Source organism: Podarcis gaigeae (assembly GCF_964106915.1).
Source record: "Podarcis gaigeae genome assembly, chromosome: 16".
NCBI classification, from domain to species: domain Eukaryota; kingdom Metazoa; phylum Chordata; class Lepidosauria; order Squamata; family Lacertidae; genus Podarcis; species Podarcis gaigeae.
This window is the reverse complement of record NC_139693.1, coordinates 8,721,215-8,972,368: the sequence shown is the minus strand read 5'-3', so window position 1 is coordinate 8,972,368 and position 251,154 is coordinate 8,721,215. Positions and strand designations below refer to the sequence as shown.

The 251,154-nt window shown below is 49.0% G+C and overlaps 7 protein-coding genes and 2 long non-coding RNA genes across 47 annotated transcripts in view; 3 read left to right on the top strand and 6 right to left on the bottom strand.

The window, feature by feature from the left end:
- Window positions 1-15,253: 15,253 nt before the first annotated feature.
- LOC310833528 lies at window positions 15,254-16,484 on the bottom strand. Its single transcript, XR_014558751.1, has 2 exons — window positions 15,658-16,484; window positions 15,254-15,469 (listed from the first exon to the last, which is right to left on the bottom strand). It is a non-coding gene; the product is annotated as an uncharacterized lncRNA (long non-coding RNA).
- A 3,247-nt stretch (window positions 16,485-19,731) lies between these two features.
- On the bottom strand, window positions 19,732-45,883 carry IL6R (interleukin 6 receptor). The gene is made up of 10 exons (XM_083715857.1): window positions 45,621-45,883; window positions 35,681-35,932; window positions 34,636-34,759; window positions 32,175-32,350; window positions 29,699-29,859; window positions 28,744-28,891; window positions 25,537-25,580; window positions 23,453-23,525; window positions 22,813-22,909; window positions 19,732-21,530 (listed from the first exon to the last, which is right to left on the bottom strand). The coding sequence occupies exons 1-10, from the start codon at window positions 45,805-45,807 to the stop codon at window positions 21,311-21,313; spliced, it is 1,482 nt and encodes a 493-aa protein (XP_083571983.1). The 5' UTR covers window positions 45,808-45,883; the 3' UTR covers window positions 19,732-21,310.
- Window positions 45,884-48,534: 2,651 nt separating this feature from the next.
- Window positions 48,535-109,458, bottom strand: ATP8B2 (ATPase phospholipid transporting 8B2). Of its 2 annotated transcripts, XM_083715539.1 has the most exons (28): window positions 109,337-109,458; window positions 98,708-98,775; window positions 96,052-96,110; window positions 93,685-93,798; window positions 93,416-93,514; window positions 91,602-91,663; window positions 90,189-90,261; window positions 87,727-87,797; window positions 83,524-83,603; window positions 82,398-82,556; window positions 80,304-80,392; window positions 79,404-79,600; window positions 75,718-75,926; window positions 74,150-74,193; window positions 72,459-72,624; window positions 71,019-71,207; window positions 68,242-68,357; window positions 66,482-66,646; window positions 64,182-64,293; window positions 63,679-63,784; window positions 62,258-62,402; window positions 60,307-60,490; window positions 59,297-59,520; window positions 56,839-56,922; window positions 55,265-55,495; window positions 53,997-54,135; window positions 52,905-53,035; window positions 48,535-51,220 (listed from the first exon to the last, which is right to left on the bottom strand). In XM_083715539.1, the coding sequence occupies exons 2-28, from the start codon at window positions 98,736-98,738 to the stop codon at window positions 50,918-50,920; spliced, it is 3,582 nt and encodes a 1,193-aa protein (XP_083571665.1). In that variant the 5' UTR covers window positions 98,739-98,775; window positions 109,337-109,458; the 3' UTR covers window positions 48,535-50,917. The 2 variants fall into 2 exon arrangements, with proteins under 2 accessions (XP_083571665.1, XP_083571664.1); XM_083715538.1 differs by lacking the exons at window positions 98,708-98,775; window positions 109,337-109,458 and adding an exon at window positions 96,824-96,958.
- Window positions 109,459-115,201: 5,743 nt separating this feature from the next.
- On the bottom strand, window positions 115,202-140,220 carry AQP10 (aquaporin 10). Of its 3 annotated transcripts, none has more exons than XR_014558644.1 (6): window positions 131,260-131,660; window positions 126,342-126,479; window positions 125,376-125,494; window positions 124,027-124,244; window positions 120,793-122,066; window positions 115,202-115,404 (listed from the first exon to the last, which is right to left on the bottom strand). XR_014558644.1 is itself a non-coding variant. In XM_083716010.1 (6 exons), the coding sequence occupies exons 1-6, from the start codon at window positions 140,000-140,002 to the stop codon at window positions 121,790-121,792; spliced, it is 984 nt and encodes a 327-aa protein (XP_083572136.1). In that variant the 5' UTR covers window positions 140,003-140,220; the 3' UTR covers window positions 120,492-121,789. The 3 variants fall into 3 exon arrangements, 2 of the variants coding, with proteins under 2 accessions (XP_083572136.1, XP_083572135.1); XM_083716010.1 differs by lacking the exon at window positions 115,202-115,404 and adding an exon at window positions 139,898-140,220 and having other exon boundaries at window positions 120,492-122,066; window positions 131,260-131,386; XM_083716009.1 differs by lacking the exon at window positions 115,202-115,404 and having other exon boundaries at window positions 120,492-122,066.
- Window positions 140,221-146,780: 6,560 nt separating this feature from the next.
- HAX1 (HCLS1 associated protein X-1) lies at window positions 146,781-157,621 on the bottom strand. Its single transcript, XM_083716092.1, has 8 exons — window positions 157,487-157,621; window positions 156,189-156,409; window positions 155,757-155,914; window positions 152,202-152,259; window positions 150,062-150,171; window positions 149,125-149,242; window positions 148,232-148,355; window positions 146,781-146,923 (listed from the first exon to the last, which is right to left on the bottom strand). The coding sequence occupies exons 1-7, from the start codon at window positions 157,537-157,539 to the stop codon at window positions 148,267-148,269; spliced, it is 807 nt and encodes a 268-aa protein (XP_083572218.1). The 5' UTR covers window positions 157,540-157,621; the 3' UTR covers window positions 146,781-146,923; window positions 148,232-148,266.
- A 2,938-nt stretch (window positions 157,622-160,559) lies between these two features.
- UBAP2L (ubiquitin associated protein 2 like) lies at window positions 160,560-210,606 on the bottom strand. Of its 30 annotated transcripts, none has more exons than XM_083715546.1 (29): window positions 210,440-210,606; window positions 200,856-200,979; window positions 198,883-198,960; window positions 198,519-198,629; window positions 196,819-196,987; window positions 195,693-195,788; window positions 194,512-194,557; window positions 193,985-194,097; window positions 191,514-191,573; window positions 189,058-189,110; window positions 188,870-188,955; window positions 185,993-186,164; window positions 185,606-185,849; window positions 182,287-182,564; window positions 180,849-181,021; window positions 179,380-179,569; window positions 178,613-178,667; window positions 177,693-177,870; window positions 177,195-177,267; window positions 174,693-174,888; window positions 171,725-171,813; window positions 171,374-171,421; window positions 170,641-170,722; window positions 169,145-169,362; window positions 168,940-169,045; window positions 165,846-165,913; window positions 164,020-164,217; window positions 163,646-163,681; window positions 160,560-161,298 (listed from the first exon to the last, which is right to left on the bottom strand). In XM_083715546.1, exons 2-29 carry the CDS (start codon window positions 200,937-200,939, stop codon window positions 161,203-161,205), a joined length of 3,396 nt encoding a protein of 1,131 aa, XP_083571672.1. In that variant the 5' UTR covers window positions 200,940-200,979; window positions 210,440-210,606; the 3' UTR covers window positions 160,560-161,202. The 30 variants fall into 30 exon arrangements, with proteins under 30 accessions (XP_083571672.1, XP_083571671.1, XP_083571668.1 ...); XM_083715545.1 differs by having other exon boundaries at window positions 171,374-171,427; window positions 210,440-210,594; XM_083715542.1 differs by having other exon boundaries at window positions 164,020-164,220; window positions 171,374-171,427; window positions 177,690-177,870; window positions 191,499-191,573; window positions 210,440-210,556.
- A 2,023-nt stretch (window positions 210,607-212,629) lies between these two features.
- On the top strand, window positions 212,630-220,655 carry LOC310833364 (protein C1orf43). Of its 2 annotated transcripts, none has more exons than XM_083716066.1 (7): window positions 212,630-212,815; window positions 215,042-215,143; window positions 216,861-216,978; window positions 217,074-217,127; window positions 217,217-217,383; window positions 218,737-218,795; window positions 219,581-220,655. In XM_083716066.1, the coding sequence occupies exons 1-7, from the start codon at window positions 212,699-212,701 to the stop codon at window positions 219,777-219,779; spliced, it is 816 nt and encodes a 271-aa protein (XP_083572192.1). In that variant the 5' UTR covers window positions 212,630-212,698; the 3' UTR covers window positions 219,780-220,655. The 2 variants fall into 2 exon arrangements, with proteins under 2 accessions (XP_083572192.1, XP_083572193.1); XM_083716067.1 differs by lacking the exon at window positions 212,630-212,815 and adding an exon at window positions 212,995-213,146.
- Window positions 213,141-215,032, top strand: LOC310833547. Its single transcript, XR_014558776.1, has 3 exons — window positions 213,141-213,226; window positions 213,417-213,656; window positions 214,037-215,032. It is a non-coding gene; the product is annotated as an uncharacterized lncRNA (long non-coding RNA).
- Window positions 220,656-241,452: 20,797 nt separating the features above from the next.
- The window catches only part of TPM3 (tropomyosin 3), a gene marked incomplete at its 3' end in the record, with an annotated part of 75,801 nt that continues 66,099 nt past the window's right edge, over window positions 241,453-251,154 (top strand). For 4 of the 6 annotated variants that reach the window (XM_083716026.1, XM_083716029.1, XM_083716024.1 and 1 more), the window contains exons 1-2: window positions 241,455-241,687; window positions 248,206-248,331. In XM_083716026.1, the coding sequence (XP_083572152.1) occupies window positions 241,574-241,687; window positions 248,206-248,331 (240 nt within the window). In that variant the 5' untranslated portion in view covers window positions 241,455-241,573. Of the gene's footprint in view, window positions 241,688-248,205; window positions 248,332-251,154 lie in introns of all 6 variants that reach the window. The other 2 variants (XM_083716025.1, XM_083716028.1) reach the window with 2 other exon arrangements.

Genomic DNA, 251,154 nt, shown 5'->3' with positions numbered 1-251,154 from the left:
AGTCCCTGCTCCTGCCCACCTAGCAGTTCGAAAGCATGTCAAAGTGCAAGTAGATAAATAGGTACCGCTCTGGCGGGAAGATAAATGGCGTTTCCGTGCGCTGCTCTGGTTCAACAGAAGCGGCTTAGTCATGCTGGCCACATGACCCGGAAGGTGTACGCCAGCTCCCTCGGCCATTAAAGCGAGATGAGCGCCGCAACCCCAGAGTCGGTCACGACTGGACCTAATAGTCAGGGGTCCCTTTACCTTTACCTTTAATCTTGACCGGTGCCATCCTCCGAGAAGGGGATGCTGGGCTAAGATGGGCAACTGGCCTGATCCTGCTTTTAAGTTCTTAAGGCCTGGGGTCATGTGCCCCTTCCTCAGTGTTTTATGCATCTGATGACCAAATATCAACACAGCCCATAGGGTTGTTGTGAGGGGAAAACAGGGAGGGCAAAACACTTGTATGTGGCCACCTTGAGCTCCTTGAAGAAAAGATGGGCTAGAAATCTAATAAACAAACAAACTAATTCTAGTTTTGTCCCCATCTTCCTCCTCCCTGCTGAGTTCTGAGGGCAGACCGAAGCTCATGGGGCAGGGTCTGTTTTTCTGCCCTCGCGAGTGAAACCTCTGGCTGGTTTGTTGGCCGTGCTTGTGGCTTTCAAGAGGGCAGATCGGCTACTTGCAACCCCCCACTCCACAAGGGTGACGACCATCTGGAAATCTCGTCTGGGGACCACTTTCACCTTGACCACAGTGTCTGGTTCCACTTCCTAAGATGGGCCTATGCCAGTAAATAGGTGCCACATTTGACATCTCCCAGGGGATGAGAAGGGAATCCCCTCCCAAACATCAGCTCAGATCCTTTCCTTTGCAGACCTCCCTGAGCGCCATTTTCTGGAAAGAAGGGGTACGGATTTAACAAAGTGAGGAGGCACTGCCAAGCTAAGCTTTCCAGGGACTGCCACCAGAATGTGCTTTTCCCGCTTAAACCTGGAACCAATTCAACTACACATCATTGGGGTGGCGCTGTGGTCTAAACCACTGAGCCTCTTGGGCTTGCCGATCAGAAGGTCGGCGGTTCGAATCCCCGCAATGGGGTGAGCTCCTCTTGCTCTGTCCCCGCTCCTGCCAACCTAGCAGTTTGAAAGCACACCTGTGCAAGTAGATAAATAGGTACCACTGCGGCGGGAAGGTAAACAGCATTTCTGTGTGCTCTGGTTTCCGTCACAGTGTTTCGTTGCGCCAGAAGCAGTTTAGTCATGCTGGCCACATGACCCGGAAAGCTGTCTGTGGACAAACGCTGGCTTCCTAGGCCTGAAAGCGAGATGAGCGCCACAACCCCATAGTCGCCTTTGACTGGACGTAACCGTCCAGAGGTCCTTTACCTTTAGCTTTGTGATGACCTGGGAATCTGATTCAGAGGCTGAACTGGAGGAACCCCAGCCTGCACAGGAGTCCCCGCCTCCAGGGCCGGCTGAACTGGGGCAGGGCCTTGCATCTGAAGCGCTTGCACCTGTGCCGGATCCTCAGGAGCAGGCACCAGATGATTCCACTCTGGCTCCCTAGGTGATTGAGGACACAGTGCCTACAGGTGCGCCTCTCCCAGCCCTGTCAGGGGAAGGCGAGTCTCCCCCTGGGTCCAGTAACCCTCCAGCCTCTCCTGAGCTGCAGAGGCTCAGGGCAGAGAGGCGGAGGGAACTGGTTTGTTGTTGTTGTTTAGTCATGTCCTACTCTTCGTGACCCCTGGACCAGAGCACGCCAGGCACTCCTTTCTTTCCCGTCTCCCGCAGTTTGGTCAAACTCATGCTGGTAGCTTCGGGAACACTGTCCATCCATCTCGTCCTCTGTCGTCCCCTTCACCTGGTGCCCTCCATCTTTCCCAACATCAGGGTCTTTTCCAGGGAGTCTTCTCTTCTCATGAGGTGGCCAAAGTCTTGGAGCCTCAGCTTCAGGATCTGTCCTTCCAGTGAGCACTCAGGGCTGATTTCCTTCAGAATGGATAGGCTTGATCTTCCTGCAGCCGATAGGACTCTCAAGAGTCTCCTCCAGCATCATAATTCAAAAACTGCTCCTATACACACACTCAAAGCTATGCTGTCATACCAGACGTCCCCATTTCCCAGGGACAGTCCCTGGATTTACAAATCAGTTCCCATTCAAAATCCATTGAAGTTGAAAAGTGTCCCCGGATTCATTGAAAAAAATCTGGTAACCTTATGTTAAGTAGAATCTGCATGTACGGGAGCATCAGACCTCTGAGTAACATTCCGGGGGAAGCAACAGGCACGAGAGGGCTGCGCCTCTTTGGCCCTGTAGGCTTCAGTCGCTGTGGGAAGTGGGATTCTGGGACTAGATGGCCCTTTGGGTAGGCCCACCTCAGCTTCCCTTACGTTAATACCTGTGATAGCAATGGAACCTGCATCTGCAGGAGCAGTCTACCTCTGGTCTGATCCAGCAAGGCTCCTCTGATGTTCATACACCTACCTATTTTATATTTTGCTCATCATCAATCTTTATTACAGTCCAGAGACCCAACAAATAGTTACAGAGCAATGCACAATTCAGACAGCCTACCTGCAGGTTAAACAAGCATTTTGTTCAGACTTAAAAGATAGGGATCATTGGTTCTTGCAACCACCGATAAAAACTTCACCACTGCTCAATATTCTAGCATTTGTCCAGTCTTCCAATAGGAACCTGGCATAGTGAGCCTCTGATTTTCACAGGAAAGGTACCAGCAAGGGTAATATCAGTTCAGCCCTGGCTTGCTCGTATTTCGCATAGTGCAGCAAAATACGCTTTATGGAATCGATGTCTTGAGCGCACGAGCAAAGTCTGTCCTTATTTTGCGCGCGCGCGCACACACACACACACATATGTTTATCTTGATCAAAAATACATGATTCAAAAACATATCAGAAATAGCAAAAAAGTTACGGTTAAATTTAAATTAAACATACCAAAATAAGGTGCACATTTGGGTCGCTGCATTCACACTAGTATTTGTCACTGAGAATAGCTTTAGTTAGGTAGCCGTGTTGGTCTGCCATAGTCGAAACAAAATAAAAAAATTCCTTCCAGTAGCACCTTAGAGACCAACTAAGTTTGTTATTGGTATCTGAAGAAGTATGCATGCACACGAAAGCTCATACCAATAACAAACTTAGTTGGTCTATAAGGTGCTACTGGAAGGATTTTTTTTATTATTTTGAGAATAGCTCGATAATCTTCCAAACTGGAAAACTCCACTCCTAGTGCCTTGAAACTGGGGCAACGCCGCCCCTGCATGGCTCAACTGTGTATTGCAGTTCAGAGGCTGAAATGGGAGCCCCCTCCGCCCATCCCACAATTTGGCTTTTAGAAAAGCTTCCATAGAAGCCTTCCCCCAGTTTTCCCCCAGCCAAGCTTCATTGCAGGAGGAGTGGAAAGGAGGGACAAGAAGGAGGTGTCGCCAGGTAGAGAGGAACCAGGTCTGCGTCTGACTTGCAGGATAGTCATTCTCCACCCTGAGTTAATTACAGATTTCTGAAAATCAAGGATGGGACTCAGCAAACTACTTTGTGACACATCCCATGGAATTGTTTGTGTGTGTTTTCAGGGACTGAGAAAGAGCGGGTCCTCCTTTGTCAGTTGCCCTTAAAAAAAAGATAGAATGCTCTTTACTGTGGAGGTTCTGCTCCTAACCATTTTGCCCTGGTGCAGAACAGCTTTATGAGTGTTGTAAATAAAAATTGCCCTTTTCCCTTATGGCATATCCAAAGCCCATATAGAGTCCTTACATAGGTTCCCTATTGGTAGGAGAGAATAACAGAGGCCAACCAGAGAATATTGAGAAGCAAAGCAGCTAGTAAGCTTGATCTTTATTGATCTGTTGCAACAGGGTCCTCACTCACCACACGCAGGAGAGAGGAGGGACCCAGAAAAATGGCATGCAAGGCCTTATAAAGACTTTTGAAATTGCCACCCTGTAGATCAAGAGATGAGCGCCGCAACCCCAGAGTCGGTCACGACTGGACCTAATGGTCCGGAGTCCCTTTACCTTTACCTTAGATCAAGACCACCCCCAGAAACATCACACCTACATCACAAAAAGGCGGTCTAAACAGAAATTTAAATGCTGTTTTTCTCCTGTCCTTGTTTATCTCCTGTCTGGCAGGTTATTTGATTGGATACCCTGGGTAGCCTGGCCATTCTTTTGTAGTGATAAATACTTAATTCCTGGGCCAGGTCACAGGCTCACACCCTATTCAAACACAGACATACCCTTAAGACAGGATTTGTGAAGGAAAAGACAATGGGGAGGCTTTTCCTCTTTAACTTTGCAGAGAAAACATTTGCTCAGTTTAGGAATCAAAATGGTTCCAGGTTGGCCTTCCTGTGCTGGTCTATGAATGTGCTTGGTTGGTACACTTATGAACATTACCATATATCTAAGACCATAAAATTCCTATCACATGAGCACCCCTGCCACGCCGTTTCCACAGCGATTCAGCAACACAGCATGCATTGCAGGGGGTTCAAGAACTGGAGTCGCCCAAGCACCCTTTGGGTGTTGGCAAAGCTAAGCATGCAGCTCTTTGCGTCCTGGCCCGATTTACACAGCCTGACATTCCTGTGTCAATTTGTCGGTTCAGTTTGCATGCATTGAGCTGTGGAGAAGCTCGTAGATTCAGCAGGGAGACTATCCATTTTTGGGTAAGGGGATCTTGGGGGGCTGGACTGGGCTGGCCAAGACCTCTCCCTGCTCAGGACTCGGCAGGCAGCCACAGCCTGTTCATTGAGACTGGTAGGGCAGTTGTTGTAAACAAAAATCTGCCCTTTCCCCCCTTACGGGGTATCCCAAGAGCCCATATAGAGTCCTTACGTAGGTTCCCTATTGGTAGGAGAAAATAACAGAGGCCAACCAGAGAATATTGAGAAGCAAAGCAGCTAGTAAGCCTGATCTTTATTGATCTGTTGCAACAGGGTCCTCATTCACCACACGCAGGAGGGAGGAGGAAACCTGAACAATGGCGGCAAGGCCTTATAAAGACTTTTGAAATTTTAAATTCCCTGCCCTGGAGCTCAAGACCACCACTCCATACATCATACCTACATCACAGAAGGGGTGTAACCTAAGACCACCACCCCAGATACATCATACCTACATCACAAAAAAGGTGGTCTACAGCAGAAATCTGAGTGACTTGTTTATCTCATCTTACAGGTTGCCTGTTCAATGGTCACTTGATTGGATTGCCTGGCCAGTCTTTTGTACTTAGTTCCTGGGCCAGGTCAGAGGCTCACACCCTATTCATATCTTAAACGTGCCCTTAAGACAGGATTTGTGGAGGAAAAAGACAATGGGAAGGTTTCCCACTTTGACCTTGCAGAGAAATAATTGAGGTCAATTTGTTCAGGACATTTTTTCTGTGGGGTTTTCAGACATGTGGTTTATATATTTATGTACGTCTTTGCTTGGTACATTTATGAACATTTATTACATATCTAAGACCTTAAAATTCTTATCACACAGTCAAGGCTCCCCAAGATTTATAAAAATATTGCGAGCAATTGCTGGAGGTGTGGGGAAAGCAATGGAGACAGGTACCACATGGGGTGGACGTGTAGAAAAATAAAGAGAATTTTGGGGCCTGGTATATGAAGAGCTGAAAAAAATCTTTGGAATGACATTTTTTTTAAAAAACCAGAAGCGTTTCTGCTAAGTATTGTTGGTAAAGATATCCCGAAAAACTTAAGAGAAATATTTTTATACGCCTGAACACTAGTAGCAAAAAATTGGAAAGGGGAAAATGTTCTGACTTGAATGGGGTGGCAGAATAAGCTACAATAATATGCGGAAATGGTGCAATTGACCAACAGTTTACGGGGTAATTCAAGGCAAGAATTTGGAAGAAAAAAAATGGGACAAATATAAGAGATATCTGCAAAAATATGCCGGTGGTTTATCGTCTATGACAGCACTTGATTGACCTTGGATAAAGAAACATATGAGAAATAAGATCAATGGTACAAATTGTTGTAAGAATGTATTGGAGAATATATAAAGAAGAGAGTAATAAATAAAATTATACAACAGGAATTGACAGGAAGTCCAAAGTCCTTAGGATATTTTTTGTTAATAATTTTTGATAAGAATTTTGGTTAACAATCACATAAAAGGTAGTGGTACCTCGGGTTAAGAACTTAATTTGTTCTGGAGGTCCATTCTTAACTTGAAGCACCACTTTAGCTAATGGGGCCTCCTCCTGCTGCTGTGCCGCCGCTGCACGATTTCTGTTCTTATCCTGAAGCAAAGTTCTTAACCTGAGGTAATATTTCTGCGTTAGCGGAGTCTGTAACCTGGAGCGTATGTAACCCGAGGTACCACTGTACAGCAGAAGGTCAAGGTTTATATATAGGTAAGAAAAGATAAAGTATATGTTTTTCTTTTCTTTTTGTGTGTGTATATGATTGAAACTTCAATTTACTTTATGAGATGCATCATATATTTATGTAATGTATTGTAAGACTATTAATAAAGGGGAGAAGAGACTGGTAGGGCAGAAGGCAGGGAGCTCAACAGCAGGTGGCGCCAGAGGCAAGGGCAAGTGGAGCCTAGCTGATGATGGGCTAGCTTTCTTCCCATCTTCTTGATATTGAGAAGGAAGAAGCTGGCAGATTGGGGCTTGGACTGGTTGTAAACAAGAAGGCAGGGAGGCGGGCGGATGAGGCTGGTGAGGCAGTGCTTTCATTGCCCCAATATACCAGCCTCCAGGGTTGCCAGTCAAAACAAACAGTACTGCTCTGGATGACCAGTGGCCTGACTCATTCTGAGGCAGCTTCCTGTTTACATCAAAAATGGGGAACCTCAGGCCCTGGGGCCAAGTACGTTTGAGGTCTCTCTGTCTTACTCAAGGGATTCTCCACAGGCCACCCCCCCCCCCCACTCCCCAGTTCATACTCTCAATGGCTTCTCTGATTCACTCCCTCCTCATGTTTTTTGCCTGCCTGGAACGTGCCCTTGAATTCTGACTGTGCCTCTTGCTTCTGAAATAAAACAAAATTAAGCTCTTATATATAATGATAAGAAACGTTCATAAATGTACCAAGCAAACACGTACATAAATATATAAACCTCATGTCTGAAGCAGCACAGGAAAACAGCCGTGAAGCCATTTTGGCTCCCCTCCTACCTCCATCCATCCACCCATCTCTGACCGATCATGGACTTAGGGGACTCAGTCCCTTGGGGAGTTGGGCAGCAAAAGCCAACCACTCCTATTTTTCTTTTTTTTATATAAGATATTTATTAAAAATTTTAAATACAAATGCAAAAATAATAAACAATATATATCATAACATAATTTCATAACTTCTCTGGACTTCCTCACGTCTCCCGCTCCCACTTACATCAGTATAGATTTTTACCAGCAATTTATCATCTTGTTTGCGTTCTTATGTCCCGCTCTTTTAAATATAATATAATAAATCTCCAAATGTTTTATATTTTCCTCAATCTCACTTATCATCCTAATTCCATCTAATTTAGTGGTGCTCAATTATTTATGATCTAGCGTCCTTCTTAACATTCAACCAAATTACAATATTTTTGTAAATAAATCTTAAATTTCTTCCAGTCTTCTTCAACCTTCTCCTCTCCCAGGTCTCGGATTCTGCCGGTCATCTCAGCCAGTTCCATGTAGTCTATCAGTTGCATCTGCCATTCTTCCAGTGTGGGTAGATCTTGAGTCTTCCAATGCTTAGCGATGAGTATCCTTGCTGCCGTTGTTGCATACAGGAAAAAAGTTCTGTCCTTCTTTATCACCCTCTGGCCGACAATACCCAGGAGGAAGGCCTCTGGTTTCTTAGGGAAGGTATACTTAAATACCTTTTTCAACTCATTATATATCATTTCCCAGAAAGCCTTCACTCTAGGGCACGTCCACCAGAGGTGAAAGAAAGTTCCTTCATTTCCTTTACATTTCCAGCATTTGTTATCAGACAAATGGTATATTTTGGCAACTTTAACTAGGGTCATGTACCATCTATATATCATTTTCATTACATTTTCCTTCAAAGCATTACATGCAGTGAAGTTCAACCCAGTGGTCCACAACCTATTTTCTATATCACAGCAGACTTAACTTACAATAAGACTAAAAACATTAACACTAAGCATACTATATACAGAACACCACACCAGAAGGAAAGGGAGACAGAAACTCAGGCACCTTCTAAATTAAAAAATTGTCCAGTAGCACCTTAGAGACCAACTAAGTTTGTTCTGGGTATAAGCTTTCGTGTGCATGCACACTTCACAAAAGCTTATACCCAGAACAAATTTAGTTGGTCTCTAAGATGCTACTGGAAATTGTTTTTATTTATTTTGATGGTGTCAGACCAACACGGCTACCTACCTGAATCTAGAATCAGCCTCCTTCTTGCCTCATTATTATAGCCAGCATGACCCTGAGTGAAAAGAGTTAACAGAAGCAGTTTAAACCAACGGTTCAGCTTCTCTGAAGGAATAACCCAAACATCAGGAACCTCCTGCCTGCTTCTAGACGGAACAGAAGCTTGCTGGTTAGCTAGAAACTTGCTTGTATCACACGGAGAGGCTTTGAGAAGCCTCTTGAATCGGTTAGAAGTTTCTGTGCCAGAAAATGCAAAACTGACACAAGAGCAACGTTTACGCACATGTGGCCCCCGGAAAGTTGCCCAGAAGGGAAAGTGGCCCTCAATCCCAAAAAGCTTTTCCACTTCTGCACTGAGGGATAAACTTGCTCATCCCTTTCAGCCGAAGAAAGCAAAAGGACACTGGGGAATGATGGGCAAGTTCCCTTGTTTTAAAACCAAATCCCATTTCATTTCATTTGATTAATAGTCCAAGCAATTCAAAATCACATTCTGGGCATCCTGCCATCCTTCCCTTCCTCCTTAGGCTCTCTCAAAGCAAGCTTTCAGCAGCTTCACAATTTTCTCTTGCCTTTTGTTGTTGTTGTTTAGTCGTTTAGTCATGTCCGACTCTTCGTGACCCCCTGGACCAGAGCATGCCAGGCACTCCTGTCTTCCACTGCCTCCCACAGTTTGGTCAAACTCATGCTGGTAGCTTCGAGAACACTGTCCAACCATCTCGTCCTCTGTCGTCCCCTTCTCCTTCTGCCCTCCATCTTTCCCAACATCAGGGTCTTTTCCAGAGAGTCTTCTCTTCTCATGAGGTGGCCAAAGTATTGGAGCCTCAGCTTCAGGATCTGTCCTTCCAGTGAGCACTTAGGGCTGATTTCCTTCAGAATGGATCGGTTTGATCTTCTTGCAGTCCATGGGACTCTCAAGAGTCTCCTCCAGCACCATAATTCAAAAGCATCAGTTCTTTGGCGATCAGTCTTCTTTATGGTCCAGCTCTCACTTCCATACTTCACTACTGGGAAAACCATAGCTTGAACTATATGGACTTTTGTCGGCAAGGTGATGTCTTTTTAAAAGAACTTGGATGTTTACCACTAGGGGACATCATTTGCATTTTCTGCATTATTCATTTAAAGCAGCATCATGCTACTTTAACCTGTCATGGCTTCCCCTGGAGAATCGTGGGAACTGCAGTTGAGGGTGCTGAGAATGGTTAGGAGACAAGATACAGTTCCCAGGATTATTGGAGGGAAGCCGTGGCTATTTAAAGTGGGAATATGTGAGCTTCTTTAACATGCAGTGCAGATAGGGCCTTCTCAACTCAAGACCTGAGTGAGCTTTAATGTTGCCAAGACCTCCATCTGTACTATGCATTTAAAGTGCTATGATCCCACTTTAAGTCTCCATGGCTTCTCCCAGAGAATTCTGGGAGCTGTAGTGTGTTAAGGGTGCTGGGAGTTGTTAGGAGACCTCCATTTCCCCTCCCGGAACTACAATTCCCAGAGTTCCCTGGGAAGAAGAGGGGCTGTTTGTTAAACCACTCTGAGAATTGTAGGTACTTTGCCTGTTTTATCCTGTGAAATGTGTCTCTCTGTTTTGGTGTCCACAACAGCCTCCTGGTTTCCAAATGTGCCCCATGACACCAGAAAGCTGGGGACCGCTGCACTAGACAACATTTCAGGAGAGGTGGGAGAAAGGACTTCTTCACACAGCGCAGAGTTAAACTGTGGAACTCCTTCCCACAGGAGACAGGGATGGCCACAAACCTGGATGGTTTTAAAAGAGAATTAGATCAGTTCATTGTGAGGAGGCGGCTAGGGATGGCTGCCAGCCACAATGTCTGTGCTCTGCTTCCACATTCAGAGGCAGTAATGTTTCCGAATACCAGTCGCCGGAAACCGCACTCGGGTCCTGCTTGTAGCCAGTTGGCCACTGTGAGAACGGGATGTTGGAGTACATGGGCCCAGGCTGCTGAGATTGAACCAGATGGACTGATGGGATATAAGGCTGCTTCTTGTGTTCCGTTGTGTGTACTCAGAGAACCATGAGGACTAGGATCTTATTTCAAAGTGTAAGGCTAGAGCTCAGTGGTAAGGCACTTGCTGGAAGTCCCAGGTTCAATTCCTGGCATGATTATTTCTTTAAAATATATCTATATAAAAGGGCTGCAAAGCTCCAGGACCTTTGTCCATTCAGTCTGATTTCTTTTACAGTTCTGTTATGTACTGAGTTGAATAGGATCCAAAAGGCAGCACTCTGATTGGTCCTAGAACAATAGGGTCCGGAATGCAGCAGTCTGATTGGTCCTAGAACAATGCAGCAGTATGATTGGTCCGCAGGAGCCACCCAATCCAGCTCCAGGTGAAAGTGAATCCGTAACCTGATTGGCGTACAGGAGAATCCCAGAATTAGCCAATCACGTGCAGCCTATTGTGCAAATAATGTATATAAAGCAGATATTTTGGGGGAACTTCATCCCTCACTACCATGAGCTGAATGAAGAACATGAAATCCACACTCGACTCCGAGTATATTTCAAGTTCTGAGCATGGAAATCTAAACTTGCACCAGGAATGGTCTCCAAAAACAAAACAAAACAAAACATGTTGCACCCCCAGAGCCAGAGAACTTGCCAGCTCCACTCCATCAACACAGACTTCCTCCTGCAAACACTGTGGGCAGATCAGCTTCTGTCTTTTTTTGGTTCCACTCAAGTCTCCGAAATTTGCATGTGTTTGTTTCCCCTTCGTTGGTTCACAAATGCTTGAATGTGTCGTCTTCTTCTTCTTCTTCTTCTTCTTCTTCTTCTTCTTCTTCTTCTTCTTCTCCTTCTTCTTCTTCTTCTTCTCAACATTTGGGCACGGAACCACCAGCCCAGCGCCTCCACCTCCCTTGCCCCAGTTTTGCGTGTGTCTTTAAGAAATGTCAAAAAACCAGAGATCCAGTTCTCTCTTCCCAAGGTGCTTTTGGGGAACTAGCGCTCTTGCAACACACGGCCTGGTTTAGGAGAAGTTGGCGGACGCATGGGGCCCGAGATAGGAAGGATGAGTGCACATTTTCGAAGGCTGGTTTCAGAACGGAACAGGCAACGAAACAAACCCTCTTTAAAAAAAAAACAAATCAAAAAATTGCTGCAACGGTCTGAGGGTGGGAACGACTCGGCCACGGTATGCCCCCAAAGCATACCGCTCGTGCTTCTTGCCTTGCTTTCCTGAAGAAACAGTTTCTATCCAAATGTGATTTTGGTTTTAAACTCAGTGTAAGGTAGTCTCTGGGACGCGAGTGGCGCTGTGGGTAAAAGCCTCAGCGCCTAGGACTTGTTGATCGAAAGGTCGGCGGTTCGAACCCCTGCGATGGGGTGCGCTCCCGTTGCTCGGTCCCTGCTCCTGCCAACCTAGCAGTTCGAAAGCACCTCAAAGTGCAAGTAGATAAATAGGTACCGCTCTGGTGGGAAGGTAAACGGTGTTTCTGTGCGCTACTCTGGTTCGCCAGAAGCGGCGTAGTCATGCTGGCCACATGACCCGGAAGCTGTATGCCGGCTCCCTCAGCCATTAAAGCGAGATGAGTGCCGCAACCCCAGAGTCGGTCACGACTGGACCTAATGGTCAGGGGTCCCTTTACCTTTAAGGTAGTCTCTATGGGAGTATATTGTATTTAATTATGGGGTATCAGAGTTTTTAGGGGGCTAAGCAGGCTGGGATAGTTGGGATAGCAGGCTTGTTGGTTTTTGAATGTCTGGTGTAGATTTTTTCAATTTCTTGTTCTGTATGGGACAATGACAATAAAGACTATCGTATCGTAAAAAAGGCTGTCCACAATGGCTACTGGTCATCATGGCTAGTTCTCCCTCCCGTCAGAGGCAGAATACTAGTTACAGGGAACTGCGAGTGTTGCTGTTGTGCTCAGGTCACAGAATCACAGAGTTGGAAGGGACCATGAGGATCATCTAGTCCAACCCCCGGCAAGGCAGGAAGCTTTCTGCCCAGTGTGGTATTTGAACCCGTGACCCTGACATTAAGAGTCTCATGGTCTACCTTTCGGGTTTCCCACTGAGCCACTGTGAGAACAGGATGTTGGACTAGACAGGCCATTGGCCTGAATCGGTGGGGCTCTCTTCTTATGTACAGTAAGGTAAAGGTAAAGGGACCCCTGACCAGTAGGTCCAGTTGTGGCCGACTCTGTGGTTGCGGTGCTCATCTCGCTTTATTGGCCGAGGGAGCCAGCGTACAGCTTCCAGGTCATGTGACCAGCATGACTAAGTCGCTTCTGGTGAACCAGAGCAACACACAGAAACGTCGTTTACCTTCCCGCCAGAACGGTACCTATTTATCTACTTGCACTGGCATGCTTTTGAACTGTTAGGTTGGCAGGAGCAGGGACCGAACAACGAGAGCTCACCCCATCACGGGGATTCGAACCACCGACCTTCTGATCGGCAAGCCCTAGGCTCTCTCTTTTAACCCACAGCGCCACCCTTTTACCTATGCATGTAAAGGCCCCAGGTAGGGGCTGTGAGAGACCCTCTGTCTGAAACTCTGGACAGCCTCTGCCAGTCAGTGTGTAGAAATACCAGTAGGTTTGACTCAGTATAAAGCAGCTCCCCAATTCTTTGCGGGAGGCCACAAGCTTTGAATGTCTGCTGCGGACATGACTTAACTTTCCGCCGCATGAGTTTTGAATTATGCGAGCAAACCGGGGCAGCCGCTCCAGAAACAGATCAGCCAACGAGGCCCTCTTCATATTTTGGACCAACCGTCATCAAGGCTGGTCCTGGACCGATATCAACATCGCCTCTGGTTTCCTCTCCTGCAGAGATTTTCCCCCCCCCCCCCACCTATTTCATTCTCCACTGCTCCTTTTCCATTTCGCGGGTTCCGCGGTTTGACATTTCCGCTCCCTCGCTTGCAGAAGAGTGGGCCAGCGTCGAAATCAGTAGGAAGAATTTACGCACCTGCGATGGCGCTTCGGGTTGTTCCACCTATTAATAGATGGCCGGCCGTGTAGCTTCGCAGAGAGGCAGAAAAAGTCCCTGCTTATCTCGCTCAACTCGAAAGTTGAGTCAGCCAGGTTGAGAACGAGGGCTCTGGGCCTTTCCCTGCCTCAGAGGGTGATTCTGTCACAGGAAAACCACAGCCAGGTGGTACCAGATTTCAGCGAGGGATCCCCTAGGTCTTTTTGCCAGGGAGTTGCACCTGGACCAAAACCCAGGGAGAGTATGAGATTTTAGAGGTGCAAACCTGCCCTGGGTGTTGTTTGTCAGACTGTTCTTTCTTTCTTTCTTTCTTTCTTTCTTTCTTTCTTTCTTTCTTTCTTTCTAAAAATACATCTTAAAAGTATGCACCCACACACCTTGATTGTATGAAAAAAGCCTCAAAGGAAGGGGGCACAACCAAAGTACAGCGAATTTACAGATTATGATATGCGATAATGCGAACTGAAGTTAAGTTTTGTAGCTGTGGTATAATGGATTTTATCAAGAATGGATTGTATTTGGTTTCAGCAACGGTCTGGAGGCAGAATTAAAGGGAATCGGACCTTGAAGTACAGCACATGGGAAGCCACACAAAATTTATACAGTGTTACCTTGGTTTACAACCATAATCTGTTCCGGAGGTCCGTTTGTAAACCAAAACAGGTTGTAACCCAAGGCGTTCTTTCACCAATGGGGCCTCCCCCCAAAAAAATTGTTCGTAATCCAAAAAAAATGGGTTGTAATCCAAAAAAAGGTTGCAAACCGGGACACGCACTTCCGGGTTTGACATGTTTGTAATCCAAAACATAGGCAAATCAAGGTACCACTGTAATTGGCTATGTAATTGATTTGTATTTGAATTGGTACTGCTATTTGGTGTTAATATAATATGGCACATATTGGATTTTTGTAACTGAAAATTAATAAAGATTATTTAACATAAAAAAGAGAAAATAATCTTATGTACAGTGGTACCTCGGGTTAAGTACTTAATTCGTTCCGGAGGCCCGTTCTTAACCTGAAACTGTTCTTAACCTGAGGTACCACTTTAGCTAATGGGGCCTCCTGCTGCCACCGCGCCGCTGGAGCACGATTTCTGTTCTCATCCTGAAGCAAAGTTCTTAACCTGAAGCACTATTTCTGGGTTAGCGGAGTCTGTAACCTGAAGCATATGCAACTTGAAACGTATGTAACCCGAGGTACCACTGTACCAGCTCATGGGGGTGGAGGCACTCTGGCCCCCGCAAAGCTTTTAAGCCGAGGACTGAGGCTCTTCCATATCTGGCGGTGACATCATGTGACGTCAGTCTGTTTAATCGCGGGTGCAAGCTGGTCTCATGCTAATGGATCATAATAATACAAGAAGAGGTTGCAGGATCAGGCCAACGGTTTGTCAAGTCCAGCATCCTGTTCTCACGGGGGGAAACAAACCTCAAAGCGGTTTACAAAAATAATAAAACATTTATCAATGCAAGCAGCTATTTAGAACATTAAAAAAAAATTTAGACCAACTATACACTAGAAACAGATGAAAACACAGGTCTAAACAAAAATGCAAAGGTGTTTGCTTTGTTTTTTTAATTCAATTTTTATTGGTTTTCTATTACAAAATCAGTCATAAAACATTTGCAAAACTTTTAAGCTTTAGACAAATACATATTTTTTATATGCAAAAAACTGGGTCTTCGGAGGGTACGATACAAGTAATATGTTTTAGCAATACATAATGATGCAATCTTACATTGAACTAGGTAGATAGGTTTTGATTTGCACCTTTAACTTAAAACAGGTTTGTGCGCTTTTGTGTCATGTCCAAAGCACTTACTTTTTCAAAATAAGGCAAAAATACAGAAAAAGAGGAGGAATAAAAGCGAACAATGAAAAAGGGGTTTCCTGCCTACCAATCTGCATTGTAAATTGTATAAATGCCTCTCTTCCATGTGCTGAGTGATTTTTAAAGCTCAGTTCCAAACCCTATTTATCAATGCCATACATTAAAAGCACATCTGATGCACATTTAAAGCACATGACTGCTTAAAAAAATATATTAAAGCCCCTCATGCTGCTATAGTTCCCAGCACCCTTCGGAAACTACAGTATGGGGGATTCTTGTGGGGGAAGCAACTATGGCTGTCAGTGGCGTAGCGTGGGGGGTGCAGGGGGGGCCGGCCGCACCGGCCGCAACATCTGGGGGTTAGGGAAATCCATGGGTTAGGGGGCGCAAATCCACGGGTTAAGGGGCACAAATCCATGGGTTAGGGGGCGCAAATTACTTGCCTTGCCCCTGGTGCTGATAACCCACGCTACGCCACTGATGGCTGTTGAGAGTGGTATAAGAGTGCTTCAAATGCATGCCCTCCAACATTTCTCCGATGAAAATAGGGACGCCCCATTCCATAACGATAATTTTACGGTTTACTGGGTCGCCCCAGCCACTCTGCACAGCTTCCAACATACAGTGGTACCTCGATTTTTGAACGTCTCCGTTGACGAACGTTTCAGAACTCGAACGCCGAAAACCTGGAAGTTAATGCTTCCGTTTTCAAACGCGCCTCGAAAGTCGAACGGCTTCCGCTGAGTTCAATGTTGTGTATTGAATTTGCAGACCGTCCTTTGCCCCTCGGTTTCCAAACGTTTCGGAAGTTGAACCGTCTTCTGGAATGGATTACATTTGAAAACCGAGGTACCACTGTACAGTCATACCTCTTGTTACGTTTGCTTCAGGTTAAATCTTTTCAGGTTGCGTCCCACGGTGACCCGGAAGTAATGGAATGGGTTACTTCCGGGTTTCGCCACTCGTGCATGTGCAGACGCTCAAAATGATGTCACGCGCATGCGCAGAAGCGCCGAATCACAACCCGCGCATGAGCAGACGCGGGTTGCATTCTGCTCAGGTTGCGAACGGGGCTCCGGAACGGATCCCATTTGCAACCAGTGGTACCACTGGCTATAAAGGTAAAGGGACCCCTGACCATTAGGTCCAGTCGTAACCGACTCTGAGGTTGCGGCGCTCATCTCGCTCTATAGGCCGAGGGAGCCGGCGTTTGTCCGCAGACAGCTTCTGCGTCATGTGGCCAACATGACTAAGCCGCTTCTGGTGAACCAGAGCAGTGCACAGAAACGCCGTTTACCTTCCCGCCAGAGTGGTGCCTATTTATCTACTCGCACTGTGACGTGCTTTCAAACTGCTAGGTTGGCAGGAGCAGGGAACGAGCAACGGGAGCTCACCCCGTCATGGGGATTCGAATCACTGACCTTCTGATCAGCAAGTCCTAGGCTCTGTGGTTTAACCCACAGTGCCACCCGCATCCCTTACCACGGTCTATAAAAACATAATAAAACATTAAACATTTTAAAAAACTTCCCTATACAGGATTCCCTTCAGATGGCTCGGGGGTCGGATAACTCCCTATCCTCCAACATTTCTCCAGAGGAAATAGGGACGTCCTAAGGAAAAGCAGGACATTCTGGGATCAAGTCAGAAGCTGGGATGGCTTCTCCAAATCAGGGACGTCCCTGGAAAACAGGAACACTTGGAGGGCCTGCAAATTTATGGGGCAGGTGTAATATGAGGAGACAAGGCAGTTGGCCCGGAGAGCAGAAAAGGGGGCATTCAAACGCCCCATGGGATTTCACTTCCTCTGTCCCTAAGCGGGGCACGAACCTCCTCTGGAGCTGTTTATCGGTGAGGAGGGACCGAAAAGGAGAACTGGAAGATGGAGGGAAGCAGCTGCCTGGACCGGGGGGGTTTCACCACCAGTCCTCCACCTCATGCGCTGCGAACCTGCCGCAGGCCCCCCCCCCTCTTCCCTCAAGATTGCTCAACTCTTTTCTTCCTCTCTTTCTTTCTCACGGGCCAGCACAGCCAGCTACGCCAGGAAGAGAGAGAGAGACAGAAGGAAAGCTGGGCCCCAAACAATGCACACATTTGAAAAGGCCTTATTTTACCAGGGGATGCAATTATTAGTCTGCTAGCAGTTCGAAAGCACGTCAAAGTGCAAGTAGATAAACAGGTACCACTCCAGTGGGAAGGTAAACGGCGTTTCCGTGCGCTGCTCTGGTTCGCCAGAAGCGGCTTAGTCATGCTGGCCACATGACCTGGAAGCTGTACACCGGCTCCCTCGGCCAATAAAGCGAGATGAGCGCCGCAACCCCCGAGTCAGCCACGACCAGACCTAACGGTCAGGGGTCCCTTTACATTTACCGATATAATTTTGGAATGTGGCTTCTTTATGAGACATCACCCAAGATATCGTAACCACATTTGGCACAATGGTTCCAGAAACCAAAGAGCAATCCCCCATGTTTGGATACAATTCTGGACACCAGTTTGATGACCGACTGAGCCATTCGAATGGTCCCTGGTTTTAGCCACCGACTTCAAAATGGCCCTGATTTTCACCGCCGGTTTCAAAACTGCAGAGAGTTTTTGGTTTCTTAGACTACCCGGAAACGCTCCTAGACTGCAAGCGTTATCGTCACCAAACACCCCTTTCCCTTCTGCACTGTGGCCTCGCTCTCTTCCTGTGGTGGCAGGATGAATTGGCAGAGTCCTGATTTAGAAGGGTGACTGTACCACTTCTGTGCAGAGAGCGAGGCATCAAGAAATCAACACGCAACAGCAAGGGTGCAGCTCAAATATTCCTGGAGTGTCTCAAAAAGCCACTCGTTCTGAAAATCAATAAGCTAAGCCTTTAAAAAATGTCTTTCCTTTCATTTTCCCCTGGGAGGCTGTTATGCTAGCCTATTAATTTTATTCATGGAATCCATTTAACACATTTATAAAAGTCTTCGCGGCCTGAGGGGCTACCAAAGCAGCAGACAGGAATAAAATTAACCTTCAAAATGGAGACTTTTGCAGCCCTTTAAAAGTATAAACAGTTTTATGGTGGCACAAGCTTTTTCGGATTAAAACTTAACATCACCAGATGCCTAAATTGGCAGATGATGCCAATGGCAGAGACATGCAAAAGCAATGTTGCAAGGTGGAATGGGCTCGTATTCAGTGTGTGCCGGCCATGCCCTTTTACAAATACTCCATTACGTTCCTTCACCATGTTTCTCCCCCCTCCACCTGACCCTCTCAACAGTCTGCATGCCATGCCTATTGAATATACCAAGCCCTTGTATTTGGGGATTTCACCCCCTTGGGGTCAGTCCCCCCAAATAATTTTCAGATTGCTACAAACCCTGGGGCTCCTGCAAGTTTGCTAAAGCTTTGCACTTCTGAGTGCCTATTTGCAGACCCACACTTAAGAGAAGGAGCTTGCTATTTTCATATACTGGATACAGCTCCTCATGTGCCAGAAGTAGAGAGAATTTATAGACAAGTGTGGGGTCCAAAGGCCCTGAAGCTCAGGTGGTACAATACTGCAATGTGTCTACACAAATGTACACAAGCTACGCACAGCAGTGGTTAAGACAGGAACAAATTGGCAGCCGTGCCATCGTCCTAGCTTTGCCCTGCCGATTTAACGCATGTAGTGCATTTATGTGGAAAGAAAACCTTGATTCAGACAGAGTCCAAAATGAGTAGCGTCAAACTTGCTGAGGGCAGCAGTTTCCTAGGGCTGGCACTCACTGGCCTTTGAAGTTTTTTGCTAGGCACAGGGTTATGAGAAATCTGTTTACCTTGGTGGCATCGGACCAGACACTTTGCTGAGCTGGTACCTGAATGTCATGCCGATTGCTTAAAGAGCAGTGATTTCCGGGCTGTTCGCCCAGGGAAGGTCCAGGTTTGGAAAACAAGCAAGGCACTGTTTGTGAGCAGCAGGGAGCAGGCAGAAAAAGAAAGGGAGGGATTGCTCCTTATTGCAAAACATACTTTCAGGGTGGGGTGGGAGAGTTAAGAAGCCACAATGCCATCTGCCCAGTGTACAACAAAAAGAGAAGCGAAAGAAGAAGTTATGCCAGGCATACTCAAAACAACCTCTTAAGCTCCATTAGGCCCTCTCCTGAATTGGCAGCTTTAATTTAAGTAAAAAACCCAAAGTTGCTAGTCCCTTTCGTTTGCGGAAATATATAAGGAAAATGTGTCCAGGCAGCATATACTCACGGAGGAGAAATGCAATAAATTTAAACTTGTGGGGCTACTTGGATATCTTTTCTTTTTTCCCTGGGCGGGAAGGGGGTAAGATTGCTGTTTTGCAAACCATTCCCTCTCTCCTCAGGCCAAAAAATCTGCCTGTGGGGGGAGGATGTTGGGGAAACGAACATGAATGAATCTCAACGGCTCTTTGGCAGAGGTTTCCTTGGCCAGAATCACCTCCGGCGTTTTGCCTCCCCATAACCCCTAGATTCATCACAGTCTCCAACGTGGGCGACATCTGAGACACAGGGACACCTTTCACCCAAGCAAGCAGAGAAAGCAGCTAATAGCAAAAAAATAGCCTGACGCTGTGAACTTTAGAAGAAAAAAAGTAAATATCAGTTCTGTTGTTCTGCGGCAGGAAAAAAAAAAAGACAGAGTAATGCTGGGGTTTCGTAACATCCCAGAGCAGCAAAGTTCCCCGTTGGAGGCAACGAGTTGGAGACTTGTTTACATTGCAGAAAGAGTCCTCCCTTTCCTCTTTTGATGCACAGCAAGGACTGTGGGTGACAAAGCCCCTCGCTTTCGAAAGGCCAAATCTCTGTTGCCCCCAGCCAGATTGGGGCCACGTTTCTTCCTGCGCAAGACCAGTGGAACAGCCTTGTGTGTCGCACCCACGACTCAGGGACCGCACACATGCTTTCTGTGATGGAGGAAGTTTGCTGTTGTGCTCAGGTCCTGTTTGGGGTTCCCCATTGGCACAGTTGGCTGGCGTTTGACAGAACAGGATGCTGGACTCGGCCTTGGGGGAGCTCCTGTTGTTCAGTCCGAAGCCTTTCCCAATGTAGGGCGGTGAGAAGGACAATTTTGGGACGGACAGTCTGGCTCAGCTAAAAGGCAGTTTTGCACCCGCTCTTTCCAATACAGGACTCTGACTGCACCAGCCCAGCCATAAGGTAGGGTTAGCTGACTGCCTTGGGGTGAGTTTCCAGGGGGGCAGGAAGCAGCACCAAATCCCCAGAGGACTACCTGTCTTCTGCCCCCTTCAACCAGGAAAGAGTTGCCAGACAGATCAGTTCCTTGGCGTGAAATCAGGGAAGACACGAAATGGCACCTTGTCCCGTGGCTCAGCTTTGCATGCAAAAGCCCCCTGGCCCAGTCTTTGCTTCCCTAGGCTGGGAGAGACTCCCTGTCTGAAACCCTGGAGAGCTGCTGCCAGCCAGTGTAGACAATACTGAGCCAGATGGAGCAACAGTCTGGCTCGCCAGAAGGCACTGTTCCTTTGAACCAGGTCGCAAAATGTCCTGGGCCAGACCTGGAATCTGGCCTGGATGCCCTTCCTTGGCATGTAGAAAAGGGCCAACGATTGCTCAAAGTGGTACCCAAAACCACTTCCTCCATCATCCGCCGCTTCGGGGGTGAGAGCTCCTCCGACCGCAGACAGCTACCTCCCCGACTTCATGAATCCAGGAGGAAAGACACATCCTGGAAAGAACTTTCAAAATGTAGGGACAATTTGTTGTCGGTGCCTCCAACCGTTTTCTCTGCCAGCCACAGTGGGCCGGAAGAAACCTTGCGGCTGTGCGCATCCCCATCACAGAACCCGGGCAGGGACTTGGCATATCTGCAACCACCATCTTCGGTTTCAAGGACACTTGAGCTCTTCCTGATGAGCGGCGAACAAAATCCTGAACGTGGAGCATCTTCTGAGCGGCTTGACTCCGGACGGAAGAGCAGACACCTTTCCTAGATCTCAGTAGCGTGGGCCTTGACCTCAGCGCTACTTGATGCTGGTACGACCCGAGGGACTCTCAACGATGTCCCAGGCGCCTTGGCTGTGCTCCTGATGCTCCACATCCTTCAGGGTACATACGGTGCCCACATGCGGGGACGCTGTGGCACCCAATAACCTCCCTAAATCCGACGTCTGTCGGCTACTACGGCACCAGGAAATAGTCCGCGTTTGAAACATCGTAGGGGCTGTTCTCTGGGATGCTTGGGGTGTCAACAGAGCTCTCGCTGAAGGGCGAAGCCGGAGGGGAGAGAAGAGGAGATGAACTCAGAGGAGGCTCAGGAGCCATGAGGGTCAGGGAGTGTGGTGGAGCAGTGCTGGATTTCTCTTCTCCACAAGGCGACATACCCCATTTTTTCTTGTACCTGAAACAACAACAAAAAATGGCAGGTTTCGAGATCACGTTTCTACCATCACATCCACGGGAAGCAGTGAGGACCGCCCACTTGGATGGCTTTAAATGCATTTATACACCCTTAAGAAGGGACACGGGTGGCGCTGTGGGTTAAACCACAGAGCCTAGGACTTGCCAATCAGAAGGTCGGGGTTCGAATCCCCGTGACGGGGTGAGCTCTGTCGCCAGAAGCGGCTTAGTCATGCTGGCCACATGACCCAGAAGCTGTACGCCCATTCCCTCGGCCAGTAAAGCGAGATGAGCGCCGCAACCCCAGAGTCGGCCACGACTGGATCTAATGGTCAGGGGTCCTTTACACCCTTAAGATATCAATGACTTCCCTTCTTCTCTTTCCATGGTTCATTTTTGCATAACATAAATCTTTTACATAAACTAAACCATTCAATATTCCATTGATTATGGCATCCATCAAAACTCATTTACAATGTTGAATTTATCTTAAGGCTGCCAATGTTTTCAAGTCTACACAATTCCCCCCCCCCCCCATAAATTCAATAAACGTTTTCTAATCGTCTTTAAACCTATGTTGTTCTTGTTCTCTTATTCTATATGTTAAGTCCGCAAGCGGCGCATATTCCATCAGTTTAAGTTGCCATTCTTCTTTGGTTGGGACCTCGCTCCTTTTCCATTTGGGGGCTAACAAAACACGGGCTGCAGTAGTGGCAGACATAAACAACCTTTTTTGACACCTGGGAACTTCAGTCTGAATTATTCCCAACAGAAAGGACATTGGTGGGTTTTTTTTTTGGGGGGGGAGTAGTAGTAGTAGTAATAATAATAATATTTTTTTTATTTATACCCTGTCCTCCCTGGCCAAGGCCGGGCTCACATAGGCTATGAGATTAACCCCACTCAGTGGACCAGAATGTGGTCTAAACCCCACCCTCTTTAAATCCCTATCAACGAAAAGGAAAGAACTCACTCTGAAATTCACCCACAGGTGGTACCTAACACCAAGGAAATTAGCGCAAATACGCCCAGGAACCTCACCAAAATGGTGGAAGGGTGCACCTCCACAGGCACATACCTCCACATGTGGTGGGAATGCCCCAAAATCCAACTATTCTGGACAACAGCCATACGAGAAATATGTAAAATAACTAAGCAGGTATTAGAAATCACCCCAGAACTGGCCCTACTAAACATCTTCCAAGACCAAGGTTTCGTGAATTCACCGCTCCCAGTAATCAACATCCCCCCCCAACTCCCAAAAATTAGGTGGTCTTCCTCACCGGAGAATGACTCCAACGACCAAGATGCCAACAATTCCAGTCACGCTTACAGCCATGATGAGGAACAAGTACAGAGGCGTAGAGGCAGCATTTTCCACTAGAAGGGACAAACAATCAGGGAACACAGTTAGGTCAGGCCACCCTCTTCATTTCCCACAATGCCTCCAGCTTTGCACCTCTCTGGGCAAAGGCAGGGACCCTCAAGTCCAGGGTCCAAATGCGGCTCTCCCATCTGGCCCTTGGCCAGGTTGCCTAGCAGGGAATTCGGCCCTCAGTCCAAAAGAGCCTGCTGTGGGGCATTATGGGAAATCAAAATGGAATCGAATTTGCATTTGTGCCCCATCTTTTTCTCTAAGGACTTCAAGGTGGCATCCATGACTCTCCCCCTCTTCCTTTAATCCTCACAACAACCCTGTGAGTTAGGCTAAGCTGAGATACAGTGTCTGGCCCAAGGTGACCCACAAATAGGGAGCACGGCTATCGCCTGCCATCACCACTAGGGAAGCCTACCTGCCAAAGATCCTTGCTCCCATCACCCCCAGCCTTTCGCCCGGGCGATGTCCCCGGATTTTTTGCAGCCCTTGGCATGTACAAAAAGCCACCTTTGTACAAGTGAGGCCACGAAAGGTGGTGCACTTACCTGTCGGCTTACTCATGACGACAGGGAGCTCAGAAGTGCACTTGGGCTTAACGGTGCTGGCAAAAGCATCAACCTGCAAGAGAGAGCAAAAAAGAAAAGGGATGTGAAATATACTTGGATTTCATGCTCTTTATTCAGCTCATAGTGGTGAGGAAGAATGGAAGTTCCCCCAGAAAGTCTGCTTTATATACATTATTTACACAATAGGTCCCACGTGATTGGCTAATTCCAGGATTCACCTGTAGGCCAATCAGGTTGCGGATTCACTTCCACCTGGAGCTGGATTGGGTGGCTCCTGTGGACCAATCAGACTGCTGCATTCTGGACCCTGTTGTTCTAGGACCAATCAGACTGCTGCATTCTGAATCCTATTGTTCTAGGACCAATCAGACTGCTGCCTTTTGGATCCTATTCAACTCAGTACATAACAGGCTGAGTGCAGCCAACTCTGAATAGCTGCATCTCTCCATTTAGACAATGAACCCTCAGTGGTCAAAAGAGGAAGCAGGGTTTATTAGGGGCCAGCATCTCGGAAACAGGGGCTGTACCTGCTGAGAGGGGCAGCTGGAGCCTATGAATTTTGCTAGCGGAGCTGTTTTGAATGCTTGTGGCGGGCTTGGATGGGTTTTTGACCTTTTAAAAATTCATTCTCTCAGAATATTTTAGTTGGTGTGGAGGCTACAGATTTCCTGAGTCATGTAATAAACAAAAATCTGCCCTTATTCCCTTATGGGGGGCACAAGAGCCCTTATAGAGTCCTTTGTAGGTTCTCCATCGGTCGGAGAAAAGAACAGAGGCCAACCAGAGAATATTGAGAAGCAAAGCAGCTAGTAAGCCTGATCTTTATTGATCTGTTGCAACAGGGTGCTCCCCCCACACGCAGGAAAGGAGGAGGACCCCGAACAAAGGCGTGCCCGCCCTTATATAGACATTTTAAATTGCCCGCCTTGGAGTCCAAGACCACCCCCAGAAACATCATACATACATCACAGAAGGGGTGTAGCTCAAGACCACCCCCAGAAACATCATACCTACATCACAGAAAGGGCGGTCTACAACAAAAATCTGAGTGCGCTGTTTATCTCCTGTCTGGCAGATTACCCATTAATGGTCACTTGATTGGATACCCTGGGGAGGCTGGCCAGATTTTTGTTTATTACAGTGAGAAGGGTGTCTTCATGAAGAGGATTGGGTTCTGGCTGCATTATTATTATTATTATTATTATTATTATTATTATTATTATTATTCACCACCTTCTAAAGCTCCATCTCAAGGAGATTTGCACATAAGAAAATAAGAAAGAGTTAACAACACGAAAACAACCAAGATATTTAAAACAGCGCCAAAAATCTAACAAGCGGACACTTGTGGCCAAGACCCATTCATCCAACTGGGAAAGCCTGTTTAGAGCCAGTGGGGTGGTAGTGGAAGCAGGGTCAGACTAGGACCTGGGAGAGGCCAGGGTTCAAATCCTGGCCCTTGGCTATGAAGCTCACTAGGAGACCTTGGGGCAGTAGGCCCCCTTGAGCTCCTTTGAGGAAAAGGTGGGATACAGAATACATAAAACAAATTGTAGCCGTAGGAGGGGAATAGTGTGGGGGTTTCCTAACAACTCTCTGCACCCCTAATGAACTACAGTTCCCAGAATTCTCTGGGTGGAAGCCATAACTTCTTCAAGTGGTGTGGTACTGCTACAGGGCCTAACTTTGGAAAACTGAGAAACCAAAACAAACAGATTATCCATTCTCCCCCAACCCCTGACCCTGCTGGCTGAGGTTGGTGAGAGCTCCTGGTCCACCCACATCTGGAGGGCCACGCCTGAACTTCAGTGACAGGTGGGTAGATTTGGGTTGAAATTTAGGGAAAACACATTGATGGTAAGTGACCTATAAGTCCCCTCCCTCCAATGTTAGGATTTTATGAGCCGCCCCCAACAGACAGTGGAAGCACAGGAACTCTTCTCTTGTTTTTGAAACTACATCGGAGACTGGAGCGGGATATATATGGACCGCTTGCAGGGAGGGCGTTCCAGCGCTCTGGAGCCACAACCCAAAAGGCCCTGCTTCTCGTGGGAATTACTTACCTCTGAGGGGACCAGCGTGGTTTCTGAGTCGCGGTCCTTGGTTTCTGAAATGGCAAGGAGAAAAAGAAGGGATTGAATAAAAAATATATCTGGGGGCGAGGCACAGTGTGAGAGAGAGAGAGAGAGAGATGCTTTGTTGGGCTGCTGGGACAAAAATCTATTTTGAAGCTAGACCCACAAGTCCATCTCCTCAGAGCCTAGGCATCAGTGACTCAGGCTTCTGTATGTATTCTGCTCACCCCATATATATATATATACCGTATTTTTTGCTCTATAAGACTCACTTTTCCCCTCCTAAAAAGTAAGGGGAAATGTGTGTGCATCTTATGGAGCGAATGCAGGCTGCGCAGCTATCCCAGAAGCCAGAACAGCAAGAGGGATCGCTGCTTTCGCTGCACAGCGATCCCTCTTGTTGTTCTGGCTTCTGAGATTCAGAATATTTTTTTTTCTTGTTTTCCTCCTCCAAAAACTAGGTGTGCCTTATGGTCTGGTGTATCTTATAGAGCGAAAAATACGGTATATATTTTACAAGAGTACCACTTTGCAGGTCCAAAATACATTTCCCTCAACTCCTCAGGAACTACAGCCAGCTTCCACACAACTGATATTAGGGGTCGGGTGGTTTTCGTGCCAAAAAGCAAAGCTGGGGAACCTGTGCGCCGCCCCCTAGATACCCTTGGACTCCAACTCCCTGTCCTAGATGCATGTTCCAACCAATCAGGGATTCACATGTTAAATGCACTTGCAGAGGCGTCAAGCAAGGAAGGGGAGCCCGTGACCCTCCAAACAGACTCCAACTTCCATTAGACCATTGTTTCTTCTAGCTTAGTATTTTCTACACTGACCCGCAGTGGCTCTTTGGGGCTTTGGCATGCAAAGCTGATGTTCTGCGGCTGAGTTAGAGAACTGTTAGGAGGCCTAAAGGCTACAGCTGAGCCAGCTCTGACCTAGCTAACCCCTCATTCTGCTCCTTGGCAAGTTGCAAAATGGCGGCCCTTGTCGCAGTGGCGTAGCGTGGGGGTGCAGGGGGGGCCGCCGCACCGGGCGCAACATCTGGGGGTTAGGGTTAGGGGCGCAAATCCACGGGTTAGGGGGTGCAAATCCATGGGTTAGGGGGCACAAATTACTTGCCTTGCCCGGGTGCTGACAACCCACGCTACGCCACTGCCTTGTGGCATGCCACATCACAGAAAGCAGTCAAGTACAACATTTCCTGTTTGCCCAGAGTGGACACACAGGGGGATGTTACTCCAGCCAGGAGGACTTCCTGCCACACCTGTTTGGAGCATCTTTCCCCTGCGTGTGACCAGATAGATGGGCATGACCCTGGGAGACCCTATAAAGGCCTAGTCATGCAGCCATCTTCCCTTCTCCTTTCCGCCTCATTCCGTCTTGATGTTTTTGCTGTCTGCTAGCTCTCAGCCAGCAGCACATGGGCTCAATCCCATATGGTTAGTGGCATTTTACCATTGTACTGTGGAGAGTGCATTAACTTATGGTCTGTGTGTGTGGTTTGGGAGCTGCATGGCCAGGAAAAAAAATTGCAGTCCAGGGTTGTAAAGACTGCAGAGAGAATAATTGGGTGCACTCTTCCCACCTTAGATCAAATCTATGCTGTCAGGTGCCATAAGAAAGCTGCAGAGATAGCACAGGATAGTATGCACCCCAGAAATATCTCTTTCAGCTTCTGCCTTCTGGAAGAAGGTACAGGGTTATAAAGACCAGGACTAGCCGCCTGAGAAACAGTTTCTACCCAAATGCAATTCTGGTTCTAAACCCAGTATAAGGAGTCTCTATAGTATATTGTGGGGACACGGGTCTGACTTGCCAATCAGAAGGTCGGCGGTTCGAATCCCCGCGACGGGGTGAGCTCCTGTTGCTCGGTCCCTGCTCCTGCCCACTTAGCAGTTCAAAAGCACGCCAGTGCAAGTAGATAAATAGGTAACCGCTCTGGTGGGAAGGTAAACAGCGTTTCCGTGCGCTGCTCTGGTTCGCCAGAAGTGGCTTAGTCATGCTGGCCACATGACCCGGAAGCTGTACGCTGGTTCCCTCGGCCAGTAAAGCGAGATGAGCGCCCCAACCCCAGAGTCGGTCACAACTGGACCTAATGGTCAGGGGTCCCTTTACCTTTATAGTATATTGTATTTTAAAATGGGGTTTCAGAGTTTTTAGGGGTTTTTGAATGTCTTATGTAGATTTTTCAATTTCATTGTTCTGTATGAGACAATGACAATAAAGATATCGTATCGTATCAGGATGAACCCACACTCTCTTCTGCAACTACAAGCTAAAGCCTGCCTTCAGGATCATACTGTGAACTGAATGTAAGGGGATTTACCAGGAACAAATCCAATCTGGACAAGCCAGACTGGATTGCTTAACTCAAGAGATTCAAACGAATCTACCAACTAGTTTCCTGCAAAATACAGGGAAGTATACTCTGCTACCAGCTCACTAGCGTGAGTGAGGAAAAACAAATAATAATAATAATAATAATAATAATAATAATAATAATAATAATTTATTATTTATACCCCGCCCATCTGGCTGGGCCTCCCCAGCCACTCTGGGCGGCTTCCATAAAAACCAAAAATACAGTAAAATATCACACGTTAAAAACTTCCCTGAACAGGGCTGCCTTAAGATGTCTTCTGAATGTCAGGTAGTTGTTTATCGCTTTGACATCTGCTGGAAGGGCGTTCCACAGGGTGGGCGCCACTACCGAGAAGGCCCTCTGCCTGGTTCCCTGTAGCTTTGCTTCTCGCAATGAGGGAACTGCCAGAAGGCCCTCGGCGCTGGACCTCAGCGTCCGGGCAGAATGATGGGGGTGGAGACGCTCCTTCAGGTATACTGGACCGAGGCCGTTTACTTAATCAATACAGTGGTATCTCTGGTTGCGAATAGGATCTGTTCCGAAGGCCTGTTCGCAACCTGAAAAGAACGCAACCTGCGTCTGCGCACGTGCGGGTGGCGATTTGCTGCTTCTGCGCATGCGCGCCGTTTTGCGCGTCTGCGCATGTGCGAGCGGTGAAACCCAGAAGTAACCCTTTCCCGTACTTCCGGGTCGCCGCGGGATGCAACCTGTAAACGCACAACCTGAAGCAAACGTAACATGAGGTATGTCTGTATATCCTCTCCTATTATCCACAACATTCCATATAAGGAAGGGCACGGGGGGGGGGGGGCAACGGAAAGGGCACTGCCAACCTGTCCAGGGCACTCCAAAGCTCTCCCGGCTCCATTCGCTCCAGATTCCTTGGTTGAATTCTTCCCGGGCCCGCACCTGGATGACATGGCGGACACCTGGCATCACGTCAGAGATGGTGTAGGAAGTGTATTCATCCTGAAGGTGAATCTGTAGCCGAGAGAAAGGGAAAGGGGCACAGCTCAGTGGCCTGGCATGCACAAGGTCCCAGATTTAATCTGCGGCAGCACCGCCGGGTGAGTCTGTGAAAGACATCTTTCCTGAAACCTTGGAGAGCTGCTGCCAGTCCGTGCAGGCAATGCTGAGCTAGGTGGACCCAGAATCTGATTCGGTATCAGGCAGCTTCCTGCGAAAGCCAGATCTTCAATATGGTACCATGAGGACTGGAAACTTGGTATGTAGGGGAAGGACCAGAGCTCAGTTGTACAGCAGATGCGCTGCATGCAACAGGCCCAAGCATCTCGAGGGAGAGCTGCAGATGGTTCTTCAAACCCTGGGGATTTGCCACTGCAAATCAGCACAGCCTAGTGGAGAACCTGTGGCCTTCCAGTTGCCACAACTCCCATCATCTCTAACCAGTGGCCTGGTTGGCTGGGGCTGATGGGAGTTGTAGTCTGACAGCATCTGAAAGGCCACAGGTTCCCCAGCATCGCTCCATTAAAGTGCATTAAATATGTGTTCCCTGATTGGTTGGGATATGTGTTCAGGACCGGGATGGGGAGCCTGCGACCCTCCAGGTGTCGCTGGACTACAAATCCCATCACCCTGATCATTGGCCATGCTGGCTGGGGATGATGGGAACTGTAGTCCCAACAACGGACCACAGGTTTCCCCGCCTCTGGTCTAGCGAAAGATGCCGCCCATTATTTCTGCGTCCCGAAATCGAGCTTTGCAACTTGTACAGGTTCAGGGAATGCCTGCCCTCTCCTCACCCCAAAATCAAAAGTAAGGCCAGACCTTGTTGTATGCTGTTGAGGCTTCTACCCGGTAGCGGATCTCGAACTGCAGGCGGAAGAAGGAGGAGCCCCAAGAGGGGGGTTTGCGCCAGGTCACAAACAGTTTGCGGGGGTGCAGCTCCACGTTCCTCACCTCCACGTCGATTGGTGGGTCTGGCTTCACTGTGGGGGGGGGGAGGGCGGGGGAGATCAGCCAGAAAGGTTTAAAAAAACTGATACTACCCTTGCTGGTACCTTTCCCAGGAAAATCAGAGGCTCACTATGTCAGGTTCCTATTGGAAGACCGGACAAATGCTAGAACATTAGCAAAGTTTTTATCGGTGGTTGCAAGAACAAATAATCCCTATGTTCTGAACAAAATGCTTGTTTCACCTGGAGGTAGGCTGTATGAATGGTGTATTGCTTTGTAATGATTTGTTGGGTCTCTGGACCGTAATAAAGATTGATGATGATAATCAGGTTTAAAAAAGGAGAAAGGAAAGTCCCCCTCTCTCTCCCTCTCTCTTTCTTGACTGTTCTTTGCAACATGTCATCGATGCAATATTGGAGCATTTGTGCTGGATTCATGCTGGACTGGAGTATCAAAAGACAACCAAACTCCCTTTCCCACAGACAACACATTCACAATTAGAAAAACGAGACTTGGTTCAGCCACATCTTGACTACTGCAGCATAGCTTTCTGTCTTTGATTTCTTTTCCCATTCCTTCTATTGTACATAACATAACTGGTGTATGTGCACAGACATGCATATATTTTTTTTAACTAAATAGCCAATGGTATGTTTTGATCAACATCATAGGAAGATGGGGTGGTAAAAACAAACTGGTCTGTGAAAATGCCCCATTCCTCCATGGCATGCTCCTCTAACTTTTATCTTTGTATTCCAGTAAGTTATTTTGCTCTCATTGTTGAAAAGCAAAAACCTTGCATACCTTATTTGATTGGATAATTTCAATGTTTTTCTTTTATCGTTGTACAAACAAGGACGATTTTATAACTTTTTTGTACGTAGCTGTTACATGCAGAGCAATCTGTCTTTAAGTAGGGCTAAATTACTCTAAACAAAAATTTGATCTTGGATAGTTTTCCCTTCAAGTAAAGCGTCTTGTTGTTTAAATAAACTTCTCATTTAAAATAAAAACAAAACCTTTCCTGAATCTCCCAACCTTCAGCTTCATTAAAAAGGTAAAGGGACCTCTGACCGTTAGGTCCGGTCACGGACGACTCCGGGGTTGCGGCGCTCATCTTGCTTTATTGGCCGATGGAGCTGGTGTACAGCTTCCGGGTCATGTGGCCAGCATGACTAAGCTGCTTCTGGCGAACCAGAGCAGTGCATGGAAATGCCATTTACCTTCCCACCAGAGTGGTACCTATTTATCTACTTGCACAGGTGTGCTTTCGAACTGCTAGGTGGGCAGGACCAGGGACCGAGCAATAGGAGCTCACCCTGTCACGGGGATTCAAACCGCCGACCTTCTGATCGGCAAGCTCTAGGCTCTGTGGTTTAACCCACAGTGCCACCCGCATCCCTCAGCTTCATTAGATGCTCACAAATTCAGATGTTATGAGAGAGTGAAAAAAACCTCTCTCTGTCGACCATCCCGGGAAGGAAGATGATAAGAGTTCACGGTCGCTTCCCAGCCGTGTTAGACCATTCATGGCACATGAGGGGAATGTCCAGGGGCTCGGGAAGGATTCCGGGGGCCAAATGGAGAGGTCTGAGGGGCCACAGACTGATGCTACACCAGTCCTGATTCTACACTTTATAGAATTATGAATTGTGGAGTTGGAAAGCACCAATTTTTGCCCCGTGTGGGGCTCTAAAGCACAGTCCTGAAATTAAGAGTCTCATGCATCCAGGAATATTTGGGAAAATTTGCAAGCAGCAAAAATCTGCAGGGAGGAGAGTCGGGGGCGGGCAGATTCACTCTAGCTCCAGCACAACATCATAGCAGTCAACCGTCCCTTATTTGGCGGGAAAGTCCCTTATCCCAGCGCCGTGTCCCGCTGCTGTCCCTTATTGATGATGTCTCTTAAATTTCCCGGGTTTCAATGGTAGCAGCTCCTCTCCCTCCCTTCCTGCCGGCCAGAGAGGCTCCAACTGAGTTGCTTGGCTGCATTGCTCACCCAATAAGGAGTCTAAGAAGGACTGGGGGGTGGAGCTTGCATGCCTTGTGCCAATCAAATCGGCCACGTTGCCTGGGGACTGGCCTTTGCTCAGCGCTTCCCAGCGGAGAGCTGATGGTGGTTTTCCTTGCTGCAACCCCTTTGCCGGGTTGCTGCGCTGTGGGAACCACCGCTTGAGGCTTCGTTTGGCTGCTGGTTGACTAAAATCCCTTATTTTGGCTGCTGATCCCTTATTTTCGAGGGTGCTGGTCCCTTATTTTCAAATCTGTAAGTTGACAGCTATGCACAACATGCGCCCTGACGCATGTCGTACTGGCCCCGATTCAGAGTAAAGGTGCTGCTACTCACACAGATTTTCGGTGCTGATGAAAGTGTGGCTGCTCAGGGATCCCGCCAGGTTGAAGATGCAGACGAACACCTTCAGGATGTGCACGTCGTCAGCGATTCCTTCGATGCGGCAAGAGAACTTCCGGGACTTGGCGTAATAGCGGCAGGGCTGCTCGACGCGGTTCACCCCGACGAAACTAGGGGACACGGGGGGAAAGTGTGATAGGAATTTTGAGGTCTTAGATATATGGCAATGTTCATAACTGCATGTACATAGATCAGCACAGGCAGACCGACCTGAAGCCATTTTGATTCCTAAACTGAGCAAATGTTTTCTATGCATGGTCAAAGTGGAAAAGCCTCCCCATTGTCTTTTCCTTCACAAATCCTGTCTTAAGGGTATGTCTGTGTTTGAATAGGGTGTGAGTATTTATCACTACAAAAGAATGGCTAGGCTCCCCAGGGTATCCAATGAAGTAACCTGCCAGACAGGAGATAAACAACAGCAGGAGAAAACAATATTGAAATTTCTGTTTTAGACCACCTTTTCTGTGATGTAGGTGTGATGTATCTGAGGGGTGGTCTTAGGTTGCACCCCTTCTGTGATGTATGTATGATGTTTCTGGGGGTGGTCTTGATCTACAGTATGCAATTTCAAAAGTCTTTATAAGGCCTTGCACAGCATTTTTCTGGGTCCCTCCTCTCTCCTGCGGATGAGGGGAGCACCCTGTTGCAACAGATCAGTAAAGATCAAGCTTACTAGCTGCTTTGCTTCTCAATATTCTCTGGTTGGTCTCTGTTATTTTCTCCTACCAATACCAATAGGGAACCCATGTAAGGACTCTATATGGGCTCTTGGATATCCCATAAGGAGAAAGGGCATTTTTTATTTACAACAAAAGAACACGGAATGCTCAGCCGGAGGAAGGGAAGACATTGGATTTCACAGCGATCGAGCATAGCTGGCATGGAAATGCCATGCCTCGCCAGCTACAGCGCATGACAGCAGCTGATGAGCAGACCCTGCCTTGAAATTAATGGGCGCAGCTGACGGAAGGCCGGTTGATTTCAACGGATCTTCTCTGCGGGCTATCAAGGCTGGTATGCACTGTGCATTTAAAGAACATGTGTGTGTGTGTTTTCTATTCATCTTGCACTTAACAGCAGACCCACCTAATCTGCACTTCCCAAAACTATGTGCCAATTGAAACACAGCCATGCTTTTGAAACTTGCTCTTCTCCAAATTTTGCAACGGGAACAAAAAAACCCACATATACTGTACTTCAATAAGGCATGGGTAAAAAATGCGCACACTGGTGAAATCGTCATGCATAATTGTACCATGCCTTTGTGCGCTCAAAAATAAAATGTGCCTATTAAGGAAAATTACATACTGTGTAATTTTACTATACTGTGCATATTTATCGCCTTCTAAGCTACCGTCTCAAGGAGATTCACACATCAGATATATTAAAAATAGTTAAAAGCACAAAATAACTGATGCATTTCAAACTGATACATTTCAAACAAGACAGAGACCTTGTGATTCAAGACCCATTGATCTAGCAGGGAAAGCCTAACAGAACAAAAATGTTCTGACTCTCCTTCCCTGAAGATTCACAGCGATCAATAACTTAGTCAGTAGAGCATGAGACTTTTAATTTCAGGGTTGTGGGTTCAATTGGATACCCCATAAGGAAAAAGGAGCAGTTTTTTCTATGATTCTAACTTCTAGGTGATAGATAAGGCAGTCTGTGGCGACCACACAGGGTCTCCGGATGTTTCACCGTCTATTGATCCCTGTGCCACCACTTTATTTCTCGCTGCCACCACCCAGGCCCTACCTGGTACAATACTGAGTCCAGTCAGGGTTAAAATGGAACATAAACTTCTGTTTATTTATTGCAGTTTAACAAGTGTGTGGTTTCATAAACGGTATCTGTCAATTACAATCATGGGGTGCCTATCCAGACCTATAACTTCCGCTACCTGCTCTTACTCACTACCACCTCTCAGATATTTGCTTGTCTTCCTAGCCCCTAACTGTTCCTGACTCAGCTTATTTCGCTACACTAACTCAACCTACCCACAGACTCTATCCCAATTCACTCCCACACCAACCACCCAACTCCAAACGAACTCTCCCCTTCGCTCCTCCCAGAGCTGGTTTTATAGTCCCTCTGACTCCACCCCCTGGGTTCTGATTGGGTAACCTGTTTAACTATTTCACCTCCAGCACTCTCATATGTTAACATCACACAGTCTCTCTGGTGATATCTAGTAGGGTAAATTAGCACTGGAATACGGAAGAATTCCCACCAGGATTTACTTTATCAGCGCACACTGATGCGGAAATATAGAAAAGCGAACTCAAGATCGAGGTGGGAATGAAAGGGTTGCCCATTGCTAACCCAACAACTCTGACATCCCTCATATCATATCCGCCCCCACAGTTTAAATGTTTCCCCAGCCTCCACTCACTTTTTCTGCACCCACATCCTGGCTTTGGTGTGACTGGACATCCCACGAGGCGTCTTCCACTCGCAGAAAATGTCCTTGGCTAAGCTCTTTCGGAAGCAGGTGAAGTTTGGCGCCTCTGGCGGTTCTGAAAAGGGGGAAGAGACTGTTTACGTGAGGGCAGGATACAGAGCCTTCCGCATATGCTCAGGAACTCCGGTACTGGCTAGTTAGTTCAGTTTAACAAAGTTCACCAGATTCCCTCTGTATATGCAAAGGTCTGGCTTGTTTCGTTCCACATTTCACTTGCATGCGCCACCTTCTCAAAGCTAAAACCATGCGCAGGGCTGCTTACCCTACGGGATTTATTTTTTATTTTTACAAAATTACAAAAGCATTCCTAAAGAACAAGCCAACCATCAAAAAGTGTGCAACCCAACAATTTGCACATGAATCACAGTAAGATCCAAGATAAAGATATGGAAAAAAAGTGTATCAGTAAAAGGAAAAAACAGCGGTCTCCCTCGGGAGGTTGCAGACTCTCCTTCATCAGAGATTTTTTAAGCAGAGGTTGGATGGCTACCTGTCATGGATGCTTTAGTCGCACAGGGTGGGTCTAGATGACCCTCAGGGTCCCTTCCGATTCTACAATTTTATGATTCTATAATACCCCAGCCCAAGAGTCTGTTCAGCAGCCTCAGCTTCTGTAGCTGGAGGCAGTCAGGGTCCCAATTTGTCTATATAGAAGCTTTATTCTCTATAATGATGAAACCCTCAGGTAGAGAACACTTTTATTTTTAATAATAATAATACCCTGCCCACCCAACGGTTGCCCTAGCCATTCTGGACAGCTTCCAACAAATATAAAAGCATAATTTATTTGTTTATAGATGGAGAGGCTTGGGGGACCACATTGGGCCTGAGACCCCCCTGCCTTGGCTCAGGCCCTGAGAAATCAATTCCAAGGAAGAGGGAGGGCAGTAAATGACCCAACCGGGCGACAACAAAACCCAGTCAGAGGTGCAGCTGAGCAGAAAGGGCCCTAACCCTCTCAAAGGGTCTCCCTCACCTTCTACCATCAGGCGCAGGGAGCAAAGGAGGCGGCGGCTGTCGGTGTAGCATGCATAGCGGCCGGAGTCACTGAAATATACCGACGGCAGGAAGAGGCTGGGTCCAGGGATCACCTGCCTGCCGGTGGACGCGCTCAGGTTCCTTCCATTGAACATCCAGTGCACCTGAGTGATGTTCTCTAGCTCCCCCTCCAGGCAGGGCAGGGTAACGTTCATCCCGGGCTGAACCAGAATCGTATTGGGAGACACAGCTGGGGGCGGAAATGATGAGGAAAGGAGAGAGAAAAATGGTCGTCAGGTTATTTCCCCAGAGTCGTTTATCCTCTCTTCCCTGAGCTGAACCAAATAGTTTAAAGACTATTTGCATAAATATTGTAAAATGTTTGAATGTTAAAAAGATGTTGGATATAAAGACAATATGGCATTAGTGACATAGTCAAAAGGAATATGCAAAAAAGTGTGAAAAAGAAAGGGGGAAAAGGCCAGAGTAATGTTATGTCAAATGTATATTAAGTGGTATAAGGGACTAAGTTATAAAGATTAGGTAAAAAATGACGTGGAAAGAGAAGGAAAACTGGAGACATAATAGGTTGAAACATATAATTATAAACGAGGTTTGAAAGAATTTGCTGAACTTGATTGCGAAAAGGGGAACACAAAAAAGGGAGATGTGAGGAAGTCAAGAAAGAGGGTTATAGAACTATGAAGTTAAAAATTGGATTTCTCCTTTGTTTCTTTTAAATGTTTTTGTTTTTTTCCTCTTTTTCTTTTTTGATATATCTGTTTTTGTTGTATGCCTGTCTTAATTATGTTTCTGTTTTGTAAAATCTCAATAAATATCTATTAAAAAAAACAAAACAAATAGTGTCATATCTTGGGTTACAGACACTTCAGTTGCGTTTTTCCAGGTTACGGGCCGTCGAAACCCGGAAGTACTGGAACGGGTTACTTCTGGGTTTCGGCGGCCGCGCACATGCAGAAGCGCTAAATCGCACTTTGCGCATGTGCAGAAGTGGCGAATCACAAGCCGCGCATGCGCAGACGCACTGCTGTGGGTTGCGAATGCTGGGGGCTGCAAACGTGCATCCCACACGGATCACGTTCTCAACCCGAGCGTCCACTGTATACAGAAATCATAGAATCGTAGGGCTAGAAGGGACCCTGAGGATGGTCTAGTTCATGAATATGCAGCCGTCCCACAGGGGTGGAGAGCCGGGCGCATCGAAAGAAGAATGGCAGACGAAATTAATGGACTATGCAGAATTGGGCAAAATGACAGGAAGGATTAGAAACCTGCTGGACCAGAGATTTACAGATGATTGGAAGAAATATATGAATTACTTGAAGAGCAACTGTAGTCAACAAATTATGCTAGTAGGACTACAAGAAGTAGAAAAAGAAAGAGATGTTGGTTATGAGTTTGAAAGGGAAAATAAGAAATGCATACTAAGAGATTAGACTGGAAAATTTTCAGACAGGACTGATGGAAGTCCAAAAATTGAATAAGATGTAAAAGTATGTTTAATTACTGTTGAAAACGGTATGTTAAAAAACTAATAAAAATGAATATTAAAAAAAAAAAAACCGAGTGGGGAAAGTGTTGTTGCGCTCATTTCCTGTTTACATCTGTAGGCATCAGGTTGGCCACCGTGAGAACAGGACGCGGGCCTCGGATGGGCTGCTGGCCTGATCCTGCAAGCTCTTCTTCCTATTTCTAAGCTGGAGAAAGGGGCACAGCTAGGAGGCAGCTGCCATCATGAAGCAGAAGCTGTCCCAGGAGGATATGCTGCAACATTTTGTTGCAAACCCCACTTTCCCACACAGTTACATAAACAGGCCAGGCAGATTCATTCATTCTGGCTGGTTGGCAACCTGTTTGTGTGTCGGGGGGGGGGAAGGGGGCACAGTCACCTCTGCACTGCTTTGCCCACCCAGTAAATATTGACAAAAGCTACCTTCGCCTTTCCAGGAGTGGTTTCCTAGCAACAGGAAAGGACACGCTGTGCGGGGAAATGCACCCCCCCACCTTGCTCTATGGGGCCCCTCCAGTAGCGAAATCCACCACTTAGCCCGAGGGGTACCCAGGTTACATCAGAGACCACCATCCACAGCATAGTCCAAGCATATTTCATGCACATAGCTTCCCCAAAGGGATTTTGGGAAATGTAGTTTACTCTGCATATACTCCGCATACGGGACACGGGTGACACTGTGGGTTAAACCACAGAGCCTAGGTCTTGCCGATCAGAAGGCCGGCGGTTCAAATCCCCGTGACGGGGTGAGCTCTCGTTGCTCAGTCCCTGCTCCTGCCAACCTAGCAGTTCGAAAGCACGTCAAAGTGCAAGTAGATAAATAGGTACCACTCCGGCGGGAAGGTAAACGGCATTTCTGTGCGCTGCTCTGGTTCGCCAGAAGCAGCTTAGTCATGCTGGCCATATGACCCGGAAGCTGTACGCCGGCTCCCTCGGCCAGTAAAGCGAGATGAGCGCCACAACCCCAGAGTCGGCCACGACTGGAATTAGTGGTCAGGGGTCCCTTTACCTTAACAACTCTCAGCACCCTTAATAAACTACAATTCCCAGGATTCTCTGGGGAGGGGGAGCCGCGACTCTTTCGAGCAGCATCACAGTTGCAAATACCCCTTGCACTTCCACTCCCAGCAAATAAGCCTGTGTGGAGGTACACGGTGTTTCCGTGCACTGCTCTGGTTCGCCAGAAGCGGCTTAGTCATGCTGGCCATATGACCCGGAAGCTGTACGCTGGCTCTCTCGGCCAATAAAGCGAGATGAGTGTCGCAACCCCAGAGTCGGTCATGACTGGACCTAATGGTCAGGGGTCCCTTTACCTTTAGTTAACTCCGTATAGTTAAAGCCCAGTAGTGATGTATGGAAGTGAGAGCTGGACCATAAAGAAGGCTGGTCGCCAAAGAATGGATGCTTTTGGATTATGGTGCTGGAGGAGACTCTTGAGAGTCCCATGGACGGTAAGAAGATCAAACCTATCCATTCTGAAGGAAATCAGCCCTGAGTGCTCACTGGAAGGACAGATCCCAAAGCTGAGACTCCAATACTTTGGCCGCCTCATGAGAAGAGAAGACTCCCTGGAAAAGACCCTGTTGTTGGGAAAGATGGAGGGCACAAGGAGAAGGGGACGACAGAGGACAAGATGGTGGAACAGTGTTCTCGAAGCTACCAGCATGAGTTTGACCAAACTGCGGGAGGCAGTGGAAGACAGGAGTGCCTGGCATGCTCTGGTCCAGGGGGTCACGAAGAGTCGGACACCACTAAACGACTAAACAACAACAAAGTTTTCTCTGCACAGAGCTACACTTCCCAGCCCATTAACAAACAACAGACTATCGCTGGAAGAATTGCAGCAGCTGCCAATCAGCTATTGAAGTAAGTTCTACAGTAGATGCCAGTCTTGGCGGATAAAGCTCAGAACAAGGATACCTGAAATATTGTCTAATGTTGTTGTTGTTGTTGCCATATGTGACTGAATCACTGAAGGCAGTTATGTGAGAGAAAGAGCGGCCTGGATTAATAATAATAATGATTTATTATTTGTACCCCACCCATCTGGCTGGGTCTACCCAGCCACTCTGGGCAGCTTCCAACAAAGATTGAAAATACATTAAAATGTCAAACATTAAAAACTTCCCTGAACAAGGCTGCCTTCAGATGTCTCCTAAATGTCAGGTAGTTGCTGACCTTTCAAGCCCTAAATGGCCACGGTCCAGTATACCTGAAGGAGCGTCTCCACCCCATCATTCTGCCCAGACACTGAGGTCCAGCACCGAGGGCCTTCTGGCGGTTCCCTCATTGTGAGAAGCCAAGTTACAGGGAACCAGGCAGAGGGCCTTCTCGGTGGTGGCACCTGCCCTGTGGAACGCCCTCCCAGCAGATGTCAAAGAGAAAAACAACTACCAGACTTTTAGAAGACATCTGAAGGCAGCCCTGTTTAGGGAAGCTTTTAATGTTTAATAGGTTATTGTATTTTAATATTATGTTGGAAGCTGCCCAGAGTGGCTTGGAAAACCCAGCCAGATGGGCGGTGTATAAATAATAAATTATTATAATATTATCATTACTTGGCTGCTGCCACTACCCGAGCTTCTGAGAATGGAGGAACTAACAACAGCCCCCTGCCATTTTAGCACCGGAGAAGGTCTGTAGGGCAGGAGGACAACCAATTAATAAGCTGTGTCGAAGAGGGCCTCTTCATCAGGGCTATCTCATCAGGAGATACTTTCCACCTACGACACAGAAGTCGGGGCTTTAGCATGGCCGCACCCACCCCTTGGAAAACCCTCCCATCACATATCAGACAGGCGCCATCTCCATCGTCTTTTCGCCAACTACAGCAGAATTTCCTCTTTCAAAGAGCTTCTCAATCGGAGATATTTATCCCAGTCTTCAATTGCAATGCAACTATTTTTGGAAATAGTTACAGGTAGGTAGCCGTGTTGGTCTGCTGTAGTTGAAACAAAATTAAAAAATTCCTTCCAGTAGCACCTTAGAGTCCAACTAAGTTGTTATCGGTATGAGCTTTCATGTGCATGCACACAAAAGCTTATTCCAATAACAAACTTAGTTGGTCTCTAAGGTGCTACTGGAAGGAATTTTTTTATTTCATTTTTGGAACTGTTATTCTATATGTCCAAGTGTTATAAAATGCCTCTATTGTATCTATCTATCTTACCAAACAATGATTCCCCAAAACGGTCCATAGATGATAGATAGATGATAGATAGATAGATAGATAGATAGATAGATAGATAGATAGATAGATAGATGATAGATAGATAGATAGATAGATAGATAGATAGATAGATAGATGATAGATAGATAGATGATAGATATAGATAGATAGATGATAGATGATAGATAGATAGATAGATAGATAGATAGATAGATAGATAGATAGATAGATTAGATAGATAGATAGATAGATAGATAGATAGATAGATAGATATAGATAGATATAGATAGATATAGATAGATGATAGATAGATAGATAGATAGATAGATAGATAGATAGATAGATGTTAGATAGATGATAGATAGATAGATAGATAGATAGATAGATAGATAGATAGATAGATGATAGATAGCTAGATAGATAGATAGATAGCTAGATAGCTAGATAGATAGATAGATAGATATAGATAGATAGATAGATAGATAGATGATAGATAGATAGATGATAGATAGATAGATAGATAGATAGATAGATATAGATAGATATAGATAGATATAGATAGATAATAGATTAGATAGATAGATAGATAGATAGATAGATAGATAGATAGATAGATGATAGATAGCTAGATAGCTAGATAGCTAGATAGCTAGATAGCTAGATAGATAGATAGATAGATAGATGATAGATAGCTAGATAGCTAGATAGATAGATAGATAGATAGATAGATAGATAGATAGATAGATAATAGATTATAGATAGATAGATAGATAGATAGATAGATAGATAGATAGATAGATAGAGATAGATGATAGATGATAGATAGATAGATAGATAGATAGATAGATAGATAGATAATCAACCAACCAATCATCTATGGACCATTTTGGAGAATCATTGTTTGGCCGTCCCAGCCTCCTTGTGGAAGTGAGTTCCACAGTTTAACAATGTGTTGCACTTCCATTTGTCCTGACCCTTCCAGCATTCAATTGCCGCTCTGTGAAGGGAATGGAAGGAGCCTCCTAACAACTCCCTGAACCAAATGACAGCTTCGGGGACGGCCGGGTGGTGGTGGTGGAGAACCATGCCTGCTTAAAGCAGTATGATACTGCTTTAAATGTATAGTGCGGACAGGCCTCTCCTCTCGGTCGGAGGCCTGTGGGTTCCTTGCCCTTTCTTGCAGTCTCTCCTCCCGTTGCTCCTGAGCCGAATTAATCTGCTTTTTGGGAACCTGGCTGCGCTGTCGGGGGGGGGGGAGTGATTAGCATCTTGGGGGAAAGGTCATGGGGGGGTGTATCTATCTCTGAGCAAGCAACACGGCCCGCACTCCCTCCGCCTTTCCTTGCTGCGTTGTCGAAACCCGGGACGCAACGAAATGTCAACAGCCCAAAGCAAACAGTCCGTTCACCTCCCTGGGCTGGCCTCTGGCCCTTCCTGGTCCACTGCCAAGAACAGTCGGTACTCAGCCACGGAAAGATCACGGTGCTCTGCTAATCCGGGAGCTTTCGTCGCATGGATTTGGGGAGGAGGGACACGGTGCCCACAACCAGGCTTAGGCCCAGACTATCTGAAAGACTGTATCCTCTCATACAGACGTGCCAGGGCTCTGAGATCTTCAGGAAAGTCCCTTCTCTCAGTTCCATCAGCCACACAGTCCCGAATGGTGGGGACGTAGGGCAGGGCCTTCTCAGTGGCTGCCCCCAAACTGTGGAACTCAGTTTTCCTCGGGAACCTAGACTGGTTCCCTCCTTGCTGTCTGCCTGCCAGCAAGCAAATGCTGTTTTATTCCACTAAAGGGACCCCTGACCATTAGGTCCAGTCGTGGCCGACTCTGGGGTTGCGGCGCTCATCTTGCTTTACTGGCCGAGGGAGCTTCTGGGTCATGTGGCCAATATGACTAAGCCACTTCTGGCGAACTAGAGCAGCGCACGGAAACGCCGTTTACCTTCCTACCTATTTATCTACTTGCACTTTGACGTGCTTTCGAACTGCTAGTTTGGCAGGAGCAGGGACCGAGCAACGGGAGCTCACCCTGTTGTGGGGATTCGAACCGCCGACCTTCTGATCGGCAAGCCCTAGGCTCTGTGGTTTAACCCACAGCCCCACTCACGTCCCTTTATTCCACTAGGGCCCGTGAATGTGCTTTTAACAGTCTTTTTAAAAGATTTGGGGTTTTTTAAAAATATATTGCTTTAATTTTATGATTACTCTTTGATGATGATCTTTTATATGTTTGTAGCTTTTTCGTTTTTTACCTGTGTTGTTTTTAATTTTCCTAAGTCACCTTGAGTCCCAGTCTGGGGGAAAGGCTGTGTATAAATAAATATCAGCTGGATAGCTCAGTTGGCTAGAGAGTGGTGCGGATAATGCCAAGGTTGCAGGTTGAATCTGTGTAAGGGACAACTGCCTTGCAGCGGGCTGGACTAGATGACCCTCAGTGTCCCTTCCAACTTTATGATTCTATGATGATCAATATCAAACAGGTGTGGGGAGGCTCTGGCCCTCCAGATGTGCCTAAACTACGACTCCCATCATCCCCTGCTATTACCAATGTTGGCCTTCTTTTAAAGCAAAGGCCTTTTTTAAAAAAGAAAAGAAAAAGGTTTTAAAGTTGTGCTGAACTGTTTGGACACCTCTTCTTATTTTAATACATTTTGTTTTATTTCGTTTTAATTCTGTTATGGCTTAATTCTTTTTAAACGAACCTCTTCTACATGTTTTTATCCCTGTTGTTTTTAATTTGTGTAAGCAGCCTTGAGTCCAGGGACCGGGAAGGATGTGAATAAATATAACAGCAGCAGAAGGTGCACGGTTTTCACAGTATGATTTGGGTCTTGATCCTGGCATACCGAATGGCATATTAGCTACAGAAAGACAACACAACTGCGGTTTTGTTATCAACTTAGGAGGAAGAGGAGCCACACAGAAAGATTTTTTTTTTTTAAAGGTTTCTAAATCGAGCCTCCTGCCTTCTTCCTGCTGTTGGTTTTCTTTCTTCAGAACTTAAAAGATCTGGTTTGCATGCAGGAGGTATTGGGTTCGAATCCAGACACCTCCAGGTAAGACTAGGGAAAGACCTCTGCTGCCAATCAATGTAGACAGAGAGAGATGGACCTATGATTTGATCATTTTTTTAAAAAATGGTTCATATCAATTTAATAATGGGAATAAATAATAATAAATAATTCTCAAGTGCAGCAGGTCTGAACACATGTCATTTCTGGAAGCAGAGAAGATCACTTTCCATTGACGACTGGAATATGGATGAGTCAGTTAAACTGACAAATGTAATTAGTGCTGGAGAAAGTTGTTCAGCTGTCTGAACGGCTTAGGACTCAGAAAATCCATTGCTGGTTCTGCAGCAAATTGTCCTGAGATCCACCAGTTTCTGCCTGTCCTTAATGTAGTTTCATTGTTCTATAGATAAGTCAGGCAAGGTGGCGTACAACACACATCTCCCCCAAGAAAAGAACCTGGAGAACTGTAGTTTTAAGGCGCTGGGAACTGTAGGATTGTCAGAGGCAATCTACGGTTCCCGGGCTTCTGCAGGGAATGCTATGTGGTTTAGATATTTGGTGCGCCCGCAACCACAGATAAGATAGCCCTTATCTTCCTCTATCCTGCTGCAACCACCATTCGGAGCCGGCGGCGCGATCATTCAAGAATCTCAAACCACTTCTCCCCTCCAGCCTATTCTCACAGACCGAAAACTCTGAGGTGTGTGGTCTTCCCAAAGGTGATCCCCGGACTCCATTCCGCTCTCAAGCGCTAACCACTAGGCGCCACATCTGTGCCGCCGCCTCCATCCAGACCCCTAAACGCCAGCCCCTTCCACAGGGTGCAACGACAAGTTATAGGAAGAAAAAGAAAATAGAGAACCAACAATTCAGTTTCTCCAAACTTTTGAGGGGTGGGTGCACACACAATTTGCCAGATTAAATGTGCCAAACTGAAATTGCGGAGGCTTCACCGTTCCATTCACTGCCTTATTATCCCAATAAATGCCCACCGACAGAAAGCCCAGTTTAAGGAGTGTGGTATAGTGGTTAGAGCAGCGATGGGGGGGGGAACCTGGGGGCACCTTCCATATATACCCAGGCTGCAACTCAACTCATATGTAAGAAATCAATATTTGAGCCTGGCAGCGTCTGAACTTTCTAACTCCCTGCCTATTGATGTTACCCGTTTGTTTTACTCTTTTCGGCACCTGCTATGAACATTTTTGTTTTAGTCTAGAAACGCAGAACGCTGATGCACGAGTTTGAGTCTGGTTTTTAGCTTATCGTTGGTTTTAACAATTTGTTGAATATTTTTGAATTTTTGGGCTGTTTTTAACTGGCTGTTCTTAAGATGAAACATCACCCAAGGGTAAAAGTGTCCTGAGGCACTTCCTTAAAAATTTCATTCTGTCAGCTTAGCCTGCGTACTTCCTTGCTGTGAGGGTCAAACGATGGGAGAAGGAACGGAGAGATCGATCATAAGAAATTTAATTAAGTTCATCCTGACAAGGCAGACAATCTCTTGCTCTTAAGAAGAAACATACCCCCCGTTAGCGTTTCCCTAACATGCCATTTTCTCTCAGCCTAACCTACCTACAGGGTTGTTGTGAGGATTAAATGAAAGGATAAATAAATCTAATAAATAAATTTAATACATTTCCTCCTTACAGGGCAGGCACCTCTTGTTCGAAACATGCCCCCAGGGTAAAAAAAAAAGGGAGATCCCCCTAATTTTTCATTCTCTAAGACTAACCTACCTCACAGGGTTGTTGTGAGGATTAACCGAAAGGAGAAATAAATCTAATAAATAAATTTAATACATTTCCTCCTTACAGGAGGAATTGTTTGAAAAGTGCCCCCAGGATAAAAAAGGGAGACCCTCCTAATTTTTCATTCTCTCAGCCTATCCTACCTCACAGGGTTGTTAATAGGATCAAACGAAGGAAAACATAGAAAAAAGCTTTAAAAATTCATCTTTACAGGGCAGGCACCTCTCGTTCGAAAGATGCCTCCACGATTTATTTTTAAAGGAGATTTCCCTTTATTTTTTTACCTTCTCTCTCAGCCTAACCTACCCTGGGAGGCTCAAAGGGGACAGATCGCAGGGCGCAATCGTTGAAAGAAGCGCATTTTTGCAGGGCAAAGGAATGGGGGTCTGACTCGTTTCCACAGCATCGCGCAAATATTTAAGCCGTGCCAATTAGCCATGCAATGGGCGAAACAATTCTCTTTTTCTCACCCGGCTTCGGGCACAGCTGCTCCTGGTCCACCAAGCCGCTTGCAGCCGCGACCAGCTGCGCCACCCAGGAGACCCCGAGCAGCCACATGGTGCCAGGCAGGTGCCAGCTGCTGCTGCTGCCGCCGCCCCCCCGGCTTCTTCCAGCCAGACCCCCCGGGCTGCCGTGCCACCTTCGCCTTGGCACCATCCTCGCTCAAGCAGCGAAGCCTTTGAGGAACTGTCCCGAGGGGAGGCTGCTGCTGCCTGCCTGGCAGGGTTGCTCTGGTTGGTTGTGCAAGCCGGGGCGGGGAGGTGGGTTGTGCAATGGGGTGGAGCTGAAAGGGGAAGCAGGGCTAGGGGGCAGAGTGACTGCTATGGGGTGGGGAAGAACCCTCCGCAAGAGAAGCCGCCCCAAACCCCTTGGCTCAGCGTTTTATTTTTAACTTCTGTTTTTAAATTTGAAAGGAGAGGCGCTAGATCTCATGGAGGAAATCTGGGAAAGACCCTGCAGCCCAGAACCATAGAATTGCAGAGTTTGAAAGAAGGGACGTCTAGTCCAGGGGTCAGCAAACTTTTTCAGCAGGGGGCCGGTCCACTGTCCCTCAGACCTTGCTGGGGGGCCGGACTATATTTTTTGGGAGGGAAATGAACGAATTCCTATGCCCCACAAATAACCCAGAGATGCATTTTAAATAAAAGGGCACATTCTACTCATGTAAAAACACGCTGATTCCCGGACCGTCCGTGGGCCGGGTTTAGAGGGCGATTGGGCTGGATCCGGCCCCGGGCCTTAGTTTGCCTACCCATGGTCTAGTCCAAACCCCTGCAAGGCAGAGAATCTTTCACTCAATATAGGGTGCTCAAACCCTGAGATTTTAAGAGCTTCTTGCTCTATTAACTGAACTCGACCCACCTAGAAGAGGGCAGTTGCATATAATAAAACTGAGCTGCCAGCTTTCCAAAGGCGCAGGTTTGCCCTATGTGAAGCCTCCTTGGGCAGTGGCAGTGTACCTCCACACAGGCTTATTTGCTGGGAGTGGAAGTGCAAGGGGTATTTGCAACTGTGATGCTGCTCGAAAGAGTCGTGGCTCCCCCTCCCCAGAGAATCCTGGGAATTGTAGTTTATTAAGGGTGCTGAGAGTTGTTAAGGTAAAGGGACCCCTGACCACTAATTCCAGTCGTGGCCAACTCTGGGGTTGTGGTGCTCATCTCACTTTACTGGCCGAGGGAGCTGGCGTACAGCTTCCTGGTCATGTGGCCAGCATGACTAAGCCGCTTCTGGCGAACCAGAGCAGCGCACAGAAATGCCGTTTACCTTCCCGCCGGAGCGGTACCTATTTATCTACTTGCACTTTGACGTGCTTTCGAACTGCTAGGTTGGCAGGAGCAGGGACTGAGCAACGAGAGCTCACCCCGTCACGGGGATTTGAACCGCCGGCCTTCTGATCGGCAAGACCTAGGCTCTGTGGTTTAACCCACAGCGCCACCCGTGTTAGGAGACCCCTATTCCCCCTCACAGAGCTACAATTCCCAGAAGCGAGGTGTGCCAACTTGAATAAAATATTGGGCAGGGCAGGTAAAATGGAGAGGGAGAACTAAGAACACTCCGCTAACCCAGAAATAGTGCTTCAGGTTAAGAACTTTGCTTCAGGATGAGAACAGAAATTGGGCTCCGGCGGTGCGGTGGCAGCAGGAGGCCCCATTAGCTAAAGTGGTGCTTCAGGTTAAGAAGAGTTTCAGGTTAAGTACGGACCTCTGGAACGAATTATGTACTTAACCTGAGATGTTGTTGTTGTTTAGTCGTTTAGTCGTGTCCGACTCTTCGTGACGCCATGGACCAGAGCACGCCAGGCACTCCTGTCTTCCACTGCCTCCCGCAGTTTGGTCAAACTCATGCTGGTAGCTTCGATAACACTGTCCCACCATCTTGTCCTCTGTCGTCCCCTTCTCCTTGTGCCGTCCATCTTTCCCAACATCAGGGTCTTTTCCAGGGAGTCTTCTCTTCTCATCAGGTGGCCAAAGTATTGGTGCCTCAGCTTCAGGATCTGTCCTTCCAGTGAGCACTCAGGGCTGATTTCCTTCAGAATGGAGAGGTTTGATCTTCTTGCAGTCCATGGGACTCTCAAGAGTCTCCTCCAGCACCATAATTCAAAAGCATCAATTCTTTGGCGATCAGCCTTCTTTATGGTCCAGCTCTCACTTCCATACATCACTACTGGGAAAACCATAGCTTTTACTATACGGACCTTTGTTGGCAAGGTGATGTCTCTGCTTTTTAAGATGCTGTCTTACCTGAGATACCACTGTATAAACTTGGCCCGATCCTGGCGGGGGCTTCCCTGGCGCTCCTTCCTCCTCCTCTTGAGTAGCCCAACATGCAGGAACAGAGCAGTAATAAATCTCCAACCTACTTTGCTGCCACGAGATGGGAGGGTGGGCGAGAGCTGGCAAAGAAGCCTACCCACAGTTGAAATCTTAAAACCGCAATGTCCAGATTCGATGGTTCTTCAGGGTTTCCGCCAGTGTGTGGGTCTGCTTGGGACATAGGTGCCAGCTCCCTGGGTGCCCAAACACCCACAAAATTCCCCACGAAGGTGCCTGGCACCCACAAAATTTGGTGCCAGGGCCATGCACATCACATTGCACCCAGAGCAGGCCTGGAGACCCTCCGGCCCCCCAAAGCTCTCCACCCGGCCCTCAGGACTCTCCTGAGGCCTCCACCATCCAGCATCTCACTCTCCTTCTGGGTTTCTGGCTGAAATGTGCCCTTGACAGCATTTAGCAAAAACTATTGACTGCCAAATGACCCCCCACCAGTTTATGCCAACAGCCAGTCGAAGGAGTGACCGTCTGAGATTTGGGGCAGATGTGCCTTTCGCCCCCTTTTCTGGACTTCCTGTCATTTAAGCAACAAACACAAAAAGACACGACAATAGCTTTTTTTGGTCTTTTTTAAGAAAATGCAATTTCTCTTTATACCCATAAAATGATACAATTCTGCCAAGTATAGAAATATGTAATAAATTATATGGAATGTCCCTCGGTCCTTGCACGGCACGGCTGCCCTGCTTATAAAGCCCCTCTCACCCTGCACCCCCCCAAAAATACCCACACACAATAAAAATAAGGTCGTCCATGGCAATCCTCTCCCCCCCCCCCGCCCCCCGGTTCCCAATGAACTTTTCTCTTTGGTATCGAAGTCGGGGTTTAGGCAAGAAGGGGGACGGGTGAGAGGCAGACCTAAAATGTTGCCGCTGCAAAAAATAGCCCCCTGCCTGTGCCTCTGAAATGGGGGGGGGGGAGAAAATTTGAGGGATATGCTAGGAAACTTCAAAAACTGGGTAGGGGGCGGCCCAAAGTCACACAGCAGAGTAAGGAAGGAACCCACCCACAGAGAAATCTTAAATTTACTGGCTTTTCCTTACGCCGACAGTGGCAAGGAAACTCGAGGCCTTCTATGCCCCAACATTTTGGCCTATGAGGCTGTTGGGACTGTTGTTGTGGTCAAACTCAAGACTATGTGTGTGTCTATATAGACACAACAGAGGTGTATGTATTTTAAAATTTGCCATTTAGGATTGAAGTGCAAGCCAGTGAGAGAATTACATGCTCGAAGCAGAATTTGAGGCTATCAAATCCTGACTTTCAGGCCCTGCTGGCGATCCTCTTCGTATCCACTCCAGAGTCAGACCGACTGAAATGTGCCCAAGCTGGTCATAAACATTCGCTTCAGTAGGTCTACTCTGAGTAAGGCTATCCTTACATACAACGCCCCAATTCCTAGCATATCTCTGGAACAGTTCCACGAGGCGTGTCCTCACACAGCGACTTGCCACAAGTGCCTGGATTTACTTATTTTAAATGAACTTTTGCAGGACAAGTAAGCTGTCGGGACATTTGCCAGAATAAACGTTGCTTTGTGGGAGGGTGGTGAGGAAACTGGGTGCAAAGGACTTAACGCCCTCTCACATCCTCCGCGGGCTGTAGTAGCAAAGCCCCGAGCTGAGCGCCAGGATGGGGGAAGCTGTGGCCTGAGCCCAGCCCAGCCGATTCCTCATCCCTGGCCAGCACCACAACAGGTGAAGTCCCTTGCCGTCCCAATTCTCAGCTCAACATTTGCCCAATCCAGTTAGCTCTGCTGTGATGGGTGGGCTTCTGCTGGTGGAAACCAGAAAATCGGCAAAGGTGGTTGGTTGGTTGGGTGTTTAAGAGGAGGGAGCTGCTTGCAAGCCGAGGTCCTACGTTATATAAAAATATTTTTTTCTTTTTCTTAAACTATTTCCTGCCTTGGGAATAACAGACCCAAGGGTGTAGACTCTCTGGGGCGCAGACAAGAGGGCAAAAAATAACAAACCAAGCGGGTTCTTCGAGGAGGGGGGAGGCGAGAGAAAATAGCTGATGTGTTTCAAAGCTCCCCCCCCCACAACCTCTTCCCCCCCCCCCAAAAGGCAATCCATGCTCCAGGCATCTTGCTGGAGGCTAGCAACCTCTTGTGCCCGAATTCTTCTCCCTCGCACTTTGGGTGGCACAGCACCTGCGGAAGCGGGCACCACGGATCTCCCAAGCCGTGCCAGTCCAACCTTGTCCTTTAAACACCGCTGCCCAGTGCCCGAGGGAGGCACCCCTAGAGAACTTCCAATGCCAATGTAGAATAGAAAAAAAATAATATTTTTTTTTCTCCTTTTTTTTGTAAACGTGGATCGTTTTCTTTCATATAGATCTGTATATATATATATATTTTAAAAAGACACGATTAGATGATAGGAGGACAAGGCATGGAGGGCGGGTCGAAAGCGGGGTGCAGGGCCCCCGCCCCCCAATCTTTCGCCCGCCGCCTCTTGACGCGAGGCTCCAGCCTCCGACACACCTTTAAGCGCCCCCAACCTTCTTGCGCCTCCAAGCCAGATACATTCATGTGCGGTTCAGGGAGATGTCACTGGGTTTTTCATTCTTGGAAGAAGAAAAAAAGACTCCCTTTTGCACAGCAGTTCAGGGTAACATCAGTCTGAGGGTTGTGTGTGTGTGTGTCTGTGTGTTTGGGGGTTACACCTGTGTACCCCCTACCCCAGCCAGTGACCTGTTTGCCACCGTAAGCCAGCAGTCAGTTATTCTTATGATTATTATTATCATCATCTTTTTTGGTTATACGGCCGCAAGCCTCCTAGGCCTCCTCGATCCATCCGGTAAGATCCGCATCTCTGCGGCTACCGGGGGGGCCCATATTTGGCCCGTGGGGCAGCCCTCCCCGCCCCTCCTGAGGCAGGGAGTTCCGTCCGTTGCGTGTGTGTGTCTGTCTGTCTGTCTCGGGACCTTCCTCCTCACACCTTCAGCGTCTTGTCGGGCCCACCCCCACTAGGGCTGCTGGCCACGCTGCTGTCACCGCCACTGCCGCTGCCCTTCTTCTTGCGCAAAGTCTCGATCCAGCTAGCGCTGGGGCGGCCGCTGAAACTGGAGAGGGCGAGGGAACTGAGGCGCATGTTCTTGCCGGACATGATGAGCTCTCCGAAGCCCTCCTGGTGGGAGAAGGCGTAGCCGGAGCGGCGAGAGCCCGCCCGGCCCACCCTCCCCATGCAGCGGTGCTGGGTTTTCTGCTTCTTCCTCACCAGCTGGGTGTAGCGCACCTGAGGGGAGGAAATGAGAAAGCGGGGAGGAGGGGAGAGTCAGAGGCAGCAAGGAAATCTGTTTCTCCCCCCCTCCTTCGTGGGGGCACCCATCAGTCTCCCCGTCCCCATATTCCTCACGACAAACCTGTGAGGCATGTCAGGTTGAGGGAAAGTGACTGGCCCCAAGATCACACCTGGGGATGAGTGGGAATTCGAACCCAGATCTCCCAGGTTCTAGTCTGAGACTTAACCACTACGCCAGGTTAAAGGCCTAGGCTGGGACGGTCTGTACTCTTTTAAGAAGTAGGAGGCAACTGCCCAGGGGTTATGAGTTTGAACCCCAAAAAGATTGGGCAAAAAGATTCCTGCATTGCAGGGGTTGGACTGCATGACCCCTGTGGTCCCCTCCAAATGTGCAGTTCAACGATTCAGTGATCTGAAGAGCGCCGGGATGATGGAGATTCAGAGTCTCCTACTCCATCGACTGAGCTATCCCACTTACTGTTTCAGACTACATCTCCCATCAGCCCCAGGCCATTGTGTCTGTAACTCTATGGGCGTGCCGGCTAGAAACTCATGGGAGTTGTAGTCCAGAAATGATCGTGCCGGCTGGGGCTGATGGGAGTTGTAGTCCAAAACTTATGGAGGGCATCTGGTTGGCCGAGGCTAGCCTTGCCCAATATGGCTGCCAGCAATATCCCAAGGATTTGGGCTGCGGACTTAAGTGAACTGGCACCTCTCAGGGCAGACAGATGAGACCAGCTAGAAGCAGAAGCTTTAATGTGGGATTATAGAATGCTTTATGCTCTGGTTGGAAGAGCCTTTGGCCATTTTCTGCATGTAGCTACCTGGGCAAGAGTGTCAGAACCCTTGATGTGCCACGATGGAGTGGCAAGGGTAGGTCACAAAAAGAGTTGGATCCAAAACCTTACAGATGCCCTGCTTTACGTCAGTGTCCCATGTCAAGACGCAGAGAGATGCTGTACCAAACAAACCCTGAATAGCCACTGTCGACATAATAGGTAACAACCGAACACAAGAATGGCACTTCTTGTTTTATTCCAATCTCTCTGCGCTCTGGTTATGCTTGACAGGCGTTGAGAAATATTGAGTTGGAAGGGACCACGAGGTTCATCCAGGCCACCCCACCCCACCCCACAATGCAGGATATTTTGCCCAATGTGGGACTTGAACCCGCAACCCTGAGATTTAAGAGTCTCATGCTCTACCTGCTGAACCATCTCATTCTTTTTTTTTTTTGCTTGAATCAAAACGTATTCATTTTTTTTAAAAAATAATACCGTATTTTTCGCTCTATAAGACACACGTTTTCCCTCCTAAAAAGTAAGGGAAAATGTTGTGTGCGTCTTATGGAGCGAATGCAGGCTGCACGGCTATCCCAGAAGCCAGAACAGCGAGAGGGATCGCTGCTTTCACTGCGCAGCGATCCCTCTTGCTGTTCTGGCTTCTGGGATTCAGAATATTTTATTTCTTGTTTTCCTCCTCCTCCAAAAACTAGGTGCATCTAATGGTCTTAGAGTGAAAAATATGGTAATTAAAAAGAGAAGGAAATTTAGAACCTGAGTTTGCCAGGGAGAGTGGGGGCTGGCAGACAGACAAGGTGTCTACCTCGGGGGGGGGGGGAGGAAGGAAGGGCCTCTCCCCCATCTTCCATTTCGGATCCCTCTGCACCCAAACTCACCGTATCCGAGAGCTCAGGCTTCAGGTCCAGCTTGAGGAACCGGAAGGCGACCACAGGCATGATGCAAACGACAGTGTTGAGGCCAATGGTCAGCCACACGGCAGGTTGGGCTAGTGTGTTCTGGGCATTGCCTGGGCAGAGGAAGGAAAACAAGGGAGAGATTCAGAGGCACCTCTGATCTGGGAAGCAGGGAAGCTCATGACAGCCTGGACACCAGGTCCCCCTGCCGCCCCCCCCCCTGTACAAAAGTGTAAAGGAACTTTCCCATAATGCACCTTGGCCACCTCGCAGAAATATCCCCTTTGTGGCTTTGGGCCCTCATATTTACGGGACTGCCTCTCCTTGTATACCCTGCAGAGGACCCTAAGGTCCATGAATAATCATAGTTTAGAGGTCCCGGGCCCTAAGGAATTTCGATTATCCTCCACCAGGGCCAGGGCCTTCTCAGTGATGGCTCCGACCTGGTGGAATGCTCTGTCCCATGAGACCAGGGCCTGCAGGATTTAACTTCCTTCCGCAGGGCCTGAGCTATTCTGCCTGGCTTTCAACTTGAACTTAGCCTGATCTTTTATTCCCCTTCCTTCCCTCCCCCTCCCCTTTTTATGAAGATTACCAGCTCTGGGATCCCACAGCTAATTCTCCCCTGGTCTCCATGCTGGCCCAAATAGGATTAACTTAGCCAGCTAGCCCAGGTGATCATCTAATGTTTATTGGATGGATTTCCCCCCTAAATTGATTTTTGAATTCTGAATTTATTGTTATTCACGTTTTATACTGTATTTTATGCTGTTTTTTGTTGCATCAGTTAAGTGTTTTAAATTTGTTGTTAGCCGCCCTGAGCCCGGTTTTCTGAATCGGAAAAGGCAGGGTATAAATAAAAAATTATTATTATTAATGCACAGCCGCTGGCCGTGCAGCCGAAATCTCCCAGAATGCACAGCCCTTGGGCCCCAGTAGAAATCTCCCAGAATGCACCACCTTTGTCAATAATAGTTCTGCAAGGAGGCAAAGAAATGAGGCATGTGTGAGAGAGGGCAGGGCGGAGAGAGAGGAAGTTGTAGACCCAAACAGAGAAGCAGTCTCCAAACTCACCCACGAAACGGAACTGGTTGGGGAAGAGCTGGAAGAGGCCGTCGCTGTGCATGGCAAAGAGGATGGCGAAGTAAACAGCCAGGCTGCCCCAGATGAAGAAATGGTTGATAGCCGTCCAGAATCCTGTATCCAGGCCAATCTGTTGGGGGGAGGGGAGAAGGTCAAGCAGAGCATCATGGGGGTGAGGGACGGCACAGGCTCTTCCTGCCGCCCCACAGCGGAGAAAGGTTCCACTGAGCATATGTGGAATGTATTCCCCTCGCCACCAGCAGTGCAGCGGCAAATTCAGAAGCGCAGGGTCCCTTCCTGATTTCCACAGGGACACCCTTCCTCGCAGCCAAGCCTCCTTTCAAGATTATACAGTAAACTCATAATACAGTGATACCTCAGGTTACATACGCTTCAAGTTACAGACACTTCAGGTTACAGACTCCGCTAACGCAGAAATAGTACCTTGGGTTAAGAACTTTGTTTCAGGATGAGAACAGAAATCGTGCTCCGGCGGCACGGCGGCAGCAGGAGGCCCCATTAGCTAAGTGGTGCTTCAGGTTAAGAACAGTTTCAGGTTAAGAACAGACCTCCAGAACGAATTAAGTACTTAACCCGAGGTACCGCTGTAACGCAATACAGTCATACCTCATGTTATGTTTGCTTCATGTTACATTTTTTCAGGTTGCGTCCCCCAGCGACCCAGAAGTACCGGAAAGGGTTACTTCCGGGTTTCGCCGCTCACGCATGCGCAGACATGCAAAATGATGTCATGCGCATGCACAGAAGCAGCGAATCGCAACCCGCGCATGCGCAGACGCGCTGCTGTGGGTTGTGTTCTTTTCATGTTGTGAACGGGCCTCCGGAATGGATCCCATTCGCAACCAGAGGTACCACTGTAATTATAATTGGGGATGCATTGCAACAATCCCCTTTCACCGATGCCTAGTCGAAATCTCCCAGAATGCATCACCCTTGGCCCCCTGGGCTCATTCAGAGCTGTTTTATTCGCAGCAGATAAGAAGGTGTAGAACGCCAGGACTAGTGGGATATATATATATATATATATATATATATATATATATATATATATATGCTGGAGGAGACTCTTGAGAGGACGAGATGGTAGGACAGTGTTCTCGAAGCTACAAACAAACTGCGGGAGGCAGTGGAAGACAGGAGTGCCTGGCGTGCTCTGGTCCAGGGGGTCACGAAGAGTCGGACACGACTTAACAGCTAAACAGCAACAACATATATGTATGTTGCTTTCGTTGTCCTACCTGCACGCTGACGACGATGACGAGGGAGGTCGCCACAGTGACGGCAAAGGACTGGTAGTCGGCCAGATGGGAGTTGTCGCTGAAGACCCCGTAGGGGATGAAGAACATGAAGACGGAGGTGTAAATCCCTTGAGCAATGCAGATGAAGAACTCCCGCTTGTTGAAGAGCAGGTTGAGCTGCCCCGGTTCATACAGCTTGGGGTACTCCAAACTGCGATGCTCAGGCACATCCTAGGAAAAGGGAGTGGGACAGGGCTAAGCCTTTAGGCCTGAGCGCAGGACCACCACAAGTGGGGCACGCAGGCCAGGGACAGGCAGGGACAAAAATTTGGAGTGGCACACTCAACACAGACTCGCCAGAGGGGATACAGAGAGAGACACAAACCAGAATAAGTTGGCCATTCAGGCAAAGGGGGCACTGCTCCGTCAATATCTAACCCAGGGGTTCCCAAAGAAGAATAAAAGTTTGGATTTGATATCCCGCTTTATCACTACCCGAAGGAGTCTCAAAGTGGCTAACATTCTCCTTTCCCTTCCTCCCCCACAACAAACACTCTTTGAGGTGAGTAGGGCTGGGCCCAAGGTCACCCAGCAGCTGCATGTGGAGGAGCAGAGACGCGAACCCGGTTCACCAGATTACGAGTCTACTGCTCTTAACCACTATACCACACTGCCCCCCGGGGATGGTATTAGGAGGCAAGGGGGCTGCATGGGGATGCTGGAGGTGTAAAGGACTTTGAAAAGCTGGTATCGCTGGATCAAGCCCATTCATTGTGTTGAATTAAACGAAATAGTTCTAACTGGATTTTTAATAAAAGTGCCATAATGCAACTTTTATCTTCCCTGGTAGGTCATGCAAACTGAAGTTCTCAGTACAGTGGTACCTCGGATTAAGAACTTAATTCGTTCCGGAGGTCCGTTCTTAACCTGAAACTGTTCTTAACCTGAAGCACCACTTTAGCTAATGGGGCCTCCTGCTGCCACCTCGCCACCAGAGCACAATTTCTGTTCTCATCCTGAAGCAAAGATCTTAACCCGAGGTAATATTTCTGGGTTAGCGGAGTCTGTAACCTGAAGCGTCTGTAACCTGAGGTACAACTGTAATGCTTTTTATAGGGGACGGAGCACAGGGGGCAGTCGCTTGAACAGTTTGGGAACCACTGACCCAAGCTAAGGATCTAGCCCACTGATTTAACCCTCTGGCCCTTGCTGGATTTGCAGCGTCCCTGACCATTGGGGCTCAACACCACTTTACCCCCCTGTAATTACATTTGAATTTGATAGTTCAGTAGGAAGAGCATGAACTTTTTAATGTCATGGTTGTGGGTTTGAGCCCCACAATGGGCAAAAGATTATGTTGGACAAGAAGATGATCCTCCTGGTCCCTCCCAACTCTACAATTCTAGGATCCCTGATTGGTTGGGACATGACGGGTGGGATAAACATGTGGAGCCCACATCTGAGACAGCCCTGGGTTCGCCGCCCCTGCCACTGGTCCATCTGGCTCACAGCAGCTTTTGCCAATCTGCTGCCCTCTAACCGCTATATCACACTGAGGAATTAACGTGACTGACCTGGTCAAAGACACCCATGGCGAGCACTGGCAGCGAGGTGTAGACAATGTTGTACAGCGTGATGAAATATTGATCGTAGACAGTCTTTGAAAAGAGAAGAGGGAGAAATTGAGAGACCAGGGAGAAGAGAACAAAAGGAGTCTTTGCTACCCCCTGCAGGCCCGCTGGTGTAAAACAGAACCCAGTCACTCAGCTGGGTTTGCTGCATTTCCAAAACATTTTACAGTAGCTTTTTGGGGGGACTGGGAGTAGGATTTTCAAACCTCCAACTTCATCAGCCCTCAACAACATCAAGTCTCTAATCAACTCGGGACCCAAACAGCTGAAAACCAGGCCCTCCTAGTTATTTCATTGCTCTTAGATCATGGGTATTCAAACTAAGGCCCGGGGGCCAGATCCGGCCCAATCGCCTTCTAAATCCGGCCCGTGGACGGTCCAGGAATCAGCGTGTTTTTACATGAGTAGAATGTGCCCTTTTATTTAAAATTCATCTCTGGGTTATTAGTGGGGCCTGCCTGGTGTTTTTACATGAGTAGAATGTGATGTGTCCTTTTATTTAAAATGCATCTCTGGGTTACTTGTGGGGCATAGGAATTCGTTCATATTTTTTTCCAAAATATAGTCCAGCCCCCCCCCCCCACAAGGTCTAAGGGACAGTGGACTGGCCCCCTGCTGAAAAAGTTTGCTGACCCCTGCCTTAGATGGTTGAGGGGTGGCAGAGGAGGGCCTTCTCTGTGGCAGCCCCTAAGCTGTGGGCCTTCCTCTCCACAGAGGACAACTTTATTACCCAGCTTTTGGAGAATTCTGAAGATGCACTGCTTTATTGCTATTATTGCTATTATTACTATTATTACTGTTGTTGTTATTGTTGTTATTATTTACCCTGATTGCAAGTTGTTTAACTTTGTGTTTCAGTTGTTGTAAAATGCCCTGCGACCTTACAGTGAAGGGCAGATAGTAAATTATAATGATTGTCATCACCAAAGAAGACTGGCTACTTAGCAGGGTGGCATGATCCTCTTCACTGAGTGATCCCTGATAGACTGGGATCACCGGTGTGGCTAATCCACGACAACTCTCCTTTCTCTCGGGGTGAAATTGCTGCCTTCAGCGATGCATTTAGCGACTTACTCAATCTACACCCCACCTTTTTCCTCCGAGGAGCTCAGGGTAGGTGAGTCTTCCCCCTCCTCATTTAATCCCCACAACAACCCTAGCTTAATTCATTTGGCTATGGCAGGGATGTCCAACAGGTCGATCGTGATCTACTGGTCGATCCCTGCGAGGTTTTGGTAGATCACGGTTGATCTCTGGCTCCCTTTCCTTAGTGTCGCTAAAACTGACTCCTGCGCCACCCCCTTGCCCCGCCCTCTATTGTTGTTTGATCTCTGGAAGGGAAGGCAGAGCTTTCTCTGTGCTGCCGTTTTCACCCAAAAAACCCCCAGAGCTTTCCTTCTCCCCCCAAATGGGGGTAAATTAATGATGATGATGATGATGATGATGATGATGATGATGATGATGTAAAGGGACCCCTGACCATTAGGTCCAGTCGTGGCCGACTCTGGGGTTGCGGCGCTCATCTCGCTTTACTGGCCGAGGAAGCCAGCGTACAGCTTCCGGGTCATGTGGCCAGCATGACTAAGCCACTTCTGGCAAACCAGAACAGTGCACGGAAACGCCGTTTACCTTCCCGCCGGAGCGGTACCTATTCATCTACTTGCACTTTTGACGTGCTTTCGAACTGCTAGGTTGGCAGGAGCAGGAACCAAGCAACGGGAGCTCACCCCGTTGCAGGGATTCGAACCACGACCTTCTGATCGGCAAGTCCTATGCTCTGTGGTTTAACCCACAGCGCCACCTGCGTCCCTAATAATAATAATAATAATTTATTATTTATACCCTGCCCATCTGGCTGGGTTTCCCCAGCCACTCTGGGAGGCTTCCAACAAAGTATTAAAATACACTGGTCTGTTAAACATTAAAAGCTTCCCTAAACAGGGCTGCCTTCAGATGTCTTCTAAAAGTCTGGTAGTTGTTCTTCTCTTTGACATCAGGTGGGAGGGCGTTCCACAGGGCGGGTGCCACTACTGAGAAGGCCCTCTGCCTGGTTCCCTGTAGCTTTGCTTCTCGCAGTGAGGGAACCGCCAGAAGGCCGTCGGCGCTGGACCTCAATGTCTGGGCAGAACGATGGGGGTGGAGACGCTCCCCAGGTCACTGCCATCTTTTAAATCTGAAAGTAGATTGCAGTCTCTTGAGGGTTGGCGACCCCTGGGCTATGACAATCAGGTAGCCAAATTAACTGGGCCGGATAGCTTTCGTGAAGCCATCCCCTGCTTTCCGTGACCCTGATAGGCTACGCTCTCTCAACGTGCGGCTCATCCAGGAAGCAGGAGCCTGGAGGAAGGTGCCATTGCGGACCCCCGCCCCACCCACCCCTCCGATTCGCCAGCCGAGTCACCTGGGCAGAGAAGCCGCAGAAGAAGCCGAACCAGAAGTGCACCATGGTGAAGGCAAAGTTCTTGTAGAAGAAATAGCAAAGGAATTTGCACATGCGCAGGTAGGACCAGCGCCCGTGGACCAGCAGGAGGCGCTGCAGGAACTTGAACTGCGAGAAGGAGTAGTCCGAGGCCAGCACTGCCTGGATGCCCTCCTGGCCGCTGATTCCAACACCGATATGAGCGGCTGGTGGGAACGCAGGAAACGGAAAGAGGGGTAAGGGGAAGTCAGGCTGATAGGGCATCTCAAGCTCAGATCCCCCACCTTCCATCTTAGGAAGGACAAAGCACACGTGGTTCTCTCTGTTTCTAAAACAGGAGAGAGGAGACTTTTCCCCATATAGGTAAAGGGAGCCCTGACCATTAGGTCCAGTCGTGACCAACTCTGGGGTTGCGGCGCTCATCTCGCTTTACTGGCCGAGGGAGCCGGCGTACAGCTTCCGGGTCATGTGGCCAGCAGGACTAAGCCGCTTCTGGCGAACCAGAGCAGCGCACGGAAAGGCTGTTTACCTTCCCGCCAGAGTGGTACCTATTTATCTACTTGCACTTTGACGTGCTTTCAAACTGCTAGGTTGGCAGGAGCAGGGACCGAGAAACGGGAGCTCACCCCGTCGCGGGGATTTGAACCACCGACCTTCTGATCGGCAAGTCCTAGGCTCTGTGGTTTAACCCTCAGCGCCACCCGCGTCCCTCTTTCTCCCATATAGAGGACCACATTTCCTTCCAAGAGGCCACATTTTAATTATAGGCAGGGCCAGAGCAGGGAAGCAGGTGCCTCAATCCATCAGGGCAGCCAACTGGGTTTGCCTCTCTCTGGAACTTTCCCACCCTGCAAAGGCCTTCGTCACAGAAGTCTGCTTATTTCCTCCTCCCTCCCAACCCGTTTTCCTTTTGTGCTGTGGCATTTAAAAAAACAACGCATCCGCAGAACTAAAAAGACGAAAGCTCACGCAAGCGCCGCCTCGGGACTCACTCTTGATCATGCTAACGTCGTTGGCCCCGTCGCCGATGGCCAGCGTGACGGCCTTCTTGTACTTTTTCACCAGCTCCACCACCTGGGCCTTCTGCAAGGGGGTGACGCGGCAGCAGATGACGGCTTTGCAGGCGCAGGCCGTCTCCAGGAACTCCAGCTCCATGTCGGCCTCCAGGGCATGTGCCTACGGGGAGATAGGAGAGTGAGGGATGCTCAGTGCGACCAGCTGAATAACTGGATTAGACCCTGGGCAGCTCCGGGGGGGGGGGGGACTACAGTTCCCATGGTTCCTTTGGGGTGGGAGCAAGTCGTATGTGTATGTGTTCAAGAGGTGACAGGATGGAAGCTTATAAAATGAAAATATTACATGGAGGATAGAGAATAGTTTTTTTCCCCTTCCCTCTCTCGTTACTCCAGTGTGGTGTAGTGGTTAAGAGCGGTAGTCTCATAATCTGGGGAACTGGGTTCGATTCCCCGCTCCTCCACATGCAGCTGCTGGGTGACCTTGGGCCAGTCACACTTCTCTGAAGTCTCTCAGCCCCACTCACCTCACAGGGTGTTTGTTGTGGGGAAGGAAGGGAAAGGAGAATGTTAGCCGCTTTGAGACTCCTTAAAGGGAGTGAAAGGCGGGATATCAAATCCAAACTCCTCTTCTTCTTCTTCTTCTTCTTCTTCTTCTTCTTCTTCTTCTTCTTCTTCTTCTTCTAACTTACAAGCAGCCGACCCAAGTGCTGGAAGGTCCAGGGCAGCTTAAAGGATTTTAGAGTTGAACTGTGGAACTCACCGCCACAGGGGCAGTGATGGACGCCAACTTGGATGACTTTAAAAGAGGATTGGGCAAATACACGGAGGAGAAGGCACAATGGCTATGTTCTACCTCCACTGCCAGAGACATTATGCCTCTGAATACCAGGTCCTGGGGATCGCAGCTGCTGCTGCTGCGGTCAAATCCATCATGCAGGCTTCCCATGGGCACCTGGGAGAGCAGGATGTTCTCCAGCAGGCCTCAATCCCACATATTTATCGTCCAGACAAAGGAGCAAATAGCCACTCCAGGAAATTATTATTATTATTATTATTATTATTATTATTATTATTTACAGCCCTTCATCCAAAGATCACAGGGTGGTTCAGAACATGAAAACACAAAACTAAGCATTAAGATATATTCAACAGTGTAAATAACTTTTGACGGATGTAATAATGGAATACTGAATGGCTTGATTTATTTAAAATATGCAGGGATTTACGTTAGGCAAAATGAACCATGGAAGGAGAAGAAGGGAAGTCACCGATATTTTATGGTTGGTTAAATGAATATTCTGAATTTTAAAGCAGAAAATTTAATAACACACACACAATGAGAACAGAAAATGCATAATAAAACAAAAACAAACCAGCAATCCACCTCCCACAAAAAGACCATACGTAGAATGTGTAACTGTAGCTGCAAGGGGCAATATTGTCTCCCAAGAACTCTCTGGGCCCTTAAACTGCAGCTCCAAGGATTCTATGTTTAAAGAGGTATTAAAGTGCTTTGGGACACTGGTGGTGCTGTGGGTTAAACCACAGAGCCTAGGACTTGCCGATCAGAAGGTTGGCGGTTTGAATCCCCACAACGGGGTGAGCTCCCGTTGCTCAGTCCCTGCTCCTGCCAACCTAGCAGTATAAAAGCATGTCAAAGTGCAAGTAGATAAATAGGTACCACTCCAGCGGGAAGGTAAACGGTGTTTCCATGCGCTGCTCTGGTTTGCCAGAAGCGGCTTAGTCATGCTGGCCACATGACCCGGAAGCTGGACGCCGGCTCCCTCGGCCTATAGAGTGAGATGAGCGCCGCAACCCCAGAGTTGGTCACGACTGGACCTAATGGTCAGGGGTCCCTTTACCTAAAGTGCTTTAAATGTATGGTGTGAAAGCGGCCTAGGTACCCCCCCCCAAGGCGCCCACTTACCAGGCTGTGCCCATTGATCACCAGGGCGTACTCCCCAGCCACAGCCTCCAGAACGGACGTCAGCTTCGAGGCAGAGAGCTTCTCCTGGTAGGTGAATCCATTGCCCACGGAGCGGGAAGAGTCCACCAATTTCTCTCGAGCCTTCCTGCCGGAGAAGGTGGGGAGGAAAGCGGGTGGAGGAAAGGATTTGAGAAGCAGCCAAGGACTCACCGCCTTCTTTCCAAACCCTCTAAGGGCAGATTCGGCAGGTCAGAGGGAACTACAGCAAACCATTCCTGTGGGTGGGTGGGTTTTGTTGTTGTTGTTCATTGGGCTTAATTTTTTGAATGTTACCTTTCTGTTTGTGTGGCTTGGAAAGGGGCAACGGGTAGCACAGAGATGAGAGAGAGAGAGAGAGAGAGAAGAAAGAAAGAAAGAAAGAAAGAAAGAAAGAAAGAAAGAAAGAAAGAAAGAAAAAAGGAGAGGAGGAGCAGCAGAGAAAAGTGTGGAAATGAGAGAATAGAATAGAATAGAATAGAATAGAATAGAATAGAATAGAATAGAATAGAATAGAATAGAATAGAATAGAATAGAATAGAATAGAATTTATTATTTATACCCCGCCCATCTGGCTGGGTTTCTCCAGCCACTCTGGGCAGCTTCCAACAAAGCATTAAAATACAGTGGTCCCTCGGGTTACAGACTCCGCTAACCCAGAAATAGTGCTTCAGGTTAAGAACTTTGCTTCAGGATGAGAACAGAAATCATGCTCCGGCGGCGCGGCAGCAGCAGGAGGCCCCATTAGCTAAAGTGGTGCTTCAGGTTAAGAACAGTTTCAGGTTAAGAACAGACCTCCGGAACGAATTAAGTACTTAACCCGAGGTACCACTGTACAGTAGTCTGTTAAACATTAAAAGCTTCCCTAAAGAGGGCTGCCTTCAGAAGTCTTCTAAGAGAGAGAGAGAGAGAGAGAGAGAGAGAGAGAGAGAAAGGGGGAGAGAGGAGGAGAGAGGGAGAGAGAGAGAAAGAGAGAAAGAGAGAAAGAGAGAGAGAGAGAGAGAGAGAGAGAAAGGGGGAGAGAGGAGGAGAGAGGGGGAGAGAGAGAGAGAGAGAGAGAGAGAGAGAGAGGGGGGGAGAGAGGAGGAGAGAGGGAGAGAGAGAGAGAGAGAGAGAAAGAGAGAGAGAGAAGGGTTGCCCCTGACCATTTTTGTTTTTTGCTCCACCCACTGCTGTCTTTAGACCTGTCCATTTCACGAATCTGGCCCCAAGAGATCACCACTATTGGAACACCACCAGTAGCAGGAAACGCACCTTGACTAGCCAACAGAGCAGCACTTTCTGCTTGCACTCAATGTTTGGTGCCAGAGAAATGGAAAAGCAGAGAAAGCTCCCTAATGGAGGGGCCACCCCCAAGTGGGCCACGCCCGCGGGCCTCCACTCACCGCAACTCCTGCCGCACCTCCAAAACCGTGTGCCCCGTGATGATGAAGACCTCAGTCATCTCGTCCGTCAGCATCTTGCAGGAGTAGCCGATGTTCACGGCCGTCTCTGAGGGAGGAGAGAGAGAGGACAGGCCCGAATCAAAACCCAAACCCTCCAAGAGTCAAAATTTTCAAAACGGGGCCCCGAGAACCTATCTTGAACGGCAGAGCCAGAGTTCCCTGGAAAGGGGGACCGATGGTTTAACCACTCTGGGACTGCAGCTCTGTGAGGGAAATAGGCAGGGGGGGGTCTCCTAACAACCGTCAGCAGCCTTCACAAAATGGCAGCTCCCAGAATCCTTTGGGGGAAGCCATGACAGTTTACAATGGTATTGCAGCCCTTTGAATGTACAGTGTGAAAGTGGATTTAGCAGGCTGTGCCGTAATAAAGAGTTGCGAGGACATTCCTGGGTCGGGCTGCAAAACGGGACACGTTCCGCCGGCATTTGGAATGGCCGCCTCACCTTGCTTGTCTCCCGTCAACACCCAGATTTTGATGTTTGCCAGCGTGAGGAGGGCAATGGTCTCCGGGACGCCCTGCTGCAGCTTATCTTCGATGGCGGTGGCCCCCAGCAGCTGGAGGGAGACAGAAACAAAAGGCAAAGTTACCTGATGCCACAAAATGGGAGACCTCTGACTCCCGGGTCCAAATTTGGCCCGCGAGGAAGCTCCTCGCAAACCGCAGCCACCTGTCGGCATCTGCGACCTCCCACGAACGGCAGGAACACACACAGCGGCGAAGGAAAGATCAGGAGCTTAAAACGAGGGGCTCCTTTGGAAGCTCCCGATAAAAAAAAGGGCACTTATTTATTTAAAGCAGTCGATGTGGTTCCTTCCAGATATATTGTTGGACTCCCGGCTCCCATCATCCCCGCCCACTAGGCAAAACTGTCAGAGGCTGATGGGAATCCGGAGGGCTATTGCTATCAGGCTACCCCCTGATATGAATTATTTGTAGGTGGGTTTTCAGGGTCAAGCCTCCCAAAGGGTTATTTCGGCATATTGTTGTTGTTTAGTCGTTTAGTTGTGTCCGACTCTTTGTGACCCCCTGGACCAGAGCATGCCAGGCACTCCTGTCTTCCACTGCCTCCCGCAGTTTGGTCAAACTCATGTTTGTAGCTTCGAGAACACTGTTTAACATCTCGTCCTCTGTCTTCCCTTCTCCTTGTGCCCTCCATCTTTCCCAACATCAGGGTCTTTTCCAGGGAGTCTTCTCTTCTCATGAGGTGGCCAAAGTATTGGAGCCTCAGCTTCAGGATCTGTCCTTCCAGTGAGCACTCAGGGCTGATTTCCTTCAGAATGGAGAGGTTTGATCTTCTTGCAGTCCATGAGACTTTCAAGAGTCTCCTCCAGCACCAGAATTCAAAAGTATCAATTCTTCGGTGATCAGCCTTTTTTATGGTCCAGCTCTCACTTCCATACATCACTACTGGGAAAACCATAGCTTTAAGTATACGGACCTTTGTTGGCAAGGTGATGTCTTAAGATGCTGTCTAGGTTTACTTCGGCATACAATGGAAAAACCAACACAAATTTTAAAAATCCCTTTTTTGTTTGTTTGTTTAAAAAAGGGTTATCTAAGGTATCTAACTGTTGGAGATGCAATAGGGATAATGCTTCTCTAAAACATTTTTTTTTATAAAATGGCTTTTAGATTTTAGCGAACAAATTCCCTCCAAAGAGGAGTGGATATGTAAAATAAAATACAGTGGTACCTTGGTTTACCACCATAATCCTTTCCAGAGGTCCGGTTGTAAATCAAAACAGGTTGTAAACCAAGGCGAGCTTTTGCCAATGGGGCCTCCCCCCAAAAATGGATTGTAAAAAAAAATAAATGGGTTGCAATCCAAAAAAAGGGGCACACACTTCCGGGTTTGATGTGGTTGTAATCCAAAATGGTTGTAATCAAACCAAGGTACCACTGTATACAATTGGCAAAAATAACAGCAGCCATAAGGTTACAGTCAAATCAAAAGTTAAAACTACAATGGAAATGCTTTGAAGAATATCTAGATAAACACTGTTCAGAAAACAATACGCTGATATGTATAGACTAAGACTGTAGCGTGTAAAAGAAGAGTGATGTTTGACTTGAGATATGAAAGAAAGTTAAGATAAGGAATGCAATGTTAAGATTGAATATAATCGAGAAGAGATATCAGGCAGTGGTGGAGGGGAGCCAAGGGTGGAACTATGTATGTAATTTTATTTATATTTTCTTTAGGTTTTTTCCTTTTGTCTTTTTTTGTATCTTTCTGAATTGTTTAAAATAAAAATTCATTATTTCCCCCCAAACAAACAGCTTTTATATTTTAACATGCCCTGGCCCAACACAATACAGTTGCAATTTATGTAATACATGAACAACTAGATTTTATATTTAAAAATTGTAAATGAATAAACATAAAAATAATGATTTAAAAATTACCGCTCAAACAATAAGAACAAGAATGAGCAGCATAAACAAATTACGCTGGTAGGACTACAAGAAGTTTTGTAAGGAGAAAAGTTTGAAGCATTGCAAAGTAGAGAAAGAATAGAGATATTAGTTATGAGTTAAATGTAACTGTGGAAGTAAGAAATGTATATTTACTGAATAGATTGGAAAATTTTCAGATGTGATGGATGGAAGTAAAAAAAAATGGTATAAGAGATGAAAGTATGTTTAATTACTGTTAAAAATGATATGTCGAAAAACTAATTTAAAAATTATATGAAAAAATAAAGAACAAGAACGAGCAACACAGAGGTGAAAAACACCAACCATCATGTCGTTCTCCACTTCCTCGTAAAGCCGGGCCAATCTCTCCTCGCGACCCTCGCCGGCGGAACTGGCTCGCTTCAGGCGCTCAGCCCAACCCGCGTAGTAGCTTTCTTCGAGGTCGCGATAGGCAAGCACCAATGTCCGTAGACCCTCGCCGGCATATTCCTGGGGGTGGAGAGGAGAAGAGGAGGAGGAGGTGGAGAAGCCGGACGCACTTTTTGCAGATCACCGTGGTTTGTCCCCAACTCAGTGCAGTCATACCTCTTGTTACGTTTAAAGGTAAAGGTACCCCTGACCATTAGGTCCAGTCATGACCAACTCTGGGGTTGCGGCGCTCATCTCGCTCTATGGGCCAAGGGAGCCGGCGTTTGTCCGCAGACAGCTTCCGGGTCTTGTGGCCAGCATGACTAAGCTGCTTCTGGCGGACCAGAGCAGCACACGGAAACGCCGTTTACCTTCCCACCAGAGCAGTACCTATTTATCTACTTGCACTTTGATGTGCTTTCGAACTGCTAGGTTGGCAGGAGCAGGGACTGAGCAACGGGAGCTCACCCTGTCGTGGGGATTCGAACCGCCAGCCTTCTGATCAGCAAGTTAAGGTTAAATCTTCAGGTTAAATCTTTTCAGGTTGCGTCCTGCGGCGGCCCGGAAGTACCAGAAAGGGTTACTTTCAGGTTTCGCCACTCGCGCAAGCGCTCAAAATGACATCACGCGCATGTGCATAAGCGGCAAATTGCGACCTGCGCACACGGAGACGCGGGTTGCAATCTGTTCATGTTACAAATCGGGCTCCGGAACGGATCCCCATTCGCAACCAGAGGTACCACTGTACGATTCTATTTAATTGTCACTTTTTTTTTTAACACGAAAGCATCCGAAAGGGGTTTAGAATGCAAGAATAGCAACACGAAACCAAACGTAAGAACAGCCTTTGAACAAGAACCTAAAAATGCTGATCCGCAGAGAATACGTCAAGAGGACGGTGTCAGCATCGCCCTTGAGCCAGTGTCACCAACTGGACTCATGCACTTCAATCCCGACTGGGCTAGGCGAGCTGGGTAGCACTGCCAGCGACCACCTTTCTCAGAGGGACAGGTCACCGTGCTGTGGACTCACAGCTTAGAGCTGAGAGCACCCGATTCACTGTCTCAATAATACAGTCGTTGCGCAGCAGAGTTTTGCAGAGTCTTGCAGAGTATAAACCACTCGGAGAGCAGCTTTGTAGAATATCTTCCTTTTATTCTATAGCTACAACTATGATATAAAACTATATACAGAGCTAAAGGATCTAAGCATAAATCAATGCTACACTGAGAGTCTGCAGCTGCTCTAAGCAGCAGCCTTATCTCTAGACACGATCTCTAACACTCTCTCTCTCTCTGATACACTGACTGACTCACTCGCTGGCTGATTCACTCACTGACTAAGTAGAAAGCAGAACATTGCTCCTCCTCTCTGTAGAATCAGCAGGCTCCTCAGGAGATTCTTGGATATGGGAGGGGTGAAATCTCCTCAAACGGCTCACACCCCACCCCGTTAAAAGCAGGAGCAAAAAAACAGAGGACACACACACATTCCCAATCCCCCTTCAAATTAAGGCCCAAATGCCAAGGCCAAAAAGAAAAGAAAAATTAAAAGAAAAGTTTGGCATCTAAAACGCCTCTATTCAAGTCGCCCAAATTGGCAACCATCACTAGCCCCACAGAACGGCAGTCTTGCTTTCCACTGACCCCCTCTCTTGCTCCCCAAAAACTACTTACATTCAGATGGTCAGTGGTGACGTTATACAGCTCCTGGTGTCCCGGGTGAAGCCTCTCCAGCAAAATGGTGTCTGCTCCTTTGCAGTACAGACGGATCTGGCCCTCGTGGTTCCGTACTTATGGGGAGCAGGGAGGGGAGACAAAGGGAGAGGAGACAAAAACCCCACAGATTTTAAGCACAAGCAGGTTGAAATTTATTTATTGCTGTTTTACCTCGTTTTTGATGCTTTTGAATTCTGGTGCTGGAGGAGACTCTTGAGAGTCCCGTGGACTGCAAGAAGATCAAACCTCTCCATTCTGAAGGAAATCAGCCCTGAGTGCTCACTGGAAGGACAGATCCTGAAGCTGAGGCTCCAATACTTTGGCCACCTCATGAGAAGAGAAGACTCCCTGGAAAAGACCCTGATGTTGGGAAAGATGGAGGGCAGAAGGAGAAGGGGACAGACGATGAGATGGTGGGACAGTGTTCTCGAAGCTACCAGCATGAGTTTGACCAAACTGCGGGAGGCAGTGGAAGACAGGAGGGCCTGGTGTGCTCTGGTCCAGGGGGTCACGAGGAGTCGGACACGACTAAACGACTAAACAACAAAGCTCGTTTTTCCTCCAATGAGCTCGAGGTGAAATATATGTAGTTTCGAGTTGGAAACAAATGTTTAAAATAACCTTTTCTCAAAAACCTGGAGCTTTCCTTTTAGGAATTCTAGGTGCCAAAATCCCTCAGGAGCAGAAAAGACTACTTATGTATGCGACTACGGCTGCACGGATGTTACTGGCCTAGAGATGGAAAGAAGATAAAGTCCCAACCAGAGAAGAAGTTAATGGACTATGATGAAATGGCTAAAACGACCGGAAGAGTCAGAAATCAGGAAGACCAAAATTTTAATAAGGAATGGGGGAAATTTTATAACTTATCTTAAAGACCATCGTAAACAAAATCGTTAGGAGGATTGGAGTAACACTTGTAGCTTAAGGCTGAATTCTGGACATAATAGAAGAGGTAAAGGATTTGGAGTATCATAAAATATCCAGGAGGAAATGATTAATAATAAGACCCACAAAGGGGAGGATGGAAGTCCAGGAGATTCCTTGGAACCTTGTTTTTATGTTGTATACAGTCATACCTCAGGTTACAGACACTTCAGCTTGCGTTTTTTCGGGTTATGGACCCGCCAAAACCTGGAAATACCGGAACGGGTAACTTCCGGGTTTTGGTGGTCGTGCATGCGCAGAACCGCTAAAACGTGCTTTGCGCGTGTGCAGAAGCACCGAATCGCAACCCGCGCATGCGCAGACACGCTGCTGCGGGTTGCAAATGTGCATCCCGCACGGATCAGGTTGGCAACCCAAGCGTCCACAGTATGTAACTGTCACATTTTATTCTGAAAAACCAAACAAATAAATTTCTGAAAAGAAAAGAAATATACAGTATGCAGTTTCTTCCTCCTCCTGTATTTTATGCTCACAACCACCCTGTAAGGTAGGGCAAGCTGCAGCGGGGGGAAAGAGCAATGAGACTGACTGGCCGAAGGTAGATACCTGAAATGAGTCACAGAATTACAGAACTGTAGAGCTCAAAGGGACCCTAAGGATCATCTAGTCCAACCCCCTGCAATGCAGGAATATGCAGTATGTCCCATACGGGGATCAAACCTGCAACCTTGGCGTTATCAGCATCACACTGTAACCTGTTGAGCTATCCAGTGAGTCTACCCCCTCTCTGTGGCTGTAGACTGTTTTTAATCCTGAATTTCAAATTGTGGTAACCCGGACTTGCTGGAGAAGGGCGGGCAATAAAGTTAACCCGTGCCTCCTGCTACGATTTATACTCACGCCAGCCTTGTGAGGTAGGATAGGCTGAAAGAAGATGGAGAGGCACTAGCCCAGAGGTCGGCAACCGAAGGCCCATGGGCCGGAAGTGGCCCATGAGGGGCGCTTAACTGGCCCATGAGCCACCCCCAAACTGAGCCACCCACTCGGCGAGTCCCCGTGCACTGCGCTAAACCGGCATGGGGACTCTCTTCCGCGGCTCCAGAAATCGCGTCTGCCCATGCCCAGACGCTGAAAATCGCTTCTGCGCAGGCACAATTTTTGGTGTCTGGGCATCCAAAGCAAAATTCTGGGCATCCGAAGCAAATTCTGGGCATCCGAAGCAAATTCTGGCGCCACGGACATGCGCAGAGGCAATTTCCAGCATCTGGGCATGCGTAGAAGCGATTTTCGGTGCCGCGGACATGCACAGACACAATTTCTGGCGCCATGGACATGCGCAGATGCAATTTCTGGCGCCATGGACATGCGCAGACACAATTTCTGGTGTCTGGGCTTGTGCAGACGCAATTTTTGGCGCCATGGACATGCGCAGATGCAATTCCTGGCGCCATGGACATGCGCAGACGCAATTTCTGGCGTCTGGGCTTGTGCAGATGCAATTTCTGGCGCCATGGACATGCACAGACGCAATTTCTGGCGCCATGGACATGCGCAGATGCAATTCCTGGCGTCTGGGCCTGTGCAGAACCAATTTCTGGCGCCATGGACATGCGCAGACACAATTTCTGGCGTCTGGGCCTGCGCAGAAGCAATTTCTGGCACCGCAGACATGTGCAGGCGCGATTTCCAGCATTGCGCTGCGCTGGCCTAGCCCATGGAGGATCTCCGCGGGAGTGATTCAGCCCATGTCCAGAAAGCCTTGCTGACCCCTGCACTAGGCCAAGGTTTTTGTAGCTGCTCCCCCGGCCTCCCATCCCCATCTCCACCGGCGCCTCCCCCGTTCTCACCAATGACTGACATGCGCTTGCGGACGTTGTTGAAGTCCAAGATGGCCAGAAGCTGGTAGGTGACGGGCCGCCCCAGCTCCTGGATCACGATGGTCTTGGGGGTGCGTCCGCGGAAAACGAAGCCAAAGTTGCGGGAGGCGGTCACCAGGGCGCCCTCGTCTGGGGACTGGGCTTTGTAAAACAACTCCCCTGTTTGGGTAAAGAGGGAGAAGAAAAAGAGAGAGGAATCTGAAACTGGCACTGCAGAATGGCTGCATTTCCTCCTGAAACACAGTAGATGCTCGGGTTGCGAATGTGATGGGTTACTTCCGGGTTTCTGCGCATGCGCCGAAGCACCGAATCTCGATCCGTGCATGCGCAGCGCTGCATGTTGCAAACGTGCCTCCGTATGTAGCCTTGGGATGTGGAGGGAAGACTCATGTGTGTGTGTGTGTGTGTGTGTGTGTAATTTTCATTAAATTTTCTGTTTTACAATTTAGAATATTCATTTAAAATGTCAACGACTTCCCTTCTTCTCTTTCCATAGTTCGTTTTGCATATCATAAATCCCTGCATCTTTTACATCAACTAAACCGTTCAGTATTCCATTATTGCACCCATCAAACCTTATTTACACTGTTGAGTTTATCTTAATGCTGCCAACATTTTCAAGGGTACACAATCCCCCCCCCACATATTCAATAAACATTTTCCAATTTTCTCTAAACGTATGTTCTTCTTGTTCTCTTACTCTATATGTTTTAGGTCCACAAGCTGTGCATATTTCATCAGTTTAAGTTGCCATTCTTCTTTAGTTGGGACCTTGCTCGTTTTCCATTTTTGGACTAAAAGAACAGTGGCAGACATAAACAACCTTTTTTGACACCTGGGAATTTTCATCTGAATTATCCCCAACAAAAAGCATTCTCGTGGTGTTGTTTTTTGGGAAAGTGTTTTTAAACGTTTTTTTCCAATTCATTATTAATTATTTCCCAATACTCTTTTACCCTTTTACAGGTCCACCACATATGAATGAACAGACCCTCGACCTCATTGCACTTATCTGATTCAGTCCTGTACAGTGGTACCTCGGGTTACATACGCTTCAGGTTACAGACTCTGCTAACCCAGAAATATTACCTCGGGTTAAGAACTTTGCTTCAGGATGAGAACAGACATCGCGCGGTGGTGGTACGGCGAAAGCAGGAGGCCCCATTAGCTAAAGTGGTGCTTCAGGTTAAGAACAGTTTCAGGTTAAGAACAGACCTCCAAAACGAATTAAATTCTTAACCTGAGGTACCACTGTACATCTTAGCAAGCCTACTTGGAGTTAAATACCATCTGTAAATCATTTTCAAGTAGAATAACATGCTGTAAACTTCAGAAGACTCTCCATCCCTATAGCAGGACCAACACCTCCTCCTCTTCCCCCCTGATTTTTTAAAAGACCCCAATCCCAACCTGGGCTCTTCTCCTCGGACATGACCGTGTGGCAGAGAGAGAGGAGGCGGAAGAACTCGTGTACATGAGGGTCCCCGAGCTTGACTGCTTCCAGCAGCGCCGCGTCCCAGAAGGTGAACTTGGGGTCCGCCAGGGGATTGAAAGAGAAGTCCACTGGTTCCGTCTTCTGGGGGAGGCCGGGAGAGAGGAGGAGAAGAAAGGGTTACAGTGGTGGCTGGGTGAGCGTGGGGACTGGTAGGGTGGGAGGCCGGGAGCTCGACAGTAGGGGGCGCCAGAGGCAATGGCAGGTGGAGCCAACGAATGCAGTTTCGTCCCCCTTCTCCTACTCCTGATCCCTGCCGAGTTCTGACATGATCAAAACTGAGAGGAAGGAGGGGAAAGATGCTGGGAGGCAGACAAGCCTCCTAGACTGGATGTAAGAAATAAAGTAGGCAGGTGAGGAGCTGGCGGAGAGGCAAGAGAAGCCGGTGGGTCACAGCCCCCATTCGCCCAAATACAGCAGCCTCCAGTGGCCAGCAATATCACCCAAGATAACAATTGCCTATTTTTTGAGGCTATTATTGGATTGTTGTGGGACGCGGGTGGTGCTGTGGGTTAAACCACAGAGCCTAGGACTTGCCCATCAGAAGGTTGGCGGTTCGAATCCCCGCAAGGGGGTGAGCTCCCGTTGCTCGGTCCCTGCTCCTGCCAACCTAGCAGCTCGAAAGCAAGTCAAAGTGCAAGTAGATAAATAGGTACCGCTCCGGCGGGAAGGTAAACGGCGTTTCCATGCGCTGCTCTGGTTCACCAGAAGCGGCTTAGTCATGCTGGCCACATGACCCGGAAGCTGTACGCCGGCTCCCTCGGCCAATAAAGCGAGATGAGCGCCGCAACCCCAGAGTTGGCCACAACTGGACCTAATGGTCAGGGGTCCCTTTACCTTTACCAGATTGTTGTAATTTAAAACTAATAAAACTAATAAAAACTTGACGTTTTTATCCCCAAAAAAGTTTTTGATTGCATTTCCACTGAAATGAGGCTGCTTTTTAATGTTTTAATGTTGTATTTTAATCTTGTTTTTTTAAGCTGTATTTCAATCAATTGTTTTTATATTTGCTGTTAGCCACCCAGAGACCAGTCTTAGCTGGGGAGGGTGGGGTATAAATATCTAAAAAATTAAAATAAATAAATAAAAATTATTATAAAACAATAATAATGTCTATTTTGACGAGGGCTAATGGAGGGCATATAAAAAGCCACCCTACATAAAGTATTTGTGGGGCGGGGGGGGGGGTTACAGCAAAGGTTTTATTTGGTCCACGTTTTTAAGTCAATGGGACCACATTCGTGCTTCCAGGACAAATATGCCGCTCGGAACACAAAAACTCCTCCTTTCAAACAATGGATTTTCATCCTCCAGACAGGACATTGGGGAGTTTAAGATTAATCTCTTTTTTTCATAGATTGTAAGCTCATCAGGGCAGGGACTTTGTCCTTTTTCGCCCTGTGGAATGCCATGCATCCTAATGGGAGTATATAAATTAATTAGGTGACCATTATCACTGTTATTATTCCCGATAACAGGTGGCAGCTCTGCGGGTGGGTGTTTCCTTCTCCCTCCCCGCCCCAGCCCCCACTCCCCTTAATAAAAGCCCTTTCCCCACTTCTTTCTGCCATCCATCTCGTCGCTGAGATTCTCCCACAGCTCCTACCTCTCCAAGCTCAGCCTTGTAACCCAGAACATCCAGGACATCACCTGCGAAACAGAGAAAAATAAAGAGCGAGGGTTACGACCCAGGAGGGCGAGAGAGAGAGGAGGTATTGACACACCATAGTAGGATACTACCATAGTAGAACACCATCGCTGTTCTGGCTTCAGCGATAGCTGCGCAGCCTGCATTCGCTCCATAAGATGCACACACATTTCCCATTACTTTTTAGGAGGGAAAAAGTGCGTCTTATACAGCGAAAAATACGGTAGTTGTTTATTGCCTTGACATCTGATAGGAGGGCGTTCCACAGGGCGGGTGCCACTACTGAGAAGGCCCTCTGCCTGGTTCCCTGTAACCTCATTTCTTGCAGGGAGGGAACTGCCAGAAGACCCTCAGCACTGGACCTCAGTGTCCGGGCTGGATGATGGGGGTGGAGACGCTCCTTCAGGACCGAGGCTGTTTAGGATGAGCCCCATCTGCCCCTCACTTCCCTCTACAGCATGTGAGGAAACTGCTTTCTTGACCGTCGGGCCCATTATTGGTCTTGTCCTTTCAATCCGCTGGAATCTGTCTTCACATGAAGTGGAAGTCCCTAACTCACTGGGGTTTGAGACCCATCAGCTATCCTCGCCTGGTGCAGCCAGTCAGTTGAACAGTACAGTGGTACTTTGGTACTCAAACAGATTGGCTGCCGAACAAATTGGCTCCCAAACGCCGCAAACCCAGAAGTAAGTGTTCTGGTTTGTGGACATTTTTTGGAAGCTGAATGTCCAACGCGGCTTCTGCTTGAGTGCAGGAAACTCCTGCAGCCAATCGAAAGCTGCACCTTTGAATAGTTTCAGGAGTCGAATGGACTCCTGGAATGGATTAAGTTCGAGAACCAAGGTACCACTGCAGTTAACAAGAAGAAGAAGAAGGATTTGCTGAACCAACAATCTGAAGTGGAATACAAAAAAGGGAGGTGTGAGGAGGTCCGGGAAACAAGCTAAAGGAAAATAAGTAATGGAAAATTTGTGTGTTTTTTAATTTTCTTTATTTTGTATTTTTGTTACTTTTTCTTTTTATCTTTATTGTATTATTATAAAAAATCTTAATAAATATTCTATATATAAAAAAAGAAGAAGAACCACCAATAACAGCAACTAATAATTTGAAAGAGAAGAAGAACCAATAACAGCAACTAATACAGTGGTACCTCGGGTTAAGTACTTAATTCGTTCCGGAGATCCGTTCTTAACCTGAAACTGTCCTTAACCTGAAGCACCACTTTAGCTAATGGGGCCTCCTGCTGCCACTGCGCCACCAGAGCACGATTTCTGTTCTCATCCTGAAGCAAAGTTCTTAACCTGAAGCACTATTTCTGGGTTAGCGGAGTCTGTAACCTGAAGCGTATGTAACCCGAGGTACCACTGTAATTTGAAGAAGAAGAACCAATAACAGCAACTAATAATTTGAAGAAGAAGAAGCAATATCAGCAACTAATTTTTTTTTTTTAAAAAAACCCTAGTCATAATGACAACAAAACTGGTTTCGAACCCGGTGCCTGCATTTTGGGCCACCTGGCTTACCGTAGCTGCGCCCGTTCACCGAGCACTTGCTGAAGACCATGATGTTCTGGGTGAGGGTGCCCGTCTTGTCTGAGAAGATGTACTCCACCTGCCCCAGCTCCTCGTTGAGGGTCGTGGTCCGGGCCTCGGCCGGCGTGCACCTCTTCACGCAATACATCTTCTTATCCCAGTTGATGAAGTAGCTGTGCCCAAGGCGAATCACCTCCACGCTGCGCAGACACGGGAGGAGGAAGAGGTTAGCGCAGGGACAGAAACCAGCCCACTGCACCAAGGTAAAATTCATTCCCCCGCTCTCTCTTTCTGCCTCTGGCCCAGACTACCACTGGAACGTGGCCCTCAAAAACATGCCCAGAAAGGCCCTCAAGTTGGAAAGGATTCCTTGCCTCTGGATTGGGCCCAGGGCCTGGAGAGATCCACCAACCCCCCCCCCCCCGCCTGCCTGGAGGCTCCTCAAAACCACAGATTTACAGACAGGCGGGTGTAAAAGTTGCTCTGAGCCCGCGAGATAGAAGTCTGAAGAATGAACGAAGAAACAAACAGAAGTCCCGAGAAATGAGAGGAAGATCTCGGAATCGGCTAGTCGCAGGCCTTAAACGCTCTCCCCTACCAGGGTTTGGGGAAGGGGTGGAAAGACAGCAGACTATACCTTATAGAAAAACAGGAAGTTGCCTCATATTGAGTCAGGTCATTTGGTCCATCTAACTTAGCACAGGCCAACTCCCCATTTAAAAAAGGTAAAGGGATCTCTGACCATTAGGTCCAGTCACGGACGACTCTGGGGTTGCGGTGCTCATCTCGCTTTATTGGCCGAGGGAGACAGCATACAGCTTCTGGGTCATGTGGCCAGCATGACTAAGCCGCTTCTGGCGAACCAGAGCAGGGCACGGAAACGCCGTTTAACTTCCCGCCAGAGTGGTACCTATTTATCTACTTGCACTTGACGTGCTTTCGAACTGCTAGGTTGGCAGGAGCAGGGAACGAGCCACGGGAGCTCACGCCGTTGCGGGGATTCGAACCGCCGACCTTCTGATCGGCAAGCCCAAGAGGCTCAGTGGTTTAACCCACAGCGCCACCCGCGTCCCTACTCCCCATTTACAAGTGACATTTTTGCATGCAACTGTGCACACTTGCAGTACCAGGAACCTGGAAATGGGGAGCACCCTGGAGAGTCCAACTGCCTTGCGAGGAAGGTAAAGGACCCCCTGATGGTAAAGTCCAGTCAAAGGTAGGATTGCGGCGCTCATCTTGCTTCAGGCCGAGGGAGCCAGCGTTTGTCCACAGACAGCTTACCAGGTCATGTGGCCAGCAGGACTAAACCGCTTCTGGTGCAACGGAACACCGTGACGGAAACCAGAGCGCACAGAAATGTCGTTTACCTTCCCGCCACAATGGTACCTATTTATCTACTTGCACAGGTGTGCTTCTGAACTGCTAGGTTGACAGGAGCTGGGACGGAGCAATGGGAGCTCACTCCATCGCAGGGATTCGAACCGCCGACCTTCTGATCGGCAAGCCCAAGAGGCTCAGTGGTTTAGACCACAGCGCCACCCACATGCCCTGGCTTGCGAGCAGACCCTCCACAGAGTCCAAAGGTTTTCTCGCGAGCTGGAGGCCTCATTGCTTAACACATGAGCAAGCCCCACTGCCCCCCAGGCTTGTGCAATCCAGAGGGACAGCGGGGGTCTTCTTGACCAGCTCAGCTGATGGGCAGGGAAGCTGCTTCCCTGTGTGTCAGCTGTGCAAGCTGGAGATGTCACTGGGATTGAACCCGGATCCTTTGGCAAGCAAAGCAGTTGCTCTATTACTGAGCTATGGCCTTCCCTTAAAAATAATTGCTTGTGGAACTGAACTAGGCTGCCTTATATTGGTGTATCATTTATCTATCCAGTTCAGCACTGTTAAAACTGACTGGCAGAGTCTCACCAGGTTTTAAGGCAGGAGATGCTCTCATCTGCACCTGGGAGATGCCAGGATTCGAACCTGGAACCTTCTGCATGCTGTAACCACTAAGCTACATCCCTTATGCAGCTCACAGGATGTTATGGAACGGGACGTCCCACTCACCCCCTACCTCACCGTAAGCTGCAAGGACCCAAGCAAAGCGGGAAGAGGATTTCGGGTGGCGGCGCATGCTCTTACCTGGGGGCTAAGGGTGTGAGAGAGAAAGAGAAATTCGTGCTGAAGAATTCAAAAGAAAAAGAGAAATTAAACCAACAACAACAAAAAAAGAACAGACACAGATAGCAGGGTTGCAGGCAGAAAGGCAGGGGGAAAATAAGATGAAATCAAAAAATAGGAATGTGGCAGTGGAGCGATCAGGAGATACTAAATGTGTATGACAGAGGCATCGTTAGGAGAAGGTGGGAGAGATAAAACTGGTCAGATCGTTCCTGATAATAGCATCAGATGCCCGCTTCCTAAAATTCTGCCTGCTCACCTCTTTTAGAATCACAGAGCTGGAAGGGGACCCGGGGGTCATCTAGTCCAACCCCCTGCAATGCAGGAATACTCAACGCACAGTCCCCCATCCAACTTGGAACCATACCGGACCCTGCTTAGCTTTGCAAAGCTGCAAGCAGTTTCATCGCTGCACCACCAGGAGGATCCTAACTCTCAATTCTGTCTCCTCCTGAAGTTATAGGTTGGTTTCGAGGGACCTCAACGGTCCGGACACTGCCTGTCTAAAGACTCTGGGACGAGATCGAGGATTCAGGGACAGCAGCTCATAAGCAAAAGCTGCAGTTGCAATCTCAGCTGTGAACTCGTTGGAGGTGAAGCACTAGGCAAGTCACTCGACCTCAACCTTCCCCATCTGTAATAGGGGTGTAATAAATGCTGGCCATGTCTTACAGGGGTCGATGCAAGGATTGTTGACCTGTATGACATAGGGGCTGTGCCTGCAAGAAGCTGCAGAAGGATCAGTTTCAATGACCCTTTCTGTCTGCAAGGAGGAGAATGGGAGATTTAGCTTTCATTTTAGACACCTTGCAGTTTGTCGTGACATCCAAAACCGGGCAGATTACCGTCAGTTGAAACCATGTGCAGCAGAAGCAAGCTACCTCCAAACCCTAGTTTATGAAGCTGGCATGTTTTCCCTAACCATGGTTAACATTAACCATGGCTAAGATTAACCATGGTTAACCACAGGCCCTTTTTAACAAGTCAAGGCAACTGTATGTCAGGCCTGTACCCCGTTAATATATTAAAGGTAAAGGTAAAGGAACCCCTAACCATTATGTCCAGTCATGGCTGACTCTGGGGTTGCGGCGCTCATCTCACTCTATAGGCCGAGGGAGCCGGCGTACAGCTTCCGGGTCATGTGGCCAGCATGACTAAGCCACTTCTGGCGAACCAGAGCAGCGCACGGAAATGCCATTTACCTTCCCTCCGGAGTGGTACCTATTTATCTACTTGCACTTTGATATGCTTTTGAACTGCTAGGTTGGCAGGAGCAGGGACTGAGCAACGGGAGCTCACCCCGTTGCGGGGATTCGAACTGCCAACCTTCTGATCCGCAAGTCCTAGGCTCTGTGGTTTAGCCCACAGTGCTACCCGCGTTAATATATTACTACCCCCTTATTGGAGAAGTAAGCTACTGAGAATATTGAAAGGCACATCCCATAATCACTAGGAATTATTAAGGGCGACAAAAACAGTGGGAGGGGGATGAGAGTGCCCCAAAATACCTGACGTAGAGGGAGATGGGGACGACCGTGTTCAGGATGATGATGTAGGACCAGAAGGAGAGGAAGCCAGAGAAAAAGGCACTGTCGACCGCCTCGTCCCAGGGCAGGTAGATCTGGAAGCAGGCGCCCACCTCGTACTCCCAGATAGAGTTGCCGATGGCCAGGATGATGCCCATGCACACGAGAAAGCCGAAGATCTGCCGGGGGAAGGAACAGGGAGTATTAAAAGCAGACAAAGAAAACACACAAAGAGAGGGCAGGATCTTCTATGCTCAGGTGGAACAGGAGGGGAGACTCCTTGCTTAAAAACCATGGAGAGATAGGAGCCCTCCTGTGGCGCAACGGGTCAATGCATCCGGCTGTTAACCAGAAGGTTGGTGGTTCGAGCCCACCCAGGGACAGCTGCAGGCAGAATTCCTGCATCGCAGGGGGTTGATCAGGGGTTGGCAACGTGCAGCCCATGGGCCGGATGCAGCCCACAAAGACCGTTTTACCAACCCACAAGCTGCCCCGAAACTGAGCCGCCCACTCAGCAAGTCCCCCACACGCTGCACTAAACCGGTGCAGCGCAATGCGGGGACTCACCAAGCGGCGCCAGAAATCACGTCTGCGCATGCACAGATACTGGAAATCACGTCTGCATATGTCCAGACGCCGGAAATCGCTTCTGCACAGGTGTGATTTCCGGTGTCTGGGCATGTGCAGAAGGAATTTCCAGCGCTGCGGACATGCGCAGACGTGATTTCTGGCGCTGCGCCAGTCCGGCCCACGGAAAATCTCCATGGGAGTGATCCAGCCCACGGCCAGTAAACCTTGCTGATCCCTGGTCTAGATGACCCTCAGAGGGTCTCATCCAACTCTAGAATTCTAGGGAGGGAGGGAGAAGGGAGCTTTACGTACCCAAAGCACCAAGGTGTTCATCAAGCGGTCAATGCTCGTTCTCTTGAATTTCGTGCGGCCGCTGTTCTGCATCAGTTTGGTGTCCGGGCCTGTAGGAGCCAGAGAAATAAACATACAGGAGGAACATGATGTGATTTACAGTGGTACCTCGGGTTAAGAACTTAATTCATTCCAGAGGTCCGTTTTTAACCCGAAACCGTTTTTAACCTGAGGCGCGCTTTAGCTAATGGGGCCTCCAGCTGCCACCGCGCCGTGCGATTTCTGTTCTCACCCTGAGGTAAAGTTCTTAATCCGAGGTACTACTTCCGGGTTAGCGGAGTCTGTAACCCAAAGTGTTTGTAACCCAAGTTGTTTGTAACCCGAGGTACCACTGTAATGTGACTCCAGAATTTAAAACATTTGCGCTGGCTGCCCATCTACTCCTGAGCCAGGCCCCAGGTCCTTGTCTTAAGTTACGAAGCCCCAAACAAATTAAGATCCAAGGTACCGCAGTTACTGCTTTGAGGACTTGCACCCGTAACAATGTAGATTTTCTGCATTGGCCTAGATCAGGCACGTCCAACTATCTTTGTTAGGGGGAGAGACCATGGTTGTTGAGCATTTTCTCCCCCTTTCCTATCCTTTTTTTGGGGGGTGGGCGGGGGAGCTAACAATCGCTTAGGATCAACCAGGAACATCCCGCGATCGACCAGTAGATTGCGATCGACTGGTTGGACTTGCCTGGCCTAGATGACCCTTGTGGCTCCTTTTCAACTCTCCAATTTTATGGTTCCATGAAATGAAATGTAAAAAATAAGTCAAGGATTGGGGGGCACTGACTTTCCCCCATTGTTGTGACCTTGTGAAAAAATTCTTCGTTTTTTCAACCAGATCCTGATGGAGCTTCAGGAGACCATGAGAGATCAAGTGAGGGAGGGCTAATAACCCCCCTCCTTTTTTCCTTGTGTGTGTGTGCTGAGCCCAGGGGGTAACCCGTGAAACGCGGTCCAGGACCGGACCAGAATCCGAAGGTTCCCCTGGGAGTCAGTCCGACAGGGCCAAGGCAGGAAACCAGGCAAGGTCAGGCACAGGATTTCAGGCAGGTTCTAGCAAACAGCCATGTTGCTCCCACAACCTGGGGCGGGGTCCGACAGCCTTTTATCTTTGTCAGGGTAACGGCCGGTCCTGATCCCCCAGCGACTCACCTCCCTGTCTCGCCCAAAGGTGAGCACTCCTCCTGCGAGCACTCAGGTCTCTCCTTCTCTCAGACCTCAGTCTCTGCAGCTCGGGAGACATCGGTGGGTTACTAGACCCAGGGGCCGCCTCAGCCTCCCCTGACCCAACCAGTAGGGCCCAGCTGGAGGCAACGAGGTCATCCCCGCCTCTGGAGCCACGGCAGGCTCAGGCCCATGACTCGGCCCAGCTGGTGTTTGTTGCAGGGGGACCTGTGCAGACTGGGACTCTTCAGGTTCAGGCCCCAGACCTGGTTCAGATGATGCAGTGGCGTAGCGTGGGGGGTGCAGGGGGTGCTAGCCACACCAGGTGCAACATTTGGGGGGGCGCGCTCGCACTCGCAGCTCTCTGCCCCTACCTGGCTCACTCACTCACTCTCTCTCAATGCAGTGCTGGCTGTGCAAATCCGATCCGAGCTGCCGGGTCGCCGCCCACTGTGGAGGGGGAGGGTGCCAGGCGTGTGTTGCGTTGCGGAGCGGAGAGAGAGCGAGGGAGGGACTATCTGGGGGAGGGACAGTGCAGCGGCTGCCCAGCGCAGCGCTGAGCACGGGAGAGAACCACACCCAACCAGCCCAGGCAGCAGCAAGAAGAAGCTGGCAGCGGCGGCAGGTTAGGGGCGCAAATTACTTGCCTTGCCCCGGGTGCTGACAACCCACGCTACGCCGCTGAGATGATGCCTGAGGCAAAGGGTCCGGTGCAGACTGAGACTCCTCTGGTTCCGAGTCTGAGCCCGAGTCCCAGGCCATCGCAGCGTGTCGGGTCTTTCCAGATTGTGCACCGAAGGGCAGGCTGGTTTTGGGGGTGGGGAGGCTCCTTGGCTGAAGAGCAGGGTATCAAGCGCTTTAAGGAAAACTGAAATAAGCTGAAAATAACCTCACGCACCTGCAAAGATGACAAGGCCAAAACACCACTCCGTATTGCGGAGGACACAGCCACGAAGCAGCATGTTCTGGTTGCTCAATGAGTGTTTGCTGTCCTTCCAGTAGAGCGTCCCGCTGAACTTGTCCAGCTTATTGTTGGGCGGCTCACAGATCACCTCCCCTGAAGTCGAAAGGCATCAATTCAGAACAAATTCCCCAGCCTTGCATTTCCTCCAAGCTAGGAAATTTTGCTGGGTGCAGTGAGCAGAGGCTGGAGGTGCCCACTGGGTGGCAGGCAGGGAGCCCAACAGCAGGTGGCGCCAGAGCCAATGAGAGACTAAGAGGAAGAGGAAGCTCAGCTATTCCTGGTACACCTAAACGGCCTTGGCCCAGTATACCTGAAGGAGCGTCTCCACCCGCATCGTTCAGCCCGGACACTGAGGCCCAGCTCCGAGGGCCTTCTGGCAGTTTCCTGACCACGAGAAGTGAGGTTACAGGGAACCAGGCAGAGGGCCTTCTCGGTGGTGGCGCCCACCCTGTGGAATGCCCTCCCATCAGATGTCAAGGAAATAAGCAACTATCTGACTTTTAGAAGACATCTGAAGGCAGCCCTGTTTAGGGAAGCTTTTAATGTTTGAAGTTTTATCGTGATTTTAATATTCTGTTGGGAGCTGCCCAGAGTGGCTGGGGAAACCCAGCTGGATGGGCAGGGAATAAATTAATTAATTAATTATTAATATTATTATTAATTATCATCATCATCATCATCATCATTGTTATTATCATCATCACCTTGCCCTCAGTCTCTTTTCCAATTCAACGAAACTTCAGATCTGGAAGATCCTCGGGGCAGAGACTTATCTGGTTGGAGTTTTATTGAGGATGCTCCCCTTGCCCTCCACCTGTTCCCTCAGCATTTTATAATGTAAGCTACCTGGGGCAGGGACCCGGCCCTTTGCAACCTGCAAAGCACTGGTGGCACCAGGCAAACCAGAGGTGGGGAGCGTTTCTCAGCCCCAAGAGACGAAGGACTGTCGGCCCAGGCAGGGGAAAACACATGCAAGGAGGGAGGGGGTGTCCCGAGGGCCAGTTAGGAAAACCTGCATGCTCTGTGTCCCATGCAAAACTATGCCTCCCCCCCCACTCACCATCAAAGTGTGCAAGCTTGCTGGTGTCACTCAGCTCTGACGTCACTGGGATGGCCTGACGGACCTTCATGTTGGTCTCCCTGGAGGCAAAAGCAGCATTAGGCAAAAGTGACACCTGGCTTGAGAGCAGTACATGTGAAAAGGATCTAGGAGTCTTGGTCGACCACAAACTTGACATGAGCCAACAGTGTGACGCGGCAGCTAAAAAAGCCAATGCAATTCTGGGCTGCATCAATAGGAGTATAGCATCTAGATCAAGGGAAGTAATAGTGCCACTGTATTCTGCTCTGGTCAGACCTCACCTGGAGTACTGTGTCCAGTTCTGGGCACCACAGTTCAAGAAGGACACTGACAAACTGGAACGTGTCCAGAGGAGGGCAACCAAAATGGTCAAAGGCCTGGAAACGATGCCTTATGAGGAACGGCTAAGGGAGCTGGGCATGTTTAGCCTGGAGAAGAGGAGGTTAAGGGGTGATATGATAGCCATGTTCAAATATATAAAAGGATGTCTCATAGAGGAGGGAGAAAGGTTGTTTTCTGCTGCTCCAGAGAAGCGGACACGGAGCAATGGTTCCAAATTACAAGAAAGAAGATTCCACCTAAACATGAGGAAGAACTTCCTGACAGTAAGAGCTGTTCGACAGTGGAATTTGCTGCCAAGGAGTGTGGTGGAGTCTCCTTCTTTGGAGGTCTTTAAGCAGAGGCTTGACAACCATATGCCAGGAGTGCTCTGATGGTGTTTCCTGCTTGGCAGGGGGTTGGACTCGATGGCCCTTGTGGTCTCTTCCAACTCTAGGATTCTATGATTAAGCATTGAGGGGGGGTCCAAGGAGCAGGCCCAGGCGCCTAGGTCCTGGATTCCTGCTCGGGTGGGGGCAGTCCTTGCACTCAAGCCTACCCCCAATGAAAAGAGGCACGGTAAGAACCAGATCAGGATGAAGGGATCCAAGATGCACAGTGTCCTGCTCCTCACAGGTTGAATCCTGACTGAGGTTGAATCCTGACAAGACAGAAGTACTGTTTTTGGGGGACAGGAGGCGGGCAGGTGTGGAGGACTCCCTGGTCCTGAATGGGGTAACTGTGCCCCTGAAGGACCAGGTGCGCAGCCTGGGAGTCATTCTGGACTCACAGCTGTCCATGGAGGCACAGGTCAATTCTGTGTCCAGGGCAGCTGTTTATCAGCTCCATCTGGTACGCAGGATGAGATCCTACCTGCCCGCAGTCTGTCTCGCCAGAGTGGTGCATGCTCTGGTTATGTCTTGCTTGGACTACTGCAATGCGCTCTACATGAGGCTACATTTGAAGGTGACCCGGAAACTACAACTAATCCAGAACGCGGCAGCTAGATTGGTGACTGGGAGTGGCCACCGGGACCACATAACACCGGTCCTGAGAGATCTGCATTGGCTCCCAGTACGTTTCCGAGCACAATTCAAAGTGTTGGTGCTGACCTTTAAAGCCCTAAACAGCCTCAGCCCAGTATACCTGAAGGAGCATCTCCACCCCCATCGTTCAGCCCAGACACTGAGGTCCAGCGCCGAGGGCCTTCTGGCGGTTCCCTCGCTGCAAGAAGCCAAGTTACAGGGAACCAGGCAGAGGGCCTTCTCAGTAATGGCGCCCTCCCTGTGGAATGCCCTCCCACCAGATGTCAAAGAGAAAAATAACTACCAAACTTTTAGAAGACATCTAAAGGCAGCCCTGTTTAGGGAAGCTTTTAATGTTTAATAGGTTATTGTATTTTAGTGTTTTGTTGGCGGGATATAAATAATAAATTTATTATTATTATTATTATTATTATTATTATTATTATTATTATTATTCACAGATGTCTCCAGAAAGTCCAAAAGGCAGGCAGAAAAGCCTACAGCCAAGTGCCAGCTGGTTTACCAACCTCCTCCACCAGCAACTGACATTGATATAGACTGTGACTGAACAGGGAGGCTCCGCTGAGCTCGCTCCCATTTGTTTGCCGATTTAAAAACCGCTTGGCAGGCAAATTTTTAAAATGTTTTGATTGAAAGGCTGAGGTTCTGTTTTGCTGTCAACGGCATTTTGTAGAACGTAGAAATTCTCTATTCTTTTCTAATATATATTTGGACCTGAGTTATAACTGTGAAGAGCCTTGTTTAAACATATGTAAAGGTAAAGGGACCCCTGACCATTAGGTCCAGTCGTGGCCGACTCTGGGGTTGCGGCACTCATCTCGCTTTATTGGCCGAGGGAGCTGGCATACAGCTTCCGGGTCATGTGGCCAGCATGACTAAGCCGCCTCTGGCGAACCAGAGCAGTGCATAGAAACACCGTTTACCTTCCCGCCGGAGCGGTACCTATTTATCTACTTGCACTTTGACATGCTTTTGAACTGCTAGGTTGGCAGGAGCAGGGACCGAGCAATGGGAGCTCACCCCGTCGCGGGGATTCGAACCACTGACCTTCTGATCGGCAAGTCTTAGCTCTGTGGTTTAACCCACAGCGCCACCCGTGTCCTACTCTGTTTAAACGTAAGCAGTACATAAATGGGATGAATGAAATGAACTAGGTAAGCGGTTCGGATCGCCTTGGAATAAAAATAGCTGACATGCCAAAAACAGCCACCCTATGGAACTCCCTGCCTTTTGACAACAGCCAGCCACCTTCACTAAAAACATTTTTATTTAAGCAAGTCTATCCAGACATGTGGAACACTGACATGTGCTTCAATTTGGTTTTCAGCTTATCGGTTTAAATTATTTTTTGGAGGTTTCAAATTGTTGCTTTTAAATGTTTTCTTGTCATTGTTCTATTCCTCTTGTAAACTGCTTTGGGGTTTTGTTTTTAGAATTAAGCAATATAATGATTTTATGGGGGGGAATAATAAAGTATCATTTTATTCATTTAGTTCGTGCATATCCCGCCTTTTCTTCCAAGGAACTCCAAGGTGGTAGGAATCATACAATTCTGGAGTTGGAAGGGACCCCTAGAGTCATCTAGTCTGACCCCCCCCCACAACACATGAATCTCAAATAGAAAACGTTTTACTATGTTTTATATGTGCTGTAAAGCTGCCTGAAGTGGCTGGGGAAACCCAGCCAGATGAGCAGAGTATAAATAAAATATACTAAGTTGTAATTTATATATTTTTTAACTGTTGCTAAATCTGTATTGTCCCTGCTATACCTAATTGCAAATTCAAATGTATCCCTATCGTGTTTTATGACTTCCTTGATATTGTATGTGGGCTGGAACTGGTCTAATAAAATTCATTCAAATAAAATATAAAATACAGTGGTGCCTCGCAAGACGAAATTAATTCGTTCTGCAAGTTTTTTCTTCTTGCGAGTTTTTCGTCTTGCGAAGCACGGTTTCCCATAGGAATGCATTGATGCGTTCCTATGGAGACCGCTTGCCAGGCTGGCGGTGCGGAGAAGGGCTTTTCTCCCCACCGCAACCTTCAAGACAGGTACGGGAACAGAGGGGAAGGCGCGCAGTGCTTCTCCTCTGTTCCCGGGGCTTGCGGTGGGAGGAGGGTTTTTCCTCCCCACGCCAACATTCAGAACAGCATTCTGAAAGTTGGCAGTGGGAAGGAAAACCCTCCTCCCACCGCAAGTCTTCAGGACAGCCATCCCAAGGCTGGCGGCAGGAGGAGGTCTCTCCGCCCCACCGCCAGCCTTCGAAGGAGGTCCGAGGACAGTGGGGAAGACGCGCTGCGCTTCCCCGCTGTCCCGGAGATTTCCCTATGGGCTTTCGTCTTGCGAAGGAAGCCCATAGGGAAATTCGTTTTGCAAAGCGCCTCCAAAACGGAAAACCCTTTTGTCCAGCAGGTTTTCCGTCTTGCGAGGCGTTCGTCTTGCGGGGCACCACTGTATAAAATAACTAAAGCATCCAGGACGGATAGCCAACCAATCTCTCCCTGGTATATATGGTTTTCCCTCCTCCCAATTTTATCCTCACGACAACCCTGTGAGGTGGGGTTAGGCTGAGACTGGCCCAAGCAACCTTCGGGGCTCAGCGGGGATTTGAACCCTGGTCTCTTCCAGGTCCCAGTCTGGCACCTTAACCACTATACCATGCTAGCAGTCCCAGCCCGACGGAGACCCCCATCCAATTGAGCAGACACCTGCTTCAATGCGTAAACCCAATAGCGCAAGGCTCACTTTCCGAGACAGCCCCCTCAACTGCCTCAACTGCTGAGGGAAAAGCATGGAAAATGGGGTCAGTACTCACCCGTCCAGCTCTGCCGTTTCGATGTAGCAAAGTCCGTGAGGTTCGCTGCTGGACAGGAGGAGCAAGTCAGCCTGGGGGGAGAAGAAGAGGGAAGCGGCTAAAGCAGCAAATATCAGCCACAGAGGCTGTGCCTGAATTCACACAAACGTGCAGACTGCACCCTTTATATTCCTAATCTTCTCAAAGAGTATAGCGCACAACACTGGTATTGGCAAGGGGGGGGGGGGGAGAGAAGAAGTCAAATGCATTTAATATGTTGTCAAATGCAATTTTCCAAAGTGACACCAGATGGCGACGGTGAGCTATGCCAAATTGAATGTATTTTTCAAAACGTTTTTTAAAAAAGAATTTCCACAGCATTTTTTAATATGTGTATAGATTCCACCTAAGAGTCTCATGTTCCACTGACTGAGCTATCCATGGTACTATATAGTATAGTACAGTACAGTATAGTACAGGGGTCAGCAAACTTTTTCAGCAGGTGGCCGGTCCACCGTCCCTTAGACCATGTGGTGGGCCGGACTATATTTTGGGGGGAAAATATGAATGAATTCCTATGCACCACAAATAACCCAGAGATGCATTTTTAATTAAAAACACACATTCTACTCATGTAAAAACACGCTGATTCCTGGACCGTCCACAGGCCAGATTTAGAAGGCAATTGGGCTGGATCCAGCCCCCAGGCCTTAGTTTGCCTACCCATGGTATAGTATAAAAATAATTTCTCTTTTTTGCAGACTATGGATAAATGTATTTTCAAAACGAGAGCAAGAGCATTGGCTATTCTACAGTTGCTGTGATCAGGGATTTTCAACTCTGACAAACAATTTTGTTATTTATACCCCGCCCATCTTCTTCAGTTGCCCCAGCCATGGGAATATCAGAAAAGAGAAAGGTTTCTTTGTGTGGATGAGGAAATGAGTGTTTGTTTGTCTCAAATTAGACCTAATATACATGAGATTACCCGGCAAAGGCAAGCTCACACCTCTCATTGAGTTTGTATACATACTTAAGGTACGTATGTAAGAGGATCATTTAGAATTATATTTTGGGAATGAGTCATGTTCTTAGGTGGCTGTGTAGTTTTATACTTTCGGGACGTCCTACGATCATATTATAAAGTTGTTGTGTTCCACATTACAAATCAACCACTGCTAGTAGTTGTTTGTTTTGCTCTTTGCTTCACAGTGTATTTCTCATTGATTAAAAAATGGTGTGGCACAAGCAAATTCTTACTATGAGTGTGTGGCCCAGAAGAAAAAGTTTGAGAACCACTGTCCTAATCTCTCAGTACAGTGGTACCTCGGGTTAAGTACTTAATTCATTCCGGAGGGCTGCTCTTAACCTGAAACTGTTCTTAACCTGAAGCACCACTTTAGCTAATGGGGCCTCCTGCTGCTGCCACGCCGCCAGAGCACAATTTCTGTTCTCATCCTGAAGCAAAGTTCTTTACCTGAAGCACTATTTCTGGGTTAGCGGAGTCTGCACCTGAAGCGTATGTAACCTGAAGCGTATTTAACCTGAGGTACCACTGTATAGGGACCACATAGGCTACGTTATAATTTAGGAACACAGAAAGCTGCCTTATACTGAGTCAGACCATTGGTCCATTTAATTCAGTATTGTCTACACTGACTGGCAGAAGCTCTCTAGGATTTCAGGCAGGGAACAGCTCCCAGCCCTGCTCAGAGATGCCACTGGGGACTGAACCTTCGGCACGCAGAGCAGGTGCTATATAGTCCTTTCCCTGAAAAGAAACTAAGGTTCCAGTCCTCATGGTTCAGTGCAAAGGTGTGATTTAAGAGGAACATAAGCAATAGGGATATAAGCAAGAGCCTTATAAGGGACGCGGGTGGCACTGTGGGTTAAACCACAGAGCCTAGGGCTTGCCGATCAGGTCGGCGGTTCGAATCCCCGTGACGGGGTGAGCTCCCATTGCTCAGTCCCTGCTCCTGCCAACCTAGCAGTTCGAAAGCACCTCAAAGTGCAAGTAGATAAATACGTACCACTCCAGCGGGAAGGTAAATGGCGTTTCCGTGCACTGCTCTGGTTCGCCAGAAGCGGCTTAGTCATGCTGGCCACATGACCCGGAAGCTGTACGCCGGCTCCCTTGGCCAGTAAAGCGAGATGAGCACCGCAACCCCAGAGTCGGTCACGACTGGACCTAATGGTCAGGGGTCCCTTTACCTTTACCTTGCCTTAGTGCAAGTCAGTCCATCCATCTCAGTATTGTCTACACTGACTGGCAGCAGCTCTAAAGGCAGGGAGAGTTACCATACCCACCTGGAGAAGCCAAGGACTGAACCTGGGACCTTCTGCATGCAAGGCAGGTGGCTCTACTCACCCTTCCCCAACATGGCTCACCAGACCTTTCCTTCATTCCCAGACTTGCAGGTACTAGTGGGTCTCACTCAGCTTAAGTGGGGCAAACAGGACTGCGGGGCTGGTCTAGGACTCACCGCCACAAACTGGTTGTTCTCCAACTTTATGATGTCACCAACGCGAACATTCATCCACTGTTCCTGACGGAGGCTGTAAGGACCAGGTGTGGGGAAGATTTGGGGAGAGGGGGTTGGCAGTGGAGAAAAAGGAGGTGTGTCAAATGAAAACAGGCAAACAAGCCCAACCCCATCACTTAAGATATATTTACTTCGATCAGGTGTGGGGAACCTCTGGCCCGCCAGGTGTGGCTGAACTACAACTCCCATCAGCCCCAGCCAACACGGCCTTTTTTTTTTTTAATGCTTTTTATTGATTTTCCAAAACAAGAATAAATAAAATATATACTCTTACATTCAACATTATTGTGTCTTCTTATTTACCACCACGCCCGGACTTCCCTCCTTCCCTCCATCGGTTTTCATACTTAACATCCACTCTTACAGATTCTTATTTACATTCTGTCCATATCACAAGATTTATATTAGCCCTGCTACAGTCTTTAAGCTTCTACAATTATTCCTTATACATTCAACGAATTTACTCCATTCCTCTTCAAACTTGGTTACTTTTTGGTTCCGAATCTTATAAGTCATGTTTGCCAATTCTATGTATTCAAACATTTTCGTCTGCCACTCCATTAAAGTTGGAATTCCCACCCCATCCAACACGGTCAATGGCCAGGGAGGATGGGAGTTGCAGTCCAGCATTCCCAACACTTGTTTTAACACGAGGATGGGGAACCACCAATCACAGGCTCCGGCTCTAACAATCACAGGCTCCAGCTCCACCAATCACAGGCTCCAGCTCTAACAATCACAGGCTTCTCCTCCACCAATCACAGGCTCCTGCTCCACCAATAACACGCTCCAGCTCCACCAATCACATGCTCCAGCTGCTCCTACTGTTGGGCTCCCTGCCTTCTATCCATCACTCTCAATGGCCACCAACCACCCTGGTGTGTGTGTGTGTGTGTGTGTGTGTGTGTGTGTGTGCGTGACCCCCCACAGCCCTCCAAATTTTGCTGGGCTCAAACTCACATCCTCCTCCTTGATCACTGGCCATGCTGGGAAGTTGTTATGCAAAGGATTTAATTTTTTTTTCTTTTTTTCTTTTTTAATGATTGTATTTTTTCTTTGTATTTTTCTGTTTTGTGTTGTATTATGTTTTTTTGTTTTGTTTTTTGTTTTCTTATGTTCTCTGTGTAATCTTTAAAAAACCTGAATAAATATTATTATATTTAAATATATATATATATAAAAAAAAATCACTGGCCATGCTGGGTGGCTGAAGCGGGTGTTTTGAGTCCAGGCGTATCCAGAGGGCCACAGGATTCCCATCACCCATTGCTGGTCTAACAGATTTCCCACCCCTCGCCCAGAAATCCACCACAACAACCACCACCGATCCGCAGTTGCCGTGGTAATACTCACATCCCATTGATCAGCACCTGAGACTGGCGATTGTTCACCTGGTTGTCACTCTTGTGGCGAAACTGCAGAGAGACAGCGAGATCACAGAATCTTAAGAGTTGGAAGGGACCCAAGGGTCATCTAGCCCAACCCCGTGATGCAGAATGAAAGGAAGGTCCCCCGACACAATCGAGGAGGGTCAGGCGATCAGGGGCCGCTAGTCACAATGGCTATGTTCTCCCTGCACTGTCGGAGGCAAAATGCCTCTGAACGTCACTTGCTGGGAATCGCAGAGTAGAGAGAGCTGCTCTCGCACTCAGGTCCTGCTTGCGGGCTTCCCAAGAGGTATTTGGTTGGCCACTGTGAGAACAGGATGCTGAACTACAAGAAAGAAGATTCCACCTAGGAAGAACTTCCTGACAGTAAGAGCTGTTCGACAGTGGAATTTGCTGCCAAGGAGTGTGGTGGAGTCTCCTCCTTTGGAGGTCTTTAAGCAGAGGCTTGACAACCATATGTCAGGAGTGCTCTGATGGTGTTTCCTGCTTGGCAGGGGGTTGGACTCGATGGCCCTTGTGGTCTCTTCCAACTCTATGATTCTATGATTCTATGAACTAGATGAGCCATGGGCCTCATCCAGCAGCCAGGATCTTCTTATGCCTTTTTATATTCTTCTGCTTTGAGTAGAGAAGGTTCTGGGTTAAATCTCCAGGTAGAATAATAGTGTTGGAAGGTGTCCCGGTGGTCATCTAAGTCCAACCCTAGTCAGAAAGTTCTCCTTGTTGTCTGAATCCATTGGTTTGGGTCCTACGCTCTGAGCAGCAGAAAACCAACTTCTGGAGATTGCTATCATATCTCCTCTCAGTCTCTTTTCCAGGCTAAACATGCCAAGCTCCTTCAACCATTCCTCCTAAGGCTTGGTTTCCAGACCCTTGATCATCTCGCTTGCCCTCCTCTGCGCACCTTCCAGCTTGTCAATATTTTTCTTAAATTGCGTTGCCCAAAACTGGGTACAGTATTCCAGGTGTCGTCTGACCAAGGCAGAACAGAGCGGAACAGTGGTACCTCTGGTTGCAAACGGGATCCGTTCTGGAGGCCCGTTCGCAACATGAAAAAAACGCAACCCACAGTGGCGCGTCTGCGCACATGCGGGTTGCAATTTGCCGTTTCTGCGCATGCGCGTGACGTCATTTTGCGTTTCTGCGCATGCGTGAGCAGCAAAACCCGGAAATAACCCTTTCCAGTACTTCCCAGTCGCCACGGGAAGTAACCTGAAAGAAAGTAACATGAAGCGGACGTAACATGAGGTATGGCTGTACAGTGGTACCTTGGGTTACATACGCTTCAGGTTACAGATTCCTCTAACTCAGAAATATTACCTCGGGTTAAGAACTTTGCTTCAGGATGAGAACAGAAATCGTGCTCCGGCGGCCCGGCGGCCCCATTAGCTAAAGTGGTGCTTCAGGTTAAGAACAGTTTCAGGTTAAGAACGGACCTCCGGAACGAATTAAGTACTTAACCCGAGGTACCGCTGTACTATGACTTGATCTGGACACTCGACTTCTGTTAATGCGGCCTAAAACTGCGTTAGCCTTCTTTGCTGCTGTATCACACAGCTGCCTCATGCTAAGCAGGTCTGGGTTTGGCCAGCGCCTGGATGGTTGACCTCCCCTTCCAAGGAACTGCCCCGTATGATCCCGCGAGTCCCACGGCAAAAAAAAGGCAGGATGTGATTTCTGGAAATTCAGCAAAGCACCGGTAAGCGGTCCAAATCGCCAGCAGCCCCAACCCAGGTCTCCCCTCTCCCCTCTGCCAGGCTCCCCCCCCCCTTTGCTTACGTAATCGTCGGTGGCATCCTTGACCGCCGTGATGGTAAGCACAAGAACCAAAGGCACTATGGTGGTGAACCACGAAAGGGAGGATATCTGTGGAATCAGCTGAGTGGAGGAAGACAGGCGAGAGGGTAAGTGAAGGCAGGGGAAGAAGAGGCGGCAGGGTGGTTCTAAGGTGTCTCCTCCACCACTATTCAAAACCAAAATGCCGCCCACGTTAACCCTCCCAAATTCCCCTCTTGCCCCAATATGAGAGTGCCGTGAACGGGCCGCACCTGGAGAATAAGGAGGAAGAGGAAGTAGGTGTTAGCCACTTCCTGGAACTGCTCAAAAAGGTTGATGGGCAGGAATGTGACCACATTGTACTTGGACGTCTTGATGCAGTTACTCTGCGGGGAGAGAGGAAAGGAAACAACATTAGATGGCAAAATGGCGGGGAGCGCGCGTCTCCGCTCTGCCCCACGGCCAGCTTTCCTACCAGTCCCCCACCCCAAAACTCCTCCAACAGATCTTCTCCGCCCTGTTTTCAACCCTTGGGGAAGAGCCGTCGAAGCTGGCAGAGCGTCTGCTTGGCATGCTGAACGACCCGGGTTCAAGTCCCAGGAAGAGAAATCCTGAAGAGACGCTGCCTGTCCGTGCAGACAATATGGAGGCAGGTGGACTCAGAGGCGATCTGACTCGGAATAAGGCGCCTTCCTACGTTCCTGTTTAAATCAGCCCCCCTTTTTTCCCCAGAACTGTGAGGACTACCAACTACATTTTTTATGTTGGTGGAAGGAGCAGCTGGAAAGGACGTCAGAACAGAGGCCTGCTTTCTGCGTGCAAAAGGCCCCGGGTTCAATCCGTTCCCAGTAAGGTTAGGAGAGACTCCCTTCCTGAAACCCTGGAGAATTGTAGAATTCATATAATTGTAGAGTTGGTCATCTGGTCCAACCCCCTGCCATGCAGAAATAAGAAATGCCGTTTGCCTTCCCGCAGGAGCGGTACCTATTTATCTACTTGCACTTCGTGCTTTTGAACTGCTAGGTTGGCAGGAGCAGGGACCGAGCAATGGGAGCTCACCCCGTCATGGGGGTTTGAACCGTTGACCTTCTGATCGGCAAGTCCTAGGCTCTGTGGTTTAACCCACAGCGCCACCCGCGAAACGCCCTGTGCTCCTTGTTAATTCCCTGACGAATAAAGCTGCACTGCTTTGCCATTTTTATTAGTTACCATTCAACACACTAGGATGTGCAAAAGGCTGTGGGGATAATGTGCGTGTGGACTAGGAACACAACTTACTGTTGGAGGGTAAAGACTCAAAATCTTTCTCTCCACCTTTGCTCCAGAAAGAGGAAAAAAATATCCCAAAGTTTCTTTGTCTGCCTTCCACACTTAACGCTCTATTTATAACCTCTGAGCTGGGCTGCTGTCCCCGGACAGGAAGTTATTCACAGACACACCCTAGCCAAGATACGAGGGGTCAAGCCCAGTCAGAAGCAGGGCAGTGGTGTGGGAAGAAGCTTCCAGAAAGCAGAAGAGCAGCTCAAGGTTTCCTGGGATTTCCCGCAAACCCCCCACATCCTCCCAAAAAAATATTGAGCAGAAGTCGCCTCCCCATATGGGATGGGCGAATCAGATTCCGTCTCAGTTTCTCATCTTTTTCCAATCTTAGTTCCAATTCTCCACATTTCCACATTCGTTTGTGGGTTTTGTTTCAGAGTTCCCTTGAAAATTCATCCGGGCTTTAGCGCAGAATACTCCTAACTCAAAACGGGGGGTTTTGTGTGCAATTTCACCAAAGTTCTGAAAAAGGATGTTCTGTAACGGAATATGCATCTTTGTAAGCTGTTTTTGCTGAAGTAAAATTTACAAGGCACACTCCATGTGCATTTTGGTACGCTCAGTTTGGGAGAACGACGTTGCAAAATTCAGGGAACTGCAGATTTCAAAGGATGGCTGTGTTTCATTCTGTGCATCATTCCAGAAAGTGCAAATAGTAGTTGTAGTAACAACAACAACAACAACAACAACAACAACAACAAACTATTTACTTCTCACTTTTATAGCCCCCATTTTTTCCAAGGAAATTTTAATCCAAAATACTCCCACTTCTCATTTAATCCTCATAACAACCCCGTGAGGCAAATTAGGCTGAGAGGCAGCGGCTGCCTCAAGGTCACGCCCAGTGTGCTTCATGGATTTGAACCCAGGTCTCTCCCAGCCCTGAGTCCTACCCTCTTAACCACTACACCGTGGGTTAGCCTTTTAAATATTTACACCCACATCCCTAGAGCCCACCATCACCTCTGATCTCCACCCCCCCAAAAAAAGGTCTGGGTTCTTCCTTTTCTGTACCTAACTCCCCACAAAACCAAGCTCACCCCTTTCACATCCCTCTTTGTGGGGTATAAACGCAGCCCCACGCCCCTTCTCTGCCCCACCAACACGGATTTCGTGTTCCTGCCACGAAAAGTGGGTTGTTCCACCACCACCCCTCCCTTCCCAGAAAACACACACACAATTTATTTTATATATATATATATGTGTGTGTCTGTGTGTGTATATATATATATATATATATATATATATATATATATATATAATATGACCTTAATTTTTTTATTACACCCCCAGCCACAAACTCCTAACCCCGTACTTACCGCATACTGGAACTTTTCGTTATACTCTCGGGCGTTTGCTTTCACCCGCCTTTCCTCCTCTGAAAACAGAGGCCAAAAATCAGCCGCCGGCACACAAACACCCCCCCAAAAAAATCACCGTACCCCACTTTCCCAGGCTTACCACCACCCCTCCAGCAGTTGCCCCTTGCTAGCCATTCCAAGCTGAACACAAAGGGTAGCGGATTTGATAACCCGTTTCCCGGCTGCATGAGATTGGCTGGCTCTCTTAATTCTTTGCATGCCCCCCACCACCACAAAAAAGCACCCCAGGAGTAGCTTTCCCCCACACACACCTGTCCCAAATACTGAAATAAAACTGCTCTGGGTTTTCGCAACCCCCCCAATCCATTGTTGGAACGGACTCTGTCCCCGTTTCCAAACTTGCGATTCTCGGCAGTCTCAGAAGCAAGGTCATTTGCGGGGATGGGGGGGACGGGTGGGGAGGAAAGGGGTATTCCTTTGGGTAAAAAGGGGGGCTCTCCTGTGTGTGTCCCCCCCACCAAAGAAAATATAGTGCAAAGGAGAGAAGCCAGAGTTGGGGGGGGGGGAGGAAAACAGGCGCGGTATGAGGTAATGTTTGTGGAGAGAATTGCAATGACAGCTTTCTCCAAGGAGGTCGTGACAGGACAAAGGCTGGACGTGGATATTTGAGGAGCCCCCACCCCTAAAAAGCAAAAAAAAACCCAAAACCCTGCTAGCCAACCCCCCCAAACTTTCACTTGTCAAACTCCCACCCCCCAAAAAAAAATACCTGTCCCCCCAGGCGTCTGTCCGCGGCTGCCCGTCGCCACGGCGACCCAGGGCCATTTCTCGGGCATCTCCTTAGGGATCGTCATGGTTACCGCCGGGCCCAGATTTGCGTGTGTTTTATGGGGAGGCCCCCTGGGCTTAGGCAGCGGCCCCCCATCGGCCTCCCCAGTCTGTGCCCCCCATTCTCCTCCTGCCTCGGCGGCTGCTGCTGCTGCCCCCCCTCCCCACTCGCTGCAGGAGAAAACTCCACGCTGACATTGAGGGAGATGGGGGCCGCCCACCGCCACACGGCGGCCAATGAGGGGCCGGGATGGCGTTGCTTAGGTAACCGCGGCATGGGGGGACGAGGGGGGGCAACCTCTCTCCTGCCTGCTTCTCTTCCCCCAGCCCCACCCCCAACCCAGAAAGACCTTACAGAGTCAGTCAAAGGCATGCAAATCACTATAATGGGACCCCCACACACACCAAAAAAAGTCATTTTCCTTAGGTTGCTGCTCGCTATTAAATCTGTTTTTACCTCAGTCCAGCTCTTCTGCCAAAGAGACAGCCACCCAACCCAACTCTCTCTCTCCTCACAAGAACTCTGTAAGGTAGTCCGGGCTGCTGGGTTGCCAACTGACCAGGAACGAAATAAGGCAATGCGACTTGTTCCTGTGCTTTGGACAGGAGCTGACCCAGATGAAAAAGTCATAGGCTGGTAGATTGGGAAGGGACCCCCAAAGGCCATCCAAACCCAGCCCCACTGCTCAGCTCAGGAATTTTCACTGACTTTACAGGTAGGAAGCTAGCTTAGCAGGGAAAGAGAGGGCCGGGCTATATCTCCTTGAGGAGCTACTTGTCTACTTGCAGAACATTTGGCTGGCTTTTAACCTGGGGAACGGGGTTGAATTCAAAAACAGGACAAGACCGCCTTCTGTCTAAAGTGGTACAGTCCCTTCTGTACCGTCTAAAGCAGTACAGACCCCCTCAAACTCCTCACGCTGCTGGCAAGGGTACGTATACTCTCGATATGAAAATCTGTCACAGAGCTTTAGAACTGGTAGGCACCTTGTACGGTCATCCAGTCTGACCCCAACCCCCCGAGGGACGCAGGAATCTTGCAACTACACATCCCTGACAAACGATTGTCTGGCCTCTGTTTAAATACTACCAGCAAGGAAGAGCCAATCCACCTTCCAGGGCACCATCGAACAGCTCTGACCATTAAAAAGGTAAAGGGACCCCTGAACATGAGGTCCAGTCGTGGCCGACTCTGGGGTTGCGGCGCTCATCTCGCTTTATTGGCCGAGGGAGCTGGCGTACAGCTTCCAGGTCATGTGGCCAGCATGACTAAGCCGCTTCTGGCGAACCAGAGCAGCGCACAGAAACGCCGTTTACCTTCCCGCCGGAGTGGTACCTATTTATCTACTTGCACTTTGATGTGCTTTCGAACTGCTAGGTTGGCAGGAGCAGGGACTGAGCAATGGGAGCTCACCCTGTCACCCTATGGGGATTCGAACCGCTGACCTTCTGATCGGCAAGTCCTAGGCTCTGTGGTTTAACAAACAGCGCCACCCGCGTCCCTTCTCTGACCATTAGGCACCTTTTAATTTTAATTTTTTAAATTTTTTTTTAATGCTTCGTGGTCTCTTAGAGGAAGCGATTGCGAATGAAATGGAATTAAGCAAAAGCTTCTCAGAAGCACAGTTCCCCCACCAGTGGCTACACTGGGGACACAGGAGCAGAGATCTGCTGGAAAGTTGGCAACCTTGCAGTGGCTGAGTGAGAAAAAGTGCCTGAGAAGTTACCGGTAAATCACCTAATTTTTGTCGCTGATTGGGGTGGCCCAGCCCCTGCCAGTCCCGCTCCCTTTCCCACCCCCACCCCAAAAAACCAGCCATCTTACCTGGAGGATGTTTCTTAGAACAAAGTTCCATGGCATTCGATGGCAGTTTATCAAGCCCATGGGAGGTGCTGTATTGGGGCGGGGAGATGGGGGGAAAGCAAAGAAATAAAAATAATTGGTTTGGGGTGGGGTGGGGCGCACACACACACACACACACACACACCCCTAAAACAAACCAAAGGTGGAGAACTTTGGGGGCGGAATGTGGCCCTCGGAATGCTTCTGTCTGGCCTCGGGTCTCCCTACAAGCTGCACCCTTCTTCCCAGGTCACGGCCCCTCTACAATCCTGTTCCATACCCTCCCCAAGGACTTTTGCAAGCAAGTGGGGGGGGGGGGGGAGAGAAGAAACCTCAGACTTTTGCATGGCTGCAATGCATTGTACCATACAAAGGTAAGAGTCACATTCATTGCTCTGCTCACATTTTTGCTTCCGATTCCATTGGCACATTTTCCCCCAAGGGGTTTCCCGGAGGGAATGTATCCCCTGGGCAGGAAAGGGTTAACCCTGGAAACAATCTAAGGAGTAACATCATCTTGGGGGGGGGGGGAGTGTTCAGAATTTCCCCACCTCACTGCCTGTTACTCCTGCAGCGCCCCCAGCAAATCTTCCTTCTCCTCTATAAAGCCAAAATTGCCTTTCATCCAAACAGCGCCCAATAACTTTAAAATACGTGATAATAAAACAACACAACTCTCTTCCCTACGTGCAGCAGAACGGAAAAGGATGCAGTTATGATAGGCGTACGGAGTCAAAGAAGCCATCGAGCCAATTTAACAGGGCCACATAAAAAATCCCTTTAAAATCTGTTGCCAGATCTCTCCAGGGGAAAGCACTCCAAAGAGCGATCTGGAAACAGGAAAAGTTTCCCGCAGGAATTTTTCCAGAAACAGAACATTGCCTAGAAAATCTCCTAATCCGCCTGCAGGAAATTTTCCGTTTAAATGAGCTCATTAGCTAACAGCTACCGATTGCAAATCCTCAGGGTTAGTGCCCATTGCGTCTGGTGGGGCAGGAGCCAGGGAGCCCGACAGCAGGGGGCGCCAGAGCCAATGAGAGGTGGAGCCAACTCATCCTAATTTTGTCCCTATCCTCCTCCACCTCCTCCCTGCTGAGTTCTACAAGTTCTGCAACCCTGAGACGTGGTCGCAGTTGGACCCGCGCCAGTGGCAAAATGCGCCTGGCACCTGGCTAATTTCTAACACTAGGGCAGGGTTCCCCACCCCCAAAGGAAGTGATTTAAAAGGCAGTCGACTGAATCACATGAACCTTCCAGCCCAGTCCGCTATTGTCCCTTCCTTTCTAGAACGGACCGCAATGCTGCTACAGAACCTGGCTCCAAGTCCAACAGACGAGATGGCTCAAAACCACACTGAGGACTAGAATGCTGGAGAGGCCTGCGGGCTCCTCTAGCGATGGTGGTGGTTTCCCTAAAAGGGCTAGTATGCTGACACATCCACCACCGACCAGCCAGACAGCTACACCGGTGCCAACAGCTGCTACGCCCGAGTCCCCGCTTCACCTCAACGGCAAAATACACCTCTTCTAAGTGTTTCCTGCTCCATTTCCTGTTTTGCTCCTGGTGGCTGATTTGTGGCGAGGAGCACAGTGAGAAACCTAAAATCCGGGGGCACTTCAGAGCAGGCAGCAGAAGATCTTCCAGTCAGTGTCAGGAGAGATGCTCTTCCTTGTCGAACATGTTGTTGTTGTTATTTAGTCGTCTCCGACTCTTCGTGACCCCCTGGACCAGAACATGCCAGGCACTCCTGTCTTCCACTGCCTCCCGCAGTTTGGTCAAACACATGTTTGTAGCTTCGAGAACACTGTCCAACCATCTCGTCCTCTGTCGTCCCCTTCTCCTTGTGCCCTCCATCTTTCCCAACATCAGGGTCTTTTCCAGGGAGTCTTCTCTTCTCAGGTGGCCAAAGTATTGGAGCCTCAGCTTCAGGATCTGTCCTTCCAGTGAGCACTCAGGGCTGATTTCCTTCAGAATGGATAGGTTTGATCTTCTTGCAGTCCATGGGACTCTCCAGAGTCTCCTCCAGCACCATAATTCAAAAGCATCCATTTTTTGGCAATCAGCCTTCTTTATGGTCCAGCTCTCACTTCCATACATCACTACTGGGTTTAACTATACAGACCTTTGTCGGCAAGGTGATGTCTCTGCTTTTTAAGATGCTGTCTAGGTTTGTCATTGCTTTTCTCCCAAGAAGCAGGCGTCTTTTAATTTCGTGGCTGTTGTCACCATCTGCAGTGATCATGGAGCCCAAGAAAGTAAAATCTCTCACTGCCTCCATTTCTTCCCCTTCTATTTGCCAGGAGGTGATGGGACCAGTGGCCATGATCTTCATTTTTTTGATGTTGAGCTTCAGACCATATTTTGCACTCTCCCCTTTCACCCTCATTAAAAGGTTCTTTAATTCCGCCTCACTTTCTGCCATCAAGGTTGTGTCATCTGCATATCTGAGGTTGTTGATATTTCTTCCGGCGATCTTAATTCCGGCTAGGGATTCATCCAGCCCAGCCTTTCGCATGATGAATTCTGCATATAAGTTAAATAAGCAGGGAGACAATATACAGCCTTGTCGTACTCCTTTCCCAATTTTGAACCAATCAGTTGTTACATATCCAGTTCTAACTGTAGCTTCTTGTCCCACATAAAGATTTCTCAGGAGACAGATGAGGTGATCGGGCACTCCCATTTCTTTAAGAACTCGCCATAGTTTGCTGTCAAGGCAGTGATCCATGAAGGGGCTTGTCGAACATGCAACCCCGCAACGCCACATATGATAGAATCATGCAAGAGTGTGGGAGGAGGAAGGGATGAAATCCCCAAAAAGGATGTTATTTTTTTCCCTGTATGCCACAACAGCTGCAAGAATATTACTAGCAAAGAATTGGAAGAAACAAGATTTACCAACTATCGAAGAATGGCAGATGAAGATGATGGACTATATGGAACTTGCCGAACTGTCTGGGAGACCCCGAGACGAAAGAGAAGAGACGGTGGAAGAAGATTGGAAGAAGTTTAAAGAATATTTGAAAAAAATATGTTAATATTTAAATCTTAAAATAGCTTTGGAAGTGAATATAGGCTGTAGGGTTAGAAGTAGAAGACAGTGTATTTTAAAATAGCATTATTTGTAAAGGATAAAATGTGAAGACTATTATAGTAAAAGTAAGCGTGACAAAATGGTTAAAAAATTTATGTAAACTGCTAAAGATGAGGTAAAATGAAAATCAGATGGGGGGACTTGGGGAAGCTCACCTAACAATGTTTAGAAAAAAGAAGGACAAGACAAGAATTTGTTTGCATTGTTTTTCTGTTTGTGTTGTTTATTGGTGTTTTAAAATGAATAAAAAAATTGGGGGGGGGGGGAAGAGTCTGGGAGGAGGAAGCCAGGGGGGAAATGACTCTCCCAACTATTCTTGCTGGGCTCAAAACCATTAAAGGAGTTAAGCTTTGTGGGTGGTGTTAAAATAGCTGGAAAGGGCATGATGTGGAAAGCAGAATTGGTGGGTGGTGTGGAAGGGTTAAGCACCCTTCCCACCTGCTATCCATCCCATCTGGACTCGGTTCTGGTTTTTAACGGTATGTGTGAGAAAAACTGCTCTGGAAAACGTAATTTGCTGGAAGGGGATTGGGTTAAGCACCTCCCTCATCCAATTTCCTCAGGCAAAAACTCCTCCAATTCTTTGAAATTGGTGCCATGAGGAAACTTGGTCATTCCAGAGAGGTCAGCCCTCTGTTTTTAATCCTTGGGAGAGCCAGGGTAAAATAGTGGTCAGTGTGCTAGCCCTGGGAGACCCGGGTTCAAATCTCCACTCGCCCACTAGGTGGGACCTTGGACCAGTCCCTACCTGTCAGTGTAACCAACCTCGCAGGATTGTTATGCGGATTAAAGGAGGAAGCGGAGAACCATGTACAAGCCCCCTGGAGTAAAGGTAGGACGTGAATGTAAGAATAAATGCTGGTTGAAGAATGTCCAGGTCTGTTTCAGCCAAGAAGGGATTTGTAGGTATGTAGGGCCTTTATATGAACCTGTTCTGTCCTCAGACATCAAGCCAGGGCCTTGTCTGAAGTGGCCCCTCTGTTAAAGAAACTGCTATTTCCTCTCTCTTCCAGACCAGAGCATGGTCTGAAGGTGCATGAGGCCACCACCTCCCTGAAGCTAAGCAGGTCCAGGCCTGGTCAGCTCCCGGATGGGAGGCCACCATGGAACCCCAGGTATGTTGCCTTGAGTTCTACTATGGGGGGGAAGTAGGACAGAAATGTGAAGAAATAACAGAGGCACAGCAGTTGTTTAAACATGGAGCTATTTGATACATTTCTGCCCCTTCAGAGAGTTTGAGGCGCTTGGTGATGTCAAGCAAGGCCTTCTCTCCCAGCCTAGCCCACTTCGTTGGGTTGTTATGAGAATAAAAGGCTGGTAGGGATGCTGGTGGTGCTGTGGGTTAAACCACAGAGCCTAGGACTTGCCGATCAGAAGATCGACGGTTCGAACCCCCACGACGGGGTGAGCTCCCGTTGCTCGGTCCCTGCTCCTGCCACCCTAGCAGTTCAAAAGCACGCCAGTGCAAGTAGATAAATAATTACCACTCTGGCGGGAAAGTAAACGGCGTTTCCGTGCGCTGCTCTGGTTCACCAGAAGCGGCTTAGTCATGCTGGCCACATGACCCGGAAGCTGTACGCCAGCTCCCTTGGCCAGTAAATCGAGATGAGCACCGCAACCCCGGAGTCGGTCACAACTGGACCTAATGGTCAGGGGTCCCTTTACCTTTACCTTAGGGTTGACCAGTGGCTCGTCCTCATCCTAACCTTCCTCACAGGGTCATTGTGAGGTTAAATGGGAGTCTAAATCATTTTTAAAGGTATCAGTCATGACGAGGGATACGTTCCTGTGTGACCAATCTCCCCAATTCCCAACTTGCAGAGCCGTCGGGAGACACAGCTCACACACGAGAGGAGTGCTTTTTAAAACCCCAGAATCCTAACAGAAAGGGAGTCCGACTGGATCAGGCCAATGGCCCAACTAGTCCAGCATCCTGTTCTCACAGTGACCAACCAGATTCCCCTATGGAAAAACCCGTAACCAGGATTCGAACTCAATTGCAACTCTCCCAATTCTCTGGTGTTCAGAGGCACATCACTGCCTCCGACAGCGAAGGGAGAAAATAGCAAATATGGCTGGTGGAAACCTTGGAACACCCAACCAAAAGCATCGATAGGTGAAAGCGGAAGTCAGAAAGGTTACTCTCTTTTCCAACTCTATGGTGCTTTTCAAGGCTGAGATTGGTACCCATTTAATAATAATAATAATAATAATAATAATAATAATAATTTGTTATTTATACCTCGCCCATCTGGCTGGGTTTCCCCAGCCACTCTGGGCGGCTTCCAACAAAACACTAAAATACAATAACCTATTAAACATTACAAGCTTCCCTAAACAGGGCTGCCTTTAGATGTCTTCTAAAAGTCTGGTAGTTATTTTTCTCTTTGACATCTGGTGGGAGGGTGTTCCACAGGGCGGGTGCCACTACTGAGAAGGCCCTCTGCCTGTAACCTCATAGTGAGGGAACCACCAGAAGGCCCTCGGCGCTGGACCTCAGTGTCCGGGCAGAACGCTGAGGGTGGAGACACTCCTTCAGGTATACTGGACCGAGGCCATTTAGGGCTTTAAAGGTCAGCACCAACACTTTGAATTGTGCTCGGAAATGTACTGGGAGCCAGTGTAGGTCTTTCAAGACCGGTGTTATATGGTCTCGGCGGCCGCTCCCAGTCACCAGTCTAGCTGCTGCGTTCTGGATTAGCTGTAGTTTCCGGGTCACCTTCAAAGGTAGCCCCACATAGAGCTCATTGCAGTAGTCCAAGCGGGAGATAACTAGAGCATGCACCACTCTGGTGAGACAGTCTGCAGGCAGATAGGGTCTCAGCCTGGGTACCAGATGGAGCTGGTAAACAGCTGCCCTGGACACAGATTTGACCTGTGCCTCAAGGTGTTCCGACATAGAGATGAGATGTATTTGCAAGGTAAGGAAGCACCAATTTGATGTGACCGCATGGGAACAAGAGAAGAGACACTTGCAAAGATGGGGAACGGGAAATGAGGTGTTGAGCTGTGCTATTTAGGTTATTACCATTGTGCAGGCCGGAAGCTGAGATGAGCCTCAGGTAACCACAGAGCGTAAAAACCAGAGAGGAAACCCCAACCAGTCCATTTCTTTGACTCAGGGCTCTGCTGCTGGGGAAAGGGCGGTACTTTTTGGGTAGGGAGTGAGCAGCCAATCCCAATTGCCACCTCCCCAGGCACTGAGCCACCCAAACTCCAGGGAATGTTTATTTTTCAAAGCCACAGACACACACACACACACAAAAAAGTTTCTGGGCAGGCAAAGGCACAGATGCCACAAACTCCCTTTGCCCCACCCAGATCCCCTCCCTCTCACCTAATCCCAGATCACAAAAGACACAAGGACAACAAAGTTGAAATTACAGATAGGTAGCCTATCTATGTATCTGAAATTACAGATAGGTAGCCTATGTGTATCTGAAGAAGTGTGCATGCACACGAAAGCTCATACCAAGAACTGACTTAGTTGGTCTTTAAGGTGCTACTGGAAGGAATTTTTTTTGTTTTGAACAAAGTTGAAAAGCACTCTGTGCGAGTCCCAGAAAACTGTCCTCCACCCCATCATTTCACACATTCCAGACGTGAAAATAAAATCCAGTTTGAGCAAAATAAAGAGTTTGGGATCTAGGGCAAAAGATGGGGGGGTGTAGGAGAGTGAGGCACACACATATTTCTCCTTTGGCAGTTGCCCCCTCCATAATGTCTGGGGCATGTCAAAAATAGAGAGGGGCCAATTCATAGAATCACAGAGTCTAAAGGGACCCCACGAGTCATCTAGCCCAACCCCCTGCAATGCAAGGAATCACAGCTCGAGAATTCCCGGCAGACAAACGCCCAACCTCTGTTTAAAAACCTCCAGCGAAGGATTGTCCTCCATCTTCCCAGGTAGGCCAGCTTCACCTTGTTTAGTAGCACAGAGCTTTGCCTAAGAAGGTCGATGTCACACAGGTAAAGCAGAGGCACAGAGGACGCTGTCTCCTACCAAATCCAACCATGTAGCCCAGTAAGGTCCACACTGCCTGGCAGCAGCTCTGCAGGGCGAGTCTCTCCCAAATGCTTGGGACCGAACCCCAGGACCTTCTGCACACAGATTCTTCTACCGTTCCACTATGTCCTTTCCTCCAAAAATAAAGCAAGATTCCAGTCCTCATGGTTCTGAATAAAGGCCCTGATTTAAACAGTAAAGCCAGAAGCTGGCTTATTCCCACTCGGAACAATGGGCCACCTAGCTCAGTAAAGTCCACACTGGCTGGCAGCAGCTCTCCAGGGTTTTTACGCTCTCCAGGGTCTTTCTGCTTGGAGATGACATTGTGGATCAAACCTAGAAGCTTCTGAAGATGCTTTGCCACTGATCAGCTCACCTTCCCAAACACTGGAGGCCAGTCCTGGGATAGCTCAGCAGGCAAGAGCACATGGCACTTAATCTCAGAGTTGTGGGCAAAATATTCCTGCATTGCAGCGGGTTGCACTAGACGGCGACTCTTTTAAGATTCCATGGAGCTAATATTGCCTGCACTGACCGGCAGCAGCTCTCCAGGGTTTCAGAGGAGGGTCTTTCAAATGCTCTACCGCTGAGCTACAACCCTTCAATCCACATATACAGGTAGCGGGAAAGAGGCTGGTGTGTTTAGATAAAGCGGCCAAGGCTCTCCTGCCCAGAGGAGGAGAGCAGTGCTGTCCCTCTCCCGGAATACCCAGTCTACTGCCTGGGTGCCAAGCTGGCTTGTTTGGGCATCTGGCTAAGGCTTTGTGGGGGGGAGAGAGAAGGAAGCGGTGTGTGGATATAGGGAGAGATTGCTGGTTCGAGATCGCTGGACGTGCCGAGAAGATGACACGAAAGCAAGGTCTGGCTCCCGCCGGCAACATCTGGAAGGGAGGGCGTTATGCCAAGGAAGAGAGGAATTGTGGGTGGGGTGGGCGGGCAGGATATTACAGGGGCAGGATCCAGAACGTGGAAATGGGGCAGCGGGGAGGTGGAGGGTAAGATATCTCAGCATCAGCAGTTGGGGAACCGGTGGGGTTGCAGAGGGGAGTGAGAATCTGGGCCCAGGAAAAGGATACAGGCTTGGAAATCCAAATTGAGCGGTTTAAGATATCTCAGCATCAGCATCTAGGGAGAGGGGCCACCCAAGCAAATGGATTTTTTGTGGGGGGGGGGGTGAGGAAGAGGGACCAGGGAAGAAACTGGGAGTGAGACGAAGCAGGATCCGGAACGTGTGGGGAGAGAACTGGAAGGAGGGGTAGTTGTTTTCTACTGTGATAAGGCAAGGAATGAAGATAGAATATCAAGGCATCAGCATTTGGGGGAAGGAGGGAGGAGGAGTTCGAGGAGGGGCTGGCGAGCAGGGAAGAGATATGGGGCAGCTAAGGAAGGAGGGTGGGGGGGTCACACTAGGACAGAGGGACACAGAAACCTGCCTTATTTAGCTCCATCCGCTAAGTAAAAAAAAATTAAGACTCCAGTCCTCATGGCTTTGAATAAACGGCTGGTTTAAATAGGAACCCAGAGAGCTGTTTTATAGCATTGGTTACAGGAACAGTCCATCTTGCTCAGTAATGTTTACACTGGCTGGCAGCAGCTCTCCAGGGTTTCAGGCAGGGATTGAAGTTGGGGTCTTCCGCATGCAAGCCGGACACACTACGGCCCTTCCCCAACATGGCGCCCTAAAGACATTAATTGAGGTTGCCAGCTCCCATCAACCGCACCCCCTACGCCCAGAAATGATGAGAGGCAGAATGCAACCACAACTTAGTGGGCACCAGGTTGGTTAGCCTTCCGTTGGGCAAAGAGAGGAATAAGGGTTCAGGGCACCCCAGCAATTGTGTGTGCAGTGAGGAGAAGGAAGGGGGTGGGAGATGGACCCAGAGTTCAGGTGGGACTGGGAGAGGTCAGATCCTGGAACGCACCAGCAAAGAACCCCTGGAAGGGTGGTTTGCCAATAAACTGGGGGAGAGAAAGGCTTCAATATTTAAGGCTACATTTAAAGCACATTGATCCACACACACACACACCCCAAGAATCCTGGGAACTGTAGTTCACTCCTCCCAGAACTGCAATTCCCAGCGCCCTCCACAAACTACAGTTCCCAGGATTCTTTGCAGGATGGAGTGAAGAATGTGCTTTAGATGTACTGTATGGTGCGTAAGAAGCCTAAGAGAGGCACCCATAAATGACTTATTTTTTTGGAGGGGGGGGACTGAAGGATCCAGAGAATGCATTAGTGAAATTACTATGCAACTGAGAGCTCTAGGCATGAGCATTCGAGCAGGGATCTAGGTAAGAGTCTAGAAGAATCTGGAGCGAATATCTAGAAGAAGGAAAGGAGGTAAGCAGGAGAGATATGGAGCTGTGAGCCTTTCAGGTACTTCCCAGTGGGGGGGGGGAGTAAGCCCCACTGATCTGAAAAAGCTTACTTTTGGACCCCTTAGTGGGTTGCAACCTGATTTAAGGCAGGTCGCCACAGAAGCACTCGCAAATATATGGTAAAAATTTAATAAATGGGCATGTTTGGGTTAAAAGGGAGCCCTGGCTGGGAAAAAATTGTTGATACCTAGCCCATGTTTTTTTTGGGGGGGGGCCACAAACCTGCCCATGGGGGTCAAGGGTGGGGGAGGTTAAAGGTCAAAAGAGAGGGGATCCAAGAGGGTGTTCAAAAGTTAAGGGAAGGGAATGGGGGAAGGGAATTCTCCAAAATTCATTCCCTTCTCCCCAGTTAAGATATTAAAAGAACTATAAAAAACAGAGAAATAATCTGGGGTGGGGAATCTCCAAACCTCACCCCCCCCACACACACACACCAGAAACTAAAATAATAATTATGCAAACATTGGAAGTATTTAGAGAGGCGATCTCCCAAAATTCACCCCCACCCCAATAACTAATAAAATACGGGTAACATGGAAGGATGGAGGGGGGGGAATCTCCCAAAATTCACCCCCAATAGCTAAAAAATATATAACAAGATGGAGGGGAGCAATCTACAATATCCACTCTCAGTAACTTAAAAACAAATAAAGACGATGGAAATATTTGGGGTGGGGAATTCCCCCCCCCCCATAACAACAAAAAAGATAGTATAGAAGTACAGTATTGCGGGGGAAGGAATCTTCCAAATTAACTAAAAAGAGACAGAGATACAACACAGAAGCATTCATGGGGGAGAAAATGCCCCAAACCTACCCACACACACAACTACATAAAAGCAAGATGACATTAAAGTATTTAGGAGGAGAGAAACCTCAAAAAATATATATATATGGAGAGGGGTTGTTGTTGTTTTTTGAGGTTTCTCTCCTAAATACTTTCATGTCATCTTGCTTTTTATGTAAAAAAATTGAAATAACTACAGTTGAGAGCACCATCTCCCCCCAACCCCGCTTCGGTCCTCTTGCCCGTCCGGCTCCCTCTCCAACCGAGCGGCGGAGGGAGGTGAGCTCCGGGGCGTCCCCAAAAACTCGGCCGGATCCCCCCGCGCCGCCGCCGCCGCGTGGCGCACCTTAACGAGCCGCCTCCGGGCGCCCCTCGCCTCCGCTGCTGCTGCTGGTGCCGCCGCCGCGCTCCATCCCCGGGCCAGGGCCGCTACGCTCTCCTGGAAGCGGCCCGCGCCCGTGCGCCCTGGCCGCGCCCGCCGGCCCGCCGTGCGCCCTGGCCCATGGCTGCGCTGCCGCCGACGCGCCCGGCCCCGGATTGCCTGGCTGGCTTGGCGGTGGCGGCGGCGGCGGCTGGGCTGCTTTCCCCCCCTCCCCGTTTCCCGGGCGGGGATGGATGGAGAGGAGGAGGGAAGGAGGAGGGCTGGGGGGTGGGGGGACGGAAGTGATGAAAGGGACCGCCGATCTCGGGGGCTGCTCCTCCGAGGAGCAGCTCCGGGTGGAAAAAGCGCCGCCGAGCGCTGTGCGCGCTTTTACGCACGGGGAGGAAGCCTCGCGTTTCCTCGGGAGTCAGCCTCTCCATCTCCTCCAGCCAAGCTTTCCTTTGCAGGAGGCGCTGGGTTGTCCCCCGCCCCCCCAAATCCAGACTGATATTGGGCCTTGGGCCGGATCCAGCTTTTCTCACGAGTAGACCCATGGCAATGAATGGGGCGCAATTGGCCTGGCACGTTCGCTTTCAGTAGCCCATTTGACTCCCTCTCCCCTGCAAGAATCCTGGGAATTGTAGTATCTTGCTCAGGGTGCTGGGCACTGTAGCTTTGCCATGGGTGAACTACAGTTCCCAGGATTTTGGGAAGGCGAGAATGTGCTCTGATTGTAATGGTTGCATATGCAGCCAGGCTAAAAATGGGCAGCCCCCATGTTTTCTAGCAACTCGCTCCATTTTTCTAACATGGAGCCCAGAGTAGCATGCAGGCGGATCTCATCTGGACACTGCCCAGACCGGCTAAAGTTCAGCAGGGCGGTGGCCTCCTGAACCTTCTGGGATGGGAACCTGGGGTCTCCAGATGTTGCCTTGGGACTCCAGCACCTTCGTGGTCAGGGGTTGGGGTATGAGGTGAGTTGAACATCTGGAAGGCCGCCAGATGAGAAGGCTGCGGTATCTGATGATGTGGGTAGTGCATGGGTAGGCAAACTAAGGCCCAGGGGCCGGATCTGGCCCAATCGCCTTCTCAATCCGGCCCGCGGACGGTCTGGGAATCAGTGTGTTTTTACATGAGTAGAATGTGTGCTTTTATTTAAAATGCATCTCTGGGTTATTTGTGGGGCATAGGAATTCGTTAATTTTTTTTTCAAAATATAGTCCGGCCCTCCACAAGATCTGAGGGACAGTAGACCGGACCCTTGCTGAAAACGTTTGCTGATCTGTTTTCTTTTTTCCCCTTTTTCTGTCATTTTTGGAAAATTAATAAAATGTTAAAAATAAATAAATAAAGAAGCAAGGAAGGGTTGGGCAAATTTGTGGAGGGGCTGTCAGTGGCCTCCAACCCTATGCTTTGACAAGCTAGGCTCTTTTTATGTTTTTATTTAACACCCCACATTTATACCAGAACGGCAAAACCGAAAACAGGTACTGTACAACTAAAAAACCCAGTAAATAAAAATCTACAGATGGAAGGTGGTATACTACTACTACTACTACTACTACTAATATTAATAATAATAATTTAAATATAGCCCTATTAAAAGCAGCGCTAAAAACGCTTAAAGCTATTTAAAAGCACACACACCTCCAGGAGACCTTGCCACAGCAGCTGGTTAGTGGCCAAAGGCTTGTCTGAACGACAAATGAAAAAGTCTGCCTGCCAAGGAAAGGAAAGCACAGGGAGCCTCCCATGGAAGGGAATTCCACAATCTGGGGGCACCCACCAACAAGGCCCCGCCTCATATCATCACCGGGCACAGCCCTAGAGGACAGGTGGGCGTCTCCCAAATTTGATTGGTGGGTGGTGCTGACCTATATGAGTTCAGGTGATTGGCAGGTGGGCGTGGCTTGGCCCAAAGGCCCAGAGATGAGGCTCAGAGACTAGGCATCTTCACACCACCCATCAATGTGTGAATATGCTTTTTTAAAATAACAAACACACCCTGCAAACAAGTGACAGCAAGTACAGTGGTACCTCAGGTTAAGTACTTAATTCATTCCGGAGGTCCGTACTTAACCTGAAACTGTTCTTAACCTGAAGCGCTATTTCTGGGTTAGCGGAGTCTGTAACCTGAAGCATATGTAACCTGAGGTACCACTGTAATTGTGTGTGTGTGTGTGTGTGTGTGTGTGTGTGTGTGTGTGTGTGTAATGAAAACTAAAGCAGGAAGTCACACAGACAGATCTGCTTTTGTGACTATGGTCCCCGGAGGCCCCATCCGCACTATCAATTTAAAGCAGTGTCATACCACTTTAAATACTCATGAATCCCCCCCCCCCCAGGAATCTTGGGAACTGTAGTTTGTTAGGGGTTCTCTTAGGAGGACCCCGCCCCCGTTCTTCTCGCATAGCTGCAATTCCCAGAGTGGCTTAACCATCAATCCTACCTCCCAGGGAACTCTGGGAATTGTAGTGCTGAGAGGGTAATACTGTGGGGGGGGGTGCATGTCCTAACAATTCCCAGCAAGCTCAGTTCACTACAATTCCCAGAATTCTTTGAGGGAAGCCACGACTGCTTAGAAGTGGTGTCACCCTGCTTTAAATGTACAGCAGGACGCGGGCAGCGCTGTGGTCTAAACCACTGAGCCTCTTAGGCTTGCTGATCGGAAGGTCGGCGGTTCGAATCCCCGCAACAGGGTGAGCTCCCATTGCTCTGTCCCAGCTCCTGCCAACCTAGCAGTTCAAAAGCACACCAGTGGGAGTAGATAAATAGGTACCACTGCGGAGGGAAGGCAAACGGCGTTTCTGTGCGCTCTCGTTTCCGTCACGATGTTCTGCTGCGCCAGAAGCGGTTTAGTCATGCTGGCCACATGACCCGGAAAGTTGTCTGTGGACAAACGCCGGCTCCCTCGGCCTGAAAGCGAGATGAGCGCTGCAACCCCGTAGTCGCCTTTGACTGGACTTAACCTTAAATGTACAGCTCAGTGGGCCATGGAGAGGTTCCGCATGGAGGAAATTTTCAACCCTGTAAATGGCCTTCTTGGAGCAAATAAACTTTGAAGGGAGGCTGCAACGTGAAATGGCGAAATTGCAATACTTCACTTGAGGAAGGAACGGAAACAAAGGGGTTTTAAATGCATACGTGCTAATCGGCTTACCAATGCCAGGATATCTCTTTTTATCAAGAGCTGTTTTGCGAAACCTTGCTGTCGATCACGCAGTTATCGCTATCTCTGATTCTCTGCATCTCATCTCCCACCGACCTCTCTGTTTACAAAACCCCACCCTGCTACCAGCCATGAGTGTGTATCCCTAACTCAGGACGGCTCCATTTCCCCCAAAAGCTGATGCCGTAATAAATTTGCTCGTTTCCATTAGTTGCCGCAAAGCTCTGTTGTTTTTCCCCTTGGTTGTCCAATGCAACTCCTACTCAGATCAGACCCATTGAAACCAATAGGCTTAGAAAAGGGTTGGAGACAGATCAGAGTAGGCGGGGGGTGGTGAGGCTGAAGAACTGGGGAGATGGGGGTGGGATTCAGTTCTCAGTACGAGGATGGAAGACTAGGATGAAATGGGGATACATAGATATATAAGATTGTGCTTTATTAGGAACACAAATACCGTATTGGCCCGAATATAAGCCACACCTGAATATAAGCTGCACCTTTAAAAGGGAGTGGGGAGAGAGAAAAAGAAAAAATACCCAAATATAAGCCGCTCCATTCCTGGCTGCATACTGGGGGGGGGGGCATGCGGGCTTTCCCCTTCCTCACTCTCTCCCTTCCTGGGGGAGAGGATGGGGGACTATGTGTGGGGTGGGCGCCTCTTTGCCGTACTGTTTGCCCCGGCTCCTGGCTGCAAACTGTAAGGTCGGAATATAAGCCGCACTTTAACTTTTCACGGTCGGAATTTGGGGGGGGAAAGTGAGGTTTATATTCAGGCCAATATGGTACAGTGGTACCTCGGGTTAAGTACTTCATTCTTTCCGGAGGTCCGTTCTTAACCTGAAACTGTTCTTAACCTGAGGTACCACTTTAGCTAATGGGGCCTCCCGCTGCCACCGCGTGATTTCTGTTCTCATCCTGAAGCAAAGTTCTTAACCTGAGGTACTATTTCTGGGTTAGCGGAGTCTCTAACCTGAAGCGGATGTAACCCAAAGCGGATGTAACCCGAGGTACCACTGCATTCCATTTTGTATTTTCTTTGACAGGCATAGGCAAACTTGGCCCTCCAGATGTTTTGGGACTACAACTCCCATAACCCCTAGCTAACAGGACTGGTGGTCAGGGATGATGGGAATTGTAGTCCCAAAACATCTAGAGGGCCGAGTTTGCCTCTGCATGTTCTTTGCACCCTCCTCAAGGGCTTTTGCCTGGCTGGAATGTGTCCTCAAACTCCGAACCTGCCTCTTGCTTCTCTGGAGAGGTGTGTGTGAGTGTGTGGAGAAACTAGCCTGTGGTACAGAGGGAAAATTTGCATTTATTGCTTCGCTCCATTTTGCCTCTGGCCCACCCCCCACCCCCCATTGCCTTGTGGCCCCTGCGGAGATCATCCAGAAGGGACCGTGGCCCCTGGGCTTCCAAACCTTCCCTGCCCCTGTCCTTGTGATAGGAATTTTGAGGTCTTAGATATATGTTAAATGTTCATAAGTGTACCAACCAAGCACGTGCATAGATCAGCACAGGAAGACCGAGCTAAGACCATTTTGATTCCCAAACTGAGCAAAGGTTTTCTCTGCAAGGTCAAAGGAAAATGGAAAAGCCTCCCCATTGTCTCACAAATCCTGTCTTAAGGGCACATTTAATATATGAATAGGGTGTGAGCCTGACCTGGCCCAGGAACTAAGTATTTATCATTACGAAAGACTAGCCAGGCTCCCCAGGCAATCCAATCAAGTGACCATTAAACAGGTAACCTGGCAGACAGGAGGTAAACAAAGCACTCAGATTTCTCTTGTAGATCACACTTTCTGTGATGTATGTATGATGTATGTGGGAGTGGTCTTGATCTACAAGGTGGCAATTTCAAAAGTCTATATAATGGCTTGCACACCATTGTTTGAGGTCCTCCTCCTTTCCTGCATGTGAGGAGAGCACCCTGTTGAAACAGATCAATAAAGATCAGGCTTACTAGCTGTTTTGCTTCTCAATATTCTCTGATTGGCCTCTGTTATTCTCTCCTACCAATAGGGAACCTATGTAAGGGTTTTATATAGGCTCTTGGATACCCCATAAGGGGGAAAAGGGCAGATTTTGGTTTACAACATCCTAGTGAGGCCCTGCTGCACATCCCCTCACCTGGGGCTGCTAAACCTGCCAAGGAGAGCAGGGACTTCTCAGTGCCAGCCCCACGGCTCTGAAACTCCAGAGAGCTCTGAATCTGATGAAAAGTGCCCCTTTTCCAAGGAAGCAGCTGGTTTCTACTACGTCCTGTTCATCAGCCGAACTCTGAAGGAGCTGCCGCCGCCTTGCCACTCTTCCCATGCCTTTGGCTGGCAGGATTTCCGCCAAGGGCCGCATACGGTTCCATCACACACATCGTAAATGTTGTTGTTTAGTAGTTTAGTTGTGTCTGACTCTTCATGACCCCCTGGACGCCAGGCACTCCGGTCTTCCACCGCCTCCCGCAGTTTGGTCAAACTCATGCTGGTAGCTTCGAGAACACTGTCCAACCATCTCGCCCTCTGTCGTCCACTTCTCCTTGTGCCCTCCATCTTTCCCAACATCAGGGTCTTTTGCAGGGAGTCTTCTCTTCTCATGAGGTGGTCACAGTATTGGAGCCTCAGCTTCAGGATCTGCCCTTCCAGTGAGCACTCAGGACGGATTTAATTAAAAATGGAGAGGTTTGATCTTCTTGCAGTCCATGGGACTCTCAAGAGTCTCCTCCAGCACCATAATTCAAAAGCATCAATTCTTCAGCGATCAGCCTTCTTGATGGTCCAGCTCTCACTTCCATACATCACTACTGGGAAAACCATGGCTTTAACTATACAGACCTTTGTTGGCAAGGTGATGTCTCTGCTTTTTAAGATGCTGTCTAGGTTTGTCATTGCTTTTCTCCCAAGGAGCAGGCGTCTTTTAATTTCGTGGGTGCTGTCACCATCTGCAGTGATCATGGAGCCCAAGAAAGTAAAATCTCTCACTGCCTCCATTTCTTCCCCTTCTATTTGCCAGGAGGTGATGGGACCAGTGGCCATGATCTTCGTAAATACCCACCAGCAAGTTCAGCCAGTGGGTCAATGCTGCTCGCGAGGCAGAGATCCGTTTGGGGTGCCTCGGAGGATCCCTTTGGCACTGGCCCAGCCCTAGACCTCAGGAACTGCCAGGGCATGCCAGGCCTTGCCCAGAGTTGCCAACCAACATTCCTGGGCCCACTGACTGGCATGTGCTCACAAGCCCATCCGAGGGCAGCCCCTAGTGGCAGAAATGCAAAACACCGCCTGCCTGGTGGGCAGTCCTTTTGGGAACGAGCCAAGACTCTCAGGGAAAAAACCAAAACCGTTTCCTTTGGAGCAACAACCTCTTTGAGCCACTGAGAGCTGAGGAGCATGACTAACTGAGACCTGTCAACTGCAGCAGGGTCTACTTGGAGTAAAACTCAGCTACCCTTTCTGGGGTTTTTAAAAAGTGTCCTTCCGTCGCCCAAAAAAAATCCTGGCTGCTTTTCATTTGTGGTTTGCAAACGCAAGGTTTGTTTCGTTTCCTTCGTCTTATTATTATTTTCATTTGGGAAGGTTGCAAATTTTAACACGCTGTCGCTCATTATGCCTTCCGGCAGGGTGAGCATATCGATTGACGAAAGGCGTTTTAAACGAAGAAATGACATGCTGTCGGCAGAATCTTGCAACGAAGCTTCTTGGGTTTCCACCCTGGAACGTTCCCTTTCTGTACACTCTGCTAAATGGGTCTTCTCCTCCCACAACCTCTTTTCGCTTACCTGGCTCCCAGGAGGGGCTGCATAAGCTGATTCTTCCAGCAGGAAGAAAGAGGGCAAAAACAGAGACACTTCAAGCCTGGCCTCACACTAGCCTGCATCTCTGCACGCTCCACCGTGCCAAGTTAACATTGCCAGCCACACACAGAACACACCTTGGGGGCTGCTACCCCTGTTCGTGTTGCTCATCGCACCCCCAGCAACCCACCACCCGCCTTTCCAGGTCTCCACTCTCTCTCCTTACACCTCGCCACCCCCCGCCAGTGTAAGGTTCCCAGATTTTTTTCAAAGAATCTGGGGACATTTTTGTTTTTTAAAAGAGACAAAAATACTATTTTAAAAAAATTATTTTTTAAAAAATAATAAGTAATATCTTATTTTCTGTGGTCTCCTCTGCTGCAAACAAAAATTGCCCTTTTCCCTTATGGGGTATCCAAGAGCCCATATAGAGTCCTTACATAGGTTCCCTATTGGTAGGAGAAAATAACAGAGGCCAACTAGAGAATATTGAAAAGCAAAGCAGCTTGTAAGCTTGATCTTTACTGATCTGTTGCAACAAGGTGCTCCCCTCACCCACAGGAGAGGAGGAGGAACCCAGAACAATGGCGTGCAAGGCCTTATAAAGACTTTTGAAATTGCCACCCTGTAGATCAAGACCACCCCCAGAAACATCATACATGCATCACAGAAGGGGTGTAACCTAAGACCACCCCCCAGATACATCACACCTACATCACAGAAAAGGCGGTCTAAAACAGAAATTTGAATGTTGTTTTTCTCCTGCCATTGTTTATCTCCTGTCTGGCAGTTTACTTCATTGGATTGCCTGGGGAGCCTGGCCAGTCTATTGTAATGATAAATACTTAATTCCTGGGCCAGGTCACAGGCTCACACCCTGTTCATATCTTAAATGTGCCCTTAAGACAGGATTTGTGAGGAAAGAGACAATGGCGAGGTTTCCCACTTTGACCTTGCAGAGAAAACCTTTGCTCAGTTTGGGAATCAAAATGGTTCCAGGTTGGTCTTCCTGTGCTGATCTATGTACGTGCTTGGTTGGTACGCTTATGAACATTACTGTATACAGTGGTGCCCCGCAAGACGAATGCCTCGCAAGACGGAAAACCCGCTAGACGAAAGGGTTTTCCGTTTTGGAGGTGCTTCGCAAAACGAATTTCCTATGGGCTTGCTTCGCAAGACGAAAATGTCTTGCAAGTTCCTGCAGGGGGGTTTTCCTCCCCCCCCGCTTTTTCTAAGCCGCTTATCTGCTTATCTGCTTATCTGCTAAGCCGCTAAAAGCCGCTAATAGCGCTAATCCGCTAAGCCGTCAATGGGCTTGCTTCGCAAGACGAAAAAACCGTTAGACGAAGAGACTCGCGGAACGGATTAATTTCGTCTTGCGAGGCACCACTGTACCTAAGACCTCAAAATTCCTATCACACCTCTGTTGCATGGCCTTCCTCTGGGCCCCAGCCTGCTCTCTTGGAGCACTAGCCGCCGTGGAGTAGGCTCAGGTCGGGCCTGGGCTCAGCCATGTGTCCTTGTTCTCCCGGTGCTCCCCTACCTTTCCTGAGTGGCGGCAGCGGTGCAGCAAAGTCGGGGCTCCCCTCTTTTTTCTCCTTCCTCTTTCTCTCTCTTCCTTCTCTCCTCCTCCTCCCTGCGTTGGCTCCGGGGTTTTCCTAGCTCTGGAGCGCCACTGGGCAGTTGGCCGGGTGGCCGGGCGCTCTTGCTCCCAGCTCGATTTGGGTCGCCGGGAGGGGGCTGTCAATGGTTCCCCCAGTTGATGCGCCGGGCATCCCCGGTTCCCTCTCGGCAGTGGTGGTGGCAGCGGCAGTCTCAGGAGCCCGGAGCCAGCCTGGTAGCGCAGTTGGCTCTGGCTGCCTTCAGGAGCTGCTCGCTGCTATGGTGCCCGCCATTTTGCCTCGCCGGAAGTCACCATATGATGTGTCTTGTGCCATTGAACCAATCATGCAACATTCATTCCCTACTAACAAATCTACAACACTAATAATATAAATCCGGGGACATTAATAATAATAATCATAGAATCATAGAGTTCAAAGAGACCACAAGGGCCGTTGAGTCCAACCCCCTGCCAAGCAGGAAACACCATCAGAGCACTCCTGACATATGGTTGTCAAACCTCTGCTTAAAGACCTCCAAAGAAGGAGACTCCACCACACTCCTTGGCAGCAAATTCCACTGTCGAACAGCTCTTACTGTCAGGAAGTTCTTCCTAATGTTTAGGTGGAATCTTCTTTCTTGTAGTTTGGATCCATTGCTCCGTGTCCGCTTCTCTGGAGCAGCAGAAAACAACCTTTCTCCCTCCTCTATGTGACATCCTTTTATATATTTGAACATGGCTATCATATCACCCCTTAACCTCCTCTTCTCCAGGCTAAACATGCCCAGCTCCCTTAGCCGTTCCTCATAAGGCATCGTTTCCAGGCCTTTGACCATTTTGGTTGCCCTCCTCTGGACACGTTCCAGTTTCTCAGTGTCCTCCTTGAACTGTGGTGCCCAGAACTGGACACAGTACTCCAGGTGAGGTCTGACCAGAGCAGAATACAGTGGCACTATTACTTCCCTTGATCTAGATGATGATGATGATGATGATGATGATGATGATGATGATAATAATAATAATAATAATAATAATAATTTATTATTTGTACCCCGCCCATCTGTCTGGGTTTCCCCAGCCACTCTGGGTGGATTCCACATTAAATGAAATCCAGGGACATTCCGGGGACGGATTTTGTCCGGGGACAGATATGTAAATCCGGGGGCTGTCCCGGGAAACGGGGACATCTGGTAACCATACTCCAGTGTCCTCCCAGCCCCTCTGTGCCCTTCCACTTCTGCTTTATCCATCCCTCTGCTGCCTCCTCTTTCTCTTCACCCTGCCCTCCCTGACTTCTTGCAAATCTGGGGTTGTGACTCTGTGCGACGACAGCCTTGCATTCCTATATGTATAGGAAGATAATTGGGTTTCATTCACACACACAAAAACACACTCACACACATACAAATGACAGCAAATGTGGCCCAGTGGATTCAGAACTAGGAGAGACCAGGGTTCGAATCCTCCCACTCAGCCATGAAGCACCCTGGGTGACCTCAGGTCAGCCACTGTCTGTGTGTCTAAGCCTCCCTCATGGGTTGGAGCTGCTATTTGCCATTCCTCAACCGGTCGCCTCGCTGGGGTGTGACTTTGGTGGGGAACCCTTGATGTCTTATGTCGTTAAGTAGAATGACAGGTTCTCAAGGCGGTGCCCAGTGCTGCAGTAATTTAGTTTTTCAACCTAGCTGTGGAGCGCATCCATTCATATCTGGAAGAAAGGTTGGTACAGTGGTGCCTTGCAAGACAAAATCCGTTCCGTGAGGCTCTTCGTATAGCGGTTTTTTCGTCTTGCGAAGCAGCCCATTGACAGCTTAGCGAATTAGCGCTATTAGCGGTTTAGCGGCTTTTAGCGGATCAGCTGATAAGCGGCTTATCAATGGATCAGCTGATAAGCGGCTTAGCGGCTTAGGAAAAGGGGGGGAAAGGGGAGGAAACATGCAGGAACTCGCAAGACATTTCGTCTTGCGAAGCAAGCCCATAGGGAAATTCGTTTTGCGAAGCGCCTCCAAAACGCCTTCGTCTAGCGGGTTTTCCGTCTTGCGAGGCGTTCGACTTGCGGGGCACCACTGTACTTTTCTGCACCCTCCCATGGCAAGGCTCTCAGTCTCTGCCACCTGACACACTCCATGATGTAGCCTGGTCTCCACCTTGCACCCAGATTAAGCCATGGAATCCCTTTTGGGATGTGGTTCTAAAAGATGCAGTTTAACAACCACAGAGCACCTCTGAGCATATACAGAGGGCGGAGCCTGAGAGAGCCAAAACCTGACGGGGGTGGAGAGAATTAAGACGCCTTTTGTGTCACAGCAGAGATGGGAAACTTGTGGCCGTCCAGGAGCTGTTGGACTCCTATCAGCCCCAGGCAGTGTGGCCCAATGGTCAGGGATGATGGGATTTGGAGCTCAGGAACAGATTCTTCTGCTGTCCTAGAACAATCCTGTCCCAACCAACCAGGGATCACATATTAAATGTACCCACAGAGGTAAAAAGCAGGGCTGGGGATCCAGTGATCAGGGAACGATGTACAGGGTGGGGCCAAGTTTCACACCTCTGTGTTAGAGGGCTTTTCCCAGCGCCCTACGTATTTTAGAAACCATTTTTCATTTTATTTCATCCTTTCATCTCGTTACAATACAGCGATCGATAAAAAGCATTTAAACAATTCATCCATCAGAACAGCAGCAAGAAAACATCGAATAAAATTAACAGAACACACACACACACACACACACACACACACACACACACACAGAACACAAGTCATCATAGCAGCATTAGGTCAAGTAAGTTGCATTGTGCCAAGGCAAACCATTGCTCCATGTAACTCACTATTGTCTAGCCTCAGGAATGGGGGGGAACCTGCGTACCTCCGGATGCTACTGGACTACAACTCCCATCATCCCTGACCATTGGCCCTATTGGCTACGGCTGATGGGAATAGGAGGAAGGCAGCAACTTCCTCTTGGTCTATGGTGATTGGCAGCCATCCCCAGCCAATGGTGGCTGGTGCTCATTGGGGCTAGTGGGGCGGAAGGCAGGGAGCCTGACAGCAGGTGGCGCCAGAGGCAATGAGTGGCTAAGTCAACTCATTCTAGTTTCATCCCCATCCTCCTTCCTGTCGTGTTCCGCAACGGTAACGCTGTGTATGAAGGCCATATTCACAAAACACATTTAAAGCGCTACGATACCGCTTAAAACAGTCATGGCTTCCCTCCAAATAACTTTGGGAGCTGTAGTTTGCTCTGGTTGCTGAGCGTTGTTCGGAGACTCCCCTCATGGAGCTACAATTCCCAGAGTTCACTGCAAAGATGGATGAATTGCTGAACCACTCTGTCAAATGTTGCTCTGGGAAGGGAATAGAACTACAGGTCCCAGAATTCTTTAGGATGAAACCACGACAGCCCCTGCCCTGTAGGATAGAGCCTTCCTCCCCCAATACAATAAAAAGAGTCGGCACTGAGCAGATACTTCAAGAGTGGTCATTCCGCAGTGGTGCCACCACAAAAAAGGCCCCGTCTCTGGTTGCTGCCATTGTATAATCCCCAAAGGTGGGAGTCATTCTGCGCACAACCTCAGGTGATGATTTTAGCAAGCGATAAAGTTCATCTATGGTAAGGTTACCAGATTTTTTTTTTCAATGAATCCGGGGATTCAGTGGATTTTGTATAGGGACTGATTTGTAAATCCGGCGACTATCCCCGGGAAACGGGGATGTCTGGTATGGGGGAAAGCGGTCCTTTGTCATTCCAAAACATCACTCTTTTGTGTGGAATTCACACGCCCAGAGACCTACATCAGTCATAAAACCAACAGCAACAACTCCATCCAATATATAAAAACGAAAGGATTAAGTCTCTCGCCTCTTCCGGCGCATGTCCCATTTTAAAAGGAACTTGAAGTTTCCGATTTGCTATGGCCCCCGTCCGGGGGGTTGCCTGCGCTCCCGCCTGTCCAATCCTCTGAGTATTTATTCACGGCATAAATCGAGATCCCCGTATCCTTTTCCGTCCCTGGGTGATGCTTCTTGGTGGTCAAGGTCTCTTCCTCGTCCTGGGACGGCAGGTGGTGAAACTCCACCCCGAGCTCATACAGAGCCGTCCCAATGGTGGCCCCCACCATCGGAGCCACGACTGGAACCCAGCACCAATAGTTTCCAGCACTGGAAAGATAAAGCAGAATTGGGACTGGTGGCAGAGATGGAGCCATGTGGAGGCAATTTGAAAAGGAGGTGAGTGTGTCACAGAATCATAGAATTGCAGAGTTGGAAGGGACTCTGCGGGTCAGTCCAACCCCCTGCAATGCAGGATTTATTTTTTTATTCTTTTGCCCAAGGTGGGTCTCGAACCCACAACCCTGAGATTCAGAGCCTAAAGCTCTACCGACTGAGCTATCCCAGCAGTGGCTTTCTATGGAAACCTCCCTACAGGGGGCATGGCTGTGGACCCTCCAAATCAACCATTGCCCTACCCTGCTCAGGGACGTAGGTGGCACTGTGGGTTAAACCACAGAGCCTAGGACTTGCCAATCAGAAGGTCGGCGGTTCGAATCCCCGCGACGGGGTGAGCTCCCGTTGCTCGGTCCCTGCTCCTGCCAACCTAGCAGTTCGAAAGCACGTCAAGTGCAAGTAGATAAATAGGTACCACTCCGGCGGGAAGGTAAACGGCGTTTCCGTGAGCTGCTCTGGTTCGCCAGAAGTGGCTTAGTCATGCTGGCCACATGACCTGGAAGCTGTACGCCGGCTCCCTCTGCCAATAAAGCGAGATGAGCGCCGCAACCCCACAGTCGGCCACGACTGGACCTAATGGTCAGGGGTCCCTTTACCTTTACCTGCCCTGCTCATCAGCACAAAGAGACCTTGTATGTTGTCAGGTGGCTGAGGATCAAGACAGGGAAGAGTCCCTACCAACTGCTTCTTATTCAATATTCACAGAGAGGGACTTGGAAAGGCAGCCTCTTGGAATAATGGTATTGCCCCGAGTGAGTCTCCACCCCCTCCCTCTCTCCCATCACGCATCACCACTACAGGTGCTGAAAGGTGCCCTCTGCCTTTGAGCTCTTCGCTCCCCTACTTTCAAGGCTCGCCAGGTTCTAGGAGAAGGTTAGTTTCAGGTGTGTGTGCAGGAGTTAGGCCCTGTGACCAATAGGATTCTGCAGGACAGGGGCCTTCCTAAGTTTGTTCTGAAGAGGCAAGGCACAGCCGCACAGGTGAGGTCAATTGGTAACTCACAGCACCTGGTGGCAAGAGCCGGGAAGGGATATAGGGTCAGCATTTCCCTTCGACTCTTTGCCACAGCAACACGCTCCCTGCTTTGCTACGTTTGGCTCCATGACTCCTCACTTCTTGATCCTCGGACCCCTGACTTGTAACTCCTTGCTTCCTGACCCTCGGACCCTCGGCTTCCTGACTCCTGGTGTCTGGACTTCCGTTCCTGCTCCCACCCCACCATCTTGCCCCCGATCCTGACGTTCCCTGGCGGGACCGATCGCCCGTGAACCAGACCATGACAGTGGGTCTAGAATGCTTTCTAAAGACACTGTGTCCGTCAGCTGTCGCCCCTCTGTTGCTTCTTCTTCTTCCTCCTCTTCCATTATTTCCCAGCTTTCCCCCCTCATCTGCCTCTGAGCTGTCACCTTAGAATCATAGAATCATAGAGTTGGAAGAGACCACAAGGGCCATCGAGTCCAACCCCCTGCCAAGCAGGAAACACCATCAGAGCACTCCTGACATATGGTTGTCAAGCCTCTGCTTAAAGACCTCCAAAGAAGGAGACTCCACCACACTCCTTGGCAGCAAATTCCACTGTCAAACAGCTCTTACTGTCAGGAAGTTCTTCCTAATGTTTAGGTGGAATCTTCTCTCTTGTAGTTTGGATCCATTGCTCCGTGTCCGCTTCTCTGGAGCAGCAGAAAACAACCTTTCTCCCTCCTCTATGTGACATCCTTTTATATATTTGAACATGGCTATCATACCTTCCTCAACCCCCTGTAGCAATTCTGAACTATCGCCTTCTTCTCTGGAAAGGTCAAGCTGGGGAGAAGGTCTCCACCATTCCCCAGTCCCTGACACACACACACACACATGCAACTGGGCGCCGCCTCCTCGCCCATCGCACACTCACCTGAACACCTGAGGCCCCCATCCGGCCAGGTAGGTGAAGAGTCGTGGGCCCAGGTCCCGGGCTGGGTTGATGGCGCACATACAGTTGGCTCCCATTGCCAGGCCGAGAGCAGTGACCAGCAAGCCCACCGCGATGGGCTCCAGTCCATGTGGGACGCGCCTGTTGCGGGAGTCGATAATGGCCAGGATGCTCAATATCAGCACCCCGGTGCCCAGGACCTGATGAGGGGAAGTGGGTGGAAGGAGGACAGGACATCAGCCAAAGCACAGGACATCGGAAACCACCAGAGACCAGCTATTCATTTATCCCGGCAACGGAGACTCAGCACCAGCCTGAGAAGGGCCTTCTCGGTAGTGGCCCCCGCCCTGTGGAACGCCCTCCCACCAAATGTCAAAGAGCCAGTGTGGTGCAGTGGTTAAGAGTGGTAGTCTTGTAATCTGGGGAACCGGGTTCGAGTCTCCGCTCCTCCACATGCAGCTGCTGGGTGACCTTGGGCCAGTCACACTTCTCTGAAGTCTCTCAGCCCCACTCACCTCACAGAGTGTTTGTTGTGGGGCAGGAAGGGAAAGGAGAATGTTAGCCGCTTTGAGACTCCTGAAGGGGAGTGAAAGGCGGGATATCAAATCCAAACTCTTCTTCTTCTTCTAAACAACTATCTGACTTTTATAATACATCTGAAGGTGGCCCTGTTTAGGGAAACTTTTAATATTTGATGCATTATTGTATTTTAATATTTTGCCGGAAGCTGCCCAGAGTGGCTGGGGAAACCAAGCCAGATGGGCGGGGTATAAATAAATAAATAAATAAATAAATAAATAAAATAATAATAATAATAATAATAATAATAATAATAATAATAACAGTGGTACCTCAGGTTAAGAACTTAATTCATTCCGGAAGTCCATTCTTAAGCTGAAATTGCTCTTAACCTGAGGTACCACTTTAGCTAATGGGGCCTCCCGCCACCGCCGTGCGATTTCTGTTCTCATCCTGAAGCAAAGTTCTTAACCCGAGGTACTATTTCTGGGTTAGTGGAGTCTGTAACCTGAAGCGTCTGTAACCTGAGGTACGACTGTCAATCTTTTTTAGAAAGGGGTAAGAAAGTGTCTGTAACCTGAAGCGTCTGTAACCCTAGGTACCACTGTATTATTATTATTACTTCACACCTGGAGGTGCCAGGATTGAACCTGTTACCTTCTGCATGCAACCTTCTGGTGCTCTAACCACTGAGCCACGGCAAATGAATGGAGTAGCGGCAGAGCAATTGGACATATGGGAGACATCGCCCCGAGCAAAACATGCCTCCATCTCCGGGCAGCACTGGGAGTTCTACGGACGGCTGGCCCTACCTGGTCGAAGAAGCCGTTGCCAAGCGACAGGTAGGGAGCTGGATAGGTGGCAAAGATGGAGGCGGTTTCACGGGGTCCGGTGACTGCAAGAGTCCCGTTGCTGTAGCTGTGGATGGCATCTGTGGAGAGAAAAGCCAGGAGCTGTGAGGCTTAGCTTTATAGGAAGGAAAGACGAAAAGGAGAGCAGCAGTCCTGCTCCGTCAGTTCAGCTGAGAAACCACCTCCATGTGATTCCTGCCCAGTTTACATTCCCAGCTGGTCATTATAAGGACTACCATGTAACTTCGGCATCTGATTCCACTGCAGTTTTGTTCATCCTCTCCCCTCCTCATCCCTTTTTCCTTTTGTGCTGTGTCTCGTTAGATTGAAAGCCTGCAGGCAGGGCTTTTTTCCCCCTACGTGTCATCGTTCTTACGCAGGGGTCGGCAAACTTTTTCAGCAGGGGGCCGGTCCACTGTCCCTCAGACCTTGTGGGGGGCCGGACTATATTGGGGGGGGGATATGAACAAATTCCTATGCCCTACAAATAACCCAGAGATGCATTTTAAATAAAAGGACACATTCTACTCATGTAAAAACATGCTGATTCCCGGACTGCCTGCAGGCCAGATTTAGAAGGCGATTGGGCCGGATCTGGCCCCCATGCTCCTATGGCAGAAGCGTTTTAAGTAAATGAATAAATATGCAGTGAGCCTCACTGCTTGCCATTTCATACCCTACGGCTGCCAAGGAATGCTTTCGGGCGTCAATAGCAAACTTCCCAGCGCGATTATGGCTTTTCTAGTATATCTGGTATATCTTTAACCCAAAGATTGGCTTTTACATCAGCAGAAGATGAGCTGGGCAGAGTCAATGAATACAGATGCGGCAAGGCAGGGGAATGTGTAATATGCCGAGCTTGTGAAGTTTGGCAAGAAACACACCTCTTATTTTCCCCATTGTGAAAACTCTGGGAGATAATGTTACCGTAATAAAGCATGTAGACGGTGCCTGCGCCCAAAAAGGCTCCCATAGTCTGAATGACAGAGAAGATGGGCAGTTTCCACCAGGGGCACTGGCCAAGCAGACACATGGTGAGCGTAAAGGCTGGATTTAAGTGCCCTCCTGTAAGACAGAGAGAGAGAGAGAATCATAGAATTGTAGAATCATAGAGTTGGTAGGGTCCATGTGGGACATCTAGTCCACCCCCCCTGCGATGCAAGAATCTTTTTAGCCCAACGTGGGGCTCAAACGCACAACCCTGAGGTCAAGAGTCTCATGCCCTACCGACCCCCATGTTTGAAATCCTGTTCCGTATGTTCTCTCGCTTCTGAAATTGCACTAGGCTTTGCACATGCCCTTTGCAGCAATGAGGACTACGAACTTAGGCTGCACATACCCACCATACTGTATATTTAAAGCAAATTATTCCCCCTAAAGGGACGTGGGTGGCGCTGTGGGTTAAACCACAGAGTCTAGGGCTTGCCGATCAGAAGGTCGGTGGTTCGAAGTCCCGTTGCTCAGTCCCTGCTCCTGCCAACCTAGCAGTTCAAAAGCACCTCAAAGTGCAAGTAGATAAATAGGTACTGCTCTGGCGGGAAGGGAAACGGCGTTTCTGTGTGCTGCTCTGGTTCGCCAGAAGCGGCTTAGTCATGCTGGCCACATGACCTGGAAGCTGTACGCCAGCTCCCTCGGCCAATAAAGTGAGATGAGCACTGCAACCCCAGAGTCGGCCACGACTGGACCTAATGGTCAGGGGTCCCTTTATCTTTTACCTTTTTATTCCCCCTAAATAATCCTGGGAACCACAGTTTGTTCAGGGCGCTGTGAATTGTAGCTCTGTGAGGGGTAAACACCTCTCCGCTTGTGAGAGTTCACTCATCATTTCAGGCCTATATTTCGTTACAGCTTGTTGTTGTTTAGTTGTTTAGTCGTGTCCGACTCTTCGTGACCCCATGGACCAGAGCACGCCAGGCACTCTTGTCTTCCACTGCCTCCCGCAGTTTGGTCAAAATCATGTTAGTAGCTTCCAATATGGCAGTAAGGACTAAAAGCTTGCATGTTTAAGAGCAGTCATTGGCAAACTCAGCCCTCCAGATGTTTTGGGACTACAACTCCCATGACCCCTAGCTAACAGGACCAGTGGTCAGGGATGATGGGAGTTGTAGTCCCAAAACATCTGGCGGGCCAAGTTTGCCTATGCCTGTTTAAGAGCAAGCAAATAAGGTAGGAAGCAAACCGTTAGGATCAGGAAGGTGGAGTCTGTATGAAAAGCAGCGCTCCGTGCCTCAGATTTCACCAGGCGTAGCTTATGTATTGAGAAGTCTGCATTTGCAAACAATATGGACTGAAAACTTGATTCAAACAAACAACCAAACAAAAAATTATCTCCAGGTCCCAGCCTGAAAACCCTGGAGAGACGATACTGGTCGGTATAGATCAGAGGTCAGCAAACTTTTTCAGAAAAAGGCCAGTCCACTGTCCCTCACACCTTGTGGGGGGCCGGACTATATTTTTGGGGGGAGAAATGAACAAATTCCAATGCCACACAAAGAACCCAGAGATGCATTTTAAATAAAAGGACACATTCTACTCATGTAAAAACACGCTGATTCCCGGACTGTCCATGGGCCGGATTTAGAAGGTGATTGCCTGGATCTGGGCCCCGGGCCTTAGTTTGCCTACCCATGGTATAGATAATGCTACACTCACCTCTTCTTCTGAGTACTGGTGCAAATCAGCCCCAGGCAGAGAGAGCTAAGCATGTCAAAAGCTAGTGCCCATTGGAGACTGATAGGGTGGAAGGCGGGGAGCCTAACAGCAGGTGGCGCCAGAGCCAATGACAGGCAGGGCCAGCTAATTCTAGATTTGCCCCATCCTCCTCCTCCCTTCTGAGTTCTACAAGGGGCAAAACTGAGACTAAGGAAGAGGAGGGAGCTGGCAGGCAGGGGCACTCCCTGAACCAATTGCAAGTCCCTACCAGGACTTGATGGAAACAGCCCTTTGAAACCCAAGTGTTTGTTCCCTGCCCCAGAGCCTCAGCAGGTACACTGCCACTGGCCATGGAGGCTCCATTGAGCTATTGGGGTTAATAATAACTGCTGGTAGCTGGTCATAAGGTGGCTGAGTCATAGCTCCGGGAGCTAAGGTTGGCAGAGATAACAGGGACCAGAGGCGATAAGGAGCTTGCAGTCAACAGAAGGCAATCTCCGGAGAATAAATCTTTGGCGAGCACCTCCACGTGGCTTCCCCAGGTCTGGAAAGTGGGGTCTTTTCAGAGGAAGGACCGGGGAAGCAGGAGCGGCGCAAACCCCAGCATACATCCCCATAAGTGACAGAGAAGAAATCTGATGCGGGTCTTAAACAACTTCATGTGCATTTTCTGAAACAATGCACAAAACTGGGACGCAGCCATCCTCTGAAGTTTGTGCTTCCCACATTTTGCAATGCAGCCAAGCCGTGTGTACAAAAACACATACACAGGGGTAAGGTAACGGTAAAGGGACCCCAGACCATTAGGTCAAGTCGTGGCCAACTCTGGGGTTGCGACACTCATCTCGCTTTACTGGCCGAGGGAGGCGGCGTACAGCTTCCGGGTCATGTGGCCAGCAGGACTAAGCCTCTTCTGGCGAACCAGAGCAGCGCATGGAAATGCCGTTTACCTTCCCGCCGGAGTGGTACCTATTTATCTACTTGCACTTTGACGTGCTTTCGAACTGCTAGGTTGGCAGAAGCAGGGACCGAGCAACGGGAGCTCACCCCGTTGCGGGGATTCGAACCGCCGACCTTCTGATTGGCAAGTCCTAGGCTCTGTGGTTTAACCCACAGCGCCACCCGCGTCCCGTATACACATGGGTAAAATGTGCATAAAACTGCATATAATAGCACGTTAGGGAAGGTGGCTCTGCAAAGATGTCTCTGTTAATATGAAAGGCTCCAAAAGATAAAAAGAAGAAGATGACTTTGACAATATACAGTGTTGCTTTAATTTCTTACGTGAATAAATCTAGCCGAACTATAAGGCCTCCATCAGCCCATGGTACTTTCAGTAGGGACTCTTTAAAGTTGATACGCTTGACTTTCCATTGTTCATTATTGCAACAGCTGCGTTGTGAATCTGCTTATTGTTTGTTACTATGGACACACCCTCCAAATGTCCCTATTTTCCAGGGATGTCCCTGATTTAGAGAAGCCATTTTGATTTGATCCTGGAATGTCCCACTTTTCCTTAGGATGTCCCTATTTTCACTGGAGAAATGTTGGAGGGTATGGAGTTATCTGACCCCCGAGTCGTCTGAAGGCAATCCTGTATAGGGAAGTTTTTTATGTTTAATGTTTTATTATGTTTTAAAACATGTCGGAAGCTGCCCAGAGTGGCTGGGGCAAACCAGTAGGATGTGTATAAATAGTAAAATTATCATTACGGAAATAGGACATCCCTATTTTCATTGGAGAAGTGTTGGAGGATGCTTGCATATTTTGAAAACCTTTGAATAAAAATATTTATCCATATTGAAAAAGATGTCTCTGTCAGGCAAAATTATATACAAAATTCATATACAAAATTCAGAGACAGGCAGAGAAGGATGGTCATGTCTTGGCTACAGTTTCAGAAAATGCCACCAAAGTAGGTTTTCCACTTGTGATCTTTTTAACCCACGCAGTTTCAAGCCTAAATTTTGTTCCAACACTAAGAACTAGCAACTTGCATATTCAAAAACAAAACAGATAGAAAGCCGCTATGATCAGGAAGCTGTAGCCTGAGTTCAACAATGTATTCTGCACCTCAGATTCTAGGTTTGATGAGGCCCTAATCTACTGAAAGCAATGGGTCCTTTATATGTCCAGCTGTCCTTTGTCAACAACAAATTGTCGCTGTTTTTTGTGCTGAAAATATGCTATATGGTATTTTATGGACCTCCTAGGTATCTAAAGCCATTGTCCACTGTTGCTGTATGTAGGTTTTATTTTATTTCTTTTTCTATCCTATATTTTGGAAATGTACATCCAGTTGTTTTTCCCTTTAATTTTTTTGGGGGCCCCCAAGAGAGTGGGGCCCTAAGCTATAGCTTGTTTAGCTTATACATAAATCCAGCACTGCTCAGATTTCACCAGGCTTAACTTGTGCCCTTGCCTTTGAAAAACAAAAGAAACTATAAAATTTGCTGCTGCTGCTTTTTTAAAAAGGATTTATAAGGAGATAGTAGGGATGCGGGTGGCTCTGTGGGTTAAACCACAGAGCCTAGGACTTGCCAATCAGAAGGTCGGCGGTTTGAATCCCCGCGACGGGGTGAGCTCCTGTTGCTCGGTCCCTGCTCCTACCAACCTAGCAGTTCAAAAGCACATCAAAGTGCAAGTACAGTGGTACCTTGGGTTAAGTACTTAATTCATTCCGGAGGTCTGTACTTAACCTGAAACTGTTCTTAACCTGAAGCACCACTTTAGCTAATGGGGCCTTCTGCTGCCGCCGCACCGCCGGAGCACAATTTCTGTTCTCATCCTGAAGCAAAGTTCTTAACCTGAAGCACTATTTCTGGGTTAGCGGAGTCTGTAACCTGAAGCGTATGTAACCTGAGGTACCACTGTAGATAAATAGGTACCGCTCTGGCGGGAAGGTAAATGGCGTTTCCGTGCGCTGCTCTGGTTTGCCAGAAGCGGCTTAGTCATGCTGGCCACATGACCCGGAAGCTGTACGCTGGCTCCCTCGTCCAATAAAGCGAGATGAGCACCGCAACCCCAGAGTTGGCCACGACTGGACCTAATGGTCAGGGGTCCCTTTACCTTTTTATAAGGAGATAAACGCTGCAGCTCTCCCCCACAATTGCCCCAAATTTTGAGCGAGGCCTGGACGAAGTGCCTGCCCCATCCCTGGGGCTCGTGCACTAGAGAACCTCCCCTTTCTCACCGGAAACTCCTCCCGAAACGTGGATGGCAACCATCACCGCAATTCCACTTGCCAGGGCTGAACTGAAATAGCCACCCTTCGTCCCTTCGCTGGTGGTGGCCTGCGCAGATGCGCTCAGAGTAATAACCTGGGAAAGAGAGAGAGAGAGAAAATGTGGGAAAAGACCTTTGGGAGAATCTTTGCCCTGGGTCAGCACTCCTGCATCATGCCCACGTTGTCCCTTCTGGGTAGTGATGGGAACCCTGTTTGTCCTGGCGCTAATCATCTCCCATTTTCTGATGGTCATGGGGTGGAAGCGATGGGCTATGGCAGCAATGGCGAAACATTTAGAGATCGGGTGCCCAAAGTGCAGCCCCAAACCCACTTATTTATCGCCAAGTGGCAACATGGCAATTTAACCTGTATATCAATTTAACCTGTATAACAATCTTTTATTCATTTTCCAAACATTTTTATACAATCAACTCATATTAACTCTCACATTCATCAGTTTTTGACTTCCCTCAGTTTCTCTGCAAATCTTTAATTAAAATTTCTATTGTTAACGCATTTCTGAACTTATTATTGCCTTTAAGCATTCCTCTTCCTTTCTCCTACTTTCTTTTTTACAATATTTCTAAATTTTTCACAGAGACTCTTCAAAACCAAAAAGCGTTGTCTGTGCATCACATATGCCTTTCAGATAATATGTAAATTCCCCCCAGTCCTTGATAAACTTTTGGTCTTTCTGATATCGAATCTTCCCAGTCAATTTATCCGGTTCCACATATTCAGTCAGTTTCATTCTCTATTCTTCCACAGTTGGAATTTCTTCCTGCTTCCATCTTTGCGCCAGAAGTATTCTTGCAGCTGTTACAGCGTATTGGAAAAGTTTACAATCTTTTCTATTAATTTCATTACCTACCAGTCCTAGTAAGAAGGCTTCTGGTTTTCTAACAAATGCATATCTCAACATCTTTTTCAATTCCTTATATATCATTTCCCAGAAGCCTTTCAGCTTTTTGCATTCCCACCACATATGATAGAAAGTTCCTTCTTTTTCTTTACATTTCCAACACTTGTTACATGTTTTATACATTTTAGCTAATTTAACTGGCGTCATGTACCATCTATATACCATTTTCATTACATTTTCCTTCAACACGGTACACTAACCTGTATATCTCATTCCCCCCCCCCCCGTGTGTTTCACGTTTCTTCTTCATGACTGCTGTTGTAATAAATAATCCTTCATAAAAGCTATTGCATTACGTTCTTCATTAAATTATCTTCCCATCGGTATATAATTTTATGGCATAACTCTGTGGTTTCTTTATTAAAAAAAATGTTGAGGGGTACTCTTGTTTTGGCTCAATAAAATTACCACTGGGGGGGGGGGGAATAAATACAGTTCAAATTGGGGAAAATAACGACAGTGAATTTCTTCTCCCATTAAATTCGCAAAATGTTTAGGGGTATGCGTCCCCCTGTGTCGCGAAAAGCACAGGTATTACTCCAAATCAAAGTGGTGTTAATGAGCCATCAAACCTTGGAAATACATTTTTTCCAGAAGGTGAGCTCCCGTTGCTCGGTCCCTGCTCCTTCCCACCTAGCAGTTCGAAAGTACATCAAAGTGCAAGTTGATAAATAGGTACGGCTCCAGCAGGAAGGTAAATGGCGTTTCCATGCGCTGCTCTGGTTCACCAGAAGCAGCTTAGTCATGCTGGCCACATGACCCAGAAGCTGTACGCCGGCTCCCTCGGCCAATAAAGCAAGATGAACACCACAACCCCAGAGTCGGTCACGACTGGACCTAATGGTCAGGGGTCCCTTCCTTTATTATTATTATTATTATTATTATTATTATTATTATTATTTTGCCATTTCTCTGGCTGCTGTTTGATTGCAGCCTCCATGGAATGAATTTCTCTTGTTGGCTTCCGCAAGAAAGTCTAGCGAACATGTAAAACCCTTCTTAGGTTGAAACCAAAAAAATTCCTTCCAGTAGCACCTTAAAGATCAACTAAGTCAGTTCTTGGTATGAGCTTTCGTGTGCATGCACACTTCTTCAGATAGTCAGTATCTTCTTAGGTTGCTTACTGACCTGGGAATTAAGCTCTGCTGAACTCAAGGCGGCTTACTCCCAAGTAGAAAAAACAGACTGGCAAGAGGCCCTGGCACATCAAAAGTCTGCTCAGCCTCTCGCTCGCTCGCCAGGCCTTAGTGCCACCCCCGGCATGGAAGCTACGGCCCTGCTGGGGCGACGGTAGACGTGCCCACAGAGAGAGCTCTGAGTGCCCTCTCTGGCACGGATACCATAGGTTCGCCACCACTGGGCTATGGGGTCCTGGATTTTGGTTGCCAGCTGGCAAAGTGCTAAAAATGTGCCTAGAGAGAGGAGCGTTGGAAGTTGCACCCTACGGAGCCCGTAATAAATGATATTAATTTTATTATTTATATGCCACCCATCTGACCGGGCTGCTCCCAACAAAGCACACTAAAACATCAACCATTAAAATCTTGTCTTCCAAATGTCAAATCGTTGTTTCATCAGGACTAGGGAGTCCCTCCCGCCGCCCACCTGCCTGCTCCCTGTCTCGTACTTCTGCCTTCTCAGGATTCAACCTCAATCCACTGACTGCTACCCATCCTCCAACTGTCACCGCCAACCCATCGGAACATCGGTCGTGGTGCAGGGATGGGGCAGGATTTGGTATTTCAAGTCAAATTGATCCAATCAGAATGCTCCGAAACGGTATAGGAACTGGTATCTTTCAAAATCCCAGACAAACCACCGCTCCAAAATTAAAGCTTTAAAAATGCACCTATTAGGAGAAGCCATGCAAAAAAAATGAATCTGAGGAGTGCAGTCGCTGACAAGGAAGGTGAAGGTGAAGGTGAAGGAACCCCTAACCATTAAGCCCAGCTGCGGACGAAGAAGAAGAAGAAGAGTTTGGATTTGATATCCCGCCTTTCACTCCCTTTTTTAAAGGGGTCTCAAAGCGGCTAACATTCTCCTTTCCCTTCCTCCCCCGCAACAAACACTCTGTGGGGTGAGTGGGGCTGAGAGACTTCACAGAAGTGTGACTGGCCCAAGGTCACCCAGCAGCTGCATGTGGAGGAGCGGAGACTCGAACCCGGTTCCCCAGATTACGAGTCTACCGCTCTTAACCACTACACCACACTGGCTCTCACACTGGACGACTCTGGGGTTGCAGCGCTCATCTGGCTTTCAGGCTGATGGAGCCGGCGTTTGTCCACAGACAGCTTCCGGGTCATGTGGCCAGCATAACAAAGCTGCTTCTGGCAAACCAGAGCAGCGCACGGAAACGTCATTTACCTTCCTGCCGGAGCGGTACCTATTTATCTACTTGAACTTTGATGTGCTTTCGAACTGCTAGGTTGGCAGGAGCAGGGACCGAGCAATGGGAGCTCACCCCGTCGCAGGGATTTGAACCGCCAACCTTCTGATCGGCAAGTCCTAGGCTCTGTGGTTTAGACCACAGCGCCACCCGCATTGTTACACACCAGCAAAATCAGGGGGGGGGGCTTATTTCTGAGTAAAGAGCATGGGGTGGAGAGGCTTAGCGATGAGCCTATTAATTATTACTACTACTACTACTACTACTACTACTACTACTATTTCAGATGAGGAGAGGAGAGCCCAGGTTATCTCCCTGAAGCACCTTCCAAGCAAGGGAACCTGAACTCCATAACTATTTTTTGCATTCCAGAAGAGGTGGAAAACAAGCCTTTTGGACCCTGAACTTTGCCCCTCTGGCTCGCCCGCTCCAGGGTCAGGTGCAATGCAATTAAGCGCCCATTGCCCATGAAGGCAGGTCCAGCATTAACAGCAAGACATCAAAGAATGACAGGTAGCCAGACAAGAACCCCATTCCTAAAAGCATGTCTTCAGAGACAGAACTCAGATCCAGATGTTGCAAACAGCCAAGCTGCAGTGGCGTGCGGCAGCAAGAGCATTAATATCACCCAGGGCAACCGATGAACTCCTTTTTTAATAATCTTTATTAATTTAAATTGCACACTTATACATAGAATTTACAATCTCATACTACAAAAAGAAAATTAAAGAAAAAATTAATAAACAAGAAAAGAAGAAAATACAGAAAAAAAGAAAGAAGAAAAAGCAAATTTACGTACATAAAAAAGCACCTTAATCTTCCTAATTAATACTTAATTAAACTGATGAACTCCTATTGTTTCCTGGGTGATAACAAGTTTTCTTTTTATTTGGTGATGGATTAGCAGGGAGGAAGTCAGAGAATCCGCTGGGCTGCGGTTTTGGATTCTGTTTCGGGAGCTGGTTGTGTGTGTGTTGTCATGGTGGACTCCTGTATTTAAATCATTTACACTCCCAGCACAGGCCAACATGCGCCTGAGCTCTAGGAGGTCAGGTTTCAGGTAGGAAAGATGGGAAGATGCGATAGGGAGCTGACATGCCGGCACTGACTAGTCATCTTGACACCGATACCAGGGAAGATCCCAGAACGGATAATTAAACAGATAATTGGTTGGTGAGCAATCGGGAAAGGATGCCGGGAGCATGGGTTTCTCAAAAACAAGTCACGACACATGAATCTCGTTTCTGTTATTGATAATTACAGGTTTCGTGGATCATAGAAATACTGTGGACCTAAGTGTACCTTGATTTCAGTTAGGCTTTTGACAAAGTCCCCCATAATATTTTTGCAGAGAAGCTGGTAAAATGTGAACTGGACGAGATAACTGCAAGATGGATTTGTAGCTGGTTGACTGACAGAACCCAAAGACTGCTCACGAATGGTTCTCCATCATCCTGGGGAAAAGTGACAATGGCGGCATGCCACAGGGGTCTGTCCTGGGCCCTTTGTCTGATGTCTTTATAAACATCTTGGATGAAGGCACTGAGGGGATGCTCATCAACTAAGCAGATGGTACCAAACTGGGAGGGGTAGCCAATGTCACTGAAGACAGAATCGGGTTTCGATGTGGCCTTGATAGATTGGAGAACTGGTCTCAAGCTAATAAAATATAGTATATCCAATATACTATATATACTGGATATATATATATCCTTCAGTATATCTGAAGGAGCGTCTCCTCCCCCATCGTTCTGCCCGGACACTGAGGTCCAGCTCCGAGGGCCTTCAGGCGGTTCCCTCACTGCGAGAGGCCAAGTTACAGGGAACCAGGCAGAGGGCCTTCTCGGTAGTGGCACCTGCCCTGTGAATAGCCCTCCCAGCAGATGTCAAAGAGATAAAACATCTACCTGACATTCAGAAGACATCTGAAGGTAGCCCTGTTCAGGGAAGTTTTTAATATGTGACATTTTAGTGTATCTTTCATCTTTGTTGGAAGCCGCCCAGAGTGGCTGGGGAAACCCAGCCAGATGGGCGGGGTACAAATAAATTATTATTATTATTATTATTATTATTATTATTATTATTATTATTATTATTAAATGAATTTCAATAGGGACAAATGTTCAGATTCTGCACTTAGGCAGGAAGAACCAGCTGCACAAATATAAGATGGCGGACACCTGGCTTGCCAGTAGTAGTAGTAGTAGTAATAATAATAATCATAATAATTTATTATTTATACCCCGCACATCTGGCTGACTTTCCCCAGCCACTCTGGGCGGCTCCCATTCGAGTGTTAAAAACAATAAACAATAAAGCATTAAATATTAAAAACTTCCCTAAACAGGGCTGCCTTCAGATGTCTTTTAAAGATAAGATAGCTGCTTATTTCCTTGACATCTGATGGGAGAGTGTTCCACAGGGTGGGTGCCACTACCGAGAAGGCCCTCTGCCTGGTTCCCTGTAACTTGGCTTCTCGCAGGGAGGGAACTGGCAGAAGGCCCTCAGTGCTGGACCTCAGTGTCCAGGCAGAACAATGGAGGTGGAGATGCTCCTTCAGGTATACTGGACCGAGGCCATTTAGGGCTTTAAAGGTCAGCACCAACACTTTGAATTGTGCTCGGAAACGTACTGGGAGCCGATGCAGATCTTTCAAGACCGGTGTTATGTGGTCCCGGCGGCCAGTCCCAGTCACCAGTCTAGCTGCCGCATTCTGGATTAGTTGTAGCTTCAGGGTCACCTTCAAAGGTAGCCCCACGTAGAGGGTATTGGAGTAGTCCAAGCGGGAGATAACTAGAGCATGCACCACTCTGGTGAGACAGTCCACAGGCAGGTACAAGTGAAAAGGATCTAGGTGTTTTAGTTGACCACAAGCTGAACATGAGTCAACAGTGTGATGCAGCAGCAAAAAAAGCTAATGCTATTCTAGGCTGCATCAACAGAAGTCGAGTGTCTAGATCAAGGGAAGTAATAGTCCCACTCTATTCTGCCTTGGTCAGACCTGGAGTCCTGAGTCCAATTGTGGGAGCCACAATTTGAGAAGGAGATTGAGAAGCTGGAAGGTTTGCAGAGGAGGGCAACCAAGATGATCAAGGGCCTTATGAGGAACGGTTGAGGGAGTTGGATATGTTTAGCCTGGTAGAGACTGAGAAGAGATATGATAGCCATCTTTCGATATCCATGGAAGATGGAGCCAGCCTGTTTTCTCCTCTTTGGACCTAAACCAATGGCTTCAAGTTACAAGAAATGAGATTGTGAGGTTTGGGAGTTGAGTTGAGTGTTGAGGTTTGGGTGTTGAAGAAGGAAGAGGGAGATTTAGGTCTGGGTTGGTAGAGCTGCATTGTGAGAGAGTGAGAGGAATTGTTAGATGGAGTCAGATAGTTAGTTGGAATAATCAGTTTGGAGTTGTTAGGAACTAAGAATAAGAAACTGCCAAGAAAAATTAACCATAACCATAAGCTTGTTCCTGCATTTAAAAAGAAACTTGATTATTTGTTTATGTTAACAACTGACTGGACTCCGTGTGTCCCCGTGAGATACGGGGTGGTGGCAGCGGAAAAAGCAATCGCAGTGGCGGCACAGGGTCAACAGACCGTCAAATGTCCGGGGGCCCTGTGTGTGATCGCCACAGACACCAGGAGGAACTTTCTGACAGTAAGAGCTGTTCAACCGTGGAGCGGACTTCCTTTAAAGGTGGCAGTGGGCTCTCCTTCCTTGGAGGTTTTTAAACAGAGGTCAGATGGCCATCTGTCAAGTATGACCTAACTGAGATTCCTGTATTGCAGGAACGACTCTCTGGGTCCCTTCGAATTCTTCAATTCTATGGTTCCAGCCCTCATAGCTCTACACAGAAGTCAAACTTAAACAGGAACACAGCAAGCCACCTTCTTCCAAGTGAGACAATTGGGCCCATCTAGATCAGTACGGTCTACACTGGCAGGCAGCAGCTCTCCAGGGTTTTCAGGGTTTGAAACTGGAAAAAGCAGGTGTTCTACCACTAAGCAAGCGCCAGCCCTTCTCTGCAACATAGGGATCATGTACCAGCTCAGACTAGGGTTACCAGACATCCCCGGATTCACAAATCTGTCCCCGGACAAAATCTATCCCCGGATTTTAATTAATGTCCCCAGATTTATGCCTGGGGACTTCTTGGTGAGGCAACATGGTGGGTGCCATGGCAGCGAGCAGCACCGGAAGTCCCGGCCACGTCAAAGTCCCAGCCAGCCAATCCGCTGGCTGGGGGGGGGGGGCTATTTAAACCAAGGCGGGAGCCAGAGAGCTTCCTTTTGGCTCGCTTCCTTGAGCAACGCTCGCCCCGAAATCGCACAGAGCCGCCCACAGCAGAGCCCATGGCGCTCTTCTGCTGTGGGCTCTGCGCACCCGAGTTGGGGGGCAGCGAGCGAGGCGCTGAGGCAGTGAAGAAGAGGAGGAGAAGCGTAGAAAAGAGCTGTTCTGCATTTCGAGACAGAGAGAGAGAGAAGGAGCCTTGTGTGTGTGTTTTAATGCGTGTTTTCCCAAGACCAGCGAGTGCCTTTACTCAATCTATTTCTCCCCCCTCAAACCTCTTTTTTAGGGGACATTTGTGTGTTTGTAGATGGGCCTAGGACTTGCCGATCAGAAGGTCGGCAGTTCAAATCTCCGCAATGGGGTGAGCTCCCGTTGCTCGGTCCCTGCTCCCGCCAACCTAGCAGTTCGAAAGCACCTCAAAGTGCAAGTAGATAAATAGGTACCGCTCCAGCGGGAAGGTAAACGGCATTTCCGTGCGCTGCTCTGGTTCGCCAGAAGCGGCTTAGTCATGCTGGGCACATGACCCGGAAGCTGTACGCCGGCTCCCTCGGCCAATAAAGCGAGATGAGTGCCGCAACCCCAGAGTCAGCCACGACTGGACCTAATGGTTAGGGGTCCCTTTACCTTTACCTTAGATGGGCTTATCTGCCTGCCTTTTATCCAGGTGCATGCCTGACAACTTTGGGGTTCCCCCCTAAAAAGGTCAAGAACTCTGGGCAACCCATTTCCTAAAATAATAAAGCATGAAATTTTTAAAAAGTACCTCCTAGATTCCTTGAAAACAAATCTGGTAAGCATAGCTCAGACTTCTTCTTCTAGCTTAGCATTGTTGACACTGACTGGCAGTGGCTCTCCGGGGCTTAATTGAGGGTTGGGGTCCTCTCCCCAGCCCTGACTGGACTGAACCTGGGGCCTTCTGAATGCAAGACAGATGTCCTACGCCTGAGCTACAGCTGCTTTGCCATCTACTGTTTCCCCTGCCACAAAACCAGCAAATATTTGCAACTTACGATCAACATAAAGACTCCCAGGAGCTCTGCGAGGCACTGGCGGAGGAGGAGGCTACGGAGACGGAGGCAGGCTTGCGTTTTGGCTAAGAAGCGGGTGTAAATCATCGCCAGCCGGGAGAGAAAGCTTACCGAAGGCAGATCAGAAATACAGATGTGTGCGTCGCTGCATGGGAGCTGCTCTCGGGCTACCGGTGATAATAACTAATTATTCTCGGAACTGGTTGCTTAAATGCCCGGGGAAGTTATGTAAGAAGGGAGAACGGCAGCGTGCAGGCGAGAAAAAAGGGCATGGATCCCTCCGGCTCCAGCCTCTCCCCAGAGTTGGAATTATGACCCCTGTTGTCAGGAGCAAAAGGCGTGCTTGACCCATATGCCAGTGCTACTGGCACGGTGCGGCCGTGCTGGAGTTTTGCATGTGCCCTTGCAATAACGTAGAGAGAGAGCCAGCTGGATCAGGCCAGTAGCCGCCCCCTCCTTGTCCAGCATCCCTGTTCTCGCTAGACAAAAGCCCCAGTGGGAAACCTTCAAGCAGGATTTGAACCCCAAAGCCCTCTCCCCTCCTGTGGTTTCCAGCAACTGGTATTCAGAAGTATCGCTGCCTTGAACTGTGGAGGAAGAGCGTGCTGGGCCCGGGGGTAACCCGTGAAACGTGGTCCAGGACCAGTCCAGAATCCGAAGGTTCTGCTAAAAGTCAGTCCGACAGGGCCAAGGCAGGACACGAGGCAGGAAACCAGGCAAGGACAGGGACAGTGGTACCTCAGGATGCGAACGGGATCCGCATCCAGAGCAGAATGCATGTTCTGGTTATCTCTTGCTTGGACTACTGCAATGCGCTCTACGTGGGGCTACCTTTGAAGGTGACTCGGAAACTACAACTAATCCAGAATGCGGCAGCTAGACTGGTGACTGGGAGTGGCTGTCGAGACCATATAACACCGGTCTTGAAAGACCTACATTGGCTCCCAGTACATTTCCGAGCACAATTCAAAGTGTTGGTGCTGACCTTTAAAGCCCTAAACGGCCTCGGTCCTGTATACCTGAAGGAGCGTCTCCACCCCCATCGTTCAGCCTGGACACTGAGGTCCAGCGCCGAGGGCCTTCTGGCGGTTCCCTCACTGTGAGAAGCAAAGCTACAGGGAACCAGGCAGAGGGCCTTCTTGGTAGTGGCGCCCGCCCTGTGGAACGCCCTCCCACCAGATGTCAAAGCGATAAACAACTACCTGACATTCAGAAGACATCTTAAGGCAGTCCTGTTCAGGGAAGTTTTTAACGTGTGATATTTTATTGTATTTTTGCTTTCTATGGAAGCCGCCCAGAGTGGCTGGGGAGGCCCAGCCAGATGGGCGGGGTATAGATAATAAATTATTATTATTATTATTATTATTATTATTATTATTATTATTATTATTATTCATCGCTTCTGTACATGCATGTGGCGTCATTTTGAGCGTCTGCGCATGCGTGAGCAGCGAATACTGGAAGTAACGTGTTCCGTTACTTTGGGTTGCCATGGAGCGCAACCCGAAAACCCTCAACCTGAAGCAACTTTAATCCAAGGTATGACTGTATAGTGGTACCTCGGGTTACATACGCTTCAGGTTACATACGCTTAAGGTTACAGACTCCGCTAACCCATAAATAGTGCTTAAGGTTAAGAACTTTGCTTCAGGATGAGAACAGAAATTGTGCTCCGGCAGCACGGCAGCAGAGGAGGCCCCATTAGCTAAAGTGGTGCTTCAGGTTAAGAACAGTTTCAGATTAAATACGGACCTCTGGAACGAATTAAGTACTTAACCCGAGGTACCACTGTACAGGATCTCAGGCAGGATCTGGCATACAGCAATGTCGCTCCCGCAACCTGGGGCAGGGTCCGTCAGCCTTTTTTCTTTGTCGGGGTAACGGCCGGTCCTGATCCCCCGGTGACTCACCTCCCTGTTTTGCCCGAAGGCGAGCACTCCTCCTGCAAGTACTCAGGTCTCTCCTTCTCTCAGACCTTAGTCTCTGCAGCTCGGGAGACGTCAGTGGGTTACTAGACCCAGAGGCCGCCTCAGCCTCCCCTGACCCAACCGGTAGTGGAGCAGCTGTAAGTGATGGTCCAGCTGAAGGCAACAAGGTAATCCCCACATCTGGAGCCAGGGCAGGTTTAGGCCCCTGACTCGGCCCAGCTGGTGCTTGTTGCAGGGGAACCTGTGCAGACTGGGATTCTTCAGGATCAGGCCCCAGACTTGGTTCAGATGATGCCTGAGGCAAAGGATCCGGTGAGACTCCTCTGGTTCCGAGCCCGAGTCCCAGGTCATCAGAAAGAGCACAGCAGCTGTAACTAGAAGCCATGAAGGCAGTTTCCATGAATTTGTCCAATCCTCTTTGAAAGCTATCTGGGTTAGTGGCCATCACTGCCTCTTGTGGCAGTGAGTCCCACAGTTTAACAATTTTATCTCTTATCTGTATTGACTCTTCCAACAGTTTTTGACTCTTTAATGGTTTTATTGTACGGTTTTATGCTTTTATTGCAATAAACCACTTGGGTGTATTTTTTATGATATACCGGTAGCAGTATACATTTTTTTTTTTTACATTCTAGTGTTATGAGAAGAGAAGGAGAAAAACGTCTCTCTATCTATTTTCTCCATGCATGGTGTAATTTTGTTAACTTCTATCGTGCCATCGCTTACCTGCCCTTTCTCTAAACTATAAAGTCCCAAACTTTGCAACTTTTCCTCACAGGGACACCTCTCCATCCCCTTGATCAGGGGTCAGCAAACTTTTTCAGCAGGGGGCCGGTCCACTGTCCCTCAGACCTTGTGGGGGGCCGGACTAGATTTTGAAAAAAAAGTAATGAACGAATTCCTATGCCCCACAAATAACCCAGAGATGCATTTTAAATAAAAGCACACATGCTACTCATGTAAAAACACGCCAATTCCCAGACTGTCTGAGGGTCGGATTTAAAAGGTGATTGGGCCGGATCCGGCCCCCGAGCCTTAGTTTGCCTACCTATGCCCTTGATGGTTTCCCTTGCCCTTTCCTGAACTTGTCCTCAACTCTACAATGTCCTTTTTTGTGGTCCACTGAGGGTGCCACTTCAGGTGTGGTAGTACACAAACTGTCCTATGTCCTGTGTACCCATTTTCCCTTTCTTGTGTACACAACACAGAGACACACAAAGAACACGAAAACATAACCTGGCCCGGCCAGAAAGATGGGAACATCTCAGCCAGGGGCTTGGCGGTACAAACAAAATGGCCGCACTCCGGTCAAGGGGAATGTTGGCTGACAGATGGTTTCTTCCTGCCTTTTCCTTCCTAACTGAACATTTGCTTTCATCTCAAGCTTTATATTAAGCAGGGCAGGGAATCGTCTCCAACGAAGTTCTGCTTTATAATAGATCACGGAATATGCAGAGATGGCAAGACTGACAGCTCTGATAGAATCAGATCCAGAATCTTTCAAGGAGGAGAGAAAACTTTTTCTACTCTATTTTTAAAAATTATTTTCCATACACACAAAGTCCACAGCAGGATTTGAAGTTTAAGGCGGGAAATAGCAGAATATATCGAGAAACCTGTTAAAGAGGATGAAACTGGAGATGATGGGATTTGAAGACACAATGCTATGCAACTGTGATTATAAACTTTGAGGACGAGCAGAAAGACAATTGTATTGTAGAATAAGGATTATAACCCTTGAGCGATCAAACGTAACTTTGAATTCTGAAATAAAAGAAAAAAGAAATCTTGCGGGGGGGGGGGGGAGTAGACCCATGGGAATGATTTTGGTATCGCAAACATTTTTTAAAGGTTATATTTAAAGAAACGGACACTAGGTGGAATATACAGGTTTTATTTTTGCAGTTTGCCTCTGGGCACTTCTGTAGGAGTCGTGTGGGCCGAGGACAAAGATGGCAGCCATCTTTGCTGGCTGGGAAAGGTTCCCCACGCCTACTGGCAGAGCTTGGAGGTAAATTGAGCCACAAATTAAAACCAAGTTTCCAAGGTCAGAGACATTAAAGAGCCCAAGAGGGTGATTAACGAGGGCAAAGGAAGATGATCTGGCAATCGGCAAGAGAGACTGGTTTTGTGGGAGGGAACAGGTATTTTTAGACCAGGGATGGGGAACACCTCAGGTTTGGAAGTCAGCTGCAACTCTCTCCCTAGGCCCAGGAGACGTCGCAAGGGGGGTGCGGAGGGTGTGGTCCACCCTGGCAGTCATGCCTGGGAGGGGGGTGACAAAATCGCCCCGGGCGGATCGGTGTGGTGGCGCTCGCACTCCCAGTGGGTGGATTTTAGCGATTGGCGTGATCGTCATAGCAAAAATCCGCCCGCTGATTGCGCAAATACGCTGGAGAGTTTTTGGCACTCATCGGGCATCTCTTCAGACGGGACGGGAGGGGAAGTTGCGGAGGGGGGGGGAGAGAAAGGAGGGTGGCTGGCAGTGTTAAGTTGTCGGTGAACATATCAGATGACACAGCGATTCTTCAAACAGCTCTTGTTTATTCAGAGGCCAGGACAGAACTGAACTGAAGGGTTCAGCCAGCCTGCTTATATAGAGCACCAGTACATCGTAACTGTAACAACTTTCTAAAACTATCCAATCACTGAACATCACTTTCAATCCCTTATTTGCATAACTATCTACAGTATCCCCCTGCTGGCCCAGGGTGAGAACTTCAGTACATAACAGGCAGAGCGATGTCTGTCGACTGGGAAATGAAAGTCAAGCCTCGAAACCCATCCCCCACCTCCCATTTCTGGTCCTCCTCGTGGGATGGGGAGCGGAGAGGAGGGGGCGGGGACTGGCCGGCTGCTGCCATTGCCCCACACGGTGCCGGGGCTGGCAGCGCCCCCGGCAGGTTCCCTGTGCACTCCGTGCCCCTCTTGTCCTGTTTGTGGTTTGGGACGAGGCGGACAGTCTGTGCACCAAGAAAAGCTGCATGCCCTCGAGCCCCGCTGCAGACCACAGACAGCGCGGACCCCGACAGCTTTGCCTGCTGTTCCTTGGAGTGAGGGAGACGGGTCCAGAGCTGCCAGACCCTCAGTGAGGCAAGGGAGCAGGCACAGGCTGGAGCCCCCCAAACTAAAGCCCGCCATGCGCCGCCAGGGGCAGAGCACGCACCCCTCCGCTGCCTCTGCTGTCGCTGCAGCAGCAGCAGCCTGAGGTTAGGCGAGCGAGCCCCGATCAGCCGTCCAGCAAAGTGGCGGGCCGTGCTCACTGGCTCCCTCTCCTCCTTCTCTCCGCGTCGCCATAACCATACCCGGCGTATAAGACAACCCTCAACTTTTGAGAAGATTTCCCTGGGTTAAAAAGTCATCTTATACGCTGGAACATACGGTACCCCCGCGGTGGTCAGCGCCACACGCCGGGCGTATCTGCACGATCGGCGGGCAGTGCTGGCACCCCCAGGAGGATTGTCACACCGCTGATGGCACCCCCGGGACGATCGGCGCCCCCCCCCCCGGGTGCACGTCATGTTTGCCGCTCCAGGTGCCCAAGTGTTTTTCCTCCGCCATTGCTAGGCCCCGCTCCTTCTTCTGAGGCCTTGCCCCTCTTCAGCCCTTCCTCGCGTGTTCTTGCCTGGCTGGAATTTGCCCTTGAAACCTGACCATGCCTCTTGCATCCCTGGGTGGAGGATCGGAAAAGGGTGCAGCGACTGTGTACCGAAAGCAGCCTACCGTACCAAGGTGAACTTTGAATTATTGCTCCACCCTCTTTTGCCTCGGGCCTCGTCCACCACTGGTACGTGTCTCCTCCTGCCCCAGGTAAAGAGCCTAAGAAGAGCTTGCTGGATCCGGCCAATGGCCCCTCGAGTCCAACCAGCGGCCTGTAGGAAACCCTTAAGCAGGGCCTGAACAAAACTCTCCCCTCCTGTGGTTTTCAGAAACTGGTAGTCTGAAACTTTGCTGCCTCCAACTGTGGAGACAGAGTGTAATCATTGAGGAAACTCAGCCAGACGGGCAGGGTATAAATAATAAATTATTATTATTATTATTATTATTATTATTATTATTATTATTGGTGGTAGCCACTGAGAGCCTCACCTTTCATGAATTTGTCCAGACTTTTCTTTCTTTCTTTCTTTCTTTCTTTCTTTCTCTCTCTCTCTCTCTCTCTCTCTTTTTCCTTCCCTTCCTTCCTGCCTTCTTTTTTTAAAAAAATTAATTTTATTAGGATTTATAAATACATACAAAGCTTAATATCAAATACCTTTTTGGGGGGGAGAGTCAAAAACTAAAATATTGATCTAAATACAATAAGAACATAGGAAAAAAAGAGAGAAAGAAAAGCAGGAAAGACAGAGAGAGAAATACAGAAGACGAAATAGGTAAGAGGTTTTTAAAAAGAGAGAAAAAAATAAAGTTCAGAAATTAAAGAACTTCTGACTCTTTGTCTGGCTGCTGTACATAAACAACATTCACTTCAGCCACTCCAGTTTAGCATCCTATAAAAGTCACGTTCTATAAACAAACATCATCTCCCATCCTCAAATTCCAGTCCTATTTTTTCATTGGGTTGTTATTTTTCTTCCTTTTCAGATTTGAGGCCGAGCTCCATCAGGCCTTATAAGAACAACTCTTTCAGAATGTGTGCCCTGAGTTTGTTTTTTCCCTCTTCCCTCCCTGTCCCTTTCCCCTTTCGTGCCGTGCACCTTCTAGGTTGTAAGCCTGTGGGTAGTGACTGCCTTGCTTTGATTGCATGTAAGCTACTCTTCTGGGAGCCTTTTTGGCTAGAGAGCAGGGTGCAAATGCTCTAAATATATAAGCAATTTGACACAACACGATGGATGCAACAGGGTTCTTTTTCGGTCTTCAAGAGGAACGACTGAGCAGGAGGGTTTGCCCTTTTCATTCCTGCTAGAGGCAACGGCAAATAAGCACACAGAAAAAACTTAAGCATAAATAAAGGCTATTTAATGTTATATTTCTGCGAGATGGAGCCCACGCGGAAGAAAGAGGAGGCCGCAGGGAAATGAAAACACACAGGAAGGAAGCAATATCTGAAATGGAGGCCTTGTCCGCAGAGGGCACAAATCTGAAAAGAAAAAACAACAGAAACCCAATGAAACAGAGAAGAACACAACGTCCTTCCCCCCTCCGCCTTGCTCTTTCTCCCCCCCCCCAAATCTCCATTTTCATTCTCACCATAATCCTGCAAGGAAGTTTATGCTGGGAGCTTGTGACTGACTCAGTGACCTTTTAGGGCCAAGCGGGGATTTGAACCCTGGCCTCTCTCCATGCCTCGTATGACGCTCCAACCCACAACACCACACCATAGCTGTCAACTTACAGATTTGTAAATAAGGGACCAGCAGCCTCGAAAATAAGGGATCAGCAGCCAAAATAAGGGACTTTCAGAGCACAGGTATGTTCAACTTCTGAGCCCCTCCGAGCCAAAGTAGAAAGCCCAGCCAGCAGCCAAACGAAGCCTCAAGCGGTGGTTCCCACAGCGCAGCAACCCGGCAAAGGGGATGCAGCAAGGGAAACCACCATCACCTCTCCGCTGGGAAGTGCTGAGCAAAGGCGAGTCCCCAGGCAACGCGGCCGATTTGATCGGCACAAGGCATGCAAGCTCCACCCCCAGTCGTTCTTAGGCTCCTTATTGGGTGAGCAACGCAGCCAAGCAACACAGTTGGAGCCTCCCTCCTCCCTGGCCGGCAGGTTGGGAGGGAGAGGAGCTGCTTCCTTTGAAACCCAGGAAATTTAAGGGACATCATCAATAAGGGACAGCAGCGGGACACGGCGCTGGGATAAGGGAGTTTCCCACCAAATAAGGGACGGTTGACAGCTATGCACCACACTGCCCTCCTTGCTCCCTGAGCACCGAAACTTTGGATAAATTACACCATGGGCTTCCGTAGTCCCTGGGGCAAGATCTGTAATGCTACGCCAACAACTCAAGCGTCATGGAAGGCCATAGGCTTCTCGCCTACATCCTAGGCCCATGTCCCAGCCAATCAGGGATCCCATCCCTGACCATTGGTGCTGCTGGCTGGGCCTGATGAGAGCTGAGGGTCTGCAGAGCTGCTGGTTCCCCACCCCAGCTCTAAGGTTGAAGGCAAGAGCCCCCAAAGCTGTCTGACTCAGGCACAGGAAAGAGTGGAGGCTGCTCCATTTAGAGAGAACGGGGGCACTCCCTCACCAATCTCCGCCCCCCCTTCAGCCACCCCCACCTGCCTGCCTTCTTGCTTGCATCCATGTGTGGGGCGGGACTGCCTCTCATTGGTCAAGGCTGTGTCTCTCGTTGGCTCTAGCGCCATCTGCTGTTGAGCTCCCTGCCTTCCGCCCTACCAGTCCCAATGGGAGCCAGCCTACCACTGCATAGGAAGACCTCAGATCTTACCGTCTAAGGCCACCCACCAGGCAGAACTATCGGCTCTAGAACCAACGGCGGAAAAAGGTGTCCAGGATGGAAGCAGAGTCGCCTAGGTCCTCTCCAGGGCGTGAGCGGAAGGGAGACAGGTCTCCTGCGAAAGGAACCAGCCCGGTTAGCCAGAGGTGGTGTCATGGATAGGCTGGATGCCAAAGAGCAATAGAAGGTACCAGCTGAGGAACCCCCAAGGGAAGAAGGCTTCAGAGCCAGGGGATGGGTGGTGGGAAGGCAATGGGTGGTCAGAGGGAGAAGACTGGGAGGAGGAGGTGTCGGAAACAGAAGATGCAACAGGGTTTAGTGAGCAGGAAGAGGCAGTGACAGAGAGCGGTTCAGACTCAGAGGTAGAAGCAGAGGCTGGAGAGGAGGGGGTAGCCAGTCTGCTGAAGAAGCCAGGGAGTCTCCCCCTCCTGCTGTGTGACCAGCTCCTCTTCCCTCCTGGTCTCCCAGAACCAGAAGAGGTATGAAGAGGGTGAAGCAAAGAGTGACAAGACGAAGGAGTCTCAGGTTGCTGGGAAAGGGCCCTGGGGAGGAGCCTTAGAGAGCGGTGGAAGGCAGGGACCTTCCATCCTCACAACTGCCTCAGTGGGGCAAGACCTACTGGGAAGAGCTGCTGTGCTCGCTAGGCCTGGACTGCTTTGTTTCTTGGAATGAAGAGTTAACTTTTCTGACACATAAGGACTAGAAACTTAAAAAAAGAAAAACCGTAGAAGCAAAAGTTGAGATTCTTAGGAAGCTTCTGTGTGCTTCTCAGGAACAGCAGAACACACACTATGCCGAATCTCTGTTTCTCATGACTGTTAACCCGCAAAGGCCAGCATGAGATGAAAGTTCTCTCGAACCAGGCTCCCCCTCCTTGCACTCACCTGAGCCTCCTTGCCGGCCACCGTCAAACCCCGGACGTGGCTCCCCTCCGCTCTGGCGGGTGACAACTGTCTCCTCGTGACCCTGACTGTCACGCACCGTCCGTCTCTCTTCCACCGTCTGAAGCAAGAGGATGTAAGGAGGGGTGGGTAAAATTTGGGGAAGATTCCTGGGGTAGAAGTATAGACTCTGCTCGTTAAGAAGGGGATCCAGTAGGATCCAGTGTGAGGAATGGCATGCCAACATTCAGAGGAGACCTTTACATTGCCAGGGACCTCAGGAGTCAATACCTCCTAAACTGTTTTGAAGATTAATAAATTACTGAGCCCATTGTGTAGTTTGCCATTTTTCAGTTTAAAGCCTGGAGGTCCTGAGAGATGTCAATCAGCAGAACCCCCTGCTACCAGGTTAAAAAGTAAACTTCACAATGCAGCTTGACACTGTCTTCAATTCATCTGAATGCAGAACATATTGCTAAATTGTCAGTACAGTGTACTCTACATATATACTCTACATATATAATAAAATTGTCAGGCTGTCATCACGTTGCTGTTCGCATGGCCACCAACAGGTGGCGCCACAAAGTGACAGAACAGAACAATATTACATATTGATATGGTACCCTTCAACCACCACCCAAGGCCAAGTAATGCAGATAAAATATTCAATGCAATGAAATAAACCTATCCATCACCATTGCTTCTCAACCTCTCCTTGACAGAGAATCTAGTTTTCAGGAGTGAAAAGCCAACGGACGCAAGTACCATCTAAGTACTCCTGAAAGTAGATCTTCAAAATGAATGGGCCTAAGTGAGTCATGTCCACGGATTTTGAATGGGACTATTCTACATAAGGCTACCCTGGTATACACACCCATTCACACACACACACACACACACAAACACACAAACACTGGATTAAAGAAGCTTTGGCACATACCCCATCTGGGGCTACCACTTTTGTGATTGAGACGCTTTTGAAATACGACCGGGGTTGGGCTGGGGGAAGAATAGTCTCAAGCCCTTTGGACGTGACCTGCGAGTCCAGATCTGTAATAAAAATGTGACCGAGTATCAGCTAAGCCAGTTTTTACACTCACACACCCCTCTCCATTCTTCCCGCAAGGCATCCAAATTTCCACAACAATCCCCCCTTAAGAAAACAAATTCAGCATGTCCAAACAATTTTGCTTTTGAGTGTGCATCATTTTTAACCGAGAGAGAGGCTTCTATGCTTTCCTCTGCAACAATAAGGACTAGGTACTTGAATGCACAAGAGTTGTCCTGGCAAAACAGATCCGGCTAAGTCCAGTATCTGGCTCCCCACAGAGGCCAAACAGAAACCTCTGATCACAAGCAACAGCCCCCTGCTGCCATACCTAGGGGTTGCCATGTGCCTGGAATATCCCGAATATTTGGCAGCAGCGTCCTGGTGAAAATCAGAGAAATGTCTAGGTGGTACATGACCCCAGTCAAGCTAGCGAAGATTTATCATTTGCCCAATAACAAATGTTGGAAATGTAATGAGACTGAAGGTACCTTCTTTCACCTTTGGTGGACCTGCCCAAAGATTAAAGCCTTTTGGGAAATGATTTATAATGAAATTAAGAAGGTACTTAAATGTACTTTTCATAAGAAACCAGAGGCATTTCTCTTGGGCATGGTCGGTCAATTGGTGTCAAGGAAGGATAGGACTTTCTTTATGTACGCCACTACAGCAGCAAGGATTCTTCTAGCAAAGTATTGGAAGACACAAGAACTACCCACACTGGAAGAATGGCAGACGAAAGTGATTGACTTTATGGGATTGGCAGAAATGACTGGCAGAATCTGTGACCAAGAGAAGAAGACGGTGATGGAAGATTGGAAGAAGTTTAAAGTATATATTAAGGACTGTTGTAAAATTGAGGAGTGTTAAAATGTCAAGGGAAAGGAAGATGCATAATTACAGCTGAAACTGTTTGATGATTTAAGGTAAAATTGAAAAAGATAACAAGTTTAAATTTAATTGGCAAAAAGGGTTGCTGAAAAACTGTAAAACAAGGATGCAAAAAGGGTGAGGTATGGGGAAGTCCGAGAAAGGAGGTTTATTAAAATGAGGTTAAGAAATGACATTTTTGTGTGTGTTTGTATTTGTCGTTGTTTGTGTGTTGTTGTTGTTTTGTTTTAAAACTGGAAAATTAATAAAAATTAATTTAAAAAAGAAAAAGAAAATCAGAGAAATGGCTGGGAAAATCCAGTCATATGGCAACTCACGTCGGCAGTGGCGTTTTTTGGCGATTTCCTGTAAAAATAGCTCCAAAACGGTAGTTTTGTTTGCGATTTTGCCCCAAAAGCTCTATAACCTTGGGCAAAACTATAAAAAAACCCAATAATTTTGCCCCCCCCCCAATGCTCAACAAATTTTTTGTCCAAATTTTCACTGTTTGAAATATGGCAACCCTAGCTATCCCCAGTCACTGAACACATACTCAAATATACTGCTCCTGAACATGGAGGGTTTATCTTCCCAAAACGAAAGGGTAGATTCTTGCATCACACAGCAAATTACCGTATTTTTCGCTCCATAGGACGCACTTTTTTCCTCTTAAAATCTAAGGAGAATTGTCTGTGCGTCTTATGGAGCGAATGTGTGGTCCCTGGCGCTGGGTGGGGTGGGGGGGAACCCGGGCTTCCCCCGCCAGCCCCGAGAAGCTCCTGAGCAGCTTGCGAAGCCTCCGAAGGGCGGCGGGGAGCCTTCATCCCACTGTCCTGGGGAGGTTTCGCGCGGCTATCACTGGCTTTTGCAGGAGGTGGGGGAAGGGACAGAGCAAGACTCTCTCACTTCCCCCACCTCCCGCAAAAGCCCCCAAGAGCCGCATTTTTCTTGAATCCCACTCCCAAAGTGGGTGTGCCTTATGGTCAGGTGAGCCTTATGGAGCGAAAAATACGGTACATACACTTGCGTATATACAGATACCCAGCCATTTCCAAAACACTCATGAATAATCTGGGTGGTCTCAAAAGACCCAGACATGTGGCTCTTCGGATGTTTTGCCCCAAACCAACCACTGTTCCCTCCCTGCCATTTGCCCTCTGACCTCTGTCTTCCTTTGGGGTATCTTTCAGTTCTGGGAGAGGTGGATCAGTCTCTCGCAGCTGTAAAAACAACAACAACAGAGAATGCAGTCAGTAAGGTCTGTGAAAACTGTGCGAGCGATGGGAGAAGGAAAAAACAAATGCAGAAGGAGAAGGCGGAGTGATATGGCAGAACGATTGAAAGACTGGCTATCCAATCAGCGTTCACCCATGACAGGGCCTTTTTAGTGATGGCTCCCCAGTTGCGGAATGCCCTCTCCATCATTATTAACTTCCGGGAGGAATTGTAAAAACACTTCTCTTCACCCAGGTAATTGGTTGCCAAAGAAGACTGTTCCAAACAACCCTGAGATCACTGCAAGGAGTATTGTTTTCAACTGTAATTGCTTTTAGAATGTTCTAAATTGTTATTAGGGACATGGATGGTGCTGTGGGTTAAACCACAGAGCCTAGGACTTGCCGATCAGAAGGTTGGCGGTTCAAATCCCTGCGACAGGGTGAGCTCCCGTTGCTCGGTCCCTGCTCCTGCCAACCTAGCAGTTCGAAAGCACATCTAAGTGCAAGTAGATAAATAGGTATCGCTCTGGCGGGAAGGTAAACAGCGTTTCCGTGCGCTGCTCTGGTTCACCAGAAGCGGCTTAGTCACACTGGCCACATGACCTGGAAGCTGTCTGCAGACAAACGCCGGCTCCCTTGGCCAGTAAAGAAGAAGAGGAGAAGAGTTTGGATTTGATATCCCGCGCCCAAAGGAGTCTCAAAGCGGCTAACATTCTTCTTTCCTTTCCTCCCCAACAACAAACACTCTGTGAGGTGAGTAAAGCGAGATGAGCGCCGCAACCTCAGAGTCGGTCATGACTGGACCTAATGGTCAGGGGTCCCTTTACCTTTAAATTGTTATTGTTTTTGAATCTTTTTGTTATAGCTGTATATAAAGGTAAAGGACCCCTGGATGGTTAAGTCCAGTCAAAGGCGACTAAGGGGTTGCGACACTCATCTCACTTTCAGGCCGAGGGAGCCGGCGTTTGTCCACAGACAGCTTTCCGGGTCATGTGGCCAGCATGACTAAACCGCTTCTGGCGCAACGGGACACCGTGACAGAAGCTAGAGCGCACGGAAACGCTGTTTACCTTCCTGCCGGAGTGGTACCTATTTATCTACTTGCACTGGCATGCTTTTGAACTGCTAGGTTGGCAGGAGCTGGGACAGAGCAGCGGGAGCTCACTCCGTTGCGGGGATTCGAACCGCCGACCTTCTGATTTGCATGCCCAAGAGGCTCAGTGGTTTAGACCACAGCACCACCCACTTCCAGAGTAGGAGGCATAGCTATATATATAGTTATCTGTTTGCTGCCTTGGGCTCCTTGGAGAGGAAGGGCAGGATCTAAATTCCATCCATAACTCCCTGCCTGCAGAAAAGTGGCCTATCAAGGGGGAAATGCTACAAGAGCCCTATCTGTGACGTGCTGATTTCCTATGGGAAAGGTCTTTTTCGTTGGTTTTTTTAAGCATGCGTGAGATTGTGCAGAAATATCACCGTGCCCCTCAAAATTTAAGGGGCAGAGCTGTAGCTCAGTGGTTGAGCATCTGCTTCTTGCACGGAGAAGGTTCCAGGTTCAATTTGTGACACCTCCAGGCAGGGCTGGGAGAGACACCTTGTCTAAAAATCCTTGGCAGCCACTGTCAGCCAGTGTTGGCAGAACTGAACTAGACGGACCAGTAATCTGATTCAGAACGAGGCAGCTTCTTGTGTTCCTACCGGTCATGTGACATAGTGCCACCCCGAATTCTACCACCTTAGTCTTCCAACTCATTCTGCATTATGGGCAGAACAGGTCAAACCAGGTAATTCCTTTGCAATGATCCCTGATGTCAGGGAACTGCCATCAGCTCAGAGGCGAGAGGTGGAAGGGCAGTTGTGTTACAGGGAGCCTCCGAAGATCTTGCAAAGCAGTTCTTCCTCTGGCAAGGAGGGAAGCCCCACCTCCAGTGGGGAAGGGGCGCAGGGATCAGAAGATGGTAGGGAGAGGCTCAACACCGAGCCTGAGCAAAGCGGAGGGGAGGGGAGGCGAGTCCCCCTTTGCCAGCGCCCACTCTGCGCAGTAGGTTTGCGCGCAAAGAGGGGAGGAGAAGGATGGGGGTCACACGACTGTTATGCTGGGGGAGGTATAAGGACCGCCCACTCCCAGATTCTGCTAGCGACTGAGCAGACACAGACTTGCGACGCTCTGAGCTGTAAATACTTTGTACAGATAATAAAGCCTGGAAAAGACAGGCTGGAGTCTTGTCTGTTTGCTCTTGAGCAACCACACTAGCACCTGACACCTGACTTTGGGGATTTGTTTAAGGAGCAGACTGTCCCCATCTCTCTGGCCACCGCCCCTGGCCAACCCCAAACATCAGGCCTCCTCTGCCAGAATTGCAACCATTTCACTTGGCCACCTCAGTGGGAGAGAAGAGAAGCAGGGCAGCTCCTACTGGAACCTGAGTTTGCTTTTTTCCTCTTCCCTCCCTGTCCCTTTCCCCTCGTGTGCTGTGTTTTTTTCTTAGGATGCAAGCCTGCGGGCAGGGATTCTTTGATTTAAATGATTATATTTAAATGATTAAATGACCTTTAAAGCCCTTCACAGCTTAGGACCCTCGCACCTACGGGACTGCCTCTCCTGGTATGCCCCACGGAGGACCTTAAGGTCCATAAATAGCAACACCCTAGAGGTCCTGGGCCCTAAGGAAGTTAGATTAGCCTCAGCCAGAGCCAGGGCCTTCTCAACACTGGCTCCGGCCTGGTGGAACGCTCTGTCTCATGAGACCAGGGCCCTGCAGGATCTGATTTCTTTCCACAGGGCCTGTAAGACGGAGTTGTTCCACCTGGCCTTTGGCTTGGAATCAGTTTGATTCCCTCCCCCTCTTTCTTTTTCCTTTCTCCTCCTGTGAAGAGGCTACAGTGGTGCCTCACAAGATGAAATTAATCCGTTCCGTGAGTCTCTTCATATAGCGTTTTTTTCGTCTTGCGAAGCAAGCCCATTGACAGCTTAGCGGATTAGCGCTATTAGCGGCTTATCAGCTTAGCGGATCAGCTGATAAGCAGCTTAGCTGCTTAGAAAAAGGGGGGGGAGGGGAAAAAACGCAGGAACTCGCAAGACATTTTCGTCTTGCGAAGCAAGCCCATAGGGAAATTCGGTTTGCGAAGCGCCTCCAAAACGGAAAACCCTTTCGTCTAGTGGGTTTTCCGTCTTGCGAGGCGTTTGTCTTGTGGGGCACCACTGTACATCCTAATGTTTTAATGTGGTATTTTAATCATGTTTTTTAAACTGTATTTTAATCAACTTGCTTTTATTATTGGTTGTTAGCTGCCTTGAGCCCAGTATTGGCTGGGGAGGGCGGAGTATAAATAAAAATTATTATTATTATTATTATTATTATTATTATTATTATTATTATTATTACATAAGCCAATCTGGGAGCCTTTCCTGTAGCAGAATGGGGTACCAAACACTCTAAATCAATAGGCAAAGATGAGGCATTGTATCAGGGAGGTCCCGGGTTCAGAGCACCACACACCCCTTGGAACGGCTGCCAGGGCCTCCTCTCTGAAGCTGTGGGGCCTGAGTCGTCCTCTAGGGCTCTGCTGCTGGACCTCTGGCTATCCGGATGTTTCAGCATAAAATCCCGCAGAGTCTGCCTCTTCTCAGGCGATGGTGCCGGTGGCTCTGGGAAATCTGTGGGTAGAGAAACAACAGTTGTTCATTTTGATTTTATTTATTCTGGGGTTAAGGCTGCAGCTCAAGGGCACAGAATCTGCAGAGAAACCGCCGTCTGAAAATCTGGAGAGTTGCTCCCCTTTATTCAGGACCATGAGGACTAGAATCATGCAGTCTTTTAAGGGAAGAGAAGCAGGTTCCAGGTTCAGTTCCCACTTGCCCACTTCCCTCCAAACCGGGCCATCCCAAGCAGGATGCAAACCCAGTTGAAGCCGCCCAAGATCTCGCCTACCAAAGGGCCCAGAAGGCAAACTCCTCGCTCCCATCTCTTGGAAGAGGTTGTTGAAATCCTGGAACAGCTCGTCAAATCCGAAGGTGTCGTGGAAACGCATCCCGCCTGGGCTGAATGTGAACCCAAACCCAAAGTCCCCTGGGTGCCTCGCCCCAAAGCCATCTTCATCATCGTCGTCATCGTCGTCCCGTGTGATTCCCCCAAAGAAGGGGTCGCGGGGCCTGTAGCAACAACGGGGAGAAGGGGAGAGGTTTTTTTGGGGGGGTTGTTTAAAACGTTGATGTGCTTTACAAAACAAATTTTGTAATGTTTTTCTTTTTGATAAATGTGAAAATCAATTAAAAAATTTTGGGGGGGAAATGTCAAGGTGCTTGCTCAGCCTTAGCAAGGCTTATTCACTGTTAGGCAGTACTCGATTTCTGTTTAAATAAACAAAAATCAAAATAGCATGTAACGCACGATGCAACCCACAGCTCTTAACTACATAAAAATGGCTAAAAACGATTGCATGGATGGACCCAGGTTTAAATCTCCACTTGGGGATAAAATGTGGGGCGGGGCTTGGCCAGCCCGTCTCCCTCAGCGCAGCCTACCTCGCAGAGTTGTTGCAAGGGCGGTCAAGGACCCTCCAGCTGCTTTGGGGGAAGGGCAGGATACCCATGGTGACGCAGGTCACTCACAGGATACCCAAAGGGACGCGGGTGGTGCTGTGGTCTAAACCACTGAGCCTAGGACTCGCCGATCAGAAGGTTGGTGGTTCGAATCCCCGCGACGGGGTGAGCTCCCGTTGCTCGGTCCCTGCTCCTGCCAACCTAGCAGTTCGAAAGCACACCAGTACAAGTAGATAAATAGGTACCAGTCCGGTGGGAAGGTAAACGGCATTTCCGTGCGCTGCTCTGGTTCGCCAGAAGCGGCTTAGTCATGCTGGCCACATGACCCGGAAGCTGTACGCCGGCTCCCTCGGCTTATAGAGCGAGATGAGCGCCGCAACCCCAGAGTCGGCCACGACTGGACCTAATAGTCAGGGGTCCCTTTACCTTTTAGGATACCCACACGTCGTTAAAACGCCACCAAATAGGCGGATTACTTGGACCGAGGCCTTAGTAAATAATGCGATCGCCTTGCCAGCTGCAAGGCAGGCAGAAACTCGCCCGGTGCAGCCAAAAGGTGTTGGGAGGGAAGCTGCCCCGGTGGGATTTCCGCCTGCCAAGCTTTGAAAAGCTCAGAGGAGGAGAGGGGGCAACCGATTTGCGCATAAAATAAGAAGCAATGAGGACCCTGATCTCCCAGAGTCTCACCTCCGCTCCCCGGGGAAGCCGAAGAAACCCCGAAATACGTCGTAGAGGCTCATTCCGCGGCCAGCCGTAAAGCAAAACCGCCACGCCTCCCTTCGCGCTTCCGCCACTCTGCTGTGAAACGCCCCCTTTCCTCCTCCCCCGTCTGCCCTGATATGGCGGCCGTAAAGCGAGCCAGGCTTCACGACGCTACCTCTAAACAACACCCCAGAGATAGAACTGACGTTCTCCTCTCCGGCGGCTCATAGACTTATTCGTGAGTTAGACTGATGCAATGCAATGCAAGTTTCCGAGTTCAATCCCAACGTCCCCCAAGGGACCTTGTAAATCAATGGAGAATTTAGAGTATCTTAAGAGCGATTGTTGACTGGCCCTGCCAGAGGGCACCAAGTATTATTACTACATCGTAAATTTTAGCCTCACAAAGGTTGATGTAAAAGTTTCCCTTGCCTGCAAGAATGCTGATAACTGGAAATCTCTCAACTTCCATTCAAATCTTCAGTTTTTTTCAGGTTTATTGTAAGCAGGCTGGCTGGCAGGCCCTCTCCTTTTTAACTATTGTACACCACCCAATTACTTAAAGACTTAAATGCAGGTTTAGTTTTGTACAATAGTTAAGGGGCACAAGGTTTTGCTACCATCCCTGGACAACAGATACAAGGCTGCCATAGAACAACTTTGGACCCAGATGCCTTCCAGAATTCCTCCTCCAGTCCAAAGATCAACGGGCTAATAGTTCTAGAGAAGGGATAAAAAACAGTTGCACCATGGAGACCAACTAAGTTTTGTTATTGGTATGAGCTTTCGTGTGCATGCACTTTACTCTGCTATATGCATGTTTGTATCCATTACTTGAATACGGGGTTCGAATCCCCGCAACAGGGTGAGCTCCTGTTGTTCAGTCCCTGCTCCTGCCAACCTAGCAGTTCGAAAGCACGTCAAAGTGCAAGTAGATAAATACATACCGCTCTGGCGGGAAGGTAAATGGCGTTTCTGTGCGCTGCTCTGGTTCGCCAGAAGAGGCTTAGTCTTGCTGGCCACATGACCCGGAAGCTGTACGCCGGCTCCCTCGGCTTATAGAGCGAGATGAGCGCCGCAACCCCAGAGTCGGCCACGACTGGACCTAATGGTCAGGGGTCCCTTTACCTTTATGGTGCTACCAGGATTTTTTTTAAAAAATATTGTTTCAACTATGGCAGACCAACACTAGAGAAGGGATATTTGGGGAGTGAGTGGTGATGCATGGAAAGGGCCCTCTTGGGGTGGGGTATTGTGGAAACTGCTGGAATAATCCATCCCTCTTGGATAGCCACTTATCCTTGGTCTTTCTGGGGGAGTGAGGAAAGCAGGATCTGCAGATACTGTGCAACACTGCAACACCTCAAGAACCGCCTTTCCCCATAGCTGGAGGACCCTGTGCCCATCATCTGAGTCCCTTCTTTGTGTGCCTCTTCTATGAGAGGTTGGGAGGACATCAACAACCAACGGGGCCTTTTCTTCAGTGGCTCCTCGCTTGTGGGATGCTCTCCCCAGAGAAGCTCACCTGGCACCTTCATTACATAACTTTGGGCACCAAGGAAAAAATATTCCTTCTCCCAGGCCTTTGGCTAACTAAGCAATTAATGGCTTGGGGTGTGTGTGCTGTTTAGTTACTGTTTCTTTGTGTTTTTATATTGCAAAACAACCTGTGATCCTCAGATGAAAGGCAGCATTGGAATTTATTAAATAAACTACCACGAGCCACTCAAGTTCAAAGTTATTCGCTAAATTGATATTATGTTTAGTATGCAAAGTTATTCGCTAAATTGATATTATGTTTAGTATGCAGCATTGATTCTGGAGTTCTTTAATCTCGAGTCTGCAGGTGTTGCTGGGCTCTAACTCCTATAATCCAGACTGTGTTTAGCCAATGGTCAGGGATAATAGGAAGTGTAGTCCCAACACCATGTTTGAAGGCCAATTATCTAATGGTGGTGGGCTTTTGAGGACTGTGAAACTGAGTTCTTTATGGTATTGCTTTGTTTTTAGTTACTGATCCACAAAGGTCACTTGAAGTAGCTGAACAGAACAAGGACTTGTGTATACAGTGGTACCTCAGGTTACATACGCTTCAGGTTACAGACTCCGCTAACCCAGAAATAGTACTTCGGGTTAAGACCTTTGCTTCAGGATGAGAACAGAAATCGTGCTCCGGCAGCGCAGCAGGCCCCATTAGCTAAAGTGGTGCTTCAGATTGAGAACGGACCTCCGGAACAAATTAAGTACTTAACCCGAGGTACCACTGTACATCCTTCTCTTGACTACATTTGTACCTTGCCTGACATCACAGGGGGTGCAAGAGGAACACGAATGGCCAGCCCTTGCAGAAATCCGTTATCAGAGCCCAAATAGGTGAAGTGGGGAGAGGGAGGGAGAGAGAGAAGGCAGCATGACCTGCCCAGGGTGTGTGAGAGAGGCTTTCTCTGGTAGGCAAGAGACAGGGAAGGTGGAAGGATAAAGGAGGAGAGACACTGAGGAGGAGAGATATTGTGACCCTATTGTGCATGGGTAGGCAAACTAAGGCCCAGGGGCCAGATCCGGCCCCATCACCTTCTAAATCCAGCCCACAGACGGTCCGGGAATCAACGTGTTTTTACGTAAGTAGAATGTGTCCTTTTACTTAAAATGCACCTCTGGGTTGTTTGAGGGGCCTGCCTGGTGTTTTTACATGAGTAGAATGTGTGCTTTTATTCAAAATGCATCTCTGGGTTATTTGTGGGGCACAGGAATTCATTCATATTTTTTTCCAAAATATAGTCCAGCCCCCCACAAGGTCTGAGTGGACCACACTGGACCGGCCCCCTGCTGAAAAAGTTTGCTGACCCCTGCTATTGTGGGTTGGGTAGAGAAAACAGACAAACACAGCAGTCCTGGGGAGATGGCTTCAGTGTGGGGAAGGAAACAGGCTTGGAGTGGGGCTGGGGCTGCCTGGCAGGTACCCTCTAAGTGCGCGCGCAGGTACCCTCTAAATGCGCGTGCACAGACACACACACACACACACACTATGGATGGAAAACGCAAGGCCCAGAGAACAGAGTGGGGTTTTCGTTTTTATATACAAGACACATTTATCCATTAAATTTAGAACACAGTACAAAAAAAACACTTCAACTAATTAATCTTACAATGCGGTTCATATCAATTACTGATCTTATTCCTAATAATAAAGGGGGGCATTGTAGGAGGAGGAGCGGGGGGAGAGAGAGAAAGAGAGAGAGAGAAAGAGAGAGAGGATTCCAGATGTTGACTCCTTTGGATCCGTCAGGTGGTACTTTTTTTTCTTTTCCTTCCTTCTTCTGGGCGGGTGGGTGGGGGGCGGGAAGAGGAAGAGTAAAGGAGTAGAAAAACGAAACAAAACAAAAGGCCCCTACGGCTGAACAGCTCGTAATCTGAATGAATGCAGAGAAAGAGAGAGAGAGAGAAAGGAAAGAAAAAAGATACAAATTCTATATTACATACAATGGGGAAGGGAGGGGGAAGAAGGTGGCTGGAGGGATGGGGGGGGGGAGGATGCTGAGCCCAGAGCCATGTTGGCCGGGGTCCGCCGGGGCTGTTGCAGGGCTGTGCTGAGGGCAGGGGAGCTCTTCTTCCCTTCTGGGGTCCTTCCTTCTTGGGTAATCGCTGTCGTCCTTCCGTTTGTCTCTTGGTTGAAGTGTGTGGAGCCGCCTCGGAGCCTCTCCTCAATTGGCGCCCCAGTTGTAGCTGTTGTAGGCAGACTTGTTCGCCTGCGACTTCTGCGGGATGGAGGTGCCCTGGCTGCGCTGCCCAGTGCCGCTCTGTGCAGGAAGAAAAGGGGGGGGGGGGAGTAGGGAGAGAGAAAGAGAGAGAGAGGGGAAAAGGAAGAAGGTGAGCGAGGCTCGACTAGCAGCTAGCTCAGCTCCCCAGGCCTTATTTGGAGGCACGAAACAGGCTCCAGCAACCCATGAGCATGTGAAATGAGTAAATCAGCTCAAGAAAAGAGGTTGCTTCTCTTACCAGCGACAGGAATGCTATGTCTGCCTCTAGATCAGTGTTTCCCCAACTTGGGTTTCCAGCTCTTTTCAGACTACAATTCCCACCATCCCTGACCGCTGGCTTTGCTATCTAGGGACGATGGGATTTGTAGTTCAACAACATCTGGGGACCCACAGGTTGAGAAAGGCTGCTCTAGATCAGTGTTCCCCCAACTTGGGTTTCCAGCTCTTTTCAGACTACAATTCCCACCATCCCTGACCGCTGGTCTTGCTATATCGGGATGATGGGAGTTGTAGTCCAAAAAAACCAGCTGCAGATCCACCTTTGGAAAACAGTGACCTAAGCGCTGGACTGCAGCTCCCACCAGCCAGCAAAGGCAAATAAGTCAGGGATGATGGGAGTTGTAGTCCAGCAACATCTGGAGGACCCCACAAGTTTCTCGCAGCCCGGCTCCTGAGCAAGGCCAGGAGGGCTTGGAGTTTTTTAATAGGGCTTTTGTTAGTCCACCAGCCAGAGCCATGTACAGCACAGGGTGGGTGTGGAGAGATGCACAAAATGACAAGTTTTGGGTGGGGGTCGAAGCCAAGCATACTCCGGGAGACATACATGGGGATGACCGGTGTACACAAGTACAAATCTGCACCTGGACTGCCAATTCAGGGTTTGGAAAGACCCTTCTGCTGCCAAACAAGTGAAAGTCAGAAACCTTTGCCAATTCCATGGCAAGCGGCAACTTATCAGTAGATCCTCCCTCCTCCTACTTTAGAGGGAAGAGTCTGGACTGTGCCACCAATGGCCGAGGACCATAGCAAACTGCCACAAACGCTCCCTGTGATGTCCCAAATCCTACTGTGCCGTTGGGTAGACAGGGAAAGCAAGGGACTCCAATTCTAGTTGCAAAACCTGACGTGGAGAGTTTTACGACCTGGTGGGGCAAGACACTAGCAGATGCTATTAGTTATCAAAGCATAGCCAATAGTCTGGACAGCTCTGCCTGCTGAGCGTAACAGCACCTGCAGCGTATCTCTGTGCTTGGCCATTCAGATCTGAGGTGGGAGACCGAAACTGGACAGCTTTTACCATATTTTTCGCTCTATAAGACGCACCAGACCATAAGACGCACCTAGTTTTTGGAGGAGGAAAACAAGAAAAAAAATATTCTGAATCTCAGAAGCCAGAAAAGCAAGAGGGATCACTACACAGTGAAAGCAGCAATCCCTCTTGCTGTTCTGGCTTCTGGGATAGCTGCGCAGCCTGCATTCGCTCCTTAAGACGCGCACACATTTCCCCTTACTTTTTAGGAGGGAAAAAGTGAGTCTTATAGAGCAAAAAATATGGTAATTTGATTTTATTCATCGAGCCGACTTGGATCCCGGTATTCTGTGGCGGGGAATCCACACTGCACCCGACACAATTTGGTAGAGGGAGCAAGTGCTTCTTAATACAGCGCACGGTTAAAGCTCATCGCCAGGGATCGCCAACGTGGTGCCCTTTAAATGCTGAAGGACTGCAATTCCCACCAACATCCCAGAACTATGTTCAGGGATGATGGGAACTGCCAATCAGCATCATCTGGAGGGAACTTGGTTGTCCAGCCTCGTTCCTGGCGGAAAGAGCTGTTTGATAGTGGAACAGCTTGGATCTTTTGTTTCTAAGCAGAGGTTGCTTGGCCATCTGCCTGGAATTCCTTTAACTGTGCTGTAGGGGGCTGGACTAGATGACCCTTGGAGTCCCTTCAAACTCTCCGATTCTGCTCATGACGTGCTGCCTCACTTCCAACACGTCCTGCCTTTGCTCCGTTCTCCCTAGAGAGCCTGTGCAAGGCTGGTTCACCATCGACCAGCCCCAGGACAGAGGGAGGAGCAGGGAATGAAGATTTCTGTGGGTCCGTCGCCCTGTGCGTGTTGTGTGTGTATGGTTGTGTTTTTATGCCCACATCTGTCTGGGGCAGAGCTGGGGGAACTGGCAGCCTTTTCCAGGTTCTGCTGGACTCCCAGGAGCCTCCGGTCAACAGGCAGGGAGGAACGATGGGAGGCTGGAGTCCGGCACACACATGGGAGGAATGCAAGCTTCCCTTCAGCTCCCTAGCCTACGGCAAAGACTGACCACGGCCACCAGAGCGCAGCAGGATGGGCGCAAGCGATCACCCCCTTCCAAGAGGTTCGTTACCTGGTCTTCCTGCTGGCGTTGGAAGTACAAAATCGACTGTTTTGGGAAGGTGGAGGCAGGCCCCGGATATGGAAAATACAAGGAGACGTTATGACAGCCCCCCTGGACCCAAGTGTGCGAGGACGAGTCTGGGATGTGGCAGGAGGGGAGAAGTGGACCGGGTAACGAACCAGTAGATGGGGTGGTCAAGGCACCTCTTAGAAAAGTATCCCAGGGCCTTCCCTACGGCGTGTGCATGAGGTGTGTTGTTTTACGTCTCTGTGCAATGAGGGGGATGGAGATGGAGGAGGAGGAGGAGGAGAAGGAGGAGGAGGGACCTGGAGACAGGTGGTGGTTGCCCAAAGGAGGGAAGGTGTATTGGGACCCGCCCTTACCTGCCCGTCCTGCTGCAGGTGGTGATGCAAGATCTGGGAGTGCGGCTGCTGATGAGGCGTCAGGATGTGCATGAACGGGGCCGGCGGATATGCTGCGGCGGTGGCAGGGTTGATGGGGCCGCCACTGCCCAGCGCTGACGGCAGGTTGAAGGAGGCCGTGGGGGTTCCGGTGTGGAATCCCTGCTTCTCAAACGACTGCTGCTGGGTAGACATACACACAGAGGGGCGTTTAGGGACAGGAATTCTACCCCAAGCGTCTCCTATGTCCATAGCTGTCAACTTACAGATTTAAAAATAAGGGACCAGCAGCCTCGAAAATAAGGGATCAGCAGCCAAAATAAGGGATTTTGCTCTTGTGAAGAGTTACATACATTGGTAGGATTGACAGATGCTGTCAATCCGGCACGAGGCGGTTGCGGCGGCTGCTAAAGCGCCGCCCTTCTGCGTCCCTCCCCATCCTCTACTCTTCCTCCTCCCCCAGGCCGCCTCCTCAGCTGCCACCACTGCTGCTGCCTCCGGGCTCGTGGGCGGCGTGGGCAAGAGTCTCTCTCCCTCCCCCTGGGCGGGGAAGGGCCGATGGAACTCCTCGCGCTAGGACGACAAGCACCAGCACGCGCTCTCTCTCACGGCGGAGGACCCTGAGCCACTCCTTCCCTCCCAAGCTGGGCGAGCATGAAACCCGGGAAATTTAAGGGACATCATCAATAAGGGACAGCAGCGGCACACGGCGCTGGGATAAGGGACTTTCCCGCCAAATAAGGGACGGTTGACAGCTATGCCTATGTCGCTGGCAGGGAACCTGCGTCACCACCCCACACCCAGTTCCTGATGTTGCTGGGCTCCCATCAGTCCCTGCAACAGTCACAGAGTGGCTCAATGGTCAGGGATGATGAGAGTCAGGAGTGCAGCAATATCTGGCCATCTGTAATGTGCTCCACATAGGGCTGCCCTTGAAAGTGACTCAGAAACGGTCCTAAATGCAGCTGTCAGATTACCCACTGGAGTTCCATTCAGATCACACACAAGCCCTCTTTGAAAACAGGTTGCCAGTTCATTTCTGGGCCCAATTCTAGGTGCTCACGTTAAGCGTTTAAAGCCCTAAACCACTCAGGCCCCAAATATCTGAAAGACCAGATCCTGCCCTACAGACTCTCTAGATGGGACCTGCTCGGTAGTTTTGCCTCCCTCAGTAGGCTCAGGGAGGGGCTGGCCAAGGTGTGGGCCTCCTCTGTGGCAGCCCCAAAATTGTGGAACTCCCTCCGCACAGAGAAGCTCCCGGAACCTTCATTATACAGCTTCTGGCGAATGCTGAAGATCCATCTCTTTACCCATGGGCCTTTGACTCCCAAGATGTATACAGGCAACCCTTGATTTGTGTGGGGTTTGCGTTCTGGGTCACTGCGTGTTTGCGTGAAATCAGGAGCAATTGAAACACCTCGTTCTGCCCCTGCTCCACTCTTTTAATGATGTCTTTCTTGATGTTTCTGGGTCACTTCTGGGTTCGGTGCTATGTGCATGTTCACAATCATGCACAAAATAATATAATCACAAAAAGCAGGGGAGGGGGGTCCTGAAAAATACAGGCAACCCGTTTTAGGCACGACTAAATGTTGCACCTAAAACGAGTTGCCTGTATTTTTCAGGACCCTCCCCCGTTTTTTGTGACTGTATTATTTTTGTTTCTCAGCAGTGGAAGAGGAGATTTTGGTGGGGAAACCGAGGCAGTTCCTTTGTTCCTACGCTCCAACTGGATTACTGCAAGGCAGCCAAGCACCCAAACCTCACACGGCACACTCGGGAGCCACCTCCCCCATCGAAGCACCAACCTGTGTTTTGGAGTAAACAGAACCAGAGATGTCCGGCACTCCTGTGTTACTGGATGTTACTGACACACCTGGAAAAGGGGGGGGGGAACAAAGTGGCGTTAGCAGTTAGCTTGGTCGGTCGCATGCAAAGACTAAACTCTTCCCCTCCTGGCTCCCCTCCCCTAGCTCCTTCCCAGAGCGATCTGAGGGCGAGAACAGCCTCCTAGCCATATCTTGATGTTGCAAAGGCTTGCTTTGGTGTACATGTGCGCACATCAGCTTGGATGCAGTGGAGGGATGAAAGAAGCAAAACAAGGAAGAAGCAAGAGGGAGGCACTGTGGGAGAGTGGCTCCCACGTCCGAAAAACTGGTCAGTTGTCTTCCCCGGAAGGAGCAGGTTCACAATCTGGCAGTGCTGCTCTGTCACTGGAATGCCCAGGTAGTCTCGGTGGCCAGATACTCATTTTACCATACTGATGCAGACTAAGTTCCTTGGAGTGTTAGGCCCTACCTATTGCCGTGTCTGTGTCTGCTTTCCTGATTAAGCGGTGCAGCGTCTGTATCTGGGAACAAAACCAGGGTGGGAGTTCCCAGCTACCCCAACCGCAGCCTTTGGAAGCCTTGCAAGGAGAGGGACTGTGAGCAACACAACGGAAAGGGTGTTTCTGGGACCAAGGTGAGATGCGAAGCTCCCTTGTTATTTTTGCTGTTGACGGGAGGTCTAACGCTAACATAATCTTGTTTCAGTTATAGTAATGAAGTGCTGGGGTTTTTTTGTATGCTGCTATATTTGCCGCTAGGATGCCGTTATGAAATGGCTCTCACAGTGGTTGATTGTGAGACCTCCTCCTGTTTTCTTTGCTGTTCTTTTGGCTGGAAAGAGGCATGCAAATGAAACTACAAATGAACGAATGTGATGGAATCTGTGGAGAAATGTGGGGCCATCAAGAGGACCAACCCAATGGACCTATTTTTGAGGAGTCAATGCAGGCATAGGCAAACTCCAGCCCACCTGATGTTTAGAACTACAATTCCCATCATCCCTAGCTAACAGGACCAGTGGTCAGGGATGATGGGAATTGTAGTCCCAAACATCTGGAGGGCCAGAGTTTGCCTATGCCTGAGTCAAAGGATGGCCGTAGCATTTTATAACAGACCCTAATATTATGAGCATGCAAAGTTGCCTTGTCTCAAGTCAGACCACGGGGTCCATTCAGTCCCAGAGAAGGCAACTCTCAGGAGCAAAAAAGGCTAGTGCTATTCTAGGCTGCATCAACAAACATCTAGTGTCCTGGATCAGGAGAAGTAATAGTCCCACTCTATTCTGCCTTGGTCAGGCCACACCTGAAGTCCAGCTCTGGGCAGCAGAATTTAATAAAGATGTGGGCAAGCTGGAACGTGTGCAGAGGAGGGTGACCAAGATGACCAAGGGTCTGGAAACCAAGCCTTGTGAAGAATGGTTGAAGGAGCTGGGTATGTTTAGCCTGGAAAAGAGAAGCTATGATAGCCATCTTCAAATATCTCAAGGGCTGTCCCATGAAAGATGGAGCAAGCTTGTTTTCTCCTGCTCTGGAGGGTAGGACTCGAACCCATGGCTTCAAGTTACAAAAAAAGGAGATTCTGGCTAAACACCAGGAAGAACTTTCTGACAGTGAGAGCTGTTCGACAGTGGAATGGTCTTCCTCAGAAGGTTCTCCTTCCTTGGAGGTTATTAAGCAGAGGTTGGATGGCCACCTGTCATGGTCACTTTAGTTGAGATTCCCGCATTGCAGATGACCCTTGGGGTCCCTTCCAGCTCTATAATCATAGAATCATAGAGTTGGAAGAGACCACAAGGGCCATCGAGTCCAACCCCCTGCCAAGCAGGAAACACCATCAGAGCACTCCTGACATATGGTCATCAAGCCTCTGCTTAAAGACCTCCAAAGAAGGAGACTCCACCACACTCCTGGGCAGCAAATTCCACTGTCAAACAGCTCTTACTGTCAGGAAGTTCTTCCTAATGTTTAGGTGGAATCTTTTTTTCTTGTAGTTTGGAACCATTGCTCCGTGTCCGCTTCTCTGGAGCAGCAGAAAACAACCTTTCTCCCTCCTCTATGTGACATCCTTTTATATATTTGAACTTGGCTATCATATCACCCCTTAACCTCCTCTTCTCCAGCCTAAACATGCCCAGCTCCCTTAGCCGTTCCTCATAAGGCATCGTTTCCAGGCCTTTGACCATTTTGGTTGCCCTCCTCTGGACACGTTCCAGTTTGTCAGTGTCCTTCTTGAACTGTGGTGCCCAGAACTGGACACAGTACTCCAGGTGAGGTCTGACCAGAGCAGAATACAGTGGCACTATTACTTCCCTTGATCTAGATGCTATACTCCTATTGATGCAGCCCAGAATTGCATTGGCTTTTTTAGCTGCCGCGTCACACTGTTGGCTCATGTCAACATCCTATGATCCCTACCCATCAGCCATCCTAGCCGGGGATGATTGGAGCTGGTGTCCTGCAACATCTGGAAGTAACCATGTTGGCTTTTGTCTCGATTTTTAAAAATGAACCACTCTGTTATATTTATAAAAATATCTATACAGTGGTACCTGAGGTTACAGACACTTCAGGTTACAGACTCCGCTAACCCAGAAATAGTACCTTGGATTAAGAACTTTGCTTCAGGATGAGAACAGAAATCGCACGGCGGCGGCAGCGGGAGGCCCGATTAGCTAAAGTGGTGCTTCAGGTTAAAAACAGTTTCAGGTTAAGAACGGACCTTCGGAACGAATTAAGTTCTTAACCTGAGGTACCACTGTATACCGCTTACAACAACTGTGCCCAAAAACCATATATGAAAGTTAAAAGTCAGAAATCATGGTAACTCTTGCTGAAAGATGTTGGCTTGCATACTAAGCCTGGCGGAACCCAAGTTTCCAGCAGGCATTTAAAAGGCTGCAATGGAAGGGCCTGCCTGAAGATTTCTAGTAGCAGGGCGTTCTGCAGGACTGGGCTAAAGGCCCCTTGCCACCGCCCAGTGAGCCTTGCCAAGGCAGGGAACGGCGGCAAATGATGCCCCTTGCAGACGATCTCACGCACTCCCTTCAACTCTTGTGGCTGCCCCACCTACTCACCGGTGCTGTATCCATGGGAGCCGTAGCCGCTGGGCTGCTGGAAGGGGGTGGCCGAGGCGTTCATGCTGACGTTGACGCTGTGCTGCTTGGAAGAAGTGGGAGCCACCTGGGGAAAGCAAGAGGCTGGGGAGTGAGCAGGGTGGGAGGAAGCGGCCGGATCTGGCTCCACCCCAGCCCCACAGCTCCACAGCAGGCCGGCACTCACGGGGAACACAGCTGGCCCGTACTGGAAGGTGCTGGGCAGCCCCGGGACTCCGGTGTAGTAGGGCAGGCTGGTGTAGCTGTAGCCGGGAGGCAGGGCTGGGTTCAGGAACGTCTGCTGGGTGGTGTGATGCGTCTGGGTCTGGTTCTGCTGAGGCTGGGCCAGGGTGGTGGCCGGCGCGGGGGAAGAGGCGTCACCGCGGCCAAACTTCGTTAGGTCACCTGGGGGGGAAGGGGAGAGTGATGATAATAATAATAATAATAATAATAATAATACAGTAATACATCAAACATTAAAAGCTTCCCTAAACAGGGCTGCCTTCAGATGTCTACTAAAAGTCTGGCAGTTGTTGTTCTCTTTGACATCTGATAGGAGGGTGTTCCACAGGGTGGGTGCCACTACCGAGAAGGCCCTCTGCCTGGTTCCCTGTAACTTGGCTTCTCACAGCAAGGGAACCGCCAGAAGGCCCTCGGAGCTGGACCTCAGTGTCCGGGCAGAACGATGGGGGTGGAGATGCTCCTTCAGGTATACTGGACCGAGGCCGTTTAGGGCTTTAAAGGTCAGGACCAACACTTTGAATTGTGCTTGGAAATGTACTGGGAGCCAGTGTAGGTCTTTCAAGACCGGTGTTATATGGTCTCAGTGTAGGGTCCCAATGGCAAAAGTGTGTATCTAGTTTGCCATCACCCTCCTCCAGCAACACAGGGAGATTACGTAACATTACTGATAGGATACAGCTGCCTCTGCGTGTTGTCCACCACCTTGCTCCGCTTTCTGTGCAAATGATGTTTGTAAATACTTTAAATACCTTGTATTTTTCAGCGTATAAGACGGGTTGTTTTTTTTGCTACCAAAAAAACCCCTTTTAGTCCAAAATTGCGGGTCGTCTTCTACATGGATAGTGAATGCACAGGGGTCCATCAAATGTCTGGGTTTTTGGCTTGGGTGGGCCAGAGTGTGGTGTTTGGCAGGGTGATTGGTCGGTGGGTTGGTCTTGGTTTGCCTGAAAAAAAGCTCAATGGCATTGAGGGCGATTGCCCCCAGAAGGCTGAACAACTTTTTACCGCCGCCGATTGCTCGGATTTTCACTTCTAAAGTTATGGTAACCCTAAAATATTGATTTCCAAATTTAGGATTTGAAAAAATAGGGGTCGTCTTATACACAGAAAAATACGGTAAGTGGCAACCCACCCCCACAAGAAAAACCCACCCAAAGGACCTAGCTTGGTGCCACCAAGTTAGTGTTCTAGCAGGTATCTTTCTATATAAAGAAGAATGTAAGATGTCGTCATGCTTTGCAGTTCACATCGCTCCCTTCCCCATTCCCTTTTCTTTCATGTGTCATGTCTTTTAGGGAAGGAACTGCATTGTCCCTTGGAGAGCCTCTTTTGACTGATGGACAGGATATGAATACTGGAAATACGTTTGTTGAACAGAAACCTACAGAACTAGCCTGATTAGGACGACAACTGAACTGCCCTTCCCCAACCGTCTCCTACCAGAGTAAGGATTGCTGCTCAAGCTGGCGTCTCTTCCAGTAAGCGGGGTGGTCTGTGTGGGGAACGGGATGCTGTAGTAGTCCTGGAAGAGAGGCAGGAGGAGAAGCTAAGGATGTTCATCTCAACTGGGGAGGAGGAGGGAACTGGCCTCCAGGTACCAGAATGCAACCCCAGCACACATTTGAAACACGTGACCCCCCCCCCAAAGAATCCTAAGAAATGTCGTCTGCTAAGGATGCTGGAGGCTGTGGCTCTGGGAGGGGGGAATTACAGTCGCCAGGATTCCTTGGGGGTAGCCTTGTGCTTTAAACGGGCAGAGCGTGGATCTGCCCCAAGTGAAAAGGTTGGTGTCTTTGTGAAAAACAAGAGCTATATCTGAAGGGGCAGGCAAAGAAGGAGAAGACCAAAAGCAGTACCTTTGTTCAAAAACTGGGCTCGTTTATTAGTTAATGGCAAAGTACCACTCCCAGGTGTCACATAGCATTTAGCGGATGTTACAGGGTGGCATACAAATGTCATTGACAAAGACAATCTATTTTCAGTTTATTTCGGGGGGGTTTGCATTTAAGATTATTCCAGTCTGCTCCATTATGAAAGTGTTACAAACATTGCAAGAGAGGAACAAAGGTGTCCTGCTACACAATGCAGAACAGCGGGAGGCGGCATGTTTTCTAAGTAGCAATGATGATGATGTTATTTTAGGAGGGCAGAGGGAGGGCTGAATTTAACTCACCAAGGGGAACCTCGTCTGAAGCATCTGTAGGTCGTCGTAGCCATAAACCTGCGGCTGCAAGAGAAGCAGCAGGTTAGGGAGAGGCCCGTGTCTCTCACAAGGGACGTTCGTTTTCGTATTGTATTGTAGTGTTTGGATTTGCTTCCCATAAACCAGGATTATTTCAAAGGTCTTGGGTTGTTGTTTTTTTGTCGGAGTCAGATGTTGCAACACAAGCAGGCTGGAGGCTGCTTTGACTGCATCTGGTACCGACTCCAGGTTGATTTCCCATGCTCTGTCCCTCCTGCCATGCTATGGTCAAGAGCCAAGCAGGATCTACTGGCATGGAACTGTAAAGCGGCCCCTACTCACCGGGTAGGCGTGTAGCAGCCCTGGAGCCATGATGTACGGGTTCGGCAGCAACGGCGGCACACCTGGAGGCAGGTTGGGTGGAGCCTTCCCTAGGGGGAGAAAGCAGAGTTAACTACGGACATCCCAGGACCACTGCCCCCTCCTCTCCCAAAGGCACTGAGAAGCGGGGAGACTTACAATTAAGAAAGAGCACGCACAAACCAAAATTTAAAAAGTGTGCGACTGGCAACGTTAGATACGGAAGAGTAAGGATAGAGCTCATAGCTGAGTGGGAGGAAACAAGCTTCTGTGTGCGGAAGATGGCAAGTCCAGAGCCTGCTGTCCCTAGATGTTATTGGACTCCAGCTCCCATCAACCTCAGCCAGCATGGATAAGGGGAGTTGTAGTGGAGCAACATCTGGCCACAAGTATTCCACGCCTGTCCTAGACACATGTCCCAACAAATCGGGGACCATGTAAGTGCACTTGCAGATGCGCAAAGCAGGGGTGGGCACCCTGCGGCCCTCCAGATGTTGCGGGATTCCAGCTCCCATCAACCCCAAGGAACAGTATGGGATGATGGGAGTTGTGGTTTGGAAATTCCTGGAGGGCAGAAAGTTCCCTGTCCCTGGCTTAGGGACATAGGAAGCTGACTTCGGCCAGTAATAATAATAATAATAATAATAATAATAATAATAATAATAATAATAATAATAATAATTTATTTATACCCCACCCATCTGACTGGGCTTCCCCAGCCACTCTGGGTGGCATCAACCAAATATTAAATTACAGTAATACATCAAACATTAAAAGCTTCCCTAAATAGGGCTGCCTTCAGATGTCTTCTAAAAGTCAGGTAGTTGTTGTTCTCTTTGACATCTGGTGGGAGGGCGTTCCACAGGGAGGGCGCCACTACCGAGAAGGCCCTCTGCCTGGTTCCCTGTAACTTGGCTTCTCACAGTGAGAGAACCGCCAGAAGGTCCTCAGCGCTGGACCTCAGTGTCCAGGCAGAACAATGAGGGTGGAAACGCTCCTTCAGATATACTGGACCGAGGCTTTTGGTATATTCAGCTCAGTATTGTTAGCATTGGACTTCCTTCATCAGTAGAGGGAAGGGCTACATGACTTTGGAGGTCTGTACCAACTCTGTGATCCTACAGAATATGCCAGGGGCACCTCCAAGCATTGCTGGACGCAGCTCCCCGCAGCCACAGTCAGTGTGACCAATGCGCAGGGGTGATGGGACCTGCAAGTGCAGCAGCAACCTTATCCAGTCCTGCTCCAAACTAAACTAGTCGCTAGTCACAGGGACTAGACATAGCTGAAAAGGAGGGATTGGATGGCCAACGCAATGAAGGTGCACCCATGCTTCAGAACGTGTGGCACAGAGGGTGCTCACAGTGTTCTCCCCACTTCTTGCTTTATTACAGGGCTGGGGCAAACCTGTGACAAACCCCCCACAAGAGGTTGTTGGACTACAACTCCCATTAGCCCCACATAGGAAGCCAATGGTCAACGGCTCATAGGAACTGAAGTGCAACAACAATTGGACTCTTATAAGAGGGCAGGAAATGCGAGAACCAACCAACCATATAAGCACAGCTCTGCTGGCACTCTCCATTGTTAAAAACCCCCTCCCTTTATACATCTGCCTCCTCCATGAGAGATCCGGAGGGTGGCAACATGAGAACGGGGCCTTTTCTGCTGTGGCTCCCCGTTTGTGGAATGTTCTCCCCAGGGAAGCTCACCTAAACACCTTCGTTACGTATCTTTAGGTACCAGGTGAAAACATTTCTCTTCAAACATGCTGATTATTATTCTACAGCTTTTTAAAAATGTGTGTGTGTGTGTGTGTGTGTGATTTGTTATTAGAATCATAAAATCATAGAGTTGGAAGAGACCCCAAGGGCCATCGAATCCAACCCCCTGCCAAGCAGGAAACACCATCAGAGCACTCCTGACATATGGTTGTCAAGCCTCTGCTTAAAGACCTCCAAAGAAGGAGACTCCACCACACTCCTTGGCAGCAAATTCCACTGTCGAACAGCTCTTACTGTCAGGAAGTTCTTCCTAATGTTTAGGTGGAATCTTCTTTCTTGTAGTTTGGAACCATTGCTCCGTGTCCGCTTCTCTGGAGCAGCAGAAAACAACCTTTCTCCCTCCTCTATGTGACATCCTTTTATATATTTGAACATGGCTATCATATCACCCCTTAACCTCCTCTTCTCCAGCCTAAACATGCCCAGCTCCCTTAGCCGTTCCTCATAAGGCATCGTTTCCAGGCCTTTGACCATTTTGGTTGCCCTCCTCTGGACACGTTCCAGTTTGTCAGTATTGTTTTATTATGTACAGTTGTACCTAGGTTTGCAAATGCCTTGTGATTCCAACGTTTTGGCTCCCGAACGCCGCAAACCTGGAAGTGACTGTTTTGGTCTGCAAACTTTTTTGGGAAGCCAAACGTCCGCCGCGGCTTCCGATTGAGTGCAGGAAGCTCCTTCAGCCAATCAGAAGTCGCGCCTTGGTTTTTGAACGTTTTTGGAAGTCGAACAGACTTCCAGAAACAGATTCAGTTTAAGAACCAAGGTACGACTGTATTCTCATTCTGTATTTTTCTGCTGTAAACTGCCTTGGGCTCTTTGGATGTACTCGTTTTAGAAATAATAGTAATATTATATGAATGACCGTCACGTCAGCTCCAGTTCGGCTCCGTCAAGCACTCTCTCTCTCTCTCTCTGCTCAAAGCAGAGAAGAGAGGCTTAAGGGAGCTCAAAGCTGACCACTTGGTTGCCTGCTAAAGAGATTGCACTTGCCTTGCCTTACAGAGACCCTGTCCAAAGAGGGGAGAGCAGAAATGTATATATGAATCAACAGCCGCAGGAACAGAATGTAAAGCAATGTTTAAAAAAGGAGCAGCCCTGCCCTCTCCTTTCTCATGCACACATGTGCATTTTAGCTGCTGGCCAGGCCTAGAGCCTTGAGGAAGCACCTGACGTCGTGGCAACAGAGCTGCGGGTCGTGGCGGTCACCGTGGAGTTGCCGCTGAGGCTCAGGCCCAGGCTGCTGACGCTGCTGAGGCTCGAGGAGGCACTGACCACGGGGGGCGCAGCCGAGACGGTGCTGGAGGAGGTGGAGAAAGTGCTTGCGGAAGAATGGAGCCCGGCGTCGCTCTCCACACTGGTGTGCTGCAACAAAACCAGGAGGGGAAGCAGGGAAAGGAAGTCAGGACCTGCAAGACGGGGACCGACGTGTCCGTGCAGATAAGTTGCATGGCGCACACAGCAAGGCGCATGTCAGAGCACTGCAGTTCAGCCAGCCACGGGTTCTAGGCTGGATGCATCTGGTTGCGGCTCAGGGGTTTGCTTTCGCACGCTCACCGCCCTCCTGGATAGCTACGGGGCAAGCTAGACAGGATGTTGGGGGGCATGCACTTTGCAGGCCTCAAACCTAGATGGGAAGCCAAACGCAACAGAGACAAGAGATTTACAACCGTACAGATCTAGAAACACCAGCAGGCAACCTTGCATCTTCAGCTGTTCCTGCTCCTGCACAGCTAAGTCAGGGATGATGGGATCTGAAACTCACCCGTATCTGGCGGGTCACAGGTTCCCCATCCCTGGTTTTAAAAAACAAAGCCTTACAACCCCTTTAGCTCTCGCAGCAGAACAGGAACAAAGGCAGAGGCAATATGCTCGTTGACAGACTGTTTCGTTTCAGAATACAGTTATGGGAGCATCTATTTTTAGTATTTCCTCCTCCACACAAAACGCCCCATAGACACACAAGGCTAGTATGTCACGGAGAATAATATGGGGGGGGGAACAAAATATTCATTCCCTCCCACAGCATGTAGTCCATATACATCACACAGGGCTCATATTGAATGGGGGCGGGGGCAGAGAGAAACAAGGGGCGAGTTCCACTACATATATTTCCAGAGGCCAAAGAGCAATTGGGGAATAAACCACTAATCTTCCCCAAGTAGTTCTGTCTGCCACATGACAAGCAGTGCAACTCCCTGGCCTATGGCCTAGGACCCTCGTACTTACAGGACTGCCTCTCCCGGTATGCTCCACGGAGAGCCTCAAGGTCCATAAATAGCAACACCCTAGAGGTCCTGGGCGCTAAGGAAGTCAGATTAGCCTCAATCAGAGCCAGGGCCTTTTCAACACTGGCTCCGGCCTGGTGGAACGCTCTGTCTCATGAGACCAGGGCCCTGCAGGATCTGATTTCTTTCCGCAGGGCCTGTAAGACAGAGTTGTCCCACCTGGCCTTTGGCTTGGAGCCAATTTGATTCCCTCCCCCTCTTTCTTTTTTCTTTTCCTTTCTCCTCCTGCGATGAGGCTACCTTTTAATATTTTAGTGTTTCAACATTTTAATGTTGTATTTTAATTTTGTTTTTAAGTTGTATTCATTCAACTTGTTTTTATTATTGCTAGTTAGCAATCCTGAGCCCGGCTTAGGCTGGGGAAGGCGGGGTATAAATACAGTGGTGCTCCGCAAGACGGAAAACCCGCTAGACGAAAGGGTTTTCCGTTTTGGAGGCGCTTCGCATAACGAATTTCCCTATGGGGTGGCTTCGCAAGACGAAAAAATCTTGCGAGTTCCCGCGGGTTTTTTCCGCTTTCCCCCCCTTTTCCTAAGCCGCTTAATAGCTGATCCACTGATAAGCCGCTTAACAGCTGATCGCTAGAAGCCGCTAGACCGCTGTAGCGCTAATCCGCTAAGCTGTCAATGGGATTGCTTCGCAAGACGAAAAAACCGCTAGACGAAGAGAATCGCGGAACGGATTCTTTTTGTCTTGCGAGGCACCACTGTAAAAAATTATTACTATTATTATTATTATTATTATTATTACTACTACTTTCCTGAGGTTTATCTAGCATCATAATTTAGCCTCAGTCATATGCTGAAACCACACCTTTTTATCCGAGTTCAGAATCACGTTTTGTGACCCACTTAAAAACTGTCAAGTTACCTGATGACTTCTGTGTATGGCTGGTTGGTTTTACTTTGATTTAAAGGGTATTGTTTTGCTGTAATCTACACTGGGACATAACAAGAAAATAAGAAGAGTCCTGCAGAATCGGGCCCATGGCCCATCTAGTCCAGCATCCTGTTCTCAGAGTGGCCGAGAAGTTGCGCCGATGGGAGGCCCACTCCGCTCACACACGGTTCCCAGGAACTTATATTCAGAGGCATGACGCCTCTGTCGATGGGAGGCACAACAACTCCCTCTTGGAAAGCAGAGAGGGATTCTAGTATAACCTCACATAAATTCAACCAACGGAGCTCTCCTGTGTGCATAAATGCGCTCTTGCCCTTAAAGAAGGCACAGCCAAAGCAGAAGCTATACCGTGCGTGTGACCCAGACAAGGGAAACAGATTGCTGTGGGTCTTGGGAAGACAGACACAAACTTGCACTCCAAGCCCGCTAATAGGCACCTCCGGCGCCAAAACGTTACTCTCCCCTCTCATTCCCTTTACTCACCAAGAGAGTGGAAGTTGACGTGCGGCCAGCAGAGGTTGACGAGGAGAGGCTGTTCTGAGGGGTGGGTAACGTGCTGTGGGGAGAGAGGGAAGGGAATGCTGGTCAATGCACAGCCAAATGGCTAGCAATGCCCTGTGCCTGGCCTTTTCCATTTATCTTGACCTTTACAGAATCTTTGGCGCTAATCCATTGGTTCTCCCCTCCTTTTTTTTAAAAAAAATAATTAAATTTATATGCTGCCCTTCATCCGAAGATCTGGGGGCAGTTTACTTCATTTCCGTAGTTGTTTTAAAAGCAGCTTGTTTTTAAATCCAATCGACAGAAAAATGGAATAAAACTGAACACACGACAGGCAATGCAATGGTAGTTTTCTTAGGTGCAAAATACAGATCCTCAACTTTACTGCAAAAGGAGGTTGCTAGCCCTCATGACTGCCTTTAGAAAGCTTCCTATTGGGAGGGGGGATTGGGGTCAGTTCTGAGGCCCCCCTGCTGCTACCTGCTGTGTTGCGTGGTGGCCGTGCTGGGGAGATCCTCCGTGTGGTTCAGGCTACTGAGCACCGAAGAGTGCTGGGTGGCCGTGGTGAGCAAGGATGCTGCAGACACAGTGTCGTTGAGAGGGGTCGTGATGCTGGGGGCAGAGGGGGAGTCCGATTTCACAGCGGGGCCTGCAGAACCTGGGGGGGGGGGAAGGTTTGAAATAACGAGAGTTAAGGGGCAGATCGCCCAAGCAAGACACCTTCCCTCACCTCCCCTTGCAAAATTTGAAGCAGCATAAAAAGCAACGTTAAAAGGGCAAAAAACTAAGATACAATACACAATTACTGTTTTATAATTTATGATAATTTAGAATTTAAATGTATTTTCATGTAATGTTTGATACTTCCAGCTGATGAAGGTGAATACATCGAAACAGGGCCTTGTCCTGGTTTCTGATCCATAACTGACTTCTGACCTCTGCTCAGTGATTGAAACTAAGACCTTCAGGTCGAATCTGACTATGAACTAACATGAACATATCTCTACTCATAAACTCTGATCTCTAATTCTGTAACGAATTATTGTGTTATACACATCCTTATGAGTTTGAGTTTGTAATCCTTGTCAGAATACATACTTGGGAATGGATTAGTTTTTGTTACAATTGAATGTTGATTTGCGAGTAGGGACTACTCCCACTAATGAAACTTAAACTGGCCAGAGTTCTTGGTGTGCTTTATTTCAAGATACAATACACGTCAAGTCCAGCCCAGCGCCCTGTTCTCAAAGGCGCCAACCAGATGTCTGCTAGGGGGCGCCTGCAATCGGGAGCAGAGCGTGCCGCAGGTTCGCCAACACTGCTTGCTGCACAAATTCTTTGCGAGCTCGGCTCGTTTCTTCCCCCCTCCCCAACCGCAGGCATGCTGGAGAGGCACTGACCTTCGGCTGTCTGCGTGGTCTGCAGCTGCGTGGGCGGCACCGAGCTGAAGCCGTTCTTAGAAGAGAAAGAGAGGGGGAAAGAGAAGTCAGCTGCCGTTGATACAGAAACACAGATAGTGCACAGATCAAGCATCGCCCCCACCCCAGCCAAGTACCCTGCTCTCAAACACCTCCCTATTTTAAAAGACTCGGATCCGTTAAATGTTTCTAGTAGCGATGCTCATCATAGACAGCGGTCAAGCTATGAATTACTTGGTGCTTTGAATGTGAGACCCAAAGGCATCCACTATTCCCCATATTCTTTCTAGACCAGGGGTGGGGAAGCTGCAGCCATCCAGATGTTGCTTGGACTACAACTCCCATCATCCTTGACCGTCAATCCTGATGGGAGTTGTAGCCCCAGCAACGTCTTCTTCCCCTGAAGAAGAGCCCTGATGGATCTAACCCTTTCTAGTCCAGCATTCTCTTGCCATCAGCCAGATGCCTCTGAGAAGACAGAAAATAGGAGGTTTTCACGTTCTGTGAAGGTTTTATCCTAATCCAAAAGGGACCACCTCTGGTGACAGAGTTTTCCACAGGCTGCCATGCTGATCCTCATCGCTGTTGTGTTGTTAATAAGGCCCCATCTTAACAGAGCACACAGTCTTCTAATGCAACACACAAGTCAGTCAATCCCGTTCTCTGAGAAATGCAGAGGCAACCGGCAAGAAGGAATGGGGCACGAGATCCACACTCGCTCAACACCAGGCACTCGGGACAAAGCTTACCTTGGCCTGGGTCAAGTCTTTTTGGGGCGAGGAGGAAATGGAGTTTGGGTACCGCCGGGTCTGAGTGGATCTCTGCTCGTACAGTGGTCCCTGAGCGCTGTTCTGGGAGGTATATGTTGCTGTAGGCATGGTGCCGCTCTGGTAACCCGGCTCCTGGCTCTTATTGGACGAAATCGTGGACATAGACTCGCTGCAAGTGAAGAAGGGTCAGGAGATTTCAGCACGCAAACTGCCAATGGGCTCCTGCCAGTGGCTTGCAAGAAGTAGCTTCCACCAACTAAGCCTCCTAGAGCATGGGTCGGCAAACGAAGACCCAGGGCCCGGATCCAGCCCTATTACCTTCTTGATCCAGCCTGCGGACGGTCTGGAAGTCGCCGCATGGATCGGTGTGGGGATTCTGATCGTTCAGGCTGCGCCATTCCCCTCCCACACACAACCGCCGCGGCGACTCCTCCCTCCTCCTGGCTTCTCCCCGCCCTGCCTAGAGGAGGAAGAGGGCTGGGCTTTGTTGAGCTGTTGGCTGAGTGCCATTTTAAGCAGCCCCTCTCCAGAGCCAGCCCTTTCGCACTGCTCATTGTCCCTCCGGCCCTGCCGCTCGCAAGGCACAGGTAAGTAGCCACTGGGGCTCGTCTGGTGCTGTGGAGAAGGGAGGGGGGAGTCGGTGGGGGGATTTCCCCCCTTCAAAATATAGTCTGGCCGCCCACAAGGGACAGTAGACTGGCCCCCTGTCGAAAAAGGTTGCTGACCCCTGTACTGGAGCAAAACATACACAAGGAGGCTTAGTTTGGTCAGAATTGAGTTGACACTTCCAGAGTTAACACTAAACACATCGCTCCTGGAAAAAGAGCCACCATAGATGCTAGAGGGCCGTGAAAATTTGTGTCCTGGGTTTTTTAGATTTATCTACCCATGTACTAGGGACGCGGGTGGCGCTGTGGTCTAAACTACTGAGCCTAGGGCTTGCCGATCAGAAGGTCGGCGGTTCGAATCCCTGCGACGGGGTGAGCTCCCGTTGCTCGGTCCCTGCTCCTGCCCACCTAAGCAGTTCAAAAGCACGTCAAAGTGCAAGTAGATAAATAGGTACCACTCCGGCAGGAAGGTAAACAGAGTTTCCGTGAGTTGCTCTGGTTCGCCAGAAATGGCTTAGTCATGTTGGCCACATGACCCGGAAGCTGTCCACAGACAAACACCAGCTCCATTGGCCAACAGAGCAAGATGAGCGTGCAACCCCAGAGTTGTCCGCGACTGGACTTTACCTTTACCTTTCACCCATGTACTATCTGAAACCAAAGGGGCTCATTGGTTGCCAGATGTGAAATTTACTGGCACTATTTCAATCTCTCTTACCCCACTAAAGGGGTCTTTTTGCAGCCCAACGTAGAGACACCACTGAGGTTTGTGCCTGGGACCTTCTGCTTGCCAAGCTGTCTCCCACTTAAGCTAAGACCCTTCCCCCAAATACATCTCACCTTGCAGTACTCGTGTACAGGCTGCTCGGAGGCTGGCTGACGGAGGCGCTTGTCGCGGGGGCAGGCTCGTACTCCGAGAGGACAGGCTCCGAACCGAACTGCAACGCCCCGAACTGCAAGTTGAGCCCCGAGATATCCGCAGAGCCGGGCATCTCCACTGCCAGAGCGGGAATCTGAGGAAGGAGAGGTGGCCTGATGAACTGCCGACATGCAACCTGAAAGTGGCGTTCCCGCTCTCAAACTGGCAAACCCTGAAGAGCGGTGGCTGCCAAGGCTTTCCACTTCCTTCTGCGGGATAGGGTGTGCCTGGGTTTCAACGTCGCCTTTAGAGGCTCAGGGTTGTTGCATTCTTTAAATTATCACCATCATCATTTAATTGCTAAAAGCGTGCCCTCTTCCAAGCTGCAACAACAAAAAACTAGTTTTAAAAGTAACAGGGTGTACAAAGAACTAAAAGCAACAAACGGCTGTATTATCAGTGTTCTACTTAGTAGTTCAGTATATCAAGAAACACACACACACACCCCGTTTTCCCATGGATATATTAGGGTTTTGATTCAATTGCATCTTCCTAATCTAATCATATTGAGCCGCTGTGAGATATACGGGGATAGGGTGGTATACAAATTTAATCAATAAAATAACAAATAATCTAATGATTTTCACAACTGCCCATTTTTCTCATTCCTTTCTAAGATGGCAGATGGTGCATTTCCCCCACCCCCGTAAGACGTGAGGTCTTGAACAACAGAATCAAGGAGCTAGAAGGGACCCCAACCCCCTGCAATGTAGGAAGATTAAGAAACTTAAGAGTCTCGTGCAGCTGCTGGGGGTTGAATCAGAGACCTTGTGCACACAAAGCAGCTGCTCTACAACTGAGATTCCACCCTTCCCCAATACAATATCTTTGAGCCATCATCATTGTAATCATCATTTATTTATACCCCGCCCATCTGGCTGGGTTTTCCCCATCCACTCTGGGCGGCTCCCAACAGAATATTAAAAACATGATGAAACATCAAACATTAAAAACGAAACAGGGCTGCCTTCAGATGTCTTCTAAAAGTCAGATAGTTGCTCATCTCCTTGACATCTGATGGGAGGACGTTCCATGGGGGGAGAGACACTACCGAGAAGGCCCTCTGCCTGGTTCCTAGTACCCTCACTTCTCGCAGGGAGGGAACCAGCAAAAGGCCGTCGGCGCAGGACCTGTGTCTGGGCAGAATATGGGGTGGAGACACTCCTTCAGGTACACTGGGATGAGGCCATCTACAGATTCAGGCCACTGGGTCCACCCAGCTCATTAGAATAGCCTCTGACGCTCCACTCCTGAGCTACGGGCCCCTTCCCGCTCACCTGCCATGTTCATTGGGCCCTTTGGGGGGGGCCGCCTCAAGACTAAGCCCCGCGCCGTGCAGGATGGGAAATTCCTGTGTACCTTTGATGTCAAGGACGCTTTCTTCTTCTGCTGCTTCATCTTCTGCTGGGCTGGCTGGGGGCTGGAGGACTGGTTGTCCGAGGAGCCCGGAGACATCTGGGGGACGGGGTTGGTTTTGCTGGCCAGGGGGGACGACGGAGGCGGCGGGGCCGTGACGGACGCTGTCACCACAGGCTGCTTGTCCTGCAGGAACACTTCCATCATGGCGGAGGTGGGCGGGAAGGCCTGGCGCTTGGCAAACGGGCTGTGCACAGCGGATTCCGATGGGTTCTTCAAATCTGCGTGCCGGAGACGGAAGGAGGATGGTCAAGCCCAGGACAGGAAACTCCTAGTTCCTCCTCCTTACAAAGCATCTGTGTATTAACCTATGAGCTTTGCCCCACCCACACCAACCTCTGGCTGCACCTGTTATTAGCATGTGGCCCCCAGATGGTTCCCTATGACACCATGCAGCCCCAGGCTGAAAAGTTCCCCCAACCCTGGTTTTAGACGCAGCGGGATCTGCAATAAAAACCTTGTTTGTTTGATCACCACAGGCGGTCAGTCAGCTACCACAGACGCAGGACTGAATTTGCTGACGATGCCAAGACTTGCTATAGCATACGCTGTCCCCCCTTTATAGCTATGAGGGAGCCAGAAAGGGTCTACTGGTATGCAGCCCACACTAAGGCAGGAGGGATGTGCAGATTTAAAAACCAGTGAGAAAATAAAGCTCTCCGTCAGTAGTACAAATCTGACCACTAAACCCATGTTGATTTAGGGTATTACTTTTACCAGGAATACTTGTTTTTATTCAAAAAAAATGGCTTTTTTAAAAAAAACCCAATTTCATAGCATACTTTAGCAGACATTTCGAGGTAGTTTTTATGGTGAATTTTAACTGATCTTATACTCGGTATGGTTTTTCTTTTCAATGTTTACATACACCCATTAGAAATTCTGAACTATTATGTAATTGTACAGATACTCGAAATAATGTTACAGAATCTATTGCTAAACGAAAAAATGTCTATGGGCTGTTTGCTGTATGCAACACTAATCCTGCCCAAAGCAGACCCTCTGCATAATAATGGAGATATTGGTGTGCTATTGGCCTCTTCTGTGTATGATTTTAGTTGGCTGCAATCCTAGGTTTGTAGGGAAGTGTGCAAATACTCAATTTTTCACAATGTTTTAATTTTCAAGGTACAGAAGCTAAATTTTGAGAAAACAATTATTACAACAGTAAACAACAAATAATTTGTCCTGATGAAATTACAATTTTTTTTCATGCCAGGTATAAAGTTTCATTTGATAGTCTAAGAGATCACACTGCATTTTCCCCATGAGTGCTAGGTAGATTCCTGCCACAGTCTGAACAATTTATGTATTCAATAAACATTTGCCATCTGTTATAAAAGGAAAGTGGATTGTGTTTGCCCTTTGTTGCTCTCACCTGGCATGTTAGTTTCTCAGCCAATGCTGACTCTGTCAAGCCAAGAATCAATATTCAACCCAACACCTGGCTATCTCCATATGGGCCGCAGTCAACAGAAAGGCTAAGAGGTTATTCTTTAGGATAATCATGAGCAGATGGGATCCTAAGCCCGAGTAGTGCTAGCGCAGGAGACATTTCAATTGTTTTGTCGTAGCGCTTCCTCAATTTACACTAGAATATGGCAATCTATTGTACACAAAAGTGCCATGGGCAATGGGACCTAGATGTGCAAATACCAAATGAAAAATGGAATGGCTTTCTGGTCTGGGAGACCGTTGAAATCAGTTTCTGCAAAAATATTCATATTTGAGAAATGCTCATTTACACAGAAAAAAGCCTCCTTAAACTCAGTGTATTTGGTAGAGGAACTAGTTCAGTTTAGTGATAAGCAGTAGGGCTAACATGCTTCTACAGTGGTGACCCGCAAGACGAATGCCTCGCAAGACGGAAAACCCGCTAGACGAAAGGGTTTTGCGTTTTAGAGGCGCTTCTCAAAACGAATTTCTTTATGGGCTTGCTTCGCAAGACGAAAATGTCTTGCGAGTTCCTGCGGGTTTCCCCCCCTTTTCCTAATCCGCTAAGCTGCTTATCAGCTGATCCGCTGATAAGCCGCTTAACAGCTAATCGCTAAAAGCGCTAAACCGCTAATAGCGCTAATCCGCTAAGCTGTCAATGGGCTTGCTTCGCAAGACGAAAAAACCGCTATACGAAGAGCCTCACGGAACGGATTAATTTCGTCTTGCGAGGCACCACTGTATTCAGATTACTTTAAATGAACCAATTATTGCTTAGGACAAAAAACATAGCACTCATAATTCTTAAAAAATATATTTTTAATCTTTTTTTTTTTTTATTCCACCCTGGCCTCTTAAGGTCAGTTCAAAGGCTCTGACAAACCGTACCACCAGAGGTGCAGGGCAAGAGTGTTTTAGTGGTTAAGAGGGCCAGACTAGGACCTGGGAAAAATGAGGGTTCAAATCCCCGCTCAACCATTACACTTGCTGGCTGGGACCTTGGGCCAGTCACTGCCTCTTGGCCTCACCAACCCCACAGAGTTGTTGCGGGGATTAAATGGGGGGGACGGGGGACGACAGCGTGCAGCTCCTTGGAGGTAAAAGAAAGGTGGGATATAAATGCGAAATAAATAAGTGTTCTTCACAGGTTCAATTCTGGCTGCTGGAGTGGCCAGATACGGAGTTAGGTACACAATGGTACCCTGAACATAATATGTTCCGGGAGTCTGTTCGACTCCCAAAACCGTTCGAAAACGAAGGTGCGGATTCTGATTGGCTGCAAGCTGCGCCAGACGTTCGGCTTCTGAAAAACATCCGCAAACCGGAACACTTACTTCCGGGTTTGCGGTGTTCGGGACCTGATTTGTTCGACAACTAAGCCGTTCAAGAACCAAGGTACCACTGAAGAAGAAGAGTAGTAGTAGTAGTAGTTTGGATTTGATATCCCGCTTTATCACTACCCGAAGGAGTCTCAAAGCGGTTAACATTCTCCTTTCCCTTCCTCCCCCACAACAAACACTCTGTGAGGTAAGGGGCTGAGAGACTTCAAAGAAGTGTGACTAGCCTAAGGTCACCCAGCAGCTGCATGTGGAGGAGCAGGGAATCAAACCCGGTTCACCAGATTACGAGTCTACTGCTCTTAACCACTACACCACACTGGCACTGTACTAAGAAGCAGTTATTAACTCAACCAAAGATCCTCAAACAGATTCAGAGTTTGGGGGCATTGGGTGTAGCCCTGCCAGGGCTGTAACAGTAAACTGCGCATTCCAACACTCTCCCCATTCAGAAGACCCCTCCAGCCTCCAGCTGCCCCCTTCCACCTTACCATACTGCACAAGAGACGAGGAGTGGCTCGTGGTGCCGCTGTCCCAGGACGTGGCTGCACTGCTGCTCCCGGATGGCTGAGGATGCTGAGCTGCCAGCTGAGCCAACGCCTGGGCGGTCTTGAACTGCTCCAGGAACTGCGAGCCGGTGGTGGTGGTGGCAGCGGAGGCGGAGACTGCGGTGCCTCCGCCGCCGCCGCTTTTGGCCTCGCCGACGTCGCTGAACCCCTTTCCCAGCATGCCGACCTGAAACGGCAGGAAGGGAAGGCCGGCTGAAGCAGGCGGATGGAGGCTTTGGCTGGGCGAAACAACACAGCAGCCCCAGATGAGGACCAGGAGGCTGAACACGTGCACGACCGCAGGGTTCAGAGGCTTGTCCTTTTCCTTACCATGCCGTGGTGCGGGAAGGTGTTCCCCGAACTGGGCTGGGATATAGGAGCCTGCTTGGAATTGCTGAACACCAGCGGCTGGCTGAGGGCAGGTGCCTGCGAGGAATCCAGGTTGGGCGACTCGTTCTCCAGAGAAGAAGGGGTCTTTCCTAGCAGCACAGCAAGGTCGATTCTAGGAAGGAGGCAGAAGCGTCACCGTGAGCGAGGGGTTGGGTGAGTGGCAGGGCCGGCCCACCTCTGCTCCTGCACCAAAAGGGATGCCCCGTGCCAGGGCTAAAGCTAAGAAAACAAATTTCAATGGGATCAAATGTCAGGTTCTGCACTTAGGGCAGGAGGAACCAGTTGCGTGAATGTAAGATGGGGGACACACCTGGGTTTCCAGTAGTACATGGGAAAAGGGTTTAGGGGTCTTAGTAGACCACAAACTGAGCATGAGTTAACAGCAGCAAAATAAGCCAATGCTATTATTCTGGGGTGCATCGACAAAAGTACAGTGGTACCTCTGGTTGCCAATGGGACCTGTTCCGGAGGCCCGTTCGCAACATGAAAAGAACACAACTTGCAGCAGTGCGTCTATGCATGCGCAGATTGCGACTCGCCGCTTCTGCGCATGCATGTGATGTCATTTTGCGCATCTACGCAAGTGGCGAAACCCGGAAGTAACCCTTTCGGGTACTTCCGGGTCGCCACGGGACGTAACCTGAAAGAACGTAACCTGAAGCGGACATAACGCGAGGTATGACTGTATAGTGTGCAAATCCAGGAGGGAAGTAGTATTGCTCCATTCTGCCCTGGTCAGACCACACCTGGGGTTCTGTGTTCAGTTATGGGCACCACAGTTTAAGAAGGATGCTGACATGCTGGAACGTGTGCAGAGGAGGGCAATCGAGATGACAAAGGGCCTGGAAACCAAGCCTTATGAGGAACAGTTGAAGGAACTAGGTATGCCTGGAAAAGAGGAGACTGGGAGGAGATACGATAGCTACAGTGGTGCCCCGCAAGACGAACGCCTCGCAAGACGGAAAACCTGCTAGACGAAAGGGTTTTCCATTTTGGAGGCGCTTCGCAAAACGAATTTCCCTATGGGCTTGCTTCGCAAGACAAAATGTCTTGTGAGTTCCTGCGGGTTTCCCCCCCTTTTCCTAAGCCGCTAAACCGCTTAGCAGCTGATCCGCTCAAAGCCGCTAAACCGCTAATAGCGCTAATCCGCTAAGCTGTCAATGGCCTTGCTTCGCAAGACGAAAAAACCGCTATACGAAGAGCCTCATGGAACGGATTAATTTGTTTTGCGAGGGACCACTGTATCTCTTTAAAAATCTCAAGGGCTATCACATGCAGGATGGAGCAACCTTGTTTTCTCCTGCTCCAGAGGGTATGACCTGAAGCAATGGATTCAAGTTGCAAGAAAGGAGATTCTAACTAAACATCAGGAAGAACTTTCCGACGGTAAGAACTGATCGACAGTGGAATGGGCTCTCTCTCTCGGGAGGTGGCCGAGTCTCCTTCCTTGGAGGTTTTTAGCAGAGGTTGGATGGCCACCTGTCACGTATGATCTACAACTCCCAACTCTACAATTCTATGTGATCTGCTTGTGCACAGAATTACTGTCCAGTGTAGAATCAGGCAGGGTTGGCAAAGGATCTTGGGCATACCAGCAGGCTGCTGAGGTGGCTGAATGCATTTGATGCTGCTGCCTGTGCCAACATGACACTCTCCAGATGTTTTGGACTACATTTCCCAGCAGCCCGTGTTAACCCAGCCATTGGCGGGGGCTACTTTAGTCTCTCATCTGGCATCCACGGTGAAATTGCTCGTGTTCAGTTTATGCCACAGTATGGTCTTGGGAAGCAAACGCACACAGAAACCAGGGCACAAAAAGACCTTACACCTCAGGGAGAAAGTTGTGGGTTTTGTGTTGGGTTTGGGTTTTTTTTTTTTTTGCTTTTTCAGGCAGAGGGAAGCCCCTTCTGGGGGCCACAGAGGCAAATGTGGACAGAGCAAGGAATGTGAATTTTCCCTCTGTGCAGCAGCCTAGTTTTTACACATGCCCCCCCCTCTCTTTCTATCCTCCATCCTGGGAAGCAAAAAAAGCTTTATCAGAGCTCAAGGACACATTCCAGCCAGACAAAAAACTCCCAAGAAGAGCGGCAAAGGAGGACTGTTGGTGAGGAATGTGCCTCTAGATGTTGTGCAATCGGGGGGGGGGGGGGTGGAAGAGTCCCAAGGGCCAGATGGAGAGGACTCAAGAACTGCATTGGTAGGAGCCAGAGCAACAACTGGTAGGAGTCAGCTTGGGGGAGGGGAGCAATAAAACCCTGAACAGCACATGGGGCGGTGAGAGAAGCAGTAAGATTGTTCTATCTGGCAAGCAGAACTGCTTCCGTTGATGGAAGGATTGTAATAGCACGCCTCTGAATTCTTCCCAGGGTGGCCTGACACAGACCTGCCTGACCTCTGGTCATACAGTGGTACCTCGGGTTACATACGCTTCAGGTTAGAGACTCCGCTAACCCAGAAATAGTACCTCGGGTTAAGAACTTTGCTTCAGGATGAGAACAGAAATTGTGCTCTGGCGGCACGGCAGCAGCAAGAGGCCCCATTAGCTAAAGTGGTGCTTCAGGTTAAGAACACTTTCAGGTTAAGTACGGACCTCTGGAATGAATTAAGTACTTAACCCGAGGTAGCACTGTACGGCCAGGGCTGAAGTGAGTTGGAGAGTCCAGCAACATCTGGAGGACTACAAGCCTGTCCGCCACATCCTGGGTATGGCAATGGCTGTCTGCTTTCTTCCCCTGCTCTCTCCCCCAGCCCCGCCGCCAAAATGAAACTCATTTCTAAACTGAAACCCAGCTACTGTGGCAGGCGCAAATGGACCACCTTTGTCCAGCCGTGATGGTCACATTTTCCGCAGGCAGAGGCACAGAGGAGACGTTGGAGGCAGTGAAAATCTTGGTCTCTGAAAGCTGGGGAAGGAAAGGAGAGGTAGGAAGTTAGGGTGATCCCAAGTCAGAGAAGGCAAAGCGCACACAGAAAGGGAAGCTACGCAAGAGCTGGGGTGTACCTACATCTTCATTCCAGTCCTCGGTCCCCCATTCCTCCGTCGCCGTCCTCCATGCACCTGGCAAAGAACAAAACAGAGAGGGGGTTTGGTACAAGCGGATCCTGGGTGCTTCCCGGGAAAAGGGGGTGATTTTCAAGAAGCATTGCAAGCAGCTAAGCAGGTTGGTGCCCCTCGCCCAGACAGACACAAGCTTGGGGTGGGAGGAGGGGGAGAAAATATGGGCACACCACGCAAGCTCCCCCACCCACTGAACCCCAAAGCAAAGAGGCTGGACCCTGGAATCACTGTGGGGAAAAGAGATGTCTTCCTTGATCCCATCCTGAAACTCTCTTCCCTTAGGAACAAACGGTGATGGACAGCCCTACTGATATTCTACATGCCCAGTGCCCAGTTTCACTGCTCTCTTGAAATCAAACGTGGCATCTCTCCACCCTGCCCATTCCTCCTCCTGCCACTGCCCCTCCCCAAAGCCCTGCAAAAGCCCAATTTTCCCAGAAGATCGCCGCCACTGGGTTAGGATCCGTACAAAATGGTCAAGTCAACGGAAGGTTCCGTTTCTGCATACGTGTGTGTTCCTACAGATTTATAAACTGCTTAATTACAACAGTGTCTAAGCAGTGTATAAATAACTCAATACTACACGATGCTCGTGCGTCCTGCAAGAGACTGGCTCGGATGTCTCCCCCCTGCAAAAATTTGCTTTCAGCCCTATGAAAGCGAAGGCAGGTCTTTTACCATCTCAAAGAGGCAGGTTGGGTAAATGGTTAAGAAAAAGCTGAATCAAGCCAAGATACATTTCTTTCCCATGTTTTAAGGTTACGTTTACTAAATAAAAAAGCCCCATGCTGCTGTTCAGGTCACTTCCCTGTTCCTTGAAATCTTCATTTATTGACCATGGGCATTTAAAAACATCCATACACTCTGCTGGCTCCTGAAGGTGTGTTTTGTTTTTTTCAAAAACCCACATAGCGCCATTAGCCAAAAGTGCAAGGGAAAAGATATGAAGACTTGAAACTGAGGGGAAAAGAAAACTCTGCAAGGCACTACAGCTGGGAGTTGGATCAGGGGACTTGAAGCACACCCACCCACACTCACGCTTCTCAGGCATTTAGTCGAGAGACCTTGGAGCAGTTCCACACTTTCTCTCTCTCAGTCTAATCCAGGTGCTAACCCCCAGGGCCTCCAAACTCCCATCAGCTCCAGCCAGCAAGGCCAAGGGCCAGAGATGATGCAAACTGGGAGTCCGTCCCCCCACCTCCCCAATCTGCTCTGGGGTTTCTTCCAACCCCCCCCAAAAAAAGTAGAACAAGGTGGCGTGCCAGGAGAAATTCCGCTGGGCCAGCTTGAGCGGTTTTACTCACACAAGACCTACGCTAGATTCAACACCCTGTCAGCATTCGCCAAATCTGCAGAAGTCTGCACATACTTGGTCCCTGGATGGCTAGCAAACCCGACTTGTGTAGCAGGACTGCCTCCCCTTCGTAGTCCATTCCCCCCCCCCACTCTGAACCCGCAAGTCAGGCTATCAGTGAGTTTTTTAGAAGCTGCAGAAGGGGATTAACTCAGGATCTCTTCATGGTCAAGGCGCAACTAACCTGTCTTCAGTGATCCCAAGTCTGCGCTCTTGCTTAAGAACATAAGAAATGGCCTCACAGGATCAGACCAAGGCCTTGCCCAACTTTCTCTGCAAGAAATCTCAACCGCCTGCCAACAACTGGCCAGCGATCCACCAGGAGATTGTAAGAACCCACCAGTGTTAACTACCCACCAGTTGGAACTGCAAACAAACCACCTGTAGATCTTGAGGAAGGCGTTGCAGCAGAAATTGCCTCATCATTGACTCCTCAGAAGGCCAATTAGATGGAACCTCTGTGTTTAGAGGCAGTGTATCTGTGGATGCCAGATACTGGGGGACTGCCAGCTTCAGTCCCACTTGTGAGAGCTCAACAGAGGCACCTAGCTGGTTCCCGCCCCCCCCCCCAAACCCAGAAATATAGATGGACTCCTTGGTCTGAACTGACAAGGCCATTCTGAGCTTATGTCCCAAGGATACTTGGCCTTCGAATCAAGATGCAAGAGCTTTAAAGTGCCAGGAGAGGGGAACCACAACAGGGGCAGCCATAGCCGGTGGAGGGTGCAATCAAAACAGCCAGGAAAGCAAACTCATCTCCCCAACCCCACCAAACACAGAAAAACACACACATGGAAGCCCAAACCCCACCTCCCCTTAAAAACAACAGAGGTGTGGGGAAGGCGGGGTGGGGTGGGGTGTCAGTGTTAGTAAAAGCACAGGCAAGAACATACACATATTCATTAAATGAAACCAAACGAAGATGGAAAGAGATGGAGGAGGGCAGGGGTTGTGGAGCGGGAAGAACGAGACAATGACATATCCACAGATATATTCCAACTTATAAATAAAGAGATCCCGGGCAATTAGTGCACCTGGATTTCTCGTACCAGGAGCAGTGTCAAATTTTCGGGGATAATTTGACCCCTCACCCCTAATGTAATCAACTCCTGAAAAGAAACAGAAGAAAAAGAAAAAGAAAAAAAAGAACGGGGTAAAAACAGTGAAAACGGTTTTGTATTCTAATGAGAAAAGCGAGGCGATTCTGCCGCTGCTGCTGCCGCCACCCCCTTCTCCACCCCAAGACTACTCTGCCGCCCACCATACCTGTGGATATTGTTAAAATTAAAAAAATATACTTAATACTACAAACTAATCATGGGAGTATGAAATGAGGAGTGTGTTCTGTAGACACTGTGGACAAGTAAACCCTCCTTGGGGGCCAATGAAAAGGGTCGTTCCCTTCCAGCGGCAACTTTTAATAGTCCCCCTTTCTTAGCTCAGGACACACAAAGAACGGCGGGATCTACTTCCAAGAGAAAAGTTAAAGACACTGCAGTTCTCTCCCCACTTCTACATTTCTACTGCACACCCAGGTAAGGGAACCATCCCTCAAAAACCTCAAGTGGTATTTTTGCCCAAGCAGAAAGACACTGTTGTCTTCTTCTACGGAGGAAGGCCAGAGCTCAGAGGAAAGGTTCCAGGTTCAATCCCCAAGGGCATTTCCAGGTAGGACTGGCAGAATGCCCCCCCCCCGCTGCCTGAAACCCGGGAGGGGGGGTGCCTGCCGGTCAGTGTAGACAGTACTGAGCTAGATGGACCAGGATTTCCGAAACTTGGGTCTCCCTACTGTTTTTGAGCTACAATTCCCATCATCCCTGACCCCTGATCCTGCTAGCTAGGGATGATGGGAGTCCAAAAACAGCTGGAGACCCATGTTTGGGAAGCTATGGTCTAAGCCATTGCATGGCAGCTTCCTGCATTCAACACTTCAGTTCCCTGAAGTTATGCTGTTGCTGAAAGAGATGAAAAGGGTGTGCAATGGAGCGGTGGATGGAGATTATTTCTCTTCCCTTTCTTGGGAAACCTTCATTAAAATCATAGGCTGGCGGGCCCAACTCACCGCTGCCCAGTGGAGGTTAACCACCACACCCTAAAGACCAGGGGTAGCTGATGGGATGCACTCAGATGATGCTGGGACTCCCAGCTTCCATCAGCACCAGCCAGTGTGGCCAAAGCTCAGGGAAGATGGGAGCTGGGAGTCCAGCAGCTTGCAGGGTGCCACAGGCTCTCCAACCCTGCACTAGGACTAGCCAGGGACACCCTCAAACTCCAATGCAACTTTCCCCACAGGTTTTGCAATCAAAAATACGAAAACGGATCAGAAGCACTTAACGTGGATTGTAACCGTGACCCAAAGCAGTTTTAAATTAAAATAAAACCAGCCATTTTTTTTACAGCATCAGGCACAAGTAAAATGGCTGGGTTTAAGGGCATAATGGGGCAACTGGATAACCATTAAGTGGCTCTAAAGGTAAAGGTAAAGGGGACCTCTGACCATTAGGTCCAGGCGCAGGCCACCTCTGATCACGCCTGCAACAAAAGCAGGTAGCTGGGGATCCCCCCCCCCAATAGCTGCATTCCTTTCTGGGTAACACATGCCAGCAGTGTGCAGGGCCAACGGCAAAAGTGGATGGGGCAACAGATGTAAAATGTTAGGTAAAGGTAAAGGGACCCCTGACCATTAGGTCCAGTCGTGGCCGACTCTGGGGTTGCAGCGCTCATCTCGCTTTACTGGCCAAGGGAGCCGGCGTACAGCTTCCGGGTCATGTGGCCAGCATGACTAAGCTGCTTCTGGCAAACCAGAGCAGCGCACAGAAATGCCATTTACCTTCCCGCCGGAGCGGTACCTATTTATCTACTTGCACTTAGGGGTGCTTTCAAACTGCTAGGTGGGCAGGAGCAGGGACCAAGCAACGGGAGCTCACCCGGTCGTGGGGATTCGAACTGCCAACCTTCTGATCAGCAAGTCCTAGGCTCTGTGGTTTAACCCACAGTGCCACCCGCGTCCCTGTGATTAAGTGGCTCTAGGTGGCAGAATTGGGTGGCTTCAATCACACAGGAGCATGGCAGGTCATTGCTCAGCAGCAGGGCAGGTGCTGGGAATGGTGTCTCTCTCTCCCCACCCCCCAGTCTCCATTCAAAACAGTGCTTTTTCAAACTTGGGTCCCCAGCTGTTGTTGGGCTACAGTCCCCATCATCCCTGACCACTGGTCCTGCTAGCTAGGGATGATGGGAGTTGGGTGTGTTCTCAGCTGTTGTTGGGACTACAGGTTTGAGCAGCGTTGACATAAAGGGATCTCTGGGGAAGATGTCTACCTGCAACACCCAGAGCGCTGTTGCTAACCAGCCTAGACAATATTGGGATAGCTGGACCAACAGGCTGACTTGATAAAATGCAACCCTTTATGTTGAAGAAAGGCAAGCTGTATTGAAGGGTACCCACTTGTTGGCCTTTTTACTGACAGGAGCTGAACTCTGGCCCCAAACTGCGGCAGCACAAAGCGCCCAGGTCACTTACTCGTGCCGTCGTCCGGCTCAAAGCTCCCGGTGTTGTTCCATGTATTGCTGTTACTGTTCCCGTAGCCTTCTTCCGTGCTTGTGGGCTCGGCGTAGTCCGCGGGGTTGAAAGTTCTGGAAGACAGGGTGGGTGAGGAAAGGGGAATTTGAGCGTACATCTCAAGGGCACATCTGTCCTGCTTTGACCCTTTAGTCTCTTCCCTCCCCCTATCCAGGCCATAGATATAATAGAATCATAGAGTTGGAAGAGACCACATCGTGTCCAACCCCCTGCCAAGCAGGAAACACCATCAGAGCACTCCTGACATATGGTTGTTAAGTCTCTGCTTAAAGACCTCCAAAGAAGGAGACTCCACCACACTCCTTGGCAGCAAATTCCACTGTCAAACAGCTCTTACTGTCAGGAAGTTCTTCCTCATGTTTAGGTGGAATCTTCTTAAATATGTATCATCTGGTCACAGATACAAACTCTCTAGCTCTGCCCACCCCGCCCAAGAATAGAGTTAAGACAAAGGCTGCAAAGCTTACCCCATGCCTTGGGCTGAAAACCTTCCTCCCCGCCTTCCAGATCCACCTGCAACAAAAAAAACAGGCAGCTTTAAACCTTGCTGGACTCGGGATGCACCTCTAGGTAAACTAAAAAGGTTTTAGTTTTAAAAAGTCTTCTATCTTCACCCATCTCTTATTTCCCCCACCAATTTCACTCCTTTGAACTAAGGATGGGACTACAACTTCCACCATGCATCGCTGATATTGGTCAAAAATGATGTAAGTCAGCCCCCCAACAACTTGCAGAGGGCCCCCAGCCTTGCCTTAAAGCAAAACAAAAATGAGCCTACTGATACAACCACCCACCTTGTAGGTACCAAATTGAGACTGAGAGCTGGACTAGTGCCAGAGTTCAAATCCACAACAAAGGTGGGACAACTTGGGATATTCTAGATGTGGAGAACCTGCGACCCTCCAGTTATTGGGCTCCCAACTCTCACCATCTGCAGCAGGCATGGCTGAGGACCAGGGTTGAGGGGCACTGTGGCCCCCAGAAGGTTCCCTATGTGGGAATGAAACTTCTAGGCTGAAAAAGCTTCCCCTGCCTGGTTTCAGGTGCAGTCAGATTAGGAATCAAACACCTTGTTTGTTTGATCACCGGAGGCAGCCAGTCAGCTATCACAGCTGCAGGACTCAGTTGGCCAACGATGCCAAGACTTGCTGTAGCATACGCTGTCCCCCCTTTATAGCTATGAAGGAGCCAGAAAGGGTCTACTGGTATGCAGCCCACCGTATGGCAGGAAGGATGGATTCAAAGGCACTTTAAATCAGGATTTATTTATTCTTTGTCTGCCCTGAGTCTTGCGACGTTGACTTGATGAGCCTGAATTCTAGTGCTAAGAGGGGGAAACCTCTCTAGACCAACTTCCTCCACACCATACTTAATTCTATACACCACTCAATCACCTGATTTTATGGTCTTACAAAAAGTGCATCTGATCCATCCTGTTCTCAAAGCAGACAAGCTAAGCAAGGGAAGCCTGAAAGTCTCACTTTCCACACTTGATTCCCAAAAACAGGTTCTCAAGAGACACCCTGCATCCAACAGTATGGGGAGAAAACAGCCACCCTGCCAAGTAGCCACTGGCGGCAGTATCCTCCATGGTAATTTCCAGTCCTCTTTGTAAAAGCTATCCAGGCTGCTGAGCCGCCTCTCTCACCTCTGCCTCGCCCGCGGCCTCGTCGCCCTCTCTCTGTGCCTCTTCCAGTGGGTCCGGCTGTCTTGCCACTGTCCAGTCCATTCTCCTGGCCCCGAACTGGAAGACACAAAACCGCACTAGTAAGTTTCCAGTGTGTTGAGTGCATTGGGGGGATGGGGGCGCAAGGCTTGAGTGCTGTGCTGAATGAATTAAGGATTCTTGTGCGAGCTGCAGAGAAGCTGGCAGAAGCTGGCTTTGCCAAGGGTTTGCCCTGCCCACCAGGTGCCCTCTCTCGGAAGTTCAACCTCTTGCCAGGGGAGAGCTGGGCGGTGACAATCCACACATGACCCCCTTCCCAGTGGCGTAGCGTGGGTTGTCAGCACCCGGGGCAAGGCAAGTAATTTGTGCCCCCTAACCCGTGGATTTGCGGCCCCTAACCCTAACCCCCAGATGTTGTGCCTGGTGCGGCCGGCCCCCCCTGCATCCCCCACGCTACGCCACTGCCCCTTCCTCTACTACAGGAGAAGCAACCCACGCCACTCCGTTCCAGTTTTCCCAGCCCTGCCCTGCAATAGGCTCGTGTCTTAATTTTACAGAATCAGCGCCCTCAATTTCCCTTGAGGGTCTTTAGAACAAACCATCTGCTTTTAAAGGAATGGAGTTATGTGGTCTTTAGATGAAAATAAAATACAATCCATAGGTTGCAAAACAGATGTTGTAAAGGGTGTCGGGTGGTCTTTTTTGTTGTTTTAAAGAAGATACAAACACCCAAACAAAACACATCTTCACAGTTGGCTTGTGAAATGGCATTTGTATAAAACAGGTCTCAATTTAAAAAAACAAAAAACCCTAAGGGTCCCGATTACCCAAAACAGCTGGATATTTGAAACATTTTGTTGACTCCCAAGCAGAGCTAACTATTAAAAAATAAAGGAAGTGTGGAGCAGGAATTCAAAATGTGACTGTTATTTTTCCAGCTCCGTGCACAGCAATGCCAGGGACAACGAGGAAGACAGGGAAGCCATAACTGTGTCACACTGCACATCTCTGGCCGTGAGGTTTTAACCATCTGCTACCTTTCCTCTCGTCTCGTTGCCCCACCCCACACCACACCGGCAGCTATTCTGCACAAAGTCGCGACTCGTACACTCTCTTCCGCGGCTCGTCCCTCGGCCCCTTCTTGGCAATCCACCTCGTCGCCGGCTGAAGTCCCGCTCCCTCTCTCGGTTCTCTTTGCTTTCTTCGCTGGGTTCCGTCTGCCCGCTGTCTTTCTGTCCTGAAACCCCCTTCTTCTTCCCAACCATCTCCCAGGAGTGCTGCGAAGGGAGAGGCAAGATTTATTCCCACTCTCCACGCACATAACACACGTTCAATTTCACAGATGCATGCAAGAAACATTCTACAGGTTTCACTGAAGTTGGTGACTGTCATTTTATTTTAAAAAAAAAATATTCCTTTACAAAAAATATTATTTTTCAAACAGGAAAGATGCAGATATACTTGTGCTGACCATTTTAGATTAGTTGCAAAGATGGTATTGTAGAACCATTGTAGAACCGGCTGTTGCTTTTAAAAGTTTATAAAGTTTTATTTGGGGAAATAAAAATTTCATTGAAAAAAAGAAAGAAAAACCTGCTAGATATCAACTAGAGTTAAAATTCCAGTTCAGTTCTGGGCATTTTTTGACGGGGGGGTGGAGGCAGAAAGCATAATTGCATCAACCAGGTTTCATTTTTTCAGAATTCTAAAATGAGAATTCATAGAAGGAATCAACACTGGAGTGAAGACAGCAGAATATTTTGACAACTAGAAGCTGTATGCAGAGGGGGCCGTGAATGTCAGGAGAGGAGAACCGCAAGATCTGGGCCTGGGCCGATGAACAAGTGAGTCATCCTCAGTATTCTCAGGTTGGGGGTAGGATACCTGTTTCTTCCCAAGGGCCGCATTCCTGCCTGGGGAACCTTCCAAGGGCCACATGCCAGCGGTGAGGCAAAAGTGGGTGTGCAATAAATGTACAAACACACCCCTCTCTGTCACCCATACAGATGAGAGGCATTATCAGAGCTCAAGGACACATTCCAGCCACCCACAAATGCTTGGGATGCCAAGGAGGGCTAGGGAGCGGTGTGGCCTGGGAAGTGTTCCAAGGGCTAAGCCATGGGTAAGGAAACTAAGTCCCGGGGGCCGGATCCGGCCCAATCGCCTTCTAAATCTGGCCCACAGACAGTCCAGGAATCAGTGTGTGTTTACATAAGTAGAATGTGTGCTTTTATTTAAAATGCATCTCTGGGTTATTTGTGGGGCATAGGAATTCATTGCCCCCCCCCCAAAAAAATATTCCAGCCCCCCACAAGGTCTGAGGGACAGTGGACCGGCCCCCTGCTGAAAGTTTGCTGACCCCTGGGCTAAGCTGAGAGGCCTGGAGTGAGGCAGGCAGTCCCTTGGGCTGCTGTTCTCCCTCCCTGCCTTAGACCCACACTTAACTTTAATTTAAACCGCAGAATCCTACACAGATTTTAGAGTGCCCCATGACCTGACTTTTCAACATCTCCCCTCCGCAGATCTGCCTCACTCTGTCAGCTTTTCTCCTGAGTCTGTCTCTCTCTCTCTCCTTTCAAATTCCCATCAGCTGCAGTCAACGCAGCCAGTTATGAGGGATGATGGGAATTGTAGTCTAGCACAGATAGTAGACTGTGAACTGCCTCATCTTCTGAGACATGGCGTCTATACATGGGCTGCCCTTCTCCCCTCCCCAATGCTACTCCCTTCGCCCAGCAGAGAATAAAAAAGGCCTTTGCAACCCGCAACGCCACTCTGCTAACCGAGCCTTCAAAGCCACAGATTTACCGTGTCCGGGTTGCCTTCCAACAGCACGTTGATGGCTCTGTTGACGTCCCCATTGCAGTCGTGCAAGGCGATGACACACTCATCCTGGTTCTTGCCCGTGATGTCGATCAGCTGCCGAGGGAGAAGCAACAAAGGATAAGGCCACCCGTCGACTCAGCTGGGACCTGTCACCAGTCACAGGACTTCAAGCCCCTGAACCCGAGGGCCTCCCTCAAGCTATCCAAAGCAGCTATGAGTGTGTCCGTCGTGTTCCTCTCTCCCAAGAGAAATCAAAGTCAGCTGGTAGGGCAAGGAGTTAAAGGGCACACTCTCCTCGGAGAGTCTTCCCCTTTCCTTACGTCCTCCAGCATCCCAAAAAACTTACTTGTTTCACTTTCTCCTCAAAGTCAGCATCGTTGTGGTCGGATATCATCTGTGCAAGTCGGATTTGCTCTGCAGTGGCCTGTGGAGACAGGGGCCAGAGGTGGAAGTGTTAGAATCAAACAGGGCAGAGAGACAACAAGTTAGCCCTGTAAGTGGGGCGTCTGGCCGGGAGCAGGGAAGCTGCCTGAGTAAAGAATGAGCTGGACACTGCCATTTGCTCTGCCCTCAGATCTGAATTGGGTACTTCCAAGGCCAGGCAACCACAGACATCAGCGAGGGAGGAGGGCAAAGCCACAAAGCTCCCGCCATCGTTACGAGGGAAGAGCTGCGCAAAACCCTGCCCTACTGGCTTAGATATTAATCACCTGCTCAGCTTCCAGAGCTGATAGGGAGGAATTTTCTCATATAAACACAACTATGGAATACTGCAATGCGCTCTGTGTGGGGCTACCTTTGAAGGTGACTCTGAAACTACAACTAATCCAGAATGTGGCAGCCAGACTGGTGACTGGGGGCGGCCGCCGAGACCACATAACACCGCACACATAACAGACATCATAACAGACCACATAACACTTGAAAGACCTACATTGGCTCCCAGTACGTTTCTGAGCACAATTCAAAGTGCTGGTGTTGACCTTTAAAGCCCTAAACGGCCTCGGCCCGGTATACCTGAAGGAGCGTCTCCACCCCCATCATTCTGCCCGGATGCTGAGGTCCAGCGCCGAGGGCCTTCTGGCGGTTCCCTCATTGCGAGAAGCAAAGCTACAGAGGGAACCAGGCAGAGGGCCTTCTCGGTAGTGACGCCCGCCTCCCATCAGATGTCAAAGCGATAAATAACTACCTGACATTCAGAAGACATCTTAAGGCAGCCCTGTTCAGGGAAGTTTTAAATCTGTGATATTTTAGTGTATTTTTGGTGCTATGGAAGCCGCCCAGAGTGGCTAGGGAAACCCAGCCAAATGGGCAGGGTACAAATAATAAATTATTATTATTACTATATAACTGCACAGATACAACTATATAACTACATTACTCAGAACTGTAACTTTAAGAATTTGCACCCAAGCTTGCTTCTTCTCTCCCTAACCCACCCTTGCCTTAAGATTGTAAACCCAAGGAGCAGGGACTGGTTTGTGGAAGCTGCTTTGCTTTTTGGCTAAGAAGCGGAGTACAAATACACTGGGACTAACCCTGAGACTAACACACTGGGACCAAGACTGAGAGGTTTTAGTCCTCAGTTAAGGGTGAGGATCCAGAGTTTAGTCTAAAGTAGGGATGAGATGGATTTAAATTCTCTCTCATCATGTCATTCAGTCGTGTTCTAATCTCTGTTAAACAAGGAGAAAGGCTTGTTGTGGTTATCAACATAAGAGCTCAACTCCTCTATGTTTGCCTCTCTTATGAATTTGGTGTTAATTTTCTATTTCTTATACATATCAATAGCACAGCATGCTTCCATGGAATGCAGATTAATGGAAAAGCAGAGGTTCTGGAACAGAAAGGATAAGATATTGTCCCCTTTTCCAGCCTCTCTTCCCCTCTTTGTGTCACAACTGAAAAAAACCCAAACGTTTGAAAACTGCAATTAATAGGCAACTGGTTGGGGGAGGTTTCAAAAGCTTTTCACTGCCCAGGCAACCAGATGTTTTATCCAGATATCCCAACAGGTTCAGCGTCAGCGGCCGGGAAATTAGTCCTTTCACCTGCCACACGTATCAAGAAAGTTTGAACACGGATTCTTCCTGTGTTTGCCCACAAAGCCAGAACTTTGCCTCAGCTCCTAAGCATGCAAGCTAAGAGCAGCCTGAAAGGGTGCGGAGGAGTTTTCCTTTGTCTCGTGGGAAAGACGTTAGGCCAGCGTGCTCTTAGTCACAACGGAAAAAAGGAAGAAAAGGTGAGGGAGCCAAGAGGACTCCTCCCCTCCCAAAGCCAACTGGTTTCCATGGACACCCTGGCCTGCTCCGCCCTCACCTGTGGCCTCTGTTTGTGCTGTGCTTGCTTCTGTGTCTGCTCCCAGCTTCCCCGGGCTCGGTTAGTGCCCACCGATGTCATCATTTACAGTATATACAAATAACAGTATTTACAAGGTAGAACTCTGTGGAGTGGAGAGAAGAAGAAAAAAAGGGGTTTTTTAAGGAAACGAGCAAGCAGGTGGCCCAGCCACATCTTGCCAACACATCCCCTTTTGTGATTAACACGGAAGAACCAACTCCTGATCCCTTAAGTGTCCAACATGATCATGATCTACCGGTAGATCACTGGATGTCTGTGGCAGATCACTGGCTCCCCCCAAAGAAGCTCACCAACTTTGACCCAAACTGCCAGATCGTTGCCAGTTTTTAACTCTGTGAGTAGATCACAGCCTCTTGGGAGTTGGCCACCCCTGCCTTAAGCCAAGGGGTCAAGTATCTTTCTCTCAGTTTTGCCCCAAGTCCCGGTACAAATTGCCTTCTTAAAACCATCAGGTTGCGAGGACTCGCATGTCCCAGGTGCAGAGTCCACTCCTCAAATCCCTCAGACACACACCAGTTCTCAAAGGGGAGAGTTCCAAGCTTGTTCTCAGCTTTGGGTGAAAAAGCCTTTGATAAAACCCATCTCCTCAAGGAAAGTTTCCATGACCAATGGAAAGTTACAGGTTGGTGTTGCAACAAAAAAAAGAAAAGAAAAAGGGAACTTTGACAAGTTGGCATCTCAGAGCAGGGCAGCGACATTCTCCAGCTGAGCTGCATCCAGCAACCCTCAGAGCTGGTAACCAGGGAGTCGTCTTCGCAAGATCAGAGGTTGAAGCAGGGTCTTTCCTCGTCCTCAGTCTCAGATTCTGGCCCCAAGACCGCACCAGTTTTCAACAAGAATGAAGCCAAGCTTTATAAAGTGGCATAAATCTGCACAGCCCTGCCTAAAAACAGTGGCACAAACACTCTGGAAATTTGCACCCTGGTAGACGCATTTAAAGAAGGCTGATCGCCGAAGAATTGATGCTTTTGAATTATGGTGCTGGAGGAGACTCTTGAGAGTCCCATGGACTGCAAGAAGATCAAACCTCTCCATACTGAAGGAAATCAACCCTGAGTGCTCACTGGAAGGACAGATTGTGAAGCTGAGGCTCCAGTACTTTGGCCACCTCATGAGAAGAGAAGACTCCCTGGAAAAGACCCTGATGTTGGGAAAGATGGAGGGCACAAGGAGAAGGGGACGGCCGAGGACGAGATGGTTGGATAGTGTTTTCGAGGTTACCAGCATGAGTTTGACCAAACTGCTGGAGGCAGTGGAGGACAGAGGTGCCTGGCGTTCTCTGGTCCATGGGGTCACGAAGAGTCGGACACGACTAAACGACTAAACAACAACAACAACAAAGACGCATTTAACCAAGAATGCCTACAAATGCAAGGGATCAGAGACAGCATACATTTCATAAAACCCACACCTAATAAATTTGAGAGGAGGACCACAGCTCAGAGGCACCAGCTTCAATCCCCAGGTCATGCTGGGAAAAGGCTCCCTTGCCTGAAACCCTGGAGAGCTGCTGCCTGTCAGTGTAGACAGTATGGATCTGGATGAGCTAATGACCTGACTTCCAAAGTTCGTTAGTAGGCTGTTATTCACAGTGGCCAATGCTAACCAAATCAGATACAAAGAAATCCAACTAAACGATGAGTCGCCCCCCATGAGTTAACAAGACACTGTGGCCAGTGGGGGGGCAGTGTTTTTCATCAGTCTCCCCTTCCTCCCGCTTCCCCAAAAAATGCTTGGGAGAGTAAAGAGGCCCTGGTACTCCATGGGCTGAAGCACGGCCAGATTTTGTACTAGGTGATTGCAGGGGAACAGAAACAACAGAACTAAATATTGGTATTTTTTTTTCTTGCAGTACGGATGAAGGCAAGGGCCACATTCCCTCACAGACAACCTTCCAGGGGCCACATGTGCAGGGCCAGAGGAAGGTGATGGGCAGAGCAACACATGCAACTGTTAACATTATATCAGGGAAGGGGAGACATTTTTACCCCTAGATGCTACTGAATTACAATTCCCTAACCACAGGTGTACTGACTGGGGCTGATGAGAACTGAAGTCTAACAACCTCTGGAGGGCCAAAAGCGTTATACTGTAGGCGACAGTCCAGCCACACAAGAACCAAAGATTTCTACACACCATTCTACATTCAGCTAGGCAAGAAGCATTGCCACAGTTAAATGGTACATTCCAATCAGGGAAAAGCCCTTGAACAGGGTGCAGAGCAGTGGCAGGGTCTTAGAAGAGTCCCAAGGGCCACATCCATGCTCCAGGATTAAGGTTTTCCATCCCTGCAATAGGGGGAACTGTGCTTCCAACAGAGATTGCGGGAGAGCAGGAGAGAGAGAGAAGGAAACCATTTCTCTCACACCAATGTGAGAACAACGTTCTATGGGGCCACCAGAAAGGAAAGCATGTTTGAAAAATAGGCTTTCTCCAACAACTACCTACTTTTCCTTAGGGAATTCTGGCATCTACATGCAGAATGACCACAAAAACACAGCAATTATTCCCAGGCGATGGGAGTTGTGGGCAAGCAGCTCACGTGGCTCTCGGGATCCTTAGTGGCACACACTGGGGGCAACTGAGCACAGGAGTGGCAGGCAAAGTTACAAAGTGGTCTGGAACAATGGACGAAAACTCCCATTGGCAGGTCAGTGCTCCCTGTACACTCTTATCTCATGTATGAACTACAGCCACAGGCAACTGAGGACCAAGCATTATGACCTGCTTGCCCCACTGTTTGTTTGCTGCTGGACACAAGACAAGCTGCAGAGCACATACGTGCTTTGCACGCACAGAAGGTCTTTGGTTCAGTCACCAGCAAACAAGGTTTAAGGATCCTGGGTAGCAGGTAGAGCCAGCCTGACCAAACTCAGATATATAAGCTAATCGCCCAATGGCGATTAAACCTAGGTTGCGGTCACCACAATGGCATGTCTAGATTTGTTGTTGTTGTTGTTGTTGTTATTTTCATTTCTATACCATTCTAGATCCTTAAGTAAAAAGTCAAAGCAACATTTGACAACACATTAAAACATCAAATAAAACAATCCAGATTATAACAAATTCAAGCTTCAAAGAAAATATTTCCGTTCCTTTTGCAAGTGACATTTTGCTTTCCCCACATTTATTTACCTACTTAATTTATAGAGCTGCCCCGTTGCAGAAGGACTCTAGGAAGCCAGTGTGGTGTAGTGGTTAGAGTGTTGGACTAGTACTTTGGAGATCAGGGTTCAATCCCCTCTCAGCCGTGAAGCTCACTGGGTGACTTTGAGTCAGTTGCAACCTCTTAACCTACTTCACAGGGCCGTTGTAAGGATTAACTGAGATGAACCATGGACTCCTTGGAGAAAAGGGTGGCATATAAGTGCAACAAATACAGTGGTGCCTCGCAAGACGAAAAGAATCCGTTCCGCGAGTCTCTTCGTCTAGCGGTTTTTCCGTCTTGCAAAGCAAGCCCATTGACGGCTTAGCGCTATTAGTGGTTTAGCAGCTTTTAGCAGCTTAACGGATAAGCGGCTTAGAAAAGGGGGGAAAGGAAAAAAACCCCGCAGGAACTCGCAAGACATTTTCGTCTTGCAAAGCAAGCCCATAGGAAATTCGTTTTGCGAAGTGCCTCCAAAACGGAAAACCCTTTTGTCTAGCGGGTTTTCCGTCTTGCGAGGCGTTCGTCTTGCGGGGCACCATTGTAAGCTCTTCTGCTTACCTGCTTAAGAAAAGCTGGAGGGGCCAGCCAGATGGAGATGTCAGTTGCTAGCCCAGCACCCAGAGACCTCCATGTGGTTGCAATTGGACCCGCACCAGTCGCAAAACGCACCTGGCGCCTGGCTAATTTCTAGCACTGAACTTGTCTCTTAGAGGAAGTCAGGCAGCAGGAAGGAAAGGCCTTGGAGGCCTGTTGCCCTTAAGTGTGGTAGACAGACGAAAGACTCTGCTGCTACTCCATGTGGGTTTTATACAGGGAAAAGGGAGGGTTTTGCACCACCCTGTCTTTGCCTCGAACAGTAAAATATCTTGGTAAAGACCCCTCTCTGACCAAGACCCTGGAGAGTTGCTACCAGTCAAGAACTGACTATTCTGAGCTAAATGAACCAATGTCTGACTCGAGATAAGGCAACTTTCCTTGCTGGGATGAAAAGCCATAGCTCAGTGAAGTGAGGTCAGGCTGCAGCTCAACAACTGCTTTTCAGCAGTGAGCTAAGCAGCTCTGCATACAGAACACAGACTTTTAACCCTCTCTTCTGCAGGATGGCTTCAGGACAGAGTGGCCCCTCCTCCAAACAAAGTCGAAAACCTTGCTGAAGACAAAACTCTTAAGCCCAGCAGCCTGTAGTCATGATTTGTGTTAAAATAAGCTGGCTTTTGTAGTTCAGAGTCTGTTTTACTTGAATTTTCTTTTTTAAAAAACAAAGATGGGAGAACATTAAGAACAATTAGCATGAACCTGTTCCGCATGCAATATGCCCTAAGAGTTTTATTTTTAGACCTTTCCAAAAAGGTTGGGAACGACGTCACTGCCCAAGACCTTGGGGAGCTGCTGCCAGTCAGAGCAGCCCTGATGGATCTCAGCAAATGTCTAGCATCCATTCCAGCAGCCTACTCCACATAACCAGACAGATATGTCCCAAGACGGCCACAAAAACAGGACAGAAAAGTGAGCGCAACAGGGATCCAGAGACAGACAGATTCCAAATTAGCCATCATGGCTAATAGGCCTCTACCTCATCCATCAATCTGTCTCATCCCCTTCTAAAGTTGTCCAAACCAGCAGCCTTCATCACTTTCTACTGTGCTGAATCCTACAAATTAATGCAGCTTCAATTAGTTAATGTATAATGCAGCCTCAAAATACTCAGATGACATTGAGGTGGCTCTCTTCCCCTACACTCCTTTTCGGTCCCTACAAATTACAAGGCCTTCCAAGGGAAGAACTGTGGGGCTATTTATGCTCAGGTCCTGACCATAAATACCTCCCTGAGTTGGCATAAAAAGGAGCCTTAGTGCACTTCCTGTATTACAACGCCAGCGGCTTCCATCTCGTGGGTGGAATAAACTTCCTGTTTATATGTGTGTAGGCCTTTGAGTCAATGACAGAAATCTATAGTTGTCCATTGCTTTCATACAAGAAGTTTCATTCCCACACAAGTCTGGGGGCTTAGAGGGGTCTATTCAGGTGCCCTCAGTACCCACAGCTGGGAATTTGGAGAGAATCCAACTAGATTTCTCAGTCCCTACAGATCACTGCACCATCAAGAATAAGAGTTAAACAACGTAATCAAACCAGACTGGACACCGCAGAAACTCACTGATAAGCTGGAGAAGATTTTGCAGAGAGAGAAAAGAAACTCAGAAAGAACACAGAAAGGTCCAGATAAGTTGTGTGCAGGGGAAAGCCTGAAAATACTGATATAGATAGCTAAAGAAAATAAAGAGAGATGAAGGATGTGATGAATTTCTTTAAAGGAGAACAGCCACTATTATCTGAGATCACAGTTTGGCCAGGATGAAAAGCTGTTGGTTTCAGTTCACTCAGGAAAATTAAGCATTAGAAACAATATTTATACAATACTCAAAGCCTTCAACCATCTTTAATATAATTAGTAAGATTGGTCAGTACTAGGGATTCCCGTTAATACTATTCAGTACGAATTGATAAGGCAGTGTTGCTCTCCCAATGGAAACTTATTCCTAAATATCTGACACCCCATAATATCAAAAGATAATCAAGAGCACTGCTGATGTTCAGGTCATAGCTTGAATGCTTAATCATTACACTAAGAAAAAGTTCCTCAGATGCTTCAAAGCCCTGCTTCACATCCCTTTCGTGCAGAAGACCCCAGGTTTAATCCCAGGCAGGGTCAGGAGACCCCTCTTGGAAACTACAGAGAGCAATACAGTGTGGAGACAATACAGAGCTAACTAGACTAATGGACTGAGTAGTTCCAAACAAGCTCTCCCAGAGCAATATGCAGTCTTTTTTTATAAGTTTGAAGGAAAGGCTGCCATGGGCCTGACAGACCCTTTAGTGATGAATACTCCCATGTCAAAGAAGAGATCTGGTCCCACAAAGCATCTTCTGGGACTCCAAGGTTCTAAGAACAAAGCAACAAGAAAGATGGTTATTCTTTGCTGGAAAGACTAGATACTGGGAAAGGAAAGTGATCCTGACAGGGCGTTTATGCTTCTGGCAACCTGAGCAGGCAAACTTCACGGCTATAGACGGAAAAACACAGGTACACACAAAAACGAAAGCGACTTTCCCTTTAGCAAAACTTTTTTTGTACCTAAGGGTGCAGTTTTCTGTGACTTAGCCCCACTGAAGTCAGTGAGTGTGGTTTGGAGTCAGAGGACTGGACTGCACAGCAGATCACAATGCAAACACACTTTACTAAAAAGCTATACACCTTCACCCTGAAACTTGTTTTGTGTCCATAGCAGAACATACATATTTAGTTGTAAATATGATTTATTCATTAGCAGTAGTAATAACACCTAAAAAGGATCTTATCTGCTGGACTCTATTTTCTCAAGATGAAAAAGTTTAGAGTATTATTTTGGCTAGTTACAAGAACCGCCTTAGGAGAGACATAACGGCAAAAGTGTTGACTTTTGTTGTGTGATGCCTGAGCCCTTAAACTCCTAAAGCATGGATGGGGAAGCTTTGGCCCTGCAGAGGTTGTTAGACTGCAGTTCCCATCATCCCTCAACCATTGGGGGCATGCTGAGGCTGATGGGAGCTGAAGTCCAATAACTTGTTCTAAAGAGCAAGGGAGGGAAAAGGAATATTTGCACAAATCCCAAGCCTCAGAAAGGAGAAACAAATAAATAAGCAACAAAGCAGCCACTCACTGGTTCTGTTCCTTGTCTGTGAGACAAAAATTAACAGCAGCCTAGGTTATAGAGGGATTGCTCCAAGGATTAAACTGTTCCATCTACTGTCTTTTAAAAGTACAGAAGCTGCAAACTTCAACCCACTTACCTGGGAGCAAGCCTCATTGACCTCAAAGTAGGTATGGTTAGGATTGCAATGTACGTTATTAAGAATCACTTTCTGAAAAGCAAAACTTAGGTTGAAGAAGCCAGGCAGAAGAGAAGATGCTGAATAGCAAGAACAACAAAACCAAGAGTGTTTGTGCTGTACTGATGCAAGTTCTCTGGCACAAAAAGAGGGCCGTTCGAAGGATGGGAGGCAGAAGCAAGGACTAGCCATGGAGCTGCAGGCAGTCAGCTTTCTCAAAGACACCAAATCTCAACAGAAATTGCCATGTGGAAAGTGGAGGCCCTAGAAATTGTACCGGTGACTTGGAGCAGATGGCCTGGCCGGAGGGGACACTGAAGAGAGAAGAGTGACGGAGATCAACACAAACTCCCAAGGTTTGAGGAAAAATGAGCTAGCTGTCCTGCAATACAAGCAGAAACACCATTACGCAAACCCCACTGAGTGACAGAATCCTCAGGAGAATGGCGGTAGTTAGCTTTTAAAGGCAGGACAAGAAGCAGCTCTGCAGTATTTGAAAGTCTCTTTTCGTAAACACCACACCCTTTGGATTGAAAGCTTCCGGCACCGAAGGAATCCTGGTTCTTTCAGGGCCCCATCTGTCTGCCTGGCACCAGAGGTCTTCGCAAAGTGTCCTAGATAAAGTTGCAAGAGTAATCTGACAAGGAAGTTCAGCAGCAGTGCAACACAGGCTTCGGACACCTGGATTCGAAACACTGTTCGGTCACAATGTTCACCAAGGCCAGTTGTGCTGTTTCATCCTCAAGCAAAAACAGTGAGGGTTAGATAGAGGAAGGTAACCCTCCCACATAAAGGGGAGGGCAACATCCTGAATTCTTTAGAGGAAGGGCAGTATCCAAAAATATTTTTAAAATCCAAGGGCACAGCTAGGAGTTTAAGGAACAGTCCAGAAAATTATTTAGCATAATAAAGGGGGGAGTTTTATAGCCAGTTAACAGTTTATTCAAAAGTTAAGTACCACTTAACTAGGGATGCACTAGCAGCTCAAACTTACAAAGTAATAAGGTGCGAAGAGTCTTGCAAGATCTGGAAAAAGGCCCATCTGCATCTTGTTCTCAAAGTGGCAACTAAACACTTCTGAGAAGCCTACAAGATGGGCATCAGCACAGGAGCATTGATCCTTAGGAAACTGGTATTCAGAGGCCTTTGATAAGGGAGGACATAACAGAGCTATGATGATTTGTAGCCACAAATGAGACTCATCTTCTTAAGTTCCAGCAGCACCGGTCCTCAGGAAACCAACATTCAGAGGCCTTTGATATGGGACGAAATATATAACCATGATGACTTGTAGCCACTGATAAGAATCATCCTCCGTAGTCCCGCTTTGTACAATGGAGTTTACCTCTTTACTTCAGCGCCCAAAGGACTGCAGATAGAAGGAGCCCAACCTAGCTTCAGAGTTACTCCGAAACAGAACGCTGCTGCTGCACAAGCTGTTGTTTCTCTCCCCCCCCAAAAAAAAGGAAAGAATAAAGAGGAGACTGAGGAACTTTCTCTCCTCCCCTGACTTTTTTATTTTTAAATCGTTTCCACGTGCAGGTTTTTAAGGGCTACTTGGGGAATGTTTACAGATCTGCGGGCGGTGGGGACAGAAAAGAGAAGTCGTCTAACTCTCACAGCCACCAGCCAGATTTACCAGCTTTTTACACCTTGGCGGGGGGGGTAGGGGGGGGGAGAAAGAAACAGAAACAAGCGGTCCTGGGGGGAAGGAACAATGGATCCGGCTTTCTAGAGAGGAAAAGAAAAGTCTCCCCCAGCTCGATCGCAGGAAGCTCCCCCCAGGCCTGGTTGTCCGGGAAGAAGGATCAGCTTGCAGTCAAGGGTGGGGTTGTGTTTGCGGTAAAGGATTTAGAGTGGTGGTTTGGGGGGGGGGGGAGGAGAGAGTTGGAAAGAAAGACTCCTCTCTCTCTTTTCCCCGGTCCACGGAGCTCTCTGGAAGCGGAAACAGCCCAGAGGGCCTCAAGGTGGGGCGAGGAGGAGGAATGCTTTAAAAATAGTGATGAGAGTAAGAACCATAGTAAGAAGTGGGGGAGGAAGTAGTTTACCTACCCAGAGGTTGTGGGGAAAGGATCGACCTCGAAGAAGTTTGAGCTGGGGGAGAATCGGTCCCGCCTGCTTCAGCCCGACTCAGCCCCTCCCTGGCCCAGCCTGGCGCGCTACGCAAGTCCCCGGCTTCGCTCTGGCCGACTAGGCCGCGGTGGCGCTCGGGACCGGAACTCTCCCCTCCTCACGCCCCCTTCCCCCGCCCTCGCCCCCTCCCTCCCTCGGAAGGCCCAGCAGCTCCACCGCCTCCTGGAACAATTCCTGCCGGCCGGACTTTCCCCCTTCTACTCACCCTCCACGGAAAGCTCCTTTTTTGAAGCCCAGGGGAAAGGGGGAAAAAAATCCCCTCACAAAATATATACATATATAAGTCTGTATTAAAGAAGGAATTTATTATGATATGGTGGGTGGGGGGGAAGGGGCGGGGCCGGCGCTTAAAGGGCCCGCGCGCAATTCCCGGCGCGGCCGCCAACTTTACCTGAGTCTCCACCGCCTCCTCCGCCGCCGCCGCCGCCACACACACTGACAACTAACCCAACGCGGCCGCGGGGCCGCCCCTCTACCCCCACCACGTGACGCGCGCGCGCGGGGATTGGAGGGAGGGCCGCGGTGCGGCTTCGGCCCGCGTCACGTGACGGGCGGCGGGTGAGGGAGGCCGGGCCACGCCCCCTTTGCTGTTGTCCGTCAAGAGTCCGCCCGCCCGCTCTTCGGCTTTATCCCGGCGCGCTTTCGCACTCTTACCCCGCCCCTCGCAGCCTGGCCCCGCCTTCTTAAAGGAACCACATGACGCCTCCCTGCCAGAACTCACATGGCCAAGAATGAAAAAGGGGAGGTGGGTCTGTAGGATAGGGAGCCGTTATCGCCAGCGGCCACTTCCGGTTCTCGTTGGACACGGCGGGTTTCGTAGAACTATGGTTTACTTAAGAGTAGACCCTTGTTGAAATTCGAGAGCCGAAGTTGTTTATTTATTGAATTTATTATTATACTAGTCATGTCTATTGACTCCAATGGGTCTGCTTTGAGTAGGACTAAGCACTGGGTGCAACTCAGCGTCAGACAACCCAATCAGATGGGCGGGGTACAAATAATAAAACTGTTGTTGTTGTTGCCGTTGTTAATAAAACTATTGTTGTTAATAAAACTGTTGTTGTTGTTGTTAATAAAACTGTTGTTGCTGTAGACCTTTTTTTGAAGAGGCGGCGGAGAGAGGACTTCAACTTGGAAATTTGTGTAGCATAGCAGTATAGTTTAGTTAACTATCTTTATTTTTTAAAGTTTTCCTGCTTTTGTGTTTTCTTGCTAGTTTATTAACTGCACAACTAAGAAAGCTTTCTGATTAAGTGAACTTTACATATTTCTATAAAATATAAAACAATAAAAGCGATTAAACATTAAGGCATGGGTTAGGGGGAAAGTAGCAGTACAGTGGGTTGTTGTTGTTTAAAGGTAAAGAAAGGGACCCCTGACCATTAGGTCCAGTTGTGGCTGACTCTGGGGTTGCAGCGCTCATCTCGCTTTATTGGCCGAGGGAGCCGGCATACAGCTTCCGGGTCATGTGGCCAGCAGGACTAAGCCGCTTCTGGTGAACTAGAGCAGCACACGGAAACGCCGTTTACCTTCCCGCCGGAGTGGTACCTATTTATCTACTTGCACTTTGACCTGCTTTCGAACTGCTAGGTTGGCAGGAGTTGTTGTTGTTTAGTCAAGTCCAACTCTTTGTGACCCCATGGACCAGAGCACGCCAGGCACTCCTGTCTTCCACTGCCTCCCGCAGTTTGGTCAAACTCATATTAGTAGCTTTGAGAACACTATCCAGCCATCTCGTCCTCTGTCGTACCCTTCTCCTGGTGCCCTCAATCTTCCCCAACATCAGGGTCTTTTCCAGGGAGTCTTCTCTTCTCATGAGGTGGCCAAAGTCTTGGAGCCTCAGGATCTGTCCTTCCAGTGAGCATTCAGGGCTGATTTCCTTCAGAATGGATAGGTTTGATCTTCTTGCAGTCCATGGGACTCTCAATAGTCTCCTCCAGCACCAGAATTCAAAAGCATTCCCATCATCCCTGACCACTGGCCCTGCTGGATGTGAGACTGACAAGAACCAAAGTATCTGTGTACCTGAAGAAGTGTGCATGCACACGAAAGCTCATACCAAGAACTGACTTAGTTGGTCTTTAAGGTGCTACTGGAAGGAATTTTTTTTGTAACAACCAAAGGGTCACCAATTGCCCCCTCGTAAATTAGAGAACGGGCCCTATCTCGTGCACAGATCTCCCTTTCTGTTACAAAAATCCTGTGTACCTACTGACCCTATCCATTTCTCTCTGAGTTGGTCCTGCACGTGGCGACGTCCCATTGGGAACCGGAAATGGCGCTCACATTCCACTCAGTGGGTAACCCCAGCCCTTCACTCGCCCCCTGTAACCTCCCCCAGTAGCCACGCCACGTGACCCTCACATTCCCAGCCCCCTCCCCAAAACCCGCTTCCCTCAGTCCAGCATTTGCTATTATTCCGCCTCCCCCCCCCTCGCAACACACACTCTATGTCTCCTCCCCTATATGTTATCGCCTCCTTCCGGTCACCTGATCCGACGCTCCTCTTCTCCCGCCCGCCGGAGTAGAGTCTGAAGTCTGAAGTCGAATGGGCCCGTGTCACATGACGGGGGCGCAGGCCGGCTTCGGCGCCCGCCATGTTGGGTGGCCCTTTCGGGCGGCCGGGCCAGGCCAGGCGCCAGGGCCGGGGATGGCGGCGTCCTCGACCTCCTCCTCGTCGTCCTCCTCCTCCTCCTCCCCCCCTCCCCAGTCCAGCAACTGGCTCTCCGGGGTGAACGTGGTGCTGATCATGGCCTACGGGAGCCTGGTGAGGACAAACGCCGGGCGGGAAAGGCGGCCGGAGCGAACGCGGCGGAGAAGAGCGGCGAAGGAAGGGCGGCCCCTCTCGGGGTGCTGAAGGGAGGGAGGGAGGCGAGGGGCTGGGGGGGGTGTCCCGTGAAGGGCGCGCGCGGAGGGGGGGGAACCGCAGCGTCGCCATGGCAACACGAGCCTTCCCTCCTTTCCCCGGGTCTCTCTTTTTCACATTCACGCCTTTGGCCCCGTCGCAATTTCGGTTATCTCTTCCTACCCTTTTGTTCTCCCGTTTCGCCCTCACGACAACCCTGCGAGTTAGGAGCTCCCAGATTTGCCCCTGCAAGGTAGGAGCTCCCAGATTTCCCCTCACAACAACCCTGCGAGGTAGGAACCCCCAGATTTCCCCTCACAACAATCCTGTGAGGTAGGAGCTCCCAGATTTGCAACCCACACAACCCTGCGAGATAAGAGCTCCCAGATTTACATCCACGACAACCCTGCGAGTTAGCAGCTCCCAGATTTGCCCCTGCAAGGTAGGAGGTCCCAGATTTGCACCCACGACAATCCTGTGAGGTAGGAGGCTCCCAGATTTGCACCCACGACAACCCTGCGAGGTAGGAGCTCCCAGATTTGCACCCACGACAACCCTGCGAGGTAGGAGCTCCCAGATTTGCACCCACGACAACCCTGCGAGGTAGGAGCTCCCAGATTTGCACCCACGACAACCCTGCGAGGTAGGAGCTCCCAGATTTGCACCCACGACAACTCTGCGAGGTAGGAGCTCCCAGATTTGCACCCACAACAATCCTGTGAGGTAGGAGCTCCCAGATTTGCACCCACAACAATCCTGTGAGGTAAAGGTAAAGGGTCCCTGACCATTAGGTCCAGTCGTGGCCGACTCTGGGGTTGCGGCGCTCATCTCACTTTATTGGCCGAGGGAGCTGGCGTACAGCTTCCAGGTCACGTGGCCAGCATGACTAAGCCGCTTCTGGCAAACCAGAGCAGCACACGGAAACGCCGTTTACCTTCCCGCCGGAGTGGTACCTATTTATCTACTTGTACTTTGACGTGCTTTCAAACTGCTAGGTTGGCAGGAGCAGGGACCGAGCAACGGGAGCTCACCCCGTCGCAGGGATTTGAACTGCCAACTTTCTGATCGGCAAGTCCTAGGCTCTGTGGTTTAACCCACAGCACCACCTGTGTCCCAGATTTGCCCCTGCGACAACCCTGTGAGGTAGCAGCAGCCGGAACAGCCTGCGAAGAAGCCGCGGCGTTTTGAGAAAGCTTCACAAATTCTACAGCGGCGTCAGTTTCCCCCTCACACACACCAACGCGAAAGCTTGTGCTCAGTTGCTAGAGAGCATGAGACTTAATCTCAGGGTCGCGGGCTCAAGCCCCACGTTGGGCAAAATATTCTTGCATCGCACCGGGTTGGACTAGATGACTCTCGAGGTTCTTTCCAACTCTAGGATTCTGCGCTGGAATGACTTTTGTTAGTCCTCTCCAGCACTACACGGACACCTTGATGTCTTTCATCTGTGGGGCAGGTTGGACGTGTTGCAGATCCCTCTTAGGTTGATGCCACCTGCGGAAAAAGAATTCCAGCTTTTTGGAGCTACAATGACAGAACTCCTCTAGTTTCACATTCTGCACAAAAGGATCCTTCTGCAAGTTCAAAACTCACACTAAATCCTTTCCATTTTTGCTTTCTTTTTCCTTGAATGGGTCTTGACTGCCCAGAACTGGCCCTACAGCCATTCCAGTGCTCAGTACTGTGGTGCCTTCTCACGTCTCAGGCATGATGCCCAGGTTATAATAATACAATGGTACCATGGGTTACATACGCTTCAGGTTACAGACTCCGCTAACCAAGAAGTAGTACCTCGGGTTAAGAACTTTGCTTCAGGATGAGAACAGTAATCGTGCTCTGGCATTGTGGCAGCAGCGGGAGGCTCCATTAGCTAAAGTGGTGCTTCAGCTTAAGAACAGTTTCAGGTTAAGAACGGACCTGTGGAACGAATTAAGTATGTAACCAGTGGTATCACTGTAATAAGGTTGACAGCAGCCCACAATTGTATTGGCCTCTGTGCCACAGCATCACTTTGCTGGCTTGTGTACAATGTATTCTCACTTTATAAGCGTGGAGGAAATAAATCCCTGTGGGCAGATTGTGGGAAGGGGTCAGGATTGCGTCAGTTCTGTGATATTGTTTCAGCATTTTTTCTGTCCTTTATTCCAGGTCTTTGTGCTACTCTTCATATTTGTCAAGAGGCAGATCATGCGCTTCGCCATGAAGTCCCGCCGTGGCCCCCATGTGCCAGTTGGGCAGCATGCACCAAAGGTTTGTTGGCAGGCAACCCTGTTTTAGGGTTAGAAGGGCTGGGGAACTTCGGGGTCTCTGAGCTGTATGCTGCCCTCCAGGCCTCTCTCCTTGTCCCTTGGGGTTCTCTTCCTACACAAGACTCAGACCAGATAAAACAAAGTGCTTCTATGTGTAGCACATAGTTAAACAATTGCACTCGCTCCACAGGAGGCAGGGAGGCCACCAACCTGGATGGCTTTCAAAGAGACAAATTCATGGAGGATTGCTGGAAACCACAGGAGCAGCATTAGAAACTGAGTTATGAAAGCTAGGAGCTCAATGACACCTTAAACCTAGGTTATCGGCACAACAGTGGAATATCTAGGCATGCTTTTTTGATAACAAGAATGCAAAGCTGAAAATGAATGAACTGCAGCTAAAATATGATGTTCATTTTTCTTGAAAGGGAATGTGGCCCTCTGACTGAAAAAGCTTCCTGACCCTGGTTGATGTATAATCCCTGGTTGGGAGCATAAGGCCCTGGAATTGAGCTGTATAAATAAAAATAAGTACTGTATTAGGGCTGGGTGATATCTAGTTTTCAACATTGTGATATATCATCAACTAAACCATACGATAAGCCATCAATATATTACAGTGTCTGAAATTGGCTGGCTTTACAGCTTTTACCGCATTGTGCAGGAGACAGCAGAGAGCTGAGCCGGCAGAGTTAACAGGGGCTGCAGGAATCAAGAGAAGCATTGTCTGACTTCACGGTTTTTCCCACATTGTGATTCACAATATATTGCCAGGTCAGAAATTATGGAACTGATATAACGATATGGACTTCAGACCAGTTTTGGGCAATATGCTGATATATCACCCAGCCCTAATAAGTGTTTAGGAATGTTTCGTTTAGAAAATGAAATGACTACTGGCAGGAGGAAACTGTGAATACTTGACAATATTTATTATTGCTTATTATCTCTTTCTACTATATCGTTTTGCTCAAGTCAACAATCATTCTTTTCCCCACCCCACCCCCATTTTATTATCACAGCATGACATAAGCTGACTAGCCCCTCCCTCTTTTGCCTCAATAGGAAGATAGGAAAGTATCTTGTCCCAAGTCAGATCATTGGCCCATTTACCTTAGTATTGTCTGTCCTGACTGGCAGCAACTCTCCAGGACTTCAGGCAGGGAGTCATTCTCTCTCAGTCCTGCCTGGGGGTGCCAGAAATTGAACCTGGGACCTTCTGCTTGAAAAACAGGTGCTCTACCCACTGAGCTATGGCCCTTTCTGACGGTGCTGTTTTGCCTGCCTATGGGTTAACGCCCAGAGAACGAGCTTTGCTATTGGTCTGTTGGATCTTCCGTATTCCTACCTGGAAGTGGCTATCTTCAAACTTCACCCAAAGCAATCACCGATGTCTGGCTGGCACTTAGAGTTTTCCCAGGAAGGGAGATTGGCAGTGCTGTTGCAGTATTCATGATGCTTCATTTTAAAAGATTTTGATTGGTGCTCTCCCACTGGGCCAAGGACTTTTCTTGGCTCTGCTTTTGATGAAGACCACAGCCTTCCAGATCAGGGCCGCCCCTACCATCAGGCAGAGTGAGGTAGCCTCGGGTGGCTGGTCTTTGTGCGATATTGAAAAGGGAGCAAATTGTTAGGTTTATGGATACCTTTGTAGTGTTTTGGTGTGCAAACCGTGTGCCGTACCTCTCACCTCTGACCCTTCCCCTTTACCTGCTCAGGGCCTGAAGGAGGAGATTGACATCCGACTATCGCGGGTTCAGGACATCAAGTATGAGCCCCGGCTGCTGTCCCATGATGACACTCGCCTCCTTCAACTGGAGTCGCCTCGAAGCCCATGTACTGTTTCCTAATTCACGCCAAGGGGGTGGGAGAAGAGGGCATGAATGTTCACAGAGATGCCAAACTGACTGGGCTGTCTTTTTTTATTGCAGTTTGCTATAACTACATGTACAGGATGAAGGCCTTGGATGCCATCAGGGATTCAGGTAAGCAAACAAATGTTAAGCTGGCTGGCCTGGTGGCTACAATTCCTGCTCGTATTCACACTCTCTCTGTTCCCCCTTACACACCGTAGAGATCCCCTTCTCCTCTGAAGGCAGGCACCCCAGATCCCTGATCGGGAAGAACTTCCGGGCCTACCTGGTGGACCTTCGGAACTCCAGCACCCCCTTCAAAGGCGTCCGCAAGACGTTGATTGACATACTCCTGGATGGGTACGAGAGCGCCCGTTACGGCACAGGGGTGAGTAGTCTCTGCCCAGAGAGCTGTGGAACGGGACTCTGGGACTTCAAAAGCATGTTGAGAACTCTCTGACCATTGGCCATGCTGACTGCTGAGGTTGATGGGAATCCAAGAACGTTGTTAAACCACAACTCCTTTAATCCCTGAGGGCATAGGGCTGGGGGAAACTGATGCACTAGCACTGAAAGCATTGGCTTCTCCTTTTCCTCCTGAGATGGACAGCCTTAAAATGGGCCCTGCCTCCTTTCCCCTTTAGATCAGGGGTAGTGAACATTGGGGGGGACACAAATACAACCTTTATCTGGCCCTCTGGGTTCTTCACCTCTTTCCCATCCATATCCCCCAGCTGCCTGATTTGTGCCCTTGTTTGATATTTTTGCCCGGTGTCCTAGAACTTCCTTCTCTGGGTGGTGAGTCAAGAGTGCTATGTGTAGGAAGTATGCGCTGTGGGTTAAACCACAGAGCCTAGGACTTGCCAATCAGAAGGTCGGCGGTTCGAATCCCCGCAACAGGGTGAGCTCCCGTTGCTCGGTCCCTGCTCCTGCCAACCTAGCAGTTCGAAAGCACCTCAAAGTGCTCCCTCGGCCAATAAAGCGAGATGAGCGCCGCAACCCCAGAGTTGGCCACGACTGGACCTAATGGTCAGGGGTCCCTTTACCTTTACCTAACATTTTACATCTGTTGCCCCATCCACTTTTGCCGTTGGCCCTGCACACCGCTGGCATGTGTTACCCAGAAAGGAATGCAGCTATGGGGGGGGGGGGAATCCCCAGCTACCTGCTTTTGTTGCAGGCGTTCACTTCCTTGGCGTGATCAGAGGTGGCCTGCGCCTGGCATTTCTGTTTGTATGCGTATTTAATCTGTGTCGACTGTGGTAGCAGCCAGGATAGCCTTTTGCTCTGACAGCAGTGTTGATAGACACAATACCCAGCTGACAGAATCCACATGTTCCTTGTAGATCATCTTGGCCTTCAGTTTGAGACATGTGTGTGTTTGTATGGTGCACAGTGAAAGATGCCCTGACTCCCCATCCCCATGACGTGTGTGCTGCTGATAAGGCCATCTTTTGCCTCTATCTTTTGTCCCTTCCTTCTCCAATGCCCAGCTAAACGGGGTTGGAACACTTCGCAATCACCCGTTCTCTTGGAACCAGAAAGCTACATTTCTCTATGAAACGGGCTGAGGGGCGCGCCTGATGCTGTTGTACTCTGAATTCTTTATGTCTTCTTTTTGCCTCTATGCTTCGTAGGTGGGGGGGGGGGGGAGAGTGAGATGTTCCGGAGCAGGCATGACCCACAATGCTAAACCACCTGATATTCTTGACCCACTTCTGTGTGTATGTTTGTTTCCCAGACTTTCGGGAAGACGGAATTCCTCAAGTACCAGGAAGCTCTGTATGAGCTGGCGGCAATGTAAGTCCTGGGGCTGGGGTTGTTCTTTTGATAATCACCTCCTTCCATCTGGGAGAACTGTGCAGTGTCCTGGGAGACCTGTAAATCCCTTGCACAAACCAGCAACACTTTGCAAGAGCCATAGCTCAGCGGTAGAGCATCTGCCTTGCAAAGGGAAGGTCGTGGGTTCAAATCCCGGCATCTCCTCTTCCCGAAACGAACGAACCCAAGTTAGTTGCATCTATGGGCTTCACTGGATACAGTGCTCATGCAGCCGCTCTCTAATCTTTTTTTTTTATATAGAATATTTATTAAAATTTTCAAAAATGATACAATGTAAAACAGAAAAAAGAAACAACAAAAATACAGAAATACAAAAATAAGAATAACTAAAAAACACATAGAATTTCCATTTACTTATTTTATTTTAACTTATTTTCCAGACCTCCTCATACCTCCCTTTCTTATATTCCAATTTAAATTGTTAGTTCAGCAAATCCTCTCCATTAGTTTTTACTTATTTCTAAACCTTATTTTTCATATCTCTTAAGCATTACAGCTGGAAACCACTTAATTTCTGTCTAACATCATTTTAACATTCATTAATTTTACAATGTTTCCGCAAATAATCTTTAAACTTCTTCCAGTCTTCTTCCGCCGACTCTTCCCTGGTCTCGGATTCTGCCAGTCCCATATAGTCGATCATCTTCATCTGCCATTCCTCCAGAGTGGGTAAATCTTGTGTCTGAAGCCGCTCTCTAATCCGGCAACTGCTCATTTCCCTCTCCCCCTCTCTTCCGGTGCAGCATCAAGGCCCGAGGAGGCAGCAGCCAGCGGCAGCACCAGTCTGCAGCCAAGGACCTGACCCTCTCGCCTGACCTTTCCGGCCCAACCACCATCCAGGTCACCTACCTGCCCTCCAGCCAGAAGAGCAAGAGAGCCAAGCATTTCCTGGAGCTCAAGAGCTTTAAGGACAACTACAACACGCTGGAGAGCACCCTGTGATCCTCACCCTCCATGCACAACGGGGCCAGGGCTTTCTCCCTTCTCAGTGGCGCTGGCCTGCTGTCGGTTGGCCCGCCAGGACCAAGAAGACTCTTCTCACCCTGCCTTTCTTATTTTGCCTGCGCACTTGGGCTGCCATGAGCTGCTGCCAGCTGGCGTTTCAGTGGACAGTCCTGTGTGAAGCATGTTGCTGCTTTGGGGTGGGGAGTGTCTTGAGTTTTCCCTTCCCTCTCCCACCCTGTCTGGTCTTGTAAATATATCATTCAGTTACCTCTTTTATTTATTTAAAAAGACTCAGCCTCCCAGGCACCCCTCTCTCTCCCTACTGCCCGCCGAAGATGCCGAGAACGAGCCGAGGGGCTTGTTTTTGTCATTTTATTAACTCTGGCTCCTCGTCCTCCACCCCCTTCCACCATGGGGACATTGTTTCTGTCCTTTCCCCACTTTCCCAATATCATTTCCCTCCCTCAATTCTTCCCCCATGGCTTTGCCTTGCAATCTTCCCCATCTCTACCTTCCAGCCAGCGAGGAAGAAGCGAAGGTCCGCAGCCACGAGCACAAGAGGCGGCTGGGTTGTAAAACAGCCACGTTGGGACCGCTGTTTTTCTGCAGTGCCATTTTGGAGTGCCGCGACGAAACGGCTGCTTGCCGCCGTGGGTCGGGCCAGGGCCCCTGTTTTCCTGTTTGTCTACTTGCCATTGATGCGCTGGAACGTCAGTGTCCCCAACACGACCGAGGCGGTGTCCCGTTCCCCCCTACCAAGCTGGGTCTCAGCACAACAAGCCTTGCTTGCCCCTCTTCAGCCTTGAGAGAGAGCTGGTCTGTCCTTGTCTATTTCTGAAAACCTCTCTTTAATAAAGCAGACACTTGCACAGCCATGGGCTCCTGGTTATCTCTTCTGCAAAAGAACAAGGCTGACTTGGATGAGGCTCCCAGGCCCATCTCTTCTCTGTCTCCAGGAACTTTTAAGTCACCTGGAAAGGCCTCCTGGGATATCCATTGTGTCCCCTGCACCCCATTGCCGTTGAAAAAGATTCCCCACCTCTGCTTTTAAAAGACACAAGTGTTGACTGGTTCCTACTTCAAGGTGAGAGAAAACCAGCAGGAAGACGCCTTATGAGGAACAGCTAAGGGAGCTGGGCATGTTTAGCCTGGAGAAGAGGAGGTTAAGGGGTAGCCATGTTCAAATATATAAAAGGATGTCACATAGAGGAGGGAGAAAGGTTGTTTTCTGCTGCTCCAGAGAAGCGGACACGGAGCAATGGTTCCAAACTACAAGAAAGAAGATGCCACCTAAACATTAGGAAGAACTTCCTGACAGTAAGAGCTGTTCAACAGTGGAATTTGCTGCCCAGGAGTGTGGTGGAGTCTCCTTCTTTGGAGGTCTTTAAGCAGAGGCTTGACAACCATATGTCAGGAGTGCTCTGATGGTGTTTCCTGCTGGCAGGGGGTTGGACTCGATGGCCCTTGTGGTCTCTTCCAACTCTAGGATTCTATGATTCTAAGAGCACAGGAAAGCTAAGGACTAGAGAGGGACTTCCCCATGGCTGCATGAGATTTGAATGCGGGAGAGAGAGAGACTTTGTTGCCCTCACACGAGTACATATGCTTTCTTCCTTGTTCTCTGGGACTTCAAACTCCCAATCTTGGAGCTGCGCCATCCTAAGCCCACATGGTTTGTGTTGCCCTGGGCTATATAGTGGGGGGTAAGGAGCCTGTGGCTGTCTGCATGCTGTTAGACCAGTGTTTCCCAACCTTTTTTGGGCAAAGGCACACTTGTTTCATGAAAAAAATCTCGAGGCACACCACCATTAGAAAATGTTTAAAAAATTAACTCTGTGCCTATATTGACTATATGCCGCTTGGGGCGGCAGCCTGTTGCCCGAAGCACAGGGAGCCCTACGGAGGGCTCCCCGTGCTTCCGGCGAGTGTCTGCAACCCTGCGCGCCCGGCAGGAGCTCCTGCCAGGCGGCAAGGCTTGGGGCGGCAGCCTGTTGCCCGAAGCACAGGGAGCCCTACGGAGGGCTGCCCGTGCTTCGGGCGAGTGTCTGCAAGCCTTGCGCGCCCGGCAGGAGCTCCTGCCAGGCGCGCAAGGCTTGGGGCGGCAGCTTGTTGCCCGAAGCACAGGGAGCCCTACGGAGGGCTCCCCGTGCTTCGGGCGAGTGTCTGCAACCCTGCGCGCCCGGCAGGAGCTCCTGCCAGGCGCGCAAGGCTTGGGGCGGCAGCTTGTTGCCCGAAGCACAGGGAGCCCTACGGAGGGCTCCCCGTGCTTCGGGCGAGTGTCTGCAACCCTGCGCGCCCGGCAGGAGCTCCTGCCAGGCGGCAAGGCTTGGGGCGGCAGCCTGTTGCCCGAAGCACAGGGAGCCCTACGGAGGGCTCCCCGTGCTTCGGGCGAGTGTCTGCAAGTCTTGCGCGCCCGGCAGGAGCGGCAGCCTGTTGCCCGAAGCACGCGGAGCCCTCCGGAGGGTGCCCCGTGCTTCGGGCGAGTGTCTGCAAGCCTTGCGCGCCCGGCAGGAGCTCCCGTCGGGCGCGCGAGGCTTGGGGCGGCAGCCTGTTGCTCTAAGCACATGGAGTCCGCCTCCCTCCCACGGCACACCAGGCAAAGTCTCGTGGCACACTAGTGTGCCGCGGAACACCGGTTGGGAAACACTGTGTTAGACTACAACTCCCATCATCCCCAACCATGCTGGCAGGAGATGTAGTCCAACAATATGGTGGGCCACAGGCTCCCCTTCCCTGCTTTAATATGCATTTAATATGTGACCCCTGATTGGTTGGGACATGTGTCCAGTTCAGGGCTGGAGAACTTGTGGCCTTCCTCCAGATGTTGCTAGACTCCCAACTCCCATCATCTGTGTCTGAGTCTAATGGGAGTTTGAGTCCAACACCATCTGGAAGGAGGGTGTCGTCCCTCCATCCCTGCTATATCGGAGTAAAGGCTAGATTTCCACTCTCGTCAAGTTTTGAATGTGTTTGCTCAGGGGCCTTTCCTCTTCAACATCAATAACTGAATTTAAAACTCCATGAAAGCTTGCATCGTATTTCAACAAAGCCCTCCTCCAAAATTCACACTGCTCCCAAATTTTGAAATGTCCTCTGGTCCAGGAATTTAGACGAAACTGCATATACTGGGAGGGTGCATTTTTTTAAAAAAATGCCTCTTAGTGATGGTAACATACACAAATGTGTTGTATTTGGGGGGAAATGTGCTTTGCAAAGTTATAAAGAAATGCATGTATTTTAGGAGGAATAAATGCCAGTTTTCATGACTTTTTAAGAAAAAATGTGGAAATGTGTAGAAATGGAAAAACTAGAAACCTAAAGAGAAACCGAATTTGACATGTTTGCCCATCCTTACCTGCGTGTTTTCTGTGGTCGTCTAAGTGGGGGTCACCCTTGTGCCAGAGTTCGCTCCTTCTGGTGGCAGTTTGTCGAAGTCAGGCAGACACTGTGCGTCCTGCCCTGTGCATTGGACAGTGCTGAGCCGACAGAAGAGTCTGCAGGATCAGGCCAAAGGCCCATTTCGTCTGACATCCTGTTCTCACGAACGCTAACTAAATGCCTCAATGAGAGCGCCATGAAACCATGTAGATCTGGCCCAACACTGTGGCTCATTCCTGTTGCAATCAGCTACAGACAACCGGGGGGTGTTGCCCTTTCTGTGGCCAGCAGATGGCAACTTTTCTCTTGAGAAATGCAGCTGGAAGATTCTCCCAGCCCTATCGCAGCCAATCCATGAGGGTCTTGTTCCAGCTGTCCGTACAGGGCAGAGTTCTCTACAACCTTCGGTCCCCCCAAGGGACGTTGGACTCCCAACTCCCATCATCCCAAGCCTACTTGAAGGGAGCTGTGGTTCAGCATCTGCTGGCAACCCCAGGTTGAAGAAGGCTGGTGGAAGAGGCAAAGTGAGTCTCGGAAAGTGAGGAGCCTTGGAATGGATCTCTCTGGCAAAACACATGCTTTGCATTGGGCAAATCCCAGGTCTCACTCAGCATAAAAGAGCTTCCTAGGTTCCTCTTTAAACTAGCCATCTGTTTTGGATGGTGCAGACTTGAATCATACATTATTCCTAGAGGAAAGTCTATAGATTCAGTGGCAAAACACAGGCCTTGAATGCAGAGGGGCCCAGATACAATCTTCAACATCTCCAGGTTAGGGCTGGGAGTACCTCTTGCCTGAAACCCTGGAGAGTCCCTGCCAGTCAGTGCAAACAATGCTGAGCTGGATAGACAAATGATACCCACTCCATGGGACGCAGGTGGCGCTGTGGGTTAAACCACAGAGCCTAGGACTTGCCGATCAGAAGGTCGGCAGTTCGAATCCCTGCAACAGGGTGAGCTCCCTTTGCTCAGTCCCTGCTCCTGCCCACGTAGCAGTTCAAAAGCACGTCAAAGTGCAAGTAGATAAATAGGTACCTCTCCGGCGGGAAGGTAAACGGCGTTTCCGTGCGCTGCTCTGGTTCGCCAGAAGCGGCTTAGTCATGCTGGCCACATGACCCGGAAGCTGTATGCCAGCTCCCTCGGCCAATAAAGCAAGATGAGCGCCACAACCCGAGTCATCCATGACTGGACCTAATGGTTAGGGGTCCCTTTACCTTTACAACCAGAGCGTAGGACGGCGAGGCTCAGAGCATTAACACTTCAGCAGAGCTTACCTCCCTCAATAGGTTTCCTAGGAAGCCCCAAACTCCACTTTGGGTCCAACTCGGAGCAGACATTCCTCTGTCTCCCCAGTTTCCAGCATCCAGCACACGTCTGGTGGTTGTTCTTTTACCTTACAAGGTGATGTTGCTTCCAACTAGGCGAGAGAGCCGTCCCTTCTTCCCTACCTTCATTTGTCTCTATGGCAACAGGGCAACCACTTTGGCCATGCAAATGGTGGTACTTAACTGGCCAGCAAATGCCATTGGCTGGTTTGGTTGGTTTCTTCATACAGATTCTACCCTCTCTTGCGAAGGATCACAGGCGGGGGAGGGACCACAGGTATCATTCAAACTGACCACTCTCCAAATCCCAAACCACGCGAAACCAAACTAGTGACATCAAAAGTGGCGTTATTTAAGAGGGAAACAAAATATCCCCTTAAATTTTCTTTATTAAAATAAATAAATTCAAATGCCAAGTATTCCATTAAAATTCCACAAATGAACATGGTGAGCGACTAAATAAAATGAATCAGAAAGTGCAAACATTTATCTTGCAAACACACAATCCCCTGTAGTACTGGGCACAATGTATGCCAAATTCTGCGAACAAAGCACAGTTGTGCTCATCTGAAAACCTGAGGACGTTTGTACAGTGGTACCTTGGTTTTTAAACTTACATCTGTTCTGACTCCCGGAACCATTTGAAAACCAGGGCACGGCTTCCGATTGGCTGCAGGAGCTTCCTGAACTCAAGCGGAAGCAGTGCCAGAAGTTCGGCTTCCCTAAAACGTCCACAAACCGGAACATTTACTTCCAGGTTTGTGGCATTCAGGAGCCAATTTGTTCAGGAGCTAAGCCGTTCTGACAACCAAGGTACCACTGTATTTGAACCTGGAATCGAGGGCCATCCCTACCCTTAGGCAAAGTGACAAGCTGCCTCAGACAGGGGAGGCCGTCACTCTCGTTTCCCCCACCCAGCCCCATGTTCTTTAATCAAGCCTGCTGCCCTTAGGTGTGATGGAAGACACTGCCCCATTGCCAACCTCCACCTCCGGCTGCAAAACGCCTTGGGTTCGGACAAGCAGCGGCTGGCACTCATCGCAATCGATGGCACACAGATAAAAAACGGGTGTCCCTGTGAACTGACATAGAAAGCTGCCTTGTATGGAGTGTGTAAAGGACCCCTGACCATTAGGTCCAGTCGTGGCCGACTCTGGGGTTGTGGCGCTCATCTTGCTTTACTGGCCAAGGGAGCCGGCGTACGGCTTCCGGGTCATGGCTTCCGGTGTCCAGCATGACTAAGCCTCTTCTGGCGAACCAGAGCAGCACACGGAAACGCCGTTTACCTTCCCGCTGGAGCGGTACCTATTTCTCTACCTGCACTTTGACGTGCTTTTGAACTGCTAGGTGGGCAGGAGTAGGGACCGAGCAATGGGAGCTCACTCTGTCGCGGGGATTCGAACCGCCGACCTTCTGATCGGCAAGTCCCAGGCTCTGTGGTTTAACCCACAGCACCACACACTCTGGTTGTACATACGTCCAAATAAAACAAAATGTCATAAAGGCACCACAAACTCCATTGACCTTGATTCCAAGAAACCCAAACTCTGGAGTCTCTTCGGTAGGGTGTGTGCAATAGCATTTTGCCCTGTTCTGATTAGAAATGGCACGTCTTTCAGAGCAGACCCCCCCCCCACGAGATGCTCTGCCCACCCCCTATATCTGCCGTTCCCCAATCGCCCACCCCGCCGACCTTGATGCTTCTCTGCTCTAGGGCCCATCAGCGCCTGGGCTGGTTCTGGATATTGACAAGGGCGAGCGGAATGGGGGCAGGCCCCCTTGCTCATTACGCAGGCTGTCACCCCGGATCACATCAGCCCTGCCACGCACGAGGAACAGGCAGAGCGTTGGCACCAAATCAGGCCATCAGGCTTGGAGGTCAGACCCCAAATTCTTGGAGGTCAGACCCCAAATTCTTGCCCCTGCCAGAGCTGGCCCCAAGAAACAGGCAAATAAGGTTTGGGGAAGGCGTATGTTGATCTAGAAGTCTCAGAACCCGCTTGGGAGCTTATTAAGCAAGGTGAATGGGTCTCTGGGCGTGTTCAGAAGGCTGTAATCCTATATGCCAGGAGTTGCTAGCTTTTGGGGACACATCTGGATTTTTGAGTGAGCGATAGGGCTGTAGCCCCTCCACTCCCTTCACTCCCCCTCCCCCAAATAAACCCACCACCAGCACCTGAAAAAGAGAGGGCACCTGTACACACTTTTCCAAAGTATCAAGGTAAAAGTGTGATCTAGTAGAATTAGTCTGGGACCTGGAAAGCACATAGAGCTGAAACAGGAAGTGGTAAACAGTGCCCTCTCGACTACCGTATTTTTCACTCTATAAGACGCACCAGACCACAAGACGCACCAGACCACAAGATGCACCTAGTTTTTGGAGGAGAAAAACAAACAAAAAAATATTCTGAATCTCAGAAGCCAGAACAGCAAGAGGGATCACTGAGCAGTGAAAGCAGCGATCCCTCTTGCTGTTCTGGCTTCTGGGATAGCTGCGCAGCCTGCATTCGCTCCATAAGACGCACACACATTTCCCCATATTTTTTAGGAGGAAAAAAGTGAGTCTTATAGAGCAAAAAATACGGTACTTCTTTTGTGTGGTTTGGTTCACATATTTGTTCAGTAAGAATGTTGGGGCTTTTTAATTTGGATAAAAGGTGTAGTGGGGACATAGGACACAAAAGTTGCTGAGCTATTTTTGCAAAAATTCAAAGAAAAAAGTTTTTGAGCATATTTATAAGGAAACCCACCCAAATCTACACCTCCAACACAGGTTGCCATATGTCCAGATTTTCTCAGACATTTCGTTTTTTGTCTGGGCACTGTTTCTGATGGCTGAATCCTGGCTATGTCTGGGAAATTCTGGACGGATGGTAACCCTAACATGGGGACATCAATTGCTCCGGTTGTATGTATCTGTGACTAAAACCGTACCTCCACGGACCTTCATGCCAAGGAAACTGAACTCTGGGTAATCTCATACACACCTGGAGTCGTGCTGTTTGGAGATTGCGTTGTGTGCCACACTGGTGTCAGAAGTGGGATCTGGAGGAGGAGGTGTCAGACCCTCCATCCTATGCTCAGGTTGTAAGGTAAAGGTAAAGGGACCCCTGTGACCGACTCTGGGGTTGTGGCACATCTTTATTGGCCGAGGGAGCCGGAGTACAGCTTCTGGGTCACGTGGCCAGCAGGACTAAGCTGCTTCTGGTGAACCAGAGCAGCACACTGAAACGCCGTTTACCTTCCTGCCGGACCGGTAACTATTTATCTACTTGCACTTTGAGGTGCTTTTGAACTGCTAGGTTGGCAGGAGCAGGGACCGAGCAACGGGAGCTCACCCCGTCATGGGGATTCGAACCGCCAACCTTCTGATCGGCAAGCCCTAAGCTCTGTGGTTTAACCCACAGCACCACCCGCTCAGGTTGTATATATATATATGTAAATAAAATCATCGATGCCAAGGACACCACCGTCTCCATTGACCTTCTTGCCAAGAAAGCTGAACTCTGGTAATCTCAGACACACCTGGAGTCGTGCTGCTCGGAGATTGGGTTGTGTGCCACACTGGTGTCAGAAGTGGGATCTGGAGGAGGAGGTGTCAGACCCTCCATCCTATGCTCAGGGACCTTACACCAACCAGGAGTTTTACTCTACCCACACTCCAACCAGAACAGACACGCATGCAGACGTGCGCCACAAACTTGTAGAGGGGACCGAAATGTTCCCTGCATTTAGCCACTGTAACCCTCCCTTCTCCCAGCCCGCTGCCCCCTTCCCAAGGTCGGCCGTGTACTACCCACTAAAGCATGCCCCGTCGTAGCCGCAGGGGAATCTCCATCAGCAGATGGGCCAAGCGGATCGATGCATCAGTGGAATATAGCAGTGGAGGGGAAGGGAATTGGCTGTGCACTAATGGGGTGAATTATGGCTGGAGAACGCACTGCATTAGTTAGTTCCCTGCCTCTTGGCACCTGGGTTGGAAAAAGAACAGTTTCAGGTTCAGAACGGACCTCCAGAATGAATTATGTTCTTAACCCGAGGTACCACTGTATTTAAAATGTATCTCTGCATTATTTCTGGGCCTAGGAATTTGTCCCCCCCCCAAAAAAAAATACAGTCCAGCCCACGGCTGAAAAAGGTTGCTGACCCCTGCCATAGAGTATGTCTTTGGAGATCTTTCAATCTTCCATTCTTTGGACCAAGCCAGAGTAGAAACTCCTGAGACAGGAGGGGTGTGAATATGCTGGAAATGTGGAGCACATCTGTCAGGACTGCTGCTAGGTCCCAGCTCACAGAGGACCAACGCCCAGTGGATGTTATATACAAAAGTCTTTATTAAAGTTTAGTTTCCATTTCCAAGCTCTGGACGCGCAGACCCACGTCTCTACGCTAGACCGGCTAAGTCCCCTCTGACTCACTGCTCCACCCACACCAGTTTAAGATTCTAGCCCGGCTCCACCTCCTACGCTGTTCTTTCCTTCGCTGGGTCCTTCTGCCCTCTGGGGTTCCCTCCTTCCTGGACTCCTCTGACGCTGAGCCTCCTGAGTCTTGCCCCTCCCTCCGGCGGGCTTTAGGACCTGGCTCCCTTCCCGGGCTCCCCGCTGTGCCGCGCTCCTGTACATTTGAACTTGGCGCGCGCGCCCAGCCGGTGACTTTCCTTCTGACCGTTTCCCCGCTTCCTGATGTGGGTGTTGCCAAACTTGACTCCTCTCCTCCCTCTGGTGGTGAGGACACTGGTCCCGACTCCTGGGACTCCCCCTCCCCACTGCGCTCTGGTGGAGATGCTGGTCCTGATCTCCAGCTGCTGCTCAGGGACTCCCCGCTGGCCCCTTCCTCCTGGGGCTTCCCCCCTGGACCCCCCTTCGCTCTGGCCACCGGCGCTCCCTTCTGTGAGTCCTCCGATTCGCTAGAGAGGCTTGTGGAATAACTCTGGCCACTGTCACTGCCTGCGCCCCCCTCGTACTCCTCCTCCTCACTCTCCATTTGCTCCCCCTCCTGTGTCTCTCCTTCTGAACCCCTGACAACATCTTTCTTTGAGACACTGCCCTGCCATGTGACTCCCAAAACCTCCAAACACAGTACTTACGGAAGGTAGTAAAGGTAAAGGTACCCCGGCCCGTAAGGGCCAGTCTTGACAGACTCTGGGGTTGTGCGCCCATCTCACTCAAGAGGCCAGGGGCCAGCGCTGTCCGGAGACACTTCCGGGTCACGTGGCCAGCGTGACAAGCTGCATCTGGCGAGCCAGAGCCACACACGGAAACGCCGTTTACCTTCCCGCTGGTAAGCGGTCCCTATTTATCTACTTGCACCCGGAGGTGCTTTCGAACTGCTAGGTTGGCAGGCGCTGGGACCGAGCAGCGGGAGCGCACCCCGCCGCAGGGATTCGAACCGCCGACCTTTCGATCGGCAAGTCCTAGGTGCTGAGGCTTTAACCCACAGCGCCACCTGCGTCCCATACTTACGGAAGGTATCGAGGCATAAAAATGCATACGACTGCGAAAACAAAGCATTATGTTAGGGAAAATAGAAAACACTGCAAAATGGTGTACAGTGGTACCTCGGGTTACAGATGCTTCAGGTTACATATGCTTCAGGTTACAGACTCTGCTAACCCAGAAATAGTACCTCGGGTTAAGAACTTTGCTTCAGGATAAGAACAGAAATCGCACAGCAGTGGCGCAACGGCAGTGGGAGGCCCATTAGCTAATGTGGAGCTTCAGGTTAAGTACAGTTTCAGGTTAAGAACGGACCTCTGGAACGAATTAAGTACTTAACCCGAGGTACCACTGTACTTACGGAAGGTATCGAGGCATAAAAATGCATACGACTGTGAAAACAAAGCATTACGTTAGGGAAAATAGAAAACACGGCAAAATGGTGTACGTATATTTAGGCCAGATTGCATACGAAAGAATTTATTTATTTATTTATTTATGGGATTTATATACTGCTGTATACCCAGAGGTCTCAGGGCGGTTCACAGAACAAAATCAAAATATAAAACCACAAAATATAAAATGAAAATAACAACCCAATAACTCCCTTCCCCCCCCCGCAACCCCCTCCCCCATTTAAAAAGGGCATGGGATGTGTCTATTCAGAGAAAGTCGCTCTAAAATGCTGGTAAATTTTCAAGGAAACTTTTTGTCGTCATCACAAACTTCTGTGGAAATGTGCAGAACCTGAACTCAAGACTGGGAAAAACCCAAAAAACTGACAGGAACTGAAACCGATAAGGTCATGCATCCCCTATCCTGAGTCTCCCGTCATTCAGCTTCTCTGGGTGACCTTGTTTGAATATTGTGCGCAATCTCTCTCCATCCCGGTCATTCCCCAACTACTTTTCCTAAACTAACCAAATCAGAGCTGGACCATCAAGAAGGCTGATCACCAAAGAATTTATGCTTTTGAATTATGGTGCTGGAGGAGACTCTGGAGAGTCCCATGGACTGCAAGAAGATCAAACCTCTCCATTCTGAAGGAAATCAGCCCTGAGTGCTCACAGGAAGGACAGATTCTGAAGCTGAGGCTCCAAGACTTTGGCCACCTCTTGAGAAGAGAAGACTCCCTGGAAAAGACCCTGATGTTGGGAAAGATGGAGGGCACAAAGAGGAGGGGACGACAGAGGACGAGATGGTTGGACAGTGTTCTCGAAGCTACCAACATGAGTTTGACCAAACTGCGGGAGGCAGTGGAAGACAGGAGTGCCTGGCGTGCTCTGGTCCAGGGGGTCACGAAGAGTCGGACACGACTAAACAACAACAACAAACCAAATCAGGGACTTTTCCCTGACAAACAGAGATACCTGGCTCTCCTGGACCAGAGTGGGAAACGGAACAAAAATCTGGGGGGCACCTGAGAGGAAAATAGACCTCCCCCTCCCACAAATCCTGGCCTCTTGATGGAAGGAACTGTCCAGAGTAACGTATATTGACGTGAAATTGACAAGGCCCACAGGCCAGCCAGAGAGGAGGACAGAAGATCGAACCTTTATTGATCAGGATAATTTGGCTCCAAGGGCATTGAGGGCTGGGGCTGGGGAGTAGTTAATGGGAACACGGACACGTGTGTGGCAGTGGGGCTGGAGCCCCTCGATGGAGAGACCCCACCCTACTGTGCCGGGGGGGGGGGCAGCAGGACATGGTTATAAAGTAGGCTCAGGGCAAGGGAATTGTCAGATCGCCAGCATCCGCTGGGCAGCCCATCCATCGCTCAGGTAAGGCGCCGAGAGCTATGGGAGGTTTTTTGAATCTTCTGAGGATAGAAGGTTGAAGGGGGAGGGAAAAGGTTCGCAGAGATCCCTCCATTAAGCCCTAACTTGGCTCCAACCTAGAGGAGCACCAGGCATCGGATTTTGGTGGATCGGAACATTTCCCCGGTCTACTAGTCCAGTTTTATTATTGCTGCCGTTATTGTCGTGGTCATTTATTCAATCGTTTAATGGCTTGCCTGCCCTCTGACAACAGGTCCCAGGGAGGTTGCAGCAATTATTAAAAAGCAGGACTTTTGTTTTATTTTGTACTTATTGCGTTTCATAGGAAATGCAGAATTGTAGCATGGGCTGGGCCCCCCAGGGGGCATCTAGTCCAACCCGCTGAAGTGCAGGGATTGCAACTGATGGGTGGCCATCCAACCTCTGTTTAAAAACCTCTAAGGAAGGAGAGTCCACCGCCTTCATATCACCCACCTTTCTCTCTCTCTCTCTCTCTCCGAGGGGCTCAAGGTGATGTAGGTGGTTCTCCCCCCTCCTCATTCAATCCTCACAACGACCCTGAAAGGTAGGTTAGGCTAAGAGGCAGAAACGGGCCCAGGGAACTTCGTGGGCCAAGCAGGGATTTGAACTCCCCCAAGCCCTGGTCTGATGCTTTAACCATTATTATTATTATTATTATTATTATTATTATTATTATTATTATTATTTATACCCCACCCTCCCCAGCCAAGACCGGGCTCAGGGCGGCTAACAACCAATAATAAAAACAAGTTGATTAAAATACAACTTAAAAACATTAAAATGCAGGAGAAAGAAAAAAAGAAAGAGGGGGAGGGAATCAAATAAATTCTAAGCCGAAGGCGCCAGGTGGAACAGCTCCGTCTTACAGGCCCTGCGGAAAGAAATCAGATCCCGCAGGGCCCTGGTCTCATGAGGCAGAGCGTTCCACCAGGCCGGAGCCAGTGCTGAAAAGGCCCTGGCTCTGGTTGAAGCTAATCTAACTTCCTTAGGGCTCGGGACCTCTAGGGTGTTGCTAGAGGTCTATGTTCACTATGCCATGCTGTCACTCTTACAATCACAGTACTAGGGAGAGACTTGCAGGGTCAGTCTCAGGCAGTGATGTGCCCCTGAATGCCAGTTTCTGGAAAGAGTTGCTCCTGAGCTGAGATGCTCCTCTTGAGCTTCCTTTGGGTACCAGGTTGGACATTGGAAGAGCAGGATTCTGAACTGGGTGGGCCATTGGCCTGATCCAGCAGCCAGGCCCTCCTTACATTCGTAAGGGTGCTTCACATTACCTGCTTCCAATACTGTAAAAAATATATTTATTTTTAATGGGGTTAATAATAATAATAATAATAATAATAATATAATTTATTATTTATACCCCGACCATCTGGCTGGGTTTCCCCAGCCACTCTGGGCGGCTTCCAACAAAATACTAAAATACATTAACCTATTAAGCATTAAAAGCTTCCCTAAACAGGGATACCAAGAGATCATGCAGAGTGGCTGGGGCGACCCACTCAGATGGACAGGGTACAATTATTATTATTATTATTATTATTATTATTATTATTATTATTATTATTATTATTATCAAGCATCTGCTCTGCCACTAAGCTATGTTCTCTCTGCTAGCTGGAGACTGTAGGCAGGGCTATTCATTTTTTTAAAAAATAAATAAAATCAGATTGGTAGCGCAGGCCACAGAAAATAAATCCTGGGGTTGAACTTGGAGGGCTTCATGCCTGCTCTGCTACCAGCTGGCTCTTTCCCTTTCCTAGTGCTCTGGATCCCCTGGACGGATGTGAGATTCCCCCAGATCAGGACTGGTCCCCACCTAGGCATTGCCCCCAGTAACCATCCTTCTGGTCTTTTGGGCTTCCCTCCTGCCTCTCTTAGTGATGTGGATGGTGCTGTGGGTTAAACCACAGAGCCTAGGACTTGCCAATCAGAAGGTCGGCGGTTCAAATCCCCGCGACGGGGTGAGCTCCCGTTGCTCGGTCCCTGCTCCTGCCAACCTAGCAGTTCGAAAGCACACCAGTACAAGTAGATAAATAGGTACCAGTCCGGCGGGAAGGTAAACGGCATTTCCGTGCACTGCTCTGGTTCACCAGAAGCGGCTTAGTCATGCTGGCCACATGACCCGAAAGCTGTACGCCGGCTCCCTCAGCCAGTAAAGCGAGATGAGCGCCGCAACCTCAGAGTCGTCCGCAACTGGGCCTAACGGTCAGGGGTCCCTTTACCTTTTACCTGCCTCTCTAGCCCTGTCCTCATCTCAGTGCTGGGCAGGAAGTGGAAAAGACACTCCTATCTGGACACACCTGCTCTGTGATCTCCCACAGTTCGATGCCCATTCAGTCGGTCATGGCGTCTGGCGACAGCTCTGCATTTTGAGCCTGAAAACATCTTGTTTTACTCCAGCTTCCATCATCCCTGACTGGCTGGGATCTTATGGGAGCTGGAGTGCAAGCGCATCTCTTTATGTGCATGAAGTTATTTCTCTTGTAGAGCTGGAAAGGACCATGTGGTCGTCTAGTCCAACCCCATGCAAATGCAGGACTCTTTTGTCCAATGTTGTCAACTCGAACCCACAACCCTGAGAGAAATTACTGCACGGTGTGACTCTGATGCACATTTTCTTTTCTGTCTCCTTCTGCAGACCTCTCCGCACCCCTGTGACGTCATTCAGGAGCCCGTCGTCTCAGCCGGGGACCCACCCGCCTCCCCTGCTTCTGTCTGATATGTTTGATATTAGGTTGTTCTACTGGGAAACCAACTAAATATCAAACATATTCTTACAGCGCCAGGGTTGTTTCGACACCCATTGGAGCCGCAGCTTGGACCAACACACAGGCGATCCTGATGTGCTTCTTGGTTGCTCTCCCTTTCCTTGGGCTTAACCGATTATCCCCCTGGTGTCCATTGGGTTGGATAGGACAGAATACAGGGAGTTCAACAGCAGGTGGCGCCAGGGCAAATAGCAGGCTGAGCCCAGCAATTGAAGTTTTGCTCCCATCCTCTTCTGGGAGTCAGTTGGGGGAAAAACAATCTTTTTTGTCATTGTTTTTTAAAAGGAAAAATATTATTTTTTAAGGGAGGGAGGACAGGTAATGGAGTCGGCCTGAGGAGGGCATGGCCGGCAGATTGGAACTCTGAATAGATGCACTCTGCGCTGCAATGTTCCGCTGTGGAAAATGGGGGTAGGGAAGGAATCGAGTAGCCTGCTGGCTGGCTGGCACCCTGAACACTCGGCAGTATTTGATTGTAAGTTCCCCTTACAAGGGGTTTCAGAGGACAGCTCTCTGTTTAAAGGGCTGCCCCTCCAAATGTGGTTTTAAAAGACAGAGCCCTAGGAAAGAGGACCAGGAAAGAGCCTTGTAGTTGCCTTGAGGTCACCTCAAGGTCATCTTCCCACTATATTCCTTTTTAAAAAAATAATATTTATTCAGGTTTTAAGTTTTAAAGATTACAAAAAGAAAATTAAAAAAGACAAAAAAGAAGAGAAAAAATACAGTTAAAAAACAACAACAACTCAAACCTTTACATAACTTTCTTTCCTTTGCTTACATCCTTGACCTCCTCACACCTCCCTTTTTTGTATGCTAGTTCAGTTAGATATTTCAGCAAATCCTTTCCAGCTTTGTTTTTACCCTAATAATCTGCCTTAATATACTGTAATTTTACATTCTCGTCTTTCGCCAATTTAAAAATCAATTTTTTATCTAATCCTTTATATCATTTCTGCTAAAATCACATTATTTCATTCCAACATCCTTCTAACATTCCTTAATTTTACAATGTTTCTGTAAATAAACTTTAATTTTTTTCCAATTTTCTTCCACCATTCCCACTATATTCCTATTCCTATTGAAATGATAGCAATTTTTTCTGAAAGTTGCACCTATAGATATATATCAGCATATGTGAACTTTGCGAAAATCTCTTGTTTTTGTTTGTTTTGATGGTGTGTAAGCGGGCATGGGACGTGGGTGGCACTGTGGGTTAAACCACAGAGTCTAGGGCTTGCTGATCAGAAGGTCGGCGGTTCAAAACCCGGCGACGGGGTGAGCTCCCGTTGCTCGGTCCCTGCTCCTGCCAACCTAGCAGTTCGAAAGCACCTCAAAGTGCAAGTAGATAAATAGGTACCACTCCAGTGGGAAGGTAAACGGCGTTTCCGTGCGCTGCTCTGGTTCGCCAGAAGCGGCTTAGTCATGCTGTCCACATGACCTGGAAGCTGTACGCCGGCTCCCTCGGCCAATAAAGCAAGATGAGTGCCACAAGCCCAGAGTCAGTCACGACTGGAGCTAATGGTCAGGGGTCCCTTTACCCTTTACCTTTAAGAAGGTATCAGAAAACAGAGATTGCCCCTGGTATAATAAATTGATTGCCTACACTGCAAGGAGGGAGGTACTGGGAGGGATGAGGCTTCCCGAAGGGAGCAATGGGTAAAGTACTTTCTAGGAGTTTGGGTGGCCAGAGCCCACAGGAGGAGTGGAACAGGAAGAAGAAATTAATTTGGAGACACTGAGGACTAGCAACTTAAATATGATTTGGCCCTGGTGAATAGCAACACCTTTGACCATCTTAATGACGCCTGCCCCCTTGCTGAGGTTTAGGTTGCAGGCTGAAGAGGGCATCTATTATCCATGGCAGCCGGGGCATTGTCTAAGCAAGCGGGGGCATTTTGGGGACACAAGAAAGGTTGGCATCTCACCACCTGTCGGTGCCGGGATTGAATAACGGAATGCGAGCGGCAGCCTTGAATAAAAAGTGACAGAGCTGCTCGGCTCCCCGCAGCCTCACTTGCTGGGCACAGAGGGCGGTGAACGGTGAGGAATTGTTCCGGGGCTATTTAAAGAAAGAGGATAGCATATCAGCGGGACAAAAGACCGGGAACAAGATCTGGTGGGCGGTGGCGGAGGCTTGGGCACTGGGGACATCGCTGCGGGCTGCTGACCTTACCAGCCTGGGCTTGCAGCCTCAGCGTGAAGAGACAGAGGCAGGAGAACGAGGCTGGGGAGCAAGGGGAACGGTCCTGAGCGGACTGTACCACTTCAAGGCTAGGGGTGCAGGAATTGGGGCCCCTCCAGACGACATCATGATTATGGAGCATTTTTCGTTCTATAAGACACACTTTTCCCCTCCTAAAAAGTAAGGGGAAATGGGTGTGCGTCTTATGGAGCGAATGCAGGCGGGAGGCTCTGCTCAGCGCTCCCTTTAAAGAGCTGCGTGGAGCATGTATGTGGATCTTGGGGGCTTTTCCTTCCTTCACACAGGGCCCCCGGACGTTTGACGGTCTATTGACCCTGTGCCACCACTGTGATTGCTTTCTTCGCTGCCGCCATCCCGTTTCTCATGGGGACACACGGAGACCAGACAGTTGTTAACATTAACAAATAATCAAGTTTATTTAAAAATGCAGAACAAGCTTATGGTTTCAGTTAATTTTTCTTGTCAGTTTCTGAAACTTAGTTCCTTTGCTGTCCTATACGTTTCTAACAACTCCAAACTGTTTATTCCAGCTAGCTCTCTGACTCCACCTAACAATTCCTCTCACTCTCTCACAATACAACTCGACCAACCCACTGCCTATTCCTCCCTCTTCCTTAGGGAAGGAAAAGCCCCCAAGACCCGCACACACGTTCCATGCGCTCTTTAAAGGCAGCACGGTTTTGGGGGGAGCCTTCATCCCCCTGCCCGGGAGAGGCTGTGCGCATCTATCCCAGAAGCCAGATCCCTCTTGCTGTTCTGGCTTCTGGGATTCAGAATATTTTTCTTCTTCTTTTCCTCCTCCAAAAACTAGGTGCGTCTTATGGTCTGGTGCGTCTTATAGAACGAAAAATACGGTATTTCAGTCTTCTCACATCATGCTTACACAGAGGTTACATCAGAACACGAGAAGAGCCTGGCTGGATCAGACAAGTGGCTTATCTACCCCAGCATTCTGGTCTCAGATGGAAAATTTGCCAGCAGGATCCAACCCCCTCCTGTGGCTTCTGGTATTCAGAAACATCATTAGTATCATCGATAGCCTTTTCCTCCATGAATTTGCCCAGTCCTCTTTTTATAGCCTCCCAAGTTGGCGGCCATCTCTGCCTCCAGTGGGAGTGAGTTCCACAGTTTAACAAAGAAGGACTTTCTTTTATCTGCACTGAATCTTCCAGCATCCAGCTTATCGAGTTCTAGCGTCGAGAGAGAGAGAGAGATTCTTGCTATCCACTTTCTCTATGCACTAGGAGAGGCACCCCCAAACCCGGCCCTCGAGATGTTTTGGGACTACAACTCCCATCATCCCTAGCTAGCAGAGCCAGTGGTCAGGGACGATGGGAGTTGTAGTCCCAAAAAACATCTGGATGGCCAAGTTTGGGGGTGCCTGCACTAGGAGGAAAGGGAGTACAAAAATGTCTTTATTAGCATGAATTTGTACCGAATAATAGTTGTTCTTGTGCTCAGTTTCTGCTTGCAGGCATCCTGGGGCCATCTGTGAGAACAGGCTTTTACTACGTACAGTACTTAGATCCAGATGAATGCGGGTGGTGCTGTGGGTTAAACCACAGAGCCTAGGACTTGCCGATCAGAAGGTTGGCAGCTCGAATCCCTGCGACGGGGTGAGCTCCTGTTCTTCAGTCCCTGCTCCTGCCAACCTAGCAGTTCGAAAGCACGTAGTACAAGTAGATAAATAGGTACCACTCTGGCAGGAAGGTAAACGGCGTTTCCGTGCGCTGCTCTGGTTCGCCAGAAGCGGCTTAGTCATGCTGGCCACATGACCCGGAAGCTGTACGCCGGCTCCCTTGGCCAATAAAGCAAGATGAGCGCCGCAACCCCAGAGTCGGTCACGACTGGACCTAATGGTCAGGGGTCCCTTTACATTTACCTAGTTCCAGATGTGTGCGAATATGGCTGTGGCCACCTGCTGGTAGGGAAGGGCACTCAGCACATGCTCAGAGATGGTCTCCTCTCCAGCTGTTGAAAAAAATGGACAGCACATCGACTTAGGATTCAAGCAGGCGTGTTTGAGAGAGACCAGGCACATCAAATCCCACATTTCTAGGGACTCGGAAACTGCCCCTGAGGATTATCACATCCTAACTAGGCACCCCTAGATTCCAAAAAGTCAAGTTTCTGGTCCTTAGGATTTCCTGGCGTTGCTCTTTCAAGCCCCTTTGCCAGGTGTGAGTCATTGATCTAGCTGCAGCGCTTGGACTGTAGCCTACGAAGAGTAAACTTAATGAACAGGACAAACATTGTTCTGTTATTTATTTGATTTCTTTATTGCATTCCTAGCCTACCTTTTCTCCAAGACGGCGTACGTGGTTCTTCCCCTCCTCAGTTAATCCACGAAACCACCCTACAAGTAAGGTGATGTTGAGAGGCAGCGACCGGGGATAGCTCATATTTAAAAAAAACCTGCTGTGAAAATGCTTTTAAAAAATGTTTTGAAATATATATGGAATTTGCCATTAGCTTACCAGCGCCATCTAGTGTCACATTTGTAGAATGCACTTAAAACGTTATATTTGCAGCAGTATAGCTGAGTCCCAAATCTCAGGGTCCTGAGTTTGAACCCCACGTTGGGCAAAAGATTCTTTCATTGCAGGAGGTTCAAGTAGATGACCCACGTGGACCCTATGATTCTGTGATTCTGGCTCAAGGTGACATCCAATGACAGCTTTGTGGCCACAATTCTGAGGGTGGAGGGATTCGAACCTTGCTCTCTCCCAGGCCCTAATCCAACACTCTAACCGCTACACCACACCACACACACTCAGAACTGAGTTGGCGAAAACCCACCAACAGTATGCTCAGTGCTTCTTCTTTTTCACTAGGGATGGGGAATGATCCTGGTAACTTAGAGAGAGGTTTCTGAATACCAGTTGCTGGAAATCGCAGGAGGGGAAAGGGCATTTGACAGGGGTCAGCAGACTTTTTCAGCAGGGGGCCGGTCCACTGTCCCTCAGACCTTGTGGGGGGCCGGACTCTATTTTGAAAAAAATAATAATAAACGAATTCCTACGCCCCACAAATAATCCAGAGATGCATTTTAAATAAAAGCACACATTCTACTCATGTCAAAACACCAGGCAAGCCCCACAAGTAACCCAGAGATGCATTTTAAATAAAAGGACATATTCTACTCATGTAAAAACATGCTGATTCCTGGACCGTTCGCAGGGAAGATTTAGAAGGCGATTGGGCCAGATCCGGCCCCCGGGCCTTAGTTTGCCTCCTCATGGCGTTTGTGCTTGGATCCTGCCTGCAGGTTTCCTGTTGGGTACTTCGAGAACAGGATACTGGACCAGATGGGGCCATTGGCCTGATCCAGGAAAACTCACTTGATGTTCTGATGCCCCCTGTGCCTTGACTTGATCCCTTCCAGGGGGTCTCCCTTGTGCTTTAAACCTTCCATCCTTGGTTTCTGACCTCACTGTCTTGCGGTGGGGGACAAGTGACAAGAGGACCCAGGCATCCTAGGCTAGTCGTCTGGCACCGGTCAGTCCTCGTCTATCGCACTCACCCTGCGGGGCTGCCTTTGCTGGCACCTGTGTGAAAAGCTAAAGGAAGGCTTTGTCTCAGTCCTGCGGGACCAGAGATTTACAGAAGATTGGAAGAAGTATATGAATTACTTGAAGAGCAGCTGTAATCGACAAATTGCGCTAGTAGGGCTAGTAGAGAAATATATGAAGTGTTACCAAGTAGAAAAAGATAGAGATATTGGTTATGAGTTTGAAACGTAATAGGGAAAATAAGAAATGCATACTGAGAGATTAGATTGGAAAACATTTTCAGACAGGATTGATGGAAGTCAAAAAAAATTGAATAAGATGTAAAAGTATGTTTACCGTATTTTTTGCTCTATAAGATGCACTTTTCCCTCATAAAAAGTAAGGGGAAATGTGTGTGCATCTTATGGAGCGAATGCAGACTGCGCAGCTATCCCAGAAGCCAGAGCAGCAAGAGGGATTGCTGCTTTCACTGCGCAGCGATCCCTCTTGCTGTTCTGGCTTCTGAGATTCAGAATATTTTTTTCCTTGTTTTCCTCCTCCAAAAACTAGGTGTGTCTTATGGTCTGGTGCGTCTTATAGAGTGAAAAATACGGTATATGAATTACTTGAAGAGCAACTGTAATCAACAAATTACGCTAGTAGGACTACTAGAAGTTTTGTAAGGAGAAATATACGAAGTGTTGCAAAGTAGAAAAAGATAGAGATATTGGTTATGAGTTTGAAATGTCATAGGGAAAATAAGAAAGGCATACTAAGAGATTAGATTGGAAAACATTTTCAGTCAGGATTGATGGAAGTCAAAAAAAATTGAATAAGATGGAAAAGTATGTTTAATTACTGTTGAAAATGATATGTTAAAAAATTAATTATATATATAAGGGAAGAGCGTGGGTGAGTGACGGGGAGGTGGGCGTCCTGTTGAATGCTGGAACAAAGCAACATTCAACCCCCTCCCCTTCTTCTGCCACTTTTGGGGGTTTCTATTAGTGGTACTCAGCTGTTCCCCTAGGGAGGCCAAATATGGCCACAGCTCATCACGAAGCAAAAAATAAGAAATAAAAGGACGCCTCTCCCAGGTCTTCTCCCCAGCACCGCCACCACCGCAAGGCAGTGCCAGGGCAATGGAGGGGGGGTTATTTTGGACCCAATTGGAGCAAGCCCTAGAAACCCACAGGTCCCCCTGCCCCACCTCCCGGCCAGCTGGCAGGGAGGACGACTATAAAGGGCCGAGGGGCAGGGAGGAGAGGGAGCAGGCTTTCAAAGGCAGCGCCGAGGTCCGCTCAGGGTGCCCCCCGGGTCTGCTTCGTGCCAGCCAGGTCCTCTCCATTCCTACTCGCACGGACAGCTCTCCCCTCCACCGACTGCCGCCATGGAAGCCATCAAGAAGAAGATGCAGATGCTCAAACTGGACAAGGAGAACGCCCTGGATCGGGCCGAGCAGGCCGAGGCAGAGCAGAAGCAGGCGGAAGAAAGGAGCAAGCAGGTGGGCAGCCGCTGGGCTCGGCTGTGTGTGCTGGGGGACGGGGAGGAGCTTTGTGGTAGGGTCCTGGATTCGAATTCTGCCTTAGCTCATCACGGATACCCTCGAGTCAACCGGTCTGGTTTCTGTTTCCCCCCACCCCAGTCACTCTAGATCAGGCATGGCCAAACTCGACCCTCCAGATGTTTTGGGACTACAGTTCCCATCATCCTCGACCGCTGGTCCTGTTAGCTAGGGATGATGGGAGTTGTAGTTCCGAAACATCTGGAGCGCCAAGTTTGGCCACGCCTGCTCTAGACGATCCTTGTGGTCCCTTCCGACTTCTGTGATTCGATGGTGTCTGGCGCTGCTGGGAACCGGAGTCCAGAAACATCTGGAGTGATACGGACTCCCCATCCACGCTTTATATCTCTGGAGGTGCATTTCACATGTGGTCCCTGATGGGTTGGAACAGGGTTGGTCTGCAAGTGGGGATCCTGCGGCCCTCCAGATGTTGCTGAACTACAAATCCCATCATCCCTGACTGTTGGCCACCGCAGCTGATAGACCCTGGCATCCAACAACACCAGTTTTTGCATTGGCTCCAAAAAAATAAAATTTAAAAATTGGGCTGTTCTCTCTCTACCCTCAAAGCAGCAATTTCTTATTTGGTTTTCATAAATATGGGATTTATGGAAAGTGGGACCTAAAAATTTCTGCTGAAAAGGCAACCCATACAGAGAAATGAATGGTCTTAGTGAACATGGCCATTTATATCAATGGGTCTACTCTGTGTAGGGCTGTCATTGGCTACAGTTTCTGTCTGAGATTCGACCACAAGGTCCTATTGACAACTAAGCCTACAGCATTCCTTTTAAACTGCAGAGTTCCATCCCGGATCATGTGAACTAACCTCTGCAGAGGAGCCCCTGAGCATGTGCAGAGTGCTTGTCCATTTAATGTTTGCCTGAGGTCCCCTTCCCTTAATTCCAGGTTGGCTCTGATGTTGGTTACCCACCGGCAAGATAAATGCACTCTGCATATGTTCAGAGGGCCTTTCCCTTTGAGTTAGCACAACTCAGAGCTCACCTCCCTGTGTGTGTCAGATGGACCAGCCACTGTGTGCCCCTGACTTGATCAGCAGCAAGGGGGAAATGCGCTCTGCGTATGCTCAGAGATCTGGCTGACCGTCCACTGAAAAGACCCCCAAAGCCAAATTCCTGAACTGAAAATAGTTGCAGGGAGTCCTCATCGCTCAGCAGTAGAGACCTCTGCGTACGTATATTATTTATTTCTTGCATTTATATATTCCACCTGTTTCTCCAAGGACTTCAAGGTGGTGTAAATGGATATTGCCTTCCACATTTAACAATAACCCTGCAAGGTAGGTTAGGCTGAGAGGCAGTGAGTTGCAGTGGTTAACCCCCAGCACAGACTAAACCTTCGCACTCACCTCTCCCCACCTACGTCGGTGGGTTTTTTGATGAGTTTATAGGAACAGAGAAAGAAGGTGAGGATGATGGAGGGCAAAAAGAATCTCGGACCGGCTTGGCTCCTTTCTCCAGAGAGTTCCAGTTTCACATTCCTTACGCTTGACAAAGTTTTGGCAAACAAAGGAAGGAAGGGCTGGGTGGGAGGGTGGAATTGGGGCTGGTGCCCGCCTGCCCCGTGATCAGGATGGCTTCAGGGTGACCAAACAGCTGACAATAGGGGAGAGAAAGAGGGCATGTAAGGATGGGCATATTATATTCTGCGTTTCCAGACAGGACTGAGATTCCCCATCACACATACCAGGGAGCTGGGTTTGAACAGAAGAGCGTCCGGTGTGTGTGTCAAACCGAAGCATTCTGCGCCCCTCCTACACATCCGCCAATCAGATGCCTCCAGAAAGCCCACAAGTGGGGCATGAGAGCAACAGCCCCTCCAGGCGGCTTGCTCTCAGAATCTAGGATGGAAAGGTAGACTGCCACTGTAGCTGGAAGTTCTGCATTGCATCCCAGACTACTCCATCTCAGAGTAAAACCATTGAAGTTAATGGTTATAGAATCATAGAATCCTAGAGTTGGAAGAGACCACAAGGGCCATCGAGTCCAACCCCCTGCCAAGCAGGAAACACCATCAGAGCACTCCTGACATATGGTTGTCAAGCCTCTGCTTAAAGACCTCCAAAGAAGGAGACTCCACCACACTCCTTGGCAGCAAATTCCACTGTCAAACAGCTCTTACTGTCAGGAAGTTCTTCCTAATGTTTAGCTGGAATCTTCTTTCTTGTAGGTTCTCTCCTTCCACTCTGCCACTGCCCTCTCTCTCTGAGAAACCATCTCTCTCTCACAGCTCATAGCTCAGTCGGCAGAGCACGGGGCTCTTAATCTCAGGGTTGTGTGGGTTCAAGCCCCGCTTTGGGCAAAAGATTTCGGCATCTCCCTGAGTCATCTTGTTTTCATCCAGGCTTCATTCTCTAAGGTGTGCAAGCTAACCCCTTGGAAGGGAAAGGAGTAACGTGGTGTTGAGCTTAGAAAATACAGAAAGACAAATACAGTGGTACCTCGGGTTAAGTACTTAATTCATTCCGGAGGTCCGTTCTTAACCTGAAACTGTTCTTAACCTGAAGCACCATTTTAGCTAATGGGGCCTCCTGCTGCTGCCGCGCCGCCACCAAACGATTTCTGTTCTCATCCTGAAGCAAAGTTCTTAACCTGAAGCACTATTTATGGGTTAGTGGAGTATGTAACCTGAAGCGTATGTAACCTGAAGTGTATGTAACCCAAGGTACCACTCTATGACCATCTTAGGGCCTGGATCCCCTATTCCAACCCTACCGCTAACAAAATACTTTTTTTTTTCTCAATTAGGAAACTGTAACATGTAATATCCTGCGGGGGGGGGGGGGGAGGTGTTGGACTAGATGACCCTTCCAAATCTGCCTTCCAAATCTGCCATTCTGTGATTCTGCTATTCTTTTCCCTGTCCCACCACCTTTTCTTCCATGTTTTCACCTCCTTGCCATCCTCTTGCAACGAGACCCCGGTGGCCCAAAAGCTTCCCCATCTCCAATTCTGGCATTACAAGATAGACTGCCGCTGGACATGGAGGTTCTCTCTTAGCCACACAGGCAAATCGGCACCAGTTACACATCCACAAATCTTCCTACTTTGTAAAAAACTGGCCTGTAAATATTCAGGTCACACACAAACCATACGTTTAAAAGCACTTACAATACTTGAGCATAGCTATCAACCTTCCCTTTTTTTGCGGGAAAGTCCCTTATTCCAGTGCCGTTTCCCGCTGCTTCCCGCTGCTATCCCGGATTGTTAGATATCCCGTAGACTGTCCCCGGGACATGTGAGGCTGCTGATCCCTTATAGTGGTACCTCGGGTTAAGTACTTAACTCGTTCCGGAGGTCCGTTCTTAACCTGAAACTGTTCTTAACCTGAAGCACCACTTTAGCTAATGGGGCCTCCTGCTGCCGCCGCACCGCCGGAGCACGATTTCTGTTCTCATCCTGAAGCAAAGTTCTTTACCTGAAGCAATATTTCTGGGTTAGCGGAGTCTGTAACCTGAAGCGTATGTAACCTGAAGGGTATGTAACCCGAAGTACCGCTATATTTTCAAATCTGAAAGTTGACAGCTATGTACTTGACGAGCTGTGGCTCCCCCCCCCCCAAGAATCCTGGGAACTGTAGTTTGTTAAGGAAGCTGAGAGGGGTTAGGAGACCCTTAACAATCTACGGTTCCCAGGATTCTTTGAAGGAAGCCATTGACCTTTAAAGCAGAATACGAGCTCTTTCAATGTGTGCTGCGTATGCGACTAGGTTGCTCAAGCCGGTTTGCGATGCAGCCGGCTCTGCTATCGGGCAGTCCCATCGGAGCAAACGTCTGTTAAAATAAGGACTTGTGTTCCTACATGCCCAGGTTAGACTGAAGACGAAATGGGGGGGAAGAAAAGGGTTTTGTCGGGAGCAGGAATGTCTAGGATGCCGGAGATTGCGTGTTGTTTTGACCTTGCCTGGAGGCAGGGCAGAAGAGATCAAGTTATGTTTCGTGTCTATTCAGGCTGGAAGAGCAAAGGGAATTCAGAGTTGGGGAATCTCTCTATCTGCGCTTTGAGAAGCCTCTCATGGTATCCTTGTAAGGCGATGAGGAACTATGGCGGGGAGGCGGGGGTAGAGAAGGAGAGAGGAAACCTGAATCAGTTGCATAAACTGGACATTATTGTATAAAGTCCCTTCCACTCTGTTTGGCCGCAGAACCCTCTGAAAGGAACACAGTGCTGGACATTTAAAGTGTGGTGTAGTGGTTAGAGGGTCGGACCGGAACCTGGGTTAGACCAGGGTTCGAATACCCCATTTGGCCAGTATATTTGAAGGAGTGTCTCCACCCCCATCGTTCTGCCCGGACACTGAGGTCCAGCGCCGAGGGCCTTCTGGCGGTTCCCTCATTGCGAGAAACCAAGTTACAGGGAACCAGGCGGAGGGCCTTCTCGGTGGTGGCACCTGCCCTGTGGAACGCCCTCCCACCAGATGTCAAAGAGAACAACAACTACCAGACTTTTAGACGACATCTGAAGGCAGCCCTGTCTAGGGAAGCTTTTAATGTTTGATGCATTACTGCATTTTAATATTGTGTTGCAAGCCGCGCAGAGTGGCTGGGGAAACCCAGCCAGATGGGTGGTGTATAAATAATAATAATAATAATATATTATTATTATTATAAGCCATGGAGCACGCTGGTTGGGAGCTCGGGCCTAGTTGCTCGCTTGCAGCCCGACCCACTTTGCAGGGTTGTTGTGGGGGTTGGCTGAGGAGGAGCAATACCATGTGTGCCACATCAAGCTTCTTGTAGGGAAAGGTGGGGCAGAAATGAGGTGAATCAACAGGTAAGTAAATAGCTGGTAAGCAAAGCAGTATTGCACTACAGTGGTACCTCGGGTTACATACGCTTCAGGTTACAGACTCCGCTCACCCAGAAAAAGTGCTTCAGGTTAAGAACTTTGCTTCAGGATGAGAACAGAAATCGTGCAGTGGCAGCATGGCAGCAGCAGGAGGCCCCATTAGCTAAAGTGGCGCTTCAGGTTAAGAGCAGTTTCAGGTTAAGAACGGACCTCCAGAACGAATTAAGTACTTAACCCGAGGTACTACTGTACAGTAAGCACGCAACAAACACACATTCAACTTGCACGCGTTCAGTTTTACGTGCTTGGAAGACAAACCGTTTTTTAATTTTAATTTTTAAAAGGGGCAGAAAGCGGGCAGGCGCCCGGGGGAAAGAAGACTTTGGCAATCTCACCCGCCATTAAACTCAATTTGCTCTGACTATACGCGATTTTGGCTTTAGGCACGATTCCCAGGACATAACTCCCGCGTGAATTGTGGGCTTACTGTGCCTTAAACAGCCCAAGAACTGTAGTTTGCTAAGGGCGCTGAGAGTTGTTAGGAGACTCATTCCCATCCCAGATCTACAATTCCCAGAGTTCCTTGTGAAGAGGGCTTGATTGTTAAATTACTCTGGGAATTGTAGCTCTGGGATGGGAATGAGTCTCCTAACAACTCTCAGCGCCCTTAACAGACATGGCTCCCTCCCCGCAAAGGATCCTGGGAATGGTCATTTACTGAGGGAACTCTGGGAACTGTAGTTCTCTGATGAGCCTTCTGCTAACAACTCTCAGTACCCCGGGATACTTTGGGGGGAAGCCATGACACTGAGTCGCTGACTGGTCTATCTAGCTCAGTACTGCCTGCACTGACTGGCAGCCTCAAGGGCTTCAGGCAATAAGCCTTCTCAATAAGTGTCGATTGAACCCAGGGCCCTTGCATTGGGGATATGTACACATTTGCCATTTTAAAACTCAGCTTAGGTCATCCCTCACCCTCCCCGGTCAATTTGGATCAGAGCTGATTTGGCAGGGAAAGCATCCAAAAACAGCTTTTTCTTAGAAACAACAGGATAGATACGGGATGGGTGTGGATTCTGTGGCTAAAATAATATGTACAGTACACACCACTTCCCAAACCACGGGAGGGAGTGTGCTGGCTGCAAGAGTAAATGGGAGCAATTATTATTATTATTATTATTATTATTATTATTATTATTATTATTAATATTAATATCCCACCCATCTGGCTACATTTTCTCAGCCACTCTGGGCAGCTCCCAACAGAATATTAAAAACACAATAAAACACATCCTACACACACTTTCTTTGAATCTAGCTTAGATGTCTTCCGAAGGTTGCCAGCTGATCAGAAAAGAATTAGCCTGGCCAGCTGCTGCGCCTCCACAGGAGTCCTGATCTGCAGAAATCATAGAATCATAGAACTGTAGGGCTGGAAGGGACCCCTCGCAATACAAGAATCACAGCTAAATCAATTAGCGAAGCTTCTGCTGTTGTGGCTGACACGGAAATGTGGATAAACTTAATTCTGGGGAGAAACAAGAAACCAAACGGGACAGATTTGGCCCTTCTTCCTCAGTGTTCAAGGTTCTAGGCCTCAAGAAGGACTGCGGACGCATGGTAAACGCTACCTCCCCTTTCATTTTGCAGCTGGAAGATGAATTAGCCGCCATGCAGAAGAGGCTGAAGGGGACGGAGGACGAGCTGGACAAATATTCAGAGGCTCTCAAAGATGCGCAGGAGAAGCTGGAGCTGGCGGAGAAGAAGGCTGCTGACGTATGTATGGGTCTGGGGTGGAGGGACGCCCCTCTCTGAATTTGTGCTCCCTAAGCAGGACTGTTTTTTCACCCAGCACTTTCGCAGGGCCAAACCATGTGGCTGGAATGGCTGTGGGCAAAGGGCAGTCCCCTGTTTCAACCATAGCTGTCAACCGTCCCTTATTTGGCAGGAAACTCCCTTATCCCAGCACCGTGTCCCGCTGCTGTCCCTTATTGTTGATGTCCCTTAAATTTCCCGGGTTTCAAAGGAAGCAGCTCCTCTCCCTCCCTCCCTGCCGGCCAGGGAGGAGGGAGGCTCCAACTGTGTCTAAGGACGACTGGGGGGTGGAGCTTGCATGCCTTGTGCCGATCAAATCGGTCGCGTTGCCTGGGGACTCGCCTTTGCTCAGCGCTTCCCAGCGGAGAGGTGATGGTAGTTTTCCTTGCTGCATCCCCTTTGCCGGGTTGCTGCGCTGTGGGAACCACCGCTTGAAGCTTCGTTTGGCTGCTGGCTGGGCTTTCTGCCTTTGGCTCGGAGGGGCTCAGAAGTTGAACATACCTGTGCTCTGAAAGTCCCTTATTTTGGCAGCTGATCCCTTATTTTCGAGGCTGCTGGTCCCTTATTTTCAAATCTGTAAGTTGACAGCTATGGTTTCAACAGAGGCTGAGCTGCTGGGGCAAATGGGGCACTGCCCCATAAACCTCGCTCTGCCCCTGGCCTGCCCCTCTCCACCTGCACCTTTCTTACTTGCAAGGGTGAGAGGGAGGTGGTCCTGACATTTTCCTCCTCTTTCTTAGTCTCAGGGTTGCTCCTTCCAGAGCTCCACAGGGAGGAGAAGGATGGGGGCAAAGTTAGAATTAGTGGGCTCTGCCTGTCATTGGCTCTGGCGCCACCTACTGTCAGGCTCCCTGACTCCTGCCCTACCAGCTCCAATGGGCACCAACTTTCCCTGTTCTTGATTTTGAAGAGCTGGCTGGCCCCAAATGGGGATGAACGCTAAAGGACCTTAAGAAAGGAGGGCAGGGGAGACCCTTCTTATGCCCATTATGTTAGGGGTAAATTGCTTTGGGCAAAATGTGTGTATTATAGGAAATTGCTCACAAAAATGCATATTTTAAGAGAAATGCGCACTAAAACGCTGGTTTTTCTTTTTAAAAAATTGCTAACTGACGTGGAAATGTGGAGAAACAGACATAAGATATGCAAAATGAGAAATGGAGAAGAACCAAAATAGATGGGTTTGCCCATCTCCACCCTGAGGACAAATCGACCCGGAAGCCACACAGTGCAAGGGTGCGAAATGAGCTGGCAAGGAGATTGAACCCCCCCCCCCCATTTCCCGGCCTCTTGACAGGAAAGGCAGAAAGTGTGGGGAGCAGAGAGCGAGGGAAAAGGAAACACTCGGGTTCTGAAAATAACCTTATCTTTTCCAGCAAACGTTGCGGTTAGGCTCACCAAACCGCTGCTGACTTTTGCACAACGCCAGGAGCTACCCGGAGACCCAACTGTCCCTTGCTGGGTTTTTCCCCCAGCAATTTCTATACTTAAAAACTCAAACACAGCTCCACAGTTGCCCACAGTGCTTAACTTACCATCTAACACCGTGAACGCTATTAGTATCCTCAACAGCTGCTCGCTTGTGGTGACCAACGAGAGAATTCAGGTGAACAAGCAGGCAGGTGTTTGCCAAAGAGAGTCTCCTTTGCTTTCTTTTAGAGCAGGGGGTGGGGAATCTCATCTGTGGCCCTTCAGGCTACTCCACCTGGCCCTCGGGAAACTCCCCAAGCCATAGTGCCCTCACGAGCCCAGCTCTGAATGTTTTGGCCCGGGTGGAGTGTGTCCTTGAACTCTGGTAGTGCTCCTGATTACCTGGTTCGACAGAGGCATGCAGGTGTATATGAACCTCTGAGTTCTGCATGGTTGAAACATATGGAGTCTGTTGTACAAAGTCATATCTATTGATCTTTGAGGAGTCCAGCAACGTCTGGAGGGCACCAGGCTGGGAATGCTTCTTTCCCATTTTCTCATAATCTCTGTCCTAAACTAATGGGAAGGCATGCTCAGCAGTAGAGCTTTTGCCTTGCATGCAAAAGGTCGCAGGATCGATCCCTGTCATCTCCAGGGACTCTCGATTTGAAAACTGGGACAGCCAGTGTCAGTTTGTAGATCAGGGGTAGGGAACCATAAGCCTGGGGGGCAAATGTGGCCCTCCAGGCCTCCCTATCTGGCCCTGTTTCACCCACCTGCCCTGAGCATTTTTGCCTGGCTGGGACATGTCCTTGAACTCTGATCCTGCTTTTCCACACAGAGGACTGAGAGGGGTGTGTGACTATGTGTACAAACCGGCCTACTTCTGCCTCTGGCCCTGCCCCCTGCCGGCATGTGGCCCTTGGAAAGTTCCCCATAAGGGGAATGTGGCCCTTGGGAACCAGCATGCCTGCTGTTGACAATATTGAGGTAGATGAACTGATGGCCCCGTTTGTATCAGGCAGTTCCTGTAAATGGGGAGCTGGACAGAGAACGTTGCCTGCCCAGGTCATAGAGAAATTCTCCTTAAAAGTGGATTATCTCGTGCAACTGGAAACTCTGAGTCACTTGCGCCTTAGGAAAGGGTTTTGCCTCAAATCTGCCCCAAGATTGACAGGCGGGACTTTGGGATAAGTGGAAACCCAACCGGCCCTCTCCCGCTAATGGCCAGGGAAGAGCTGGGAAAGTTATGCAGTTCCCCGCCAGCCTGCCCCGCACTCCCTATTCCTTGCATTGTTGGTGGCAGTCTCTAGGAAAACAATGGCGTCGAGTTTCTCCCCTGCGAAGGTTGGCCCCATCCGTCAAGCGGCTAAG

What these genes read in the sequence shown, in the direction of transcription:
- IL6R (XM_083715857.1), bottom strand. Translation starts at nt 45,807, where the DNA reads ATGGTGCCAAGGCGAAGGTGGCACGGCAGCCCGGGGGGTCTGGCTGGA. An exon ending in GCAGCTGTGCCCGAAGCCGG is followed by an intron (nt 35,933 to 45,620) that starts GTGAGAAAAAGA and finishes TTCCGCCCCCAG; the next exon opens with CTGTGTCTCCCAATACGATT. An exon ending in CTTTGGAGTGCCCTGGACAG is followed by an intron (nt 25,581 to 28,743) that starts GTTGGCAGTGCC and finishes TTGCCATTTCAG; the next exon opens with AAACCAAGGACCGCGACTCA.
- ATP8B2 (XM_083715538.1), bottom strand. Translation starts at nt 96,908, where the DNA reads ATGACGATCCCTAAGGAGATGCCCGAGAAATGGCCCTGGGTCGCCGTG. An exon ending in TGGCCTTGTCATCTTTGCAG is followed by an intron (nt 80,393 to 82,397) that starts GTGCGTGAGGTT and finishes TGGCTCCTACAG; the next exon opens with GCCCGGACACCAAACTGATG. An exon ending in CAACCAGTTCCGTTTCGTGG is followed by an intron (nt 53,036 to 53,996) that starts GTGAGTTTGGAG and finishes TCCTCTGCCCAG; the next exon opens with GCAATGCCCAGAACACACTA.
- AQP10 (XM_083716009.1), bottom strand. Translation starts at nt 131,545, where the DNA reads ATGACCATCAGAAAATGGGAGATGATTAGCGCCAGGACAAACAGGGTT. An exon ending in GCAACGGCTTCTTCGACCAG is followed by an intron (nt 124,245 to 125,375) that starts GTAGGGCCAGCC and finishes TCCCCTCATCAG; the next exon opens with GTCCTGGGCACCGGGGTGCT. An exon ending in TGGGGGCCTCAGGTGTTCAG is followed by an intron (nt 122,067 to 124,026) that starts GTGAGTGTGCGA and finishes TTATCTTTCCAG; the next exon opens with TGCTGGAAACTATTGGTGCT.
- HAX1 (XM_083716092.1), bottom strand. Translation starts at nt 157,539, where the DNA reads ATGAGCCTCTACGACGTATTTCGGGGTTTCTTCGGCTTCCCCGGGGAG. An exon ending in TACCCCAAAGGAAGACAGAG is followed by an intron (nt 150,172 to 152,201) that starts GTCAGAGGGCAA and finishes TTTTTATTACAG; the next exon opens with ATCTGGACTCGCAGGTCACG. An exon ending in AAGTGGTAGCCCCAGATGGG is followed by an intron (nt 149,243 to 150,061) that starts GTATGTGCCAAA and finishes CTCTTGCTTCAG; the next exon opens with ACGGTGGAAGAGAGACGGAC.
- UBAP2L (XM_083715542.1), bottom strand. Translation starts at nt 200,939, where the DNA reads ATGATGACATCGGTGGGCACTAACCGAGCCCGGGGAAGCTGGGAGCAG. An exon ending in CGTCAACTTCCACTCTCTTG is followed by an intron (nt 174,889 to 177,194) that starts GTGAGTAAAGGG and finishes GTTTTGTTGCAG; the next exon opens with CACACCAGTGTGGAGAGCGA. An exon ending in GGCTGCTACACGCCTACCCG is followed by an intron (nt 171,428 to 171,724) that starts GTGAGTAGGGGC and finishes CTTCTCTTGCAG; the next exon opens with CCGCAGGTTTATGGCTACGA.
- LOC310833364 (XM_083716066.1), top strand. Translation starts at nt 212,699, where the DNA reads ATGGCGGCGTCCTCGACCTCCTCCTCGTCGTCCTCCTCCTCCTCCTCC. An exon ending in GGAGTCGCCTCGAAGCCCAT is followed by an intron (nt 216,979 to 217,073) that starts GTACTGTTTCCT and finishes TTTTTATTGCAG; the next exon opens with TTTGCTATAACTACATGTAC. An exon ending in GCGCCCGTTACGGCACAGGG is followed by an intron (nt 217,384 to 218,736) that starts GTGAGTAGTCTC and finishes TTTGTTTCCCAG; the next exon opens with ACTTTCGGGAAGACGGAATT.